Source organism: Equus asinus, chromosome 20 (genome assembly GCF_041296235.1).
Source record: "Equus asinus isolate D_3611 breed Donkey chromosome 20, EquAss-T2T_v2, whole genome shotgun sequence".
Classification (NCBI taxonomy): Eukaryota; Metazoa; Chordata; class Mammalia; order Perissodactyla; family Equidae; genus Equus; species Equus asinus.
This window is the reverse complement of record NC_091809.1, coordinates 72331120-72594205: the sequence shown is the minus strand read 5'-3', so window position 1 is coordinate 72594205 and position 263086 is coordinate 72331120. Positions and strand designations below refer to the sequence as shown.

General features: G+C 36.0%; 1 protein-coding gene, 2 long non-coding RNA genes and 1 pseudogene across 4 annotated transcripts; 2 read left to right on the top strand and 2 right to left on the bottom strand.

The window, feature by feature from the left end:
* The first annotated feature begins 11899 nt into the window (after positions 1–11899).
* LOC139041123 (uncharacterized) lies at positions 11900–20807 on the top strand. The gene is made up of 3 exons (XR_011495777.1): positions 11900–12006; positions 12078–12171; positions 17978–20807. It is a non-coding gene; the product is annotated as an uncharacterized lncRNA (long non-coding RNA).
* Positions 20808–22703: 1896 nt separating this feature from the next.
* LOC106848214 (cofilin-2 pseudogene) lies at positions 22704–23447 on the bottom strand (annotated as a pseudogene).
* An 869-nt stretch (positions 23448–24316) lies between these two features.
* TMEM135 (transmembrane protein 135) lies at positions 24317–256715 on the top strand. 2 transcript variants are annotated; one of them, XM_014868015.3, is made up of 15 exons: positions 24317–24680; positions 58793–58920; positions 61474–61566; positions 77978–78011; positions 120954–121019; positions 182433–182479; positions 232920–232961; positions 236983–237126; positions 239593–239662; positions 242919–243086; positions 246172–246235; positions 247210–247286; positions 251853–251951; positions 252751–252818; positions 254951–256715. In XM_014868015.3, the coding sequence occupies exons 1-15, from the start codon at positions 24540–24542 to the stop codon at positions 255081–255083; spliced, it is 1374 nt and encodes a 457-aa protein (XP_014723501.3). In that variant the 5' UTR covers positions 24317–24539; the 3' UTR covers positions 255084–256715. The 2 variants fall into 2 exon arrangements, with proteins under 2 accessions (XP_014723501.3, XP_070346578.1); XM_070490477.1 differs by lacking the exon at positions 58793–58920 and having other exon boundaries at positions 24370–24680.
* On the bottom strand, positions 38119–118747 carry LOC139041121 (uncharacterized). The gene is made up of 3 exons (XR_011495769.1): positions 118612–118747; positions 44862–44933; positions 38119–39005 (listed from the first exon to the last, which is right to left on the bottom strand). It is a non-coding gene; the product is annotated as an uncharacterized lncRNA (long non-coding RNA).
* Positions 256716–263086: the final 6371 nt, after the last annotated feature.

The following is a 263086-nucleotide window of genomic DNA, read 5'->3' as shown; positions in this document are numbered from 1 at the left end:
TTATGTGTCACATCTGTGAAGCCCTCAGTCACTTCTTCAAAGGATTAATTCCTCCATTCTGGTTGTCACTACCAGTTGTTGTTGGTACTTGAGGTCTACAGTAAATTCAAGAAGTTGGAAACCTGTGAAATAAACTTACCCATGTGACATTGAAACCCTAAAGACAATGAATAATATTTCAGAACAGATATGAAAAATCACCTAAAGACAGGAAAATTCACAAACCTCTAGGATTTAACTGTAACTGGATTGAAATGAAAAAATTACAACTCTAGGAGAGATTGTGTAGTTGCAAAGCACGGAAAAAGAGTTTGAGTGTTTTCTACCCCAGCATTGCCCCAGGGGTTGAAATTTCCTTGCTGGAGATAAAATTTGAATTTTTCCATGCTTAAGGACAAGGCAGTTCCTACTGTGGAGATGGATACAGGAGGCTATCAATTTCCAGTCCCATCAGCAAGACCATCTTTATTGTGAGAAAGATATAACAGGATATCTTAGACAGGCCCACAACACAATGTTATGATTATAAATAGGCTTCCTATGTAGCTTAATAACAAGGAGCAAAAGCATCCTTCACTATAATGTTGATATTCCAGTCTATCTCATTGAAAACTCTTAAATAAGCATTCTGATGTCTAATTTTATTCTCCTGTGCATTTTACTTATCATGAGTCACTGGCAGGCCTCTCTCATGCCCGAGCCCTGAACCCAGTAAGTCTATGGACTGGCAAAGCAAACGAAGAGATCTTGGAAGTTGATGATCATCAAGACACAGGCCAGTAGTTTTCATCTTCTGTTCCACAACACACATGGCGAATGGTATTCACGTGAACAAGTCCCATGGACAGTCCCAGACTGAAGTGAATTCCACTGTACTGGCTCTAACTCCATTTCTTTCTTTCCCACTTAAGAAAGTATATCATAATGCAAGTGAGTACAACGTTGCCACAGAGATGACCTTGAATCTGCTTTTTCTTTTTTACATTAAATAGTTTTTTTCTAACAGCCCCACTCTGGTCTGCCCAGTTTTGAGGCTAAGGTCTGTAAAGGATTTAGCAGGTGAGTGACATGATTATATTTATATTTTAGAAATAGAAAATGGCAGCTAAAATTTAGAATGCTATGTAGTATTTGGGCAAGAGCTGATGATGGCCTAAATCAAGGTCATGGCACTGAGGATGGAGAGGAAAGGATAGATTTGAGAGCTATTTAGGAGTAAAATGAATAGAACGATTGGATAATGGGGTAGGGAGGTGGTGGGTGGTGAGAGAGAGGGAAAAGTTATGGATAACCTCAGCTTGCTTGAATAACTGAGGAAACAGTAATACCATTAATAGAAAAAAGACTACAGGACAGGGAGCTAGTTTGGGGTGGGAGAGGACACATTTTACTTTACACAAACACTAGGTTTCAGGTTACCAAGGAAAGTCCAGATGTCAAGTAAGATGTCAAAATACAGATCTGGAGATTAAGATAGAAGTATAAGTATACATTTAAGGATAATTGGATTATAAATGATAACTGAAGTCAAGGGAGTACTGTGCAAGGTGAAAAGGAAAAACAGGTAAAGGACTAAGTTTGGGAATAGTAATACATAGGGGCTGACCAATGGAGGAAGAAGTCAGCTAATAAAGTTGAGAGGAGAGATGTTGAGATTCATCAAAAGAATCAGGAGAATGGATGGTCATGGAAACGAAGAGAGGAGAAGATTCCAAAAAGAAGTAAATGTTCGGTGATGTCAAATATCCCAGAGGAAGCAGGAGAAACAATGAAGAGTATTAATTCGCTTTGGCAATAAGAAGGTCATTAAAGATCTTTAAAAGAACATCCAGAGTGTGTGGAGCATGGGCACTGGATTGCAGTGGGTTTAAGTGTGAACATGAAGGAGTAAAAGGAAGCAGATGATGAAGGAAATAATAGTAAATAGTGATAGCTAACATTTATTGAGTGCTTTTTCTGTGTCAGGCACAGTGCCTTACATATAGGTTCTCATTTAATCTTGTGAACTATGTACAATTATAATCCCCTTTTATACACCAGAAACACATTTTGGAAGTTAAGGGAGCTGCTGAAGATCTCTCAACCAATAGGTTGCAAAAACATGATCCAAACCTAGTACTGACTGACCCAAAGCCCAAGATCTTGACCACCACACTGGGGCCAGAAGAGAAAGTGGGGCCAGAGAGTACTCTGTTTATCTGGTTATAACATTATAAATGGAATGCTTCTTCTGAAATGATAGTTTTAATTTTTTCATAATGAAAATCACGCACACAGACAAAATCAGAAGGAACTAGTTTCCTTGAATTGTTACTCTGATCTCATGTCTAGAATCAATTAATAATGAACTACTCCAGTTTTTTCACTATCAAAACTGCACTCAGCCAGCCAGATGGTCAGTCATTAATATGTGCTGAGTATGCATTGTACAGGATGGTGAAGGTGAAGTGGAAGTACGACACCGGGCTAAATTTCCTGGACCCTCAAGGAAAAGTAGCAGGTGAAATGCAGAGGAAAGGAGAGTTCCAGATCCACCTCAAAGTTTCTGACCTGTGCTAGAGGTCAGAAAGCAGCCTTCCTGAGATCCCTTGGTCTCATGGATCACCCGTCATGTACCAGCTATGTGCCAGCTGCTCTGAGTGTACAAAGCTAGTTGATGATGATAAAGAAGAGAAAAACCATTGTGATCTCATTTCCCATCCTGGAATCCAAATATATTCACATCTTTTTTTTCCTTCCATTAGCGGCTCTACCCCATAAGGCTTCATTAGCAGAAAGCCCACTTATCTCTCTCCTCTGAATTATTCAAGAATTCATAACATTTCCCTAGTCTAAAGGGTTATAACGCACTTCCAAAAGCCAGATTGAGAGAAAAACTGGTGAGTTGATCAATCCAAAAGTTTCTTTGTTCTGTTTCTGCCATCCTGGGTTCCTGCTGCTGCTTCACAATTGACTGGGCTTGTCTACTGCTGAGGTAATAATATTGCTGATCCAGAACTTACCCTGGCTGCATGCGTCAGCAAAGTTTGCCTTTAAGTTTCAGCTCCTCTGCTCACTTAGTACACACTGTGTGTTCTGTCATCGTTTCCAGGTAGCATCCTTAGTCAGAAAGCTCTGCTGCGCCCAGCCCTCCAAAGACAGCCCTTCTCTTACGGCAAGTGCCTCTCTAGGGCGCTTTATCTTCTTTCCTGCTAACAGATCTCAGTGAGCACCATGGGAATCCATTTGAGGTCCAATAACCTTAAACCTCAAAGAGAAAAGGTCAGAGCCCCTTTCCTTTCCTCTTCCTAGGGCTGCCTCCTTGCTCAACTTCAGGGGTACCATCCATATGGTATTCAGAAGGAATGGTATCCCTCTGGATTACATCTTCAAAGAGTATATGCATCCATCACAATAGAGTACAGTATGATCGGTGCCCCCTGGAGTTGTGCAACTCAGCACTAACTCCCCCACATAACCCCAACCCCAGCTTTCTCTCCAAGGGAAATTGGAAAGAATAGATATTTTAAGACTAAGGCATCCTATTTTTCCCTTCTTCCAAGGCAGTAGGTCTCTTGTAGTTGCATGATTAAGAAGGGTTACTCAAGTGACTCTTGCAAAACAAAGATCTGCTTCATGGTGATTTCCTGAAGTTTTTTTTTTTTTTTAATAGAATATATTTTCTGGGGCCCGGCCCTGTGGCCGAGTAGTTAAGTTTGTATCCTCCGCTTCAGCAGCCCAGGGTTTCGATGGTTTGGATCCTGGGCGTGGACATGGCACCACCCGTTAGGCCATGCTGGGGCAGCATCCCACATGCCACAACTAGAAGGACCCACAACTAAAATATACAGCTATGTACTGGGGAGGTGGCTTGGGGAGAAAAAAGCAGAAAAAATATATATATATATTTTCTGCTCCTCCAGGCACCCCATTAAGCAAATAATAATAGCTATTCTTTATTCTGCAGACATAGCACTAATACTTTACATTATCTCATCTCTCTTATAGAAGAATTCTGAGTCTAATAATGGAACTAAAATATACAGAAATTATAGTACAAGGCAGAATATTAAAAAAATTACGTAAGTGGGGTAAGAGCAAAGCACCAAGAGAGCTCAGTGGAGGGAAGGATTGTTTCCAGCCACAGAGGCTCATTCAGTCAACATTCAGCACATAATTATTGTGTGCCTTTTACATCCTCATCTTAAGAATCTCACAGACCATTGGGAAAAGGACAAGGAAACAGATCAGCTTGACAGTGTGATGTCATCTGATGACTGCAATCTGGCCATCAGGGCAGGCTCCTTGGAAGAGGAGACATATGAACTACAAGCCTTGAAGGTTTGGGGGGCTTCTCAACAGACAAGGATGGGGATCCCTGATATCCCAAGGTTGCACCTGGATCTCATTACACCAGCCCCATCCTCTAGAAGAGAGAGAAACAGGGGGTTGTTAACTTCCTCATTCAATTCTCCTCCAAGGCCCTAATTTTGAAACCTTTAATGGTAACCAGTCCTTCTCTTGTGCAACTGGCTTTCCTCCCACTGAAGATTGCACTGCGCTTTTCCCTACTTAGCTCCATTCATTTGTGACCTCCTCTCCAATTTACCAGTGCTGATTCACATCCTCCATCTTTTCTCCCACTGAGAAGAAACAGCTGACTTTTGGACTTCCAAACCTCCTGGAAAAAGGCCAAACTTCCATAAACTCCAGAATATTATGTGAATTAAAATGTTCACATGGTATCACCCATGCAGTTACTCCAACGTTTATTTTGGAAAATATTACGTTTGGAAAATGGGAAGCATTCCAGAGCATTCTCTTACCTTGAAATATCAGTAGACACAAGGGTATTTTGAGATCATTTCTTGCTCAAAAGTTAGCAAACAATTTGTACAATTGGATACATAAAATTGCCTTAAATAACATTAGTTAAAGGCTTTGGGGCTTAAAAAAATGCCTATAGAATATTTGTGGAGAAATTTGGGGCAAAAGGCTGCAATTCTAACTCACTGAAGCAAAATTTCAAAATGCCTTTGAGTTAAATCCCAGTTGGCTCTTGTTGCACATTTCTCTTCCAATCATTGATGCTCAGACCTTGCCCAGTTGCACTTTTTCCAAGATCTTACATGCTTCAGACTCCATCCCTCAGGCTAAAAGAGGCGGAGTCTAGAGCCCTAGAGAGAATTCTATCTAAACCTAAAGGCCCAGACCCTTAGGGCCCAAAAGGTCCATACATTTTTCCCTTATTCTCCTCTTCCTTCCATCTGTTTCTCCTCAGCTTGGTTTTGCAGTGCTAAAGCCACAAGAGAAGAATGTCAAGGGGTCAGCTGTCTCAGGGGGGATCTTACTGATGCGCCCCTTTCTTTAATGTAGCTCAGTTCCCAGTGCCTATGATATGTTTGCAGTGGCTGCAATACAAGTGAGATTGGACGGCCTTGAGGAAAAAGGCCTGCAATGATGGACAGCTTGCAGTCATTCTTGTGTGTTCTTTCAGGCTTTGAAATTTGATAGTACCTGAAACTCAACATTGTCCATCATCCCATTTATGAAACAGAAAACCAATACATGCATGTGTGTATGTGTGTGTGTGTGTGTGTGTGTTTGTGTAAATGAATAAAGCAAAAGTAGAAAACATACCAACAGACAACAATGGTTACCTCTGGGAAAGGAAGTATAATTAGATGGGGGGTAAAGGCAGACTGTGGATTTGCATATATCATTTTTTTACATTGATGATTTATTCATACAGTGTGTGAAAAAACAGAGAAAAATGATTAAAATAAATATGTATTTTAAAAGAATGAAATAGAATTCTATGTGTTAATACAGATAGCTATCCAAAAAATAGTTAAAAATAGCAAGTTTAAAGTGGTAAGTATTATAAGTTCAATTTGGGGGAAAAATATAAATATACCCACACACAGTTGGTAGTATACACATAGAAAAAATCACAAGGAAAATACAATAAATTATTGCTGTGGTTATTTCTGGCAGATGGAATTAAAGGGGACTTTAACTTTCTATATTGGATAGTCCCTAGAATATTTAAATGTTTAATATTAGCATGTATTTCTTTTTCTAACAAACAGATTGGCTGATGTCGTCTTATGCTCTTGTTTCCTTGATACTGCCCTCAAAAGACTTACTGGCTAGTTTTAATGGACTGACATGTTAACAGCACATTGACTGATCTGAACAGCTAACTCACACCCCAACTCAAATGATAATGTTCTTGGGAGGTTCCTGTGTTTAATAAAGATCCCAGCTTTCACATTTGTGCCTGCCATAAATGAGCAGTTTCTTCTGCTACAAATTCCCTTCTTCCTCATCTTCTTTTAGTAAACTCCTATTCATCCTTTAAAACCTGGCTCAACTATTAGCTTTCCTCAACTCCCCAGACAGAATTAGTAATTTCTCCTTGCTCCCAAAACATTTACACATACATTTATTTCCACAAGTTACATCATTTATTCTAGTTCCTTTTTTCAACCTCTGTCTCTTCTTCTGAATTTTCGGTTCCTCAGAGCAGAGACAGTATCTTATTTTTCTATGTATCTGTTTCAGGGCTTAATATAATGAACAGCACATAGTAAGTGTTCAGTTAAAATGGTTTCTTTCCTCAGCCTTCCCTAGTGTAAGAGTTTTAAATCTAGTGGACCCCAAACAGGGCTATTATCAGAATCACCTGGGGGAACATTTAAAAACATAGGTACTTTGTCCCATTATAGATATTCTCAATTCAAATCTCCCAGATGGCTCTTCCTCTTCCTCTGCCCTCTCCTCTTCCCTTTGTTTTCCTTTCTGAACAATTCAGTCCAAAGCCATTAACTGGATCCAAACAAGTTAGGCATCCACATGGTGGTGGCGGGATGGAGACCCAGTGTGGGGTGACAAATTCTAAGCTGGATGAGGAGGGTAGCTTGGTGGGAAGGAGATGCGGCATGGATGTCAGAGCCTTAGGGTGACAGGGCATTCACACAGCGGGTGATGCAGTGGTGGCCTGGGACAGGGTGTCAGAGCCTAACAGAGTGAGAGAGATTCCCCAGGGGGGTGAGGTATCCAAGCAAGATGAGGGGTGTCTCAGTGCAGCATCTTCCTGCTTGGATTGAGTGTTAGAACCCCAGAGGGATGAGAGCATCTGCATTGGTGTTGGGGGGCCAGGGTGAGAAGAGATTAGCGAATAAGTAAATTTGTTGATAATAAATTTATCAATTCTGAGGAGGTCTCTTACTGTCAGAGAGTTACAAATATGGAACAGGAGAAAACTAGAATGAATTATATGTTGTTAGATTAGAATTAGAGGCTCTCATGGTTTTCAGTAAGAAATAGGTACAGAAATAATAATATGTATGTGTGTGTGTGTTTATATATATGTTTGTTCCTTAACTCTGTTCACTTGAAGGGCTTGAGATCAGCAACACCCCAGTAGCAAGGAGCATACCTTGCATCTTGCTGTCTATATGCCATTCTTCACTAAAAAGAATCAGAGTTCTCTGGAAAGTTGGCTAATTGCAGTGCTCGTACAGTGAAAGTAAAGAATGAACTTGGACATTTTGTGCCCCCAAAAAACAAGGTTGCTCAAATAATAATGGGCATATGTCTAAATGCACAGAACCAGCTTGAAGGAGCTTCCACTGGCTGTATTTGGGACAATTTGAGCATCAAAATAAGTAATGATAGTGGTAGGTTATAACCCATTGAATAAAATAGGAATCCATGAGTACATACTGATATAATATAAATATATTTACGTGTATCTATACATATTATATATAAATATATATTATTTATATAATGATATAAATAAATTAATCAAAAGTTTGATAAGGAACGAGATATTTACATAGCCTTAAGCTTTTCTTCCATTAAAAAACTTATTAATTACAAAGAGAAAAAGAGTGATTTTATAGTGGAGAAGCCCACCAGATAACATCTTAATCAAGCGATCAAAGATCCATAACCGGTAATGAGACAAACCAGAATTGTGTGTCACCTGATAGGATGCAATGAGAAGAACATGGCGTCATTTCTATGATATTCCTTTCAGAGATGCATAACCAGAGTCTAATCATCAGAAAATTTCAGACAACCACATTGAGGGTCATTCTGCAAAATAAATGACCTGTAAGTTTAAAATGTCAAGGTTATGAAAAGCAAGGAAGACTGAGGAACTATTTTCAGAGTAAGGAAACTAAAGAGACATCATATAAATACAACACACGGTTCTAGACGCTCCTTTTACTTTAAAGAATGTTTTGGGAACAGTTCACGAAACTTGAATGGGGTCTGAGGAGAAGAAGGTATTGACTTATGAAGTTAATTTTCCTGATTTTGGTGGGTTTTCTTTGGTTATATAGGAGAATGTCCTTGTTCGTAGGAAGTACTAAAATATTTGTGAGTGCTAGGGCACTATGTCAACAACGAACACTTAAATAGTTCAGAAAAAAATTTTTTTGTACTCTTCTTGTAACTTTTCCGTAAGTTTGAGATTATTTTCAAATAAAAAGTCAAAAAAAAATATTCTCAGATAGGTCCAAGGCAGTTCTGTTGGATCAAAAGTTTCCCAGGTGATCCCAATGTCCAGTATTGGAAAGCACCAGGTTAAACAATGCAATAGATCCTTATTGATTAGCTTTGGTTTTCCCTCCTCACGTGAACTTCGTCACATGAGAGTGCTTGGAAAAATATAGATTCCTAGGTCCAACCTGAAGCCCACTGGATTAGAATCTCCAGAAGTAAAGCCTGGATATTTTAATTTACAATAAGTAGCTCTTAGGATCAGAGAAGCTTGGGAAACATTAAAATTCATCATGAAGTTTGCTGAACATTTTGTCCACGGCATGCACCGTATGGCAGTTTAGTACCTAAATAGTCAGTGATATTTGTGCGCCAAGGAAGACTAGGTGGCAAGAGCAAGCTTTCTAAATCCTCTTGCCAAAGAAAGACCTTTGGTATCTAGGGTCAACAGAAAACTGCTGCCAGGAGAGTGGTGGCCCTGGAGACCACCTACGTAGTCACTTTAGCTGAGGTCATGAAAGGGTCTTTGTCTAGGAGAGGAATGAAAATAGCACTTTTGTATTTTTATGGTTGAAAAGGAAAGCGAGCTGGCCTCTGGTGAGGCCCCTGGGACAGAAATGGCAGTGATTTTGCGTATGTGAAGGGCTGACACCTGAGCCAGTCTGAGTGAAGTGTTGTAAGATTGATGGTGGGGCTTGAAGGAGAACGGTTGAGTGTGATGGAAAGGTCTGAGCACTAAATGCCACAGACTGGGAGTTCCAGCAAGGGCCATTCTCTGCTGATCATGGCATCGAGAGAATGGAGTCTCTTATGAAGTCATCCTCCATCAAGGTACTATGCTGGCCTGTGGAGTGAACTGGGCCAGCAGCAGCACTTGACGGCACCTGGCCAACAGTGGAAGTATCAAGGACTAGCGTGGATGCTTGGAAACCCGAGCTTATCTTAGCTTGAAGTAAATGAACCTTCTAAGTGGATAGTGTATACCCTCCAGGGTTCTCAGAAGATCTAGAAAAAGGGAAAGGGGCCCTAAGAAAGTGACACCAGATTCTATACTAATCTGGCATGACGGGGTTCAAGTCACTTTTTCTTCAATTAGGAGAATTGAATATGCAGTCATAATTCTGCCTTGAGCATTGAGGAGCAATTTATACCAGCTACAATTGAGTGGAACTGCTTTGATTTCTACCACACTGCTTGGCACATGCTGGGATCCAGTACACGATTACTAACGAATGGATAAACAGAATGTGATCAATATGATTTCCACAAGTTCGGTTGGGAACCCATTTTAGGCCTGCTCTTGTATTGTGCAAACCTATGTCAAGCAGGTTACTAAGCTACTAAGACTACATTTTATAGTGCCTTCCAGATGCATATACCCAGTCTCCCAGACCTCACCAGACTATGATTAAAACTGAGGTCAGGTTTACCTTGTAATGTCTAAATTACTGTGGCTCAAACTTTCATCTTACCTGATGACAGCAAGTCTCATCTTTTATGAGGCTCCTCTCCACGTGTAGGACTTTGCATTTCCCAGTTGCTCACGTGTTCCACAAATCCACACTGCCCCAGCCACCTCTGTGGTTCCAGATTGCTCATCACAGCTCCCCCACTGCCGCCTCTCAACTCCTGCAACTCTGCAATTGCAGCCACCACAGCTATGCTGGCCTCAAGGGAAGGCTTTCCTTCCCTTTATTAAATGTTCCCAAAGGTGGACAACAGACCTTTCCTTTAATTTCCCACATCATGACAGGGACTAAGCTGTAACATTCAGCCAAATTTTGCAGAATGATTAAAGATAAGAGAAAGGAACTGACAAGGTTAAATATGGCTACAAATTCTGAATACTCTTGGAGTCCACAAGTCAAAGCACAGACTGTCTTACGGCTGTGGAGGTGCCTTCCTGCCTAGTTCCCAGGCTTGAGCTATCTGGCAGAGTCTGCTTATCTTCTCCCCTTGGGGGTGACCTCTAGTGAGTTCGCCCTACAGAAAATCCAGGCCCCAATCTCCAGAAGCCCCAGGAGAAGAACACATTTCTCCCTGTAGTCTCTCTAGTTGCAGGCCTGCCTCCCTGATCCTCATTTCCTGTCCACTTCCTCTGAGGAAACTCCAGCCCTCCCCGACTCGTGAGGTCAGGTCCGTTCCTAAGGCCTCTGTGAGATCATCACATGAAAGCAAAATATCCAGTGGAGTACATTCCCCAAGTCTGTGTTTGAGTATTACCACATGTGAGATAATAGCAGGCCAGTCTTTTTGTACTAAGCTTAGCCCAGTCCACTTTCTTTTTATGGCCTTTTATTCATATGACGTGAAAAACCAAAACTGTAGCTTCCCTCTAGTCCTCAAGTCTTCACTCCCAATCTCCTGTGAGAAGCTCTTTAAACAGGAAGCACAAGCGTCTCTACCATAACAAGCGATACCCATGCTGGCTGGGGGCGTCTACGCTCACACCTTGAAGGAAACATTTCTCCAAAGGCGTGGCAAACTACAGAGAGGTAGCTCTGCCTATAATAAAAGCAACTTTTAATATTATTATGCAGGAAAGTTTAGACGTCTGGAGTTGCAGGTGTCAAACTTCCATTCCAGAAAAGGGTGTGGTTCCATATAGTGTATCTAACCTCATCCATTTAGATCATTTCCCCCAAAGCAAGGATGAATCTGCCTCAAGATGAATGCAAGTTTCCACCTCTTGAAAAAATACTCAAAGGTCTGCAATGACAACATTCAAGCTACTCTCCCGACTCCAGCCTTCAAAAATCTCAGGTCCGTTTTTTTCAGGGCTCTAGTTACAAGTACTGTGTGCCGGTCTATCCCCAGAGGTCTCTATTTTTCCCAAGGGTCTGACTCTCAAAAGGGAGTCCAGTTCTAAGGTGAGGGTAGAAGGAACTGTTTCCTCCCTCCATGGGACACAGCCCTTTCCCTGCCACATAAATATGGAACTAATTTTGGTTTCTTTTTCTTGAACCTTAGATACCTGGCTTGTCAAGAGTCATTCAAAAAGAATTTTATAAAGGTTAAAGAATTAGAGTTAGCCAAATAGTGAAATTGAGATTCTTTAGGGATTCAATTTCTGTAGTCATAGGTCACGCAGAATTAAATGAATTTGGAGGTGTGGATTTTAGTGGGTTTAGTTTGTGTAGATCACTGACTCAGATAAATTGAAGCAAAAGGTAGATTTTCTCAATACGTTTCTGAATAGACTTTAAGAATTTATAATTAACAACAGCTGGCGAGTGCTCATATCTATTTCCATTTATATTGGCCACTAGCCCAAATAATAAAAATGGATTTTTGCCAATCAGAAACTTAAAAATCATCAATGGGGAATTCCATTCTTAATTTAGAAAACAAGTGCAAGTTCATAGAGAAGCTTCCACTCTTTTCTCTTGACTTCAGTTCCATTCATTCCTCCTACGTGCCAGGCACTGTGCTAAGTCCTGCAGTTGCTATCAAGATGAATGAGCAAACCTGCCCCCGAGTTCTGTCCCACGTGGTTGCAGGATAGAGGTAAGTGGGGTGGCAGGAAACACTGTTAACTAAAATATTAAAATAAAAAGCCTGTTCTCCATTGATAACAGATGCGTGAACCTTCTGTTGGGGAAGCACAGAGAGGAACAACTAACTCTACCCAGAAAGCTTCGCAGAGAAGAAACATTTGAGTCGGACTTAAAGGTGAGTAGAAGGCCCAAAAGAAGGGGAGAGGAATTCAAAGAAGATGCCTATTCCTCTTACTAGACTGACTGTAAGGACTGGGTTAGGACTGGATCTTGTTCCTTGTTGTCTGCCTGGCTCCCAGCTCAGCTCTTGGCATACATCAAATGTTCTAAAATATTTCTTGACCAACTGATTGAAAATATCTTAGGCAGAGAGAACCACATGTACAATAACAACGCAATGATTTTTCTTAACTATGGTTTGTAACATCAGCATGATTAGCTCCTGGAAAGGACAGAGATATATCCTCAGAGAGCTCCAAGGAACAAGCACTAGAAAAGAAGCCGGATGACCCGAGTTCCAGTCCAAGCCCTCTTATTAACTAGTTACGTGACTTTGAATCAATCATTACCCTGTACCACCCTCAGTTTTCTCACTTGTAAAATAACCTTGTAAAGGTATATTTTTACAATATTATATATTGAAAAAAATTGATAGAAGGGGAAAGGATGTACCACCACATCTTTCCTTCTTTTTCTAAATGCGAAATAAATACATGCATCCCAGCTTTAAGATGGCAGACAGAATGGACGGTGTGCATACCAATCCTTTCTCGCTCCCTCTTCAAAATTGCAGGATTGATAAAAAATATATATATACATAAGATTAATAAATATTCAAAAACAGGGAAGGGGCTTTCTTGGGCTCAGAAGCTGTGATCAAATGAAAAACCAGAGCAATGAGGTGATGCTCCCGCCACCTCAAAACTGCTGTTCTTGGTCATGTGCTGCTTTGACTGGGGGCCTTCTGGTTCTCTCTAATCTAACGGAAGAGATTAAGAGATAGAAAGATTGAAACCGAAAGTCACACTAAGAGGCACTGAGGTTACCGAGATTTTGTCATCAGTCTCATGCAGGCGTTTTTAAAATGTTTCGTACCATAGATCTCTTCGCAGCTTAGTAAAGCCTATGCATCTCTTGTCTTAAGTCTGATCTGGCTGCTAAAACAAAACACCACAGACTGAGTAGTTTATAACAGTTTATTTCTCATAGTTCTAGAGGCTCAGAAGTCCAAGATCAAGATGTCAGCATGGGCGTGTTCTGGTGTCAGCTCTCTAACTGGTTCATAACCTGTACGCTCTGACTGTGTCCTCACACGGCAGAAGGGGCAAGAGAGCTCTTTGGGGCCTCTGTTATAAGGGCACTAATCCCATTCATGAGGGCTCCACTCTCATGAGCAAAGCACCTCCCAAAGGCCCCCACCTCCTAATACCATCACAGTGGGTGTTAGAATTTCATCATAGGGATTTTGAGGGGACACAAACATTCAGACCATAGCACCTTCTCAGAATAATACTTCTTTTTTTTTTGAGGAAGATTAGCCCTGAGCTAACTGCTGCCAATCCTCCTCTTTTTGCTGAGGAAGACTGGCCCTGAGCTAACATCTGTGCCCATCTTCCTCTACTTTATACTTGGGATGTCTACACAGCATGGCTTGCATGCATATGGCCAAGCAGTGCCATATCTGCACCTGGGATCTGAACTGGTGAACTCCAGGCCACCGAAGTGGAATGTGTGCACTTAACCGCTGCACCACCAGGCCAGCCCCACAGAATAATACTTTTAAATGCATAAAATAAAATATTTAAGATTATAAAAGAAGTCAATTATATTAAAATGCAGTTATCAAAATGTTAAGATTTTATGATATATTAACAAATTAAATAACAAGATCTGACAGCTAGTTTACTATCATTTTCGAGATATCTGCCACAATTGTAATATAATACGAAAATATCTGATTTCTATTGGTGATAATGTCAGGATACTGCCAATACTGCTGTGATTTGTGGCTACATTCAAATACTGGAAAATATTAGCTTTCAGATAGATATTAGTGAAAATAAAAATGTAATTGTTTTTTCATCCAAGTTCATGGACTTCCCTAAATTTTATCCACAGGCTGCAGGCTAAAAAATTCTAGTCTAATAGAATTTCCAGGAGATTTCCCAAGAAAAGAGGAAACGTGATTCTTTAATTTTCTAGCACTGAAAAAAGACATTATACTTCAGATTAGAAGAGTTCATTAAATTCTAGCACAATAACACAAAAAAATGAAATAAAGAAACATAGCTAGAAACATGTAACAAAATAGCAGCAATAAAGAGAAAACCCTAAAAACTACCAGAGTAGAAAGACAAATAACCTACAAAGGAAGAAGAATCAAATAACACTGGATATCTAGTTAGCAAAAGTCTATGCAAGAAACAATGGAGCAATATTTTTAAATTACTGAGGGGAAATTTACTTTGAATCTATAATTTAATTAATAACCCAATTATCACTAGTTTGAGGTAGAGGGAGGGTAAAACAATGCTGTTTTGGGACATATAAAGATTTAGAACAATTAGTACTCATGACCTAAAATGAACTCTAGCAAGAAAAAAACTAATCCAGAAGGAAGTGTTGGAAAGCAAGTCCAATGTATACTAACTGGGAAAAAATTAAATAATATAGTAGTATATAAAATAAAAAGTGAAAGAGCTCTATCTTGATCCCTTTATTTGTTGTGTATTCTCCTACACCTTTTTCAATGTCTATGTAAACATGTACACAAATACATATACACAAAATACTTTTTACTTTTTAAGCAATGATCTCACTCTATGTAAAATAGTCTGTGATTTTTCTTCCCCATTCAATGGAATATCATGAACATCCTTCAATATTGGTACATGCAGATCTACCTTACTCTTTTTACTGTCTGTGTTCCACAATATGGGTATATCAAAATTTATTTCACATGTCCCTAAGATGGACATTTAGATTATTTTTAATATTCTTGCTCTTATAAATAATGCTTGGGAAATTTTTTGTGAATATTTCTGTAGACTAGAGACCTGAGATTAGAATCGTTTGGTGAATTCATTTTATTTATTTATTGTTTGGTGATGAAGATTGGCCGTGAGCTAACATCTGTTGCCACTCTTCCTCTTTTTTTTTCTCCCAAAAGCCTCCCATTATATAATTGTATATCCTAGCTGTAGGTTCTTCTAGTATCTCTATGTGGGAGGGCGCCTCACCATGGCTTGATGAGTGGTGCTAGATCCGCGCCCAGGATCCAAACTGACGAACCTAGGGCTGATAATGCGGAGCATGAGCACTTAACCACTCAGCCACAGGGCCGGCTGCTGGACAAGTACATTTAAAATGTTCATATATCCTGCCAAAATGACTTCTAAAAATATTGCTAATTTATAGTCAGACTACAAGTATATGAGATGCAGTATTTTAAAGGAGGAAATCTTCAAACAAGAGGATAGACACAAAATGAAGAGAATTTGGTTGTGAATTGTTTTTTAAAAAAGACAGAAAATAAAGCGCTACTTTGAGTGCTTATGACACATGGCTTTGTCCTTCAGACTGTGTGGAAAATACTTTTTCAAAATTGATCACAAACTAACCCAAAGAGATTTAGTAAGGAAGGAACTCTTCAGCTATTCAGTTAGGTCTTATTCTATTAAGAGCAGACCATCAAATAAATTCGTGCAGATAATTTTATCTTTCATAAGATAATCTTAATGAGGAAAATTTCTGCCTTTGGACTTGATTCTAACCATCATGGAGCACTGATTTGTACATTGAAAGTGATAAGATGCTTGATAAAAAGTACCTGCATGCTCTTAGAATTTGTAATATATAAGAATGTAGTTGCTGGGCAGGTTTAGATATGTACTGAAGCTTTTGGGAAAACAAATATTGAAAACCATAGAGAAAGAAGAAAACCATAAATGGCCCGTTACTTGAGTCTTCAAAAGAGAGTATAACTATCAAGTGCTAACTATAGAAGTTTAGCTATAAAGGTATATTTTAAATTGTATTTTACTGATTCAAAAAATACTTGAGGGTGCCTATGTACTAGACATGGGGTTAGGCACTAAAGACACTTCATCTATTTTGGAGGATATTGCAGTTTTGAAGAGCTTAATGCATTTGATATATAATAATTCTCTAAATTACTTTAAGCAAAAATGTATCTCCACTTTTCAAACGGGTAATATCAATTGCAGAGAGACAAACCATTGCATTTATTTTAGAAGATTATATTGACAACCAACTATGAGCACATCTGACAAGCAAAGAAATACAAGAGATGGTCCCTGCCTTCAAAGCGCTGCAGTTTTTAATGTACCAGAGTTTCAAAAAATATTGTTTAAAAACAGCAGTAGAACCTTCACAAAGAAAAATAAAATGCTGGTGCTACATGTCATGCATAGATTTTCAAAGGACTGTGAAAAGTTAGAAAAAGAGGCACCTCATCAAGGAAGCACAGGCGCAAATAGCAAGAAGAACTCTGAGGATATAGCTAAATTACAGAGTGAGCGATTGATTGAGTCTCCTTATGGGCAGCAAATGGAACGTTGTCACTATGTTTGCCCCCAGACGGGAGGAGTAGGCCCTATGCTTAGGGGCAAATAACGTAATCTAAATGGATGCCAAGCAGAACACAAAGTGATTAACTCCTCTTTTGCTTTTTTATTTTCTATCAAAAATAATTATCATTTATGAGAAAGAATAAAATTAAGGATAATTAGAGCCCAAGGTAGGTGAGAAGACAAAAAGAATTTAGCTATTTTCTATGAATTTAAGTGTCCAGGCTCAAGTAAATTACATACCATGGAATTGTAATAACTTGTAGATATTGCAGAATTATGGAGCTTATGGATAGTTTTGTGTGCTCATTGATCATTTGAGAGGACCACAAGCTTGAGGTCGGGCTAATATTGCCCCAACATTAAAAAAGTGTAAAAGGCCATTTCTAGAAACTATAGACAGAGGTGATAAACCAAAATTCTATATGAGAGTCAGTTGTTCCCTCAAAATATGGCAGTTTCACACTAGTATTCTAGGTGCTGAGGGAAAATATAAAGATGAAAAAGCGGGCATAGATTCTGCCTCCAAGGAACTGGGAGTGTAGTAGGGAGTTAAGGAAGTAAACCAAAAATGAACAAGCAAAAAAATAAGAAATAATGTTATTGATATTTTTGTCTTGCTTTCTTTTTCTTGTTTTTTTGTTTTTTGAGGAAGATTAGCCCTGAGCTAACTACTGCCAGTCCTCCTCTTTTTGCTGAGGAAGCCTGGCCCTGAGCTAACATCCATGCGCATCTTCCTCTACTTTATATGTGGGATGCCTACCTCAGGATGGTGTGCCGAGCGGTGCCATGTCTGCACCCGGCATCCAAACTGGCAAACCCCGGGCTGCTGAGAAGTGGAATGTGCAAACTTAACTGCTGCACCACCAGGCCGGCCCCTCTTGCTTTCTTTCTTTTAAAGATTTTATTGTTTTTCCTTTTTGTCCCCAAAGCCCCCCAGTACATAGTTGTATATTCTTCGTTGTGGGTCCTTCTAGTTGTGGCATGTGGGATGCTGCCTCAGCGTGGTTTGATGAGCAGTGCCATGTCCGCGCCCGGGATTCGAACCAACGAAACACTGGGCCGCCTGCAGCGGAGCGCGCAAACTTAACCACTCGGCCACGGGGCCAGCCCCTCTTGCTTTCTTTTTTAAGAAGACATAGTGCTTTAAAATTTCTCTCCCACCAAGACTTCCCTTTATTCATTCATTCAATGTTTGATCAAACGTGTTCTATGTGCAAGGCACTGTGCTATGTGGCACAGAAAATAACAAAGACGAATCAGAAGTAGATCCGGCTTTCAAGGAGCTTACAATGAGAGGGAGTTTTATTACAAATTTAAATGTAAATGTCTTATTCTGTTTGGGCTGCTATAGACTGGGTGGCTTAAATAACATACGTTTATTTCTCACAGTTCTGGAGGCTGGGAAGTCCAAGATGAAGGCACCTGCTGATTCCATGTGAGGTGAGGATCTGCTTCCTGGGTCACGGCCAGCGCCCCTGGCTGTGTTCTCACAAGGTGGAAGGGACAAGAGTGCTCTTTCGAGTTTTACCATGATCAAGCCCATTCTCTCACTGGGACAGACTTGCATGGGAGTCAAGCCATAATAAAAGTTTGTTTGGTACCCCTGTTCTCAGAAAAAGGGCATTAGTTAGATAAAGCAAATGTTTAATGACATCCTTCCAACAGAGCTCATGAATCCATTTCTTAGTAGAGACAGTTTTGTCAGAGGGTCCAGAACACGCGAGCTTGCTGCACTGCAGAGTCCACTCCCCTAGACATACGGCTGAATTGCCTCAGTGGTTCTCGCATGTTATTGCATTGTCTAACTTTTTAGACAGATGTGGTTCACCTCTGAGGCGTTTCTTTTATATATCTACTCCTATCTAATAATATGTGGATTTTCATATTTTCCCTCTCAGAGAACAATCATAAATCTTTCACTTTCAAATTCTGTGGTAGGAGTGGTAGGAGTTCGAAGTGGGGGAGGATGGTGTCCTCAGCCATAGTCTCCAAGTACTGATAACATCAAACTAACATAAACACTGGGAATTCTACAGATAGTGTGCCCGGATATTTCATAAGGTTATTTGAGAGCATTTTGTAGAATTCTTGAAGCCTTGAAGGACAGTGAGGAAATTTTTAACAGAGGCTGGAGCAACAGAGATCCCCGTTATGTAGCGGAGGGAAGTTTGGCAACGCTATTGCCTGATAAATTGTGGAAAACAGAAAATATCTCTAACAAACTGATACATTTGGTTAAGGAAATTTCCAGGCAGAATGTTGAAAGTACCAATTGATTTTTAAAAAATTATGTGTGATAATACATAGAGATGCAAAAAAAAAAAAAAAAGAATATTCAATTTTTAAGCAGAATTTAGAGGAAATATAAAGAACCTAGGATCTTTGGGTTAAAAAATAAAGCTGTTTTTCATTTCCAGCCTCTCCAGATGGTAAAAGATTCTGAACGTAAGGAATTGCTTTAAGGCAAAGGTTAAATTCAGGTGCAGCTGTAAGATTCTTTTTTAAGACTAGAAATATTTAAGACTATTCTCCCTGGACCTTCTCAGCTTGATAAAAGAGCTTCTAAATATTCTAAGGGCATTTTCCAACAGCTTCCTGACTCTCAGCTCACAATGGAAAGTGTCTGTCTCAAAGATATTCGTGGGTGTAGCTTCTTTTTTTTTTTTTTAATGGAGTGGTTATAATTTGATGTATAAGAATCCCTCAAATTTTAAAGAGAATTATATTGGCAGAAGTACTACCTCCTTGGACTGAAAGAGCTTAAATATTTCTCAGTATAACAGCTTTCAATGTTTCTATGGCAAAAATTTATATTTACATCTTAAAAACTGAATATAGTATTTTAAATAAAACGATGTGAAGAAAAATGTGAGGTTATGCTGCAACCAGAATTGGTAGAAAATCAAAAGCATATGTAGGTATTTTCAAAAGCTTGCCTGGTATCAACAAAGAGAACGTGTATCTGAATGTTGGTGGAATTAAGAGGGACCACAGTGTCTTACTTAGTTTGAGCCATGCTTTGTCATTTTGCTTCTGCCTGATACGCTTTTCTACAATGACTGCATGTAAAGCTGAACAATTTAGGGCGGTTAAATCCTCGCATGAGATCTTAAGAGCTCTTCCATTCTTTTTCATCGACATCTTCAAAGCCAGAATCTTGCAAGAGCAACAATTTTCAGCTTGGCATGTCGTCAAAGCCTTTGAATTCAAATTGCCGGATTAATTTCCTTCATTCACTATGTATCTTCTTTGAAGAAACTCTTTGCTTCACCTTGTTGATGAGCCCTAAAGTCTTTTTTTAAGGAAAAGAAGCAACAATAAAGACCCAAGAGAGTATCCAGTCAAGCTACTGGTCATAGACAGCCTAAAAGAATAAATGGCCCATGCAGATACAATGTGTAACATTACCCTGAAACTTCATGGCAGCTTGATGAGAAGACTTTCTTTTAAAAACAGCCTGCTATATTTTAGAATACCACATAAAGGAATTTATACATGTAAACTACTGTTTTTCTGCAAACTGCTTCATTTTGCTTTTTTTCATCCTAAAGCACAGATCATCCTCCCTGAGAATTTATCAATGCCTTCCTGTTCCGGAGTCTCTATAGCATCACCAGCAAAGATAGAGAATACCCTTTCCATTCATTTGAACCTGAGAGTTTGCCTGAAATTACTTCTTTGTCATCTGACTCACTAGCACTGTCCTCTTTGGCGCCTGTGATAACAATAGCTGTGTTCTTCCCTTCTCAAATATCTTTAAGTTTCATGTCTCCATTTAACAGTTAATTAAAAGAAATTGCCTACTTTTAATTATAATTTTAAAATTTCCTTAGTTATTGGTATGTATTTGCTGTGCCACATGGTAAACATGTTTATCATTATGCATGCAAACTACACGAACTATTACATTCAAAAGCAACTGATAGCAACTATGTTAATTGTTTAGTGATTTTAGTGCTGTTCTTTAAATATTGTGCATCCTAACAGGAGAGTTTGTTACTTATACTTGGCATTTTACTTTATTTTAAATACATTTTAGGAATTTTGGGGTCGATGTATAACATATTTTTTTTCCCATTTAAAAATAGGCTCCCAGTTAGCATTTTCTTGTGGACCATCAGGTTTTCAGGGATGGATTATTGAAATTAAGTAGGATAATCCTGCAATACTATTTCTGTAATTTCTATGGACAATTTTATGCTGTGTTTCTGATCCTCTCATATTTGAATTGGAGATTTAAAAAAAAAATTATCATTATCATCTTCCCATCCTACTATTGTATATTGGATGTGTTAAGGGGGGAAGATGACTTGAACACGAGAGCTGCACTTGGTCCTGAGGAAGATCCTGGGCTTTGAACAGGATGGCATAGCTGCATGGGACTTTAGATTGTACCCTTTGAGAAGGACAGAACTATGGCAGACACTGCTGCTTGCCCTCGGTATCTGTTCTTTTCATTTTGCTCAGTAATAAAACCTCAAATGTTAGCTGGACATTTGTCCAACCAGTAAAAAACAACTACATTTCCCAGCCTCTCTTGCAACTAAGTGTGGTCATGTGACCAAGCTTTGGCCAATGGGATATGAAGAGAAGTAGGTTGATAGATCTTCTGGGAAGTTTTCTTTTCTTGTTGTTGTTGAGGAAGTTTCACCCTGAGCTAACATCTGTGCCACACTTCTTCTAGTTTGTATGTGGGTTGCCATCACAGCATGGCTGCTGACAAGTGGTGTAGGTCCACACCTGGGAACCAAACCTAGGCCACTAAAGCAGAGCGTGCCAAACTTAACTACTAAGCCACAGGGCTGGCCCTGGGAAATTTTCTTAAAGAGAGGAAGTATGTTCTCTCTTTCTCTTTGCTGGTCTTCCTGGCTAGCATGTGGGTGAGAGGGCTCAAGGTGAAACAGCTGTCTTACAAGTCAGGGTGGAAATCACAGGTAACAGTTGGCAAAGCAACCTGTCAGGAGTCTGGGATCTCTGATGGTTATCAAGCCACTATCTTAGCCTAGGACTGTTTATGTTTACCTGAGATAGACATAAACCTTTATCTTTTTACCACTGTTATTTTAGGCTTTTCATTTAATGAGTACTCCTCTTTTATTTCCTCCAAATACCTATCTTATCTCAATTTATACTATCATATTTTATTATTACATATATCATATTATCTTGTTTAGTTTTCTTGCTTTTCTGTCTTCCTCCTCTAGAGTTCTAGGTTCATGAAAATAGAAACCTTGTTTCTCTCTCGTTTTTGTAATATGCTACAATTTTTATTGCAACATGGCCATTTTTGTGAGAGTGGGTAGTTTGAGCTTAAAAGTAATGTTCCATTTAAGGTTCTTTTATACAGAAATTGCCATCATGACTAATATTCAAAATATCTTTAGTGTTTCAAGACTACTCACATGGTAAACATAAAACTACTATACTTATTCATACACTTATTAGTGTACACACAGTGGAAAACAGAAAGGCATTAATCACAGCTACTTTTTTACAAAAGATATGCAGATAACAGGAATGAACAAGACACTAGAACAGGTACTAGAAAAAGTTGATGGCTCAGTTAACACAACTTAGTTGGCATTCCTTTTGGGGTAGGGATTAAACTCATTACAAAAAAGTGTTTTCAGTGCATATTGTTATATCCGTGCTGCCATGTCACAAAAACAGGCTTGCCAAGGTAGGTGAGGTGTATGAATGCTTGAGCCTCACAGAACTGCAGTTAAGTGCAACTATAAATAATACTGAATAAAGTTTACCACCTGACAATTGATAATACTTTCAAGGCATTCAGTTAGCCTACCCTTTGCAGTATTCTAAGTTACCACATTCACAATCACATTCATTGTAGTGCTTGCTGCAAGGGAGGATATAAACAGTTGTTTTGGTTAAAATATGATGAGAAGGCATTCCTTGGATTCTATAAAAATAACAGTATTAAACAGTCTAAAGGCAGTCACTGATAGGCTGCTTAAATGAGTATTTCCTTTGTTCATTGTTTTGGATGGGCCCATTGGGAAGGGGAACAAAACAAAACAAAACCTAATACTATTCCAATTGACTGAGTTGGAGAAGTAGAAGTTGCTTAACATCCAGACTGCATTTGACTGTCATTTTATAAGGGTTTTCCTTCAAACAAGACTACTGCATTGCCTCCCAATTTCTCTCCAAGTGAGGAACGGTCCTTAATATCATCCAAGCCACTTATTTGCTACTTATGTTTGTAATGGCAGCTTTAGAGCTAGCATAAATCACCTTGTTTTTTAAAGGTGCACTTTCAGGAGCCCAGAATATAAATACAGTCATGGGCCACCTAACGATGTTTTGGTCAACAATGTACAGCATATGATGGTGGTCCCCTAAGATTAGTACTATATAGCCTAGGTGTGTAGTAGGCTACACCATCTAGGTTTGTGTAAGTGCACTCTATGATGTTTGCAAAATGATGAAATTGCCTATGGATGCATTTCTCAAAACATATCCATGTTGTTAAGCGACGTGTGACTGTACTAGGGCTTCTTTCTTAGCAAACTGGCCATCATTCAGATGCGGCAACTTCACCAAACCTGTGTAGGGGTCCTCTACATGGTGTCACCAGTTCACCCACCAAGACCTGCTTTGCTTCCTCTACAATTATTTGTCTTTTGTCATCACTTAAACAGAAAAGAATTGGTTTCCTTCTTTTTTCGATCTCCTCTTGTGTAGATGTCCTTACTTTCTTACTAAAAACTTTGGTGACTTGACTCTCCTTCACTGTAACTGCAGAAGCTGCTGTGTAGGCAGCTGCAGCAGCAGCTGGGGCTCCAGCTCTGCTGCACTGGGAGGAGAAGGAGGGGTGGGCAGAAGCCTTGTCTCTCATGTCTACATCTGAATCTACAGAGCTTAGAACAGTGCTTGGAAAATAGTACATGCTCAGCAAATATTTGTAGAAGGAACGAATGGAGACTAGGTTAGAATGGGATTCCTCTGAAGGTGGTAGGCTCTTGCTTTAAGAAAATTTAGAATTCCAAGGAGAATGGAAGGTTATTATAGGTGAGAAAACTGACATTTAGAGAGGTTATGTGACTCACAGGTCACACAGGTCCCTTGTCATGCCAATCGTTGGTCAAGCTCCTTAGCCAGGTCTGAGTTCTAACACCACTGCCGCCTCTACCGTGTGTACTATTTGGCTGATGAGTGCTGGTCGTGGATTCAGCAGCTAGGACTGCTCAGTCGTCCTGGGTTTGGACAGGATGATCTACTGCCCTTTCTCCCCGCACAGGAAGTGTATGAACACGGCTAACAGATTTTTCAAGCCTTCTCAGACACCACAGAGCTTAGAAAGCCCAGCAGTTGGGAGCAGTGCGGTCGCAAGCAGCAGGCAGCCTTAGCTATTTATTACCTGGCACTCTAGGGAAGGGGAGCTGACAGTCTGAGGAGGACGGTTGTCTGGGCTCAGCTCCCAACAAAGACATTTAATCGCTTTCTTCCACTGCCCTCAGTTCTACTTGGCCGGGCTTTGAGAGGACGGAGGTGGAGTACAATGCGACACAACTGAGCCATGATTGCGCATCAGCCACGGCGCTCGCGCTCGGGCGCGGGGCCGCGCGTGGGGAGTGCGGAGGCAGGCGCGTCCCCGAGCTGCCCTCTCACCCTGTCGGCCCCCGCCGGGCTCGGAGGAGCGGGCGCGCGCCTGCGGCGGAGGCCCGCTTGAGTGAGTGCGCACGCTCCGCCTCTCCCCGCCTCCCCGGTGAGCGCCCCGCCCCCCCGAGCTGCGATACGCCGGGGACTCAACATCCGAGGACTTTGGCCTTGAGTAACCCCGGTCGCGTGACCTTTCCCCTCCTTTCCGCACCTCCCGCGGCCGGCCGGGCGAGCGGGCGGTGGCTGGGCTGGCGGTGCCGTCCGTCCTTCCCACGTCCCTCCCTAGCATCGGCTCACCCCCGCCGGGCCCTGCGCGCGGCTCCTCGTCATGGCGGCTCTCAGCAAGTCCATTCCTCATAACTGCTACGAGATCGGCCACACTTGGCACCCTTCCTGCGGGGTCTCCTTCGTACAGATCACCGGGGGCGCCCTGGAGGAGTCCCTGAAGATCTATGCCCCCCTGTACTTGGTGAGACCCGTTAGCCCGTCCCCCAGGGCGAGTTTCGTAAGGAGGATGGGCCAGGAGTGCAGTCGTACTCCCGAGGGGCTTGGGGGACTCGCCCTGTGTAGGTTTCTCATTTGGAGGAGTCAGAGTGTTTTTTGCGGGGGGGTGTGGAGGAGGGTGGGATGATGGGAGGTCGCAAGAGGTGGATATCCCACATCCTACGCGAGACGGTATTTATGGGTCAGCGAGGCAATGAGAAATGGCCGGCAGTCTTTCCTCATCTAGTTCCCTCTGTTTTGCCCCTACACCCTAATTTTTTTGTAAGGGTATATTTGACAGCAAATTCCCGTGACTTCAGGTCTTGTATCAGTTTGGGATGACAGGATTGTGGTTTGAGGGTTTTGCAGGTGTTTTTGCAAGTTCACAAAGTAGACTCCTGGTTGAGATTTCGCGTGGTGATTTAAAGGGTGGTTCTAGTCTTTGGGTCAGTAAAGGTGGTTAGGAGATCTGACTTTATGTCACCCAAGTCCTTTATTACATGTAGGGCAATCTAAGTTTGCAGGTTTTAATAGAGAATATGTGGAAATATGTGTATGTAAGCACTGAGAACTGTTAAAGAAGTTTGTCCTTAAATGTTCTCACCGGCATTTTTTTTTCAGTAACTTCGTCGTTGATACTAAAGATTTATTACTTTGACTGTTGAAGTTCATTGCCTCATTATCTTGTCCAATAGAATCTGTGTCTTAAGAAGGCAGAGATCATATTTTTTGTGTATTTCTTAAAAGTTCCGTATTCAATGGATGGTCACTTCTTACCTCAAATTGAGTAATAATTTGGATTTGTACCCTAATGTGCCTAAAAGTGTGACATGGACATATCTGTAGTATTTGTTGAGAAGTCTGATTATTTATTACAGAGATAGCACAGGAGAAGATGGCAACTTTGAGCTTGCAGAAGCCAGTTTCATTTTTATCATATAGACTGATGCTTTTCAAACTTCATTGTGTGTTAGTTAGGAATCCCTTGGAGATCTTGTTAAAATGAGCATTCTGATTCAGTCGGTCTGTGGGGCCTGAGAGTCTGCATTTCTAACAAACTCTCAGGTAATATGGAGCTGCTGGTAATATTGATGTGCAAAGAGCTACACTTTGAATAATGATATAGAGTCTAGTCTGATAAACTTATTATTGGAGCTGGAAGTTTCTCCTTTGATTTTCTTTGGCAAAGATTCATGTTTATCTGCTTTTCCACATGAATTGTGGCCAGTCTATAGCTCAGTTTTTTTTTTAATAGAACATCTAGAAACTTTACTGAGCTCTTGACATGTTCAATAATACAAAAAGATTGTTTCTGCCTTTAGAGGATTATGATGTAGGTGGCGAGAGAGTTTATCTATGTAATTTCTGCTTCTGAAAATCCATAGCACTTTTCTTGTACCTCATTTATTCATTCAACAACTATTTGTTGAGTGTTTGACATTTGTCATGTCTACAGCCTAGACAATTTATTGCTTATGTTCCATGATAGGGAAGTTCAGGGGAGCAACAGGAACATGGGTTTTTCTATTCCAGCAGGTAGAGTGGGGGAAGGGGGTGGTCAGGAAAAGTTTGTGCTTTACTGTTACATCTCCAACTAGATTAAATACTTCTTGAGGATAAATTCTCCATCTTATTTGGACTTATGTCTCTTACAGCTAGATATTTCAAACTTTTGGTTGCTACTCCTGAGTGAAGTAAAATTAGTGAGAACTGCCTATTATTTTAAGTGAAATAGAAGAGAATAGAAAAAATTAGCACCCATTGCAGGTACTAAGTATAAGCATTATTTCATAACAGTTTTGTTTCATGACTTACAAATATATGTGTGGCTAGGGTGACTTAGAGCATGTATTGCAACGCTTCGATCTTTATCAGTGTTGGATAGTTGTTGATTCAGTATGTAACCCCAGGTGCCAAGAGACAAGGGTATGGGAAGAAGTGGGCTTTTAAAAGCGATCAGGGACATCTGAATTTGAATCTCAGCTCCATCAGTTACTAGTGTTTGACTCGTGCATGTTACTTTGTCTCTGTCTGTGAAAATTGAGTGAAATAATGCATTGAAGATGTATCACATATTTTCTAGTTCGTAGTAGGTCTTGAATAATTAGGCATTTTTTTATTCCCTCTTCCCCCAGTGGTGCTTAAGTTAGATGTGAAGTTCATTGAGGGTGGCTAGGGAGCGCTCCTTGGAGGAAGTAGCATTTGACTTGGGCCTTGAATAAGGCTGGGCAGACATTGATTCATGTAGTAGATATATATAGAATACTTATTCTTAATGGAGAGGAGGGAGAATAATGTGAATCGAGGCAGAAATCTAAATGACGTTGTAAGAGAAGCAGTATGTATATTGATTGGCTAAAACAGAAGTTCTGTATAGAGGAGGTGTGAGTGATAACAACTGTTTATTAACCACTTATGTACTTAGAGCCTCACATATTTCATCTTAGTTAATCTCTACACAGCTCTGTCTTATTATCCTCATTTCATAGGTAAGAAAACTGAAGGTTAGAGAGATTAAGTGACTTCTAGGATTCAGAACTAGTAAGGGAAAGAGACAGGATTCACTTCTAGGTTTTTTTTGACTCAAAGTCAGACTCCAGGCCAGACTAAAGGAGCCAATGAGATTTTTTTTTGAGCAAGGGGATTACAAGTACAAAATGGTGCTTTCAGATGATGAACCCGGTAGCGCGGGGTAGACCGGATTGGAAAGGCTGTTTAGGAGTTGATGCAGTAGATTCACTAAGTGGTGAAAGAATCGGTTTCCGTTGAATGCCACTCTGCAACTTACTAGCAATGTGATCTCAGGAAAATTACCTTACCTCTCTGAGCCTGTCTGCTTGCTTTGCAGAAGATAATTATACCCATCTCTTAGGACTGTTGGGAGGACTTAAATGGGTTAATAGTGTTTAGGCATAGCAGCTGTCACATAGTAGGGCCCTGATAAAGTGTTGCTCTTATGAAAATGGTGCCTTCATTAAGATCTATGTCTCTATCTCCTGTTAGAATGGTGGTTTATGTTCAGAACTAGCACAGTACTTCAGTAAGCGCTTGGTAAGTGTCCGAATGAGCACAGATATGAATGAATGAACGCATGAATAGTTCAGGAGTGAGGAGAATTTGGCAGGTCTAAGGAAGTGCCGTAGAGAATGGAAGGGCAGTTTTAGAGTCATTTTACCAGAAAGGCGTTCCACAGGAGAGGTTATTTCACAGGAAGAATGAACAGGACTTAGAGATGGAGAATATGGTAGTGGACAGAATGAGGACTTGTTTATGCTTCTAGGATTTCAAGTCTGATTGATCCTGTTGCCGTCATTGATAGAAAAGGAGAAGTTTTGAAGGGAAGCTGGTTTTGGGGAAAATTTTCATCAGTGTGTTTTCTGGAGCCTATAAAATGGGTCTTGTCTATCTGCTTTTCATTTGAAATATTAGTGTGTGTGATGTACTCAACTGCTTCCTTTGGTTCCTTTCATATTTACGCTCTTGTTCTATGCATCTGCTCTCATGCTTCTGTTTCATGTTGGCATCCACAACTATTCTTAGTTAATATTCACCTTCTAATGCTCAAACCATGTTGAAATGTAGGTGGACTATTCCTTTTAATAGTTAATCTTTGACTTTTCACAATTTGTAAAAAACATCAAATCTCAGCATCAGTTTGTTAAAGAATCTACATATGTTGTAATATATGCTAACAATTTATACACGTACCAAAAATGTATTTCAGGAAGTTATATTTTCTTTCTTTCTTTTTTTTTGAGGAAAATTAGCCCTGAGCTAACATCTGCTGCCAATCCTCCTCTTTTTTTGCTGAGGAAGACTGGCCCTTAGCTAACATCTGTGCCCATCTTCCTCCACTTTATATGTGGGATGCCTACAACAGCTTGCCAAGTGGTACATGTCTGCATCTGGGATCTGAACTGGCGAACCCTGGGCTGCCGAAGCAGAACGTGCGAACTTAACCACCACACCACCTGGCTGGCCCCATATTTTACTTCTTGAGTGTTAGTTATTGTCACACGTACACAACAAGTGGTACCCCTTGCCATGCACATACACACCAAACAGTTGTTAAACTGTTTAAACCCCCGATTACCACTAAAATTAATGAAAGCATCGTGCCCTCGGTAGTTTGTGGCGGATTTAGAATACACAATTGCCCAATTAGGGGGATGGATTCTATGCTGTTCAAGTTCGTAAGTGCCTTCTCTAAGAAGGAAAACTTGTTCACTTATCTTGGGTGGTTCTAAGACCTTTCTTAGCTGTGCTGTTCCTAGGTGACCGTCTTCAGGACCTCCGGATTAGGGTACTGGCATTTACCCGTAGCCGACTCCATAGTAGAACCTTTTGCACTTTTGGAAAGGAATAATTTAAAAACCTACTTTTTCATTGAGCTTTAGATGTTTGCACCCTTCCTCAGAGTATGAAAATCTTTACTTAATATATGCTTCCTTTGAACCTTATAATCTAACAGATTGTAATGGGTCAGTTCGTCACCTCTAGACTCTGAATAAACACATAAACAGGAGTTGGAATTCTAGGAATAAAAAGACAATTTATGGACAGTCTCTAGTTAGTTGCTAAAGGCTTGAAAACCACTGACTGAAGAAATCAGTTCAGTGACATGGACTGATTTTTTTTTTTTTTAAATGTTCTTACACAGTTTTATTTTATGGAAAAAATGGTAATTCACTTTCACAGCTTAACTCCACTTACAAGAGGCAGTTCAGATTTCTGTATTTCAGTATGGCTTAGGAGGCGGGAACCTGGATGCTGGGATCAAATTGCCTATGTTATAATTCTAGCTCACTACTTGCGAGCTGGGGAACCTCCCATGAATTACCTAGCCACTCTAAGCCTCAATTTCTGTGTCTGTCGTATTGGAGACATGGCACGTTTTAACTCTGGAGGTCCTTGTGAGGATTCAGTGAGGCATAATATGTAAAGTGCTTCTGCCATATAGTGTGGACTGAGTTTTTAAAGGCAGTGGTTTAGCAGGTTTTCTAGAGAATACGAGACCAGCAATGAGACTTTCGAAATTTTGGTAATAGGCCATTCGTTTTTGTTTTTTACTTTGGGGAAAAAAAAAGAGAGAGAGGGAGACTGAAGTCATTAAGGAATACAGACTGCTGAAAATATCTGTGTGGGTTATTTGACCTGTGGAGATGGTGGAATTTGTAAATATGTGGACTAATCCCTCTTTGATTTTTGCCTGAGGCCTATTTTAGGGGTTGGAGATGAGGGACTTATTTTATTTCTCTATTCAGTAAGTAAATGATGATTTTTACCTGTTTTGTTATTATCTCTTTGGAGATGTAACAGTCATTTGATCTTTTTCTTTTAAATAAGCAATTAAATGATGAATTTTCCTATTAACATGACATTTTGAGTTTGTTGAACTGATTTTTACATTTGACTTGTTATTCTTTGGCTGGCCTCTGTTGAGTACAAAGCATACTGCTAACACATCACTTCTAATTGAAAGTTGAAGATTTACTGTTGCACTGAACACTTTCTCAACTCACTCTTTTTTGTAGCAACTGTCTCTGAGTAAAGCTGGCCAAATCTGGTTTACTATTGTTTGCCCCTTTAGTTATCATAGATCAGGGATGAAAAATAATAAATATTGGAATATAGGCTCTAAATAATTATGATCCATTACCGTTCATGTTTCTGGGTCAGTAGATTTTTATTAAAACAGGTATTTGGTTGATTTAAAGAAATTTAAAAAGCCTTCAAATCCTTAACAAGTATTTTTCAATGCCAGCGTTATTTCCTTTTGCATAGTCACTAGAAAATTCTCTTCAAATGGAAAGGAGTGGTCCTCTATCTGGGAAAGTTTATGCTCTTCAATAAAATAACACATTTTGGTGGAGAGAGAAGCAGCCCACCCTGGAGGAGTGAGGGAGCCAAATCCACACTGGTAATCTTGTGGTGACAGATTTTCCATCAGATTGCCTTCATACCCAGCTTTCTAGTTGATTCAGTGTGATATAATTTATTTTGAATAACCAGATCTCTTATTTATTATTTAGAAAATTGTATTTGTCCTGAACTTTTGACTCTAAAACATTTTTTTGATTATTTACTGATAAATATTAATGAAAAAAATAAGACTAAAGGAGGGGAGACTGAGATTTGATGATTAGCTTTAGTAATATCTGAACCTAGACTATTACCAGTAGGATATTTGTCCCGTATTCAGTTACCTGTTATTTATTGAGTCTGCTCTTTGCACGGTGCTATGAATAGCAGCTCTGTGCTATGTGGTATGGTAGAGAGTAAAAAAATGAATGGGACGTACTTATATTGAGAGTTTATAGTCCATGAGGCGAGATTAGGCATGAGTTATCCTATAATACAAATACATTGAGATAAATACCATAAGGTACAGACATAATGGTTTGAGAAATCAGAGGGAGAAGCTCACATGTGACTGGGAGACAAGAGGAAACTTAGTGAGGGAGGTGGCATTTTAGTGGCCTTGAAGGAAAAGTAGGATTTGGAAAGGTAGAAATAGATGGTGGATAAGGGAGAGGAATGGCTTGAACAAAGACATTCAGGTAGAATAGGATGTGGTATGTTTTGGGGAATGGCAGGTGGAATTTGGATTTTCTTTGTTGTGGTAGGCGGTCAGTGGAGGTTGCCAATGGGAGGAATATGCTTGAAGTAGTTTCATAAAGCTTAATCTGGCAGTGGTATATCAAACTGTTAGGTTTAGTGGCATGTAGAGTAGGGAGAAGAATCAAATGAAGCTGTAAGATTTTAAGCCTTGTTTATTGGGATGTGTGGAAGGTAGTGCTTTGGGAAAAACGTTTTCAGTGAACTATGCTGGATTGCTTTAGGGCATGTTGAGTTAGCTACTAGTGCAGTATCTGAGTAGAGAATGACCAGGACACATTGGGAAATGTAGAGCTGCTGTTCTAGGGAGAGGATGAAGCTAGAGATTTAGGTTTAGATGTCATAAGATGGAGATGAAGGTTGAAGCTATGGTAGGTCAATAAGGAAGAGAGGTTCTTAGGTTAACAAGGGAGAGAGTTTAGAAAGAGAAGAAAACCTGAGGAGTGCTTATTTTTGGAGTAGAGGAGAAAGAAAGAAGCAGAGAGGTATGAAGAGGTTGAGAAGAGTGTATGGCAGAGAAGTATGAGCAGAGAGTTCGGGGAGGTATTGTTAAGAGGTGGGAGGAGCCTGGGTTTGAATCTCAGTCCTGCCGCTTAATAGCTTTATAACCTTGAGAACCACAATGTTCTCATCTATAAAATGGGAATGAAATAACTATCTCGTATCCTTTATAAGTCAGCACTTGTTATTCTTCGGCTCAGAACTCTCCAGTGGCTTTCCGTGTCAATAAAATGTGAAATCTTTACCATGGCCTGTAGAGCCTTATGTTATCTGGCTGTTGCTGGTTTGATTGCATTTCATACCAGTTTCCTCTTATTCACCTCCATCCGTATATGATTACATGATTTGTTTTATATTTTTGAATCTAAGCTTTTTATTTAGAACGAGGAGTTCTTGATTTCTGGGGAATATCTTAAATTGGACAACAGATTGTGAAAAAGGAACATTTCTAAGGAGTGAATGAATATGAGGTGGTTTTCTCTTTTTATGAATTACAACTTTGAGAAAAAATCTTGCCTCATATTTGTGCATAAGCAGTATACATATAAGTAACTGATTTTATTATGACAAGACAACCTAGATTGAAAGGCTGAAGCACAAACTTAGGTTCCATCAGTCTATCTGTATAAACCTTGATGGTGATAAAAAATGTGGTAAGACTTTGGTAATAGGTTTATAATTCATTCATCAAGTATTTATTGACTATTTGCCAGGCACTGTGCTAGGTGATAATTAGGGAAGGGGAGTTAATTGGGGTGACTGCTTAACAAAGAGCTAAATAAAAAGTTTTTGTAAAGTCTTTTCAAAATATGTCGGTAAGGGCTGGCCTGGTGGCCCAGCGATTAAGTTCGCACCTTCTGCTTCTTGGTGGCCCAGGGTTTGCCGGTTCGGATCCCGGGTGCGGACCTGACACTGCTTGGCAAAAGCCATGCTGTGGTAGGTGTCCCACGTATAAAGTAGAGGAAGATGGGCGTGGATGTTAGCTCAGGGCCAGTCTTGCTCAGCAAAAAGAGGAGGATTGGCAGTAGTTAGCTCAGGGCTAATCTTCCTCAAAAAAAAAAAAAAAAAAGAGTTGGTAAATTTCTTGCATTATTTGTGTTACATATTACTATGTGCTTGCATTACACAGTGAATGTGGAGTATGTTTACATCCCCAAGGACTATACTAGGTACATAGTAATGCAAAATGTTAGTTGATGCTTTGATGATTAAGGGTCTTAAAATATTGTATTATAACATAGTATTGTATTAAAGATTTGTTTGACTTTCTATTGAACCGAGGTCAAACTTTTAAATTGTCTTTTGATTAATCACTAATCTTAGCTCTCTTTCTATTAATTGATCTCCTCTGAAAGAGTGTTGTGATTTGAGATTTTTTTGGTGTGTATTTTTTCCTTCATGTTTAGTATGAGATGAGTCTGTTTCATCTTGGGAAAGTAGGAGTATAGTTAGTATTTGTTAATGAACCTGATTTATTAGTGAATCAAATTAGTATTTTAAATTGATATTACAAATTATATATGAGACTCTCCTCATAATTATACTTGAGGGGAATCAATTGAAGTGAATGAATGCAGATTTTAAGTAATTTTGCTTTCAGCAATGTTGAAAAATAGTCAGTAAAATGAATTTTTATGTGGAAAAAGGACGAAAGCAGCAAAAGCAGAGAAGAATGTTAGATCAAGCGTCATCAGATTTGAGCAAGTGCCTTTTACAAGACTGCTGAATTTACAGTGTTTTCAACTTATTATTTTTTTGTAGAGTCTTGTGGTTCATTACATGTAGCAAATGGCTTTGCTTTCTTGATTCCAGCTAGACCTCAATGTTTGGATTGTGATTAGTCAGGTTTGGGAGTTGCCTTGAAGGATTGTGTGTCTATTGGCGGTGATGGAAGGATTTTTGCTCTGATCATTCATGATTTCTAAACCTGGAAAAAAGTAGATGTGGGACCATTTTTTTTCAGATCTGTATCTCAGAAACTCTCAAGCCCAGGAGACACTGAATTAATCAGGATCAGACAGCATTTCAGAGTGTGCTCATAGTTCCTTTTGGAGCCCATGAAGTGTTACTGTAATTGTATTTAAACTTGAAGTAATAAAACGTCTCAGATCATATAAATACCTTGACAGATTCTCTGAAACTGAATCTCCCTTCTAATAAAATCTGTATTTTAAATTAGGGTATTTAGAAATTTTCAGTTGCAAATGTTAGAAAAACTATTTTTACCTCTGTTTGTCTTCACCCATTTAAAGGTGTATAAATCGAGGTTGTTTTAGACAAAATTGTGAGGTCTGTGAAATTAAGCATCTTTTTAAAGCTTTCTTTTTCTGTGTTCTTTTCTCTGTCTCCCATCATTAAATTTGTGGTTAAATTTCTTTTCTGGTTCAGGTAGATGGTCAGGTTTATCCTCATCAAAAAATAGTAAGGGATTTCATATCTGTCAAATAGTTGATGGGCTAAGACTTCAGCATAGTGAGTTTTGGCAAATACGTGAGTACAGGTGCAGTTTTTTTTAAACCTTTTGAGAATGGCTCTGTCTTCTGTTAATGGAATTTTATATATCAACAAATGGTGAGGCAGTTTGGTGTTTTTCACTCAGCATAGTCCCCTGATACTTGTGATTTGTTCTCTTGCTCAAGTTGCCCCCACTCCTCTGACTGGAATCATTAGTTTGCTCGAGTTCTGTTTTAAGGATTCAATTCATACACCTGTTATTCTCATTGGAGAGGTTGGAATGTATGTGCATACCTTCTGTTTTTCATCTGAATAAAGTTCTTCAATGAGAAGTGTATTATTAGAATTTTTCTTTATTAATTAAGGTGTTTCTTATTAGAGCCCATGATATTTGTCCTTAAGTATGCAGAAGATGGCAAAGTATGAAAATGTTTTAGATAAAGATTATAGTATTGCATCAGTAACAGGTGTGTGTTTTCAAGACTATCCTTACATTACCAAAAGTGTTAATATTACTCAGTTTGGAACATGGCTATATTGTAGGCAGGGCTTAATTTGAGTCTTGTTCTTGATTATATTTTGTCTCAATATTATACCTAACGTATATTTTCATTTTTATCTTTAAAGCCTATATCTCTTTTCATGTAAATTTGAAAGTGACTCTTTTATTGAGAGTAAGGATATTATAAGGCTTAATGGTCATCACTAAAGCTGGATGGTGTGATTTTTGATATGGGGGCCTTTATAGTAAGTAGCTAAGGAAAGCTTTTGAAGATTTGCTTGTATTCTCTGGCATATATTGTTAACAAAGTTCCTGTAGGGTTTTTTTTTTTTTTTTTTTGGTGTTTTAATAAGCTTGTTGTTTGTATGTGATGAGGCAGCATGGTGTGGTGCATTGGGTATATGTTACAAGATCTGGGTTTTTCTTTTGTTCTGCGATTTATAGTATGGCCCTCAGTTTTCTCATCTATAAATGGATAATAATTCTGCCTTAACTACTTCATGACTCACTGCGGGAATCATATGAGATAGTGCATATGTAAAAGCTTTGAAAACTCGAAAAAGACATGTAAATATTGGTCTACAATACTTGGTTTCTTGTCTTAGATCTTTAAATTTGGCTTTTGTAGTTTATAGTAAAAAAATGTTGGAAGCACACACACATACACACTATATATATAGAGAGAGAGAGACAGACAGACAGACAGACAGACTTATTATGAGGCATTGGCTCATACAGTTATGGATACTGAGCAGTCCCAAGATGTACAGATGACGAGCTGGAGACCTGGGAGAGCTGATGTGTGGTTCCAGTCTGAATCCGAGGGCCTAAGAAACAGGAGAGCCGACAGTGTAAGTTCCATTCCCAAAGCCAGCAGGTTTGAGACCCAAGAGGAGCAGATGTTTCATTCCTGAGTCCAAAGGTGGGAAAAGACTAATGTCTCAGTTTGAGGGCGGGCAGCCAGGAGGAGTTCCCTCTTCCTCAGCTCTTTTGTTCTATTTAGGTCTTCTGTTCATTGGATGAGACCCACCTAATGAGGGAGGGCAATCTGCTCTACTTGATCTACTGAAAATGTTAATCTCATCCAGAAAAACCCTCACAGACACACCCAGAAGCATATTTGGCCAAATAAATGCCTGGGCATCTGGTGGCTCAGTCAAGTTGACACATAAAATTAACCAGCACATGCAGTATAAATTTATTTGTGACAACAAAGCACTTCTACCTCTTCTATTGTGCTAAATATTTAAAAAAATTGAGGTCTTATTTTTTAAAATGGTTTTGAAATTTGTTGAGAAAAAATAGAGGAAATCTTCTGACTTTGGATGAAAATCTTATTTTACTTCCGTTTATTGAAGTTCTGTTTTTATTTTAAATCTGTTGGTGCTCTAAAAATGTGCTTTAATTTTGATTCTTGTGAGGACCACTTCAGTTCTCTGAATAATGCAGTACAGCTCTTTCCTGACCATGTAACCATTCTGTTATAGTGAACACTCCTGGTATCTGCTAATCCTATTATAAGAGAAGGCAGGAAGAGGACATGAGCTATAACTGAGTTCTTTATAGTTATTTTAATTGCCATTTATTTTTTCAAATATCTTGATTTACCAGAGACAGAAATCTCTTCAAAACACTTCATAAAATAAACCTGCACAACACAAAAAGGAACTGGGGTTGGAACAGGGAGTGACTGTCCAGAGTGAAGGAAACTGACATTTTTTTAAGTGCCTATTATATTCTAGTTACTCTGCTGAGTACTTTATATTATCATCTCATTTATTTAAAAAGTACTAAGATCTTGGAAGAAGAAGGAAAAGAAAGTAAAGTTAGCTGCACAGCTGGTTGGTTCCACTTTCTTCTATTGGGATTAGTTCTTTTTAGTAGCTGTTTAGTGTTGTGAATGTTGTGTTTCTTTTTTTGCAGGGGAAGATTTGCCCTAAGTAACATCTGTTGCCCATCTTTCTTCTTCTTTTTTTTCCTTTATCTACCCCAAAGCCCTGGTACATAGTTGTGTATAGTTGTAACTTCTTCTGGTTCTTCTGTGTGAGCTGCTGCCACAGCATGGCTTCTGACAGACGGGGGTGGGTGGGTGGGTGGGTGTGTGGTTCCGTGCCCAGTAACTGAACCCAGGCCACCAAACTTTACCTGTTAGGCCAACGGGGCTGGCTTGTGAATGTTGTCTTTCTGTCTCCTTTCATCTTTAGTTTTTGTAGACTGGGAATGTAATTTCTAACCCCAGAGTCATCATGGTGCCTTATTTAGTCTTCCCCCAGGTTAGATCACTGATAGGTGCATATACCAAACTTACAGATATTCTCTTAGGTTTTTTATATATCTCAGTTGTGTTTTCCCTATGTTTTTGCTTTTTTTTGCTTTCAAGATGGGCAACCTGAACTCCTGTAGGAGCCAGGAAGTCACAAGTTCTTGTTTGTAACATGCATTATGGATAGGTGTTGTTTCTCGCATTTAGAATGTGTCAGGCTTCAGTATCAGGTGTGGTGGTTAAGAGCATGGACTCTGGAGCCACTTACCTGTGTTCAGGCCCTGCTCTGCTGCTTATTGGTTGTGTGGCTTTGGGCAACATAATCTCTTTGTGTCCACGTTTTCTTATCTCTAAAGTAGAGATAATGGTCCTGCCCATCTAATAGATTGTTATGAAGATTAAATGAGTTAACATTTGTATGGTATTTAGAACAGTGCCTGGCACATAGTAAGTGTTCTTAGTGTTTGTTAAGTAAAATAAATGTTCTGTTAATACAGTATTTAAAAATGTAAATTCATTATCCTGTTTTCTTTAAAGCACTTGTTCTCAAGAAGGGGTAATTTTGCTTTCTAGGAGACATTAGCAATACCTGGAGACATTTTTGGTAGTCACAGCTTGGGGTATGCTATCTGCATTTAGAGAGTAGAAGCCAGGGTCGCTGCTTAACATCCCATAATGCATAGGACAGCTCCTCCACAGCAGCAAATTATCTGGCCCAAATGTCAATAGTGTCAAGATTGAGAGACCCTGCTGTAAAGAAATCGTTATTTGTTAGTGATTACTTTTTTTTATTTTTTTTTATTTTTTTTTAAAGATTTTATTTTTTTCCTTTTTTCTCCCCAAAGCCCCCCGGTACATAGCTGTGTATTCTTCGTTGTGGGTTCCTCTAGTTGTGGCATGTGGGACGCTGCCTCAGCGTGGTCTGACGAGCAGTGCCATGTCCGCGCCCAGGATTCGAACCGACGAAACACTGGGCCGCCTGCAGCGGAGTGCGCGAACTTAACCACTCGGCCACGGGGCCAGCCCCTTGTTAGTGATTACTTTAAGAAAAATTAAATAAATAAAAGGTGAGATGAACTCTTTCTTAGTTTGCACTATTTTATTTTCCAAAGAAACTAGATTTGTCAGGCCTTGTAGAAATAGAATCTTCTAGAAGAGTTAATGATCAAGCTCTGGGGCTAAAGACTGCTAAATTAAAGTTTGGTACTAATAAGGCTAAGATCGTGGGATCAGCTTTGTTCTATTGCATGGCCATAGACTGCAATCCCAATACTAGTCGACTATCTCTGTGGCAAATGTACAGAATGAAATGATGTGTGCTTGGTGAGCCAAGGAGTTGAAAGAAAGATTTCTTGGACCCTCAAGATCTGGTAGTGGTGCTCCTTTATTCAGAGAATAGCATGGAGACAGGACCCACGGGCAGTAAGAGCTGCAACCTGGGGACAGGACCCATGGGCAGTGAACAGCTGCAATGGGTTGAGAGTAGGGCTAAATTTATAAGGCATAGGTATGTGAGCTATTTCTTTACAAGACAAAGGAAAGATCATGAAAACAATCGTTAAAATGGTATCAGTGCAGATAGGGTCTGGGTATTGGGTGATCCTATAACTTTGCATAGGAATCAGGTCGGATCAGGTCAGGACGTCCTATGCTTCCCAGAGGATGATATAGATCGGTATGTAGGTCAGGACACCTTGGGCTTCTCTCCCTGGGGCAGTCTTGATCCTTATCATAAAATTCCCCCGAACCTATTTGGCCCCCAAATCTTTGGGGGATATGGATGATGGTCAATCTTCTGTAACTACTTCTGGCTGTACAAGGTCGTAGAGCTGTCCCTAAATGGGGCCATAGGGGTATAGGCAGGAAGTTCAGTGGACCGGAAGGTTGTGCCCACGGAGTCCAAGGCTGACAAGGTATACAGATCCTCTGGAGACAAGAGAATCATTTGACGGGAGGTGATCCAGGAGGCGAAACTTTGTTGACATGTGGAAGACAAAAAATGAAGTAGACAACAAATTATAATAGAAATACAAGCAATATGATTAACCCAATGAATAAAGCTTTGATAGTAGTGAAAAGACCTGGACCTGACCAGGAATCCAGCCAATCATTTAGGGATAGGGTAGGGTCAGACATGGATTTAATTTGGTGGCTGATATCAGTTAGGAAGCCAGATATTTTGATGGTAGTCAGGAATATAGACACAACATTCGGTTTTTATAATGGCACAAGTGCCCCCCTGTGCTGCTGTCAAGGCATCCAGTGCCATTCGGTTTTGGAGGACTGCCTTACGCATTTGGGATACTTCTAAATAGAGCAGCGAAAGGCTATGTTATCTATCATTTATTGCCATCATGGTAAATTTGTTTAGGGCTTCCATGTACCAGATGACATTTTTGATTCCTAGTTGGGGAAGGAAAATTGAGGCAAGGTGATCATACCAGTGGAAGACAGAATGGGTCCAGCGTTGTTGTAGGTTGGGTAGGTTAGCAGGAGGAGATATAGTAAATGTAGTTCTACCTTGCATCCAGATAAAGCCTAGGGTGCATGGTTCAATCTATCCAGGCGGCAGCCAAGGCCATAAGTTGGAGCTACATAACCACTGAGTGCTGTTAGGGGCTAACCAGCATATGCTGGGCTGTCTATCCCAGTCAGTCCCAAACCAATCAGCATTTTTTAAGGCTATGATATGAGAACACATATAAAGGGGAATTTGTCCCATAGGTCGGGTGCTATTAGGCCACGTATCGCAAGTATGATTGGTTTGTTCCCAGCATAGAGTGGCCTTTTGACTGAGTTAACCACTAGTAGGAGTGAGCCAAATATATTCATTGCAAATTTGATATGATCCATCCTGTGTGTATTGATAGGTTGGGGACTGTACCTTTGGAACTCATTGTTTATGATCCACCTGTGACAAGGCATATTTTGTTAGTATTCAGGCAGTAGAGTTGAAGGAAAAGGTTTGATTGTGGCCAGGGAGCTCACAGGTATCAGAGACAGAAGGCCACAAGGAGACATTATGATTAGTAATAGATGAATCTTGTAGAAGAGAAGAGCTAGAATCTAATATCCATGAATGTGTACTGTAGCTTCTACTGAAACATCATTTTTCTGTCTAACATCACCCTCATTTTTGCAAAAGACAGTCAAATTAAGATTAACTGGTTTGCAAAATAAGTGTAGCTTCAATAAAACTTGGTCCATTTATTTACACAAGTGCAGCAAGAATAGCAATAGATCCTATAGACTCTTTTAAATCTGCTTTGCTGGAATTTTTTATGAGGAATCTCAGATTGAACTTTAAAGGCTTCTTGAGGCCAGAAAAGCCCAGCCAAGGACTTGTCAGATTTTGCCTGCAGTACCTACAGATTTGGGTGGACTTCTCTAGGTCCCCCAAAATATTTCAAGGTTCCTTGCACTTGCCAGATAAGTGAGCTTCCTTACTTACCAGGTAAGATTGCTGGACTCTCTGTAAACAAGGTATGAGGCCAATATTTCCAAGTGCCTTTATTCCAGAAAGTCCAGTCTTTGTTCCTGAAAAGCTGTTTTGTCATATCTGAGTTTGCATGTTTATCTCAAATATGACATTGCGGTCAAAGCCTTTGTAATATAACCAATGTTTCCAAATGTGTCCTGTTATAAGGAGAACAGATTCTTATTGAACTTATGCAAATAACTGTATTGCCACGAAATAACCATACTCATTCACAAAGAGTTTCCAAATTCTGGAGGGATCAGGTAGGGAGAAAAAGATAAATGTTTCAGTTCTGCTCACAAAGGTATAATTTCACCAAATTGCTGTAAGTCGTAGTTAGCATAAGAGAAAAGAGAAAAAGATTTCCTTAAATCTGAGAAAACAAAACAAAACATCGAAAACTCAACAATGTTTCAAACAAAAGTTATAAAAAATTATAATCATCCTCATCAGTTCATTCAGTCCTGTATAATCGATTCTTGGTTTTAATCTTCTGTTAGCAGTTTTATGAGGTCAGTTTCTCCATTAGAATTCTGTAATTTGTTGCCCAGTTCAGTTTTACCATCTGAAAGTTTATGAGAAACCTGTATTCTAGAATCCTGTGTCAGAATCTTTTCCAGGAATTTCTCTAAAGATGAAACATATTTGCAAAAGCAAAAAGCATCAGAGTAAAACTGCAACTATCTGCAAGTGACAGAAGACTCAAAAGGGCAATTGACAAAGAAACTTGGCTACTTCTATGACGTGCAACACTTTAAGATAATAACTAGAATTATGGCTGACAACCAGGACAGAGCACAATTTTAGGAATGCTATATAATTTTAAAACATTTATATCAGTAACATTCATCCACATAATAACACCCAAGAAAGTTTATCATCACTTATTTGACAATGCTTCCCATGTAGTTTAATAGACCACATAAGCCTAATTAGTTTAGTATTTTCCTCCTTGAGGAGGGGAGAGTCAATTTCTTTGAGAAGTCTTGGGGCCCTCTGAACATCCTCATAGAAATTTTCTTCCTTCTACCAGGTCAAAAGAAAGCCTTCATTCAGGATTTGAATTTTTTTTTTTGAGGGAGAAGCTTACCAAAAATATCAAAAGATTTTAAAACACTTCTTCAAATAGGAAACAATGCTCACTGCGAAATATTGCTCAGGTATCTATTCAAAGTGACGACAGAAACAGAAAATCTTGAGAGACCTCAGTCCTTGTGAACGTAGGAAATTATTTTAGCAAAACATAGATTTTCTGTCTTTTAGGTAGACTTAGAGCAGGCCAAAAGTTCAAGAAAATTATCCTTTGAGAGAAAACCAAATTGTAATGTTTGCGTCGCTTATTTTTAACATTAAAACTCATTTACTTAATTGGATTTACTTTAATCTTAGCCAACTTGACCAGGCGTAAAATTCCTTTCTGAATTTCTCTTTCACAAACCTTATACAACTTTCTTTTTATATTCAGAATTTGTCCCATGCTTGCTTTCTTCCCTTCTAGTACTTTAGGACAAATTTATGTTTCTTAACCCAACAAACAAAAATACGTCCATTCTTTTTACCCTCTTTACTGAAAACATACATTTTTACTTTCCTTGAATACAGAGCTGTTTTCCTTATTAATTTCCAGTAGCTTTAGTTACATATGTTAATTAGAATTTTTAACCCTTACAGACCCTAGTAAATACTAAAAAGCTAAGCAATTATGAACTGCCTCTTATATCAGCATTCTAAACACTTTTCATAATTTCTAGGAAACATCCTGCTTCGCAGTGGTAAAATACAAGTATGTTTGCTAATAGACCCAAACATCCTTTAGCTTCTGCAATAAGAAACCAGAAGTATATAAACTTAGACACTTTTAGCAATAATGTTTCAGCGTTCCATCCTATCCAAAGATGACCCAGATACTCAACAGATTTTTGTCATTTAACTTAACTTGGCAAAATTCAAGATTGTTACCAAAAAGAATTTGGAACCCGTTTTTCTCAAGTATAGAGACCATAAAACATAATTATTGTACCCACAAACTCTTACCCATTTTCATCTATCCACATTATTTGTTTCCAACAATTATGTTCAGATTACCCACAAAAACTTCATGAGACATCAGACAAAATTAGCTATCATTTAAAGCTGTCATTTTGCTGATGAATTTCTAACAGACAACACGAGCTTATTTGACTAGTAAACCCAGGCTGCATGCCTGCATCATATCCAAATACCGACCCTGATGACATGCCTATTTCAGTCAAACCAACAATCTTAAACAAGCTTTCATTTACCAAAGATTAATCTATATCATGTTAACTTGAAAGACATTAGGTTAATTTCTACTACAGTTAGAATTTGTGTAAGCACTTACTTAAAGCCAGTTAAACAGAGCTCTGGATTTTGGCCATACCATCTGGAGGTAAAATACCACACACATATAACATACATATAGACACACATACACAGAATCTATTGTGTTAAAATTACTGCCATGAATCAGGTACAGTAATATAAAGCTCCCTAGTGATGAACCCAAATTTTGTTGTAAGCCTTTTTACCAATATTTGTGGAGAAGACACTCCAGATGCTAGATTTTTTGGCAAGGGCATGCTTATGGCCATTTTTGCTTTTTCCCTTTTTCTTTTCTTCAGTCATAGGAATTAGTGATGACCTTGGGAGTCCTCAGAGGATTTGCAAGCTCTTTGAGATAAGGGAAATGTGTGGAACCTGGACCATCTCTAGAGCTGCTTTTCCAGCCTTACAAGGATTTTCCAAGGACAGTTGCTCTTGATTTCTCAGAAACTGGCTTGTAACTCAGATGACATTATAGGTTGATCTACCTGTCCAACTACTTCTCAAAGGCACAGAGAAACCCCTTAAATTTTCGCCAAGATGGAGTTTCTTGGGCATAACCCATCCAATTGAAAGTGTTTCTAATTAGAATGCACACAAGCAGCGAGTCTCCAGGGATGCTTGGGGTGTTGCCCATGCTGGTAAAGCCGGTGCCTGACTGACAGTGGCCGGAGAAGGGTGCAGAGCCTGATGGTGGGTGTCAACATAGTTATAAGATTTAGCCAAGTCCCACTCAGCCTGGGACACTTAGTCCCTGAGCCTGTACAAGGTGAGCCAGGGAAGCAGGAGGCAAAGGCCTGGAGCTGGCTGGGGGCTGGGGCTCCCAGTGCCAGGGTTGAGAGTTAAGTCACTGGCAAAAGGTTTTCAAGTTTTCAATTTTACATACAGGTCCAGGTTCGGCTCAGGTCCAGCCTGAACTTAACCTTTACTTGGTGACGGCAGAGGAGACGACAAACAAAACAGACAAAGGAAAAAAAGAGATCAGATCTCGCCCTCATGGCCTCTTCCTGAGGGTTATCAAGATAAGGGTCACACAACAGTTCCATGCGGGGGCACACAACCCCAGCAAGACAGTTCACAGCATAAATCACGGGTCTTCTATCCTCATAACCGACTTGGTAGGCACCTAAAATACTCTACGAGTCAACTGCCAAAAGAGGGCACCCCACTTGGGGTCACCAGGGTGATCAGGCCCAGAAACCAGAGTAGGGGGTCTCCCAGGGGTCGAGCTTTGGCTCTTTAAAGATTTCTTTGTTTCTTGGTTGCAGAGCTCAAAAGGATGACTGTAACTTCGAGAGAGATGAAAGAAAAGGGTCCATTACCTTGAAAATCCCCCCTGAACCTAGGGCAGCGTCCTAGCCATTGTTCCCCCTGTGGGGTTCCTATAGCAAAGGGTGATGGAGGTGCCCCCTGTATTGCATCCCTTGTATACCTTCCCTATTGTGCCTGGCAATAATAGGTTCCTGGTGAATAGTCTCAGAGATAAAAGAAAAATAGAGAAAAACAGGGAAGAATTTTCCACTGGTCTGGGGGACAGTCTATCCAATTGCGTTCTGGAGCCATTCTCCCAAGAAGCGGTTCCTATACTCAACCAAAGGTCAGAGTTTGGTACTTTCCTTGAACTGAAGTCCCGATTGGGACTTTCCTGCTGTTTGGAATGTGGTCAGGAGCCAGAGGGAGGGATCCCAATCCAGCCTTAGGAAAAGAAACCTTCCAGAGGAGTCTTGGAGGTTGGTGACCATCCTAATGACTTAAGTAGTTGACCCATGCCCATGTAAAATTTATATTACAGATAGGATTAGGAAGAAATGTATTAAGTCATTCTTCATCACCCTCAGGCTTAAGATACTGATTTCTCTTTGAGCTAAATGCCATGATTTGCCCCATAGAGTAGCCATGGGATGCAAACGTGGATTCAAACAGGTGTCCGAGAAAGTTCCTGACGGAGAAGTGAATTTAGATCCATCCTTGAAAAAGAGGAAGGTACAAGGAAGAAAAGGGGACTTACCAGAACTTAAGCTCACAAGCTGGTGAAGCAAGATTTTGTTCGGGCCACCAGAAGAAATGATGTGGGTTGGACCTGAAAGAAAGATTTCTTAGACTCTCAAGATCTGGTAGTAGTGCTCCTTTATTCAGAGAATAGTGTGGGGACAGGGCCCATGGGGCAGTGAACAGCTGCAATTGGTTGAGGGTAGGGCTAAATTTACAAGGCATAGGTATGTGAGCTATTTCTTTACAAGACAAAGGAAAGATCATGAAAAAAATTGTTAAAATGGTATCAATGTAGGTGGGGTCTGGGCATTGGGTGGTCCTATAACTTTGGATAGGAATCAGGTTGGATCAGGTCAGGACATCCTGTGCTTCCCGGAGAATGATATAGATTGGTATGTAGGTCAGGATGCCTTGGGCTTCTCTCTCTGGGGCAGCCTTGATCTTCATCATTAATCACATGGGGAAACAGAGAGGGCATATAGATGAATAAGATGAAATGCATATAGGCCTGGTAGATGTTTAATAGTCATATTTTTGTAAAGAGAGCTCCTAAATTGGGGGCCTGTCATCATCATTTTGCATCACTCTTCAGTCTATAGCCTTGGCATTAGTCAGGTTGGTCTCATTACTTGCCTTTTGTGACTTGTGCTTTATGCTGCCTCTTTCTTTTGACAGACGAATGTTCAGCAAGATATTCACCTATATTTTCTTCTAGATACTTTATTGGTTATACTTTTCAAATTTAAGTCTGTGATCCATCTCAAATTAATTTTTGTGTATAGTGTGAGACAAGGATCAAGGTTAATTTTTTATTCTACACACGTACTCAATTCCTCCAGTGCCATTTATAAAAAATGATGTAATTTTAGAAGTGGGGAAAAAAGAAATCTTTTTTTTCAGTGTTGACTTTTTATTTTTCAACATGATGATTTGATATACATACTGTTTTTCAACATGATATATACATAGTCAAATAATTAATATACATACTGTTTTTCAACATGATATATACATAGTCAAATAATTACTACAGTCAAGCTAATTAACATGTCATGTCCTCACATGGTTACATTTTTATTTTGTGATAAGAGCATCTGAAATCTTTCTTAGCATATTTCTAGTATTCAATACAGTGTTATTAACTATAGTCATTATGCTGTACATTAGATTTGTAGACTTATTTATCCTACATGACTGCAATTTTGTACCCTTTGATTGATGTCTCCCCATTTTCCTTGCCCCCTCAGCCATTGGTAACAGCTATTCTACTCTGCTTCTATGGGTTTGACATTTTTAGATTCCTCGTATAAGTGCAGTCATTGCAATATTTGTCTTTCTATGCCTGGCTTATTTTCACTTAGTATAATGTCCTCCAAGTTCATCCATGTTGTCGCAGATGTCGCAGAATTTCTTTCTTTTTTAAGGCTGAGTAATACTCCATTGTATACATATACCACATTTCTTTATCCATTCCTCTGTCATTGAACGCTTAGGTTAACTCTGTATCTTGGTGCTTGTGAATAATGCCATGGTGGACATGGGAGTGCAGAATCTCTTTGAGATACTGGTTTCATTTCCTTTCAGCTATGTACCCAGCAGTGGGATTGCTGGATCATGTGATAGTTCTATTTTTAATTTTTTGAGGAACCCCCGTACTATTTTCGGTAACGGCTGTACAAATTTACATTCCCACCAACAGTTCACAAGGATTGACTTTTCTCTACACACTCGTCAAAACTTATCATCTTTTGTCCTTTTTATAGTAGCCATTTTAATAGGTGTGTGACAATGCCTCATTATGGTTTTGATTTGCATTTCCCTGATGATTAGTGTTGTTGAACATCTTTGCGTGTACCTGTTGGCCATTCTTTTGAGGGATGTTTATTCAGGTCCTTTGCTCATTTTTTAATCAAGTTATTGTTTTCTTGTTATAGAGTTGAATTCCTTATATATTTTGGATATTAATCCATCATCAGGTGTATAGTTTGCCAATATTTTCTCCCATTCTTTATGTTATTCCTTCACTCTGTGGATTGTTTCCTTTGCTGTGTACAGAAGGTTTTTTGTTTGATGGAATCCCATTTGTCTGTTTCTGCTTTTGTTCTTGTGCTTTTGGGATTATATCGAAAAAATCATTGTCCAGACCAATGTCAAGAAGCTTTTTCCCTACGTTTTCTTCTAGTAGTCTTACAGTTTCATGTCTTACATTGAAGTCTTTAGTCCATTTTGAGTTAATTTTTGTACATGGTATAAGGTAAGTGTTCAGTTTCATTCTTTATCATGTGGATAACCAGTTTTCCCAGCACAATTTATTGAAGAGACTATCCTTTCCTATTGTGTGTTCTTGGCACCTTTGTTGAAGATCAGTTGAGCATAATTGCATGGATTTATTTCTGGGCTCTCTATTCTAGTCCATTGGTCTGTATGTCTGCTTTTATGCAGTACAATACTGTGCTGATTACTATAGCTTTGTAGTATATTTTGAAATCAGGTAGTGTGATACCTCCACCTTTGTTCTTCTTTCTCAAGATTGCTTAGGTGATTTGCATTTTTTTATGATTCCATATAAATTTTAGGATTGTTTTTTCCATTTCTCTGAAAAACGCCATGTGAATTTTGATAGGGATTGCATTGAATCTGTAGCTTTGAGTAGTATGGACATTTTAACAATATTAATTCTTCCAATCCAAGAACGTGGAATATCTGTCCATTTATTTATGTCTTGTTCAATTTCTTTGGTCAATATCTTAGAGTTGGCAGTGTACATATTTTTAACCTCCTTGGTTAAATTTATTCCTAAGTATTTTTGGTGCGATTGTAAATGAAATTATTTTCTTAATATCTCTTTTGGATTATTTGTTGTGAGTATATAGAAATGTAACTGTTTTTTGTATGTTGATTTTGTATCCTGCAACTTTACTGAATTCATTTATTAGTTCTAACGGGTTTTTTTTTGGTGGGAATTTCGGGTTTTTCTGTATATAAGATCATGTCATCTGCAAACAGAGACAATTTTACTTCTGCCTTTCTGTTAAGGGTACTTTTTATTTCTTTTTCTTGACTGATTGGTCTAGTTAGGACTTCCTTAATTATTAAGTTGAATAAAAGTGGTGAGAGTGGGCACCCTTGTCTTGTTTCTGGTCTTAGAGGAAAAGGTTTCATTTTTTCACTGTTGAATATGATGTTAGCTGTGGGCTTATCATTTATGGCCTTTCTTATGTTAAATTTTGAGAGTTTTTATCATGAAAGGTGTTGAATTTTGTCAAATGCTTTTCTCCATCTGTTGAGATGATCATGATTTTTATCCTTTATTTTGTTAATGCATTGTATCACCTTTATTGGTTTGCATATGTTGAACCATCCTTGCACCTCAGGTATAAATCCTACGTGATCACGGTGTATGATCCTTTGGATGTGCTGTTAAGCTGTTGAATTCAGTTTGCTAGTATTTTGTTAAGAATTTTCATATCTGTTTCCATCAGGGATATTGATCTGTAATTTTCTTTTCTTGTAGTGTCCCTATGAGGCTTTGGGATGTGGGTAATGCTGGCCTTGTAAAATGAGATTGGAAGTATTCCTTTCTTTTCAATTTTTTGGAAGTGTTTAAGTAGGATTGGCATTAACTTCTTAGATGTGTGGTAGAATTCACCAATAAAGCCGTTAGGTCCTGGGATTTTCTTTGTTGGGAAGTTTTTGATTATTGATTCAATCTCCTTACTTGTTATTGGTCTGTTCAGATTTTCTGTTTCTTCATGATTCATTCTTGGTAGCTTGTGTGTTTCCAGGAATTTGTCCATTTCTTCTAGGTTGTCCAGTTTATTGGTGTATAATTGTTTATGGTAGTCTCTTATGATCTTTTGTATTTTTGTGGTATCAGTTCTAGTGTTGTCTCTTTCATTTTTAATTTTGAGTCGTTTTTCATAGTCTAGCTAAAGGTTTGTCAATTTAATCTTTTCAAAAACCTCTTAGTTTCATTGATCTTTAATATTGTTTTTCTGGTTTCTATTTCATTTATTTCTGCTCTGATCTTTATTATTTTCCTTGTTCTGCTAACTTTTGGTTTAGTTTGTTCTTTTTCTATTTTCTTGAAATATAAGTTAGGTTGCTTATTAGGGTTCGTTATTTTTTCTAAATGTGGGCATTAATTGCTATAAACCTCCCTCTTAGAACAGCTTTTGCTGCATCCCAAAAGTTTTGATATGTTGTGTTTCGATTTTCATTTGTTTCAAAATATTTTTTTGATTTCTCTTTTGATTTTTATTTGACCCATTGGTTTTTCATGAGTGTGTTATTTAATTGCCATATATTTATGAATTTTTCAATTTCACTCCTGTTATTTTCTTCTAGTGTCATACCATTGTGGTTGGAAAAGAACTTTATATGATTTCTGTCTTCTTAAAATTTTTAAGACTTATTTTGTGGCCTAACATATGATCTATCCTTGAGAATGTCCCATGTGGCTTGAAAAGAATGTGTTTTTTGTTGTTGGATGGAATATTCTGTATTCGTCTGTTAGGGCCATTTGGTCTATAGTGTTGTTCAAGTCCAAATTTTCTTTATTTATTTACTGTCTGGGTGATCTACCCATTCTTGAAACTGGAATATTGAAGTCCCCTACTATTAGTATATTGCAGTCTATTTCTCCCTTCAGTTCTCTTAATATTTGCTTTATATATTTAGGTGCTCTGATGTTGGCTGTTTTTGTATGTTTACAATTGTTATATCCTCTTGATGAATTGACCTGTTATTATTATATAATGACTTTCTCTGTCTTTTGTTACAGTTTTTGACTTAAAGTCTATTTTGTCTTATATAGCTACAGTCATCCCTTCTCTCTTTCGGTTACCATTTGCATGGAATATCTTTTTTCCATCCCTTCACTTTCAGCCTATCCATGTCCCTAAAGCTAAAGTGAGTCTCTTGTAGGCACTATTTAGTTGGGTCTTGTTTTTTTAATCCATTCAGCCACTCTGTGTCTTTTGAGAGAATTCAGTCCATTTACATTTAAAGTAATTATTGATAGGTAAGGACTTACTGTTGCTATTTTCTTCGTTTTCCTACTGTTTTGTAGTTCCATTGTTCCTTTCTCTGTCTCTTGCTGTTTTCTTTTGTGATTTGATGACTTTTTGTAGTGGTGTGCTTTGATTCCTTTCTCTTTCTCTTTTCTGAATCAACTGTAGGTTTTTGCTTTGCAGTTACTATGAGGCTTATCTAAAACATATTTATAATAGTCTATTTTAAGCTGATAATGACGTTGATCACATTCAAAAACTCTACCTGTTTACTCTCCCACCCTCACATTATATCGTATATCCATTAACAAATTATTGAGCTCTAGTTATTTTAAATACTTTAGCTTTTAGCCTTTATTTTAGAGTTAATTGATTTACACAGCACCATGATTTACTCAGTATTAGAGTATTCTGAATTTGGTTATATATTTACCTTTACAAGTGAGTTTTATATTTTCATGATGTTGTATGACATTAATTAGTGTCCTTTCATTTCATCTTAAAGAACTCCCTGTAGCACTTCCTGTAAGGCAGGTCTAGTGGTGATGAACTCCCTCAGCTTTTGTTTTGTTGGGTAAGTCTTGGGTAAGTCTTTATCTTTCATTTTTTTTTCTTTTTCTCTCTAAATCCCCCCAGTACATAGTTGTATATTTAAGTTTTGGGTCCTTCTAGTTATGGCACATGGGACTCCGCCTCAACCTGACTTGATGAGTGGTGACATATCCACACCCAGGATCTGAACCAGTGAAACTGTGGGCGACTGAAGCGGAGCACGTGGACTTAACCACTCAGCCAGGGGGCCATCCCCTCTCCTTTCATTTTGAAGGATAGTTTTACCAGTAAAGTATTCTCAGTTGGTGGTTTTTTTGCCATCAGCATTTTTTTTCTTTATATTTTTGCCAGTTTACTTTTGGAATAGATTCTTAGAAGTGAGATGAGTGAACGACCTCCTTTTTTTTATTATTTATTTTTTTTAATTTTTGAAAATTTTTATTGTTTTGATAGTTTAAACCCTTGTGAAATTTCAGTTGTACATTATTGTTTGTCATCATGTTGTAGGTGCACCACTTCACCCTTTGTGCCCACCCTCCACCCCCTCTTTCCCCTGATAGCCACTAATGTCTTCTCTTTGTTTACGTATTTAACTTCCACATGTGAGTGGAGTTATATAGAGATTGTCTTTGTCTGGCTTATTTCACTTAACGTAATTCCGTCAAGGTCCATCCATGTTGTTGTTAATGGGACAATTTTATTCTTTTTTATGGCTGAGTAGTATTCCATTGTATATATATACCATGTCTTCTTTATCCAGTCATCAGTTGATGGGCACTTAGGTTGCTTCCATGTCTTGGCTATTGTAAATAATGCTGCAGTGAACATAGGTGTGCATAGGACTTTTAGAATTGCTGACTTGAAGTTTTTTGGATAGTTACCCAGTAGTGGGATGGCTGGGTCGTAAGGTATTTCTATTTTTAATTTTTTGAGAAGTCTCCATACTGTTTTCCTAGTGGCTGCACCAGTTTGCGTTCCCACCAGCAGTGTATGAGGGTTCCTTTTTCTCTACAACCTCTCCAACATTTGTTACTTTTTGTTTGGGTTATTTTTGCCATTCTAACAGGTGTAAGGTGATATCTTAGTGTAGTTTTGATTTGCATTTCCCTGATGATCAGCGATGATGAACATCTACTTTGTCTGATACAAGTACTGCGACAGCTGCTTTCTTTTGTTTGCCATTAGCTTGGAGGACCATCTTCCACCCCTTCACTCTGAACCTGTATTTGTCATTAGAACTGAGGTGCGTTTTCCTGGAGGCAACAAATTGTTGGATCTTGTTTAGTCCATCTTGCCACTGCCATCAGCATTTTCAATGTATTATCCCATTCTTTCCTGGTCTGCAAGATTTCTGCTGAGAAATCCACTAATATTCTTTTGGGATTTCTTTGTATTTGACAAGTTGCTTTCCTCTTACTGTTTTCAAAATTCTCTTCGTCTTTGAGAATTTGATTATAATTTATCTAGGTGAAGATCTCTTTATATTTAATCTATTTGGGGTTTTTCAGGCTTCATGGATCTGGATGTCCATTTCCTTTGGCAGATTAGGGGTGTTTTCAGTCATTATTTCTTTAAATAAGCTTTCTCTTTCTCTCTTTATTTGGAGATTCCCTCAATGCATTTATTATTTCACTTACTGATGTCCCATATGTCTTGTAGGCTTTCTTCATTCTTTGTCAGTTTTTTTTTCTTTTTGTTCCTCTGCTTGGGTAATTTCAAGTAACCTGTATTTGGGTTCAACACAACTCTGTCGATTTTTTTCTTCACCTTGATTGTGTCTGTTGTTGGACCCGTCTGTGAAGTTTTTTTAGTTTAATCATTGTGTTTTTGAGGTCTAGGATTTCTGTTTCTTTTTTCTTTTTTTCTTTGTAGTTTCCATCTCTTTGTTGAACTTCTCATTTTGGTCATATATTGTTTTCCTGATTTTGTTTAGTTGTCTGTTTTCTCTTATAGCTTGTTGTGGTTCTTTGAGATGACTCTTTTAAATTCTTTGTCTAGCTGTTCATAGAACTCTATTTCTTTAGGGTTGGTTACTGGTGCGTTACCTTGTTCCTTTATTAGTGTCATGTTTTCCTGATCATTTGTGTTTCTTGTGGCCTTGTTTTGGTGTGTGTGCATTTGAAGAAGTAGGCACCTCTTCCAGTCTTTATACTCTAGCTTCTTCAGTGAAAGCCCTGTACCATTTAAGCCTGTCCAGAGATTCTAGGTGGGCTGTTGGAGTCTGTGGGTGGACCTGCTGCTGGAGCCTTTAGGCAGGTTGGTCTTGTGCCTGGGGTCAGGCCTAGAACCTGGGTTCACTGGTGTGGGCCTTATGCTTGGGTCCATGGGGCAGGCCTGGTGCCTGGGATTTCAGTGTTAGACCTGAAGCCTGGGTTCGCGGGGCAAGCCTGGAGCCTGGTTTCTTGAGACTTGGCCTGGTGCTGGAATGGGTTTGGAGCCTGAGTCCACAGGGGCTCCTCTGAATCCTGGGTTCGTGTGGGCTGGCCTGATGCCTGGCGTTACTGAGGCCAGCCTGGTGCTGGGGTTTGCGGCAAAGTTGGGTGCTCACATCACTTTTCTTCCCCCATTGGGTGGGTGTCTCTTTACATGCTGGGTTGCCTGGGCTTGGAGGTCAGGTGATGTGGGTAATGTGAAATTGTTTTTCCTACCCTCCTCAATGGATCTGGTTTTATTTCTATGCTCCACCCAAGTGCTATAATTGCTTATCTAGAATCCTTAGTTCTTGTGAAAGTATTTTCATGTGTCGATTATTGTTTAAATTGATGTTTCTGTGAGGGAATGAGTGCAGGGAATGAGCCATCTTGTTGATGTCACTCTTGTGTCATTTAGTTCAACTTCTTTAATAAAGGAGGAAAATGAAGTCTAAAGAGCATCCAAACAAGTATCCTTTATAGAAGTTGTTAGTTGTAGAGCTAAGATTAAAAATAATTTCTCCTGATTATTTTGTGTTCTATCTTGCTGATTATTTCTGTTATTCAGAGTTTTTTCTATAGTAATTAATCCCAACTTTCTCATACTTGTTCCCCTCCCACCAATTTTACAAATGTTTATTGTAGAATATCTGGAAAATACCAAAAAGCAAATAGAAAATTAAAATAATCTGTTACCACCATTCAGAGATAACCAGTGCATAACATTCTAGTATTTGTTTTATATGTTCATTATAAAATATTGTTTTTGTAGTTTGTCCTTTCACTTTATGTGTTTTGATTTATTTGTTCCTGGTCATGAAAAACTCTTCTAAAACTAGGTTATGTAAATATAAATAAATAAATAAATAAAGGTATATATTTTAATCGTCATGCTATTCTGCACCTTGTGTTTAGCTGAGTGTGTGCATATTTGGAAAATTCATAAGGAATTAATTAACATGGAATTACTTGGTGAAAGCATATGAACATTACCCAACATTTTTCCTATAAAATATGAGGTGTTTGATGATGTCTGATAACAATTTTATACATACGTGCATGTGCTCTTACAATTACTAAATGGTTATTACAATTACTATTATGTTATTTGATTAGATCAGTGCTTTCTGACCTTTTTTCACACTGTAGCATTCTGTGCTGTTCATAGAAAATGATCATAATTGTGTGGCATGCTAAGGAAAACTGAGATGGTTGTCACCCTGCTTTGTTACCCTAGGGCTGGCCTGGCTAGCCAGGCTGCTGAGAGGATCAGTATTTTGGCCACTTGTGAACCCTGGTTGGAAACTCTGAATTAGAGCACAGTGATGTTTAGGTCCTAGGTTATTTCCCACGTTTTGTGTCAGATTTCCCCTGTTTCTCAGAATACACTGTATAATTTGGTCTACCAATATTGCAAATATGTACAAATTATCCTGTTTATTGTTAATGGACACTTAGGTGTTTTGCAGTATTTGTAATTATAGATAGTGCTATGAATGTAACTTTTGGTGGAAACAAGCACTTATTTCTCTTGGGTGTATACCTGGGAGTGGAATTGCTGGATAGCAGAATAAGTACACATTTAATTTCATTAGATAATGATTTCCCAAAATAACCGTGCAATTTTACATTCCCACCAGCAATGTGTGAAGTTTCAGTTACTTCATTCCCAACAGTACTTTGTATTATCAGTTCTTTTTATTTTAGTCATTCTTGTGCGTGTGTAGTGGTATTTCATTGTGCAATTCTCTGATGACTAATGATGCTGAGTGTATTTTGTATGCTCATTGGCCTTGTGGATGATTGTTTTTTTTTTGTAATTGAACTTTTTATTTTGAGATGATTGTAGATTCTTATGCAATGGTAGGAAATAATAGAGTGATTCCCTCTACTGTTTATCTGGTTTCCTCCAATGGTCTGATCTTGCAAAATGATAGTAAAATTTCACAACTGAAATATTGCCATTGATATAGTCAAGATACAGAACATTCCCATCACCACAAGGACCCCTCATGTTGGCCTTTTAGAGCCACACCCATGTCCTTCCCACTTACCCTCCTTCTCTTAACCCCTGGCAACCATTAATTTATGTTTCACTCTATAATTTTGTTATTTCAAGAATGTTATATAAATGGAATCATGCAGTGTGTAGTCTTCTGGGATAGGCCTTTTTCACTCAGCATATTTCTCTGGAGATTTATGAAGATTGTTTCATATATCACTAGTTTGTTCCTTTTTATTGCTGAGTAGTATTCCATGGTATTGATACACTGCAGTTCTTTAAACCATTCACCTCTTAAAAGTCTTGGGTTGTTTCCTGCTTTTGACTATTATAAACAAAGCTGCTGTAGAAATTTGGGCACAGATTTTGTGTGAACATACATTTTCATTTCTCTAGGATGAACACCCAAGACAGCAATTGCTTCGTCATATGATAGTTGCTTGTTTAGTTTTTTAAGAAACTATCAAACTGTTTTCTAGAATTGCCGTGCCATTTCACATTCCCCCCAACAATGCATGACTGATCTAATTTCTCTGCATCCTTGTCAGCATTTGGTGTTTTCAGTATTTATTTTAGCCATTCTGATGGTTGTATAGTGGTAGCTTATTATGGTTTTAATTTATATTTCCTTAATGGCTATGTGCTTATCTGTCATTTGCATTCCTCTTCAGTGAAATATCTGTTTATATCTTTTGCCATTGTCTAATTGGGTTTTTTTTTTTTATTGTTGAGTTTTGAGATTTCTTTACGTATTCTAGAGACTAGTCCTTTGCTGGATATTTTCTCCTATTATGTAGCTAGTGTTTTTGTTTTCTTAGTAAGTCTTTCATAGAGAAAAAGTTTTAATTTTGAAGTGTAATTTACAATTTTTCCTTTTATGAATTGTGCTTTTGGTGTCATGCCTGAGAACTCTGCCTAGCTTTAGATCCCTGAGATTTTCTCCAATTTTTTTCCCTAAAAGCCATGATCCATTTTGAATTAATTTTTATATAAAGTGTGGGACTTAGGTTGAGGTTAAGGTTTTTTTTTTTGTTAGCCTATGGATGTCCACTTGCTCCATCACCATTTGTTGAAAAGGCTGCCGTTCCTCCTTAGGATTGCCTTTGCACCAACATCAGTTGGATGTATTTGTGTCCGTGTGTTTCTAGGTTCTCTATTCTAGTTCATTAATCTCTTTGTCTATCCTTCTGCCAATATCACAAAGCCTGATGCTGTAGCTATATAATAAGTCTTGAAATCATGTAGACTTATTCCTCTCACTTTATTCTCTTTTTCAAAGTTGGTTTAGCTCTTATAGTTCCTTTGCTTTTCTACATAAATTTCAGGATAATCTTGTCTATATTTCCAAAAAGCTTTCTGGGATTGTGATACAAATTGTATTAAACCTATATATCATTTTGGGGAGAATTGACATCTTTACCATGTTGAGTCTTGCAATCCATGAAGATTTATTGACATCTTGCATTTCTTTCATTAGCATTGTGTAGTTTTCAGCATAGAAGTCCTGTATGAGTATTGTAGATTTTTCCCTCAGTGTTTCATTTTTTTGAGGAGTTATAAATGCTATTGTAATTTTAATTTGTGTCCATGTGCTTATTGCTCTTATATAGAAATATGAATGATTTTTGTATGTTTATCTTGTGTTCTATGGCCTTACTGAACTGCCTTATTAGTTCTAGGAGGGTTTTTTTGGTTGTGTATGGCTTGGGATTTTCTATGTAGACAATCAGGTCATCTGCTAGGTACAGTTTTGCTTCTTCGTTTCCAGGAACAGAGGGGATTTTTTCTTTCTGTAACTACTTGAATGTATAACAGAGTACCAGACTCTGCCCATTGTTACGTCTAAAATGAAAGAGACATTACATTCCAAAACATGAAGATACTAAGAGACCATTTGAACTGATAAGATGGTTGAGGAACAGGGAGTAATTGAAAATGACACCAGTGTTTTGTTCCTAAGTAATTAGGTGGATGTGCTGCTATTATTACTTGAGGTAGGAAACTCACAAGTAAAAGCATTTTAGGGAAATATAATGGGTTCTACTTTGGACATGCTGACTTGTTTGATGCCTGTGGTACATCTTTGTTGACGTGTCCAATAGACATTTGAAGTGAGGATTAAAAATTTAGGGGAGAGATTGGAGTTAAATAGGAATTACTACTTTGAGGTGATAGATGATGCTATGGAGAGAGTATATGTAGAATGAGTAGAGATCTGAGTGAGAAATGCGTCCTCTTCCTCTAGGGTAGCATTTACCACACCACCGTATTTTAGTTTATTGTTTATGTGTCAATTTCTCTATCAAGATTTTATGTTCCTTGAAGGCAAGGATCAGATCTTATTCATAATTGATTTTCCTGTCTACGGCATAATTCTTAATAACAGTTTAATTGAATGAAGTAGGAAACGGTCAGTTTCAGGGGCTTCAAGGGGGTGGAGTAAGAAAAGAACTGAGAAGAGGCCATTAGGTTTGTTCATTCCTGACCTTAGGGGAAGTGTTATCTTTAGAATGGTGAGGAGTGAATGGAGAGTTCTCTAGTCTTCTCCAAGTCAGTCTTGCCCTTTCTTATACCTCCTCCCTCATTCTCTAATTGTGTTGTTCTAACTTTTGTTCCTTTGATATATTGTTTCATTGTGATGGAAAAGTATTCCTTGCTGGTGATGTGTGAGAATTCTACTATTCTCGTAGCCCCTTCTCAATGAAACTGCTGCCTACTCCTATATTAAACCCACTCTTTGCTAAACTTCCAAGGCACTTTTATCTCATATTACTAACACCTAATCATTCTTGAATATCTCCATATCTTATCATATCATATTATGATTCATATTCTTTTTATTTCCTATAACATTAATAGTATACTTAATAAATACTTAGATTTCGTGTCTTGATTTTTTTTTGGTGAGGAAGATTGGCCCTGAGCTAACATCTGTTCCTAATCTTCCTGTTTTTTGCTTGAGGAAGATTGTCACTGAGCTAACCTCTGTGCCAATCCTCCTCTATTTTGCATGCAGGATGCTGCCACAGCATGGCTTGATGAGCAGTGTATAGGTCTGTGTCCAGGATCCCAACCTGCGAACCCCAGACTGCTAAAGAGGAGCATGTGAACCCAACCACTATGCTGCCTGGCTGGCCCCTCATGTCTTGATTTTTAAAAATTGTTACTAAGTTATCTCGGGGCTTTTTTGTTTATTTGTTTTGTTTTAATCTAGAAACCCTTCTTTTTAAAGTTCGTGCACAAAAAGCCCTAAAAACAAATATGTTTTCAATCTAAATTTTAAAAATGTCATGAAGACTCATAGGTTATATTCTTTATAAAATAGTTCTGTGATAAAATTCTGTGATCCTCTCTACAGGAACTTGTTCCTGTTTCTGTGTTCTGGTAACACACAGTACCTACCTATATTATACTAGATTCTCAGTGTTTGTTTTTCAGATTTTTTTTTATGGGCTCCAGTAGGCTAGAAATCATTAATTTTATTTTTTTACTTTTTGTATGCCTAACGTGGTTTTTGTCACAAAGTAGTCATGTTTGAATGACTGAGAATTTCTATGGTTTCTATCACTGAGGGTCTCTAACAGCCAGGCTGATAATACCTGTAATGTAGTTTTGTTTTAGCATTCAGTTTCTATTTGATTTGTACTTTATTTTTTCCATTTAAAGATATTTTTTATCTTTCGGTTTAAGAATTTTTTAAGGCGTTATAAATATTTACCTCAGCATTTGGCGTTTGCTCATCACGTGACCCGTGTTATCATTTCTTTGTGTGTATTTTACCCATTAGACCTTCAGTCAAAGTGTCTTCTTTTCTGTCTCAGAAATTGTGTTTTCCTAAAGTAGCCAGTAAAATACTAGAGTTTTCACTTTCATTTTAAAATATGTGCTATTTTTCAGGAGCTTCCACGGAAGAGCTAGTTTAAGTGGGAAAAATTGGTTGGATTAAACAAAAAAGCCTTTCTCTTTCCAGATTGCAGCAATTCTCCGGAAACGAAAATTAGACTATTATTTACACAAGCTGCTCCCTGAGATCCTACAATCTGCGTCGTTTCTGACCGCTAATGGGGCCTTATATATGGCTTTCTTTTGCATTTTAAGGTTGGTACTCAGAATCGCCACTGGAGGTTAATTCACATTCCTTTGTTGAAACTGAAACAGACAGATGTTGATAAAAATGTGCGGGTCACTGATTGTATGTTTTTTTCTTTGTGAAATGACACTTATTTATCTCAAAGAAAGCTTATAAAATCGAGTTGTGGGCTTCTTGGTCTAAAGATGTAATATAAACTTCAAATTATTGCTGTGATTATGTGGTAAAAGTGCTTTAATGTATCAGACATTTTTTGAGGCCTGCTCTATTTACCAAGTTGTTGATAAGGATTTCTTAGCTTTTCAATTTCATAAATCAGGAATTCAGACCAGCTGTCCATGATACAGGTTAGGTCCATATGCAGCAAACAGACTTTAAAGGGACTATAAAATGCTCTTGTTTATATGTAAAATAGTAAGTTAACTTCTGGCATATCCTACTGATGAAACTTTTGTTTCTGATTCAGTCTTACATACATTATCTGTCACATGCTTCATATAATATACATGCATTTAGAATTCATTTCTTAGTGCTGTGATATACCTAACATGTTTATTAGATACTTACTTTTTATCTTTTTCCCCATTGATTGTTGAAAACCCAAATGAGTTTTTTTTTTTAGTCTTGTCAAGTTAAAATAGTAACTTCACATTATCCTTGTATTGGTGTTACCCAGTTAGTGGTGCCCAAAGTAGTTCTGCAGGTATATTTTAACTGCAATTAAAATATAATTTCCAAATCTATTTTACAGATGTTTTCCCCTTAGAACATTATTATTTATAAGCTTAGATTATGCAGAATACAATTTATAAGGTTTATGATATGACAGCATGCCTTTAAATTGACTTAAAAATCTGTGTAAGAAACTCTTTGTCATGTGGTCCCTGGAAAGTTTCTAATACTTGTTAAAGCTCTAAAAATAAAGTTATAAGATAATTAGGTTCCAAAAATTGCAATAATAATAAATTGCTATTACAGCATCTTTCTTTATGTTCTATGAGCCTGTTTGGTTAAGTATGGAAACATAAAATACTTGTAATAAAGTAACATTTGTGTGCCTCTTGTAACTGACTCATTGAGTTATTTTCCTTTAATTTTTACCCTCAGTCACTTCAGTCCTTTGTGGATTTTATATTGGAGGAAGAACCACCTCCTGTCTTCTCACGCAGAAGGTTTCTGATGTCCTTCATTTTGGAAATACCCAGATTATGTATGCTCAGTAGATTTTCTAATTCTTTTTTTTTTAAGGTTTTATTTTCCCTTTTTCTCCCCAAAGCCCCCTGGTACATAGTTGTGTATTTTTACATGTGGGTCCTTCTAGTTGTGGCATGTGGGATGCCGCCTCAGCATGATCTGATGAGCGGTGCCATGTCTGCACCCAGGATCCAAACTGGGGAAACCCTGGGCTGCCTAAGCAGAGCGTGCGAACTTAACCACTCGGCCATGGGGCCAGCCCCAGATTTTCTAATTCTTTTAAAGCTAAGCTTCAATTAAAAAGCTCATTTCCTCTCTGATTCTTCATCCTTATCTGTGTGTATTTATATTTCTTCCTATAATAATGCATCATTTAGCAATTGACCAACTTTGTTCAGATAATTTCTTGTAATTTTTATGTACTGCTTTTCCCTTTTTTAGGAACATGTCTTTGAAAGGAAAAAAAATCAGCCTAACATCTCCAAATTTACTTTTTTACTTTTCCATTTAAAAACCCAAACAGCTAATGACCATTTATAATGTGTGAGACACTATGCAGATTCTTACTTTCAAGGGACTTATTCTAGTAAATGAAAAATGGTATAGATATAATTAAAAAATATGAAATACTTTATTTAGTAAGTGCTGTAAGAGAAAGTTATCAAGGGCTGTAGAAGCAAAGAAGGAGAGACATTTGTTGAATATCTATCATGTGTTAAAAAATAGTAATTATAGTAATAATTGTAATAACAGCGAACATTTTCTGAGTACTTTCTCTGTGCTGTGCATGGTGCTGGGAATATCTCATGTAGTCCTCATGGCAGCTCTCTGAGATAAGTAATATTATTATTCCCATTTGATAGATAAGGAAACTGAAAACATAGAGGGTTTACATAGTGAGCAATGTTGGATCCAGGCAATGTCTGAATGAATATGACTGACTAAATTATTGGAAGGAGAGACCCCTATTAGTTTGCTCTTGTTGTAGTCTGAACAAGAGATGGTGAGGGACCTACCTAAGGGAGGGGCAGCAGGTTGGAGAGGAATTTGAGAGAGAAATTGTATATGGAAAAATGTAAGGGAATGATTTAATGTATAGGGTACGGGAGAAGGAAAAGCCAAGGATGTCTCAAAGTGTCACACATAGGTGGTTGTTGATGCTTTAAGCTAGGAAAATAGAGGAGAGAGAACAAGTTCACGGGGAGAGGGGAGAGAGACAATGAGTTTGGTTTTGAACATGTTGAATTTGAGGTGCTGTGAGTCATTTAGACAGAGGGTGGATTGAGAAGGGGAACTTTTTCTCTATTCATAATAACTGAAATCACCAACTAGAAATTTCACACAAACATTCTAAATTTGAATTACAGGAAGATACTTGGAAAATTCTACTCATGGAGTCCTGGCTTTGGTGCCGCTCTGCCAGCATCTTATGTGGCCATTCTAATTGAAAGAAAAAGCAGGTAAAATTTTACATATCTACGTGTTTAATAGAACTGATTTGCTGTCCCCTACCCCAACTAGAATTTTTTTTTGTTTATCATTTATTACAGTCAAGGGATGAGAAATATTTCCATATATGTTTTACAGTTTTCAAATCTTTAGTGGAAAATTTAGTTTTATAGTAATATTATTATTTATGTTTATTAAGCCTTTGAAGATGGTTTAAACCAAGTTTGCTATGATTTATTTATTTTTAGCACTTGAGTAATATGAGCATTTTTCAAGTTATTTGCTTACTTTGTAACAGAAAATGTTGAAATGAACACCTCTGTAACCATCATCTGGAGTCAACAGCTGTTAACATGTTGTCATTTTTACTTTTTTTCTATGTGATTATATGTATATGTATGTATGGTTTTTTTTGTGTGTGTGTTTATGAACCATATGGAAGTACATTGTAGACATCATGACACTTTACTGCTACATACTTCAGCATGCATATTCTAAAATAAGGAGACTTTCCTACATAATTATAACACTGTGACTTCACGTAAGAAAATTAACATTCGTTCCCTGATACCATCTAGTCCATATTGTCCTAAAATGCTTTACAGCTGTTTTTTTGAACCAGAATCCAGTCATAGTTTTTGTATGGTGTTGTATTTCTTTTCTTTTAATCTAGGTTAATCTTCCTGCCTTTTCCCCCCATAGCATTGACTTATTGATGTGACCAGGCCAGTTGTTTTGTTGTATGTAAAACATTTTTGATTTTTTCTGTATTTTTTCCTCATGGAATTGTTTCATTGGCTCATTTATCTCATCTGTTTCTTGTAAACTTGAAGTTGGGTCTAAAGACTTCATTAGATTCAGATTAAACATTCTTTTTTTTCAGTTATTTTATTGAGATCATAATGGTTTATAATATTGTGTAATTTTGGGTGTACATGATCAATTTCTGTATAGACTTTATCGTGCTTACCACCAATAGTCTAATTTTTGTCCGTCACCATACATATGCGTCTTTACCCCTTTCTCCCACCCCCGCAGCCCCCTTCCCCTCTTGTAACCACTAATCTGTTCTTTGTATCCATGTATTTGTTTATCTTCCACATATGAGTGAAATCATGCAGTATTTGTCTTTCTCTGTCTGGCTTATTTTACTTAAAATCATACCCTGAAGGGATGTTGCAATGGGACAATTTTGTCTTTTTCTTATGGCTGAGTAGTATTCCATTGTATATATATATACAACATCTTTATCCATTCATCCATAGAAGGGCACTTGGGTTGCTTCCATGTCTTGGCTATTGTGAATAATACGCCAGTGAACATAGGGGTGCGTAAATCTCTTTGGATTGTTGATTTCAACTTCTTTGGATAAATACTCAGTAGTGGGATAGCTGGATTATATGGTACTTCTATTTTTAATATTTTGAGAAATCTCCATACTGTTTTCCGTGGTAGCTGCGCCAATTTGCGTGCCCATGAGCAGTGCGTGAGGATTTCCTTTGCTCCACATCCTCTCCAACATTTGTTATTTTTTGTTTTAGTAATAATAGCCATTCTGACCGGTGTAAGGTGATATCTCATTGTAGTTTTGATTTGCATTTCCCTAATAATTGGTGACATTGAATATCTTTTTATGTGTCTCTTGGCCATCTGTACATCTTCTTTGGAAAAATGTCTGTGTATATCCTCTGTCCGTTTTGTGATGGGGTTGTTTTTCTGTTGTTGAGTTGTGTGAGTTCTTTATGAATCTTGGAGATTAACGCCTTGTCAGATATGTGATTTGCAAATATTTTCTCCCTGTTGGTGGGTTGTCTTTTTTTTGTTCATGGTTTCCTTTGCCTTGCAGAAGCTTTTTAGTCTGATGTAGTTCCATTTGTTAATATATTTTTTCCCCCTTGCCTTAGTAGACATGGTATTCAAAGAGATGCTGCTAAGACCAATGTCAAATAGTGTACTGTGTACTGTCTGTATTTTCTCCTAGGAGTTTTATGGTTTCAGATCTTACCTTCAAGTCTTTAATGCCTTTTGAGTTAATTTTAGTGTATGGTATGAATGATGTCTACTTTCACTCTTTTGCATGTGGCAGGCCAGTTTTCCCAGCACCATTTATTCAAGAGACTTTCCTTTCTCCTTTGTATATTCTTGGTAAGAATATACTTGATAGACGATGCTGAAGTCAACAGGAGGGCCATAGTTCCAAATGGTTCCAACTTTGATTATGTGATTAAAGTGGTAATCACCAGATCTTTTCAGTACAAATGTTGTTTATGGTGAATTAGGTGAATGGATTTCCTGACATTCTGCAATCCTTGCTTTGCAGGAATGAACCTCAGTTCATCATGATATCACTATTTGTGTCATTGTGTGTGTGTATTCTTTATCAGGTTTGAGTGTCAGTGTCATATTTACTTCATAAAATATTTCATAAGTTTTCTTCCTCTTTTTCTTGCTCTGGAATAATTTAAATAGCAGTGAATATTCTGGCCTTTAAGTATTTGGCCGTTCCTCTGTGAAACCTCCTGCATATGGTGACTCTTTTGGATGTGGTTGTTCTTAGAAAAAGTTTTCAGTTTCCTGTGTGTACATTGGTCTGTTTAAACTTTCAACTCATTCACTAGAGAAAGAGTTTTAGTAACTTTCTCTGACTGCTAGAAAGTTATCCATCTCTTAAAAATTATTAATTTTCCAGAAATTATCCATTTTATAAAGATTTTTATATTTATTTGCGTGGTGTTGTACAAAGTAGTCTGTTATGATTTGATTGAATTTTATGTTTTCAATGGTTGTTTCTCAACTTATTTATTTTGTATAATTGTGCCATTTCCCTTTTTTATCATGTTAGCTAGTAATTTTATTGATTTTGTTTTTTAATGAATCTTGTTTATTAGTTCTGTGTTTTGGTTTTCTATTTCAATTCTTGTTTTTGTTGTTTTTTCCTTCCTTCTATTTTCTCTTGTCTAATTTCCTTTCTTTTTTAAAACCTTTTTAGTTTGATGCTTATTTATTTATTTATTTTTGCTGAGGAGGATTCACCCTGAGCTAACACCTGTGCCAGTCTTCCTCTATTTTCTATGTGGGTCGCTGCCACAGCATGGCTGCCAATGAGTGGGGTAGATCCATGCCTGGGAACCAAACCTGGGTCCCTGAAATGCAGCATGTCAAACTTAAGCACTAGGTCACGGGGCCAGCCCCTGATGCTTATTTCTTTTCATTCTTTAAGTTGTATTTATATAACTATTTAAGGCTGTGAATATTCTTCTGATCACTGCTTAATTATATCCAATAGATCCTGATATGTAATATTTTCATTATCAGCATTTTCTAGAGATTCTGCAATTTTAGTTTGTATTTCTCCTTTGATATAAGAATTATTTAGTAGAAAGCTTAATTTATAGTTTTATTGCGTTCTTATTTGAGAATGTTGTTTGTAGTGGTTCCTCTGTATGAAACTTAATAAAGTTTTCTTTGTGGCTTAATTTGTGCCCAATTTTTGTGATTTTTATGAAGACTTGAAAAAATGGTGCATCCTCTTTTATTGGAGTTCAAAGGTTGATAGATAGACATAAGATCTATGCTATAAATTATGTTTTGCAGATTGTATCTTAATTTTGAGGTGGAATTCCTAGCATTATAAAGTATATTCTTCAGTTCATTTAATGCCTTTTGGCTTGAGTGTTTTACGTATCTTCTTTTTTGAAGATTGGCACCTGAGCTAACATCTGTTACCAATTCTTCTTTCCTTATTCTTCTCCCCAAATTCCCCCAGTACATAGTTGTATATTCTAGTTGTATGTCCTTCTGGTTGTGGTATGTGGGATGCTGCCTCAGCATGGTCTGATGAGCAGTGCCATGTCTGTGCGCAGGATCTGAACCAGCAAACACTGGGCCACCACAGAGCGTGTGAACCTAACCACTTGGCCACAGGGCCAGCCCCTAGTTTTCTTTCTTTTTCCTTGCATTTGCCTAGTTTCTCAGTCTTGGCACTATTGACATGTTTTGGGCCAGATAATTCTTTATTTTGGGGAAGGCTGTCCTGTGCATTGTACTCATACATACCTTTGGCATTCCATTCCCATCCTCACCAAATTGAGACCACAAATAATGTTTCATGGGAAACATATCCCTGTGGGACAGTATAGTTCTTCTTTGTTGAGAACTACTTACTGACCTATGTCATTACTAATTTTTTGTCTGGTTTTATCATTTGCTGAGAGAAAGGTGTTAAAATCCCCAGCTGTGCTTCTGAGTTTGTCTGTTTCTCTCATTAATGCTTTCAGTTTCTGTGAAGAGTTTATTGGTATATACCCATTTATGATTGCCATTTCTTTGTGATTCACTGAAACTTTTATCAATATAAAATAATAAAAAGTGTTCCTCTGTAGCTAAGATAATTCTCTTTGTTCTGAATTCTGTTTTATTACTATTCCAGCTGCCTTTTACTTACTGTTGGCATAGTATATATTTTTCTTTCCAATTAATTTCAAGCACCTATGTCTTTATATTTATGGTGTATTTTTTGCAAATAGCATGTAGTTGGGTCTTGATTTTTTGAATCTGTTCTGGTAATTTTTGCCTTTTGATTGGATTTAGTCCATTAATATTTGGTGTATTTATTGATGTGGCTAGATTAGGTCTACCATTTTATTTGTTTTCCATTTTTCTTTCTCTGTTCTTTTTCCTGCTTTCTTTTCCATTATTTGAATTTTTATTTTCTATAGAAGGTGACACTATGTATTACTTTTTTTTTCAATTGTCCCCCACCCCCCCTTTTTTTAAGACTATCTTTTGGGAGTAGTTTTAATTTCAAAGCAAAATTGAGAGGAAGGTTCAACAAGTTCTTGCATATCCCCTGCCCCTTCATAGCCTTCCTGATGATCAGTATCCCCAACAGAGCGGTACATTTGTTACAGTTGATGAACCTACACTGATACATCATTTTCTTCCCAAATCCATAATTTACATTAGGGTTCACTCGATGTTGTATGTTTTATGAGTTTGGACAAATGTCTAATGACATGTATCAACCATTATATCATGCGGAGTAATTTCACTGTCCTAAAAATCCTCTGTGCTTGCCTATTCATTCCTCCTTCCCCCAAATCCCTGGTAACCACTGACTGATCTTTTTACTCTTTCCATAGTTTTACCTTTTCCACAGTGTTGTACAGTTAGAATCCTATAGTATGTAGGCTTTTCAGATTGGCTTCTTTTAATTAGTAATAGGGCTTTAAGTTTTTTTAAGTTTCCTTTCATGGCTTGATAGGTCTTTGCTTTTTTTAGCACTGAATAATATTCCATTGTTTGGATGTACCACAGTTCATTTATTTGTTGACTTATTGAAAGATGTCTTGGTTGCTTCCAAGTTTTGGCGATTATGAATAAAGCTGCTGTAAACATCCATGTGCAGGTTTTTGTGTGGACATAAGTTTTCAACCCCTTCGGGAAATTACCAAGGGGTGTGATTGTTGGACCATATAGTAAGAGTATGTTTAATTTTGTAAGAAACCTTGAAGCTGTCTTCCCAAGTGGCTGTACCATTTTGCATTCCTATCAGTGATGAATGAGAGTTTCTGTTGTTTCACATCCTTGGCAGCATTTAGCGTTATCTGTGTTCTGAATTTTGGCCGTTCTAATAGGTGTGTGGTGGTATCTTGTTGTTTTAATTTTCAGTTCCTTGTTGGATGTATGTTGTGGAGCATTTTTTCCTACGCTTATTCTTCTTTATAGTTTTAATCTCTTTTGTGAAGTAGCTCCTAAACTTGTTGAATTGTTTCTCTACATTCTCTTTTACCTCAATTTTTTGATGATGGCTGTTTCGACTTCATTGTCATTTAGATTACATATTTCTGTGTCCTCAGGACTGAATTCTGGGTACTTGTCATTTTCTCTCTGGTCTGGAGATTTGATATAGTGTTTGATGTTGTTAGAGGAGGTAGGTCGGGTCTTACGCATTCTGATATTGTTTGGTTGCAGTTATCGCCACTGGGTGGGGTCGAGAGCGCATAATCTGAGCCCTCCACCTTCAGCCGAGATGCCCTGTGTTGGAGCGGGTGTGGGGTGGGTGGGGGGAGGGGTGCTTTCCCCTGCTTGCTCTCTGGGCTTTCTCGCTCTCACTATCTAGTCTCCTGGGGTGGTGGCTTGATGAGGTCACCCCCGGCGAAAGCTTTTGCCCTGTTAGAGGGCTTCCCTCTAGGCTTCAAGGGTCCTAGGGAGTCCTTGTTCTCACAAATGAGCGTCCTCTCCCCCATTCCTTCCCTCATGGTGCCTCCCGCGGTTGTGGATCGAAGTCTTTAGGGGAGGGAGTGAAGATCTCTCTTACCCTATCCCAGCTCCTCTGAGGGGGGCTCCAACCTCTCTACCATCCATCGTGTGGCTGCGTGTGTCTCTGACGTTTTTTGTGTTGTGTTAGGTTGTCCTCTTTTGGAGTATGGCTGCCCCTTTTCCTTGTATGTTGGAGGAGAGAGAGTCCGGGGCAAGTTCTCTCTGCCATGATGGTGACATCACTCCTTGTATGCTTATTTATTTTAATCTATGTATGTCTTTATATTTAAATTGGGTTTCTTGTAGATGACATATAGTTGGGTTGTGTATTTTGATCAACTCTGACCACCTCTGTCATTTAATTGGTGTATTTAGACCATTGACATTTGAAGTGATTATTGATATAGTTGGATTATCATCTACCATGTTCATTAGTGTTTTTCTTGCTCTTGTTTTTTGTTCCAGTTTTTGTCTTCCACTCTTATTCTGCCTTTTGTGGTTTAAATTGAACATTTTATATGGTTCTTTCTCTCCTTTCTTAGCATATCAGTTTTACTTCTTCTTTTACTTTATTTTAGTGATTACCCTAGTTTTTTTGCAATACATATACAACTAATGCAAGTGTGCTTTCAAATAACACTATATGCCTTGATTGGTAGTAAGAGTACCTTATAATAACTAGATAGTTCTAATTCCTTCCTCCTGTCCCTTGTATCATTGCTGTCATTCACTTCATTTACATATAAGCATATACTAGCATATATATATATTCAAATACACACATTATATATATATATGTAACTGTACATAATCAAATATTTTATTATTTTGAACAAACTTATCTATTAAAGCAGTTAATAAGAAAGATAAAATTTTTTATTTTACTTTCACTTATTCTTTCTTTGGTGCTCTGCCTTTCTTTATGTAGACCAGTTTGTGATCTGTATGATTTTCCCTCTCTCTAGAGAACATTTAGCATTTAATATTTCTTGCAGAGCAGGTCTCTCAGCGAATTCTGTCAATTTTTGTCTGATAAACTCTTTATTTGTCTTTCACTTTTGAAGGATAATTTCGCAGGGTTGAATTCTAGGTTGGTGGTTTTTTTCTCTCAGTACTTGAAATGTTTTACTCCACTCTCTTTTTGCATGGTTTCTAAGGAGAAGTCAGATGTAATTCTTAACTTCGTTCCTCTACATACATGTAAGGTGTATTTTTCCTCTGGCTTCTTTCAGGATTTTTCCTTATCTTTGATTTTCTGTAGTTTGAATATGATATGACTAGGTGTAGTTTTTTCTTTTGACATTTATCCTGCTTGGTGTTCTCTGAGCTTCCTGGATCTGTGGTTTGGTGTCTGACATTAATTTGGGAAAATTCTGAGTCATTATTGTTTCAGATATTTCTTCCTTTCATTTTTTTTTCCCTTTCTGCTATTCCTATTATGCGTATGTTGAACCTTTGTAGTTGTCCACAGTCATTGGATATTCTGTTCTGTTTTTTTCAGTGTTTCTTCTCTTTGCTTTCCAGCTTTCAAGGATTCTGCTGATATATCCTCTAGCTCAGAGATTCTTTCCTCAGCTATATTCAGTCTACTAGTAATCCCATCAAAGGCGTTCTTCATTTCTGTTATAGTTTCTTTTCTTTATAGTTCTTTCTTGGGATTTCTCTCTCTCTGCTTACATTGCTCATCTGTTCTTACATGCTCTCTACTTTATCCCTCAGCATAGTAATCTTTGTTGTTTTAAATTCCTTGCCTGATAATTCCAACATCCCTGCTGTGTCTGGTTCTGATGCTTGCTCTGTCTCTTCAAATAGTGTTTTTTGCCTTTTTGTTTTCCTTGTAATTTTTTCTAGATGGCCAGATATGATGTACCAGGTAAAAGGAACTGTTGTAAATAGGCCTTTAGTAATATGGTGGTGAGGTGTGGGGGAAGGGGAAGTGTTCTTTAGTCCTTAGATTAGGTCTCAGTCTCTCAGTGAGCCTATGCCTCTAGGCTCTGAACTATGTTTCTCAGTGTTTCCCCTCGCCTTTGGTGGGGCAGGATGGCTAGAGTGTGCTGGAGTTGGGTATGTCACTTCTTCCATGTGGAATTCTAGAGCCGGCTGGAGTGGGGTATTTCCCTTCCCCGGGTCAGTTAGGCTCTCATAATACCTCAGCAGGTTGGGGTCTGGTTAACTGGTTTCTCCTGAGGGCAAGCCTTGTTAGGAACAGAGTGCTCTGGCTTATTGCAGAACGCTTCCTTTTCCCCACCCCCTGCTTGGAAGCACAAGGAAATTTTTCTCTGATATTTACTTGAGAACTTAGTCAAGCTCCTGGAGATAAAACCACAAAAGTGGGGGGCCCCCTTATGACTGAGTACTCCTGGAATTTTTAACTCTCTGACTTGTTCACACTAAGCCTCCTGCTATTCATCAATTACAGTTCAGGTTTTCCTCTCCTGGCTCTCTTTCTCTTGGAGGTTTCAGCTTGTGAGTTTCTGCTGTGGTAAGTTGTGATTGTCTGTATTTACCTGTATCTCCCCAGTTTGGGGGGCAGCAGTTTGCAGTGTGGCTTCCCTTCTTTTACAGATCTGAGAAGAGTTGTTGAGTTTTCAGTTCACTCAGCTTTTTACTTGGTATTAGGACTGAGTCATGACTTCCAGGCTCCTTACATGGGGACTGGAAACTCGAAGAAGAATTTTTTTTAGAATTCCATTTTTATGTATTTTTTTGTTTCTCTTTTTTTAGTGCTTGCTCTACAGACTACAATATATATATCTTTAACTTTATAGCTTCTTAGTGTTAGTATTTTATCACCTTGAAAAATAGAAATATGTTTAGGTCCATCTTAGAGGCTGCGCTTACCATAGGATGTCTTTTTTTTACCCCCCCTTGCCCCCTTTCCTGTGTTTTTTTTTTTTTGGCTGGTGAATAGTCAGTTACTCTGGCACCAGGAATTCAATAGTTCATTCTTTCTCCACTGATTTGTAATGCCGCTTGTTATATACCAATTTTTCATGTGTATGTGTGTGTTTCTTATTGAGCTCTCAATTCTTTTCTGCTGACGTATTAGTCTAGGCCTTATTTTCACAATTTTAGTTAAAAATAAAATAAAACTTTTCCTTCAAGACCAACATTTGTTTAAATACAGTAACACCCAAGTAAAATTATGTTATTGATATTAAAAGCTATAACTTAAGGCATAAAGAGATTTTCTGGAAGTGAGATGGTAACTTGGATTTTGGTTCACTAGTTAATTCTCCTTTTACTTTTGATAGTGAACTTTTCTAAAGCTTTCTTCTTTTTATTTGCCATACAATTATCACATGCCAGGCACTGTGATAGTGCTTAAGATATTTGCTCACTGTTGATCGTTACACCGTCCTTTTAGTAAGCTATTGCACTAGTGTTTTATTCATAGATACTGGGTATTCACAGAAAATTTGTGGGTGTTAATAGAGCATGCCTGTTTTAACTATTAATTGGAGTGGTTTTACTGTTTTAAAGACTTAAAAATTTGGGTGTAGCTTCTTTATAAGTGCTGTCATATAGTTGCTGAAGAAAAGTTGATCCCTGCCTTGATGTGCTTGTTGTGTAATTGAACTCTTTGTGAAATGTGTTGATTTAGTTCTGTTATTTATTAGCTGATGCAATTAATACCGGAAAATAGCTCTTTTGTTCTTCTTGTTGAGAGTTGTTTGTGTATATGGATATCAGCTACAAATTCTGGTTTGGGGTCTAATTAAAAACTTAAAATTGTAGTTTTTTATTATTGTTTGGAAGCTAATGACTTTATTTATTTATTTAAATTTTTTTTATTGTGGGTTAAATAGTTTATAACAGTGACTTATTTTTTTAAAAAGCAGGTTTTAAAAAATTTTTTGGAGTTAACCTTAAAATATAGAAAAGCAAATCTTTAGCTTTATCTCTTTTCAAGTTGCTTTATAGTGTGTCTTATTTTAAGCAAGTCTGGTCTCTGTCTGGAATTGTGCAGAAGTTAACTTAATGGTCTTATTTGCTTTGAAAATGCATTTTTTACTTGCCACAAATTTTTATTAAGATTTCAGAAAATATTAGGATCCCTTAATAGATTATAATTAATTTACACAGGTTGAAGTTATGTATATTTTAAAATTATTACATCTAGTGCCCAAAATGAAGCATATTAATATTATAGTTTTTACTTTAAGGAAAAGGAATTTATAATTATGCTTTTAATTCACAAAGAAAATCAATATAATCTTAGTGGAGATAGCCAATAGGCAGCTTGAAATATGAGTCTTGAGAACTCTGGAGAAGTGTGATAGTTATAAAAATAAATTGGAAGTTTCCTTCTTATAGGATGGTCATTGAAGCTATGGGGGAAGATTAGAGTGTGAAAGCCCAGATTAACAAGAGGTCTGAGGTTAGAAGTTGGGAAATAGCAACCTTTAAGGAGTCAGTTGTCAATGGAAATGTGTATACCGTTTATCATTTTTAAAATAAATATCAATAATATATTAGAAAGCCTGGAAGAAACAGAATGTAGGTGATTAGCAGTGTTTTTCGACTTAGCAAATAGTAGTAGTCCTAATTTTTAAATCTCTAAAGCTTTATTTAATAGTGAAATCTTTACTCTGAGATTATACATTTTGTACTCAATTGTATAATCAGGTTTTCAAAAAGCAGTTAATGAGATAAGAACATACAATATGGTTATACACACACACACACACACAATGGAGAGATATATATAGATATAGATACATAAGTGAAGATCTATCTGTATTCATAAATATGTCTTCATCTATACTAGTTTAACTTTCTTTTCTCCCTGCTTTTTTCTCCCTCTCTCCAACCTATCCATCCGTTCATCCATCCCTCCATCCTTCTGTGCTTCCATCCATCTTTCCCAGTCTCCCTCCCCTTTATAGAATTAAGCATGCTTAGCTAGTTAGTTCCTAACACCTTGTAAGAGGGCAGCTTACTTAAATCTTAATCACATCTCTGTGGGATTCTGAGAAAGCTTTGAAGTTGTTTCCAGGGTTGCTTAAAAAATTTGTGCCACGAAAGAACTGTGATCATAGTAACTCAGCAGGAAGCATTGGTAACATCTAGTTTATCCCTAGGTGGGCTGTTAAGAACTAGTCTTCTCTTTCTTTTTCTAGGAAGTGCTTTGTTTGTGGTTCAGAAAGAAGTTGTTCTGATGGATTTTGTTTTGTAGAATTGCTGTGGAATTTGCTTTGATATTTAGAGTTTAGATAAGTTAAAACTGCAGGGTGCTCAAACATGGACATGGATTAAAATATCAAAAATTGCATATTTATTCTAAGCATACTCATGAGTTGAGTTGTTAAATTACGCTGTTGTAGTTATGAAACTCCTAAGCAGATATGACCAAAATGTATGAACTATATAATTGTAAATAAAACAATACCATTAATTTGGTCTATAAATTCTTGTCATCTTCAAGTTTCAGTGTCATGTTATCTTCACAGGAAGAAAATTAAATTACCTTGTAGTCCTCTGAAAAGTTTACTCTGTATTATCCACTATATATGATAGAATATGATTATAGACTCTTGCTCTAGACTGGAATTCTATCTTATCCATTCCTGTGTCTTAAGGAAGTATTTTTATACTCTTCTAAAAATTCTGATAGATGAAAATCTATTATATCTTGAAAGACTTTCTGAGATGATTAAATAGCATCTCTTAGTAAACCATTACAGTGGTGAGGAACTTTCACTTGTAGAACACATAAATATTTTTCTATAGTATAGTATATAGAACATGTAAGTATTAAGAACTTAGAAGTTACACGATTCCTACTGTACTCCCTAGTGACCTTAGTTATGAAATGTGTTACATACGGTGTCCTTGAAAAATTTGAGAATGTTAGCTAAAGCATATATACATTAGAGTTTCCAGGAAAAAAGAATTATTGCTCATCTAATTAGACACAATAATGTTGTTAGAAGATAATAATACTTGGAATTTCAGGAGAATGTGAGGATACCCTTTAATCTACTAAGATGCTAAGAAAATTTAATTATTTTAATATTTTTCCCATAAGAATAATGAAGTAACTCTGATTACCCAGAGTTACTTCTTGTAGCAGCGGTTCTTAGTACTTTTTTAGGTAGTATCCCTTAATGCGCACACCCGCTGAAATTTTACATGTAAATTTAAGAGATTCGCCTGTTCCTCCATCAAAAAAAAGAAGAAGCTTATCTGGAGTTGAAAGAAATACTTGACTAACTTTAGATTGCTTATTCTTTGAGCTTCACCAACCTTCTAATCCAGTGCTTCTCAGCAGAATGGGAGCATTTGTGTATCGGAATGTCCTTGGATTAAAAAGGTTATGGTCCTTCTTGGCCCCAGCCCTTCCTCTATAGGCCTAGGCCACCTTTAATTCTATCTGGCACCTCTCCCTTCCCCAACACTGTTGTTGTAATGTTTTAATTTGTAACTTGGTTTCCAGAGAGAATTTCCTCACTAGGAAGGGAGTGGCCTGTTTGTCGTCAGACTTAGGCTAGATATAGTCGAGTGTTAAATAATAAAATGGCATTTAATTAACGTATCAGTTTCTTGTGATACTGAACATCTCTGGAGAAGTGATGAAGTAAATCACTGTTCTGATGTTCTACCCTACCACGTTGACATTGGAACAGAGGTTGAAGATGCTGTACCAGGTTAACCCACCAGAAAGTCTGGCTGTGCAGTCTACCACATCATGCCCTTCCCGGATGATTGTCCTCTCCTTCTTGAGGCTGTTAGCTCTGGGTTGGAATTCAGATAAGGCTGGTAAGAAGGTGATCTTCCTCATTATTTGAGAATGATAAATCGAAACTTGAGATCAGAATAGGACATAATTTAGTAATAATACATCCTCTGCCTTTCCCGGTGGTGAGTATGTCAAGGCTTTGTTCATCTTCAAAGCATAGAAGCCTGTTAGGACACCATATTAAACAAGTCAGTGAGTTGCAGAATTTAAAGAATTGAGTAACGTAAAGATTTTCTGCTGTAGAAGCAGTACGTTGGAAAGAACTTGAAACTGATGTCAGATGAACTGACTCCTAATTCCAGCTTGTCTTTTTGCTACTTTTATATTTTTAGGGAAACCACTTAACTTCTCTGATTCTTGATTTTTTTGAGTGAGGATAATAGTATTTGCATTATACTTCTTAGGGCTGTTGAGAGGATAAAATCTGATTTCAAAAGATTGATTATACCTTGTAAATTGTTAACATTTATGCAAATATAAGATACTCTGATCACATCTCTTTTTTCTTTTTTTTGAGGAAGATTAGCCCTGAGCTAACTACCGCCAGTGCTCTTTTTTGCTGAGGAAGCCTGGCCCCGAGCTAACATCCGTGCCCATCTTCCTTTACTTTATATGTGGGATGCCTACCACAGCATGGCTTGCCAACTGGTGCCATGTCCACACCAGCAAACCCCCGGCTGCCGAGAAGCAGAATGTGTGCACTTAACCACTGCACCACTGGGTCGGCCCCATCTGATCACATCTTTGCTTGCTAATAAATTGGTATCATTAATTGGCCCTCCCTTTGTCTAGTGGCTACCCTTTGTGATTATATTTCTATGTTATATGTCTGTAATGTGTTCCTTTTCTTTTTTTGGTGAGGAATATTGGCCCTGAGCTAGCGTCTGTTGCCAATCTTCCTCTATTTTATATGTGGGATGCTGCCACAGCATGGCTTGGTGAGTGGTGTGTAGGTCCATGCCCAGGATCCGAACCTATAAACACCGGGCCGCTGAAGCAGAGCATGCAAATTTAACTACTATGCCACTGGGCCGGGCCCTGTAATGTGTTCCTTTTTCTAAGGCTGAGTTCCTAGTAATACCTTGTCTAGTAATTCCACAGCCATTTATTTAGTGCCTGTTAGATGCCAGATACTATTGCAGGTTTGTGAAAACGTAAGAGTAAACAAGATAATCTTTGTCCGGTAATTGAAGATAAACAATTATATTATCAGATAGATGGAAGCTAGGGATGAAACTGGAGCTGGATTACAATTGTATATTAGAGACAGAATTAGATTAGTGCAACAAATATTTTTAAAGATAGCATCATATATTAGTTCACTTCATAATGAAATGTATTATCAGGGACTACCATTGAAATTACAGAAATATTTTTATTTTGGTTTTGTAATTAAGAATATTATTTTTTCTTCATATGTAACCAGCTTTTGGAGAGAGTAAGTATCTCTTGAGAAGGATTTAACTTTTCTGTGTACATGTAACTCTTGGATGTTGATGTTACCCTAATTTTTCTGCATATAATTTATTTAAAATAAGTACTATTAGAACATCTTTGATTTAAAATTTGGTAGGAACTGATAATATTGGTAAGGATTAGTAAGAACAATTTCAATTCATATGTGCAAATCATGGAAAAGAAGAACTAAAAGGGATTTTACAGATCATTTCATCAGTAATTTTTAAATTCTGTTTTAGAGGAACAGTAGAATTCTGTTGTGTTGCTGAGGTGCGTCGGGACCTGCGGAAGAGGGACATTGCCTGGGGGTGTGGCTCAGTGGGTATCCCCAGAGCTCCTGCCCCTTTCAGCCAGACTAGGTCCAAGATTGTGTTTTATGTATTGGTGATAAATGCAAAATTTTTTTAATTAAATAGTTCTTATGTTTAAAATACAAGTTACATTAACAATACAAAATAAAATACAAGTTAGTATTGTTCCCTCATTTTAAGGACAAAATTACAGAGTAGCAGAGAATTAAAGTTACCTGGAACCCTGATTTCCTAACTTGACTTCACTGTTGTTCAGTTAAATCGTGCTGCCTCCATGTGGCTTTCCTAATATTGAAAACTTTATTAAGCCATTGTATCTAATGAACAATCAAGACTAGGTGTGACTGCATCTGACATCAAGAAGGTTTCACTGACAGTGTTAATATCAAGACCTGGCATGCTATTTAAATGAAAGTGATTTGATATTGGTGCTTGTTTTATATACATAGTATTTTTTTCTTTGAGTACTAAAAATGTTCACAATTGAAGTTCAAATAAGTTTTTATAATTTTCAGCGTTTTCTATTTGAACTCTGCCCTTAAACTCTTAAAACTTTAAAGATTTCTTACCTAGAGAATAGGAAGTGCTTCATTCATGGTCTCATATGTAATATAAGTTAAATAAAGTGATTAAGGGCATAACATTATCCTTATCTTTGAGTTTCTACCTGAATTCTCATTAAATAAGTTTGGTAACTATGCAATTTTCTTGTAAAGTGTTTTCAGAACTTTTGTTTGTCCTTTGGTATTAGAAGGCTCACTTAGTACCTGACTTCTCACTTAGCAATGAAGTGGAAACCAAGGTGATTTAGTATGATTTGTAATGACATTTCATGAACAATTTCATTTGTGTGAAACAAATAGAAGATCTGATTTTTTAAAAATAAATTTTCAGGGGCCGGCCCGGTGGCTCAGCGGTTAAGTACGCACGTTCCACTTCGGCGGCCTGGGGTTCGCCGGTTCAGATCCCGGGTGTGGACATGGCACCGCTTGGCAGGCCATGCTGTGGTAGGCATCCCACATATAAAGTAGAGGAAGATGGGCACAGATGATAGCTCAGGGCCAGTCTTCCGCAGCAAAAAGAGGAGGATTGGCCGCAGTTAGCTCAGGGCTAATCTTCCTTTCAAAAAAAAAAAATAAATGAATAAATTTTCATTTTATAACAATTATCCTGGCCTTGACTTTTTGGCAAGATGAATTCATTAGGATTCTTTATTAAATTTGGAGTTCTCTAGCATAAACATAGACTAATAGCAAATTGTACTACTCTTCCTATTAATAAATAATGATAAGGCAATAGTAATTTTTTAATTGAGATATAATTGACATATAACATTATATTACTTTCAGATGTACAACATAATAATTTGATATTGGGATGTACTGTGAAATGATCACCACAATAAGTCTAGTTAACGATTACTAGGCAATGGTAATTTTAAAGAATTTTAATTAATGACCACTAAACAGAATGACTTGTAGGATCTATTTACATCGAACTATTAGGGTACTGAAAACTTAGTTCAGCATAATCCCCTTTTTCTTAACTCCTGATAACTCTTTAGATGTATTTCTGAAAAAAATGATAAAGTGATTATTAAGTCAAATTGATGCTTAATCTCACTGTATCTCTTTTTAAAATTATTTGCAGGAGAGGGCTGCTCACAATTTATATGGCCAACTTGGTAAGTAATTCTTTTGTTTGCTTTTAAGATTTTTCTGTGTGCTTTTTTCTCCCTTTTTCTTTTTAATCAAGTTCCCTTAAAAAATAAAGGAAAGCTACTTAAATTTGACAGTATTTTCTGTCTTTGTTTTAAAGGATAGACTTAAATATTTTAAAGACCCTTGATGCCATCTGGTTTATTCCTGTCACAGATGTCTGAATTTCACTTATTTCAGGAGGAAAGTGGTTCACTGCCCTGTGCCCTTTCATGACTCTTTTTTTCTTTAAGCTTAGATCTTCCTCTTTGATAGGATATATTTCTCTCTCTATATATATATACATCTTTCATTTCATTTCATACTCTACTTCTATTGCCATTTCTTGTGGGGAAAATGATTTAAGGATGAGCTTTATGATGTACATTCTTCTGGGACATCAGAACAGCGTTGGTTTTATCACCAAAGACTAAGACAATTAGCTAGGCTTCTAAATTTCTAAGTGTATAACAATGAAGTATGTTATCTAGTCTGATATCCTTCACAATAAATATATAATCAAGGTTATGTAATTTTCATTGCCAAGTTTGTATTTTAAGGACATTTATATTAAAATCTTTTAAAGTTGTTTAATAAAATTGATAGGCAACATTGAAAAATTCAACCAAAAAAAGATAAATAATTATTTATTTACTTAAGGATAGATTCTTGAATTCTGTAACAGGGGAATGTAGTTCAGTTTTACTTAGCAGCTCATTTCAGTTGTAAAATGTTTTATTTTTGCTCTGTATTTCCCACTTGTCAGTTACCATGCCATATGCTGGTGGGTAAGATGGAGACAGTCCTTGTATGTGTGGAGTTTGCTGTGTAGTGGAGAGGCACAGTAGAAATAATAATGTCTGATAATGACTGAAAGATAAATTATAGGGTGCTGTGGGAACCATAATAGCAGCACCAAACTATTCTGGGTGCTGCTCTCCTTTCTTATTTTTTTAAAAAAATTTAAAAATATTACACTAGTGTACTGGAAGGCAATTTGAGTTTCAATGCATATTTTTTTCTTTTAGCCATGTATATGCTTTTCTATACTACCACATGGTGTAGACTTTAATACTCAATTACTGTGTGTATGTATACACTTAACTTTAAATTCTAAGGAAGCTTTCATAAACTTTTTTTGTGTTGCCTGGTTTAGACTGTAAATTTCTGGAGGGGAGATCTTTGACTTTGGTTGATACAATAAATGTTGGAGAATACCCTTAAAATGCCGTATTTTCTTAAATTAAACCTTTTATTTTGAAATAATCGTAGATTCATATACAGTTGTAAGAAATAATGGGGACATCTCATGTACTCTCTACCCAGTTTCCCCCAATAGTAATATCTTACAAAACTATAGTAGTGTTCAAATTATGATATTTACGTTGATATTACTTGTAGTCAAGACGGAGAACATTTCTTTCACCACGAGGATCCCTCATGCTGCCCTTTTGTAGCTATAGCCACTTCCCTCTTACCCTTAATCCTTCCACTCCTTAACCTCTGGCAGCCACTAATCCATGTTTTATTTCTATAATTCTATAATTTCTATAGACTATAACTTCAAGAATGTTATATAAATAGAATCATATAGTATATATATAGTATGTGTGATTAGTTGTTTTCATTCAGCATCATTCTCTGGAGAGTCATTCCAGTTGTTGCACCTATCACTAGTTCATTTCTTTTTACAGCTGAGTAGTAGTCAGTGGTGTGGTTATACTGGTTTGTTTAACCATTCACCCATTGAAGGACATCTGGCTTGTTTTGGTTTTTGGCTATTACAAATAAAGCTGCTATAAATATTTATGTGAGGTTTTTGTGTGAACATGAGTTTTCATTCCTCTAGGATAAATGCCTAGGACTTCAATTGCCGAGTTGTATGGTAATTGCATGTTTAGTTTTTAAAGAAACTGTTCAATTGCTTTCCAGAGTGGCTGTACCATGTTGTTTACCATAGTGTTCCCAATCTAGAATAACCTTTGGATCTAGTTCTTTCTAAATGGAAAACTTTTTTTGGGGGGGTAGATAACATTTATCTGTTAAGTAGATTTGTACTTTTTGTGTCCAGATTAATAAATTTCAGTATTAGAAAAGTTTTTCAGAAAATGCAAAATATGAATTAGTCTTTTATCTTTTTCAACTAGTTATGAAGGGTCTATAATTCAAAAATTTAATGAGATCAAAGTCTTTACACTTAGGGGCTAGCCTGGTGGCACAGTGATTAAGTTCGCACATTCTGCTTTGGTGACCCGGGGTTCACCGGTTTGGATCCTGGGTGTGGACCTGTGCACCGCTTGGCAAGGCATACTGTGGCAGGCGTCCCACATATAAAGTAGAGGAAGATGGGTGTGGATGTTAGCTTAAGGCCAGTCTGCCTCAGCAAAAAGAGGAGGATTGGCAGCAGGTGTTAGCTCAGGGCTAATCTTACTCAAAAAAAAAAAAAAAAAAAAAAGACTTTACACATAGATTTTGACTATATTTAAAGGAAATGGAATTTGTATGTGATATATTCTGGATACTAATGATAATCTCATAAGTTTTGTCTTTATCAAAATAGAGCCTTTTATTTATACTATTAACTATATAACTATTACTATAGTAAGCAGATGGTTGGTGCAGAATAGGTAAGAATTTAAGTATTTTCAGAGAGACTAAATTTAGCCTTAAGAAATAACTTTGGTCTATAACTTGATTATATTGCTTATTAAACTAAGTTGAAATTGTTGGCTCATAATGTCAACAACAAAATTTCTAAATGATGGAAGGTTTTATTTTAAAAAATTATTTATTGTATTTAAGTACATGTTAAGATTTGGGTTGCACAGAAGCATAAAGAAGAAAGTAGGGGGGCCGGCCCTGGGGCCAAGTGGTTAAGTTTGCGTGCTCCATGTCGGTGGCCCAGGGTTTCGCCAGTTTGGATCCTGGGCACGGACGTGGCACTGCTCATCAAGCCATGGTGAGGGGGCGTCCTACATGCCACAACTAGAAGGGCCCACAACTAAATATACAACTAGGTACTGGGGGGAATTGGGGAAAAAAAGCAGAAAAAAACAAAAAGAAGATTAGTAACAGTTGTTAGCTCAGGTGCCAATCTGGAAAAAAAGAAGAAAGTAAAAATCATCTGTAATTTTACTATGTAGTAATTACTAACATTTTAGTGTTTGTTTTTTAATTCTCTTCCTTCTCCAGCGTACATACATAAATACATAAACATAGATGCACATTCACATTTCACATTACATACCCATTTTTTAAATGATTGGGGGCACATCATTTTGTGACATCTTTTGTGTCTATGCAATGCAGTTTTTATTACTCATGCTATTAAATAGTCATTTTTTGGAGGATGTACTCCGACCTTTTCACTTAGTATGGTTATATCTTTACTACAATGGGTTGGTTTTATACATACACATATATGCACAGCCCCACTCAAAATGTTGGGAGACAATGAAATAATAACAATTTGGTTAATAATAATAGCATTTTGTTAGTTTTGGCTGTTAAAGTTGTCTCAAAACAGAAAACAGTACAGCGTTTGTACTATGTAATTGTGAATATAAATTTTGCTGTGTGTGTTAGTGTTGTAGGGAGCAGGTAAAGAACTAAATAGTACTCTGAATAAGGGGCATCTCTATTAATGCTTTTGTTACTGTAAAAAGATCTTCCTTTGGGCTCCTTTATAGTTACTCTTATTACTCATGATATCTGTCAGTAAGCTCCAGTAAGTCTTGGTTATCAGAACAGTAGTTTATAGCCTTAATGATTAGCCGTTTTAAAAATTAGAAACTTGGTGCTGGCCTGGTGGCATAGTAGTTAACTTTGTGCTCTCTGCTTTGGCTGCCTGGGGTTCGCAGATTTGGATTATGGATGTGGACCCAGCACTGCTTGTCAAGCCACGCTGTGGCAGCATCCCACATAAAATAGAGGAAGATTGGCACAGATGTTAGCTCAGCAACAATCTTCCTCAAGCAAATAGAGGAAGAGTGGAAACAGATGTTCACTCAGGGCCAATCTTCCTCACCAGGAAAAAAAATTTACAAACTTAAGGCAATTGAATTAATGTCCATCTGAAAATGTTGTTGTTTTATTGTTTTATGTTAGCATATTTTGGAAGGAAGTGTGCAGTTTTTAAAATAGTATAGTTTTTTAGATTTTTATTTATTTATTTTTTATTTTTTTGGCTAAGGAAGATTTGCCCTGAGCTAACATCCGTGCTAGTCTTCCACTGTTTTTTAGTATGTGGGCCACCAGTATAGCATAGCCACTAACAGAGCAGTGTAGGTCCATGTCCGGGAATTGAACTTGGGCTGCTGAAGTGGAGCACACCAAACTTAACCACTAGGCCACCGGGGCTGGCCCTGGATTTTCAGAATTGAGAGAGAATTGGTTGTTAAGGGCAAAATGTATAAAAAGTATATAGAAAAGGTATGATGTAAAGAATTAAATATTTTCTCTGGCTTCTGCTGAAGATATGGCTATAAAATGGTAGAAACATTTTCCTGGGGATAATATGCCAGAACCAGTTACTCATAAGAACACCAGCTGCTAGGATTCAACTCTGCCACAGTATGACTTAAGAGAGAACTCACAAAAGTTTGTGTTCACACGATTTCCCTTTATTATGTTGGTTGTGACAATGACTGAGGATTCCAGTCTTTCAAAATTCAGCATATGCTGCCATCAGTTATTTAAAATGTAATGTCCAGTGTGGTTCATTTATGTTTAGTTTAATTATAATTTATGACATTTAAAAATCTTTCTATTTAAGTCTTTTTGAAAACTTCTCTTCAATTTCATTTATGCCACCAAGTGTTCGACAATGCATGCATTTTAAAATTGTAAACATATATCTAGTATGCTTGTCTGTATCATTTGTTTTTTAATTTTAAACGTGCAGTGTCTTAAAACATCTGTATTTGATTTTTCAAACATAAGTTTTGAAAATCTTGATTTGTATGTTTTCTTGTAAGGCCACTTCAATTTAAATAGATTCAGCAGGTATTTATTATATATCACAGCTGTGCTGGGCATACGAGGATACAAAAGAAATACAAAATGGATTGTAAACTAGTTGAAGAAATTTGGCACATGAACTTGAAAGAAATAAACTGAAAGTATTAAATTAAAAAACAATTATAAACACAATCTTTCAAATTTGCTCAAATTTACCCCTTCCCTTTGCAGCAAATAACATCAGCCATCCATCTACTTACTTAGGCCAGAAACTTGGGAGTTTTAGCTATTCTTCTTATACTCCTAGTATAGTCCGTCAGGAAATCTTAATCTACTTCTAAAATAGATTCCGCATCTTACAGTGACTCCCCACCTCCACGGTTATAACCAGAGTCTGAGTCCTAACATCTCTTGCCTGAGCTGTCTCCCCTAACTGGTTTACATTTTCCCACTCTTGTCTTCCCATAGTCTGTCTTCCACATGGCAGTCAGAGTGATTGGAAACACAAATCAGAGCATGTCAATCTTCTGCTTAAAACTCAGAAAAACCTTCCCTTCCCACTGCACCCCAAGTAAAATTGAGATGCTTCACTGTGGCTTCCAAGGCTCTGTCTGGCGGCTGCCACCTGTCTGGCTTCATTTACTCTTTCTTATTCTTTACACTGGCTTGCTCTCTGTCTGTTGAACATTTGAAAGCTAGTTATTTCTTTACAACCTTTGCACTTGCTTTTCTTTTTGCTTGGAAATCTTTTTTCCTTAGATTTTTCTTGGCTAGCATTTTCTCCTTAGATAGTTTTCAGCTCATCGTCACCTCCCAAGAGGGCCCTTCCTTACTGTTGGAGTTACAGCAGCTTCCCCTCCCTGCTCTACTCTCTACCTCGTAATCTTTTCTTTCTCATGGTCCTTAGAAGTACTGAAATTTTCTTATTTGCTTGTTAAATTGTTTTTCCTCCCTCACTGTGTATAAGCTGCTTAAAGGCAAGGACTCTTGCTTATTCACTGTCATATCCCTAGTACCTACAAACAGTGCCTAGCATATCATATATGCTCAATAAATAATTATTGAATGAATGTAGATTGGGAGCAAATACTTCTGAAATGGCAAAGATGAGAGAGAATGATCCTTCTCTTCTAAGTTGGTGAACATAATACCTTTTCTTCTTTTCCCCATCAGCCCGCTTTCCATTAGCCCCGAGACCTGAGTCCTTTAAGCCAGCTGAATGACATTGTTTTCCCACAGGAAGGTAAACAAAGGAGTAAGTGGATCTGCCTCAGCTGAGGTCCTGAACTAATAGATTCCTTTGTTGGAAGCTTTCTTAGAAGTACCAGGACTGGGGATGACATTCCTCTCTCTGTTCTTCCTCTGACTCTTTCAGTCACATTGAGGAATGTGTTTCTGGTACCCAGTATAACGTTAGGCAATGTTGAGCTCTTATCTTCACTTTGTAGGAAGTGAGATACTTTGCTATCCAGGAGGAATAGGTTCCGTAAAGTTTCCATGGCTCGCTTGATCACAAAGATAGACCTACGTAGAGGGAGATTTTCCCAGATACTGCAGCCAAGCTTGTGAGCGTGAAAAGGGGAAATATTAGAGATACTCCTTCTTATTTTCTTTTATTGGATAATTTAATACCATGTTTTCAAGATCTGTCCGTATTGTTTTTACTTTGAACTTGACACCTTGTTTTCAAGACCTATGTGTATTGCTTCTGCCTGCTGCATTGTGTGCTAAAATATCCATCCCCTACATATTGCTTTCTAATACTTTCATTGAGATATAAATCACCTGCCATAAAATTTACCTCTTTAAAAGTTTATAATCCAGTGGTTTTTAGTATATTCACAGAGTTGTGCAACTGTCACCACTACCTAATTTTAGAATATTTCATCCACATTTTACTTGTTCATTCTTCCGGCAATGGATATCCAGATTTCTCCCAGCTCCTCAACTCACAAACACTGTGGTGATGAACATCTTAGTACATGACTGTTTTATGAATTTCTCTGGGTGTGGATGGATAAAAGCTAAGAAGATGGATTTTTAGATCATGTACTTTCTGATAGAAGGACAGAATGAATGGCTTGGAATGTGAGAAAATATCCTTATTCTAGTAGTTCATTGCAGGTAGATTTATTGTTACTTTAGTAGAGAATTTTGTCTTGTGCTTCTTTGTCCTGTGTTTCTATCTGAAGGATTTGATTATTCATCCTAGAGATTTTAGGGTTAGAGGTTGAGCTTTGAAACTAGTAGGGACTTTGCTATAAATGGCTTGAAGGACGACTACAGGGTCAGTTAGATCAGAGGGTGTGATGGCTCTTTGGGCATGGATTATTATCATAACTAGTCTTTATACACCTTTGTTTTCTGTTTGCTTTGTAAAGATAATATAAAATATAGATTAAAAAATTGAAAGAGACAAATATAAAGGAAAATCATTAAAAACAAAGAGAGACAGATATGAAGAAGTGGAATTTTACAAAGAAATATAAATAAAAGAGATATAGGAAAGTACTATATAAGAAAGGAAACTACAAAATACAAAAACAACCCACATAATAAGCATTTGGCTTTTGTCGTCACTTGAAGGATGGTGTGGCTCCTCTTTACTGCTGGGTGGGCGTGGTCTCTACTGACATCCCTGGTAGGGGGAGGGGGAGCAGAGGCCTAGTTATCACCTGTTGGGGATGAAAGTCTCAGCTTTCTACTTGACTTTCTCCTCTGACTTCTCTCCATTGTAGGTGTTAGGGTGCCTTGTTACAGCCTCATGAGGCTCTCCACTTGGACATTGTTGGTGGGCGTTGGGCCACACTCTTTTTCTGTGGTGTTTGGCTGGGGTAGAGTGGTTATTGTCTGAAAATTGCTGTTTTGATAGGCTGCCCTTTTCCTGACCCTTTAGCAAGACAGAGCAGGTTTCTGTCTGTGCCTGTGAGCATTTCTGGTTTGTAGGCTTCTTCAACTTCAAGACTGGAATGTATAGGCAAAAAGAAAACCTAGGTACTCACCACCACATCATTTTCTGGATCTCAAGATCTCTGGATGGTCTCCCTTTTTGTTTCTGCCTTTCAGTCTTTTGATGTTTGTTTTATCTATAATATCTAGGGTTTTTAGTTGTAATTAGCGGGGAATAGGGAAAATATGTATATCTGATCTTCCTGGAAGCAGAAGTCTTTTTCACATATAATTTTTGTATAGTACTCAGAAATAGTGAAGCACATAAGGAAACAAGGCACCAGGATCAAAATCTGGCAGAAACAATAAACAACAGAAACAGACCTACAGAGACTATATGTATTTGAATTGTCTGAAAATGATATTAAACGAGTGTGTTTACTATGTTTGAAATAAAAGATGATTTCTAATTCAGGCCACATTGGAGTGGCAGTGAACAGATTTACCCTTCTGCCTGAAACAACAAGAAAACCAGACAAAATAAATGAAACAACAGTTTTCAAGACATTGTACATTAAGCAGTGAAGGACAGTGATCCCTGAAAGTTTGGAAACTAGTGAGATGAGCCCTGTGATTGCTTTGGCTTACTACCTGGAAAGCATTTGTAGGCCATGGAGCAGGGATGTAGAACTGAGGCAGAACCTGGTTGTATACCAGAGATGATGAGACAACTAGGAGTTCAAGGAGACAAGGTGGCTAGAGTTTGCAGGTAGGACAGGAGAGAGGTAGAGAGCTCCAGAGATATGCAGAGGGTCCCAGTGAGTAGTCACCTGAGTTCTGATCAGTGCATGCATGTGAGGAATCTGCCTGAGGCTGGAGAGAGAGCTAGCCAAACCCATTAGAGGGAAAGATCTTATGATCTCATGCAGGGCTAGGAGTAGCTGTTCCCACTATGAGAATAGAAAATTTCATAATTCATGGGGCATTGGGAAGAGTACTGGGAAGGATTTTTACCTCAGTGTAGGACAGAATTAGCCCTAGATTAAACACTACTCTGACCCCAACTGGAAAAAAAAAAAAAGCAAGACATGAAAGGATGTGAATGTTGCCCAATACAAAAATATACAGCACTCAACAAGGTAAAATTCATGTTTGGCATATAATAACAAATTACCAGGCATGAAAAGACTCAGGAAAATATGACCCATAGATGAGAAAAATCAGTCATTTGAAACCAACTCAGAAATGATACCCATGGTAGAATTAGTAGACAAGGACATCAGAACAGTAATTATTACTGTACTCCATATTCTCAAGAAGCTACGGTAAATATTGAACACATTAAGCAGAGATATGGAAGATATAAAAAAGACTCAAATTAAACTTCTGGAGACGAAAGCTATAATGTCTGAGATGAAAAATACACAGGATTATTGGCTGTCAGACCTTGCAGAAGAAAACATTCGTGAACCTGAAGGCACAGAAATAAAAACTATCCAAATTGAAACACCAAGAGAAAATGAAAAATACAAACAGAATGTTAGTGATCTAACGGGACAGCTTGACTTGACCCAATGTGCATACAATTGGAGTCTCTAAAAGAGGGAAGTTCAGAAAAAGCATTTGGAGGAATAATGGCTGAAAATGTCTCAAACTTGATGAAAACTCTAAACTTTTAATATCCAAGAAGTTTAATGAACCTCAAGCACAAGGAACATGAAGGAAACTAATCATATCATAGTCAATTAAGCCAGTGATAAAGAGAAAAAAGCAGCCAGAGAAAAGAGAAGCATTTTGTACTGAGGAAGAAAGATTATGATGACAGCAGATTTCTCTTTGGGAATAATACAAACCAGAAGACAGTTAAGCAACATCTTTAAAGTACTGAGGAAAAAGAACTGTCAACCTAGAATTGTATACCCAGCAAAATGTCTTTAAAAAACAGGTGAAATAAAGACTTTTCCAGACATACAAAAGCTGAAAGAATTCATCAACAGCAAACTTGTAGTAGAGGAAATGTTAAAGTTTGTCAAAAAGTTTTCAGGAAAATGATAGCAGTTGGAAATCCAGGTTTACACAAAGAAATGATGAACAGTGGAAATGGTAACTACATGGGTAAACATAAAAGATACTTTTCTTAATTGTATCCCTTTGAAAGTGTAATTAATTGCAAAAATAATAGCAGTGTAGTTTGTGAGGGTTGTAACATATGTAAAAGTCAAGTGTACAACAACAATAACAAAGTTTAAGAGGGAAGAGATGGAAGTGTAATGTAAGATTTTTATACACTATGGGATATTGCATATCACTTGAAGGTAGACCATGATAATTTTAAGATTTATGTTATAAATATCAAATCAACTCTAACCTAAAAGAAGCCACTTTAAAAGTAAAGTGACAAATAAATTAAGAGTAAACTAAAACAGATTAAAAGCAAAAGGTTAGAAAAAGATATATCATGCTCTCTTTAATCAGAAATAAGCTGGAGTGTCTATGTTAACATTAGACAGTAGATTTTAGAGCAAAGCATATTACTGAGAAAAAGAGCCTCCTTTCATAACAGTAAAGAGTTAAGGGAATTAAGAGGACATAAAAGTTCCTAAATGTTTGTTCACCTAATAACAGCTTCAAAATAAATAAAGCAAAAACCGACAGAACTGCAATGAGAAATATACAAATTCACAATTACACTTGGAGATTACAACATCCTTTTCTCAGTAACTGGTAGAGAAGATAAAAAGGAGATCATTAAGGATACACAATCCTTGAACGACACCATTAACTAACTTGGCATAATTGACATTCGTAGAATACTCTTCACAACAGCAGCAGAACGCACATTGTTTTCAACTGCCCTGAAGATTGATGTATTCTGAGCTCCAAAACAAGTCTCAAAGGATTCCAGTCATTCAATTTATTGTTTGGCCACAGTGGAATTACATTAGAAATGGGTAACCAGAAGATATCTGGAAAATCCCAAATATTTGAAAACTAACATACTTTAGAAGATGTCAAAATAGAAACTAGGAAGTACTTTGATGAATGAAAAAGCAAACACAACGTAACAAAACTTGTGGGATATATTTACTGCATACTTAGAGGGACATTTATAGCACTAAATACCTGTTTAGAAAAAGAAGAAAGGTGTCAAATCAATGACTTGAGTTTCCATCTTAAGAAACTAGAAAAAAACGGCACTTAAACCCAAAGCAAACCAAAGCAAGGAATTATAAATAGTAAAGTGAAAATAAGTGAAGAAAAATTAAACCCAAAGAAAAAAATCAATATACCTAAAGCTAGTTCCTTGAGAAAGTGAATAAAATTGATAAACCTCTAGCCAAACTGATCAAGGAAAAAAGAGAGAAGATACAAATTACCAATATCAGGAATGAGAGAGTGATATCAATACAGGCTATACAGATATAAAAAGTATAATAACTTGATATTTTGGACAAGTTTATGTTCATATATTTGACAACTTAGATGAAATTCTTGAAAGATAGAAACCACCAAAATTCCCTCAAGAAGAAACAGATAGCCTGATCAGCCCTGTATTTATTGAAGAAACTGGATTTGTAATTAAAAACTTTTGCCCAAAGAAAATTCCAGGTCTAGGTATCTTCACTGGTGTGCTCTAATAAATGTTTAAAGAAGAAATAACACCAGTTTTACTCAAACTATATTGCAAAGTTGAAGAGAAGCGATTCCTTCCAAATTTGTTCTATGAGGCCAGCATAATTTTGATATCAAAACAAGACAAAGACGTTACAAGAAAAGCAAACTGTAGACCCAGTGTGCCTCGTCACTATAGACAAAATATTCCTAATGAAATTTCAGCAAATCAAATCCAGTGTTATATTAAAAGAATAATATATAACGACCAAGTAAGGTTTAGTCCATGAATTCAAGTTTGGTTTAACATTCAGAAATCAATTAATGTAATTCATCATATTAGCAAACTTAAAAAAAATAATCATCTCAAAATCAGTATAAACTTTCGACAAAATTCAACATCCATTTCTCATTAAAACTCTCATGAAGCTAGATCAGTGGTTTTCAATCAGGAGGAGGGATTTTGTGCTCCCAGGGATGTTGGCAGTGTCTGGAGATCCTGCTGATTCTCATGACTGAGTGAGTGCTACTGGCACTTAGCAGTTTGAATCCTGGCTCACCATTTACCAGCTTTTGTCTCAGTTTCCTCATATGTCAAATGGAATAATTAATATATCATTTTTTTGTGATTATTATGAAGATTAATTAATATGGTCCAAGAGGAATAAGAAGCCATTAAACCTAGCATTTTTTTATTGTGATAATGAATCATTCTAATAAGGAGGGAAAGTTGAGTAACTTAAAGAAATATTTGATTGTACATAGAGCTCTATTTTTGACTGCTTTTTAAGCTATATGTATATATATATATATATTATGGTAAATGGGTAATTAAGGATGAATAAAAAAGTGGCATACATTTTAAAATTACAGACATTGTTCCAAAGAGGGAATAATGTTTAGGTTATTAGCACCGCATAGTCATTTTGATAATGTATGATTAGTTTCCCAAATTGTCTGCCTAAAAACTGATGTGAAAGTAGGTTCTGGGAGTTGGACCTGCCGTAGATGCCTTATTTACTTAAATCTAGGTGTTTACTTTTCTAGTTCTGCATTCTTTCACTCCATCTAGACTAAATATAGCCTTGTTAATTAAGTCTGGAAATACTGTTTTCCTTCCCATGGCTATAGAGTGTATGTAGGTGAGCACTAGGAAGCAGCACTCCCAGCAAACCTTAAATAAGACAAGAAATATTTATGAGGGCATATTTTTTTTTGTCGTGAATTTAAAGGGAAATAATAAATTCAGTGTATTTTTTTTTTTTTTTTACCTTTCAGATATTTAATATATGGTTTTCCAGTATTTTTGTTTGCTTTTCTTTTTTCTTTTCTGAAATAAGCTCTTCAGAGTCTGGGATTTTATCGTTGTCTTCTTCTGTCTTTATAATTTCCTGTAGTAATAACCAGAATGTTTTGTATTCAGTGAATAATACCTGCATAGTTAATAATAGCTCATGTTTATCTATTGCTTTAATAAAGGCTTTTCCCATACATTTTTGCATTTAACATACCCAAACCATCCTGTTAAATAGGCATGATAGCTTTTATGATCTCATTTATAGAGTTTGAAGATGGGGTATGTGAGGATATATGACGTCTCTGAATTCATATTGATGGTATAAGATAAGGTAATATTGAAAACTCAGGCTTTAATACTGGGTTTACTGCTTTTTCTAGGCTACTGTATCCTACCTAAATATTATTGAGTAATGACCTTCTAGAACATGAGACTTTTTAAATGGCTATTAAGAAACAATCCTTAAAAGTGGCAATAGTTCCAGTACAGAACATGATTGTTTTCATTTGTGGTCTTTTAATTAAGGTTAAATCCGGAGGTCTGGAATGTAATGGCAGTATTTAAAAAAATTTAGCACTACTGTGACAGCTTCAGGCAGCAGTTTGGGACGTTCACTCAGTACACTTCCATGTTAAATCATTTTATGTCACTTAGGTCTAGACGGTAAACATTAATTCTGTTTCTAGGAATTAAATGATTCAAGTGTGCTGAATGTTTAAATCCAAAGGAAAAATAACTTATTTAATTTATATTCATTTAGCCAACAATTTAAGTCCTAAGAAAACTTCTTTTATTACTTTACTATATTTTGTTGCTCCTTGGTCGTCTAACCGTGTTCAACCAGGTTTTTATGATTTTATGTTACTTTTATTTTGATATCCAGAAATATGATTTACCATAATATTTGGGAGTTTTTAAAAACAGAAGCAAAGAAGTATGACTTTCTTAATGTAATATATATTGTGCTCATTCCTATTGTGAAATACAAATTTAATTACAAGGCTAAATATCATCTTTGAATCATCTGTGTAAATTGGTTAAAATACTAGTGTCACCCTTAAAGAGAATTTGAAGGTAAGTGGCAAAAACACATTTACTAATTTAAGGGCTTAAATATCTTAATTTTAAAGTAATGCATCATATTTTAAATTTTTTGAAGCAAAAGAAGTAGGTTTCCCATCATTTGTTGGATTATATGGCTGAATGGCAGGTCATAAGAGGGTCTATGATTGTTTTTCTACCAGTAAAATCTTGTACTATTTAGTGCTACCTCTCAGCAGACTTTCATAAACATAACATGAGCTTAGGCTAACAATTAATTGTATTGCTTATCACAAATGATTTATTATTGGATAAATTATGTCTAGCTGTATCCTAAAAGGTATAGATTCTGGAACTTTTTGCACTTTGGCATAAGATACACCATAATTGTTCAATAAAGTAAGCAGTCCAATGAAGAAATTCTTAAAGAGATATAAATGGGTATACTGTGTAGCAGAAAAATAGCTCATTTGGAATATGTCTCTAAGGCATGCCCTTTACACCTCTAATAATTAGCAAAGGAGAGGATGGAAAGTCCTGGCCCAGCTTATAAATGCCATTTGGTGAAAGACCTCTAGTGGATTTTCTTATTTCCATTTTGTTGAAAAAGTTACAGGAAGCAGGTAAGGACTAATTTTCCTGAAACTCGATCTTGTATTTGTGTTTGTGAGGAACTATTCATTTATAGAAAAAGAGAAAAAAAGGGAAGTGAAAAGGCAAGAAAAAGGTGTTTACTCTAAAATGTACTTTGGTCACATGGACCTGAATCTTTCATCTCTGGTATTTATTATATTACCTCTCCAATTATATTTTTCTTAGATGGTTAATTGGAATAATAGTTTGATAAATATTTTTTTAACGATTTATCTCTATTCCATAAAACCAAACACTTGTGACAGGAATCTGGCTTATCGTACTAAATGTTAAGTTGACTTTTTGTCCCTGAAAGTGTGGCAGTAATCTGGTACAGGTCAAGAGACAGAAAATGAGAAAGAGTGGAAAGCAAACTGGTATGGAATCTGGAGACTGAAATTCTGGTATCGGTTTTCATACTAGTTAGTGGCCATGTTGTTTGACTCCTTGGCCCCTGGTTTATTAGGCTGGGAACCCTGAGATCTTTTTAGTACTTTTCAGTACTACTTCCATACTTTGTTTTTGTCGCTAAGAAAGGCTTTCCAGCCACTGCTGCTTACTTACTGGTTGTATGGTGATCTTGGTCAAATCATTTTACTTCTGTGCCTCTATTTTCCCAGCTGTGAAGTGGGGATTATAATAGTATCCATCTCATAGAGTAGTGTGAAAATTAAATAAGATAATACACATAAAAGACTTACTATGGAGTAGGGAGAGCTCAGTAATGTTTGCTTTTATTATTGTTTTTGTCATGTTGTTGTGACTATGATTATGATCATGTCTGTGAAGTCTTAACAGCATGGAAAATTGTTATCTGTGTTTCCGTGAAGGGTATATCTTTGGAAAACTTGGTTGCTATGAAGGCAGCAAGTTTCCTTAGATTTAGAACTAAATCTTTAGACTTTAATTTGGTTTTATTTAGATATCTAGAAAGAATTCATTTTAATTCTCTCACTCCTTTTTTTCCCCCTAAGGTATATAAAGTAGTGATTAGATAAAGAACAGTTGATGTTCTGTTTTCATGTGGTTTTAGTAGTTTTTAATTAGAAATGGAAATATAATCATTGATTATGTTGTATGGAAAATTAAAAACAAGTTTATTGTTTTCTTGCATATAAACATGAACTACTGTGACACATCAAAGTCTGATTATAGACTGATCAAAGACATTGATTATTGGGTAAGTCTGCATCTGAAGTACAGATCTCAATACAGAGAAGGTGTCATCTGCCAATAAGTTGTCTGATAAAAAGAGAAAAAAAACATTCAAGAGTGTTGTAGATGGTAGACTGGGCATGGTCATTTACTACTTATGTCTTTTCCTCCTTTCTTCCAAATTTTAATGAAACGGTAGCAAATGTTTGGAAAAAGGAAGAAGTCTATAAAAATGTTGAAAGGGACTAGAGATTTTAATGAGTTTCTACAAACTGGAATCCTAATCTTAATAACTAAAATCTAGGGAGGAGTAAATTATCGTCTAGCACTCATGGGTGAATGCTGCAGGAGAGGTTGGAATCATCCTTCATGGTAGAACTCTGGAAAGACTTCAAGCCGGGAGCCTCAAAAAGAGCAAGAGTCAAGAGGGATGTATCTAGAAGAGTGGAGGCATTTGCCCTAGACAACAGGATGAGAGGAGTTGGATGATTCAGGATAACTTTATCCAAGATGTGGAGGAAAGGGAATCCTTGTGCGCTGTTGGTGAGAATGAAAATTGGTACGGGCTCTATGGAAAACAGTGTGGATGTTCCTCAAAAAATAAAAAATAGAGCTACCATATGATCCAGCAATCGTACTTCTGGGTTTATATCCGAAGGGAATGAAATCACTGTCCTGAAGAGAGATCTGCATGTTCATTGTGGCGTTATTGACAATAGCCAAGACATTTAAAGAACCTGTGTGTCTCTGGATGAATGAATGGATAAAGAAAATGTGGTGGAATAATGGAATAACAGTGGAATATTATTCAGCTATAAAATAGAAGGAAATTCTGCCATTTGGGACAATTAGGTTGGATATTGAGGGCATTATGCTAAGTGAAATAACTGAGATAGAGAAAGACGAATACTGTATGATCTAACTTATATGTGGAGTCTAAAAAAAGCAGATGTGGGGCCAGCCCTGTGGCCCAGTGGTTAAGTTCACGTGCTTCGCTTCAGTGGCCAGGGTTTTGCCAGTTCGGATCCTGGGTGTGGACATGGTACCGCTCGTTGGGTCATGCTAAGCCGCGTCCCACATGCTACAACTAGAAGGACCCACGACTAAAAATATACAGCTATGTACCGGGTGGCTTTAGGGAGAAAAAGGAAGAATAAAATCTTTAAAAAAGCAGATGTTATAGAAACAGAGTAGAATGATGGTTTCCAGGGGCTGGGGGTGGGGGAAATGGGGAGATGCTGGTCAGTGGGTACAAACTTCCAGTTATAAGATGAGTAAGTTTTGAGGTTTTAATATATGGCATTGTGACTGTAGTTAATAATATTGTAATAATATGGTATTATATACTTTAAAGTTGCTAAGACAGTAGATGTTAAATGTTTTCACCATTAAAAAAGTAATTATGTTAGGTGATGGGGAGGGGTTAACTAACCTGATTGTGGTAATCATTTTGGCAGTGTATGCGTGTATGATATCACATTGTACACTTTAAACTTACACCATATTATATTTCAATAAAGAGGGACAACAAATAGATGTATAAGCATATTATGTAGATTTATGGTGATAATCTAGCTGAATAACTAAAGTCATAAATAGTTAATGTGAATTTTGGCTTGCCAGTTGAACTGGGACTAAAAGTATTCACTTTCATTTTATGTCACCTCTCTGACTTTGTTCTCTCTCTCTCTATTTTATTTTATTAATATTATTATTTATTTTTACCCAGGTGTGGTTATGGGTTGGGAGTTCTCATTATCAAGATCGCTGCCGTTAGGATGTACAGAATAGCTAAAATTAGTATAACACAAAACATTCACTAATTCTTACTCAAACAGTCCTCTTAGGTTAGCATTGTCATTGTCCTTCTCAATCTCTAGATGATGTCCTCTGTTGCAGATATTTGATAATTCAATGGAAGTTCAATACAAATAATTGGAAAATGAAATTTCAGGTTTTTGTAAAAGATATGGCATTTTATGAAGCCCCTAAAAGTTAATATTTATGACAAAATTGAGACTTGTGGGCTTGGCAGTTAACAGCTGAAGATACTTTTTGAAATTTTTCTTTATTTTTCAAGTTACGGTTAGACCATTTCCTCACTATTTACTCTGCAATTTCAGGCCTTGTTTTAAGTTCAACAAAATTCTCCTTGTGAGTTTTTGGTTTAAATATTCTTAGATAACGTGGACCTTCTAAAGTCCTTTTTAAAAATGTTTAATTGGGTTAAGGAAAAAAGTACTTAGAATACAGCTTAAGAGCCCAAGGATAGAAAACAGTCATCCTTTCTGCCCAGTCACTGTGTTAGACTTGGTCCCCAGGGCTGAGGTTGATTTTTGAAGTTTCCTCCAAGTGTCAGGGACTTGTAGTTTATACTGACAAGGTGAAACGAAGGTCATTGTATTGGTGGTAATGTAGGGCTTTCTATAAGCTGCTCATTGAGTTGTACGTTTTGGAATCATGGACTACACTATAACACTTAAGCTGTTTTTATATGTGTTACAAACCACTGTAAATAAGAAGGGCAAAAGAAACACAGTGCTCATACTGATTGTGACCTCAGGGAGATACCTGCATAGGGCTTGGGAGTAACTGTATAGACTAGTGAGCCAAGGAGGCAGTACTTGTAATGGCGTGTGACTTGTACGACAGAGGTTTTGACAAACTAGCTAGTCCTGCAGATAGCTTGAAAAATGGTAGTCTAGAATAGACCACTGACCGTATTCTGGTATATTCAAGCATCGTCATCTTTATTTGTTATCTTTGAACTTAAACAAAAGCAGCATATATGAAGAATTTTGGAGAAGTGTTGAATATTGAGCTCTGTAAGAGAAGCCCTGGTAATTAATTTGTCAAAAATGGGGACTGATTAAAGACTTAATGATATAATTTATATTGTAGTTTTAAAAATGTATTAAAGAATTGTGTTTAATTTTAAGAAATTTTTATAAGCCAGATCTTAAAAAGAACATTTCTGTACTGTCTATTATTCTGTTTAAAGAAATTCATAATAATGCTCAAGGCCTGTGACGTTTTATTAATACCTTCTTAATAATTAAACCTAAATTCTAGATCATTTTAGTTTATAGATTTTTTCCTCTACGTTGGGAATGACTTTAGTGACTATATTCTCTAAAGATTTCTGATTCTAGTAAAACATTTTTAAAGGTAAAATAAAGTGATTTTATTGGTCTTGAGAGCTATGGTTTATCCCTACCCTACCTCGTGGCTGTTTCTGTTTATTTCAGTAAACACTTTTATAGTCACCTTCACTTTTATACTTACGCAACTGAACTATATTTACATTGAGTTTACTACCTTTGAGGTCTATAAATTGTGTAATTTAATGACTTACCTGGCACTGACTTTTCTATTAATTTTTTACATCTAGCTGATATTAAGTAGATAGTTAAATTTAGAAATAGTCACTCTTGAGTATTTGTTATTCAGCTTTTTTGGGAGTACTGTTTATAAGAGAAGTTTTCCTATAGCTTCAAAGTTTTCCTTTTACAACAAACAAAAGTTTTATACACATAGCAATTTGAATTTAATGTCACAAACGAAACAGAAAAAGAGTAGAGCCTGTAATATTTAAGTTCATTATTGGGCTGGTCGTTTTTGAATCTCAATCTCAGAAGATTTTTGGGAAACTTGTAGCATAGTCTTAGAAATTCATTAAACATTAAATTGGTTTCTGTAGAATTTGGTTTATTTAACACAGCAAAATGAAAAAATATCAATCTGTTTACTTTTCATTTACCTAAGAATGTAGATTAAAGATAATTTTAGTTACTTTTAGGAAATCTAAAGATTAAAATAGGTTTATAGAATCACTTTTAAATTTTTACTCTTGAAGAAAATCAACTAAGATTCATTCTGCTATTGTTTTGTAGTTTCACCCCCCTCTGGCCAGTGATGTGTATGTGACAGTAGCTATTAATTGACGTGCTGCAAGTGCATGTATTGACATAGTTTACAATGTAAAATTCCACGTTTGCTAGATCTAGAATTGGCAGAATTCATCTGGATAATTGCTAGCTTTTATAAACATACTTTTGTTGTGCTTAAAGTCAGAAAACAGTGACATCGAAAGTCTATGCTTTTCTCACATATGGCTTTAATTTGCATTTTAATCAGAATATGGAAGTCATTACTTTGACATCTGAAACTGAGGTAGCAATAAAAAATTATCACTAACAGGACAGCAGACACAATTTATTTTGTGTTTATTACTGGGTGGCCTTCTTGAAACTTTCCTGAACTTAATTGGTTCCAGATATTAGAAAATTACGATTAAATTATGACATTTATCTTGGATGCATTTAAGGTGAACTGTCTTAATAGGATTGGTATAAATTAATGATTAATATCTATTAAAGTTTATAGCATATGTGCACAATCATACATATATATCGTATGTGTATATATGTAGATATATAGACAGGACCAAAAAGATTCATTTGAAAATGCTAAATGGCTTAATTATAGTTAATATCTCTGAAATGGGAACATTGGTGAGAAAAGAATTTCAGCTTTTTTTCTAAATATTATTTTGAGTCTTATAGTGGGGATATATTATTTCTATAATAAAATAATTTACAACATGAGATGAAATTTCATTAATTTTTAAATTTTATTTGAACTAAAATCTGCAGTTAGAATTGTTTAAAGTACTGTTTAATAAATTATTAAAACAAATTAATTTATAATGAAGAAAATACTTAAATGTATATTGTTCTACGATCTAGAACTTGATTGTTTTCTTGAATTTCTAAGATAATTTATGCACTCAGCAAATATATCTTGACTCCTCACATGTTCCATACATTGGGCTAAGTGTTGGGGAAAATAATGATGAATAAAACATGGTTCTTGTCCTTGAAAAACTCAGGGTTTAATGAAGTATAAGTCCCGGCAAATAGATACATTTCAAAGTGATATGGTAAATATTGTTTTAGTGATGTGGAGGAGGGACAGAACAGTTTGCTGGGAAATGTAGGGAACAGTTTTCCTGTTATAAAATTGAGTTTAGTGTGGAAGAATAAACAAGTAATTAGTCATACTGGGTTTTACAAAGCAGGCAGCATAGCGTGTTAGAAGTGTATATAACAATGTTAAATATAGGCGAAGCTTCTGGAATATTGAGTGGTATGAAATGGGACTGGATGGGGATTGGGGTCTGATTGTAAAGGGCATTGTATACTGAGCATAGGTATTTACATAATATTTTATTAAGAAATTAACTATAGAAGTTCCATAGCATGATCAAACTTGCTATTTTAGGATAATCATCCTGAAAATTCTCTTAAGGATGATACATAATAAAGCAAATTAAGAGTCTTATTCCACATCCCTCCACTGTACCCAGCTTCTCCATGATGACTAACATCATCTAACTTATTTCACAAAATGAGATACGTCAGACTATTCTTTTTTTTTTTTTTTTTTTGAGGAAGATTAGCCCTGAGCTAACATCTACTGCCAATCCTCCTCTTTTTGCTGAGGAAGATTGGCCTTGAGCAAACATCTGTGCTCATCTTTCTCTACTTTTATATGTGGGATGCCTGCCACAGCATAGCTTGATAAGCGGTGCATGGGTCCATGCCCAGGACCCGAACTGGTGAACCCTGGGCCAATGAAGGAGAGCCCACGACCTTAACCACTCCACCACCAGGCTGGCCCCACATCAGACTATTCTTGACTAGCATCTTTGTGTTTTGCTGATCTTTTGTGAAATCTTGACTTATTTTAAAACTTTAAATCATTTTCCTATAATAAAAATCCCTAGGTTTTTTGATTTAGGTTTTTAATCTATTCAGCCACTGCTTGGTCATCTCTCACTGATCCATTTTAGAATTCTACTATTCATGTCCCAGGTATTATGCTTAAGGCCAGGGATTGACAAACTTCTTCTGTATAGAGTCAGATAGTAAATATTTCTGGCTTTGTGGGCCATATGGTCTCTGTGGGAACTATTCAACTTTGCCAATGTAGGACAAATGCAGCCATAGACAATATGTAAACAACTGAGTGTGACTGTGCTCCAAAAAAATTTATTTTGGACATTGAAATTTAAATTTTATACAATTTTCACATGTCAGGAAAGACTATTCTTTTTTTTTTTTTATGAGGAGGATTGGCCCTGAGCTAATGTCTGTTGCTAATCTTCTTCTTCTTGCTTGAGGAAGATTGTGCCTGAGCTAACATCTGTGCCTGTGTTCCACTACTTTATACGTGGGATGCTGCCACAGCATGGCTTGATGAGTGGTGTGCAGCTCCACACCAGGGATCCAAACCTGCGAACCCGAGGTGGCTGAAGTGGAGTGTGTGAACTTAACCACTACACCTCTGGGCCAGCCCCTATACTTTTTTTTTTAAAAATTATTTTATTGAGTTCATATTGGTTGATAACATTTGATTTCAGATGTACATTATTATATATCAGTTTCTCTATAGACTGTATTGTGCTCACCACTGATAGTCTAGTTTTTATCCCTCACCAAACATGTCCCTCTTTACCCTTTTCGGCCACCCTCCCTTTCCCTTCCCCTCTGGTAACCACTAATCTGTTCTCTTTGTCCATGTGTTTATCTTACACATATGAGTGAAATCGTGTGGTGTTTGTCTTTCTCTGTCTGGTGTTTTATTTCACTTAACATAATACCCTCAAGGTCCATCCACGTTGTTGCAAATGGGACAATTTTGTCTTTTTTAATAGCTGAGTAGTATTCCATTGTGTATATATATATATATATATATACATCACATCTTCTTTATCCATTCGTCAGTTGATTGGCACTTGGTTTGCTTCCACATCCTGGCTATTGTGAATAATGCTGCAGTGAACATAGGGGTGCATAAATCTCTTTGTATTGAAGACTATTCTTTTGATTAAAAAAACAACAACTATTTGTATTAGTTTACTAGGGCTGCTGTAACAAATTACCACAAACTAGGGTGGCTTAAGACAACAGAAATACATTTTCTCACAATTCTGGGGGCTAGCACCTGAAATTAGGGTGTTGGCAGGGCCATGTTCCCTCTGCCATCTCTGGGGAAGAATCCTTTGTTACCTCTTGCAGCTTCAGGTTGCCCCTGGCAATCCTTGGCATTCTTGGCTTTTAGCTGCATCATTCTAATTTCTGCCTCCATCTTCACATGGCCGCCTTCCTTGTGTGTATGTTTCTATATCCAAATCTCCCTCTCCTTTCTTGTATAGACACCATTCGTTGGACTTAGGGCTTACCCTAATTCAATATGACTTTACCGTGATTACATCTGCAAAAGCCCTGTCTCAAAATAAGGTCACATTCACAGGTACAGGGGTTACGATTTCAACCTAATTTTTAGGGGGACAGTACTCAACCTGTAATTCTATTTAAAAATATAAAAACCATTCTTTGCTCCTGGGCCATACAAAACAGGTGGTGGGTGGATTTGGCCCATGGCTGTATTTGCTAACCTCTGCTCTAGCCAGCGTTTTTTCATTTATTCTCTGATTGAACATCTTACTGTTACTGGGAAACAAGGTGAGAGTTAACATGTATTGAGCCTCTGCTATCTTCCAGACATTTTGCTGAGTGTTTTGACATCTTTTGTCTTGTTTAATCTTCAAGCAACCCTATAAGGCAGTTCTTATCATTACCATCAGCAGCTTAGGAAACAGACTGAGAACGTTGCTAAATTAGTTTTTCAAGCTCACATCACATAGGCAGCAAATAGTGAATCTAGGATTTGAATCTGCATCTGAAAGTGAGTGACGTTAATGTTTTTCTTTTTCTACTATATCTCTATAGTTTTTGAGTATGTAGTGACTTCATACTACTCCTTGGAGTAGATCCATAATCCCTGATCTTTGTTTTAGCTCTTCGCTAGGTTGATGCACGTTCACAGTGTTTCATATGTTTATTACAGTTACTTTGGTTTTGTGTAACAGAAACCGATTTGGTTAGCTTAAGACAAAAATAGAGATTAAGGGAAGGACATTGAGATGGTTCACAGAATTGAAGGAAGTGCTAAACAATCAATCTCAGGAAAGACTGGAACCAGGGCAGCCACCGGGAACTCAGCAGTAGGACCTTTTTTTAATTGACACTCTTGTTAAAGTGACTTGCCTCCAACATCCCTACCCCACTCCCTTCCCCCTTGCCTTTACCCTAAAATTTTAAATCCTTTGCGGTGAGAATCTGATTGGCCTAATTTGGATATAGTGTATCTGATCCTGGATCAAACAACTATGGCAGGGTCAGGGACAGCAAGGGAAGCAGGCATAGCCCAAATGTGACCTCTGGATTATTCTTCATAAATTAAACAGCATCCTGAGTTTTGCCAATAACATCTTTTGCATCATACACGTTCATGAGGCTCCTGTGTGCACAGAGGGTCAAATGGAATAATCCCCATTTTAATACATGGTATGTGTCATTGTTGTTTCCTGGTCGTGTACCTAAGTCAGTGGCAAGTCTGAATTTAGAAATCTGGGGTAAGTTATATTCTCCTCTGCTCCCCCATGGCACTTAGTTTATGATTCTGGAGAGGCAGTGTCCCTCGCTTGCTCATCCCTCCTTTCTTGTCTCCCTTTTTCCCTTGCTCTTCCCCTTCTGCTTCTCTTCTCTGTCATTACACTGGTAAGCTCTTCTAGAGCTGAGATTTTATTTTAGTCATATTTGTGTTCTAATGAGCCAGATCCTGAGAAGAGCTTGTGAAAGTGTGTTCAGGGAGAGTGAACAGTAGGTAAATAGGCCTCTAGATGGGAGCAAGCTGGGTACTTTTGATTTGTAGCCAGGAAGTTATGGCTGGACAGACTGGCACAAAATGAGGTGGGAAAAATAGGCAAAGGATATTCATATTTAGGATATTGTGGGCCATACTGAGGAATTTAGACTTTATTTTATGTTTAATAGAGAACTTTTGGAGACTTTTAAACAGAAGAGTAAATGATATGATTTGCCTTTTAAAATAGTTGGTCTAGCTGGTTTGGGAAGAAATAATTGTAGGGGAGAGGGCAGCAGTATTGCAGGCCTTGGGGCCAGTTCTCAGGCTGTTGTAGCAGATTTTAAGATCTCCCGAAAATTTAAATTTCAAGTAAGGTTGATTAAATTAAACTTTACAGATAGTTTATTTAAGTGAAGATACATTTTGGTTAGCCTCTAAAATTTATGCTAATTTGTTTTACTCTTTTACCAAAGCAAAATTTGTAGTCAGTACATGGAACATATACCTTCTCTTTCAGTGCCATCCCCCACCCTCACCCTACCCCCGCCCAGCCCCATGCCTTGTCTCCTCTATCACTTGTTTTCAACAGTGGTATGAAGAAACAATATTATATTGAGATCTACTATGAGGTATGCTTAGTAAATTTTTACTTGTACTAGTGAACATATTATGATTCTTTAATCATAACTGTCCCTGAATTGCATCCTGATATTCTTTCTTGAGTGGGATACAGAGGAGTGATCTACAGCTAGCATGACATTAATTACCCATAATCTTGTGAACGCCCATGGTTCCCACCTTAGGGGTCATCGTTCAAAAAAGATTGAAACCCCTGTTTCAGATGAGAGGTAACCATTTTATTTGTTTATTAATCATTTTAGTTTTATTTCAGTTAGAAATTATCTTTTAAAATTAGAACATTTATATGAAAGTTATTTGTTAATTTTAAAGTGCTATACAAATATAGAGTATTTTAATTCACAGGATCAATATAAATTTTTATTGATCACTTTGAAAAATAATTATAATTCACATCTTTATCAATGGCCTCTTGAAACTTAATTTTTGTGTCTCTTTAGAAGTCTGGACTATTGTGCCTATACATAAATGTATATTTTTACATGTATGGTAGCATCAGAAACTTTTTATCTTTTATTTCACTTTTATCAAATATTTTAAAATATTTTACTTAACAGTTGTTGATAATTATTAATCTTATCATTAAAAAATGACAGTTTAAACCACCATAATTAAAACAATGACATTATTTAACTTTCTAGCAAAAAATTTAGTATATTATATTCTGCTTTTCTTTTGAGAAGGAAATTTAGTCTTTGCTAATAGCGTATAGATTTAGAAGTGCTATGGGTTTTTTTTTTCTGTTTTTCATGTAGCACACTAGATATCTACACACTTGGGGGAGAAAGGGACTTATTGATTGATTATGAATCTGATATTTTTAAAAAGACACGTTTTCCATTTTTGGTGTTAAAAATTGCTAAAAGAATAAAGTCCCTATGAAGTGCAGCCTATGCGTGTTTGGAAGTAGTAGAAAGGAAGCATTACATTTAAAGAAGGCTGGTTTTAATTTGTGTAGGCATATATACTGTATGTGTTTATAAAATTTATGTTTGGATTCTGAATTCTTATTAGAGTAATTTATGGTGGAAATAAAAGTCAACAGCAGAGGCAAACTAGTACAGGAAATGGTGAGAAATTGTGGAATTAGGGGGAATGATTAAGAATTGGGATCTATTACATTCTTTTTAAGAACACATATACAAGTGTTGATAAAAAAGGCTAAGTTCATTTACCATATATTTATTAACAGCCTGGCCTGGTAGAAAGCAACATTGATTGAGCAATTTTGGATTTTTTCCAACTCCTGTTTACTTTGTTAAAACCATAACAAGGCAATCTGGTTCCTTTTGACTTAAGACAAAGAATTCAATATTGCGGCACTGTTTATAGGTTGTTAAATATTTTAGTTTGGTGTCTGAGGATAATGTTTAGCATTGTGTTCAATTAGTGTGAACTAACCAGTTGAAGTGCCAGGTTCTTAAATGTCTTACTTCAATTAATACAAAATACTAAGGGCCCCATTCATTCCAAGTTGCTTGCTCCATGGGTGCCAGCCACACAGTCTCCATAAGCAGGCTTTTCTGGGGACTAATCAAGACTCACGGCCTCCAGGTTTTGTGGCACTGGCGTTTCAGTATCTGAAACATCACTTTTTCTTTTTATGAGCTTCTCTTTTGATCCCAAGTTCTTTCTCCCATTTTAAGTTGTGCATGGAATTGAACTTGTATGATACTGTAATGTAGTTAGAAATAGTTGTAGTATGGTCGAGAATACTGGAAAGTTATAACAATAAATAAACAAACCCAAGTGAAACTTTATGCCTATTTAGGATATTGCTCTTCAGTAGACAAAACTTTCACTCAATTAAGGACAACGATAATGTTGTTTCTTGCTATTGGTGTTAGGGCCAGATGTTGGTAAAATGGTGAAGTAGGCAAATTTTTTGTTTGGTACTCTCCCACCTTTTTTTCAGCATCTCTGTTCCTATTTCTGTTTTTCAGCATCTTTGTTCCTATTTCTGTTTTTTCTTCAGGTGCATATCCTTGTCAGCTAACTTTTCATAAGTTTCCTGTATCCAGAGATGTTTACAACTTAATGCAAATGTTTGTTAATGAGTGAAAAATCCTGAATGTGCAACAGAATACAATAATGCAAATGTGGTTTCAGGCACTGTGAGAGGAAATGAAGATCTGTTTTGGAGGTGAGAGGGACTTTCCACATCTCTTAAATCCAAATAGGCGTAAGTGCTCTGACTATCTGATCATGCTGGACCTGCAGTCTTACTTTGGCTTTATTGTGTACAGTCCCAGTTATTCTCTGAATTGGTTATGTAGATGACGGAGAAATTGTATACTCTGTATAGAGAGTTGTATAGTCTGGTAAAACTCTTGGCTTCTAACCTTTCATAATCTCCTGTTAAGAATATTAGAGCCAGAAAACAAAACTGTAGCCCCACTACACTTTGATGACACCTTTTTTCCTGGTCTTAATGGTGTGTGTGTGCATGTTAGCATGTATAATTGCATGTGTGTGCATTATGTGTGTACACATTCTTCCTTCAAACCTTCTACTCCTCTGACTTGAGATCTTTGCTCCAGCTATTTAAACTCTCTGGATACTCTTTTTTTCTTATAGGTTTCTGTTGCTTGTAATAAGAGGATCTTTAGCGAGCAAGTGTCTGTGATTTTCTTGCTACCAAGAGAAGGCTAAGGAAATGCTTTTGATGACTGAGTTACCACCACATGTATGGCACCATTAAGTAGGTAGTCAATAAATATTTATTGGAGAAAGGAATAATTTCACTTCAAAGTTTCTTTAGATACTTTGAGGATACTTGGTGAATTTTCTTTTGTTGTCCCTGAGAAAAATATTGCTAGGGAATGAGAACTGTTATTTGTTTCTAGAATGGAAAAGTTGTTTTTTATTGGTTTTTAGCCGTTATTAGAATGTCATCTGAATAAAAGAGAAAATTTTACTTCTTTCTTTCTAATCTGGATGCCTTTTATTTCTTTTCCTTGCATTATTGCACTGGCTAGGACTTCCACTGTGATATTGAATAGACATCGAGCTGATGTCTTGACTTGTTCCTGATCTTAGAGGGAATGTGTTCAGTCTTTTCACCCTTAAATATGTTAGCTACGGATTTTTTGTAGATGCCCCTTTTCCATTTGAGAAAGTTCCCTTCTATTCCTAATTTTTATAGCAGTTTTTATTATCAAGAATAGATGTTGGATTATGTCAGATGTTTTTTCCATATCTGTAGAGAAAATCATGTGGTTTTCTTTTCAGTCTGGTATGGTGAATTACATTGCTTGATGTTTGAATGTTAAGTTAATCTTGCATCCTGAAATAAACACCACTTGATATAATAGCCTTTTTATATATTGTTGGATTTAGTTTGCTCATATTTTGTTATGCATATTTATGTCTGTGTTCTTGGGGGATATTGGTCTGTAGTTTTCTTGTAATGTCTTTGTCTGGTTTTGCTGTCAGGGTAACAGTGCCCTCTCAGAAAGAGTGAAGTAGTATTCCTTTCTTTTCAAATTTCTGGAAGAGTTTGTGTAGAATTAGAATAGTTTCTTCCTTAAATGTTTGTAAGAATTTACTAGTGAAGCCATCTGGACCAGGAATTCCTTTGTGGGCAGATACTTTACCATTTCAGTTTTCTTTATAGACGTAGGGCTATTTGCGCTGTGTCTTCTTGTGTGAGCTTTGGTAGTTTTTGTCTTCCAAGTGATTTGTCCATTTTATTTAAGTTGTCAAATTAATTGTCATAAAATTGTTCCTATATTCCATGATCACCTTAGTTTCTGAAGAATTTGTGGTGATATCACCTCATTCCTGATAATGGATGGAATTTGTGCCTTCTCTTTTTTTTCAGATTATAGTCTATCTTGGGAAATGTTTTGTATGGATCTGAAAAGAATGTTTATTCTGCTTTTGTTTAGTGTAGTGCTCTATAAACATCAATTAGGTTAAGTTGATTGATAGTGTTCTTCCAGGCTTTTATCTTTGCTGATTTTCTCTCTACTTTTCTGTCAGTTATTGTAGAGGGGTATTAAAATCTCTGACTATAGTTGTGGCTTTGTCTTATTTGTCCGTGTAGTTGTATTCATTTTTGACTCGTGTTTTCAATTTCTGTCTTTAGATTCATAAACATTTGTTATGTCCTCTTGATGAATTGACCCCTTTATTATTACGAAATGGCCTTTATATCTGATATCATATACTGATATTTAAAATAATCACTGGCAAGAGGAATGGGATTAGATTATTGATGTAGTTAAGCTAATAGCCTTGTAAAAGAAGGTGAATTACCTAAACAAAATAAGCATTTTGTTAGAATAGAGGAAGGAAGTGAAGGAAGGTGGAGGGATGTTGTATAGTCATCTAACGATTATTTATTGTGTGCTAATCTTACCTACTTTAAAAAAATTTTATGTGCTATTTAAATGAAAGGCCAAATTTCGATATAATTCTTTATTTGCCACTCTTGAATTTGAAATTAAACAGACTCAATTATTATAATATTTGGATCAATCCCGTTTAATGGTTGGAGAAAACTCAGCTGAAGAGTGACTCAACTCTATTATATTGTTTTGAAATAAAATTGAAGTCTAACTCTAAATATCAGCATTTGTGTTTTTTTGTTTGTTGTTTTCCTTTCTTAGTTTGTTTTGACTCTAAGTCTAAAAGGATAACAATGTTGGGAACCCCCCCTCCCCAAGCTTTTCTTTAAGTTTCGTTATGTTCAGAGAGGAAAAGCAGAACATAACATGGTATGTTATTTCATCATGTCACATTGGATAGAATATGACAGAACATATATTTACAAAAGTACACTCTTCTTTATAGCCAGATGACTGCTATCAATTTGGAAACAAACCATCTGCTTATTGTTTAAATTCCTGGATAACTTACCAACCCACATCTATAAACAGAAGTAACATTCTTTATAACCTTAAAACCACTGCTAAGGTCCATTGTCTCCATATGTAATGCATATTTCCTGTGTACTGAATGAAAACAGATTATGACATTTGTGATGTCTAAAAAGATCAAGTTCATTTCATTAACATGAAAAGCTAATGGATTATACTTTCACCATTTGAAGTTGTTATAATCCAGTTTGGGACATATTTGTTCACACCTTGGTAAAGCACATAGCCCCAAAATATTAATAAGTGCTTACTTGACATACTCCAAACCACTATTTACCCATTAGCTCTTGATTCTTGCATTCATTCAACACGTGCTGACTGTTTCTCAGGTGTTAGGTGCTAGGGGTATAAGGATGAGTGAAATACAACCTACAGTCTAGTGAGAATTGTAGATGAATAAGTAATTACTATAATAAGTATTGTAAGTATAATACTATAATAAGTTTTGCTTATTTGAAGTAGTATACATTTTTGAGAGAAAAGAAAGATTCAAGGATGACTCAAGTTTCTGCTTGGGCAAATGGTGGATGGTACGAGAACACTCACCTGCAGATGAGGTGAGATTGGTGATGCTTGTTTGCCGATTGCTCGGTTTTTATATCTAGTCCTTATTTTCCTTAATTATCAAGTTAAGTGTATGTTAGAGCAATGGTTCTTAAATGGTGATATGTGTAGAATTTTTTATGGAATGCATAGTTTTCATAGCAATTTACTCTTCTTGGATCCCTAAGTCTTCCTATGAGTGTAACATGCAGGCTCTATTTGTCTTATCTGTCCTAGATTATTCATCTCTTGCATTTATTGTTGGCTTTAGTGTTACTGCTCATTTTCTTCTGCTTTGGTCAACCTCTACCTCTGCCTCTAGTTTATGTAAATTTAAGATGACATCTGTATCTAAAGCATGTAAATATCCTTCCTAAAAATTTTTTCATTAGGATAGTACCCAGCTTTTTCCTAATGGTTTGTGGGAACTAAATTACCGATTAATTGAGAACTGCTTTGGGGAGGGAGACAGGTGTGCATTCTTTTTTAAAAACAGCTTTATGTTTAATGGATGTCACCTGTTTTAAGTACACAGTTGGATGAGTTTTGACAGATGTTTATAGTCGTGTGACTACAACCATAATCAAGATATAGAATATTTCTCTCTTCCCTAAGAAGTCCCTCTTCCTCCTTTGCAGTCAGTTCACTTCCCCATGTCCCAGCCCCCAAGCAATGAATAACCTACTGTGACTGTAATTTTGGCTTTTCTGCAATTCATATAAATGGGCGTATGTTTTCATTTCTCTTGGGTAGATACTTAAGGATAGAATTGCTGGGACTTATGGGAAGTGTATGTTTAGCTTTATAGGAAACTACCCAACTGTTTTCCAAAGTGACTGTATATTTTTGTATTCCCACCAGCAACGTATGAGAGTTCCAGTAGCTCCATATTCCTGCTATCACTTGGTATTGTCAATTTTTTTACTTTTAGCCATTCTGGTACGTGTGTAGTGGTATCTCATTGTGCTTTTTTTTTTTTTGAGGAAGATTAGCCCTGAGCTAACATCTGTCGCCAATCTTCCTCTTTTTGCTGAGGAAGACTGGCCCTGAGCTAACATCCATGCCCATCTTCTTCTACTTTATATGTGGGACACCTACCACAACATGGCCTGCCAAGTGGTGCCACGTCCACACCTGGGATCCGAACTGGCGAACCCTGGGCTGCTGAAGCGGAACGTGTGCACTTAACAGCTGTGCCACTGGGCCAGCCCCTCATTGTGCTTTTAATTTGCATTTCCCTAAAGATTAATGATATTGAACACCTTTTTGCCTGTTCATATATATATATATGTGTGTGTGTATGTATGTATATGTGTGTGTATATATATACATGAATGTATATACATATGCAGTATATACATATATATGAATATTTATGCATATGTGTATGTATCTTTTTTCCTTTTTGAGGAAGCATCTTTTGGAATTTTTTGCTCATTTTAATTTTTTTGGTTGTGTGTCTTATTTTTGAGCTGTAAGAGCTATTTATTCTGCATGCAAGTGCTTTGTCAGATGTATATTGGTAGCTATTTTCCGTTGAGTCTGTAGCTTACTTTTTAATTTTCTCAGTTGAATCTTTCAAAGAGCAAAAGGCTTTTAATTTTGATGAAACACATTTTATTAGTTTATTGTTATCTGATTCTGTGTAACAAACCACTCAAAATTTAGTGGCTAAAAATAGCAATCGTATTTACTTTGCATGCATCTGCAGTCTGGAAAGGGCTGGCCCAGAATAGCCCATTACTGTTCTACTTGACATCGGCTGGTGCAGCTTGAAAGCTAAGGGCTGGGATCATATGAACACTCATTCACATGAATGGCGCCTGGGCTGGGAGAACTTGGCTAGCTGTGTGTTCAGATAGCGGCTCTCTCTCTCTGTTTCTATGTAGGTTTTGTAGGATGGTGCTTTCAAGGTAGTTGGAGTTCTTACATGGTGTCTTGGGGCTCCAAAGGCACGTGTTCAAAGAAAGTGTGACTGCCAGGCAGAAGTTACTTTGCCTTTTATGATTGGGCCTTAAAATCAGCATCACTTCTGCCTCATTATGTTTCAGTTACGGTTACAAAGGTCGTTTCGAAGGTCCCAGGTTCAAGAAGAGGAAACATATGACATATGGAGGAGAGTCAGTTTCACATTTTCAGAAGCACATGTGGGATAGGATGTATATTGGTGTGGCCATCTTTGGATAGTACAATCTGCCATAATGAACTTTTTCTTTAATTTTTTCTTTTTCTTCTCTTTTTTTTCCCCTGTGTAACATAGCTTTGCCTAAATGAAGATTATCAAGTGTTTCTTTCCAGTATTTCCTCTAAAAGTTTTATAGGTTGAGCTTGAACATTTAAGTCTGTGTTCTATTTTGCGTTAGTTTTTGTGTGTGGAGTGAAGTGTGGGTCAAGGTTCATATATTTCTGTTAGGAAATTCAATTGTTTCAGCTCCACTGGTTGAGAAGAGTACTCTTTTCCCATGTACCTTGATATCTTTGTAGAAAATCAACTGAACACACAGTGTAGGTCTATTTCTGGATTCTAGCCTTACGCTGATACCACACTGTATTGATTACTGAAGCCTTACGATTAATCTTCAAATCATGTAGGATAAGTCTGTCAGCTTTGTTATTTTTTAACATTGTTTTGGCTATTTTGTGCTTTTAACATTTCAATATAAATTTTATAGTCAGATTGTCAATTTCTACAGAAATGCCAGGATTTGGCCTATAAGCCATAGTTTGATGATCTCTGGTCTAAAGAAATCCATTCCTTTTATGATGAATGTTTGGCAATGTAAAGTGCTTTCTTTCCTTTTTTTTTTTTAAAGACTGGCACCTGAGCTAACTTCTGTTGCCAATCCTTTTTTTTTCCTTCTCCCCAAAGCTCCCCAGTACCTAGTCGTATATTCTATTTGTAGGCCCCTCTGGCTTCTCTGTGTGGGATGCCACCTCAGCATGGCTTGATGAACGGTGCTAGGTCCGCGCCCAGGATCAAAGCTGGCGAAACACCTGGGCCAACACCTGCTGGGAAACACCTGCTGAAGTGAAGCATGTGAACGCAACCACTCAGCCACGGGGCTGGTCCCTAAACTGCTATTTCTTAGCATGTGGGATTACTCCGTGTCAGTTTTTTGTTTGTGATGAGGAAAATGTTACCTTCGACCTTCTAGGCTGAAATAAACATTAGAATTCAATCTATGTAACCATAATGTTTTACCTCTCCAGAAAACTGTCTAGAGTTTCTACCAGGTGTCTTTCAGTTGTCTCTGTAATAGTCAGATGATATTATTGTAGTATGAAGATTAATCTCTAAGCATATCACATGGAGATGCATTAAGTTTATCATGTATTTCTGAGTTTCCTACTAGATTATAAATTTATGTTGGGGATGGTGAAACTTCATCTTGGCTTCAAAGTAGAGCCAAAATGCGCTCATTCACTACATATGTACTACGTATGTACTTTGTTATGAGGAAAAGGTGTTATTAGAAAGCAAAAATTTTATGTGCATTAATAAATATTATTCCAAGGGTAGCTTTTGGAGAGTTGATGTGAGGTTATTTTTTAAATTTAATTTTCACCTTGCATAATTGGCACACAGAAGAAAGGGTATGTCCATGTCATCTAATATTCAGAGCATTTATTGAGATCACTGGGATATGAATACAAATAAAAGCTATTCTCTGTTTCCGAAGTAAATGTGGTTCAGAAAGCAAAATACATTTGTAATGTATGCTATTGTAGAAATATTTATATTTAGGAGGAACATTTATTCTTTACCATGAGGGGGCAGGGAAAGCATAGTAGAAGAATTCTGAATTGAATCTTGAAATTATGTTTTTTAATGTAACCTCGCAATCTCTGTCTTTTAATTGATGTGTTTAGATTAGGAGTCAGCAAACTACAGCCCACTGTCTGCTTTTTAAATGAAGTTTTATTGGAGCCATGTCTGTTCATTGATTTATTGTCTCTGGTTGCTTTCATGCTGCAATGACAGACCTTGTAGAGCCTGAAAAGCCTAAAATATTTATTATTTGTCCTTTTGCAGTAAAGTTTGCTGACTTGTGATTTAGATCATTTATGTTTAATGTAATTGCTTATATTGTTTGAAATAGGTGCACTATCTTTTTACTTTTTTGTTGCCTCTGTTTTGCTTCTTTCTTCCTCTTTTCTTTCATTCCTTGGTTTGTGAATATTTTTTACTGTTCCATTTAAATTTCTCTGTTAGACTTTTGGCTATATCTCTATGCATTATTTTTTTAGTGGTTCGTTTAGTGATCATAATATACATGCTTTATCTTTTACAGTCTACTTAGAATTAATATTTTACCACTTCAACTAAAATGTAGAAGGCTTACAACCACACAGCCCTCTTTATCCTCCCCACTTATGTTACAGTTCTTGTATATATTAGGTCTGTATACCTTGAAAATTTCATCAATGTTATTTTTCAGCAGTCATTTATATGTTAAAGATCTTAAAAGAATGAATACAAGCCTTTACATTTACTCAAATTTTTACCATTTTCTTGCTTTTATTTCATTCGTGAAGTTTCAGGTTTCCCTCTAGGATTGTTTCTCTTCTACCTATAGAAATTTCTTTAGCAGTTCTGCTGGTGGCAGATTCTCTTAGTCTCTTTCACATGAGAATGTCTTTATTTTGCTTTCATTCCTGAAGGATGTTTTTGCTGGATACAGAATTCTGGGTTTCTAGTTTTTTTGTTTTGGAGCTTTAAAGATGTTCTTTCTTCTTGCTTCCGTGGTTTCTGCTGCCAAACCTATAATTATTCTAATAGTTGTTCCACTATATGTAATATGTATGGTTTTTTTTTTCTATTTTCAAGATTTTTTTCTTTTTATTTGGAATTCAGCATTTTGTTTATAATGTGTCTAGGTGTGGTTTTCTTTGAGCATATCTTACTTGGGGTTCCTCAGCTTGAATCTGTAAAAGTATGTCTTTCACCAAGTTTGGGAAATGTTCAGCTATTATTTCTTCAGACGTTCTCTCTGTATCAGTGTGTTTTTTTCTCTTTCTGGATCTCTGTTAATACAATTGCTAGATGTTTTGCTATTCTCCAACAAGTGTATGGGGCTCTTTTCTTTTCTTTTTTTAATCTTTTTTTCTCTCTGTTCTCTAGAATGGATAATTTCTATTGATTTATCTTCAAGTTCGCTGATTCTTTCCTCTTTCATCTTCTTTCTGTTCTGAGCCCCATCCACTGAATTTTTTATTTCAGATATTATATATTTCAGTTCCAAAGCTTCCAGGTTTTTTTAGTTTCCATTTCTCTGCCGAGAACTTTTCTTTCCATTCGTAGTATGTTTAACCTTACCTCATGGAACACAGTTAGAATAGTTGCTTTATAGACCTTGTCTTGTAATTTCAACATCTGATTGTTTTTCATTTGAGAAGTGGTTACAGATTTTTTGTTCTTTGCAGATTGGGTAATTTTGGATTGATCTTAGATGTTTTGAATATCATGTTGTGGAACTCTGGATCCTGTTAAAATCCTCTAGAGAGTGTTTTGTTGTTGTGTTTTTAGTGGTAGTAAGTAGTCTCAACTGTTAGATTCAGACTGCAAGTTAGGTTTCATCTTCAGTGGGCAGTGGTTACAGTGTCAGTTCTGTGTTCGAGGCCTTTTCTATGCTACTTTGGGTCTTTCCCATCTATGTGCCACTCATGGGTCATTCTAGGACTTGAGTGGTGGTTTTACTTGTAGCTTTGCTCTCAAAGCCTTTGCTTTGCTGCTTGGGTCTGTTCTGTGCATGTGCTGATTATGCGTGAGCCCTGTGCTTGTGCCAGTTCAAAACACAGATTTAGTTAGGGGAATCTCCTTTTCTAGCTCTTCCTTTCTGGAATTGTTCTCCCCCGCCCCCCACCCCCCATATTCTCTGTCTCATTGGGCCTTGTTTTTCTAGTCCTGTGCCCAGAAAGACTGTTTCTATCAGGGTTTTAACTGCCTGCACTACTGTTAAATGGCTACGTCCGGTCAACAGGGCCTGCCATTGGGACAAAGTGGCTGAAAAAAACAGTGAAGATTCTTCTTTTCTTCTTTGGGCTACAGAAGTCTCCTTTCCGTATGACTTTGGCGAAAAAACCAGAATTCCTTTTCCACTTTTAACTACCTGCACTGTTGCTGCTTCATCTTATAACTGGGGCCTATCTAGGGGCAGAGTCAATAGAAAAAAGAGACAGAAAATCCTCCAACAACCAGGAATTAATTCCCTACATTTTCTGGCTCACTTGGACCTCTCTTCCCTGTTTTCTGGCCAGAAAGATAGAGTTTCTCTCAGAGGTTTTGCTCCCTGTGCTGCAGCTGCTGCAGTGCATGGGCCCTGAAGTTATGAATTATAATTAGTGAGCTGGAAAAGGGTTGGGCTGTAGGCAGCTGCCTGGAGAGAAGAGTGAGATGGTTTGGGGATATCACAAAGGTCTTGGTTGCTATGCTAATGCATTTGTGTATTTTGAATACATACATATTATTAGATTTGTATCATGCACTGCTTCTTTTGTGAGAAGCGTATAGCTAATGCTCAGTCTTCCTATTTTTTATTTTGTATTTTTATCATCATAAGGAAGGAAAGCAGCTGGTGCTTGAAAGCCTCAGTATTTAAATCTTTTTTCTTCTATGGCCAGGATAAACAGCTGGGGAATGAATTTTGCATATGATTTCGGAAGACTTTTGCTAAATTAATCTTCTTGAAGTAATGTAAGTTTTCTGTTTTTTTTGGTTGTCTTGTCAAGAATTTTAGCATGAATAAATGGTCGTATGGCATAATGTGCTAATTATGGTTGACTGTTTTATATAGTACATTTTTAATTGCCATCTGATGCAATTTTTAGTGGCAATCTGATGACTATTTTATAAGATAGAATTGGAATTCAGTATTTTCTTTGAGATAATAATAATACAATTATCATTTATTGAGCACTTACAGCTTTTCTTGAGTTATGTACCATTGTTATTGTTATTTTGCTAATGATGAGGTTGAGCTCAAAGAAGTGAAGTTGCTTGTGTGAGATCACACCTCTTACACATGGCGAAGCTAGAATTTGAACTCAGCAGTCTGCTTCTAAAACCTACTTTCTTCATCTTTCTGCTATCTTGTTATATATTGCGTGAGGTGCTAGGAATACATAAATACATTATAATTCATGTCCTCAGGACCTCACTGTTTAGTTGGTGAAGCAGAACAATACAGAGAGAGTCATAAAACAGGACTGCTGTGACTCTTTGACATAGACTTTTGTTTTTCATATTCACAACTGTGATTAAGGCTCATTCATTCATGGTCTTTTATTAGTGCATTCCTTATTTTTACATTTGAAAAATCAAAATTAGTATTTCTCAAACATCTTTTCTTCTCAAGAAGTGCTGTCTTAAATTAGACCTTGGATTTATTATTTTACATTTATCTAGCTCTTTACAGAGCTTTTCACATATGTTAACACCTGTACTGACCACCACACGAAGACAGATGGATATTAGCTATCACCTTTTTACGGAAGGCCAGAGCTTAGAGAGTTTAAGTGACCTGCCTAAGGTTGTCCAGATAGTAAATACTAGTGGAAATAAGATAACCAGAATTCTAGTTGCTTGACTAATAGGAAATAAATATCTGCTAAATACAACTTTTGTATTAATATTTATAAACTGCCTGTTAAATTACCCCATTGTAGTCTCTGTAATATGATGCTTTAAAGTTGTTATAATCATACTGCTTTTCAGGGTAAAGAATATGAAATATATATTTCTTCTTGTTAATTTTACTTATTTTGTGTTGGTTTAATAAATTAAAAAGTATTGCACTGTAAGAGCATGAGTCTGTACTGAATTTTTATTTTTTTCGCTTTGGGAGCTACTCAGTGTAGTACTGCATGTATTATAACATTTTATGTTATTTCACAATTCTGTTTTAAATCTGTTTTATCTTTTAGTGTAACAAAATTATTACTTTTTCTAACTTTGTATTTTTATTATTACCAAACAGTATATGTGCATAGTAGAAAGTTAAAAATAAAGAAAAACACCCAGAGGTTACTACTGTTATCACCTCACTGTACATGCTGGATCTTTTTTGATTTGCACACATACACACACAAACACAGGAATCCAATCCATAACTTTGCATTTATTACATCTAGATTTCGTGTCTCCTGTGTCTTTTTTCTAACACTCTTCTTGAAAGCAGTATCTCTTGATAACCTATTTTTGAACAAGGACCTATAGATGATTATTTTCCCTGCCACTGACAGAAAATGTTTGAAAATCTTTTTAGTATTAGTCATTTTAGTTGTTATCAAAACTCAAGGAGAGGGAAATTTCAATGAAGAATTTTCTGGTGGTAAATTTACCAATGCTGAGAATTAGCCCTGTATCTCATTGCTTTTGACACTTGTTAGTTGTTGTTTGGGTACAAGTAAATTAAAAGCAGTCTCTTCAGTAGAAGTCAAAAGAATGTTGTGCACTCCAGTGCTTCCCTATGGAATCAAAGGAAGCTGAGCTGAATTGACACAACGCTGTTAGAATGAGACATCCTTAAAAATGTTGGCGGGAAGAGCTGATGAAATAAATCAATTTAGTTGGAAACAAAAGATTGAATTTGGTATTCTTCTCCTGGAGAAAGTGCAGAAAAAGAATTAGATCTTCAAACTGCGTTGGGTTTTTGAGACACGAAAAAGTAAGTAGTTTGATCTGGTTTAGACAGGTTGTTGCATACTTCATCCCAAATGCTTGCTGCCTCTGCCTATCCCCTTTTGCTCTTCAAATATATCTAGTAACTAACCTGACCTAGATGAGTACTGTTGATCACATCACTAGATTATAATCTGGTTTTTTTTGGGTATGTGGATAACCCCATCACTCCCCCTAAATGGCCTATTTTAACTCTCTCAGTGAATTATGAATTGGAATTTTATTCGTATTGTGCTTCAATCACAAAATTTAGCGGTGTTTGCCCTGAAAGTTTTTTATTTTCTTACTTAGCATGTAGACATTAACGCCCCACCCCCTTTTTTGGGTGGGGGTGTGTGTAGGAATGTTCAAAAGATGGCTATTCCTCATTTAAAAAATGTTAGAAAAATTTTGCTTTTATTTGTAAATTACATGCTGTATTTTACCAAAACAGTTGAATTAATCCATTTAGTCCTTATCCTTTCTAGCCTTGCTCACTTTTCTTTGACAGTTCCGAAACCATGAATCCCTCTAGCTTTCTGATCCCGTAACTATGTGGATTTGTAACAACAAAGATTTATGATTTTCAACCTTAGCTGGGCTTTTATGATTGCTTGGCAGTTCTGTGTTCCATTCCCTTATGTTTTCCTTTTACGTGTGTTACATAGTCTCCTCCTGTCCCTAAGTCAGTGTCTTTGTCGTTCTTGGAAGATTATCCTGAATCCTAACTGAGAGAGGGAGAGGGGTTGGATAAGAGGAGAGAGAGAGGAGGAGGGAGAGAGAGGGAAAACACTTACTGTATTTGCACCTTCTCCCTTTTACCATGGCTAACAGATGGCTGTGTGCTTTTGGTCCTGTCTCTTCTACAGGAATCTCTTTCAAGCACTATCCATTTTCCTTCCCGTGTCTGTAACTTGTTCCACCTTACTGACCACTACTACTTAGCCAATAAAAACCTGTTTAAATCTCTTCTATCCTAAAAATATCCTGTTATCAACTTTCTCTCATCTCTGCTCTTTCTAGCAACAACTCCATCTCATTCCTTACCTTTATTGTCAAACTTTTTGAAAGAGTTTACTCATACTTTGACTTTGTACCCTCGTATTCAGTCCTCAACTCTTTTCTTATATGCACTACTCTGTTAGAATTGTAAAGTATTTGATCTCTTTGCAAAATTGCACACTATTGATACCTACTCCATTAAAAGTTAAAAAAGAAGTTTGATCAAGGATTTACATGTAGTTTAAACAATGAAATAGTATGCTGCGAAGCTAGCAGAAAAAGAGTAGTACTCTTTTTCCACCTCTTCCAATGCCTGATTTCCACAACCCAAAGGCAACCACTTGCAACCCTTTCCTTATTTCTTCTGATATTTAATTCCTTATATCTGAATTACATGTTTACACTGCTGTTTATATTACACTGATGTTGTCCGCAGCCACAAAGTGCAAGGAATGACAGGTACTGCCAAGGCTACTTGATTGTTTAAGCAGTCAGAGTTTATTGATAAAGCGGAACAGAACGAGGAGCGAGGAAGCAAAGAACAACAAATCAGTACTTACAACATCCACACCACAATCAGCCCGGGAGGTCCCAATAGTCTGTATGGCGGGCGGGAGTGCCGATTGTCCGGGTCTGAGGCAGAGTGTCCTCTCCTCCGGGAGACTCCCAGTTGTTCTCTGCTTGTGAGTCCCTTTTATTCTCATGTTATCTGGGTTCTGACTCAGGGTTTCAGACATTTGGATCCTTTGAATTATTTCTTCTTATTCCCATGGATGGGATGTTTCTATCTTTTTGTTCCCACGGATGGGATGTTTCTCTAGTCCAGTCAGGTGCCTGTCGGGGTGGCCAGCCCAGACAAGGAACATGACGCCAGACATTTTCTTATTAACTTGTGCCTTGGGGCCAGGGCTGGAGTGGCCGTCTCCAGCTCTGAGCCCAGACACAGTCTTTCATGTAGGCCCTAGATCCCAGTGTCCCTGGAAGGCGGGGAAGTCAGTGAACTCTGTACAACTGATGACACTGATTTTGTACACATACGTCAGTTTCCTTCAGTTTTCCATCCCTCTCACCCTTTGGATTTCTTTAGATGTGCATTCAGTTTTTAAACTTAAAATTCTTTTCTTTGTTGTTCATATACTGTTTCTTAAACCTGATGTTTAGTAGAGTACCCTTTGACTTATATTTTTGATTATTGAAGGTTGGTAAGGCATTCCTCTTATGCCAGGTTAAAAACTAAAACCACGTACTGAACAGAAGTTCATACTGTTCAGTATGGACAGTTGATACTGAACTGAACTTGTATCCTCTCTTTTCTCATCTATACTCTCATGCAATCTTTTTCTCTCAGCCTCACTGGCCATCTTACTCGTCTTTGAACAAGCCAAGCCTGATCTTATCTACTGGCCTTTGTACTTCCTGCTCCTTCTGACTGGAATACCCCTATTGTGCACTGAATGTTTGTGTTCCCCCAAAGTTCGTGTCAAAACCCTGCCTCCCAGTGTGATGCTATTAGGGAGGTGGGGCCTTTGGGAAGTAATTAGGGTTAGATGAGGAGTCCTCATGAGTGGGGTTACTGCCCTTATAAGAGTACAGAGAGAGCTTGCATTTCTTTGCTGTCCACCATATTAGGATACAACAAGACAGCCATCTAGGAACCAGGAAGCAGGTCCTCACCAGACAGGGAATCCCAAAGCTTTTCCCTAGTTTTCTTCTAAGTGTTGTTTTATAGTTTTACCTCTTACATTTAGGTCTTTGAATCCCTTTTGAGTTACTTTTTGTATGTGATGTAGGGTAAGGGTCTAGCTTCATTCTTTTGCATGTGGAAACCTAGTTTTCCCAGTATCATTTGTAAAAAAAGATTGTCCTTTCCTCATTGAATGGTCTTGATACCCTTATTGAGTATCATTAGACTGTGTATACAAGGGTTTATTTTTGGGCACTCTTTTCTATTTCATTGGCCTATATGTCTATTTTTATGACAGTACCACACTGTTTATTTGCTGTAGCTTTGAAGTAAGTTTTGAAATCAGGAAGTGTGAGTCCTCCAACTTTGTTCCTCTTTTTCAAGATTGTTTTGGCTATTTGGAGTCCTTTGGGTTCCATACGAATTTTAGGATGAATTTTTGTATTTCTGTAAAAAAGTCATTGGGATTTCGATAGGAAACGTTTTGAATTTATAGATCCTTTTGGGTAGTATCAACATCTTAACAATATTAAGCCTTCCACTTCATGAACACAGAGTGTCTTTCCGTTTATTTATGTATTCTTTAATCTCTTTCAGCAGTGTCTTGTAGTTTTCAGTGAACAAGTCTTGCTTCTTTGGTTAAGTTTATTCCTAAGTATTTATCTTATTTATTTACTTTTTTGATGCTATCATAAATAGAATTCTTAATTTCCTTTTAGGATTGTTCATTGTTAGTATATAGAAAGCAGTAAGTCTTTTTGGGTGTTGTTTAATATGTGACTTCACTGAATTACTTCATTTTCTGTCAGTATTTCAGAAGCAGTCAAGTGATTTGAACTGAACTCAAATGGAAATTCAAAATCAGAGTAAATGATAGTTTCTGAATTGAATTCGAGGACTAAATTTTTATTTAATCTTTGTTAATTAAACTAAGATTTAAACTTAAGTATACTAATTTGAAACTAAAGACCTGGAAGAATACCAGCAGATCAAAATAATCTTTGAAACAATTCAGTTAGGGCTCTTGATAACATTAAAAGGTTCTGAAAATGATATTTCTGGAGTATAAAGTACAGTTTGTAGCTTTTATTATGCCTTATTGATGCTTCTGTAGAAGTTGCTGGAAATGTAGTATTGAATGTTTTTTACATTTTGAGGGTGGGATATATAGTTGAGTACAGATTATAGATGATATATTTTTGCTTTTTTCATTCACAGGCCACGGAAACACTATTTAGAATGGGTGTAGCAAGAGGAACCATCACAACGTTAAGAAATGGAGAGGTAAGATGAGAATTTTGACATAATTATTAGTTCTTAATTCATAGAAAACAAAATGTGGTGAATTCTATGACGCTTTATATAACAAATTGAGAAATACCTGATGTACGTAATATTGAGTGAATCTGCCCTACAAATCTGTTTTAGTTCAGTCATATTGGAACTAGATCTTGGGTTGAAAATAAATTGCTGAGCCCTTTAATCTTAGGCTACCAATTGCTTTTACTCTTAAAAGAAAATGACATTTAATAATTTCTGCACACATATATATCTCTCTCTATATTTAATGACAATAATCCCATGCTTTTTTATTTATTCCTATTTTATGTTCTACAGATCTGATACTTCTTTCTTAGGATAAAATAATTTGAAATGTTGACATTTATCACAGAGAGAGAGAAGGGGGTATGGAGAGAGAGAGAGAGATGGAATTTATTCTGCGCTTTCTTATAGTTGAGGCTCAAGGTACAGATTCTAAGTTTTGATTCTAAATGGTCCTACTAATTCCTAAAAAAAAACCATCCTACCACCTGAAATAAATTTTAGTTCTAAAATTATTACCAGGTTAATTACCACTCTGTCTGCTTTTTCGTTATTCACTGTCTCACTAAGACATACTTAGGTGGAGGTTGAATATAATGTCACATCTCCATATTCCTTTTTCTATTCTACTAGCAAATACTTAAGGATAAAATGTAGCACTCCTTATTCTGGAATTAAGTTCTGTGTTGTTTAATGTAATATTTATATTTCAATAACCTAAATATTTAATAGTGGAAGCGAGTGAATATCTAAAGAGTTAACTGAAATTGTATCATTGTATGTCTATAAAATTTGTCGATTGATATATCTGCTTGTTAAGTGAAAATGTTCAATCATTTGGAAATCATATCTTAAATGTTTAATTGTATATTGGCAAATCACTTTGGTATTAATTTGTAATATATATTCTGTCCAAGAAAAAGTTAATTGATCCCTTTGCATTCTCAACAAACTGCAGTATGTGGTGCCATTTGAGAAAAGAAAACATTCTCATTAATAAAGTCAGACATATTTCTCTGCTTGGAATGTATCAAAATGAATTTCAGATTTTTGTAATTACTGTATATTTTCTCATGGAGGGGTAATGACCTTTTGAATTTTATCTTCTGTTATGAGAAAGTTGGGGAAATGTATGCAAGACAGTTTTATAAGTGATCTTCTGAGCATATCAACACATACTAGATATGTGCATATTTTACATAATGGACAGGAAGTAGTTAAAGCAGCTGGCTTTGGATCCATTTCTCCCCCACTTACTGGGGATTGTTACAGGTGACTAATTTGGTTATCAGGTATTTATGTTGGACAGGGTTTTTAAGCACTCTCTGACCTTCCATTTCTAAAATGAGGTTAAAACTGTAAGATGCACATTTTTTCCCCTGAAAATGAATGTGTCTTCTAATTAATGACACCTCATAGTCACCATTTACTATTTTTCACATTTTAACAATTCTCAAATTATGAGGTATCTTATAAGTCTATAATATTTTAGAGTTGAGAAATTATGGTAATATTTTGTAGTTTAAAAAAATACAGAGTGACATATATTAAGTATTCAGTAAATGGTAGCTATGACAGGCCACAAATTAGTTTTAATTTAATTATTTGACTTTGGGAAGTAGAGAATTAAGACAAAACAAAACAGAGATATAATTGAATATGTGTATATACAAGTTGCATAGGTTTTTGGAGATGGTGGACTAAGCGATATGGGCATAGATGATATAATGGTTCCTCCCTTTAGAGGATCTTACTCTCTGGTCGAGGAAGTGATTGCATCAATATGAAAAAAAATTGGGAAAGAGTAGAAATGCTTAATTTAGGTTGAGCCTAGAAATATCTAGAGTCCAGATTCCACTTGGATTGTGCTAAATTTTACTATCAAGTCAATAATAGAGAATTCATTTGGAAGTAGGAGATAAACTAAAAGACTAACAATTTAATGGATTATTTAAAACACAAGCTGAAATCACCATATTTATCGTATTGGAAAATTTATGATATGCTAAGGGAGGAGAGTGGCAAGGAGTTTACTTGTCCTAGGGCATTTAAAAAATTGTTCCAGGCCATTACTATGAAAATATGTGTTAATCAGGAATTAATAAGTAACCCCATGATAATGATAGCAGGTAGGAGGAATAAAGACTGGTATATCCAAATTGCAAAAATATCAGTCTTTGAGCAAATTTATCTGGCTGCACGATGACACAACTTTGCTTGTCTGCTCTTCCCTGTGTTCCAACAATAAGCCTACATTTTGTCTACCTATTGGATATTTCTGCTTGGATGTTTTAAGAAATGTTGAGACCAGAAAACATGGTTCCTTTCTCTGAAAGTAACATAGCTTTTGAAGGAGTTTGAAACTTACTTTATAAATTATAATGAATCACTGGAAGATTTAAGTAAAGGAGTGAGTGATGCATTATCTTTTTTCATCTTCATCACAATTCTGCAAGGGAGAAATTTTATGCTCATCTTGTAGATGAACTCAGGCTCAGAGAAGTTAAACATTTTGCCTGTGATCAAACAGCTAGGAAATGAGAGAGCTAGAATTTGAACCTCGGTCTGACTCCAAAACCCATTCATTCTGCTATTTAGTATAATCTCCCTCAATGTAATTGACTGGTTAGATTACAGTTTACTAATCATTCAATTTTCCTATAGTTTGCCAGTTGGAAAATAGCATCGTAGCTAAGAACTATGAGATTATGTAATCAGCTATGATTTTTGTTATGCTTTCTAATTATCACTGTTATCTTTTCATGTGTGTAGAGAAATGTATGGCTTAAGATAACTGGAAAAAAATACTGAACCTTCCCAATTCTGTTTTGTCACTGAATGCCTAACCATATTAATGTGTTTTTTGTACAGTCCTGTATATAGACTAGGTGGACTTTTGTATCTTGATTAAATTACATGAGCTAGAAAGCAGGTAATTTTTCTGGGTAGAATTTTTTTAAACGTCTTTCTTTATTTAGGGGGCTAATTTGTAAAATTATCACTATCAATGAATAGTTATTGAATGTGCTTGGCTCAAGAATTATACCTTAGGAAGGATGTGATCCTGTTTGCAGGCTTCTGGGTTATTTATGTGTAGGGTGAAATAAGTACTTTGTTAAAAGATAAAATTACTCTCTTAAATTTATATATTTTAAAAATTATCTACTGTTCTTTTACATAACTTGAGACACAAGTAAGCTAGGAATTGGTGTTTTTTCCTTAGATTATTCTTAATTCAAAGTTTTAAAAGAGAATAAAATTTAGCAACTTTTTACTATAGGAGGGTAGGATTTCAAACTCTTAAGTTGTGATTAAGTCCTTTACCTTCTGTTTATCAGCTGACACTGTATGTCCAGTTCTTACAGTAATGATAAGGAATCACTGAGAGTGTGTAATGAAGAAGCTGAGTGACTTCCTGTAGCCAGTGAGTCGATTCATCTGTTGTAGTCTATTGAGTCTTTTAAATGTTGTGATTTTCTAAAATATCGGGCATGTCTATTTTCCTTTTTTCAAAAAGTTTAATTTTTCATATCTGTGTCTTTAGCATTACATTTGGAATTTTGGAGAGATTCATGAGTGGAAGGAGAAATAATCCTTGCCTGTTCATTCAGCAAGTATTTATTGAGCACCTTCTGTGTTCCTGGCATAGATGCCTGTGATCCATCAGTGGGCAAAACAGACCAGTGTCCTTGACCCTGGGGAGCTTATATTCTAGCCCATTAGTAACTTATGCTCCAGTTATGGAATTTGGAAAAGAAGAATGTACAAAGCAACTAGGAAGTAATTACAATTACAAAGCTTTAAAAGAAGGGATAAGCAAGTATATGGTTTAAAACTACAAGTATTTTAAATAATGAAAGAAGAAACAAGTAATGAGAGTAGGGTTAGGTTAGTTCAGAAGATTTCTTAGGAAGCACATTTGAAACTGGGCCTTGAAGAAATTTATGAGCATTATTGAAGGAGAAGAGGTCAAAAGGCCTTGCCAGTTAGGAGAAACACTATAAAAAGGGGCATAGTTGAGAGTTAAGGAGAGGTATCTTGATATAGAAGCACAAAGGAAAGGGGAGGTGGGTGTGGTGTTGAAGGGAAGGAACATTTATTGAGCGCCTTTTCCAGGCACTTTATAGCGATTCAGCTCATTTATATATCAAAACAACTTTCCATTTTAGATCCTATCAGCATTCTTTCCAAAAGAGATATTTGAGATTCAAGAAAGAGTAGTGTTTTTTTTTTTAAATCACATTTTCCTGAGAATTTGCTATATGAATGCTTATTGTATTAATTAAGCTTGTGGTAGAATCAAGAATTAGTACTGTATCTCGCTCCCAAGTGGAGTAGCCAGCCTTGTGTGGTGGAAAGGGCACTCACTAGTCTGCCTGCCGGTAGACCTGGATTCTCTTCCGGGCTTTCCTGGCTATGTGATCTTGGACAATTTCCTTAACTTCCTACAACTTCAGATTCATACTTTAGAAGAAGAGTTGATTAAATGATTGTTAAGGTCCTGTAGAGCTTTTAACATTTTCTGCTTCTAGGCAACTTTGTCTGCCCTTTCTTTTCTGTGGTTCTCAACCTTGACTGTACATGAGAATTGCTCACGGAGCTCTGTAAAACTATAAGTGCTTGGCCTCTACATCCCAAGACTTTTGTCCATCAGGTCCAGCTTAGGGCTCCAGCATCTGTATTTATTAAAATGTCCACTGATTTTAATGCTTACCTACTGTTGTAAACTACTCTTTTAGAGAAGTAGTTTTCTATGTATATCTTTTTTGAACTCAAGGAACGTGCAATTTGGGTAAGATAAAACAGATAAAGAAATAGCAAAAAAATTTGAAGTGCATTTAAAGATTTTTGTGTATAAAGTAGAACACAGTAGCATGGTTTGTTGCTGTTTTGGAAAGACGGATATGGGATTTGACTCAGTATCTACTTTTGTTTTATGTAACTGCATGGTATTAGGTATTCTGCATGTGTTTTTGGAATGGAAACCTTTTTTGCCTTCCTGGAGCATGCTTTAAATAAGTAACATAGAATATTTAGTTTTACTGTGGTTGCTGCGGTGCGGCTAGGAGCTCTTTGTTATGAATTTCTGTTTCTTCAGGTTTAGTACTTGCCTAACACATAATATAAGGATCTCAGTATATGTCTGATGAACAAGTAATAGATTTATTTAAAAAGAACTTATGTGGCAAATATTACTTTGATTTAATTGACTCTCAGTTTAAGATAAATACAGCCATAAATATCTTTATAGGTTTATATGTATGCATATAATTACTAAGGCTATATTATGTCAAAATTATGAAGTTTATAATACAATGATATGTTTTTGACATTAAATTTTTAATAAGTTAAGGAATATTTGAAGTACTGAAATTTACATTCTTGATAATTACTCTTATTCACAAAGTTAATTGATGCTCAGATATTAAGATACATTTCTATTATTGAAATTATGTTAAAAATTATATTCAATTTAATATAATACTTTAAGTATTTTCTTTTCTTTTTGAATGTGAATTCTTTATATAAGGAAACCTAGAAGTAAATTTTCATACCTTTATATTTTTATAATTGCACCTGTTTTTCTTCATTTTTTTCTTTTTTACTATTTCTCTTTTAATACCACCTCAGGAAATAATGTCTTTAATAAACAAAGTGTTGGTATTTCACATAGTGAAGTCTCTGAGGCCTGGTGCCTACCAGAATGCCAATAACCAGTGGCTTGTAAAGTCTAAGCAAATATTTATTGAGAGCATCTTAAATGCAGATGTGACACGTGACGCTGGAAACAGATCTGGTGTTCCTTCTTTTTCCTAAATATTAATTGAGTGCCAGGCACTATACTCTGTGCTGGGTTTTAACTGTAAATCAAACTAATACAGTTTCTGCTCTCAGGAAGCTTTATAGTCTAGTGGCTAAGTCCATAATTGCCACTTAGGACCTTGACACTCAGTGTCTTCTTCTATAAATGGGGATAAAAGCATCCACTTCCTGCATTACCTTATGAGAAATGAATTAGATAATATGTATAAAGTAGCTAGCACAATGTCTGGCACAAAGTAAGCCTATTAAAATTTAGTCTATGCTAAATTTTTTCTTTAATTAAACATGTTGAGGTATTTTCTATATTAGAGTATATGGAGACCTCTGGATTGTGGTTATTTATAACAGTGTGTGAACTGAGAGTTAGTAATGAAAGACAGACTTTATATATTTTGGGTCCATAGCTATGTTAGTAGTAGTGTTACTGGTACTTTTTTGTTTTTTGAGCAAGATTAGCCCCGAGCTAACATCTGCTGCCAATCTTCCTCTTTTTGCTGAGGAAGACTGGCCCTGAGCGAACGTCCGTGCCCATCTTCCTCTACTTTATACGTGGGATGCCTACCACAGCATGTCTTGCCAAGCGGTGCCATGTCTGCACTGGGGATTTGAACTGGCGAATCCCGGGCTGCCAAAGTGGAATGCACAAACTTAACCTCTGCACCACTGGGCCGTCCCTGTGTTACTGGTACTTTTGAATGATCATTTCCTTCCTATGGGACTCAAGATATTTAGGTCAGCATATATTACCAGTGCCCTCTGCTGTCTTAGTGCCAATAGCTTAGTAACATACAGAATATATGTGTAGCTACAGACTTGAAGTGTACTACTCTATCAAATTCTACTTATCATGATTTTGTTTCTATACATAAAATAAACATAGCAGGGGGAAGTGCAATGGTAGAAAAACTGACATGTACAAATGAACATAAAGAATCTATTAGAAAAACAGGGTAAAGTCATTACGTAGTGAAAACTTAATTCTTCTGATAATTGCAAGTCTTAGTTGGGCAAAAGTCCCACTGAGAACTGAGACACTGGACCTCCCCTGCCAGAAATGCAGACTAAGGCTCAGATGATCCCATGAAGGAAAACTGAATTGTCTCTTCTGCATTGAGACCTCTGACTCTTGTGTGCTATATTTTAACAGGAAGAAAATATTAAGATATTTTACATATGTCCATTGCCACTGAAATATTCTCTTTGTTAACTGGATTTGCTTCCTCACGTATCTCCATATCATCTAAGGAAAAAAGAAAAAGACTACTCTAGAATGTTTCTGAATAACTTTTTTCAAGTCTATTGTTTCTTTCCTCTGTGAGTGATTTCCAAATAGTGTGCTTATTGATAAGCTATACAAATAATCTATTAGAATTTAGCCAAGAAAAGTTATTATAATGTTTTTTTCTTTTAAGCAGCAGGTAGAATATAGCTTGAAAACAAGAAAGCATATGGGAAAAATGGATAGCATCCAGAGAAGGAGAGAAGAAGTAAGTATGGAAAAGGATCTAGACAGACAGGATAAGGCCTAGGGAGTTTTTATAAAAGGGAAGGTATGTACACAGAAGTCCCAAACCTTTCTCTAATGAAGTGGGAAGAAATGAGTTTTGATTACAGAATAGAAAGTTTGGGATAACTGGAGTAGATGGTCATTACTTGAGGGTGATGAAACATTAAAACAGGCTTCAAAGAGGATATGGGATTGCTATCTTGCTCATTTAAAAAAAGTTGTATTTCTTAATAGCCATCAATCTGGATGGTATAGTTATTAAACTGCCAGAGGCAAAAGACTGGTCTAAGTAACATGTTCATATTTTTTTTTCAGTTTTCCAATTCCATGAATCAAAACAGTATGTTATATTTTGGCAGGTGCTTAGAAAATTTAGAATCCGTGCCAGAATCACATCATAAAACATTGAGCTTCAGAACTTGTGTTTTAGTCTCACTGGAATATTTTATCTTTGTCTCTAAATCTGCTTTAAATGGCTTATCATGTTATATGCTGTGGCATTATTTCATACTCCTGGTGAACAAGCAGAGTTTATTTGGAAAATTGTGGTGCAGACAAAGAAGGTCAAAGGCCAAATTGAGGTTTTAAAAATATCAGATCGCAATGTTTAAGCTTGGTGGCCTTGTCTGTACCAACTCTGAATGTGCCTTTCTATACCAAGATAATTATCTTTTGAAATGCCCTTGTTTTCTTCATAATAGTAACGCTGCTTTTGATTTAAATACAAAAATAATTGTGCCATAATTTTGTCCTTAAACAAAACAAACACTATCTGGACAATATCTGGCTAACTATGGAACACTTAGGTTTTATTTTTCAAAAATTGGAAGGGTTCTTAAGATAACATCAGTTTGTTTTGATCCTAATAGGAAGAGCTTTAGGCCAGGAAAACAATTATTTCCACATGGGTAAGGCCAGTCCCAACTACCTCCCCTCCACCAACCACTCACTGAACTTAAACTTGCCTACCTTGGCTATATAGCTAAATGTGGTTGAATGCATTAGAAAATGCTGGCTCTATTTTTAAAATCAAGTCTTGAGATAGATAGAAAATGTTTCTTTGTACAAAGCATACCAAAAGAATTTTGTGTATAATGTTGGGCTGACTTCAGCAGCAAGTAGCTTAAACTTTTAGAATTACCAAAGAAATTTAATTTTAGACACATAGATATGTCCATATATGTAGTTCTTACCATTTTGTTTGTACATCTTTTTTCTTTCTTTTTGACTCTTGGCTGTGTTCTCAGTAGGTGAGTTTGCTATGTAGAGACAAGTGTTGCCTGTGGTAGTTCAGTAGGGATGTGGTAGATCAGAAAAAAGAAGGATTTGTATTAAATGATGTGGTTGGTCTTTCTGGTGATCAGCCTTGATCCTAAAGCTATCACCACGAATCACCTTCGTAGCATAATAGGTACTCCTGTCACTCAGGAAATTCCAAGGATTTTTGAAGATGTGTGCTAGGAACTGGGAACAAAGACCAGATATATTCTTTATTTTAGCGCAATCTATAGATTTGCTTTTTCTAAAAGTTTCACATACACAGAATTATACAATATGCACTTTTTCGTGTCTGACTTCTTTCACTTGGCATGTTTTTGAGGTTCATCCATGTCAGTTTTTCTTTTTTTTTTCATTTTCATGACTGAAGAGTATTCTGTTGCATGGATAATATTTTGTTTATCTATTAACCAGTTAATGAACATTTGGATTGTTTCAAGTTTTTGGCTATTATGAATAATACTTCCATGATCATTTGCATAGAAATCTTTCTCTTGACATATGTTTTAATGTCTCTTTGGTTGATACCTAAGACTGGAATTGCTAAGTCATATAAGTAATTTTTTAAGAAAAAGTGCCTGTACCGTTTTACATTCTCATTGGCAATGGACAAGGGGTCCAGTTTGTCAACGTCTTTGTCAACGTGTGGTATTATCAGTCTTTTTGATTATAGCCATTCTAGAAATATGGTGTGCTATCTCATTGTGGTTGTAATTTGCATTTCCCTAATCAATAATGATGTTGGGCTTCTTTTCATGTACTTATTAGTCATTTGTATATCTTTGATAAAATGTCTATTATAATCTTTTGCCCGTTTTTTGGGTTTGTTTCTCATTATTGAATTGTAGGAGGTGATTTTAAAAAATTCTGGATACATATCTCTTATTAAATATCTGATTTGAAAATATGTTTTCCCTAGTCTGTGGCCTTTCTTTCTATTTTCTAAATAATGCCTTTTGAAAAGAAACAGTTCTAAATTTTGATGAAGTTCAGTTCATTAGTTTCTTTCTTTTTTGGTGTCACATCCAAGAAATCTGTCCCTAACCCAGGATCACAAAGATACTCTCCTATGTTTTCTTCCAGAAGTTTTATAATTTTTGGTTTTACATTTAGATCTGTGATCAGCTTTGAGCTGACTTTTGCATATGCTGTCAGGCAAAGGTTCATCTATTTATTTTGTATATGGTTATCCAATTCTCCCAGCAGCATTTGTTGAAAAAAACTCTCCTTTGCCTTTTGAATTCTCTTGACACCTTTGACAAAAATCAATTGACCATAAATGTTAGGGTTTATCTCTGCAAATTTTGTGGTTCTAGTTCTGCTAAGATGAAGGAAGCACAGTCTGTCTTTCTCTCCCACTGATTACAACTCAAAACTCTGAACAGAATACATAAAGCAACCATCTGCAATCTCTAAAGAGTAAATAATGGCAGGAGGTTTGGGGAAGGAGGACAAAACTGGAAGTTGACTGATACCAGTGAGTTTCCTCTTCCCTGCCACCCACCATCCATCTTTGATCTCCTGGCTTGGGCTCCAGGGACTGCCCAGTTATTCTTAACCTACACAGTGGATCCAGGCAGAACAGCTCTATGAGAAACCCCCTCTTCCAGTGTTTATGGTCAAAGAACTGGAAAAGTGGGCCCCCAAATGAAGGAGACTGTGCAGAAAATCACCATTTTCTTTTAATATTTTGTATTTTGTTTTTATTCTTCTAGTGGGACTGCAGGCAGGCTCCAGTCATGAGACTGTCCTCTAGCATCAGTGGCAGTAGTAGCAGTGGGAGTTGTGCAGCCATTTAAAACTCTGAAAGATATCTTTCTCTTTGACCAGAGAAACTGGAAAAAGAGACTCCTATAGTCCAAAGAGAGTGGAGAGAATATTTGTTAGTTTCTGCTCTCTTTTCTTGCTGCTTCAGCTCTGAGGTAGATGAAGTTACAGGAAATGTGCGATGGTATGAGGAGGCAAAGAAAAACACCAAAAACTAGTATAGGCAGAGGATCAAGAAAAGGGGCCTGGGAGTCAAGAGTATGGGGGAAAATCAAGAGAGGCAGGAGGTCAAGAAAAAGATGACCTAAATCTGTGTATGAAGTCTGAAACTCACCCCTGAGGTGAGCATGGAGCATATGTGTGGAACCTACTATTTGGGGAAGCATAATACAAGCTGTGAGAATTGATCTATAGCGTAGACCACTGTGCTTAGGTTGCACACATGGGGATAGACTGAAGAGCACTGAAAAGACTTGGGAAACTGAAAATGATATTGAAACCACAGCCCACAGAAGGTGGGTTGGGACTCGTGGTTGGAACCTATCAGGGTTGATTGCCTACAACAACAAGAAAACCGCAATGAAAACAACAACAAATCAGTTCTCCAGAGGAGGGAGAGCCATTAACGTGACCAAGAGTGCCATAATACAAGTCTCTAGGATACAATCCAAAATTATTTGACATACCAAGAACTAGGGAAATCATAGCCAATTGTAGGGAAAACAACAAACAACAGATGCCAACCGTGAGATGACCTTGATGTTGGAATTATAATAAGAAGTTCTCAGGGCAGCTATTATAACTCTGCAAACACTTCTGAGATGAATGGAAAGGTTGAAGTTCTCAGCAAAGAAAAAGAAACCATAAAAAGAACCAAATTGAAATTTTAGAACAGAAAATTAAAATAACTCAAATATTAACATTAAATATTAAAATAACTAAAAATTCACTAAATGAGTTCAATAGCAGAGTAGAGAAGACAGAGGAAACAAAAGTGAAGTTGAAGAAAGTTCATTAGTAGTTGTACAGTCTGAACAACAAAAAGACTGAAAAAGTGAACAGAGCTTAAGGACCTGAAGGACAATAGCAAAGGTCTAACATTTGTATCATAAGTGTCCAGAAGACAAGACAAAGAGATTTATGCAGAAAAAATATTTGAAGAAGTAATGGCTGAAAACATTCAAGTTTGGTGAAAGACATACATTTATGCATTCATAAAGCTCAGTGAACCCCTACAAGGCTAAATACTGTATGATTCCATATATATGACTTTATGCAAAAGCTGAAACTATAGGGATGGGAGAAGAGATCAGTGGTTGCCAGAGACTGGTGGTGGAGGAGAGGTTGATTACAAAAGGACAAAACGAGGGAATACTTTTGGTGATGGAACTATTCTGTATCACGATACTCCTGGTAGTGGTTACACAACTCTGTGCATTTTTCAAAACCCATAGAACTGTACACCATAAGAGTAAATTTTATTGTGTGTAAGTTAAAAGATAAAAAATGTAATGATTACAACAACAAAAAAAAAGTGTATTGGAAAACAGTACCATTCAAAACACACTGGTTCTTATCATTTCTCCTAGGTTGTTGAAGACGAAGGAGCATAATTAAGGAGGCTGGATCTACAGATTATTTTTTTCCTTTGGCTTCTTTCAGGATTTTCCCTTTGTGTTTGATTTTCTCTAGTTTGAAAATGATATGCCTAGGTGTAGTTTTTTGGGCATTTATCCTGCCTAGTGTTCTTTGAGCTTTTTGAATCTGTTGTTTGGTGTCTGATGTTACTTTGGGAAATTCTTAGTCATTGTTTCAAACATTTCTTCTGTTCCTTTCCTCTTTTGGTATTCCCACTACATGTAATGTTACACCTTTTGTAGTTGTCCACAGTCGTTGGATATTCTGTTCTGTTTTTTTCAGTCTCTGTTCTCTTTGCTTTTCAGTGTTGAATATTTCTATTGATATATCCTCAAGCTCAGAGATTCTTTCCTTAGCCACGTCCAGTCTGTTAATAAGCCTGTCAAAGGCGTTCTTCATTTCTGTTAAAGTGTTTTTTACCTCTAGCATTTCTAGCATTTCTTTTTGGTTCTTTCATAGGATATCCATCTCTCTGCTTACATTGCCCAGCTGTTTTTGCATGCCGTCTACTTTGTCCATTAGAGCCCTTAGCATATTAATCATACTTGTTTTAAATTCCTAGTTTGATAATTCCAACATTCCCGCCGTGTCTGGTTCTGATGCTTGCTAGGACTCTTCAAACTGTGTTTTTTGCCTTTTAGTGTGTTTTGTAATTTTTTTCTCAATAGCTGGACATGATGTACTGGGTAAGAGAAACTGCTGTAAATAGGCTGTTAGTAATGTGATGGTGAGGTGTAGGGAAGGGGAAGCAGCCTACAGCCAAATGATTTGGTCTCAGTCTTTTAGTGGCCTGTGCCTCTGAGCTGTGAACTTCGCCAGTGTTTCTCAGTCTTTTTCAAGCCCTTTAGGTGGGACAGGATGGCTAAAGTGGGCTGGAGTTGGGTATTTCCCTCCCCCCAGGTCAGTTAGTCTCTGATAATGCCCCAGCAGATTAGGCTCTGGTTTTAGTTTCCCCTGAGGGCAGGTCTGATTAAGAACAGTGTGGTCTGGCTTATTTCAAAATGGTTCCTTTTCCCCTCCCTTTTCTCGGAAGCACAAGGGGATTTTTCTCTGATATTTGCTGTGAGAACCTAGCCAAACTCCTGGAGGTAAAACTCAGGCAAGTGTAAGGGCCCCCCTATGACTGGGCTCCCCTGGAGTTTTTAACTCTCAGCCTTGTCCACTGTGAACTTCCAGTAGTTCAGTCCCTTACAGTTCAGGTTTTCCTGCCCTGGCCCTGGTTCCGGTGGTTTCCACTTTTGGGTCACAGCTGAGGTAAGCCATGACTCCCTCTATTTGCCAGTCTGTTTCTCCAGGCTGGGGGGCAGCGGTGTGCCCTCTGTGCTCAGTTGTTGTTTTTCAGTTTGTTCAGCTTATTTTTTAGATTGGAGAGGTGACTTCCAAGTTTCTTACATGTGGAGCTAGAAACTGGAAATCTCCCAGATTCTTACAGGAGAACTGAATCCTTGTACTCAGTATTTCTGTATGTGTTGAAGTATTCAGTTCCTTTTTGCCAATTTTTTTTTTTAAAGAGAGGATTGGTAACATGGACTATATTTGAAATGGGAGTAATAAGCCTTAATATCCTTAAAGAGCCAAAGAAAGAAGTTGAAAAGCATTTCCCAAAAGTAAAAGTTCGGAACAGAATTTTGAATATGTAATGGTATTTAACAGTATTAAAATGAAGTCTTTGTTTATTGTCTTCCCCATGCAAACTTGGTAAATTTATATGGCAAAATGAAATTTTATGTTTTGTATCTCCTATTAATAGTAGGTTTATTCAGTGTACCTTTTGTGACCTACATGCTATTTCTTTTTTTAGAATTCTGTATTCAAATTAGGAGGCGGAAAAGAGACCAAAGTGCTTCCTTGTATGTCTGTGTGTTTACTGTTCCTTGCTTGGGCTTGTGCTACTGGGTAAAGAGTTGTGCTTGAAATTGGAAACAAAGTGGATTAGGTGGACGACTGCAGACTCGAGTAAGAATTCCCAGTTAGTGACCTTTCAGCTCCAGATCTTAAGCTCTGACAGCTATCTTGAAGTATTGTTTATCTTGTGTTTTAAAAATACTGCTTTGTGCTTTCTTAAGAGCTGTCTCTAGCTTTAGTTCACATAGGTTTTGTTAAGGCTCTTTCAGCAGTTATAGTTAGTTTTCTTGAAACCCATTGTATTATATTTTCATCTAAATGTGAAGTAGAAGAAGAAAACCCTTGAAAAGAAAGTCAAGTTATATACTAGGTATATAATCTTTTCTATAGTTTTCTTAAACATGGTTTTATTACTAAAGCACAAATGTAGATTAACATTTTAAATAAATCAAGTTTGCCAAACATAGTAAGACCAGTTGCTTCCAAAGAATCACCGTATAAAAACCATATGAAAGTATTTTCCTTTTCTTGTGCTACCTGGGCTAATGCAACAGTATGAGGAGGCAAAAGCCTCTACTTCACAGCCTGTGACCACCTCGTCTATCACCACCACTGCGAACAAAAAGGAATCAGAATGTTTGCTTACCTCATAGAAAGCTAAAAAGCAGATGGTAATAGCTCGCTGTACCGTGCCAAAAGATAATGGAAGATTCAGAAGCAAGTAAATATTTATTGAAAACAAACTGTGTGCCCCTTCCCATTTCTTCCACTTTTCATATTCAAATCCTGCTCATTCCTCAAGTGAGACCCATCCCAGTTGTTACCTCCTCTGTGAAGCATGCTTTGATTTCCCCAGCTGGAAGTCATTTTTCTTTCTCTGAAATATCACAGCAGGTTATTTGTACTCTCTAAGAGTCTTCAGTATTTCCTGCATTTGCATTTGTTATTTAGCTATTTGCCTTCTGTTTCCTGCTAGATTTTAAGCTCTTCATGGATGGTTTTTGTGTTTGATTCTCCCTTGCATTTTGGGTAGCACTCAGTATATAATCCTAGTTTATATTCAGTGAGGTAATGGAAGACAAATTGACAGTAAATTAAGAGGGGAAAACTAAAAATGAAAGTTCCCTCATGTTTAAGTTAGAACTTCTCATTTACTGCTTAGACTTGTGAAATTGGGTGGAAGGTTGTTTAATACAGACTATAATAATTGCATATACCTGTCACGATAAAATTATTAAAACACTTGGCACTGTAATCGGGGTGCTGTGAATTTTGGTGGTGAAAAATACATGTCTGCAGGCAGGAATCTGAATATCCTTAAATCTCCAACACCTCGGGCTATGGCAGGTATAATTTCTATTTGCTTTTCTGTTTTTGCAGTTTGATTATTAGAACAATTGATTTTAGTGTTAACGTGGTGGGAATGTCTGAAAGTGCTTTGCATCACTTACTACTTATTGATTGTTTTACTTAATGAAGATCAGATTTGCTTTAGAAAATATTTTTTCTTTAGAAAATTAGTTTTTAAACTATATTCTAGACGTGGGGGAATGTAATGATAAGTAAGACATGGCCCCTGCTTTCACAGATCTCACTTTTAAAAAGTATTGTTTTTTTTTCCCTTGAATATTTAGTGTTAAGTGTTTTAAATGTGACTTTTTTTTGTTAAATAGTTTACTTCCATATAGAATATAGGTAAAATTAATATTTGGTCTTACTGTGGTATGTGATGAAAATTTTCTCTATAACATGCACATGACCTACTAGGGTTTAATTACTTTAATCTTATAGAACATATTTCTATAGAGTTGAGGTTAAGGAAGGGCAAGGAAGGAAAGCTATTGCTTGAAGCTAAAAGCTCTGTTGTATCTAAATTGTAGCTGTCTAAATGACTGATGTTTCTTTTCAATTGGCATGGTTCAGTAATCATTAAAATTTTTTGTTTGTTTCCTCTATAGTCTATAGTGAAGTTAAAGGCAAGTAAAATTTAGCTCTTAGTGTTTTTAATTCCAGAGCACTGTTTAAAAAAGGACGTCGCAATTAAATCATCTGATAAAAGTAAACTTTTTTACAGATGGATTTCCTAGGATAATTGAAATGTGTGGGTTGACACTGAAACTTGCAAATCACGTATTTTCTGTCTGCTATTTCTGGATTAACACTGTTGTTTAAAAATCCAAACAGAGTTTGATTAATTTCAACCTTTCTTGTTCTAAGAGTATGTTTCATGAACATTCTCTAAATAGAAAAACTTTGCTATATATGTTTCAAATATTTTAGAATCTTTTAAATTCCAAAAGCACTTTGTGTCAGTTATTTCATTTGTTCTTTAGGAAAATTATTTAAGAGAAATTGAGATTTTTTTCTCTATATATTTATTTGTGAATTATCTATGACCCAAGAAACTCAGAAAAATTAAAGAACAGTTACATGAATATCATATATACATTGTGTGAGGTCACTTTGATTTCAGATAACCTTTCTGTTTGCTATTACTTCCATAATTAGGTTAATTATTTTTTAATCCAGTGAAGTTTTTAATCTTCTGTAGTAACAGAGTATGCCTTTAAATGATGCTCTTTGAAAAATGCATTGTGAGGAATTAATCTGAAGTTTTGCCTGACGATGGCTTTTAGGTAAGAATTTCATAGAAAGAAATATCTGGTTACTTTAGGTCTTTAAAAACAGCAACCATACAGAATAACTTTTAGAAAATTATTGTTTAGTCCATATAGTAGATGAAGGAGTTTCTAATGCCAAGCATATTTCAGAAACTATAGACGTGACAAATTGTGTTCTGTTTATTTATGGTGTTAGTTAGATGCTCCCTTCTTTTTTTCCTTAAATATTCTTCTATAATAGGCTTTGCATAGAATGAAGTTAACATCTTTGTTCTGTATACAGTTCTTTCTATGTTGAATATCTGCAGCGTCTAGCCCAAGGGCTGGAATGTGATATATGCTCAATAAAAGCTTGATGTTGTTAAACCCTCTTGTGAGTAAAAAATTGATTTATAAGATTTTAAAACACCCAAGACAGAAGTATTAATACGTACACATTGGTTTAGCTGTCTTTATGAAAACCTCATAGGCAAACATCCTCTTTGCTAAATAAAAAATTCAGGGTGCTGTTTATTACATTATGAAAGGGTTTTTCTGGTAAAAATTTCATTATGGAAAATTTTAAACTTATACAAAAAAGAGAATCCGTCTTCTAGCTTTAATAATTATACATTGGTTGTCAATATCTTTTATCTATATCCCATATTACTGATTCATTGGGTTCTTGTTGTCCCCCAGGATGCAAATCAAGAGAGACAACAAAGGGGATTAGAAAAGTAAAAGTTTATTAGCTTCTGCACAAGGGAGGCACACGGGAGCTGGTGCAGAAGGGAAAGGGGCAGGTGACCGGTTCAAGGAGCGATTGGGATTGTGGGGCTTTTTATTAGGCAAAGACCGAGGAGGAGTGCCTTGTCATGTCATGTAGAGATGGTGTTTTTCTTGCCCTTGAACTCTTGTTTGACCTGCCACCATATACGTTGCATGTATCATTAGCATGCTAGCTCTCCAGCCCGGGTGTGATTTTCACTATGGTAATGGGGCTGAGGTCACCTGGGTGCTGGGGCGCATGGGTAAACCCAGGAAAGTCCTGAACCTGCAGAATGTGGATCTTGGTGGTCTCTGATTCTCCTAGCTTGCTGATTGTATGGAGGCCTTATCTTGTTAGGCCAGGGGCCTGGTGGACAACCCTGCCTTATTAGGCTGGTTCCTGTCCCACCCACCCACTTTCATATTACCTCCCCTCAATAATTTTGAAGTGAATTTCAGAGATCATATCGTTCAGTCTGTAAATATTTTAGTATATTTTAGTGATATATACTCCGTCTCTCTTTCTCTCTCTCTAGTTTCCTAGGAACCAGTTTCAAAAAAGAGTAATGAAGCTTTTAAAATTATTATTATAAAGTCATAAACATATTTCATGTGTTTCAATCCATTATAGTTATCCTTCTTGATGGTCAAAATGTCTCTTCTTTGGCCAATAGAAGTTGGCTCCTGAATCCTCTTGATATAACCCTAGTAGTGTTCTGGTAAGATACAATGTTCATCGTGTACATTTGCTGGCCCCAGCTAGAATCGGCCATTTCTCTAAGGAGCCATGGTTAATTTACAGAAGGATTTTAACTTACAAAATGTTTCTTTGTTTAAAAGTAACCTCTCCCCTCATGAGTTAAAATTTTGATTTGAGTTTTGATTATTTAGGATATATGAGTGGATCATTTTATAAGATTTGTCCACCGTTGAAGTCAGCAGTCTGTGGTTTTAGTTTTTCTCCCTAGGAATTTCTGTCACTTAGAATAAAGTTCATCTGTAAAGATGATTAAATTTTTGTGATGTAAGATTTGAATTATTAGCGTATAATACTCATTTAGCTTTGTACATATATTTATAAATAATTGTCTCCATTTTATAAGTAGGAAAACAGATTTACAAAATTATGATTTTTGTTTTCTTTTTTGAAACTCAGTAATTTGAGTCACTCGATTTTTGGTCCAGTGTTTTTCATTCACTTTTAGCTTTAAAAGATATGCCACTCTTAGATTTAAAATTGGTGTAGGAGTCAACAGAAAGTTGTTTTATAAAAGAGTGGAGGAAAATTAAGGATAAAAAAACTCCAATGTTTAAAGATGATGTACTAGAAAATGTGTTTATTATTGTGTGGTTACTATTATGGAAACTTAGTTTTCATGATTTATAATTAAATGAATCTTAGCCAAAATAATAGTCTGACCAAATGCTTATATGATTAGTTAAGAATATTTTATCTTAGTGGTTTCTCAAACTTTTTCTGACTTTGAGATTTTAAATGTTTGGAAATATTGATGCTTGGTTTGTGTCTCAAAGGGAGATATGTCCAAGTAAGAGGTCATTAATAAAACTCTTACACTATATTTCCCACAGAGATTTAGCTTGAGTTTGTATGTCAGAGGTTACATAGAAGTCCTTCACAGAAAGTCTCCGAGGTAAAGACAATAAGTTAAAGGGGCCAGGCAGGGAAAGCACGTGTACCAAGTTGACTAAGTAGAGTATCTGAGGCCAGATTCTGATTAATGTGTTCACGTGAAATGAAAACAGGGAATAGAGAAATAGTTCCTGTCTGTTATAAAATATTGTGGTTGGGTTGGAACTGCCAAATCTGAGATCCTGTTGAACTCAATATAACCCTCCTATGGGCTTTGGGGATCTTTCAGATCTTGACCTTAACTGCCATGGATCCTCAAACCACCCTCTCTTTGAGCCGAGTCAGAATGTGTTCTGTTGTAATGATTGTAGTAAGATGACCTGAAACATGTTGTGTGTGTGTGTGTTTCTGCATGCACTCGAACGTGCACGTAGTACCATTTGATTTGCTTTATGGTTATAGTGCTTTGACTGTTGCGAATCTTTTGATGGTATTTTAGCACTTTAGATTTCAAAGACTGGAGTATTTTTCACTCAAACCATAAAACTGTACAGAAAATGTCTAGTCACCATGCTGTTTCAAGAACTTCTTATTGTTTGTGGTAAAATAAACAAAGTCGTATTCCTTTACCATTCATTAATCTAGCACAAAATGTTGCTTATGCCTTGCTAGAGGCTGTTTATTTGCCAGTCTTTCAAAGTTAATCCTACTTAGACTATATTATACTTTGAGACTCAGTTAATGTCTGTATCTGAGTTTGTTTAGAAAGAGTGCTTTATGTTTGTGCTACAGGATGTTTTGCTAAATAAGCTTATTTATTCAGAATTCCTAGCTTCAAGTTCAGATTTGAACAATGACAGGGAACATCACAATCTCCCCTTTGTTGTGATGATGAAGTTTAGCAGATAACTCTGTGGTGTTCAGATGCCTCTTTCTTCAAAGCGCTGTAGAACGGGAGCCAGTGCAGTTTGCACAGTCATCTTTTTGTTCATGTCTCACCCCCAGTCTCATCCAGAGGCTTTTATTGAAAAAAAAAGTCATGGAATTTCTCTATGAATCATTGAATTGAACTGATTTGAAGTCAAGTCTGAAAAAATGTTATATTCTCCATTTTGTGTGTTTCTTTTTATGAGGAAGATTGGCCCTGACCTAACATCTGTGCCAATCTTCCTCTATTTTGTATGTGGGATGCCGCCTCAGCGTGGCTTGATGAGTGGTCCAGGACCTGAACTCTTGAACTCTGGACTGCCGAAGTGGAGTGTGTGAACTTAATTACTATGCCTCCTGTGTTTTGTTTTTTAATCACTCTCTGCTTCTCTTTATCCTGTCTTTTAATGTTTCCATTGCATGTTAAAAGTTATAAAAGTAATCTATGCTATTTGACAATTTCAAAGTGTGTAGAAATGTATAAAGTAAAAAACGAATGTCCCCTCTTTTCACTCTTTCATTCTCACCCTCTGGGGATTAACCACTGTTAGCTAAGGTTTGATGTTGTATCCTTCTTGACTGTCTTGTGTTCATCCACATATATAAACATACATCTGTATGAAAATAGAAAAAGACTCTACGCATTATGTATCTATTTTAATAATAAAAATGGGATCATACACATTCTGCATATTATCTTTTTCACATAAAGTCAGATTATGAACATTCTTCCAATTGGTACACATGCCAGTCCAACTTACTCTTTGTAACTGTTGTATAATTATTGTGCAGTACAAATACACCAGCATTTATTTACTCATTTCTCTTATCAGTGAACATTTGAGTTTTCAATATTTTGTTTCTCTAACAGTAAAATAAGCATCCTTGTTTATTCCTATGTTGGATAGATTTCTGGAGGAAGAATTGAAAAGGTGTGTGCATTTAAAATACTGATCGACATGGTCAAATTGCCTTCCCAAAAGCTAGGACAAGTTTATACCCCAGCACACATTATGAGAATGTTTTTTTCCTCACATCTTTGCCAACCCTGGCACTTTAATCTTTGGCCTTTTTAATAGTTTAAACAAAATGTCACTATTTTCACCTTTCTTTTAAAATTCAAACTGCTTCTTAGATTTCCTGAATTATTACTCTGATTTGTGACTTTTATTGGCAGCTTACAAAGAATACAGGCTATGGTCAGAGATTTCACTGAAGAAATAAGAAAGGGTAACAATGGTAAAGCTTCTTTGTGTTTTGGAGACCATCTCTTTTTTACTTTGATATTTACTTTTTCCGTTTAAATGTGAATCTAGCTGATTATGTTCATGCTGGAGCATCCAAATAACATCACTTTTGTTAACATTCAAATTTTATAAGTTATACCAAGTTTGAGGTTTTGGAAGATGAATGATGAAAAAGGAGATAGTATGATAGCACATTTTCAAATCTCGTAAGTTGCTAAAACTTAATAGATTCTTTTTTTCTTTTCTTTTTAAAATTTGTAGTCTCATTTGATTTTTTTTTTCCCTTAAACGAGGGGATAATAAAATCTCCAGGGCAGGATCTGTGTCTTCTACTTCTGTTTTTGCCTCCACAGAATCTTCTATACTCTTTAGGAAGGATTTATTGGTTTAGGTCGACTTACAGTCCAGAATTGGACATTAGACATTGATTTCTCTTGTAAATTCATGAAGGGAATGTGTTTATTGAAAAAGTTTCAAAATTTCAAATTTAAAGAGGTCAAGTCTTACTTAGTGATATTTTTTTCCAAACATGGTCAGCTCTCACCTTCCTGGGGAGATAAATTATGAATTTTGTGAAATATCTTTATGGCCACTTTTGAGTCTTGGTTAGCTACAATCCTTTGCTATTCCCCTACTTTAAATATTTTTCTTTGATATTATTTTCTGATGCCTCCTGTAGTGTGCTCAGGGAATTTAACCTAATCTTATTAGCATCTTATGAAGACTCTATTATGAATATAAATTTGCTGCAGAAGAAACCACGATGTAAAATAAGTTCTAATGCAAATGCAAACTGTATATTTAAAATTACACACACATATGTTTTATACACCTTCTAGCTTAAGTTTTAACTTTTTTATATACATTTTTTCCTAGGTATCCTATTCCACTTTTCTTTGATTTTGAATTGTTCTTTTATTGTTTTCTGTGTATTATCTCATTATCTTCATAAGTTCCCAGAGGGCAGAGACTATCTTTGTCGTTCTTTGAATTATATAGAAATTTACATTTTCCCAATGCAATATATTCTTTCCATGATTGCATAAAGTAGAAAACTAGTTTTTTTTTTTAAAGTCTTATTATTGGATGGTGCCATGCTTTTTAAAGGTTTACCCAGTCCCATGCTTGGGATTATTACTTATAATGTACCAGGTGTTCTCATGACCTTCCTCATACTTCTCTTCTAGGAATGCTAGGCATTCTCAGCCACATAGAATCATTATAAACGTGTTAAGAGTTTGTATCGTGATAAGGATGGCAGATAGAACATCTCAATGGGCAGCATTCCTCTGCTAACGTTTACTTAAGAGAAATATTTATGGGACTAGGAAGTATGCATTCTGAAAGTGCTATTAAAACCAGGATTAAAATAATCATTTTAAAAGGCCAAAGACAGAGCAGTAGATCCAGATTTTGTTTTGAATTCAATCATGTAGAACAAGGAACTGCTATTTTAATACATTTAAATCTTCTGACTCCTAAGAGAGCTGTCTTACAAAAATTTCATTCACTTTATTTCATAACCTCGTCAGATAGGGCCAAAGTTGATCTACCCTTCAGATTCTTTCTTGCTTGTTTACAGATATTCTCCAGACTTCAAAGCTCTTACTATTCCCTAATAAGCATAATCACCATCTTTGTGAAGCACTTTCTCTGCTTAATTCCTGTTTATCTTTGACTGCTGTCTCTGAGGATTATTATAGATAATGCCATGGAAAATAAAAAACCGTCTGGTTGAAAGAGAAGTAGTAGGGGTAGTCATGGTATTGAGTGAGAGAGAGGGTGGGGTTGGGGGAATGTGTATTTTTAAGGAGAATCAAGCAAGCTTTTTCTTGGTTTTTCTCTTTTTTAATGGTGTTTTAGTAATTGGAAAACTTGAAACTGACTCTTAGACAATCACATCCAAATACTTTAAATCTTTTGGAATTTCAAAGATTTACAGAACAAGGTACCCTAACACTCCCCAAAGGGAGTTCTCTGAGAGAAAGCAAGGAGGAAGCCACGATGTCTTTTATGTCCTAATTTCATAAGTCACGTACTATCACTTCTGCCACATTCTACTGGTTAGAAGTGTCGTAATTAAGTACAGCCAGCATTTAAGAAGAGGGGAATTAGGTTCTACCTTCTGAAAGGAGTATAAAGAATTTGTGCAGTGTATTTTAAAACCACTACAGTCCTGATATATGATTGTTAGAAAAGTTGCTGTTGGCATCTATTATTTGGAATTTTTGCAGCAGTGTTTAATAAGTGAGATATGCTGTAGTTTGTTTTTGATGAAGTTGTTTTTATATTTTGCAATCAGTGTTATAATCACTTTACAGAAATAACTTGGAAGCTTTTTAAAATGTTTTTGGAATAGTTTCAAGTATCATTGGGTGTTTATAGTTTTCAAAAGTATGCTAGAATTCTCCTGAGAAACCATCTGGACCTGGGGCTTTTTTTGTTGGAAGCTTTATAACTAGTTTTTCTATTTCTTTCATAACATTTGATTTATGTAGAATTTCTGTGTCTATTAAAGCCATTTCTGGTACCAATTTCAGTATTTTTTAAGGTAAATTTTGAAAGTAAATTTGTGCTCAGAAGACTGTATCTTTTGTAAAGGAAGCCAATGAGAACAAAAATGAAGTTACGTGTTTTATGTATAGGCACACATTAGAAATATATCATTTCATTAAAGAAAAGTATACTTTTCTCATACATATTTGTTTTTCAGCCTATAGGTGAAGGCATTGCTAATTAGATAAATATGAGTGAATTTGAGAGTTTTCAAAAAGCCATGTATTTACTTTTTTCATGATTTGTGTGCTATTTGAAGACATCAGTCATCATATTACTTAAAAATGAGAGAGAGAAGCTGTATTCCATGTAATTTGATAAAATGATTTGAATTTGTTGTTTTTAGATCTATGCTCATTTAAACAGTCTTGCTTGAGTTTATTCTTTATAAAATGAATTTCGTATTGGTAAGAATGTGATTACATGTGTGAATGAGCCATTTGCTTTTTTTTTTTTTTGCTGAAGAAGGTTCGCCCTGAGCTAACATCTGCCACCAGTCTTCCTCCTTTTTTGCTTGAGGAAGATTAGTCCTGAGCTAACATCTATGCCAGTCTTCCTCTATTTTATATGTGTGTCACCACCACAGCATGGCTGAGGAGTAGTGTAGGTCCACGCCCGGCATCTGAACCTGCTATCCGGGCCACCGAAGCGGAATCTGCTGAACTTAACCACTATGCCAGGGGCCAGCCTTGTTTTTTTTTGTTTTTTGTTTTTCTTATGAGAGAGATTAGCCCTGAGCTCACATCCGTTGTCAGTCTTCCTCTTTTTCTTTGAGGAAGCTTGTCCCAGAACTAACATCTGTGTCACTCTTGCTCTGTTTCATATATGGGATGCTACCACAAGATGGCTTGATGAGTGGTGTATAGTCTGCACCTGGGATCCAAACTTGTAAACTCTGGGCTGCCAAAGTGGAGCACGCGAACTTAACCACTATGCCACTGGGCCTGCCCAGGTTTTTTTTTTTAATAAGTATTTTGGTTGTTGGGGTTCCATTCCTTATTTATTCATTCCCTTTTCATCAAATATTAAAGTCCATCATTAGGTTATTATTGGATGGTAGACAACCGTAGAGATAACTTATACCTGCTCTTGAGGAACTCGTGTCTAGTAGAGTCTAAACTAGGACAGTGGAAGTAAGATCTGATTTGAGACATATTTAGATGTCTGAAAGTTGTAAGAGAAATTTATAAAATCACTTTGCAGTTTTTCTGGAGATGAAGATGTGGATCATTAAATAATTTGGTCTCTGTTAATTTTTATCCATTTTCCTTGTCATTTATACAGTTTTTTCAGATTTTTCCCTGTTTTCCCAAAGAGCTAAATATTTATGAAATTCCAGATACCAGAATTATTTTAGTTTTGTACAAAGAATTGGAAATGAATCCGTTTTTTGGGGAAATAACTATTAATCACTTGTTACTAAGGATCCAGGGAATAACTGTTAAGCTTTTAATTTTGTGGTTATGACATTGAGTATCTGAATTCTCTTTTCACTGTATAATCAGAAAAGCAGAGTTAAGAACTCAACTAGTTTTGTTTTTAAATTTTTCCTTAGTTTGCTACCGTTCATGTCTTAAGTGTCTAATAATGAGAATTATATATTATGCTTGAATTTTTTCTGGTCCTAGGATCATTCTAGGATATAGTAGATACTCAATACATTTCTATTCAGTTTGCGTGTATTGAAGCGTTGCTGTGGAAAATGAAATATTTTTGAGGTAATTTTGTTATTTTTGCTTTTTTCACTTATTGGTAGGGAAAGTTAATGTAGTAATGTTCAAATTATGATATTCATGCTTATTTTTCTAAAATCTTTAAAAAATGTCTGCTTTGAATCAGTTAGACATATTTAAAAGAGTATGCTCTTGTGTGAATTTTAAGCCTTTTAATGGTTTTTGCTTCCATTGCATTTAATGAAAAAAGAATCTTTTTTGGCTTTACATGAAAGGCAACATTTTTCCTGCTCAAGTTAAAAAAAAAAAAGGATTGGCAAATGTAGATCTTCATTGACTGAAGTACTGGGAAAGCTACTATTTCTTGCACATTTCTTAAAATTGACAAAATACTGCCATAAAACGACTAGCAGCTGTGGTTGGACTTACAAAGCACTATCCACCAGGCTAAAGTCTGCAATATCTTAGTCTAGCTAACTATATCTCATTCTGCAAGTTTTAAAAGAATCTCTCAAATCATTTCATGGCCAAAGACCTTAAAAATTCTCCTATTATAGTATATCAAGTCTTCTTGTTTAATTTCTCCTTTACTTCCCTCTGCATTTTATAGTTCTACTTTCTTAAAGAATAATAATACCAATACCAATAATAATAAATAAGTAGTAGTAGCAGTACTACTAATAATACAATATATTTATGTATAGTGGCAAACTTGATTATCATGAAATATACAAATTAAAGCAACCATAAAACTGATTAAAATGATTGCCTTTTATTCTTAATCTACCACATTGAGCAAGATTCCTGTTGCCCATCACATCCTCTGTCTGCTCTCTACAATTCTCTTTTAGGTCACCGGTTGCTGCAAGTATGGAACTAAAAAGAGAAAGTAAAACCCAACCCAGTGTACTTAGAGCTCTCATTGAAGTCGATGACAGTTCGCTGTGAACAAATGTGTCCCTCTTTTTAGCATTGAAGTACATACAATATATAACAAGTCACATGTAATGGTATTGTCTTTTAGAAAATTATTAGGTATCTTACTAATTTCCTGATGCTGTGTCATAATTTTAGCTTTTACATAACATCTTAAATAGATGAGTTACGTCTTACTAAATTGATGCATGCGTATGCCATTTAATGAATGTTGGATTCTATTTTTCTAAACTTCAAAACCATATAAGTATTATACATTTTGTTTTTTAAAAACAAACTGTGCCTTTTTATTAGAGTGTGAAACATACATTAGAAAATAAGTCTTAGTTGTGTGTTACTTGAAGGAAGTTGTTTAAAATCTGAATTTTGTTGTACCTAGAAACATGAGTGTTGAGTGTTCTTTGCAAGATACCACATGCAAATTCAACTAGCCAAACTTAGGTAGTTTATTTACTGTGAAATGTCTGTCTTTCTTTCCTCTTGCTCCCCTTCTGCCTTCTCTTTTCTGGCATATGATGCAGCTGAGAATGATAGATTTCAATCAGTATGATTGTAAAAGTCATTTCCCCACTGCACACAAGTGAAAATTATTTTTGCATGTCAGTTATTTTCAGCCTGAAGGTTTTTGGAATCCGCCTCCTACTGTGGATGTTCCATATTAATAAGAATGAGTAAAATTTGAGACATTTCAAAAATAGGGCTTTTGCTTGATATTACTATGATAGCATTTTAAAACAATTTTCAGTATCTGGGCAAGACTGTTTTACGGCAGTTATAAACTTGTGTAGAATGATGCCATTCTTTTGTCTAGGATTATTTAAGAAAATAAACCAGCTTAAAAGATCTTTCACAATTTTAGTTGGGAGAATAAAATCATGTGAAAACAATATTTGTGACAGTTTTATTGGGAAATATTTCAGGATGTTGCACTAAAAAGTGATCTATAACTTTCATCAACCTTTGCAATGGTGAAATATGCAAAAATTAAATTAAATATTTGATTGAATACTGCAGGTACATTCATATTACAACTTCTGATATACTCAAATCAAAATGAAGGGTTTTAAAATTACATTAAGTATCATTTAACAGACTTTTTTCTTTTCATTATAGTTACCTTAGTTAAGTTGGCACAAATGCTGAGGAAATAAAAAAGAATGATAAAGTCACAAAAATCTACTAAAGGTTTAATTATTTTGGGATATGCCAGTTTTTCTAGCCTAAAAATTATTGTTATTTCACTATATCAGATTTAGATGCCTGTCTATTAGAATGTTTTCTTTTGTGCACAGTTGGGACCATTATTGTTATGGAATTTGGTGCGGGGAAGCTGAAATTAAGGCTTAGTTTTACAGGAAGATCTTTTCAGAGTTGTCAGGAAGTAGATTCCAAATATAATTGTGCACAATCTGGCCACTTATTCAGTATTTCCTGACTTTCTGATAAGACAAAGCTCAGACTGAGTGAAATTTTCAGTGAAACCTGAACTTTTAGACTTTAATTCATAATACTGCAAGGGGGATAATATAGTATATGCTTTTAGTGGGCTTTAAAAAATACTAAGAATTCTTTTTGAAAATTACCCAAAAAGGAATTAAAACTGCTTTATGAATAGATACATACTTTTGGAACGCGTATTACCTAATATTAAATATTGGTGTTTATAAATTAAAGATTTTGAACATTGAGGGGATATTGAGAAAACATAGTTGTACATTTCTCCAAGTTAAAAAACATGAGCTAAACCTATTTATGATACCAAAAAAAAAGGAAATGAAGCCTTTTTCAGGTTTAGGCTTTTTTTTTTTTTTAAAGATTTTATTTTTTTAAATTTTTTTCCTTTTTCTCCCCAAAGCCCCCTGGTACATAGTTGTATATTCTTCCTTGTGGGTCCTTCTAGTTGTGGCATGTGGGATGCTCCCTCAGCATGGTTTGATGAGCAGTGCCGTGTCCACGCCCAGGATTCGAACCAATGAAACACTGGGCCGCCTGCCCGGGGTGCGCGAACTTAACCACTCGGCCACGGGGCCAGCCCCCAGGTTTAGGCTATATTTATCTTCAGATAAATTAAATATTTTTACTCTTTCTAGAAATTTCCTGATATAAACAGAAATAGCTGCATGATTATGTATTCTTTTAATTTAATGCAAAGAATTCCAATTCAGCATAAATTGTGACATATACTGACTCTCATACAGAGTATTGTTAAGTAGTATAAAAGGAAAAGTACACTAAGTTCCTTTGTGTTGTCACATAAAAGAGAAAAGACTTTATTCCTATATCAGAATCAAGAAAGGAGATGGTAAGCTATAATTTGACATTAGGTATGGATCTCTTTCTGAGTTAGCAAGTGAAATTTGCTAAAGTTGTGCTATTGGTGAGATAGATTTCTTTATGATGGTACTTAACAGTTCTATTAAAATTAGTAGTTTTTCATTATTTTCATAGTTTATTTGTTGCCAGTGGGTTTTTGTGTAGCTTGGCAAAGAAGTGTCATTTAGGTCAGTGTGAATTCATGATTTAAATTTATTTTCATATTTAATTATTTGAAATATTTCTTGCAAGTCATCTATCAGAGGTGTCATATGAATACAATGCTAATTAGAATGAAAAAGTTACAAGATTTTTTTTATTTGTATGTTATCAGAGATGAAAGTTGACATTTTATTTATTTGGAAAACGGTTAAAATGCAAATTAATTCCATTTCAGAATCCATTTTTATTTTGTTTCCTGATACATTTTTATTAGATACTTCCTTTCAATCTAAATTTATTTAAGAATTAGCATACTAGAGCAGGAACCTTAGAAACTCTTGAACACCATTAGAATGTTCTAGAGAAAAACAACAAAACAAATTAATATGGTTACTTTCCAAGTTCAGAACATCTAATGCCTGAGTTAGGTTACTTGGTCCTTTCTGCCTTTCATTTCTTTATTCTTTCTTTTTCTCCGTTATTCCCTCCTTTCCTTCTTCCTTGTCTTTTTCTACCCTCTCTCTTCCTTTCTTTTCTTTCAGTGAATGAACAAATGATGGTTGCACACCTGCTTTGTTCAGCTACTAAGCTGAGTGGTGGGGACAAGTAAAAGTAATGGAAACAAGTTTAAAAAGATGCTTAGAAATGAAGAACATTTGACTGAATGCCTAGTTTTATAAATTCCTTCAACAAATTTTGAGGGTCTCTTTTTACTTTGGTAGGTACTAGGGATTTTTTTGCTCATAAGAGGCTCATAATTTAAGTATATTTGGTATTATAGTGGAAATATGTACAAAATGCCATGGGAGTATAGAGAAAGGAGCATCTTACTGAGCCTTCAAAAAAGATTCTTTATGCTCTGACTTGGAAGCCTAGTTCAGACGGCATGTGTTAGTAACGTTTATCTAGTTGATATCAGAATTTATGAATTTCGAGCCTACATTTTTGCAGACACAGCCTTAATGCTACTCCAGATGGATAGCTGGCAGTGGGAAAACATTCTCTATTATTGAGTTTTCTTCTCCCTTTCTCTGGGGAGTAAGTAATCACCACAGTTGTGGGCTAGGAATAAGGGGAAAGATATGTTTCATTCAAAAAATAAAATGTTGTTCATTTTTAGTATATGTCAGTGGATGGCTATAGCTGTGCTCAGAGCATAAGCTTTCTTGGAGCTGCTCTCATGTTCATTTCTTGCCAGGTCATTCTGCTAAAAATACGTGTGGTCCCCAATTCTTCACCTTCTTGCCACAATACTTTTACCCTATAAAAAATATTATAAAGGTTTTTAGATTCTAAGGCTTGTTCTCAATTGTTTATATTGAGTCTAACATAAAGTGTTAGTGACATTTCCCCAAAATCAACTTAAAAACAAACTTTTAAATGACAACCCATGTATAAATAGAGGGCTTCTTGGACTAGATTGCAGTGTATGTTCTGGAGTTTTGATCAACATCTAATTATTTCTTACCAAACTAATGTGTAAAAAGTCCTTTATAGTATCAGGAGAGTATAAATAGTTAAAAATAAACTTTAAAGATGATTAGCCACTTTAAAATTTTTCTAATTTTTCAGCATGTTTATAATTTTCAGAGCACAATCAAAGGCAGTATTCCAAGAGTGGGTTTAGAAGTTGAAATTACTTAAATATTTAAAAGCCAAAACACATTTAGACTTTTATCTGGTCCTTCTAGTTCTTACATTTGCTAATGCACCTAAATGTATATTATTTTGTACTAAATTTATATATAACTAAATTAAAAGAGGTAGTTTCTGCCTTCAAGATATTCACTGAATTGACCTCTAGGGCACCTAGAATTAGTATAGGTATTCTCAAATAACTTACATTACTATTATTCAATGTAGCCTTCTCTTTCTTACAAACTAAGCAACACCCTGCCTCCCTCGCTCCCTTCTTCCGTCTCTCCTATCTTCCATCTGTTTGAGACTGAATAGTGGGTTTGAAAACAGTTTCAGCTGGCAGACAATTTTCTCTGTTGATGTAACAGACATAATTATCTTAGAAACCTCAATATAATGGGAAAATTATTTGTTGAAATGTTCTGTAATGTGATATGTCGATATAAAATACTAAATTACTATTGTTGTATAGATCAATGTTTAAAATTCATGGGGCTTACAAAGATTAGTAGGTCATTATCCTATTATCCTAGGACCTCAGTTCTGGTTTGAAGACCAACAAGTATTTAAGAAATTCTAATAAAAGGCCAACCTTAATTAGTGCAATAACAGAATAGTGTCTAGGTTTTGAGATAGAGTGATAAATTTAACTCTGTTTAATTTTAAACCTTATGCTTTTTGCGGTATTTTGGAGGAATTTGGAATAGAACGAAAACAAAAAAAAGATTGGAAACTTTAGTAAATCTGTTTTACTGAAGGTTGTGTGGGAGTTTAATAGAAGGTAAGCTTTAAGGGTTGATAACAGAATTTGGAAAGGTCTTAAATTGCCTTAGAATATATAAGCTTTAAATCCTTTATTAGTAATTTCGTATAAATTTACAAACACACTTTTGGAGATTCTACTTTTTTTTTTCCTTTCTTTTTTTTGGTGAGGAACAGTGTCACTGAGCTAACATCTGTGCAAATCTTTCTCTGTTTTGTATGTGGGATGCTACCATAGCATGGCTTGATGAGTGGTGTGAACTCTGCTCATCCGAACCCGTGATCCCCGGGCTGCTGAGTGGAGCGGGCGAATCCAGCCACTATGCCACCAGGCCTGCCCCGAGATTCTACTTTTTATTGCTGTGTCAGAGCTTTTTTATTCCAAAGACATTGGGTTAGTGCAGTGTTTAATTGAAAGGAAATTAACATCAGCATTTAAGTTTTTGCTATTCATTTTTAAGCATAATACTCTCTAGCATCAATCATAAGAATATTTAAAAACATGATATGAATGACCACTATTGAGAAAATAGGAAAGCTCTTCAATTAAAGACAAGTTATTGGGAAGGGAAATAGAAATAAATCCGAGATAAGCACTAAGATTTGCATTCGATCTAAGTCACGCTGATTATTTCACAACAGAATCACATCTTTGAGAATATTTTAATTTCTTGACTTTTGTCTTTCTTTAACTGACATGCCCATTTTCCTTGACAAAAGATTCACAGTTTGGCCAGAAAATTCGAATGAAGATTTTGACTTCCTTTTTTGGGGAGAAAGTGAAGACACAGTCTTTTTTAGAAATTTCACCTTCTATTGAGTATACCTAATTTGTCTTTAGCTATTTTTGTAAATTGAATTTCTAGTACTTGAGGATAGGAAATATAAAAGATTTAAGTGGTGACATGTTAATTAATCATATGTCGGAAGAAATATTTTGATAAGCTAAGTTTTTTGGTTATTTTGTAATAAATTAGGAGTGGCTTCATATACAGGGTAGAAGAAAAATAATAAACTTTTAGGATGGCCCCGTGAATTATAATTCCTAGTTTTACCTGACGTGAATGTTTTGCATGATGCTGTTGTAACTGTAGAATTAAAGTCGTCATAAAAGGCACTAGAGTTCAGCCAGAGTTAAACTTGATGTATTCTATATGCCTTTAGAGCAGTATATCTCTTGTTAGTTTAAGTTATATTCTGCTCATTGATGGCAAACTAAAATCGTCTAGGAAGTTTTCAAGAAATAAGTAAATGTTTCTCTTGAGATTTCTGATAATTGTTTTGATATTTTCCAAAGCATTTTATTTTATTGGCTAGTTGTTGAACAGTAGTTATAAGTATCTTCTAAACAAATTCTTTTATGGTAGTATTTTTTTAATTCATAACCCCACATCCCCAAAGTCAATTTCTGAAGTTAATAGCAATGTTAGAAGTTCTTATGACTGTGTTGCCTTATTAGTTCAAGAGTGTTACTTAACAGTTGCTGTAATCTATCAAGTCTGTGATGGTGTTCCTCCTCTAGCTGATTAATCCACTAAAAGCCTACACCAATGGAAGGCATATGGCAGTTTTTACAGAGACTGAGCTAAGGGCACTCAGCAAAGACATTGCAAATTGATAAGGATCACATAAAGTCATGCCATATTGGACAACAAAGATGGTGACCTGGGCATGAGATTATTATTATTTACTTTGTAAAAATAGACTTGTAATTTTTTTAATGGCTTGTTTTTAACTGTAGAAGTGTTTTCAAGCTATTGCTCAGTAATCGTAGAACCAAGCTTTCCTCTGCAATTGGGCGTATCTCACCTACCCGTGTGCAGTTATGCCACTTTACAAACAGGCTAATTTTATGAGAGGAATATACTTACAGGATGTGTGTTTTCTCTCTGTGTAATTGCCTTTGTGTGTGTGTGTGTGTGTGTGTACGTATTTTTATATAATTTTTAAATTTTTTTTCCCATTTTAACTGTTACTCTATAGTGTGATACTTTTCTGTCAACATTTTTGTTTGGATAAAAACATCAGCTTACACAAGCCATGCTGTTAAAAAATATATATATATATATATGTATATATATATGCTTGAACTGTATATATATTTTTTCTATATTTGGAAAAAATTGTGATACAATAGGAACTGCCTTTTGGGAAAATTAGTTCATAATTCAGTACTTGAATGACTTTATATTCATTTACCATTTTTCTTATATTCATCCATGTCTTTGGTGTATTAACATTATTGGTATGAATGACCTTTTATCATGATTTCTGTTTTAATGAAGACAAATTCCTAATTTATGTTTTCAGGGAGAAGAATTTCACCTCAAATCCTAGGTTTGCAATCATTCTCCTTATTCTTTCAGCTTTATTTTTGCTGAAATGGTGTGACATCATCACTGGAAATTTGGGCTGTTGCTTGATAATGAACTTTTGTTTTTCAAAAAGCTATTCATCAAGCAGGGGACACGTTCAGACTACCTTTTGCAGTCTAAAGAATGTGGCACTGATGGTAGAGAACTTACTTAGAGTCCAGACACTGGGAACTCCTTGTGCGAGGCTATTACAAGTGGTTTAATGTTTCTGAATAGTGTAGGTTAGAGGGAGTGTCGAAAGGATGGAAACCTCCTTGTATTGACCTCTCTGAGACAGTGCATTCATGTCAAAAACTAATCAAGTGCAGCTGCAGGATTAATTGTGTGGGGAAGCAATAAACAGAAAGCTGTGACCTCTACTCACGCTCTCTTTTATGTACAAGTATTCTCTTCTGTGAACTTGAATGAACAATAATTTACTCAATTGAGCGTACAGTAGTAGTATTTAACAATTACTGAGCTTGTAGGGCATGAGATAGACACGTACAGATTTCTAGTTGAGGCATTTGAGGAAAATAGAGTTGGCCTGAGTAAATGAGAAAAGGGAAAAAAGAAGTTGGGTGTATAGAACCATGAAAGAAATTTGCCGTTATTAACCTTTGAATCTTTTTCTTGAGCCTGTTTACTTATAATAGAATTTCACTTGCATCCTAAATATAACTTGCTTCCTTAAGTCTTATTAATAATTGTTAAGAATCAACTTATAAATATGTAATTATTAGTAGTTCTTGACTTGATAATTATCTTACAGAAGTGAAATAATGTTTTTAAATTATGAGATAATTGTTAATTTTTGTTTTAAATAGGAAATAGCTTATCCACCTAATTATTTCAGCTTTGCCCACATACATCCAGAAATCTTATTTGGAAAGTAACCTAACTGGATTTTTGAATTATCTCATTAGGTTTTTCGTGATCTTAGAATTCAAGATTGTCAAAAGTTGTGTAATGATTTATCTTTATAATTTATAAATTATTTTATGATTTACTTTAGTTTTTTGTTTGTTTTTACATTAATAGACTTTATTTTTTGGAGCACTTTTAAGGTTCACAACAAAATTGAGTGGAAAGTATGGAGAGTTCCCGTATTACCCCCTCCCTCTCCCACCCTCCCTCATTATCAGCGTTCCCCACCAGAGTGGTAAATTTATTACAATTGAAGAACCTACACTGGCACCATTATCAACCAAAGTCCATAGTGTAGGGTTCACTCTTGGTGGTGTTCCTTCTATGGGTTATGACAAATCTATAGTGACATGTATCCATTGTTATGGTGTCATACAGAGTGGTTTCACTGCCCTGAAAGTCCTCTGTGTTCTACCCATCCATCCTTTCCTCCCCACAAACAGCTGGCAACCACTGATCTTTTTACAGTCTCTCTGCCTTTTCCAGAATGTCATATAGATGGAATCATACAGTATGTAGCCTTTTCATATTGGTTTCTTTCACTTAGTAATATGCTTTTAAGTTTCTTCTGTGTCTTATTGTGGCTTGATAGCTCATTTCTTTTTAGTCCTGAATAATATTCCATTGTATTCTTTTAGCTTTAAGGAAGGAATGAAAGCTTACGTGTGTTAGTGCTGTTATTTTTTAAAAGCTCCATTTTAAGTTTCACTCTTGCTAAGTTAGGTATAATTATTCCTATTTGTACATGAAGAAACTGAGGAAACAGAGAAGTTATATAACTTTCCCCAAATCACCTTGCTAAGAACCTTAAATCCAGGAGTTGAATCCCAGGAGACCTTGTTATTGCTACATTATCCTATCTTAGAGAATATGTAACATATACAAAATCTTAAATGTTGTAATTTTAAGTGTAATAATTTTTATTAAAAATACTGTGTTTTTACATCTCTCATGTTCCATTAACATTTTTTATATGGAAAATAAATAAAATGCTTTTGGAAAAGAAGGTGACAAATCTGTATAGTATAAATTGCTATTTTACTGAGGTTTTCACTAGAGTCTTATTTGATGCAGTTTAAATTTCACTAACTTTAAGATTTCATTCAGTACGAAGTGTTTCTTGGCTTTCATCCTTGTGTTATCTGGTGAATTATGTATCTTTCCTGATGCAGTCAATGAATATAACGTGGTAATTGTTAAGGTCGTTGTTAAGACGCCTGCTACCTGGAGGAGTTAATTTTATCATATGATGACAGCCAGTGTCAGCAGTACATTATGAAAGCTCCTACTTTGGGAAATGTGAGGAGTGATTTAGGTTCTTGTTTAATGTGCCTTTTTCCCCTCATATTTTCAGAAAACTGATGCTTGAAACAATTATACATATAATCAGTACACTGAAAAAGTTCACTGAGTTTACTAAAATGTTAATCCTGAATTTATATTAAACTATCCAAGAACTTTATTTTAATGACCATTAAAGAGGTCTTGCACTTGCATAGTACTGTACTGGAATCTGTCATATGATTACATTTTCTTAAACATAGTAGGAGATTTAAAAACACACCCACACATACATGTACACACACACTTGTGGTGTTTATTTTAAAGAAAATTCTGTAGAAGTATGTCTACCATTACCACTTTAGTAGATTGCCGTTTTATTAATCTGGATAACTTGCAAATTGTATATGTATATATGTAAAATATACTTTTAAATTATGCAGATGTGTGTGTATAAGATACTGCATGTAAATAATAATGATTGACATTTGTTGTCAAGCACTATGCTAATTTATTGATTTTCTTGTTTAGTTTAATATCGATGACCTATGAAGTAGATGCTATTGTTATTTTCATTTTGTAGAAAACTGTGGCTTGAACTTAATTAAATGCCGCATGATCACACTCTTGATAAATGGGATGTTGTCACTAGTTGTAAAGGATCTGAAATTTTACCCTACTTGCAAGGTAACAAGTTAGCCTGCCATAGTTTCATGGATGCTGGCAGAAGACATGAGATTTCTGGTCAGAGACAGAAGACTTTATTACTCACAGCAATATCAGTAGATAGCATATCATTGTTTTCTTGTGATGGTCTCTTGAACCCCAATTTTCCTAGGGTGAGGTGAAGAGAGTCAGGTGACACCTGCAGACATGGTAGATCACATGATAGAAGAACTCTGAGCCTGGGGAACCCAAATCTTTTATAATGGACAGTAAGCATGCCTTCTTGCTCCAGAGCAAAAAAACTGTATCTTCCAAAGTTATTCATTTTATATAGACATCCTCGAAAGATAGTCTGGAACAAAAGATGAGTGCCTGTCTTGAAGAAACATGAAAAAAAAACCTATGCAGAATTTACCCCCCAGTCATATGTTAGTAGAATGACTCCAGGGTAAATCTTTTAACTAATTCTTGTTATGCTGTCTCCTTGAGGTCTCCTCGAGTAAAATATTTCTGCGTTGAATCTTTCTTTTCCTTTTCTCCTCTGTGTAGTTTTTTTAGGTTCTTCTTAATCATTCACATAATTTTTAGAATTATTCTTTTCTCTGCAGCTTCACCGCCATTGCCCATTTCTGAACCCTTGTCCTCTTTTGACTCAGTTGCTGCAGATAATCTGGGATGTCTTTTCCCTTGCCCTTTTTTCCCCTCTCTCTCATTCATTTTGTTTTTGGCTAAAATGCCTCTTTCTGAAAGTCCTTTATGAAACTTTAATAGGTTTACTTAGCCAATCTCTGTTCAGTGAATGAATGGATTGAATGTTCATACAAATATTCCATCAAATCCAGGCCCTCTGGCTTAGTATTTAAGGCCATCTATAATTTGGTCCTTTCTTGTCTATTTAACTTTTCTTCCTACTTCTTCCCTACAGAGTACAATATAATACTTGTTTCTATAACTATTCTTTCTTCTATCCCAAATGGCCTTTGTAGTTCTTTTCTGAATTTTACCTGTTCTGGTCTACCTTCTCAATGAAACACTCCCAGGGCAATACTGAATTTGCATTCTGTGAGCTCTTACTGCATTTTCAATCAGTATTTATTGTTTAATGCTAATTCTTGAATTAAAATCATTTTTGCTAGTTTTGTCTCTGGCAAAAGTTATAGATTTGTCGTTTGTGTTCTTTGAATATCTGTTGTTGAAAGAAGTGGTGGCTGTGAGCTTCAGAAGAAAAAATGAGAAGTTACATAGGTGGAAAAAAATAAAGGTGTGGAGATAGTTGTAAAGAAGACATGGGAACATGGTTGAAACATAGGGTTATTTTACGGAGTAATGTGAGGGGAGATTGACTAGATATAAGATTGTTTGATGGAGTGGTAGCTGTGGATTTTCAGTAGGGAATAAGGACCTACTGTAGATATTTGAGTAAGAATAGTATGGTGAAAATGATGCCTTAGGAAGACATGTCTGTCAGTTTACTGTGGATTGGGAGAATTGAATACTGAGAAACTGGATAGAAGATGTTTGTAGTTATCTAGATATTGATGGATAGCATAGATACTCTAGTATCAGAACTAATGCTCGGGATATCAGAGGCTGGAGTAGGGTGGAGGCATTGCCATTTTTGTAGGGAGATATAATTAAAAACCACGGTTTATGTGAAACTGATATTCTTTTGAAAGTTTGATATGGCAAGCTATGTTGTAGCCAGACTTTTAAAAAATATGAGTTAATTACTTAACCTTTGTGATGCTAATGCTGTAGGTCCTAGAGATAAAACAGATGTGAATAAGACACAATCTCCTATTTTTCAAACCTAAGATAAAAGTTGGCTGAACATAGTAATTTAAGTTAGATTTTGTTCTTGCTCTGTCTCTTCCTTGTCATGAGTCTCTATCACGTGCTCTACCCCTCACTGTTTCTCAACATGCTGCTGGTCGAAAAATAGGGAATTGGGCAGTTAGGAGAGAGAGTGAGCGCCTTGGTGACTCTTCCTCCTTCTCGTCGCAGAGGTAACCTCTTTGGCAGACAGGATGCCATGGGGACTCACCTTGTTACTAATTGTAATAAATCTTCCTTTGCCTTTTATCACCAGGTCTAGCTGGTCGCTGATGTTTGCACAGGTGGTTGTAAACTCCTGTTCTAGTCATTTAAAATATGATTCATTTTGTAATACTTTTATCGAAGCACGTCATTTCATAGAGTGGGGAGATGATGTGCATCTGGTTTGAAAAGACCGTGCTCTATTCCACATTGTTGGCAAAACTTCAGAAACTGCATCTGAGAGTAATATGTGGTAATTTGTGAGATGCTATGTGTTAGTGTTCCGTAATGCTAGTAATACATGAGTCTACATAGTGGGTAAAAATTGAGAATTGCGAAAATTTGTTATAATTAATCTCCAATTACTCTAGGACTATAGAAAGGCAGATGATGGTACATTTAACTTATTCAGGAATTTTTGAACGTTATGCTCTTTTTTTCTTATCTCATGGTACAGATTACTTTAATAATTGTCAGCGATGAAGATTTATTAAATGAAACAGTGTAAAAACAAATCTCACAGTGAAGGTGAATTTCTCTCAAGTATCCATAATGTAACCTGTGGTAGTATCGCTAAGAGGCAAATCAGAAACATCTGTTAGGAATAGTCACATTTAATGTTAGTTTAAGAGGATTTATTACAAAAAAAGAATATTTATTACATACATAAAGTATAATTAACCAGAATAAAAAGTTTAGTCTACACAAGTTTAATATTTAAAGATATTTTGGCAGGATACTAATAGTTTAAAAACTATTATACCAGGAACCATTGCTTTAGGGATTTTGTTTTCGTTTTCACTGAAGTCTGGTGTGTATGTTGTAATTGCGATAGATGACTATTTGAACTTGAAATTATGTCCATGGCTAGGTTCTTTATTTTAATATGTATGGTAGAACCTGTATTGGTTCTACCCACTTAAAGGTTAGATTCATAAAAATTCTCTCTCCCTAGCCTGCTGTGGTGCCGAAAATCATGAAGACATGCATTTTATCTAGGCGAGGCATGATGAGACAGACCTACCAAAGTAGTTAGCTAGCTGCCACTCTCAGCAGGAATTTTTTTTTTTTGGAGAAAGATTAGCCCTGAGCTAACATCTGCCACCAATCCTCCTCTTTTTGCTGAGGAAGATTGGCCCTGAGCTAACATCTGTGCCTATCTTCCTATATTTTATATGTGGGACGCCTGCCATAGCATGGCTTGATGAGTGTGCATAGGTCCGTACCCAGGATCCAAACTGGTGAACCCCGGGCCGCTGAAGTGGAACATGCAAACTTAACTGCTGCACCACTGGGCCGGCCACAGCAGGGATTTTTCTGATTAAATTTACTGATGATTACTATGGAACAGAACTGGGGGAATGGAACAAAGGATGAGGGAAGGGAGATAAGAAGCTTTTTAGAACTTGTAACTCAGGTGGGTTTCACTTTGGAGCCTCGGGCTGTTTGCTTTGGGACATAGGGGTTTTGAGATGGACTCTGAAAGCAGCACCAAGGATAAACTTTACTTATAAAGTTTTACCTAGCGTTAGTAAAATTAATAATTCTGCTTTTGTATTGCCCTAGGAAGTTCTGCTGTGATCCTCTTACCTTATGGCTCTTGTTCTGATTCCCTGTAATCTTTCTGTACCTGAAATAGTTTCAGTAGACTTTCCAGGTGTCTCTTAGATTTCTCTTTGGGATTCAAAGACCACGTTTCTTTTTAATGACTTGCCATTAGGTAACATTGTTTACTTAATTGAAAGCATGTATTTTCCAAGCTGTAGTAACAAAAATCACCACCATTTTTGAACCTTATCATTGTGCCAGGGAATGCGCTAAATGCTTTACATACATTTGTTATTTTAAGTCCTCAAAACAACTCTAAAGATATGCATTCTTAGCTCTATTTTATAAAGATGAAACTAAGGCTCAGAACGGCTATCTCTTTTGCCCAAGGTCATGCACAGTAAGGACTTCAAAGCCTTAGTACTTTCCAGAGTAACATACTTCCTCTTGGAATATGAAATTTTTAATGAAGTTGGATTTTTGTATTTCATATAAATATAGTTTACTACCATCACATAAGTATATACTTTTCATATATGCCTAGATCATTGAATATATTAAACACAAAGCTGTCATTGCTGTTGCTAAATTCTATAACCTTGGTCCTATATTCCTAGGCATCCTATTGTCATGGACTTAAATTCCTAGATTGAAAAGTATATTGAAGAGAATTAGGAACAGAACATAGAAAGTGAGGAGATCCTATGTTATTGAGGAGGCCGCACGAATCATTACAGCATTTGGTAACTTTGACCCATTCACTGTCTGGAGTTGGTGTGCATTGTCTTTTCTTTGTCTATTCCTTTTAAAGATTATTTAGCTGATTGGGAGAAGGAGGTTGGGAAGAGAGGGAACAAGAGATCTGTTTGTAAACCACTCTTTCCTGTTGAGCCCTTGTTTGTGAAGATTGCCAGGTATAAAGGAGTGAAATTCCCTTGAGATAGTATAGCAGAATAGTCAGTTGGTAAAGAGAGGACTCTTTGACTTCATAACTGTGAGATCTTGGGCGTTTTTATTAACTTTTTTGAGTCTATTTTCTCATGTAAATTGGGCATAGTGATATCTACTCATATGATTATTAAGAGGATGAAATCAGATATTATACATCTGTCTATCCACGTGCAGTATAAAGAATAAGGCCTGATACATAGCATACATCCAATAGCTGGCAGTGAATATTAATGAGTAGTGCAATTAATCTGCATAAAAGCCATTGATTTTTGAATAAAATTTGTAGACCTCATTCAGTTTTGAACTGTTAAAAGATAAACTAAGGTGCATGAAAATTTATAAGAGCTTATTTCAGCAAATACCAGTTCTACTTGGGCAACACCAAACTGGAAGTGCTCTGCAGAGAGGAGCCAGGAAAAAGGCTTTCATAGAGCAGACATGGAAGCAATGCAGGGAAATTATTTGATTGGCTCCAGCTTAAGCGATTCCAGTATTTGGGAAAGCCTACTTAGCCTGTTGTGATTGGTTGTTCTTAGTTTTGATTTTTTTTTTTTCTGCTTTATCTCCCCAACCCTCCCAGTACATAGTTGTATATCTTAGTTGCAGGTCCTTCTAGTGGTGGGATGTGGGACGCTGCCTCAGCATGACCTGACGAACTGTGCCCTGTCCACGCCCAGGATCCGAACCCTGGGCCGCTGCAGCGGAGCGCGTGAACTTAACCACTCGGCCATGGAGCTGGCCCCAGGTTTTGATTTCTTAACCTTGAGGCATTTATAGGAATTTATTCTGGTTTAGGTTTTGGTTTGCTTATGTAGTCTGCCAATGCATTAGAGTCATCTCAGTCTAAAGGCTGCCTTCTTTAAGTACTTTAACCCTACTCAAATTAGCTTTTCTGCATTTTGTTTTTTCTTGCCAGTAAATGGCAGTCACTGTGGATACCTCTTGCCCCAGTTGTGAGTCACAAAATGGATTAAAGCAGAGATGTGTAATTATTGTAAAGGGTCGGAATGGTTCCTGGGTCAGAATAAAATATGACTGAAATATAATTGAATATATTAATAATTCTAAAGGAGAACTTTGTAAATTGCAAAGCATGTTGGTCATTCAAGAGAGAGAGAACCAAGAGTTACAGATCAAAGGTTAGCAATGCCAGTAAGGTAGAGAGAATACCACGGCCCAAGAATATAAAAGTCCTGTCTGTGATAGGTGTATTTCTACTGATTTAATAGAAATGGTGTTTTTCTGTTTTTGTCTTTTTTTAACTTGACAGCAGTATATAGTCAAATCTTAATTAACTGATCTTGCTCTGATTCTATATGCATCAATAAATCTTCTGATTATAATCTGGCTTCTTTTCTTATGGAGCTTATGTTCAGGGAGAGTATTCATTGATAAGAACCTCAGAATGTGTAGTCCCTTTGGCAGTTAAATTTTGTATTATAAATTTATAAACTACATTTTTCTTAGAGCTGCCTCTGATAGTTTGATTAATGTCAGTTAGCATTTGTAAGGTGGTCTCTTTGCGTGATAAAAAATCAGATTTCTTTGTCTGTCTGGTGCTTCTCTAATAGTGTCCCATGGAAGGTGTGCTACCAAATTTCAATAAATACAAACCATTATTGTTGCTACAACTATACAATTCTATTATAGCACCATATGGCAGAATGTTGAGCTGAATGAATCATGCAAAGTGATATAACCTGGCATATCTAGAGTGTGACAAGAAGCCACCACCAAAGAAAGATTTCTGGACCATTTGAGAACTTTGCCTCAGAGTAAATGATGGTACACAGTTAGTGGAGTATCCAGTTAAACTCAGAGACTCTACAGAAGAGCAATTTTCAAGTTTCCAAACTAGTGGGTACTGTATCTGTTGTTCTCTGCTGCATCCCCAGCATCGTAGGATGTGCTCAATAAACATTTGTAGAATGACTGAGTAGAATGACTGACTATTCAGTCAATGTTGAATAGGAGATCAACTGTGGACATATAAAACACGAACACACTTTTTTTAAAAAAACTACTTTATTGAGATATCAAATACAAAAAACTGTACATAATTAACGTTTACAATTTGATGAGTTTGGAGATAAGTACATATACACACCTGTGAAACTGTCATCACAATCAATGCCACAAATATATCTGTCACCTCCAAAAGCTTCCTCCCTCCTCCTTTATCCTTTCTTTCTTTCTTTTTTTTGTAGAACACTGTCTTTAATGACCTAATAAAGATGCATATTTTGGCTGATACATCTGTTATCCTATTCTAAGTAGAGACTGAAAAGATCTTATAGCTGTTCAGTTTAGCAGCAGGAAGTCTGTATGAGTCAATGGCAACTTCAGTCTTTCCTACCCATAACATTCCATAGTGATGTGATATAGGAAAACAGAGTTTCAAGTACTTAAAATGAGACTCAGAATGACTCCTTTTATGGGAACTGTGAGAGAGTGCTCTGTTGTAGTAGTAGGTCCCCCCATTGCTGACTTTAGTGTTGTTCTGAGTCTTATTTTCTTAATTCCAAAGTGCTCAGAGAACACAAACAGGTTGAGAACCTCTGTTCTAGACTGTGGTGACTCCTCAGTGTGATGCAGTCCTGCTAGGCACCTGTGAGACCAGCAGGTGACCTTCTCCAAGGACCTTGCCCGTGAAAACCAGTCTGTTTTCAAACTTCCATGTCCTTAGCAGGATTGGTGGTAGGTATGCTAAAGTCTTATTCACGAAGACGTGTACTGGAAAGTTACTTCTTTGTAGGCTGTGCTATAGCTCATCAAGTGAAGGCGAGTCTTCTTTACGGAAAACACGGTACCCATGTAGATCAGATGCCGTAATACTTTCTTTGTATTTTCTTTTGGCTACATTACCAGGTTATGAGGCAAAAAATATATATGCTAGTAATTATGCTGTTTGCTTAATTAAATGGTCTTATTTTAAGTATTTAACACATTTCTCCCTATATTACATCCCTATGGAATGTTATGGGGAGGAAAGACTGAAGCTATGGTTCACTTATGCAGAGTTTCTGCTTTTATTAACAACTGATTGGCTATAAGATATTTTTCAGCTAATATTTTGAATAAGGTGTTGGATGAAGGTGTGTTAGCAGCCAAAATACGCATCTTTATTAGGTCACTAAAAAATATATTTTAGGTTTTATATATCCATAATTAACTTTCTATTCAACACTGATGGAAAATATAAAGAAATACAGGTGCTAAAGAATTTTATTCTCTTAACTATTATAATTTATACTATACATCTAAGACTAATAGACTGTATTATTATTCAGGAATGAAAAATCGAAGTTTTCTGTAAGTTTTGGATTCATTAAAATATTTTAAATCATCTTAGATTAAATTGTTTCTAAAAGGTGTTACATATGTTTATTTTTTAATTAGAAAGTATTAAATTGTTCATTATTAATATTATTAATATGAAGTGTTTTGTACTACCATAATATTTATACCTTTAGGACCTATCAAAATGATATGACTCTTTATTCTACACTAAGTGATCTCCAGATGACTATTAATTTTGAGTTTAGCTTGCTTCTTACTATCTATTGCTATCTAATGAACCACCCCGAAAGTTAATGGCTTTAAAACAGCAGCAGTTGTTTTTGCTTTTGATTCTGTGCATCAGCAGTTTAGTCTGGGCTTAACTGGGCAGTTCTTCTGCTGGTCCCTCTTGGTGTCAGTCACACGACTACAGTCTTCTGGTGCCTTGATTGGGGCTTCACGGTCTCAGATGATGCTGCGCTCGTTCTTCGCTTCTCTCTGCCTCCCTGGTCTCTCATCCTCGAGCTTGGGCTTCTTTACATAGTAGTCTCAAGGTTCCAGGAGCTGAGAGTGGAGCCTAGGCTTGGGAGTCACGGTGTCACTTTTGCCACATGATATTGGTCAAAGCAAATCATAGGTCAACCCAGAAAGGGAGGGAACTAGTCTCTATCTCTATTTCTAACTCTAATGAGTGGAGCAGCAAAGTCATATTACAAGGGGGTATGCAAACAGGGATGGGAGAAATTGTTGTGGCCAACTTTGCAAACCATGTATCATTCTTACCAATTGTTTTCTTTTTGTTTTTCTTTCAACTGTTACTTTGTTATTATTTTTATGCCTCCCTCTAGCATCCTCTCTCTTCTTTTTCCCTCCTATGGTGAATTTGCTACTATGTTTTTGAAAACCATTGCTAGAATGATCTTGTAAACTAAGAAACAGACTTTGAGAGAGGACGTGAGATATCCTACTACAAATCAAGCGCATGGTAGTTGTGGCATCTCTCTTTCCAGTCTCTGAACCTCTTTTTTTTAAGAGAGAAGGTTTTGAAGGGAGGGTATAGTGACTTACCCTTTCCCCTTCACCTTTTTTTTTTCTTTACTGTGTGCCAAGATAGTGTTTTCTAAGATACTCTTCACGTATTTCTAGAGTTCCGCAGAGCCTCCTGAGAACTACTATCTAGTGTGGTATGGGAGACAAAGCAGTACCTCAGGCAGAGCGTTTCTACATTCATTTATTTTACTGCTAGTTTTTGTAAGTTTGATTTTGTTTGAACAAAGAGTTTCTTTGCTTGAAAAACAAAACCACCATTTTAGGTAATTAGACTTGTTGACCAGCTGAGTTTTGGATATGTGAAGTTAATTATACAGTTGAAACACAAATGCTTTAAGGTCTTATGAAAATATTTTTGCCTTAAGCCATTTCTAAAATATGTTTTATAAAGGGGGAATTTGTATGCTTCGATTGTATCAGATACTTTAAAAACATTCTAGGACTTAGCAACACCAAATTCAGAGCATCAGTTACACAAAAAAATAAAATTATATAAAATTAAGGGCTAACTTACATCTACGAAAGCAGGAGTATAGTAAAACAGCAACATGAGAAGTCTTTCAGTGTATTGAAGGAGGCCACCATTTAGTCCACCAATGAAGTAGATCCGTTTTAAAAAAAATTAAAAACTATATCTTTGTCAGAAATTGGCTGCCTATTTAAATGAAAAGGAAATAATTAGAAAGAAAAAAAGCCATTCTATAAATTATAGGTATATTTTTGAGAATATGAAAGTTCAAATGAAAAAACAAAAGGGTTTATAAATGTTGCTATAAATGCACATGTGATCCAGTGCTAGACCTGTCTGGAGGTGGGAGAAAGTCCAGTGTCTCCCCACCTCTGTGGGATGGCAAGGGCGACTCCTTCATCATTGGGTACCCAAAATATTGATTGAGATTATTTACGTGTCTCCTGTACTTCTGACCTACAAAGCAATCAAGATGTAGAGATTATCATCTTATATTTGAAGGACTGGATTTGTGGAAGAAAGATTTATTTTCTATGAAACTAGGGATAACAGGTATAATTTAGAGAAAGGCAGATTTCAGTGCCATAATGAGAAAGAATTTTCAAATAGAGGCATCTAAAAAATGGATTTGGTTGCCTGATAAAGCTGAGAGTTTCCATTCTAGGAGATTTTTAAGCAGAAGCTGTAGAGTGATCTTTTATGGTCTTTACAGAAAGCATTCATGTAGCAAAGAACGGGTTAGATTAGATGGTTCTCAGGGTTTTATCAGTGCTTAAGATTGTATGAGTGGTCCAAGTAAAGAGTCTCTAGGCTTCCTCTAGGTCAGTCATTCCAGCTGGGGGCAATTTTGTACACCCTCCAAGAGATATTTGGCAATATTTGGAGACATTTTCAGTTGTCCTCACTGGTGGCGGGGGGTGTTATTGTCATCTGGTGGGTAAAGGCCAGAGATGCTGCTAAACATTCTCAGTGCACAGAAGGCTTCCCACTTCCCCACCCCCGACAACAAAGAATTATTTCCTCCCAAATGTCACCAGTGCCAAGGGTGAGAAACTCGGATTTGGCTCCAGCGATTTGGTTTAGTGAGTGACTTAGATGGTGATCCATTTCATCTTTGAGACTAGTCTGGGCCTGAAGTGATTAGCCAGCCAGTGCTGGCCTTAGACAAAGGTGTGAAGTGGGAAACAGTTATTTCAACAACTTCTTGCCATTCCCATCACATCGTCACTTCCATTGCTCTCATGTTCTATAAGGTCTACCTCTGTACCACCCTTCTGGGCCTGTCTCTAATGACTCTTGATTGCATTGGACTTAGTTCCTTTGGGCCTTGTTTCTTCAACATGTCCTCTCCGTTACCTAGATAATCTGAAAAATGAATGTACTTATTGGTATTGATTTAGTACTCTGTCCTTAATTGGTGGTAGCGCCTGAATCTCTTTTCTCCCCTGGTGATTCGTGGTGCTTCTGCTGGAGCCTTGCAAGATGGCCATTTGTCTACACATAGGGCTGTAAAATTTGCAAGTTGTCATTCACACAGATTTTCCCAATGTGATTCTTGTCTAATATCTATTCAAAATTATTTAAATAAAAATTCATACAAGACATCAGAAATATTTGCATGCATTTATATGAAGCTAATTAGAGCAAGCAACTCAGAGGTAGTTTAAAATATCAATGGAAGCAATTTGAATACTGGAAATTATGAATACTAAGAATGGTCTACAATCACTTGGGTAGAGATCACTTAACTTTTGAAGGTTAAGTGACCATCAGTAGTATTTACATATCTATGCAGAAATTAAATAATCAGGCAATAGTTTTGTGTTGAAATTTAGTTGATAAAAATAAACTGCTCTGATTTGTAGTTTGGTGGCATAAGTATCGAAAATGAAATTCAGATGTCACCATATTGTTATAGATGATGGGAAAAGTTTTCTTCTAGTCATTCATGCTATACTCATTACTAGGTGCTGAGTATATTTAATTGGAGAATTCATTTTTTGCTCAAGGTTTCTAAAAAATATGTAAAAATCTAGTTCTAATGAAATTTTTGAAGCAGAGTAATTACCCATGTTTAATGTTTAGTTTTCATTAAAAACTAGTCATTTTACCCTCTTTCCTTTTTATAAAAATGAAATCACGCTTCCACAAATGCCAGTTTACACTTTGGCTTCTAGCTTGATTAAGCTGAGGGAATGTATACTTAAGGTAGCTCAGACACTGAGACTGTGTGTACTAGGAACCACCTGCTTTCCTTAGGGGGCTTTTCTATTAAAATATTAATCAGACTATTTGTTGTTATAGACAGAATTTCCATGTGAAAATTTTGGCTAACATACACACATACCTCATTTTTGCCATGCCCTCTATTTTAATACACTGAGAAAATTACATTTAGAAATGCTCTTCGGAACTTTGCAGCTTCCACCGCCAATTAGTCTGGTTTATTGTTACTAATTAAATTTTGAAGACTGAGAAGGCCAAGGCATATCAGTTTCAAAGTGCTTTGGATATTGTGAGAACTTATTTTTGGGAATATTGATTTGTTTCACTCCCAGTCGTCTTCCCAGCATGACAGTACTGAGTTGTTTTGCTCTGCTGGTAGCCTGTTTGTTCATCTCGTTCTAACTCTGTGGGTGGAGACAACAATGGTCTTTAGACGTGGTGTTTTAGGTATATCCCAGGGAGGTCTTTGTATATGCTATGATTTGTAGAATTTTATATTGAGAAGGCTCTAACTTTCTTAACTGTAAGATATCTTTAAAAATACCCACTTGAAAAAATCTGAGAGTCAGATGAGAGAAAGAACCAAGTTTATTATTTAAATTAATAAATAAAATGAATATTCTTTTTTTTTAACCATGAAATCTGTGCCCCATATGTTTATATGTCCAGTATCCTGCATTTTCCAGGTACTGCTTTGGAATATAACCTAGAGTAAGTATACATTCATGTTATTGGTACTTTTAAATAAAAGTTAATGTGGATGTGTTCATAGAGTAATACTGGAGAAGCAAGCTAAAACTCTGCAGCTATGTTAATAGCTACTAAAAAAGACTGTGGAAACACTAAGAATGCTATTGTGAGAAAGTTTAGGAAAATTTTGTTCAGTTCTTCCCCTGCCTTTTAAATGACATCTTCTAGAGAAAAAAAATTGAGAAGAAACAAAACTTATTTTTCTTTTTGTGACAATTTCTGTAGGAACAGATGATTATCAGGTTGAGAACATAAATTGAGGGACCATATGAGGATCACATTCTTCATCCTAAAACCTCCTAGTCCTTTTAGATGCAGGCATTAGGGAAAAGCACATAATATGGAGAGAAAAAAACAAGGTGGAGGTTTCTCCAAGTACATATTGTATTCAGATTTGCAGGTACATTATTCTAAGTTTATTTAGAAAGTTCAGGGAATACTGTCCTTTGGTAAGAGAATTTTGAAGAGAAGTTGTGCATATAAATCTAATCTATCTATCTATCCATCCATCTATCCTCCGTCCATCCACACGTACATACATACATACATATGTAAAAAATATTGACGTCAGCGAGTAAGAGTAATGTGCCTTTATGGGGTGAAGAGTTTGTAAAAATGTTCCCAGATCCTAGTGCCTAAAATTATGATTTTGACTTTCAGACAGACTACCTGCCTGCGTTTTAAGTCATATGGTCCAGTTTCATCCTTGAAACTGACTATACACAAATTTCATACACGGTCTTAACCACCTGCAACTAGAATATAAAGCAGAAGAGAGATTTCTGTGATAGAGATAACTCTGGTCTATAAATTTCTTCTCATTAATCATTTTGGAATCCATAACTAATAGTTAGTACTGTATAAAAATTTGATTTTACAGTTGCACTAGCTTTTTATCTTTCTGTTTATTTTTAATTCATTTTCACTGTTGGGAGAAGCCTAGATAAGCATTTAAGTTTCTTCTCATTGTCCTAGAGCCATTAGGTATTGAACAAAGTTGGCTTTGGATTTAAAAAATATCAGTAGTGATTTTTTTATTCTTTAATCACTCTCTTATCTATGACATTAAAATATTTCTGTAGATATTTTGAAAAACTATATATTTCTATGTTGTTATGTCTCTTGGTGATAAACTAGGTAACTGAATCTGTCTTGCTGATTGGGGAGGGGAAAAAAAAAGCACAGAAAATGAAGGTTTCTTAAGGTTACCCAACACAGCCAAGAGGCCTTGATCTGTTGTGTTTCCTTGATGTAATAAGCATGGGAAGCTCAAAAGGAGAAACCTCTGTGTGGATTAAGTTTGGAAGAGATGATTGAAAAGTCTTCCACAGTTCATCTGATTCAGAATTCAAGCACATGCTACACTGTTTTCTTTTTTTGTAGAGGTAATGCCTACTTTCATTGTGCTTTTTTTGTCTGAAGAAACAGTAGTCAGTGGGAACTGAGTATGCAGAAAGGAATCTGCAGCTGGCTAGAAATAGTGAGAACCAAGACAGATAGGAGCAATGCCATGCCTAATCCAGGAAGGATTTTCTCAGATGAATTCTGGAATGAGCGTATGCCCAAAGAACTGGCAGATGGCTTGAGTGTGGGCACAGGGCACACCGTTTGGGAGAACTAAGTGACATTCCAATTATACCAATACATGAGTAAAGTACCCATGTGCTGTGTTTAAAACAACACGGAAGAGATTATATATCCTTCTATTTATTGTTGATGGAGGTTTTTTTTGTGGATTATGTATTGAGATTGAGTTGGTTCTGAGTAGACGCTTAAAAAATGTGGAGCTCAGCTGGAGGGCAGCTGTTGACCTTCTGTCCACAGCACAGGGTGGCTGGTGAAGTAGTGAGTGAGTGCTGTCTTCCTGGCCGTCTTAGTTAGGATTACAGTAGCCCTCACTCTAATGGTCTTTCTTGCCTTTATCAAATGATAAACATCTGAATTGCCATATGCCATATTCTGTTTGTATACAGCCCTGCTGTGACCTCTATAAAGTAATCTGGAAGCTCTTATTTATTTATTTTTGTAATGACTCTGAGGGAAAAGCAGTAACACCCTAAGCCTGGTTCTTATTTGAGGTTAATGGGAATACCACCTTTTGGATGAAAATAACTAACTTACTACAAATCGTCTACTTATAATAATGAGGTTTTGCTTAGGTGACCCATCTACTTTGCCCTGCTAAAAACACAATATTTTTTCAGCTTTAACTTTGCTCTGAGTGCATATAAAACCTTCCTCCTCCTCCTCCTCCTCCTCCTCCTCCGTGTGCTGAATGACATGTGAAGTGTTTTGTTTTTCCTGAATTGAAAAAGTAACATATTTGCCTACGTTAGAGTAAAGAATGGTCCCTCACATAGTTATGTAAACATATTGGAAAACTGATTCATGTGACTTTTTTCTCATTTCACTTAATATGTAAACATGTGAAGTTTTTAGTTTTTGATTGTAATATTTAGATTACTTGTTTTGGAAATTTAAGAAGTGTATATCTTAGATGTGTTTTTATTTACTAGAATAAATATTTTATAGAAGTTTTGAGGATTATGGAATTTTCTTGTCCCCTTCACTTTTCTTAAATCTGGTTCATTATGTAAATGGTGAGCTCTTAGACACAGAGACTGTGTTTTAACTTACTGTTCTATCTGCTGTGCGTGAAAGTAAGAGATGTTTCATAATTCAGTTGAATGTAATTTGTGAAAGCTCTGAGTCTTTAAAGGAAGCTTGGCAAGAAATCCATGTCTGCTCATGGGCCTTGGAGTCACACCTGGTTTCCAAACCTGGCTCAGTCCCATAGCTCTCTCTGTCTCTCTACACCTCTTCTCTGAAGTGGGGTTAATAATCCCTACATTGCAGAACTATTTTGAGGATTGTGTAAGGTGATGTATGTCAAGCACTTAACATGTGGCATATAGTGAACATTCGGTAACATTAGCAGTTGAGGTTGTTTTTACATTATTATTTTAATTATTATTATACTGAACTCTGAAAGATTTCCCTGCCCTCTCTTTTTGTAAATAACAGACACTGGTTAAAAATATATATATATGGGAAGCATTAAGGGGATTATTCCTACCTTGGAAGCACGGTACCCACTAAATCAACAAGTGTTTTCTAGAGACAGAGGGGTATAATTGAAAGCCTCAAATTTGAAATCGCGTAGTCCTAACTTTGAGTCTTAGTTGACCCACTTATATATTCTGTGATTAACTTGTCTTCTGAGTCCAGTTTCCTGCCTCATCTTTAAAATGGGAATGATAGGGCCCGGACCCGGTGGTGCAGTGGTTAAGTTTGCACATTCTGCTTCTTGGCAGCCCGGGGTTCGCCGGTTCGGATCCTGGGTGCAGACATGGCACCGCTTGGCAAAAAGCCATGCTGTGGTAGGCGTCCCACATATAAAGTAGAGGATGATGGGCATGGATGTTAGCTCAGGGCCAGTCTTCCTCAGCAAAAAGAGGAGGATTGGCAGTAGTTAGCTCAGGGCTAATCTTCCTCAAAAATAAAATAAAATAAAATAAAATGGGAATGATAAAACCTACCTTGAGGAGCTATTGTTAGGATTAGAGATAATATTGAAAACTATCTTATATGGCGGCAGTATTATTCAATAGTAGTTCATTATCTATTTTTTTCCTCTCCTTTCCTCTTTCTCCATGTTCTCTGGTCCTTTTTATTTTCTTGATTTACCTTTACTAACTTTCCATCTTTAAACTCTCCCATGTCTTCTTTTGGCTCCTTATTCTTCCTTTCATATTTATTTCTTCTCCTTTTTGTTTTGAATTGCATTTTTAATGGCTTTTAATGACCAATTAATTGACCATAAAATAGAGGAATGAGTATGGGAAAGAAATGGAGCAGTTGAATATCTTGATAATTTTTAAATACAAGTCATTGGCCAACCTTTACTTCCAATAAACTGCATTTTCTTTACAAGGTAATGGTAGAGATGTGAATGAAGTACAGTGGGTGTTTGAGGATAATGTCTAATTGGTTTATAGTCCCAGTTATGAGTTTCAGTACTTTCAAGAGTATTTTGTTCAGTGAATGAATTCGCATCTTGGTTTTTCAAATAAAAACCAAATTTTCTTTTAAATTTTTCATAAACATTGCATTTTTCCATATATAAACCCTTATCAGTCATCTTTTAAATAGTAAGTTGTTTAAAACTGTTTATTTTTAAAAAATCTGCTAGCAGAATTAGAATTTTGTTGTAATATGTAATGTAACTTCCAGGTTGTATTAGTTACTGCATATTGAAATTTTCTATAGTTTTATACCTTAAATTCTTTCATTTTTATGGAAGACAAAACACAGTTTACTTACTTACCATAAAAGGACAGGATACCATATAGGCTGTATTTCCCAGCCTCTATCTAACATAGCTGTTTCTACAACTGGAAAATTTCAAGCTTAATATGTTGCCAGATGCTGTTTGCTGACCTTGAGGGTATAAATCAAGATTGGTGAGCAGTGTAAGGAAGAGTCTAGACCTGAGTTTTTGGTATATTTAATGTAATTCCCCATACTCATTTCAGTCAGAGCGAATTCATTTTATTTGCTTAGTATATATGTATATTCTGAGGTTTGTCTCATGTATTAGTAATATTTGCTTTGAAATAATTTTGCTGTACGCTGAAAAAAATTGACTCATGGAATCATAGAATTTTGGAGTTCTGAAGCATCCTAGAGATTAATTTAACTTCTTTTAAAGTTGAAAAAGTTAAGGCCTAAAGATTTCATCAAGTTTATAGGCTTAATCTGGAGACCCAAGACTTCTTTCTTATTTCTAGTCTGGCATTTGTGGCTCTAAGTTCCCCATAAGGTGTTTTGTACTTCTGTATTTATTTTGTCAAGGCAAATTAAAAAAAAAAAAAGTAGGAAATCAATAAATAAAACTGTTAATCCAAAACAAAGGGACAGATTCAAAAGATGGACTGTATATTATATGAGATTTGAATTATATAAGGATTTTAAAAAATTAGAAAGCAATACAGTTATTTAACTTGAGAATAGCACTGCTTAAAATTAACGCATTATCTAAAGAAAGTCAAAATATATACCTTGCAAATTGTAATAACATTCATTCAGCAAGAGTGGTTTCCCCAAGAGGCCATGCAATGGTCTGTTTTTTCAGAAAAGTTGAAAATACATAGTAAAGTCTAAAGTTCAGCCTTTTCGGAAGTGTATGAATGGAAGCACTATTTAGTTTTTTGAAAGATGGTTGCTGTAAATAGAAACTAACATATATTATCCAAAAGGCTTATATAATATATCAAGAATCTATCCATGTCTGGAATTAGGTGAAGTAAACATCGTCCTTTGGGACTTTGTGTTCTAAGTAAGTTCTGGCAGAGACATAAAGTTATATAGACAACCAAAAAAGCATTACCTAAATATATTGAATAATTAAAATAATAGCATAATCAGATGTTTTGGTGAGTAAATCTTGTAGGGTGAAGTATATGTTCTGTCCTAGCATGCTGTATTGGAATGATTTGTTAATATGCCTGCGTTTTCACTAGACTGACCTCATGAGGGCAACAGGAATCAAGTATTATGTAGTTTTGTTTCCCTATATGCTGGCAATATAGCAAGTGCTGAATGAATATATTAATGATGGTGAGAACTTGTGGTCCCTTGTTTATTCTGTTTCAGTTGGAGATCATGCAGGCTCCTGAGAGTCTGAAGCTTACCTCTGTATCTCTCTCCTTTTGACTTGCTGAGTCACAAAGTGTTAGAAACATGTAGACACCACATCAATTTTTGTGAATGGGTAGGTGGATACGTGGCTAAAGTGTGAATGAAGTACACACGGGGCAAATGGAAATTTATTGCTGCTTTTCCAGAAAATAGAGATGAGATTTCAGTATTTATTTGAGTAATGGGAGGAAGAGGGCTCAGTGACTATGGGGAGAAATGGGCTTGATGAGTAATGAAGGCCAGGCAGCAAAGGGCATCATTGTCTTTGGACACATTCAAGGAATGGTCAAAGGCACAGTGATCAGGGACAAAGAACATTTAATTGAGTATGTTAAAGAAAAGCAGAAGAGTTCTGTGGTAGGAAGTAGTTAAATGCACCATCTGTTTAGGTCTCTAGTAGACTTTAAAATGACTTCAGGATATGTGTTTTAACCATTTTGAGGCTTAAATGGTAAAAACAGCTTTCTTTACCAGGCCATATTCACATTGGGGCATATTCACATTTTTTATATTTCTGGTTATTTTTAGGATTTTAAAGTATTGATATATTGTGATATTGTTTCTTTGCTGGAGCCTTGAGAGGGATAGTTTTCATATAATTCTACATGACATAGTGATGACAGCAATAGTACAGTTTTTTTCTGAAAGTTTTGTAAGCTCTATAGCAGGAAGCCATGTATTATAAATCTATCACTTCCTGAAAAGTCATTCCAGAGAAAACAGTGTTTTCCAGCTGAGTGAACTTTACTTTCACATTATTTGTTATACTTTCTGTAAACTCTTGGCTTAAAATGTTCTTTTGGCTTAGGACATTATGATATTTTCTTTACATGATTACTTTTATTTAACCACCCATATTCTTGGTGCAAAGAGATAACGAAATTAATTCTATGTTTTCCTATAGGTATATTCAGTTTCAAAAAATGAAAATGGTTTCAAAAAGATCAACAATCCAAAAATAGGCAAAGGATATGAAAAAGCAGTTAAACCAACTGACTACAAAACAAACAAAAAGGTTTATAAACCTGGGAGGCTCAGTTTCACTCATAAGAAGAATGCAGCTATAATATGAAATATCATTTATTTCACCTATCAGATTGGCAAAGATAAAACAGTTTGATAAAACACAGTTTTCGTGGGTAAGGGAAAATAGTGTAAGGAAAGTATAAGGAAATAGCTACTTCCATATACCGTTGATGGGAGGGCCTCAAAATTAAAAACGTACCTGTCTCTTAATGCAGTGAATCTGTTTCTAAAAGTTTACCTCTAGAGATAATAAGCATGCATGTTTACAAAGTATACTTCAGTATTAGATATTTATTGTATCCACTCTGTCTTTTCATAAGCTGTTTAAATAAACTTCAGCATTTCCATATGTGCGTGTGTGTGTGTAAAATTAAAAAGAAAAGTATAAAACAGTGTCTTTATTAGGGACGTATCTATGTACAAATGTATACATACACACAGAATTCTACACAGGACACCAGAGGTTTGGAATAGAAGGGAACTTTCTTTTCGTTGTCTTTTTGTTATTCAGTTTGAATTGTTTTTATCATGTACGTGCATTGCTTTGATCAGTGTTAATAGCATTTTTGAGATGTGATTTACATACTATAAATTTACCAGTTTAGAGTATCAATTCCATGGGTTTTCAGTATGTTTACAGACGTGTGTATCTACCCATACGATCTAGTTTTAGAACCTTGTCATCACCCAGAAGAAACTGTGCGCCGTTAGCAGACACTCCCATCACCCTCACTCCCTGCGCTCTAGACGTCCGTGATTCTGCTTTCTGTAAATATTCTGAAATTTCATCTAGATGGTATCATACAACGTGTGATCTTTTATAATGGGCTTTTTTCCCTTAAATCATGTTTTTGAGGTTCGTCCATGTTGTTGCATGCCCTACATTACTTTTTGAATTTAAAAAAATTAAAGTGAAAATAGCAATTTCAAAATTATCCCACGTAAGTATATTGCAAAATGGTTGTAAAATGGAAGGGAATTACATAAACAGTATTTCTTGTCAATAGTTACCATTTATTAAACATCCATAATATGCTAGTCACTCTATTAGACTTTAGGTATGTTATCTCGTTTAAGACAAGAAAAATATTTGATGTAATAATGGTTGAAAAACTTTCAAATTTGATGAAAACTGTGAACACATGGATCTAGGAAACTTAATGAAGCTCTAGTACAAGAAACATGAAGAGTACTCCGTCACGTCACGTCGGAAGATATTAGAGTGACATTCACTGAGCCTGCTACTGGAATAAAAGGGCCCATCAGCCTAGAAACATATACCCAGAAAAAATATCTTTCAAAACAAAGGTGAATTTTTTTTAGACATACATTTTTAAGGAAAAATGATTGAAATATAGTGGTTTTATAGAAGTCCAGGGGATGACAACAATAGCACAAAGGTCACGAGGGGAGAAATGGAAGTATATTATTGTAAGGTTCTATATTATATGTTAAGTGGTATAATATTACTTGAATGGAGACTATATCAGTTTAAAGATGTATACTGTGAACCCTAAAACAAACACTAAAATAAGCCAACAAAGGAGAGAAAATGGAATCATAAGAAATATTTAGTTAATCCAAAAAAGGCAGAAAGGAGGAAAAAGGAAACAGACAATAGAAAAATAAGTAGCAAGATGATAGATTTAATTCTGAACTTACCAATAATCACATTAAATGTAAACAATGTAAGTATGCCAATGAAGAGAGGGAGATTTTCAGATAGGGTTTAAAAAGCAAGAAACAACGATATAATACCTACAGGCAAGGGACTTCAAATATAAATACTGAATCAGTTAAAAGTAAAAGAATTGAAAACTAACAGTAATCAAAAAAGTTGAAGTTACTGTCAGGTAAAATAGATTTCAGAGCTAAGAATATCAGAGGTAAAAAAAGGCAATTTCGTCATGATAAAGTGGACATAATGCTAAATGTTTATGTCCCTAATAACACAGCATCAAAATACACGAAGGAAGAGCTGATAGAACTGCAAGGAGAGATTGTGGAGTCAACTCTACAGTCCCAGCAGGGTATTTTGGTACTTTTCTTAATTATTGATTGAACAAGTAGAAAAAAAATTAGTAAGAATATAGATTTGAACAACACTGTCAACCAACTAGACCTAACTGGCATTTGTTTATAAATCCCTCTGCCCAGCAACAGTAGAATGCATATTCTTTTAAAATGCACATGAAATATTTACCAAATATATGGAACATATTCTGGGGCGTAAAGTAAGTTTTGATAAATTTAGAAATAAGCAAGTTGTATAAAGTATTTGCTGACCATAATAGAATCAAATAAGATGTCAGTAACAATAGAAAGATTGCTGAGAATCACCAAAGATTTGGAAACTAAAATAACATGCTTCTAACTAAGTCATGGATCACAGAAGTAAGCAAAAGTGAAATTAGAAAATATTTGGAATGGAACAAAGATGAATGCCCAACTTATCAAAATTAGTGGGATACACAAATAGCAGATCTTAGAGGGGAATTTATAGCATTATACACCTATATTAAAACAGGAAAAAATCTTAAATCTATGGCTTGAATTTCTACCTGTAAGAAACTAGGAAAACAAAAGCAAACTAAATCCAAAGCAAACAGCAAAAAGGACTTACTAAAGGTCAAATTGAAATCAATGATGTAGAAAACAGAAAAAACAATAGAGAAAATCAATTGAACCACAAGCTCATTCTTTGATAAAATCAGTAGTTAATAAATCAAACTAATCAAGAAAATAAGATACAAATTCCCAGTATTAGGAATGAGAGAAGTGACATCACTTTAGATTCTAGAGCTGTTAAAATGGTAATAAGGGAATGCTATTAAGAACTTTTTGAGTGCGAAGGCTGTGTTCATTATCTTGATTATGCTGATTTTATGTGTGTATACCAATGTCAGACTTGCAAAATTGTACACTTTAAATGTCAATTGTACCTCAATAAAGCTATTTAAAGTTTTAAGTAGCCAGGTGTGAACAGTAGCTATAGAATTGGACTGTGGAGCAATATGCTGTAAGCTCCCTGAGGGTCATAGTGTATTTAAATATCGTCGGTATAGAGCAGATACAGACCAACCACATGCCCAATATTTAATGAAGAAAATGCAAGCTACATTTAGCAGGGTAAGCATGGGCGTATCACTTACCTTCTCAGGATCTAAGTTTGCTGATATGAAAAAATATAGAGGTTTGTCTGAAGTTCCTTTTAGCTCTAAAATTCTATAATTTGAAACAGAAAAAATATTCTTCATTATTTAACTGCAGGCTTACGTTTACTTGGAAAAGCACTTTGTTGAAGTCACAATGTTTAATAAATTAACACAGTTTTTAAAAACTGTGAAAACTTTATATCACTAAAAATAAAATCCTTTCTTTAGCATCTTTAATATAATACCAAATATCGTTCTTAATAAAATTTGGTCTTTCCAATGGTTTTGTTGATGTGGTCTCCTCGCTTATCCCTCATATCCTCAGGGTCTGTTAGTAGCAAGTCTCTGCTTCCTTGACCACTTTGTATGAAACAACAAGCCCTACTCTCCTGCATTTTATTTCCTTATCTTGCTTTGTTTTTCTCCAAAACTCGTATCACTGTGTAACATATTATTTTCTTTTAATATCTTCTCTCACCTGACTACAAGATAAGTTCCGTGAGGTCAAAACTTTGTCCATTTTGTGTATGTTGTAAGTTCTAGAGCAGTGCCTGGCACGTAGTAAGTATTCAGCAAATTTGTGTTGAATGAGTTGATCAGTTGTGCTTTCATATCCCTTAGATTTTTCCCTGCTTGTACAGATTTTTGACTCTTGAATCTCTGCTGTATAAAAATCTGAGCCTCAAATGTTGGTGATTGGGAAGATTTCAAAAGGTCTGCTTGTTTAAAAACAAACTTCTTTCTAGACTTATATGTCTGGATGAGGTTTTTATATCTAGATCATTTCTATGAATAACAAAACAAAGTAAAAATAATCTGTTCATTGCCTGACACGTTTACAAGCGTCATCTCATTTAATCTACCCAACAGTTCAAAGTGAGAAGATATTCTCACTTTACAGATAAAGGATCTAAGCCTCCGGGAAGTTATATAAGGGAACGAAAGTCATGCAAAACTAGTTTGAAAACATAGATCTGCCTTACTCCAAAGCTTGAGTTCTTAAATATTGTACTCTTTCCCAGTTTCAAATGTATTATTTGTTAAGATAATTGTTAGTTTAATATGAGCACAGGTATGTTTACTGTATTAGGATGGAGCATGGCAACATTTTGAGAGAAAGAGACTTTGGAAATTTTCTTTAGAGAAAGTAGAGTGTGTGGGAAAGATTTCTAGGACACTCCTAGAGAGGTTTGTGAGTGGGATTTGCCAGGGGGACAATGACTAGTCAGTGAAAGAGTGAAACATTGAACATCTGGGAGGGATGGCATTGCCCGAAGCGGGTAGAATGATAGGGAAATAAAAATTGAGTTTCTTGATCTGGATCCTTGAGTGACAAATTACAGCCAGTAAACAAACTCACTTGGACTTTAATTTATAATTGATTAATCAGTAACTGAAAATTATTCCATATGCTTTATGTTTTCAAAAACTGTGACATGAACCTTTTGTGTCATGGATAGGGTATTTTTAAAGGCAATGGAAAAGAGAGAGAGGAGTGGAGAAGAGTGTGTGTGTGTTTATTAGAAAGAGAGATTTTATATACTTTATATATATAAAGAGATGTTATATATTTTATATACATTATATATAATAAATAAACTGTAAAAATAATGTTTGTTTTATGGTCATTGGTACCCATCCTCTTTTGGTTGGTAGGTTTATATAGTTTGTCATTCAGGTTATATTTATAATTCTTCCCTTAAGCCAAAGTGGCAAACCTGTCAAGCTTGATTTGTAATGGCAAAACTATTATATTTTCCTTAAGTTGACTAGAAATTATTTTTGTTGGAAATAGCAAAACACTATTTTGTACCATTTTTGTTTTCATTGTTCCTTGTGGTCAGCCTTTTACAGTGCAAGATTGTTCACTTGTCATTTGTCTATGATGTGAGGCCGTTGACAATCCTTATGTTTAATTTACACCACTGTTAACATAAGAATACGTTTTACAACTTCTGTTTTAGTGATTTAAAACAAGTGTATGGAGATCCACTTTGTTGGCATAACTAAGCTTTTGGTCAGGACATGGGTTCTGGATTCTTTCCGTGTCTGTCTTAGTATGTGTGTTTAGTATCATGTGTTTGAAGGAGCTGCTTTAATCCAGAGTTACTGTGTGTTCTATGCCTGCTTTTAGAGGAATTTTTAAATTACTAGTATATTTCCTACAAAGGGCGATTATATCTTTAGGAACTTTTCTTATTGACTAGACTTGGTTGACAACTGAACTGTATTTTACATTTAAAAAAAAAGTCTGGTCGTCTTGATATATAGTTAGTAAGCTTTGTGATGTATTGGCTGACTTTATTATATAAAAGCCGTTGTCGGGGCTGGCCCCGTGGCCGAGTGGTTAAGTTCGTGCACTCTGCTGCAGGCGGCCCAGTGTTTTCGTTAGTTCGAATCCTGGGCGCGGACATGGCACTACTCATCAGACCACGCTGAAGCAGCGTCCCACATGCCACAACTAGAAGAACCCACAACGAAGAATACACAACTGTGTACCGGGGGGCTTTGGGGAGAAAAAGGAAAAAATAAAATCTTTAAAAAAAAAAAAAAGCTGTTGTCTTTGTTCTTATGTTGCTTCCTTCTTCAGGCATTTTTAGAGAGAATTAAAAAAATCGGCTGTTCCTTTCTGAATCCTTTTACCCTTCTACCCAGTCCATGTACATATTGTTATATTACATATATGTCATATAATGTATATAATTTTATTTATATATGTGTGCATATGTACACACACAGACTCATTATTGCTTTAATACGGTTTATTTGAAAGGTAGAGAATGTGATACATGTATGACTAGTTTTGTATATCTTAAAATTGTTTTAAGCACAAGATTTAATAAGTGGTTATTTTTCTTTTATAAGACACACAAATGATGACGTCAGTGTTCTTTTGCAAGTAATGTGTTTTCTCCTTGTTATAGGTCCTTTTGTTCTGCATCACAGCTGCCATGTACATGTTCTTTTTCAGGTATGTTCCGTTCCACCTACTTATTTTAATAGAAAAAATAGTGTTCCTTTGTAATTTTTATCAACCATGTAACTAAAGTGTTTCCCAAGTAATTATCTCCCACAAGTGGCAGGAATTTGTTTTTTTCTAGAGTGATCAGAAGTAAATCACTGCTCCTTGGCGAATAGAGACAGAGGGAAGGAAGATTTGTTTTTTCCGCATTCTATTACGGATTCATCTTGGAAAGCTGAATATGTAAATTAATAGTCCTCAATTCCTGATAAGTGAATTTTTGTTTTTTTGTGGACCCAACTTTAGATATTCTTCACTCTCCTTATAAAACAACCTACATTTTAAATTTAAATGAGAAAGGTGCGATAGTAGGGCGTAATCTAAGTCTTCTGCAAAGATAACTTAGCACGCTAATCATAGCCTTTAAAAAATATTAAATTAGTCCTTAATGTCAGAGTTGTATTTTTCATTGACACTGAGACTCTGAGGAATGTGGGGGAGTGTTAGGATGGCTCAAGATTTCAATGCCAGTAAAAAGGGATGTCTGTCAGTGTCATAAGATCATAGCAGTATGGGAATAGGACTTTTGGTTAGGAAGAATCTCTTCCATAATCTTCATTTTCTGTGATAACAGCGATTCCCATTTATTTCACTCTTCTTACACTCATTTGAATAGACTCTTTCTTGATTTTTCAGGATATAGGTAGAATTCAATCACAGCAGGAAGGAGCAGGCTTTTAAGATTAAAATTTGCACTTGATCCACAAAGGCAATTATGGATTTTAATAAGATATATTTGATAGATATCTTTATCTTTTTTTTTACCTAAATAAGACAATTGAACCATACCAGAATTTTTAAACAACTAATTTCCTGCCAGAACATCCTAATAAATATTTGAAAGCACAATAATATAATTTTAACTTATTTTGACTTTATCAAAAATGTTACATGCAAATATAAAATGATGGTGTTGCTGTTATTATTCTTGTAGAGGGTCAGCCAGGCTGTTAGAAGGAAATAAAAATGGATAAAGTTTCAAGGTTGGGAGGACATAAGCTGCAAAGGGGTGTGCGATATCTTATGTCAGTTATTAGTGACTGAAAAAATCGTTGTGGCTATCTGGGAATCTTTGTGAAATTGTTTGACCTACCATTTTTAATATATCCTCATATATATCATATGATTTCTGTAGTCTCTTTCTTATATTTTAATAATTTAAGGGTGGGATAGGGGAGTTAAGAACAATGACTATTTCATCAGTTTCCAAAAACTTCATAATTGTATTCAGACACATTATTAGGACGATACTGCAAAAAAGTTCACATGGCTTATGGTTATGTCCTGTCTAGTCTGAAAATAAAGCATACCTAGTGAGGAAAATGTAAAAAAGATAAAAATGTAGAAACATATCTTTTGTTGACATGCACGGGGGAAGTACAATATCAAATAAATATTCTTTTTGTGAAAATTCCTAACAGAACAAGGAGTTAAGTGAAGCAATCCTTCCCAATATGGCACTTAAAGGCAGCATATTTGATCAACATTTAGCATTTCTTAGTCATCAGAAGTTTTTGAGGTTTAAAATTGAACAAATTATGTGTTGAATATGGTGATAATGCCCAATTTTTAGCATGGTCCTAGGAAATTGTTCTTTGAAAACTGCTGCCATCAACCTGGTATTTTTGGTGTAGAAAGAAAATCAACCCTATAAATATGCATTTTGTTGCGGAGCTACGGAATCTTTTCCTGTTTCAGTCACAAAGTCTAGGTTAAAAACAACAATTTAAAATACTTTCCAGAAGGCTCAATACAAGGTTTTAGTGCCAAGATAAACATTTTCAATTTTCTGAGGAAAGGGGTTGTTTTTCTCCTAAAAGAAGCACTATCACCAAATTCCTAGTGTTCTTGGCAGAAGTTAGTTGAGTAACTCAAGAAAAGAGGTTTGGTAAATGGTAAAATAAAACCATTTATAAAGTACTACAAGCAAACGAAACAATGTTATGTGTTCGAACTCTCCACCATGTGTTTGGAATAAACAGACAATATTGTACGTAGCAGTTAGCAAGTCCAATTGTATTAGAATATTTCATTCTTAAAATTCAATTTTATTATAATCGTAGAGATTTTAGGACACGTTTATTAAAAATTATTTTAATTCTAATCACATAAAATTAGGTAAGTAAATATCAAATGATATTGTTCCTAGGACTCCATTCATGGTGACCTTTTTTGAGAGGAGGATAAGGGAAACATTTTATGTTAGAAGTGAGTCAACTTGTGTTTTTATCCTAACCCATAAATGCGAAAAAGGGAAATGAGACCCCCCTTTCAATAAGAGAAAATATGCCAGTTTTTTTTTTTTAAAGAAAGAACTCGAGGAAGTAGTTCCATAAGTATTTTCTAAAAGTAACACAGGATGTGATGGTTATAGTATGAATTTACTTAAAAAGCAACACAATGTTCTTAGTGTTGAAACTATGAGTGTTAAATTGTGTAATGAAAATAGCTTACTTTTGTATGGCTCTTAATGGTTTTTTTTAATAGGTATAGTTTTTTTCATATACTTTGTCTCAATCATGGTGATCTTGATTTTCTATCTATAACAGCAGAAATAAGGCTTACATTCAAATGGAATCTTGGGAACCCTTCAGAGGCTTGGGTTGAGGAAAGGTAATATGTGAAGGGAGTTCTAGTTTTCTAGTTTTTGGCCAGCTGGCCATCTATCCATCCAGCTGTCCATTGATAAGAACACATGCTATGGATTCTGTTAGGAATTAAGCTACAATATTTTGAAGATGTTTTAAAAGAAGAAGGCTCTCTGTACAACCCCACTGAGCATTCTTCCTAATATAGTTCTGCCTCCTTTATTCAATCCTTTTATTATTTTGTATATTATTGTCATAGCTTCACCTTAGAGCATTGTCCGTCACTGTCACTGAAGGCCAAGCAGAAATCATGGTTGAAAACTTGATAGAGTATTGTGTTTCATGCATCCCTTTAATGAATTTCTTTACTTCCAGATGTGTATTTATGGGTAAAGCAACCTAAGTTTTTTCAAGCCAAAGGATTCATCATGGTTGTTGATTGAGACTTGATTAGGATCTTCCCATCAGTCATGTGGAGGAAAGGAAATGAATTTTGTTTGAACCATTAGCTCTTTTTTGTTTTATTTGAGAAGCAAAGGAAAGAATCAATAACACAAACACTATGCCAAAACTATTACACTTAGTGCTGCTCACAAAAAACAATGAAACATATAACACTTTCAAACATTATTTTATTGGTTTTATTTTCAACAGTATGTACCTGTGTATGAAGAACACTAATATTTTAGAAAAATGAAATAATTCAACTTCATTTTCCTTTAAATAGTTTAAAATGGACAGTATCATATAGCATGTTATGACAACTTTGATCCTAGTCAGTACTTGGCTAGAAATTCTTTCCACCTGTGTTCGCAAAGGCAGCAACAAATCCAACAGTTTAAACATGCAGATTGACAGGCTCAGACTTGCTGTCATAGCAGATAATCTATAGACTATATGTTACTGATTCACAGGAGACATATCTTAATCTAATATAAATGTGGAAGATTATTGCGTTTTTGGTTAGAAACCGGTGCAAAGTAAAGTTTGTTGTTGCTGTGTTTTAAGCATATTTAGAAACAATATTGATGCCTGCCCTTTGATGAATTCTAGTCAACTCTCTGTGAAGGCACAAATAATTGACCATTTCATTAGTCTCAAGATATAGATGTAGTTTTTGTGTTTAAGAAAATGATATTATTTATTGGCTGGACAACCTGCAATTCTTGAGTGAAAGACGTTTGGGATTGTCTTTGAATCTCTCTACATACTTAACTTAGTATCTGTAAATAACTTTTATAGCAAGAAAAGAACTTTTGATTTGGGTCTCTCAGCCATTTACTGATTTTAATGAAAGTCCTTTAAATATCAATTAGGTTCTATTTTTAAAGGTATTACTAAAAGTACACAGAACTTCAGTCTAGAAAATTACATATGACATTTGGAATTTAAAAGTTTTACTTCAGGTTTAGGAGAGTTTGCCCTAAATAATTAGATTTTTATTTTGAAGAGATTGCTCCCAGCAATGCAGAGAGTGAATTGGGGGTTTGGAGGGGCATAGTCACAGGTAATGGTAGGATACTGTTGCAGTTATCCAGGAGAGAAACAGTGAGGACGTGGCCAGGGGTTATGGGAATGATGTGGTGAGCAGCGGATTTATCTGAGATAGGATTGCTACTTGGATGAGGAAGAGCAAAATACAGAAAAGTGAGCAAATTAGAAAATGTGTGGAAATTGAGCAGAGGTATTGCAAATATTAAGGTTGAGGTGCTTTTAGGACACTCACATAGAAAAATATAGATATCAATTGAGTCTTTGGAGCTTGGGAGATAAAATAGGGGCTTTTCTTGACTGTCACGCTAGCTGCTTGACTTTGGACAAATTACACAATTTCTCTATACTTTAGTTTCTTCATTATTAAAAAGTGTAAATTATTATATAGACTTTGTAGATAGGATTGTGGGGATTAAATAAGACACACTGTCTTTCAAACTGTTTTGGATGGGACCCAAAATAAGAACTACTTTTTATATTATGAATATACACACACACATTTCCCAGAATAATACTTAACCTTACTACATGTGATACATTTGGGTATTTTTTATTCTAACTTTATTTAAAACGCGACTTTGACTCACTAATCAGTAACAACCAGCAGTGTGATAAAACACTAAGCTAATACATGTAAGCACTTAGCACAGTGACTATTATCTTAAGAAAAAGTAGAATTGAGTAGTATTTGTTTTTTTTAAACTAGGAAAGAAAGTTAATTAAAGTAGAGGATTTCAGGAATGAGGGTGTTATCTTTAGTGTTAATGCTATAGATATATCCAGTTACGTAAGAGTTAAAAGTGCTCGTTTGCGGGGCAGGCCCCCAGCCCAGTGGTTAAGTTAGAGCGTTCCCCTGCAGTGGCCCAGGATTTCGCTGGTTCGGATCCTGGGCTCGGACACGGGGCCCTCATCAGGCCACAATGAGGTGGCATCCCACATGCCAGAACTAGAAGGACCCACAGCTAAAAAGAATATACAACTATGTACCAGGGGTCTTTGGGGAGAAAAAGGAAAAAATAAAATCTTAAAAAAAAAAAATAGTGCTCATTTGCAAGGCCAGGACTGGTGGTGTGGCAGTTTGGTTCATGCACTTGCTTCAACAGGCTGGGATTCGGATCCTGGGCATGGACCTATGTACTGATTATTGAGCCATGCTGTGGCAGGCATCACACATATAAAATAAAGGAAGATGGAAACTGATGTTGACTCAGGGCCAGTCTTCTTCAGAAGAGCAAAAGGAGGATTGGCGGTGGATGTTAGCTCAGGGCAAATCTTCCTCCAAAAAAAAAAAAACGTGCTCATTTGCTCTGGCAGTCTGGTGGTCCATGGTAATCTGCTAGAGAAATTTCTGTAGTTGAGTTGGGATAGTAGATTAAGAAATAAATGTGACATGTTGTACACTGTAAATACATACAGTTGTTTATATGTCAATTATGTCTCAGTAACGTTGGGAAAAATAAAAATAAATAAAATATAAAATAAATAAGAGTGAGATGAGGAAGAATGAGTATGGTAAACTCAAGAAGTTTGAGAGTGAAAAGGGCAAGTTGTTACAGGATTAAGGGTTTTTCTTTTGTATTCTTTTCTTATTGATTGATTGATTGACAAGAGAGACTAGACTATGGGACAGTTTAAGTGGATAAAAAAAGGTTACACATGCAGAAGAGGGTGACAAGTTGGAAAATGGGAGAGAGAAGAGAGATGGCCTAAAATGTGATTCAAAATGTCAACACGTATGGGTAGATTGTTAAACGTACTTGTCTGGGAGAGATCATGGTAGATGATTAGGAGGAAATGGAAGCTCTCTTTGAAAGCCTTGAACACATGGTTTAAATGAAAGAGGATTGATGTATAGAAGAGGTAGGAAATAGAAAAATCTAATGTCTCTGGCTTCCTAATTTCATTGTCATTCTTAAAAGGTAAATTAACTTGTTATAAAAATAGGCATGGGCTTGTGAAACTGTATATCCTCAGAAGATAGCTGCAGGTGAAACAAGGCAGTTCCATAATTGGCAACTAAACCAATGAGCTAAGCAAAGAATGCAAAATTTGTCCTATGAAAAGAAAAAGTATATAGATTGTTAAGACTGCTGCTTTAAATGGAAAAGATGAGAAAACATAGGTTCATAAATGTTGTGAATCACTTCCTCTGAGAATGTAAAGCTTATTATCAAGTCACGTGGCTGTAATCTGACTTCCTTTTTTGGAGAAGAAAATTAGTCTGCCCGTTTGGTGAATGTACTCCATCTATGGACGAAAGTTATGGCAAATCTGTTTTCACTTTTTGCATGTCAGCTTTTGAAATACTTGTACCTAGATAAAGAAATTGCTCAAACATTTTATAACTAATATAAAAGTTTATTGTTTTTAGTAGAAAGCAAACAGAAATGTTGTATGGAGAAATAATATGACTTCAAAATGCAATTCCTAAAGTAAGGACTTAATGGGACATAATCATGTCAGAACTGGCCAGTTGGCTTTCAAAAATTTGCTGCAGTTTTATTTGGATGAATAAAAATGGCATTTTTAGGTGTTTTTTAAAAATGTAAGCATTTGTTTATTTTCACTGATGTCAGAGTTCAAGAATTGGATGATATCCACGTGTTTATTAACTCAATGAAAAGTTTACACCATTAACATACTATTATCATTCATTGCCGATAAGCTTATTCTAGTCCCACAGAAGTTGTAAGGTTCCACTGAATATAAGAGCTTCCTTGTGAATCAAGGATGGCACTGCAGGGGCTTGGGTGTGGGTAGGTGGGCGGGGAGGAGAGTGGAGTGGGGAGGGAAGAAATGTGTTGGCCCCAAATTCCCAAAGCAGCAAGATTTGGCCATCTATCTCTGTTGTCATCCTTACTCTCAACTGTTGGCTAGTCCATTCCTTGAAAACTAGATTTAAAAATCTAAAATGGTTAAAATGGATAAAGAATAGAACCAAACAGGATATCCTTATCCCTCCATGTTCCAAATCTCTCTAGGTATCATATTCTAGCATAACTCAACTAACTAAAGCCACAGGTGATTCTTAAAAGTATCTGCAAGCACTTTTTTCATAGCCAAACAGCTGCCCTGCACTTGACCTTGTTTCACCTCTTGCCTGCAGGGGAGGGATCAATGGTGAAGAGGATGAGAAAGAGGAAACAATTACTAGAAACAGTGGGATAAGAGGAAGCCTTAGGTTTCTAGTGGCCATTTGTATTTAAAGGATCTACATTCATTTTTGTGTATCTTCAGTATAGTTATAAGGGAATATTTTCCTGGAATTTGCTGGTATATCATCAGCTTGGTAAATTATAAAACTTGTGCTATGGTCTGAATGTTCTTGTCTCCCCAAAATTCATATGTTGAAATCCTAACCTCAAGGTGATGGTAGATGGTGGGGCCTTTGGGAGGTGATTAGATCATGATGGCAGAGCCCTCATAAATGGGATTAGTGCCCTTATAAAAGAGGACTGGAAGAGCTCCCTTGCCTCTTCCACCACATGAGGTTACAGTGAGAATACAGCCATCAATGAAGTGGGCCCTCCCCAGATGTGGAATCTGTTGGCTCCTTGATCTTGGACTTCCCAGCCTCCAGGACTGTGAGAAACAATTTTCCGTTGTTAATAAGCCTACCCAGTCTCTGGTATTTTACTCTGACAGACTGAACTGACTACGCCAACTGGAAAGGGCCTTTCAACTTCCTAATGAAATTCATTAATATTTCAGGTGTCCATTACAAAAACTGACCTGAAGACCTGCTTGCTACCCCAAGGTGTAGGCCAACTACTGTCTCCATGTAAGCTTCCTTTCTCTTGAAGGAAAGTCTTTTAATAGGGGTCTTTTAAAAGGAAGTCTGAAATTATTAACTTATTTGAATTAAATTTATTATTCATTCTTAACCCAAATACCACTTTATGGCTAAATATTATTAGAAGATTAGCTAATCGTATTAGCCAAAACCAGGGATTCCAACTATAAAGACTTCCACGACTATGTGCCTCAGTCATAATTGTAACTTCTTCCATTTCATTCCGGCTTGAGATGTAAATCTGCTTTTGAAAATACGAGATTAAGATTATTTGAAATTGAGTATAACTTATACATGATATAGAAGTTAGAAGCTGTTTGGCTATGCAGAGATGAAGAAGTGTTTGCATATACTTTTAAGAATCACCTTTTGGCTATATTTGGTTATGATATACTGCCTAGAGAGATTTTTAAATTTGGAAATTTATGATGAATATAAAAAGAATGATAAAATTTACTCTATAATGAGACATGATGCCTTGTGAATTAGTAAAACAGCTAGAGTTTTATAGAGCATGTTAGAGGACAAATGGCCTCAAGTTAAGATTCTATTAAAGTGATTTTTTTTTGTAGAAAAAGATTTTTTGCTCATTGTAGAAAAATACCATTAAACAAAATGATCATCACCACTACCACCCATAATCCCTTCTTTTAGAGATGAACAGCTACCACCTTTGTTTATATCCTTATACGCCATCTGCTATATCTTTGTCTGTCTGTCTGTCTCTCCTGCCCACCCTTCCTCCCTCTTCCTCTTTCCCTTCCTTGCTCCTTTTCTTCCTCTGTCCTTTGCTTCTTGCCTCTCTCCTTCCACATGTCTCAAAGGACATTGTATCACGTAGGCTGTATGATGAAATGCCTTTTCTTGGTGCATCTGCATTAGGAAAGACTAAGAATTTTCTGGTTAGTAATAAGCACCATGAAGCAGGAAACAGGCAACCCAACACAGATAGCCTGAAACACAGGGCCTCCTGTTTCATTTATTCACACTCACACCCGCTCGGACGCATAACAAATTATTATAAGCCATAGAAAGGGTTTTGATATCAGTCTTCAGTTCTTCACTAAGAAACCAGTGATAACTCTTAACAATGTGAATGAGACTAAAATAATGTTTCCAAGCATCTATTCTTTCAAGTTCTGGGAATCCTCTTCTGTGTGCTAAAATGTCTGCTTCTTGTTTAAGGAGAATTATTACCAATCACAGAAAGTTCTTGGACTAGACTTTTCTGATACAGATGCTGAAATTTGAAGCAGTTAAGTTTAACTGCTTGCTCTCCCAGTTATGAGGAACGCCGTAATTCACTATGTTTTTTTCCCAAGTCTGTCTGTTCGTTTGTTTTATTTTCTACTGCTTGAGTTCTCCTAGAGGTAATCAAGGGACTGTTGTGTAGCAGAGTTGGTTAAGAGCATGACTCTTGAGCCAGACTGTGTAGGTTCAATTCCTTGCTGCATCTGACTTGTGTAGTGGTCTTGGGTAAGTCACTTAGCCCCACTGTACCTGAGGGGTCTCATCTTAAAGTCGGGATAATAATAGTACTTACCTCATGGGGTTTTGGTGAGTATTGAATGTCTGCCATATTGTAAACATGCAAATGTCAGCTGTTTTTATTATTTAAATATGAGCTGTAAAGATCACATATGGTAGGATTTCATTTATATGAGCTGTCCAGAATAGGCAAATCTATAGTGATAGAAAGTAGATTTGTGTTGAGTACAGCTAGAAGACTTGAGGGGAATGAGGACTGACTGCTAATGGGTGTGAGTTTTTTTAGGTGTTGATGATGTTCTAAAAGTAATTATCATGATGGCTGCACAAGTCTGTGAATATACGAAAAAACATTGAATGATATTCTTTAAATATTGAGTTGTATAGGATGTAAATTATATCTCAGTTAAGCTGTTATAAAAAAAAAATCTGACCTGGAAACAGATCTTTGTTGCACAGTGGCATGGTTTTTCTTGTGTTAACACCATTAAACACCCCTCTGGTTGCCACATCTCAGGAATGTTACTGTTTTTGTGGGTACATAGATGTACATTGAAAGAGAACATCAGGAAACTTCTCTTTTTCTCAGGTGTGTTTGAAGGAAGAGTGTTCCCTTGGAGAATGACAGAATGGAGAATATGCAGGGGTACTGCAAAGCTTGTCAGCTCTCTTTCCAGAATTTTCAAACTGCAGTTTAGAATATGCGTACTCTTAGTTCTGAGACAGTACACTTAACAATTAGAATGGAAGTAATAGAGGAAGCTACGATAGAAGTCACAAGTATATATGAGATTGTATTATCACAACATTGTCCTAATAAGACTGAAATTTGTTTTTGATACTTAATGAGTTAGGATTCTTTTACTTGGTAGTAACATTTGAAAAGTACTGTCTAAAAAAAATTTTCTAGGATTGCCAATGAAGACTAATTTCAGAAATGTAGATATGGTACGATATCAAAGGTATGTATTGATTGGAGGAAAACAAGTTGAAGAATGAAAATAAATTTATTTATATAAAATGTTTAGGCTTATAGTGAATACGTTCTCAAATATAAGTCTGATGCATTCTGTGGATCAGAATGAATAGTCATAGGTTGCCATTTAAAGATTGTGATCACGAGAATGCACTTTAAATATCTATAAAGTCCACACATTCCAATTTAGTTTGAGTGGAAATTAAATGTACAGTCTTTGGAAATATAAATGATCAGTTCATAACTTGATTATATTTTGAGTATATATTTCATAGATTATATATTGATATTGATTATATTTTGAAGAAGAATTTTACTATATTTTCTATTTGTTTTGGGGAAGGTGTTTCAAAATCATTGCCTTTGCCATAGAAAATTATTGAAATAAATAGAAGGGCATAGGAGGAAATTATATTAATATTTATATCATATATATCATGTTTTTTCCTCTTCCATGATATATTCTAGGTATTTTTCAAAAATCACAGGTAGAAAAAATATGCAATATTTGGATTTATTCCAATCTGTATCCTTAGAACTTCAAATAAAATATCCATGTATGGAGGCTTATTTTTTATGCTGTATAGGTTCAGTGAGTGGACTTATTGGGAGAGGAAGTACATCACTTAAGAGCTCTGCTGAGCTGAAATTCACAGTAAAACAATAATTTCCACCATTATCAATTTTCAGCATAGAGTCTGTTTCTAACGTGTACTGAGTCACTGAACCAGGAAGGTGTTTACCTGCAAGGTGAGCTGATGAAATGGGAGAAGCTTTTAAGTTCTGAAATTTCAGTCAGAGTCTTCCCTAGAGGAAGGAAGACATGGGTCTCCTCCCTTTTTTATATTCTCTTGTCAGTCACAAAGCCTCTTTGTACTGATGGGGCCTTGATGGTGACTGAGTGCTGACTGTTGATCATAGTCTTGTCATTCTAACATGCAAAATAAGAGGAGGAGGAGAGCATAGCTTTGGGTTCTCAGGACTTAGAGAGTAAGTTGATGTGTCAGCCCAGGACCTCTGAATCCAAGCTGCCCTGGAATGCTTTCTAAAGTGATTTGATCACTGAGTGGAGTATGTAATTCTTATGATTTTTAGCTCCTTAGTCTTGTTCAGAACAAGAATGATATTTAAAATCAGAGGATGGAAGCAATTGAGCTGATCAGATTTGATTTCTTCTATCACAAAACATTAAGCTCTCTAATATTTGTAAGCACAAATGTTATATTAACTTCTGTTTCTTGCTCGAATGCTAAAAAATGGTTTTTGAATTGGATAATTCCCAATTCTAATATTTTGGATAAACCTTCCATGCAGAGTATCATCTTAAGATATTTTCAAAGGTTCCTATGGAAGGTAAGACTGTCCTCATCTTACCTTTTAAAACCACCAGCAACTTTTAACATGTATGAAACACATAGGAAGATTTATTATAGCAAGCCAATCTTGCTGAAATTACTTGAGTCCTGAGAATTTTATAACTTATTGAAGTTTTTGATCACTCTACTGAAGTTGTTGTCTATTTCTTTTGGATCTGAGCTTTACGTCCCTTATAATTTTCTATTACATTTTAATGATTAAGAACAACTGTGTGAATAAATATAAGTTGGAATGATATAGCTTTCACCTTCTTAAAAGAATATAGGCCTAATGAAATAGTGTTAATTTTTAAATTTTTCTTTGCAAAAGCGGAAATAAAATAGTTCTGATAAGGATAAAAAAAGAAAGGTTTTGTTTGTTATCAAGTGAGATTTTATTAATTCCTAAGTATATACTTGTTAATATTCAAGAGGTATAAAATGAACTGTTACAAATTTAAGTGTCTGATGTAAGGACCAAAAGTGAGTCCTCAAATTTTAACTTGCACACAAATAAGTTAGGGATCTAACTGAAATGCAGATTATGACTCAGTAGCTCTGGGATGGGATGTGAGCTTCTGTATTTCTAACAAGCTCCCAGGTGGTACCAGGGCTGCTGGTCCTGGGATCACACTCTGAGTAGCAAGCTGTATGTCACCTCAAGAAGTAAATAAAATTTTCCTTAAAATCTGTTAAAATAAATCCAGAGAATTTAATCCCATGGTCTCTCTTGGCAATCTATTCTAGTAGTTCACAGCGTAGAGAGTCAAATTTTCCCCAGACATCTTAAATCTCTGTAACAAGAGGGAATGGGCTTACCCTAAAGTCCTTTTATCACCTGACGTGGAAGACAGCTATTCATATAATTATTTTAGATGCTCAAAGATTATGATGTCCCCTCACCTCCCTCTTACTTTCTTTCAGCATCAGCCTCCTTTAGCATTTCAGTACATATTTTACTTTATCATCCCAACTTAAACTGCAAATCTATGAAGGGAGAAATGATGAGTTGGTTATTCAGTAGGTGAATTGATGAGAGATTTTTCTGATCTAAAATTTATCATTTATCAATCTATGAAACAAAAAGACTAGGAGAAACAAATCTTCTCTTTTTAAAAAAAATGTGTTACTTATACAAGTAATACACTACTCAGTTCTTTTGAAAAAAATTCAAATAATCAAAACTATGTAGCATAAAACGTGAAAGTTTTTACCCCTTTATCTGGCTGCTTCTTCCTGCTTCTCTTTTCAGTTGAAACTATCTTAACAGTTTGGCATACATCCTTCCAGAATTCTGTCTGTACATACTTATATACCATGTCTATATTTATTTTGAAAAACAGGATTACAAACAATATATTTTTCTGCAGTGTTTTACTGTTTAATACTATGACTTAGGGTTCTGTCCGTATGTCAGTACACATAGATCTACCTCATTGTTTTTAGCAGCTGCAAAAACACCCCCCGAAAACTATAAATAATTCTTTAAGCCCTAATAACAGACATTATACTGTTCTAGTTTTTCACATTACAAATTGTACAACTGTGAACATTCTTTTTAAAATATCTTTGTGCACATGTTCCAGTGTGTCTGTAGGTTAGATAGTTACCTGCAAATGGGTTCTCAGGGTCAAATATACAGGCATATTTAATTTTCATAGATACTGCCAGATTATCCCCTACAAAAGGCAGTACCAATCTACTTTCCCTCCAAGAGTGTTTGTTAATCCTCAATCCTAGTTCACGTCGGTAATTTTTACCTTTGTCAGTCAAATGAGCCAAAAGGTTATGCCTCATTTTTGTGTTTCTTTGTATTTCTCTGGTAACTAGTGAGGTGGAACATCTTGTCATCAGTGCATTAGCCATTTGGTTTCCTTCCCTTTACCTATTCTTTATTTTTTAATTTATTGTGCTGATTTGTAGGAGCTCTTTATATGATATCTGTATTCATTTTTGCTTGTTATATTGTTGTATCAGTCAGCTGTTGTGTAAACAACCACCACAAAATCTTAGTGGCATATAACAAGCAAGTTGTCCGGGCCAGCTCCGTGTCACACTGCAGGTGTGTGGGTCAGTCAGGGCAGCTCCCCGTCACACTGCAGGTGTGTGGGTCAGTCAGGGCAGCTCCGTGTCACACTGCAGGTCTGTGGGTCAGTCAGGGCAGCTCCCTGTCTCACTGCAGGTGTGTGGGTCAGTCAGGGCAGCTCCGTGTCACACTACAGGTCTCTGGGTCAGTCGGGGCAGCTCCCTGTCACACTGCAGGTGTGTGGGTCAGTCAGGGCAGCTCCCTGTCACACTGCAGGTGTGTGGGTCAGTCAGGGCAGCTCTGTGTAACACTGCAGGTGTGTGGGTCAGTCAGGGCAGCTCCCTGTCACACTGCAGGTGTGTGGGTCAGTCAGGGCAGCTCTGTGTAACACTGCAGGTGTGTGGGTCAGTCAGGGCAGCTCCCTGTCACACTGCAGGTCTGTGGGTCAGTCAAAGCAGCTCCGTGTCACACTGCAGGTGTGTGGGTCAGTCAAAGCAGCTCCGTGTCACACTGCAGGTGTGTGGGTCGGTCAGGGCAGCTCCCTGTCACACTGTAGGTCTGTGGATCGGTCAGGGCAGTTGTGTTCCCCATGTGTTTGTTCTGATGCCTGAGGTGAGGGGAGGAAAACTATGCAGGGCAAGCTATCCTCATGTTAGTGGCGTGAGATTCATTTTCACTAATGTCATCTTAAAATATCGATGTATGTATACCTTAAGTACTCTATTTGAGCCTCGCACACACAAATATCTGCTCATTTACCAAAGCATTTTCTTTGAGTATGTGTTCCCTCACTGCACTTCTGAGTTGTTTTTGTTGTATAAACGATACTTATAAGGTATTGTCTTTTCAAAGCATTCAACTCAGTTTCCATGGAAACAACTTTCTTCCTTTTTGGTTTATGTAGTCGTATGTAGATCAGTTACATGATTACATTAACAAATACAAATAATGTAAACACATTTAGGGGCAAATACGTTGACTCTTGGCAAGCATGTAACTCAACTCGTGTGAACAAATGTGTTGTGGCTGTGTTTGGGAGTGGTGTTTTTATCTTTGAGCAATTGATATGAACATTAGAATGTTTTACAGGAGAAAATAGAGAAGCTAAGTTTGTCTTTTTATCTGTAGTCCCTTACATAGAGATTGGATAAGAGAATATTTACTGTAAAGATCACAATTTAAAAATATTTACTAACTTCTGATGCCACGTCTTTTGTCTCTGTGGTATCATCATCATTACCTTTTTAAAAATCTTTAAGGATTTCTTCCATGTCTTAAAGCTCTCAAAATCTGGCTTCTACTTTTTCCCCCCCTTGTTATTTGTCTTAGTGGAGCCAGACTTCAGTCATCCTTTTTTACTGTAGGAACTACTTTATATATTTAACGTATATCTTGACACTTATTTATGCTAGCCTAAAAAGAACTGAGGTTCAAGAATTCATGGACTACATGCAGATTTAGTTTCGTTTTAAAGTCATTTGATATGTTGCAAAATTCCGTAAACAAAAGTGTTTTCCTTTAAAGTGAGTAGTACCAGTACTTAATGTTTCAGAGGATCATGGAGTTTTAGAATAGGAAGCAAATTAGAGATCATGTAATACAGCTTCGTCACTTTTCTGGTGAGGAAACAGAATCTCTGAGGATTTTTGTGACTTGTCTTAGCTCACAGCAGTTAGGGACAAATGTAGAAGTAGAATTTTGAATAATTTACTTTAAAATACCATTAATTATTTCAAAACAATTGAATATTTTGAAACTTATGTGAGGAACATGGCAAAAGATTCAGTATTATTTTTGTGCTCTTAAATATTACAACATGATGGAAAGCCTTTTTGAGAGGAAAGATGAGATTAAACAGATCTAGAAGTTAAGGAAGTTAGAAGTTTGGTCAAAAAATTTTTAATGCATATTTTGGGTTTTGTGTATAAAATAGTTTTAACTATATGAGAAATACCATCTCATGGGATTATTAATCTTTCTATTTGAAATAATAAATATTTCTGATCATTGCCATTAGAAATCTTTGAAATTCCTTTCTTGTGACTAGATTTGAAATCAGAAGGGAGGATAAAGGCTATATTGTAGTCAGATGGCTATACTTTCTGTTTCTGTGTTTCAGTCTCTTTCTTTCCTTCTCTTTCTCTCCTCCCTCCCCCTTCTCCATCCTGTTTCTTCTCTAATCTTTTTGTATTTTTGTTTTCTGGTTTTTTGACCTAATATATAATGTCAAGGAAATAACTAGTAGTGCACTATGGCACTTAACATTAAATATCCATCATGGCATTTTAAGTGTGAGAAATGTGTGTATAACTGACGTTTCAGAATGGAATTAAATTTATGTTGCTACTTCCTTAGGCATTATTAAGAATTTCTTAAGAGGAAGAAACAATACATTAACATATATTTATAATCATTTCTGATCTTTTATCATGAATTGATCACTGTTTTATGAAATGTAAAAGATAGATACTGAAGATTTATTTGAACAGCAGTTTGTACATTTTAAGCCTTTCAGTTGTTTGCATTTTTGCAATGTAGTTCCAGCCTTAAGCTCACTGGATATAGTCAATTGTCTTTTAAATGCAATTTTCCAAATTTAAGATACATGCCTTTTATCTAGGAAATCACGAATATCTTAAATTTTATTCTGTGTTTATTATCTTTGAGGATGTTATTTTATTTCTAGTATCAAAGTTTTTGTTGAAAAATAATTAACTAGATTTCCAAAGAGATTTATAAAAAAGAGATTGTTGTTTTTTAAAGCTGTGAGCTGTTTGAAGTTTTGTCAGACAAGTCTGAAGCTACGTTGTAGAGTACAGATTTTACATTCTCCTTTTTCACATCACGCTGGCCACAGTATTAATAAGCTACAATTGAAATATGAAACTTTGACAGAAAGCAGAAATTGGAATGTTACTAACAGCTGTTGTCATAAAAGAGATTGACTAGAATTTTATTGTGTCTAAAACATTATCTTCTCACAAGTCTCCTTTTTTAGATTACTGAATTGAAATTCTTACTCTACTCTGCATAATTTCACTTTAACAGTCAAATATTGTTTCTTCTTGCTCCATACATGGATGGATTAAATAGATTTTAGGCTGATCACAGCTACCTTTTATAAGGTTCTGTTTGTCTAGAAGCATTCTTTCCAAATCATAATTCCTTTGGATTTAACCGTTTTTGCTTTAACTGTTGTGTTAATAACATCCAGATCTGCTCTAGATCTTGACCTCTTGCCCTGTTTCTAGCCCTGCAAATCTAACTAGGTTCCCTATCTTGGCGTTGGACTTTTTGTTTAACTTCAGCATCTCTCTTTTTGCAGCATCCTCTTCCCATTGCTTTCTTCACCTGTCACTTATGTCTTCCTGTAAGTGGTCACCTACAAGGTGGGAACAATTACACAGGCTACATTTTGGGCACAGCGTGCTTTCTTTCAGTGCCCAAATTTATTTGTAGTATAAAGTAATTTTTACAATGCTGTGTACCCTAGGTAGAACCTGTCTATATTGTCACATATTTCCAACACTTTTGTATGGGAAATAGTGCCGAAAGTCCCATTTCTGGGTATGCAACTTAAGTGAGAGAAGTTTCAAATTCTTATGGGAAGAGCTAACAACACACTCGTGAGAGAGAGATATAATGAATCTGAGGAACAGGTATTTGTCTAAATTTTATCACATTTGAAAGAGTCATATATTAACAGGAATTTTAAACGTAAGTAGCATACAAGCACATATGACTTAAAAAATCCACCATACTATGGGCATACCTCGGAGGTATTGCGGGTTTGGTTACAGACCACTGCAATAAAGCAAATATTGCAATAAAGCGGTCACACAAAGTTTTTGGTTTCCCGGTGCATATAAAAGTTATGTTTATACTATACTATAGCCTATTAATTGTGTATTATGTCTAAAAACAATATACATACCTTAATTAAAAAATACTTTATGGCTAAAAAACGCTAACCATCATCTGAGCCTTCAGCGAGTCTGCAGGTGGAGGGTCTTGCTTCAGTGTTGGTGACTGCTGACTGATCAGGGTGGTGGTGGCTGAAGACTGGGGTGGCTGTGGCAATTTCTTAAAATAAGACAACAGTGTAGTTTGGCACATTGATTAACTTCCTTTCATGAACGGTTTCTCTGTAGCATGTGATGCTGTTTGATAGCATTTTATCTACAGGAGAACTTCTTTCAAAATTAGAGCCAGTCCTCTCAAATCTTGCTGCTGCTTTATCATCTACATTTATGTAATATTCTAAATCTTTTGTTGTCATTTCAGCAATCTACACAGCATCTTCACCAGGAGTAGATTCCATTTCAAAAAACCACTTTCTTTGCTCGTCCATAGGAAGCAACTCCTCATCCATTAACGTTTTATCACGAAATTGTGGCAGTTCAGTCACATCTTCAGGCCCTACCTCTAATTCTAGTTATCTTGCTGTTTCCACCACATCTGCAGTAACTTCCTCCACTGAAGTCTTGAACCCCTCAAAGTCATCTATGAGGGTTAGAATCAGCTTCTTCCAAACTCCTGTTAGTGTTGCTATTTTGACCTTTTCCCATGGATAGTGAATCCTCTGTTTGATCTGGGTAAAGTAAATTGAAAAACTTCCGGATAACAGACACCATTTTAGGTGCCATTAAGAACATTCATGATTCTTATTATTTCTAAAAAAAAAAAAAGTCTAAAAATCAATGTACATACCTTAATTAAAAAATACTTTATTGCTCAAAAATGCTAACCATCATATGAGTATTAGGTGAGTTGTAATACTTTTGCAAATTGAAGGTTTGTTGCAACCCTGCTTAGTCAATAAATGTTAACTCTTGTTATTGTAATTGTTTTTTACCCAAATACATTATTTAAAAAAATCCAATTTTATGGCATTATGTAATGTGATCATTCACTGGTTAGAGCATAAAAATTTCTGTGACTTTAGCATACATGGGGAGCATGTGGTAATCAGTGTTTCTTGTAGACACATATTAGCAAAAAGTAAATGGTTTGTATCCTGGGTACCAAGTGAGGGAGTACACAGTTGAACACCGTAAGAGTTCAACAGAAGAGGAAGATACTTTGTGAAAATTTGATCTGTCCTTTAAAAGGATAATCAAGCAGTGGCAGCTGCAGCAGCTAACATTTATCGAGTCCTTACTCTGTGCCCCGTGCTGTGTTAGACACTTTGTGTGCATTATTTTCCTCAAAAGTGCTAAGAGATATTATTTGTAGCCTTAAGGATGATGAAACTGAGGTTTAAATGTTTAGGCAGCTCTATCAAGTGTAGAGCTAGAATTCAAATCCAGATAAATGACAAAGAAATGCTGCAATTATCTATGCTTTAAAATGTTTTTCCTTATCTATCATACGTCTTTGGAGATAATGTACACACACACACACACACACACACACACACACACACACACACAATCTCTCTCTCTCTCTAATGGTATTTAAAAACAATTTAGTGTTATATTAAATGTATATAAAATACTGTGTATTTATGCAGTATTCTCAAGCATAAAATATATTCTGCTAGTAAGTTATATAGTCTCAGTGTATAGAAAGAAAAATATACTAAGCATCAGTCTTGGAACATGAAAGATTTTGGGAGAATGTGATAATCAGTGTTCAATTGCACCCCCTCCCAAAAAAGAATATTTTACGGATTGTATTACTTCAGGCTTTTTAAGTGAGACATTCTGAATTACGTTCAGAGGAGCTTGTGCTAAATATGTCCATCTTTTTGGTGGCCTTTTGTAGTTTTGCAAATGTGGGAAAAGAACTAATATCCTATTAACAATTTAGAAGTTGTGTTCAGGCTTGATTTAACCTGACTCTGCAGGCGTAGTACATTTCATTGAAAGTAGAGCATTTGGAGTAGAACTTTTGTTTGGAGATTTGGGGTGTTTATAATGGATTTTCATTTTATTTGTGACAGACTTAAGGGGTGTTAGATCCAGTGCTGTAGTTTCCACACAGACAGGCTGGATTCTCTGGTGAGGATGGATGGGCTTTGGTTGCCACCTATGTAGTAATACCTTTTCTCTTTCATTTCCATGGAAAAGGTTGTTTAACAATTATTGTCATTCATCCCAAATTTAATTTGGTATCATGCATACCTATTGCACAGTTTACTTTCTGTTTTTTCTTTTAAAAACTCTTTGTTAATCTTGATGCTTTTTTTTTTGATAGCTTGCCCTAGCAGGCCAAAACTATGAAGTGTTTTCAATTTTCAGAATGTGTAGTCTTTTGTTCATTTTATTTCTTTGATAAAGAGATTATAAACTATGTTCTTAACTGTCAAGATGTACATAACATAATTCCCAAGTTAATTGAACCCTTATAAAGGGAATATGACTTACTGCTTCTCACTAATACCAGATAAAAGAAGGCTTTTCTTCTTTGATGATTTTTTTTACAGACATGTTAATTTATATTAGTGCATTTGTATTCCGGGTGACTTCTGACTCCTCCCGCCCCCCGTTTGATAACATTTTGAAAGTGAAATGTTGGGGATCGGTATCTCTTTTCCACTGTTTGTATCTGTGTCAGTAATTTCAGACCATCCATCCTGACATTTTATTTTGAATTAGGAGTGGGGAAGACTATAACTTTAAACTTTTTTTTTTTCCTGCATCTTGAACATAGAGTTAGCAATTTTATAGTGGGATGAGCACAAAATGTAGAATTAGGCTAATCTGGATTCAAATTCCACTTTCACCACTTACTAGTTGTGCAACCTTGAGCAATTTATTTAACCTTTTGGAGCCTATTTCTGCATCCAAAAATACTGATAATTTCTCCTTTGCTGATTGTGTTGAGGATTAAGGACAATGCTGGTAAGGCCCCTTTCAGTGCCTGAGACACATAAATACTCAGTAAATTGTGGGGATTGTGCCACTTCTATTAAGGAAGATATTTTATCTCAGTTCTGAGGAAATATCTGTTAGACCTTGTGATACTCTTTAGTGCTAATCACCAAATATTTCCAGATTGCTCCCCCCCACCCCCGCCCTGCCTTGGTCACATGGTAGGATTTCACTTCCCTGATCCTTGAAGCTAAGTGTGACCATGTGACTATCTTTGGCCGAAGGAATATGAATGAATGTGATACACAGCACTTCTGGGAAGGAGCTTTAAGAGCCCATGTGTTAGTTGCCATCTCTCCTTTTCCTGCGTTGCTGATTTTGAGGAAATAGTGTCAAGTTGGAGCATCCGTCAGCCTGGGTTCCTGAGTGGCTTCCGTGCCCAGAGCCCTCCTGCTGAACTGGCAGCGTGAGCCAGAAATGAACTTTTAGTGTATTCTGCCCCTGGGATTTGGAGGTTTTCTTACTGCTGTAAAACCATATCCTGAATGATACAGAACTTTTCGAAAACTGCAGTTGTTATCTGAATAAAGCAAAGTCTTTACCTGTTGTAAATGAAGGTTTGACCTTTAGAAAAAAATTGCTTATGATAGTTCTATTACTCAAAGTTAATTTTTGAGCACCTGGGCCTTTGAAAACAGAATATATTTTATAAGAATGTGGTGGTTAAAAGGCATGTTGGGGGGCTGGCCCCGTGGCCGAGAGGTTAAGTTGGGGCGCTCCGCTGCAGGCGGCCCAGTGCTTCGTTGGTTCGAATCCTGGGCGCGGACATGGCACTGCTCGTCAGACCACGCTGAGGCAGCGTCCCACATGCCACAACTAGAAGAACCCACAACGAAGAATACACAACTATGTACCGGGGGGCTTTGGGGAGAAAAAGGAAAAAATAAAATCTTTAAAAAAAAAAAAAAAGGCATGTTGGAATCTAGAAGTGAAATTCTTAATGAGTATGCTTATGGAGTAACCTAGTGGTGCTGATGGGGTGCACTGCTAGGCAGTAAAGCCTTTGAGTTTCATTTAATATAGAGCACCCAGGCCTGATAATGGTGAGAGTAGCTATGTAACACCACTGAACACGACAGGTCCTGAGAGAAAGGTAAAAGAAGGTTAGGAACTCTAGATGAAGGTTATTTTATAATATGCAGCTAGTTGTTGCCACTTAGGTTGCAACTATGATTGCCTATCTGAGCATCTGCTTTGCATGCTTTGGGGTTGGGCGAGAAAGCTGCTCAGTTGATTGAACAGTTTGCCTACAGGTGTGAAAATGTGCATCACTTGCTAGCTGCTCAATCTCCAGTAAGTTCTTTAATCCTTTTGGTTTTATTTTCTTACCCATAATATGGTCAGGCTAATGCCTACTGATGATGTAAAGATGAGGTAATGGATATGGGATAACATTAAATGCTTGTTAGCTCTATGACAACAACTTAGAAGGTACTAAGAATTCTGGAGTTTCTATGCCTTTTTGTTAACTGCATTTGTTGAGAAAAGGTGGTGCTGATGCATTATCAAGACCTTCCTTTTTCTACATGATTTTGGAAAGGAATAGCTCTGTTCCTTTTCTTGTGAATAGTAGCCGTTATAAAATCTATTTACTTTCCTTAATATCATGTAAAACTCACTAGACTATGAGTTTCTTCAAGGGGCATGAGCTCTTTTTTATTCCAAAGGCGTATCAAATTACCCTATCAAAATAGATCCTCCTTTCCTTCTATAGTATAGGCTTTCAGAAAATAGTACATTGGATTGAATTTTTTCTTTATCCAGCAGTGTAATTGTCATGTTGATATTTACACATGTAAACTCTGCATGTTTAAATTATAGCGATATTATTTCTTACACATAGTGATATCTATATAAATAGATATTAGACTAGAAATCCTCTAGTAAATGAAATCATCAAAATTGCTGTTTGCCTCAAGCTTATCTGATAATAAAATGTTGTTGATGAGACACATTTCTTATATCAAATCCTATTTTGACCATTTGAAAAATCCTTACTTCCTTGTTTTAGGGTTCCCTAAATATTGTTGCCATTTAAGGAAGTGACAGTATCCAGCTGAAATTGCAGCAGAGGTTAAAAAATTCCACAATTGCAAATTTATCCTAATATATGTAAGGAAACTTTATATACATAATTGATTCTGTAGAATTGACAAAATTTATAGATTTAGTAATACGTAGTTGAAACATCTTTGGTGACAAATGTCAATGTAAAAAAGATTTAAAAACGAACTTTAGTTTAACCTTAGAAATAGTCTTGCTTTATGTTGGAGTAGCCTTATAGTATTTTTCATAAATTTCATTCCATATAACGATTGGATTTCATACTGTGAGTGAGTGAGGTTGTCTTATAATCAGAACATTGAGTTCTTGAGTAATTTACACTACCCTTGATTAGCAGATAAAATGACAGTACATCATCCAGACTTTTGATCCATTTGAAATAACGTTATAATAAAATTCTAATTATCAGGTCATTATTTTAATGGTTTAATAAACCACCAGGATTTTATATAGTAATAAACGGAATAAGGGGTATGAATAACATGAGTATTAGAGTACTATCCTTTAAGAAATTTATAATAGAAAACATATGCTATTCCAAAATGGAAAAATCCAAGAGTTGATGAGCTATTTGTTTTATAAAGAAATCACTAATGTTTAATTTATAACTTAAAAGTTGTAGAGTTTACTACGTGTACATGAAAGATTTCTTGTATTGCATGCTCATGGCTTCTAGCAGTGTCTTATAATAGGGAAGAAAAGAAAATGCTCTGTTTTTCATGTTTTAACTAGAATAATTTAAAGATAGCATGTGTTTTTTGTTTTCCGTTATTCTCTTTTTAATAGTGGCATAATGTTTGTATTCAAACTCATGCTAAATCTTATCTTCCTCAACATTAATAATGTGTAGCTTTTTTCTACCCATTTTATCCCAATAAAATAAAGATTTTTATAGTTACAAGATCACAGTTATGAGAAAAATTACAGTATTATTTAGGAATCTGTGATAAAATTTTCTATCATTTAGATAATAAAAAGTATCATGTTAATTATATAAAGAAAAAGATTATTGTTGGTATTCAACAACTGCAGTTCTGAGAATCAAATTATACAGGAGTTGAGTGAACATCTGAGTCCATATGTGCTATCTGGAAAACAGCCAGTTGTAGCTAAAACATTTCCTCATAATGTTCATTAACTTTCCGTAGAAAAAGTGTTTTACACTTAGATCAGCTCTCTTAGAAGGAGGAATTTTAGAGCTAGAACAAATAATATTTAATGCTCATTTTATAGACCAATAGTAAGAAATTCCACCAGAAGCCAAGATTTTTAGTCCTACACATCTGGTCATCATGATTTTGGAATCTTTACACTCTGATGATATGTCTTTGTTATGACTTTAGAATCTTTTCTGGCCAACTCATTAAGCAGATATGGAAACGAATCCTGAGTCAGACCAAGTTCCTATCATGCATGAAGAATACTGGACTCTTTTCATCCTTAAAGAGAAAATTCTTTGGATGGTTTCGTGGAGCCATTTTGCCATATCGCACATAAATGGAGTGTATCACTCCTCAATGTTTTCTTGTCTGTTCCTCTTCTTCCAAAAAAAAGAAAATCTGTTTTCTTTCATTTGAATGCTACTTTTCATTATACTTAGATCAAATTTTGATAAGGATCTGAAGATTTCTTAAAATAATTGGTATGCGTCGTTTGTAAAATATTCAGATATTCTCTTGAAGACATTTAATCAGCTGTCATTTTGATATAATTTATTTAAAGAAAATAAAAGATGCATTCAACTTTAAAAGAGTTTTTAGGTGGCTTGTATGGGATGTCAAATAATCAGGAATAAATTATCTGAGTTAAAGACAGAAGCACAGGCTATTTTGTAGTTCACCTCATCCCCTGGGTCATAGCTCATTATTAAACACTATGCAAAAATATCAGTGGTCATCGTATGCATAGAGAAGATTTATTTCTCATTAAGCATCTTCCCAGTTTTCTCAGAGTATTCCTTGAGATACTGAGAAAATAATTTAAAATCTTTCTATATGCATTTAATGAGGGGTAGTATTCTGAACTATCCATTGAATATATACACTTAAAAGGTTTTATTGAAAACCTCTTTCTGTTTTTGAACAAAGATTGAACTTTTTCCATGACTCAGAGTAATGAAAAGGAAATATTTATTTTGAGGATAAGCCAATTTATATATTATTGGACATAACACAGACCACCCAGGCCTGAAGCCTACTGTTTATAGTTTGGGATCTTAAATCTACATATGCTCTTGATGAGCAAGAGCTATCTTTTTTCCAACTAAAAGTTTTATGTCTACAAAGGGTAATAATTTCATGTTTCTCCCCCCACCCTTAGTTAGTAAAATTCTGTCAAGTAGATTATTTTATTTCCACAGGGGAAAAGATTTCTTTGGACCTCAGTAATAATAACATTACTAAATTTCATCTATCAAAGGACTAATGTTTAATATTGTTGGGAAACATAGAGTTATATTTACCTTCAAAATCAGTTTCTTGTATAAATATATATATGTGTGTGTGTGTACACACACACGCAATGTAACTGGCTTGTTTTTAGTGCGAAATTTATACTTTGATTTGAAGCTCCATTCTCTGCTACTCAGCCATCACATTTTAGAATTCTTCAAAGATTGGTTCTAGGCTCTCTTTTTGTCTCTCTCTGTATTCTCATTGTAAACAACTTACCCCATCTTCATAGCTTTAACTACCATCTAATATAATAGGGAGTAAGAAAGAGAAAGTGGTGCAGAACAGAAGCTGTCAAGCATGAATCTCCTCAACCGCACATTGGAAAGTCATGTTTGTTAGCTTCTATGTTTCTCAGTAAAGTAGAAGATAGGGTTTTGATGAAGGATAGAGAGTCAAAGGCCTGAACAAGATTGAGGATTTGAAATATTTGTTTTGTATACATCAGAGTAAAACGATAGGATTGCTGGACTGCGTTCAGAATCCCTTTGAGGATGGGGATCATATTTTGTCGTGTGGTTTTCCCTAGCAGCACACCCTTGCTTCATTATGGTTTCGGAAAAGGTAGTTTCATCCAGGGTTGCAGTTTTGCCAAAGGAGATGATACAAGGACTGAATGGAAAAGAATTTTGGGGTAATATAGTGTTTTCTAGAGTCATGGAATTTAAGCTGGATAAGGAGGAGAGTGAAGAGAGAAAGCATTGATAGATGGGAAGAAATACGAAGCTGATGAATTAGAAGTCTCTTAACAGACCAAAGAACCTTCATGGTGGGAGTAGATCATCAAGAAAATTAGAAGTAAATGAGAATGTGATTATAAGGTGAACTGCTTGAATAAAGGATTCAAGAGCAATTAGGATGGCAAGATTATGGTACTAACTGTGGAAGTAGATGGCTGACATAAAGTGAAGTAACTCACTGGGAATGAGAAGGCCAGAGTACTGCATGGATCACACATGTGGGTATTGACGTCACCCAGAATAGTGGAAGGATTTGGAATTGAGAGAAAGACAGTAAGTTAAGTTCCAAAACCTTTGATGAATAAGGGGGAACGAGGGAGATGTTAGTAGATACAACAGCAATTAGGAGACAGAGAGGAGTGAATGGCATGAGCCTCAAATGATCAGAATCTTTACTAAAGAATTGGCGATGATGATATAAAGCTCGAAATAGGGAGCAGGGAAGAATGTGGTAAGTAAACAGCCTTCATTTGAGATGGCTGCAGGGCATATGTATCTTTAAGGGGCACTTGGTTTTCACTGGAGGCAAAGAGGCAAAAGGAACCTTTTCCAGATGGAGTTGAGAATATAGGACAGGGGAAAACAGGTAGTCTGTACTCAGTAAATGCTATTTATTTATTGAACAATAATAAAAAGTCGATGGAAACACTAATATTATGTCCACGTCCCTTTTGGTTTTTATGTGTATTGGTGTTTGGAATGGAGTATACATACTACAGATGGATTTTAATAATCTCAGCATTAATGAGATGAGGCCAGGAGTACTAGGATGGGTAAGGGAAACGATCAGAACCATGGTGAAATCATGGCAAAATTTCTAAGTCAAATGAAACATTTACTGTCTTAAGACTATAGAATTCTATTTGTAAATGTGATAGATTGATTATGTACATGTTGGAATTGTTTCCCTACGTGTCTGTTGCTGCTTAAAGAAAATGCTTCAAAGTTTTATATTGTTTGAGTTAATGATCATATGATCACATTTATAAATTACCAAGATAGTGTAAACATTGCTTTCTCTTTAAAATAATGATTCATTTAATCTAAGTGGGAAAACTAAATAAAAATTGTTTTTTTTATTGAATGATGTCATTATCCTTTCTTGGAAATGTTTTCTAAAGTTTCCTTTTATTAAACAGATATATATGGCTGCACTCGTATGTGGAGTAAATTCTCTCTTATTAAACATATTTATATGGCTGTACCATATTCCAAAGTTGAACCCTGTATATGTTTGAGAAAATCTCCTGTGTTGAGCAGTTTCCTCAAGTTCATTTAGTATTGAAATATAAATATGTAATGAAGGCTATTTATTATTACCAGAAGTATCAGTAGTAATCATGATAGCTAACATATAAAATACTTATATTGTGGCAAGCACTGTTTAAGTACTTTACATAGGTTAATTAATGAAGCCTCAAAACAACCCTATGAAGGTAGGTACCATTATTATCATCCCATTTTTACAGATGGGTAAACTGAAGTCCAGAGAGGGTTAACTAACTTGCTGGTAAGTGGCAGAGTCCTGGACCTGGACCCAGCTGCTCTTAACTGTTAGGCTAAAGTACTTTATGTGATGTCAGGAAAAATATGACCCATAAAAAATAAGACTTTTCCTTTCCTACATTCTGTTTCTTATTTTCTCAGTCCCTATGGATGACTTAGAATTGAGTTCAGTGCTTAAGATTGAAAAACCCAAAAATATAGTGGCATAAACATGAGAGAAACTTAGTTCTTATGTAAAAGAGGACCTAAGGTGGGTAGTCCAGGGCTGATAGGGTTACTCCACAGCCATTGCATCCTAACCCACTATCTGTTTCACCACCTTGTGGATAAATTTCATTCTTAAGATCTCTTTCTGTACTAAGGTGGCTGCTAGAACTCCAGCCATCATTATCTGTCTTTTGGCCAGAAGGAAGGTGAATGGTAAAAAAAGAAAAAGGACCCCCTCCTATTGAAACCAGCTTTCTTTAGACAAAGCCCCACACAACACTTCTGCTCTCATCTCATTATTCAGAACTTAGTCACATGGCCATTCAAGCTAGGAATTGTCATCTTTTATTCTGGATGGCAGCATGCCTAACTAGATAATGGGTTTCTAGTAGTAAGGTGGAAAGGGAGAATGGGTATTGGCTAAGTATCTAGCAGTCTGTGAGACACCATCTCTGGTATCCACATCTTTTCAGACTGGTCGTTTGCACTGATTTGTGTCAACACTTTTTTAACTGAGAATTTAAATAACTGACAGAGGTGAAGACAGGGTTGAGAAACAGAATGTGATTTTGGGGCACTCATGGCATACATATGCCATATGGTGAGGTTAATGCAAAAAGCAAATTTAGGGGCTGAGTAGTTAAGTTCATACACTCTGCTTTGACAGCCCAGGGTTTCACTGGTTGGGATCCTGGGTGCAAACGTGGCACTGCTCATCAGGCCATGCTGAGGAGGCGTCCCACATAGCACAACCAGAAGGGCCTACAACTAGAATATACAACTATGTACTGGGGGGCTTTGGGGAGAAGAAATAAAGAAAAAAGAAGATTGGCAACAGATGTTAGCTCAGGTGCCAATCTTTAAAAAAAAACATAAATTGGACAGGGCATAGGTCATAATTGCTGTAGTTTTTAATTAGAGTAAAACTCTGCCATAAAGTGATAAGTGAAGTTTAATTATACATTCATATAAAATATGTGTTATGTTATTAAAGGTTAATAAAAAGCAGTGATCTTTAATTGGACTTCTAGTTCCTGCGTGGGGAGGGGGGTGGATGAAAAGATTCTCACCTATTTGTTTCATTTCTTTAAAAATGTAGGAAAAGATTGATTATCGAACTGAGAAAGTTCTAAATGATCAGGAGGAAGCCCCTGCCTAAGTCTCCCTCTCTCACAGGAGATAAGCACTCCTGTCCACCCCGTTTTCATGAGTGGAGGAAATGCTGGATGTGATTTCAAATGGTTGTGGGAGTTTTATTCTATAGAAAAAGAAAAACAAAAATATTTTGAAGGAAAAAAGTTTCATTAGCAAGGTATTTTTTTTCCACTTAAGATAATATGTAGGGGCCAGCCCCATGGCTGACTGGTTAAGTTCATGCGCTCTGTTTCGGTGGCCCAGGGTTTCGCTGGTTCAGATCCTGGGCACGGACATGGCACTGCTCATCTAGCCATGCTGAGGTGGTGTCCCACATGCCACAACTAGAAGGACCCACAAGTAAAAATACCAGGGGCCTTTGGGGAGAAAAATAAAATCTTTAAAAAAATAAAAATAAAAAAAATAATATGTAGTAAGCTTCAAATAGTTACTTAAGCTTATTTCTTGTTTTAGTTACAACTTGGATTTCATGGCTGTTTTTGGTGATACATAAAAACTTTTCATGAAGTAAAGAGTTTTATGCATGATGTATGTTTCAAAAAAAAAATATATATGTGAAACTAAATGTCACGGTCAATATTCTTTTCCCTATAAGTGTGCCCTGGAATACTGGAGAGCTAAGTAAAGTCTTGTTTACTTTCAGGGAGGTTAAATACTTACTCTTTTTTAAGGATGGTCTGACTATGAATATTTACATCACTTTTTCTTTTTTTTTTTTTGAGGAAGATTAGCCCTAAGCTAACTACTGCCAATCCTCCTCTTTTTGCTGAGGAAGACTGGCCCTGAGCTAACATGCATGCCCATCTTCCTCTACTTTATACGTGGGATGCCGCCCACAGCATGGCTTTTGCCGAGCAGTGCCGTGTCCACACCTGGCATCCAAACTGGCGAACTCTGGGCCGCTGAGACGCGGAACGTGCAAACTTAGCCACTGTGCCACCGGGCCAGCCCCGCATTTGTTCATTATACATACTATCATCTATCACATTTTAGATGACTTAAATTTCCAATAAATGATTCAAGGATTTGAACTAGAATGAGAAAATCTTCTATATCTTTATTTCAAGAGTGTATTAGGAACAAAATTCTGACCTAAGGGTCAAAGATATTGAATGGACCAACATGAATTTAACAAAGAATTCTATGCTGTCTCCTCTTTGCTATTGTATTTTTTCTCTTGTTGTACAATTAGTTAAACCCGGTTTACCAGCGTTGTTAATGTTCTTTATTTGTTTTGTTGCTTATGGAAACCTAATTGAAGGTTTTGAGAGTGGATTTCAGTCAGAAGTGATTTATTTTGTGTATCTAAGCTGGATTCCAGCTGTTGGAGGTTTTTCTCTTAGAAGTCTAAGTTTCAGATAACATCTAGATTGAAAAGACAATTCTGGTTAAGATGCCTATCCTAGTCTTTATGAGCAATTTAAATTCTTTGTTTTTCCAAGTCTCTAAGAATTTTACTTAGATTTTCATGTTAGAAATCACTGTTTATGCTTAAATGTGTTATACTGATAAGATTATAGATTCCAAAGATTGCTTTTAAAAATGACTGGTTTTAAGGAAGTATTATATGTGTTTTAAAAAAAATTACTGGTACTTTTCCAATTTCAGTTAGCCAAATCAATAGAATTTAGTAGGCTGTCTCTAAGAAAAGTCCTGCAGCATCTAACAAAAGAACATTTCCTTAGTGCTTCTACTTCAGAAGTTGCCACCTCTATTAATGTGAAGAGATAGCTCCCATTCATACTGCCATATGGTTTACCATATCCTAAATCTTTCCATGAATCCTTGCTTTTTTATTTTATTCACCAAAATGTAAGTAGTTTCACATCTAGTTTTTGACTTACATGACTTGTCAAATTCTCCTGTTTATTATTAAAATTAAGCTTTATAGCCTTCCTAATAATGTCATAAATTTAAAAAGTTTTATGAAATAACATTTTCTATAAAGGTTTCAGCCATCATTATTCTTAGACTAGGTTTCTTTTGACTCTCCCAAGTTCTTTTTTTTTAGAGAAACTTTGTTTTTCTCAGTTTTGAAACATAAATGCCTGAGGGAACATCTATAAAAGTCTCAATTCTTTTCTCTTATGTGAACTCAGTTATAAAATACTTTCCATGAAACTTGCTGTATCAGGTTGCCTATCAGTTTACTTTTAGAAAGGTCATTTGTGATTGCTTCCTTCTCGGCTATAATCCTTAGAAGAAAAGCCTGCTTGAAAATTATACATCAGCCCTAAAGAAAAGTCTGTAATCATAGTCTTATTGGGTTCAGTTGATCAATAACCAGCTCCCTAGAGCTACAGGATGGTCACATTAACTTACTATGGATTTCCATGAGGTTTTCATGGTCCTAATATCAATGAAGAGAAGAAAATTCTATCATACATCCCATTACCACCCTATTAATTTTAGTCTTTAGAAACTCACTTTCCATATGCAGGCTGTGGTTAGTTTTGTGATTATCTAGAATACACTGTCCAGTATGGTAGCTGCTGTCCACATCCAGCTGTTGAGCACTTGAAATGTGGCTAGTCCAAATTAAGTGTGCTATAAGTATAAAGCATACACCAGATTTTGAAGACTTAGTATGGCAAAAGATGTAAACATCTCATTAATAATTCCTTTGTGTTATTTGTTGACATGATAATATCTTGGATATATTGGGTTATGTGAAATATATTACTAAAACTAATTTCACATCTTTCTTTTTACTTTTTAAAATATGGCTACTAGCACATTTATAATTATGTATATGGCTTGCGTTATATTTCTATTGGACAGCACTACTCTAGCGGATACAAGACCTGAGATGATCTCTATGGATCCTTTGGTCCCAGCATTGTGATGATTCTGATTGATGCTCTGAGTGATGCTGGAAACATCATTTTATTTTCAATTGTTATGATTTTGAGGTCTCTATTGAGGATTTTTACAGTGTACTATTTTGGAATGTAGAGCTCTTGGAAAATCCTTTCTATTTCTCAGGGCATGAGCCAGATTACGTTTGCTTTGAAAGAATTTAGCCTTTAAACTTTTCATTATGCCTCGATCTTCTCATTTCTGAAGTTGGAACTTTCTACCTCGTACAGCTGTTATCCTACCTTTCTTCTTCCTTTTTTATTATCAAAACCCTCAAATGTGTTAATTTTGTCTCAGCGATTCCATTTATTTCATCCAAAGCTCATGATCTCTTATAGTCTGAGTTCTATCTTCACCAGGTCTAGAATGATGTAGTGGAAAGAATATGTTAGAGGAGGAAGGAGGGAGAATACTACAAATTTTGGAAACCAAGACCAGAGGGAAAAGGAGAAAGGAACTGAACATATATTGATACTTGTCATGTTCCCGGTGCTGCTCTTGACAGATGTTTGTGTGTTACCTCATTTTATTTTGTGTTTACCACCATCTTTTAAGGAGGGGTTTTGTTTTTTCCCCCTATCTTATGAAGGAGGAAACTGAGGACCAGGCATATTAAGTAACCTGCTTTTAGGTTATTCAAGTCTCTCCTTATTGTTTATCTGCATCCCGCCCTTCGCCCCCCCCCCCCCCCCCGTGCCCTCCCCCCCGCTCCCCCCACCGCGACCATTGTTTGGTGAACGCTGTTTACTTTGGGCATTTGAGTTCTGTGCTAATGATATAGATAGAGTTGGTCTCAAGTATACTAGCAAAAGTAAATGAAACTTGAGTGTTTTTAAACAAGGATACCAGAAATGAGATTTATGAAATGCCTTTTTTACTGTTTGGGAAATAGTTCTGTAGAGCAATCTTTAGAGTGGATTGAAGGAATGGTATCAGTAATTCAGAAAGCCTTCCCTTCCCAAGCTAGAAATGTCAACAGAACTTTTAGGACTGAAAGCTGCTGAGCACTAAAAATGAAACCCTTCTCCATGTCTGATTTTCTTTCCCACGTTCCCTTAGGGCCCGGCTCTCGCTATTCTTCCAGCTACTCCCTTTCCTGGTAGGCAAAGCTAAAATTGTAATTGTAAGTTTGTGAATTATGCTGTGACTTTCAGGGCTAAAACCATATTTGAAATGTCTTTACAAATGTGGTTTATGACAATCTCTGCCCAATTCCTTCAGATCTTCCCTCCCTGTCTACACTTTTCTACTTGTTAGTTCTCTAATGCTCTACCCCATACATTTCTTTCTCAGTTTCCACCAGTACCTTCCTACCTTCTGACTTTCTGACTTACTTTTTTAGAAAGGCCAAAAAATGCTAAATATCTTGTTGTGCTTTAGAGGTCCTGTGGCGAATATTGTACACTGACTCCAGTGTAGATTTAGTAGCAGGAGTAAATGAACTCTTGAGAAATAAATACCATATTTTCAATTCCATGTCTTCCTATTAAAGAAGGCTAGAGAAGACATTTATAAGATATGATTTGTAAATACACTGGTTTCTAAAGAAATCTTTTTTCCTCTAAGGAGTTCTAAGAGGCATCTGTTGTATTTCTAGAGCAAATAACCTTTAACCTCTCCTTCATTTTTCATTTTATTTAAATGAATGAATATTTGAGAAGCCCTTGTCTCCATGTTCAGGCCCCTACAATTTTTCTATCAAAAAAAGTATGAAGTGTTACTATGACGCTGGGTAATTTTATTTCAAACTAAATACAAGAATGTTATTTTCTACCCTCCTGTGTGATTGTCTTTTGTGTTTTCACTTGACTTTCCTTCTTCTTTAGCCTCTTGGGATTTTGCCTCTGAAGCTTGAATTCCCTTCCTTTTTTCTACAAAAATGAGATGCAGAACAAGGCATGGCTTGAAGTCAAAAGTAAATTCCTATATTTAAGTACTAGCAACCATCACAGGCTCCTTGAGGCCAAAGCCTGCCGATCAGCCACTTGGCTGTTGAGTGGCCATATGTTCTAGGAAGGGCACTAGACTAGCTCTTAACAATGTTGAGTTTTGATATGCTGTTGCCAAATATTTAAAAAACCCAAAAAACATCGCTCTGTGTATTAAGTATTTGTCTGGCAGGATACTGAAAACCTAAAATATAGCCCACACATGCAAACTTGTTGGAAGACAAAATACATTTTTCACCAAGTTAGCGTCTCAGAGTGAAAGAAGCCAAGCCAGTTTGGATTTTATTTTCCTCTCACTTTCCCCTACTGCCAAGCTCCAAAGGGACCCTAATCATGTAGTACTGAAAGGAAGATAATTTTCTGCATTTCTAAATAATACTGTTTTTGATTCAGTAGCATTTCAATTTATGTATGCAAAGGAAAACATAAAATTACAAATGGACACTAGCTAGGATAGTAATTAAGGAGGGAATTAAGATGTAATTAGAACTACTCAGATGTTCCCATACCTCAGTTCTGTCCACCTTTAGAAAAGAACATATATAATCATAAAAGTGTGTGTGTGTGTGTGTGTATAATCTTGTTAACTTCTTTAATATATTTTTAAACATTTCTTTTTAGGTTCATTAAATGTTCTAAGGTATTTTCTTGTTAAATATTAGATCATATATACAATGAATATTCTAAGACATTTTCCTGTAAAAAACATATACGTTTCACATTTCAAAGCGGCTAAAGCAAGAGCTGTTGCTGACAGTTAGCTTATAACAAATATATATGGTACTATAAACAGTATGCTCTGGTTATTTGCTATACTTCACTCAACAGACCTCAGATTATTTGCACATTTAGAAGTATTATAGGCTAATATAGAAGTCTATAAGCTACCTTGAAGGTAAAATATAATTTTGAACATTTGAATATTTAGTTTGTTCACTTGTATTAGAAGTTCTTTTACTTTGGGTAGAATGTTAATTATGCAATATTTTTTCTACTTAGAACATTTAAGAAGATATTTTCAGTGCTCTGTAGAGTTGAATGTTTCAATCCATCTCATACAAATTTAGTATTGATTCAATTATAGTATTTTAATTTGAAACTTAGAATCAGCTTGGGATTGTATCAAGTTTGAGAAAATCATAAAAATTGGTAGATAATATTTTGTATCAAAATTTTTAAGTTGTGAAGAATCTTAAGAACCACTCAATTCAATCCTTTCATTTTATATTTGAAGAAACTCAGGCTCAGAAGCATAAGTTTCTTTTTATGGTCTTCATAGTATTTTAGTGAAAGAGCCAGAATTAAAAATGAGATTCTCAGACTCTGTCTTACCTTAATCAATTATGGAGTCTAAAATGGGAGAAGACTGCTCACTAGAAGGAAAAGAATTAACCTCTTTATATCAGGCCCTGTGTATCTATTGACCTATTTGTAGTTGAACCAATCATTTCTGTCGAAATTTGTGATAACCTTAAGACCGTTCTAAGTCATTAACGTTGTTGGCTCTGGTAAAGTAAAAGAAACGTTGCTCAAGTAGGAATAGCTGTCTTTTCTTTTTCTTGGATTTCGAAATTATCAGTGCCAACATGATTGATATCTAAGAAATACCTTCCAGATGGCTTTACTTTCGTTTACTGAACTCTCTATTTGCGACACTAACGGACATCTTTGAAAGAATATGGGCCTTGTAGTTTTTGATGACCTTTAATTCCTCCCTGTTTCTCATTTAGGCTGGTCACAGAGGGTTTTGTTTTTGTTTTTGTTTTTAATATAAGCATGACTGTTTGCTAATAAATCCGTTTTCACATTTTATGTGTCTATTCAAAAAACTTAGTTTTTCCAAATAGTTTGATGAATTAAAACCTTTTTATTCTAGTTTTCTACCTGTTGTAGAATTTCATCGTTAATAAAGCTTGAGGGAAAACAAAACATCTTTTTCTAAAGTTTCTCAAAAAATATCAGGGTATTCCTGTAACTAGTCCCCTATTCTTTCCTCCCCTGCCCAACCCTCCCCAAAAATGATCCACCAAAGTGGAGTTGTACAGCTGAGAAGGGTCATTAAACTTGAGATTTTCCATGAGATTCTTGCAGAAGGGGCTAGAACGTCAGGAACCCATCCTCCTCCACACCCTCCCCTTGTGGAATCTTTTCTGGTATTCTTTTCTATCTAGCTTGATCGCTTATTCCCTCCCTGGGGCTGATTTGCCAATTGGTCATCTTAAAATTATTATGCCAAAGGGTTATAAATTCTATGTTCAGTGAGTAGTTTTTGAGATTTTGATAACTCTTTCATCACAAACATTTAATCCTCTGACTAGATAGCTCTGTGTTGGAATGGTCAAACTCTCCCTGCAATTTTCCCCACTCCTCCCCCAAGAATATCAACAAAACCCTAAGACAGTAACAATGTTTTGAGCACCCTCTCTGTTTCAGACTGTATATATTATGTCCTTTAATTTTCACAATAGTGTTTTGTGGTCAGTAATATTATCTCATTTTCACATTTTGGGAAACTAAAGCTCTATGAGGTCAAGTAACTTACCCATCACTCCTAAAAGTTCTCTTGTGCCTTTTTGCAATCAGTTCCTGCCCTATCCTCATCCCTGGTACCAGGGAAACACTGATCTGCTTTCTGTCACTATAGATCAGATTCATTTTTTTAGAATTTCATATAAATATGTACTTTTGTGTCTGGCTTCTCAGCATTTTTTTTTAATCCATCCATTTTGTTGAGTATATCAGCAGGTTGTTCTTGTTCATTGCTGAGTAGTATTTCATTGTATGCCACAATTTGTTTTTCGACGGACCCGTTTCCAGTTCAGGTCAATTTTTCATTTTATAATTTATGTTACATGTACCGTTGTCCTCAATTTGTAAATAATTAGGTGTTAATATGATTATATCTGTTTGTGTCTTTGGAAGGGGGGGTCATATGTAGTGTTGGACCTTTTAGATAATGGTGTTAATTTCATGGCAGATGCTGTCTATACTTCCTCTTGTTTGTGGCTCACCATTTCACCTCAGGGTTTAAGCCTATGAGCTTGATATGAGTAGGGGCTGTTACATTTTCTGTATAGTCCTGATGCTGAAGACAGTAATTGCCACAATTTCATCTTTGTAGTTGTGTTTGTTGTGGTCATAGCAGCAGCAGTAGGAATAGGTGACATTTATTGAGCACTTAGTATAATCATAAGAGGTTGGTGCTATTATTTGGATTTTAAAGATGGAGAAACAGGCATAGAATTTAAACAGCTTGCTTGTCTGATTCCATAGCCCTCCCTTTGAACTCTTCTGCCCTGAAGCTTAATAACTGTGGAATAAATGAGGGAATGTGTTAATGAATGAACATTGTTCATAGTTCTCTGGATATAGTGTTAATTACACAAAAGTTCATACTACTCCACCTGATACGACTGGCTGGTAGTCTTGGTTTTCATCGTCCTTCTCGGTTTCCACAATAAATAAATGATGTGACTTTATTCATCTTATACCCACAGAGCAATATCTAGAACTACATTATGGTTGTCTGAAATGAGGTTTATCCTTTCTGTGGCAGATACAGCCTAGAAGAGTGCTTGATTGGACAGTGACAAGCAAGAAATAGACCTTTATCATGTTAAAGCACTGAGAGCTTTTGATTTGTTTCCTACAACAGCTAGTATTATCTATCTGAATTTTATAGCATCAAGTTTGATGCTTTATATCTTTATTTAATTGTGGTTTTGAAAGGAATCATTATTTTTTAACTAATTTTTTCATCTATCAAAAGCTATTAAAATCTGTTTTAAAGTTAATTTGTGGCTTACTCTGTTATCTTAAAACAAAATAAAGAACAGTATAAGTTTTTAGATGGTTTAATATTTGTTACTTTCAACAGAATTCACTTTGTAGGTTGACATTTGAAAAGTTTAAACAAATGTTACTAAGTGAGATTGTGGTTTAAAAAATAAACAATGAAATGGGATTCAGTAGCAGGTCATGAAAGCTACACTTTGGCTGTCTTTGTTTAACACAGATCTGCTCATGTCTTTCTTCTTGGGTGTGAGATTTTATGCCTTATAGGTAAAGTTCCAACTCATTTTTGGCATGGTCTGGCCTGGCATGTGCCAGTCTTTTTTTTTTTTTTTTTTGAATTGGAATATAGACTCTTTTTTATTTTTTGGTATGGGGAGGAAGATTAACCCTGAGCTAACATCTGCTGTCAATCCTTCTTTTTTTGCTGAGGACGATTGGCCCTGAGCTAACATCTGTACACATCTTCCTCTATTTTATATGTGGGATGCTGCCACATCATGGCTTGATAAGTAGTGCTAGGTCTGTGCCCAAGATTCGAACCGGCAAACCCTGGGCCTCGGAAACGGATCGTGGGAACTTAACCACTGTGCCGTTGGGCTAGACCCTGTGCCTGTCTTTCCCCACTCGGCTTCCTTATCTCTATGCTGCAGTCACATTAAACCTCTTCAGTTCCCACAATATCCAATGTTCTCTTTTCTTTAAGTCTGATATATATTGTCTCTCCCTGCTTTCTTCCTCCACCTTTTTTATGTAGCACCTTCAATATCTCTTTTTCTGGATAGCCTTCCATGACACCAAAGCTGGAGTTAGGTGCACCCCTCCTTTGTGCTCCTATGGCACTGTGTACTTGATAGAAGAGTACTCTCTATCATTCAGTAGACCTTTTCACTTGTGTATATACCCCGCTGGATTGTGAACTCCTGCAGAACATGGACAATGGCTATCACCAGCTCTTGGCAACCTGCCTGGTACATAGTTGACTCGTAGTAAATATTTGTGAAATATTTCACAGCGTGAATGAGTGAATGAATGATGATGAGTGTGAATAATGCCCCAACCTCCAAACCTTATGGTTTCATCCCTTTTACTCAGTTACAATTCCTAGTAAAATGACAAACATGCAGCATCCCCATTCCTGCCTTTTGGATTTGATAGTTTTATATTACAGGCACTTGTATTTCGTTTGTTCCTCATTAAGAAAAGATTAGAGACCCCTATTTAGACTCCTATTTATGCATATTTATGTCTAAGTGTAAATTCATATTAGCTTATCAGTGTGAAAAAAACTAATAAAAATTGGGATTAAGGCAATCACTGGAAGTTGTTAGTAAATATTGGGGTAGCTGATCTGAAAATAAATGTTTTTAGAAAATGAATATTTAAAAAACTGTAGAATTGCTGTTAAAAGAATGAATCCAAGAAACTTGGCACCCAATTAGAAATAACATTACTATAAAATGCAATGTTTTCAGCTACTACACAGATAAAAATTTCTTTCATCATATATTTATTGAGAGACTTTGTGCTAAGCACCGATCTAGAGACTTAGGATGCATAATTGAATAACGTGGAATTCCTGAATACTTTAGTAATTAGAAAAAATGAAGCTCAGAATACACACACACACACACACACACACAGACATGGTGGTGCATGTATGTAAAATACTAATTAATATGTTGTAGACAAGCTGATTTCTGAAACTAGTGCCAGAAAGATTTTAAGATTATCATACTTAAAGTGAAATATTGAAGTTATTGTGAGAAAGACTAAAAGGTGGTAGGATTTGGGAGGAAAAATGGAATTGTGCTTTGAATTTCCTTAAATATAATAAACAAATACAATTGATCTTCAACAATAATATGCTTGGCCTGTGTGGTAGACTATGTTATTATTCAAAAACCTTTGCTGTTCCTCCCTAGGGAAGCATTATACTTCCTTACCCTATTGACATCATGCCTGGCCTTAGATTTGCTTTGGCTAATGAAATATGAGTGGAAATGATTTATGTTTACTTTTGAGCAGAAGCTCTGAGTCAGAACATAGTGTCCTATGTTCTCTTTTTTTCTCTGTACTGACAATCAGCAAATCTGAATAGATGTTTCTCCATCACCCTAAGGTCTGAAATAAAGGTGACCTGTAGTTGAGCCGTAGCCAACCCTTGCTTGACATGTAGCATGAGCAAGAAGTAAACTTTTGTTGTTGAAAGCCATTGAAATTTTATTATTTCAACATAACCTAGCCCAGTGGTTCTCAAACTTTAGCATACATTGGAATCATGTGGAGATTGTTAAAATGCAGATTGTACAGATTGTTGCGTCCCCCTCTTAGAGTTTCTAAATTCATAAATCTGGAGTGGTGATCAAGAATTTGCATAACAAGTTACCATCTTACACTGATGCTGTTCCAAGGACCACAATTTGAAAACTGCTGACCTAGCCTTTCCTGACTGATACAGACTGTTCATTTATATTCCTGGATATGTTAATTACTCAGTAAATACTATAACAACAAAATGTAGAATATTTCCCAACCTCATTATTAAGGAAGTAAACTCTATAAACTGCTCCGTTGATTTTGGGTTATGGACATACAAAATGCCATAAGAAAGCCTGAATTTGGTAGACTGGTTTAGGTAACTGGAAATTACTATCATATTAGGCAGAGTCAAATAAAAGCCGCCCAAAATATATAAAGAACAAAGAGAGTTTGAGAAAGAAATGGTCACGTCTCATTGTGGGAGAAATTGCCATTCCTCATGGACTTGGTAGGAATTCTCTCAAGAAAGGAGGGTGGTTGAAGAGGGCATTGCTTATGGAAGGACCAGAGTGACTGAAATGAGAGAAGTGAGAGAGTGTGAAATGTGTCTGAAAGTAACTACTGATCCAGTTTGCTGCTGAAAGATGGATAAGAGAGAAGTGATCTCATGAATTTGTTTCAGAAATCTAGTTTCTGACTGGATACATAATATGAAACACAACAAAGCTTCAATTCAGTACTGTTTTTTGTATTCGTGTCAGAGATTGAGGTGCTTTGGAATTTAAGTTGCTAAAGATGGTGAATTAATATGAAGGGGAGGCCTTATGATTGTCCAGGAAATTCTGGAGAGACTGATGTGAAAAAGAGCTATTGTGAAGAGGAGGTGGATAGGAGAAGCCAGCATGGAGTCCTACCAATGGACACTCTCAGGCAACTTGTGGTTAGGTAGGAGGACATGTGGAAGTGAGGGACTGGAAATTGGTTTTCTTTGAACTGCCTATGCCCTCATGTCCCTTGTAAAGTCTTTGCATAAAGTTAGTTGGAAGAGTATTGCTCTCTCCCTTCATTCAGGTGATTTGTGGTTTCTCTTCTGCTGCCCAAGATCCCCCTCCCTCTCTGGGGTTTCTTCTCCACACTGAGACCTCAGCAGGCACAAAGAGTTAGTTGATTGGGATGTAAGATGATTTTACTGGTGTGTGAGGATGTCTGGGACCAAACTCTGTTTTTTTTTTTTTTTAATCATAAGGTAGTTCTATTTTTAATTTTTTGAGGGACTTCCATACTGTTTTCCATAGTGGCTGCATCAACTTACATTCTCACCAACAGTGCATGAGGGTTCCCTTTTCTCCACATCTGTGCCAACATTTCTTAGTGTTGTCTTTTTTTTTTCTTTTTATTAAGATTATGATAGTTTAGAACCTTTTGAAATTTCAGTTGTACATTATTGTTAGTCATGTTGTAGGCACACCACTTCACCCTTTGTGCCCTTACCCCACCCCCTTTCCCCTGGTGACCAGCAATCAGTTCTCTTTGTCTATATGTTAATTTCCACCTATGAGTGGGGTCATACAGAGTTTGTCTTTCTCTATCTGGCTTATTTCACTTAACATAATACCCTCAAGGTCCATCCATGTTGTTGTGAATGGGACGATTTTATCCTTTTTTATGGCTGAGTAGTAGTCCATTGTGTGTGTGTGTGTGTGTGTGTGTGTGTGTGTGTGTGTGTGTATACACACCATATCTTCTTTATCCAATCATCAGTTGACGGGCACTTCGGTTGCTTCCACGTCTTGGCTATTGTAAATAATGTTGCGATGAACATAGGGGTGCATGGGACTTTTGGAATTGCTGATTTCAAGTTCTTTGTATAGATACCCAGTAGTGGGATGGCTGGGTCATAAGGTATTTCTATTTTTAATTTTTTGAGAAATTTCCATACTGTTTTCCATAGTGGCTGCACGAGTTTGCATTCCCACCAACAGTGTATGAGGGTTCCTTTTTCTCCACAACCTCTCCAACATTTGTCACTCTTGGTTTTGGATATTTTTGCCATTCTAACAAGTGTAAGGTGATACCTTAGTGTAGTTTTGATTTGCATTTCCCTGATGATTAGTGATGATGAGCATCTTTTCATGTGTCTGTTGGCCATCTGTGTATCTTCTTTGGAGAAATGTCTGTTCATGTCCCCTGCCCATTTTTTGATTGGGTTGTTTGATTTTTTGTTGTTGAACTGTGTGAGTTCTTTATATATTATAGAGATTAACCCTTTGTCGGATAAATAAATTGTAAATATTTTTTCCCAATTAGTGGGTTGTTTTTTTGTTTCAATCCTGTTTTCCCTTGCCTTGAAGAAGCTCTTTAGTCTGGTGAAGTCCCATTTGTTTATTCTTTCTGTTGTTTCCCTCATCTGAGGAGTTATGGTGTCCAAAAAGGTTCTTTTGAAACATGTCAAAGAGTGTACTGCCTATATTCTCTTCTAGAAGACTTATTGTTTCAGGCCTCATCTTTAGGTCTTTGATCCATTTTGAGTTTATTTTTGTGAATGGTGAAAAAGAATGGTCAGTTTTCATTCTTTCACATGTGGCTCTCCACCAAACTCTCTTTTTGAGCAGATCACTTAACCTCCCTGGGCCTTCGTTTCTTAATCTGTAAAATACAATTCTCTCAGATTACTCTAGTTCCAATACTCCATTTTTCTAATAGCATCTATAGACGAGCAAGATTTCGATATGTGTTAACTTGCCCAATTTCTGTTATACATACCACAAATTAAGTTCATAATCTTTGAGTTGAAGTAAGCTGGACTATTTGAAATGAATGTTTTTCTTTTAGAGTTAGGATGCTCTATAGTCCTCAGTTAATCAGAAAATGGTAGTTTTCCAAAAGCTTCCAAAATGTTGTTTTTTTGCTCCATTACTCAGAGATGCATATTTTATTTATTTTGGATTTGGACTTCGATATTAAATAAGCGTAACTTTATGAAAAAGTATAGCCTAATGTTATAGTTTCAAATAACTGCTCATTTTGTTCAGTATGAAAGCCAATTGCCATATTATTTTAATGACATTGGTACCAACATGCATTTGAAAATAAATTAATGTTGATTCAAAGATTCTATATAATTGAAAACACTTGTTTTGTTTTTTTCACAACCAGTATTGGAGGGGAAAAATGAAAATACTTGCCAGTCTTGAGGTCTTTAAAAAATAGATTGATTCAGTATTGTGGTAGTAATTTTGCTTAATATAAGTAATTTTTGTCCATAGCAATGCCGTGATTTTAAGAAACTTGCTAAGTTTTTGCTTGGATTTACATAAAACACCATTTTGATCTTAAATTTGTTTTTGCCTATAGTTAATTTGTCACGTCTAAACATATGCCATTTCCTCAGGAACTGCAAACAGGCCTTTCAGTTTAGGTCCAGTGGAACTAAAATCTCCTTTTATAAGTATTTTGAAGTTTGGCTAGTATTACTATTACCAGTTCATTTTGAGAGGGAAATTCATCCTAATTAATGTTTCTTTTAGAAACAGTCTGAAGGTGATTCTTGGTTCCTTAGCAATTGAAGACAGCTTGGATCATGACCTTCCTTAGTTTGGATTTTAAAGCAAAAACAGTTCCAGTCCCTGCAAGTTTAAGGAGAAATCTGATTCTATTGGAGTTGTTACTGTAAGTTTGAATCCAAATGTTTCCAATTTATATTTAGGACACACCAGAAAAAAGTGCACAGTAATCATCCCGGGACTTAGAATCACACTTGATTACCCATAAGTGCCGCCTGCTTCAGCAGCTTTCCCTAGCTTTCAGAGAACAAAGCTCAGCACCAGTGTTCCGTTCTGTGTGAAATAAATGTACTGTAAAGTACTTACCAGAATCAAAAATAATATTTTTAATGCACTGGGAGAATTCGCTGTTTAAAGGAATCAAACTGAAAATTACTTTGAAGATATACAGTGTGTTCATGAAGCAAACAAAATAACTTCCCCAAATTTCTTAAGTTGTTGCTATTCCAACTTCAGCTTTTTGTATGTGAGGTTTCTTAAAATAGAAGCATAACATTAGTTATCTTGTTTTCTCATTAAGGGCTATGTGCAGGCTGAAGTGGAACTCACTCTGCCTATTTTATTACTTGAACAATAGAAACTTAGGAAAACCTGTTGTGTGTATATAAGCAATATAATGTATTTTAATCACATACCACAGGTTCTAAATAGTGAATTGAAATGATTGACTTAACTTATTGAAGCATACATACGCAATTAGGACACTGAAGATTTTTTTTAAAAGAAGACAAAAATAGAAGTCTGAAATTAATCCTATGCCAATCTTTCTTTTGATGTTCTTATGATAAACAGGTGTCAATCACAATCTATTGTTGTTGATCAAGTCTCAGATACTAAATTATAACTGACTACTAAGGTGAGCTTCTGCGCTCACCTTTCATTTCATTTCACAATGTAAAATGCTGGACTAAAGAAATTTGAAGCAGAACTCATAAAGTACAAATAGAGTAATTAAGCTCTTAGAGAGCACTCCTGATACAGGAAATTGTGTGTCAGAACTTTTAGTCAGGTTGTTTTTATTTATTTGACAAGCAGACACATAGCTTTGCAGACACCTTTTTTTATGGTCAGAGATGGTGTATGGATGGTCTATCTTTGTATTCCTCAAGGGATCAGCAGCACAGTGTCTTCTGTATATCAGGTGCCCAATAAATGATTGTTGAGTGAATAAAGGTAGATGATGTGACATTTAACCAATATTTTAGTATTCTTCTAACCAATTCAATGAATAAAAAAGGACAAAAGAACTGTGAAATTGATACTTAATGTTTCTCTTTTTATCATCGTAGTCACCTGATTATCCATGTTCATTGGGATCATAGTTTCAGAAAATTGTAGTCTAAACCATTTATTTTAGTAATTTAATGCCTTCTAGCAAAACTTTTACAGTAGTATTAATTAGTAAAGTTGACTAGTTTTACATTCTCTCCCATTGTGTTGGTGAAATAGAGATGAATCACTTTTACACTGCTTAATCTGTTCCTAAATGTTGAAGTATTGATTTTTAAATTAAACAGAGTAATAAAATAATATATAAATGTATATGTATAAAAATTTTAAAATGATATATAAATATAGAGAGTAAAAAGTTATATTCTTCCTTCACACTCGTAACCTCTGCTGTTCAGTAGGTAGCCTAACAATTGCTTGGGGTATATCCTTTTGACCACTTTTTATAACATTCCATATGTATAGAACAAACAATATTTTATATTTTATCATTAATATTAAAATTTTATCGTTAGTGCTTCACATAGCAATAATGTAATATTTTATCATTGTTGAGATTATATCTATAGAATTGTTTCTTTTACTTAAGAGTGTTTCTTACAGCTCTTTCTATAGCAGTATGTATCCTAATAGCTGGTCTTATATTCTTAAAATTAAAAAAGAAAAGATTCTAATTGAACCTTTGCAGGAATAAGTTCCATGTCAATAAGTGTTATAAAACAATAAAAAAATAATCATATTCGTAGCAGTCAGTAATCTCAAGACAAATTCAGGGTTTTCTTTGTATTTTTTTTTTTATTCTTGACATTGGTGAGATCATTTCTTTGTTTACGTTATAAATGATTTAGAATAATTCATTTTTTATTTTTCCATTATGATTTCTAATAATAACACTAGCATTAAATAAAATGATAAAATAAATGATACAATTTCAGAATTAGAAGTCATTTAATCACCAATTATGGAGGTCGTTTACTTCCAGTCTCTTTTCTAGTAGATAATGAAATTGAGCCCTAAAGTTAAATGATTTTGCTCCAGGTTGGTAGAGAAGTTATGATTAGTATCTGTATCATCCATATCAAGGCTCTTTCCGCTGCACCATGCACTGCCTTGAAGAGATGTTTTAAAGGAGGTTTATAAAAGTACATCTTTCATATCCATTGTATTCACCAGATGAATGAAAACTGAGTAGATGAGTAAACTTTAGGAATCAAAATAGTTCTCAGCTTATTAGAGAACAGGTAATGAGGTAACATATTTACATCTCCAAATTTTATGTTGGTGCCAGCTGGTGGGGTGTTCTTAAAGATTTTATAATTGTATAATATCACCTGTCATTAAAAGTCGAATATTACGATATTTACTTGGGGAAACAGTAAAATTTAACTAAATAGTGCAACATTTTCAATGTGTTTTTAAGGGGGAGCATGCAACAAAATGATAAAGAAATCATGTCAAAGAGCTACAAATTCTTATAAAAATGGTTTACTACTGACATCTGCTGGTACAATGTTGTAATAAAGATAAAAGTATCTCATGCAAGTAATTTCATGCAAAGTAAGCATGAGAGAAAGATTCTTTGTGGGCAGAATTGTTGCTTTTACTGTCTTTCACACTTCTAATTGGAGAAAAATTTTTGTCTTTGTGGATTCCCCCATACTAACATTTGACCAAGAGTATTATTCTAGTAACAATAACATTAAACTACTTTATACTTTCTTGTACATAGTATGTAATTTCAACCTGAACCTCTGTAATTGGTTGTGTATCTGCTAAGTTGTTTGATATAATGCTGCAAATTCTTTTCCTCCTTGTCTCTCCTGGCTTTGTGTTTTATCATGCAAATATAGACCTTGTAAATATGGAGTCAATAACTATGGATTGAATTATACTACTTATGTCATCTGCATAGACTAACTTTAATAGAAAAGTCGATGTATACATGAGTTAAATGCATTATCTTTATGCATATTCAAAAATAAAAATGAGACTTTATATTAGATAATGATTTTATTATGAGGGGAAATGAATTTTTATTTTTCTTCTACAGAAGAGATTTTCTGCATTATAAATTTTGGAGGAATAAAATATACTCAGCCCTTGGATATTTTCTCTATCAACTGCTATTTCCTAGATGATTGTATCTGGATTTAAGTACTACTTATAAACAAAGCAGACCTCTTCCTTGAACTCAAACCTGTACAGCCAGCTGCTTGCTTCTTTAACATTTCCATTTATAGCTAACATGCCTCTCAAACATAACGTGTCCAAAACAAAACTGTGATTTTTCTTCTCAAACCTATTCCTCCTGTAGTCTTCCTCACTTCAGTAAGTGGGCATTTTATGCTTCCATTTGCTCAAACCAAAAATATTTCAGTAATTTGTCAATTTTCTTTTTCTCTTGTACCCTACATTCAAACCACCAAGATATCCCACCAATTCTGCTTTTGAAATGCATGTAAAACCTTACCGCTTCTCTCCACCTCTACTTATTACCAAACCGGCTTCGTTTTTGCCTGTCGTCCAGAAAGTGAAACACTGAGACGATGAGATTGCAGCAGAGAGAAGGTTTAATCACAAAGCAGCCAAGTGAGGAAACGAGAGAATGAGTCTCAAATCCACCTCCCTGAGATGGGACCTCAGGGATGTTTATGGGGTAGGAGGCAAGGTGGTCTGAAATGTGGAGATGGATGATTAGAGGTGACGAGACGTGAAGTAATTGATGATCTCCGCAAGCGTAGTCAGACTTTATGCCTCTTTGTAGGCCGCATGTTCACAAAATGGTGGTGTTAGCATAATCTGAGGGTGGAGTTTTTAGCTTCTTGACGTTGAGAGGTCACTTCTCACACATCTGCACGGTCCCACTTGATGGGTAGGTGGTCTCAGCCCACCTCAAGTGAACGAGGGGGTCCTAATTCCTGAAAAAGAGCTCAAACACCCATTAGCATGGTGATCCAGGCTCTAGGGAGATGTTATCTGTAGGAACCTAGTGGGAGTCAGACAGCATATTGCCTGAACACCACAGTTAACAATGGGTGGGTGAAAACTAAAAGCTATAATCAGTAATTGCAAAAAGGAGGAAAAAACTTTAGTTCCTAGCTACTTACTCATCAATGGCTAACTCTTTACTGGTTTCACTACTGCTAAGATCCAGTCAAAACACATCATCTTTCCGCTCCTAATCAGCCTCCTTGCTTCTAACCTTGCCCTCCTGTGGTCTATTTTCCAAACAGCAGCCAAAGTGGTTATCTTAAAATTTAAGACAGATCTTGTCAGCCCTCTGCTGAGAAACTTCCAAAGTTTTTACCATGCCTAAAGGGCCCTGCCAGAACTATAGACCATTCCCTCCCGCCACTGCTGTTCGGGCCTCATTTCCAACCACAGCTTCCCTCCCCTAATCTGTTCTGCTCCAGCTACAGTAGTCTACTTGCTGTTCTCCTCACATGCCAGGCAGACTCCTCGTCACGGGCTTGGTACTGGCTCTTCCTTCGAACTGATATGCTCTTCCCTCAATTCGGTAAGGTTTCTGATCAAATTACCAAATTTCACCTTCTCAAAGAAGGCCCTTCCTGACCACACTATGAAAAATAATAAGGCCCGACTCCATCGGTGTTTCTCTCCTTATCCTGCTTTGTTTTTTGCCATAGTAGTTATCACCAGATGGCATATTTACTTTTTTTATCATAACTCTCCCCCACCTAGAATGTCACCTGTCTCAAAGCAGGGCTTCTGTATTGTCCACCGTTACATCCTTAGAACCTAAACCAGTGCTTACACATAGTAGGCACTCAGTCAATATTTGCTGAATAAATCAGTGAGCTTTAATGCATGAATAAAGAATGTGATTTGATTTACATTCTAATAACCGAATCCATGGAAGGGTGAGGCACTTTCTGATGGGGTCTGCTTTGTATCAAACTTTGTGTTTATATCATACTTTACATTTAACACAGATTACAAATAGTGTTTCATAGTTAGGTTAAGGCTCAGACAATACTCTTGGTGTCAAAATGCAGGGCAATATACTATTTTAAAGATTCTTTCTATGGGAATAATTACTTTTTTGTTCTTTTGACATAGACATCTGACCCTCAATTACATTAACAGACCTTATACACATGAATGGAAGGAAGAATAGCCCTCTTTGAATCCATGCTAAGACTTTATCAATATGAAGTGCTTCCCACAGGGTTCTCCTGAAAGACCAAACTTCCATCATAATGAAATTGCAAATTCATTTGTATTTGCCCTTTTATATTTGAAAGCTACTTTTTGATGTTTGATCTGCAATTAGGTTCATTGTTTAAGGTCACAAATCTGCAATCCTGACTAGACCAAGTTGTCAGAATCCTTTATCTATTCAGCATTGCACAAAGATAAATGGCTATCTATCTTTCCACAATAACACACCAAAGCCAAAATTTGCTCCCAGTTGTATGTAATCTTTTAATCAATCTGCTGCTGTTTTCCTCCTCACTACTGCACCTAGCTGGAAATTACCCAGTTACAGGTTTTAATTACTGAGAACACTTTCTTCAGATGGAAAAAGATAAATTTAGGGATTTTAATGCTGTAATTTCCCCATGCACATTTTTAGTTTAACATATGAATTCTTTTGCCTTTACCCTCATTCTGTGTAAGGTAAATAATTACGTAGTATGTTAGCTAAGTTCTGTGGTTACATTTCTCACTGTTAACATGACCACAAAGTAGATCATGTTGTTTAAATGAAACGCATTCTTAAGTGTTATAAAACATCTCTGTGTATGTGGATTAAATTATTTTCTGAGGTTCTTTATGTCCGCCAATAAAAATGTCTATATTTAAAATTGAGAGATTTCTTATATTTTTGTGCATTTTCCTTTGTGACCTTTTGTATAAAAAGCATACAGAAAGAACTGCCCAATTAGATGTGAGGCTGTACTTTTTGTCCAAGAATATCCAGTATCTAACATTAACATACATTAGAGCATCATTGTATCACCAATCTTTATAATTTCTCCAAGGGATTTCGATACTAGATACCCAAAGATTCTTTAGTAATTTGATCCTACCTATAAAGCAGCCCATTAAGACCAGTATAGTAATGTCCCCATTTTAAAATCTTGTTTAAATATTTTTTGCAGATCTGAGAATCTTTTTTTTTTCTTAATTGCCATGTAGTTTCAGTGTTGCCCAATTAAAAGAAATACAGTTTCAGGAGGAGGTATAAGAGGAAACCATGACTTTTAAGTCAGATGAATTTTTTTTTCCCTGAATTTTGACTACTGTTTGTTTTGTGACCCCTGGGAAATTGCTGCATTTTGGCGACCTCTGCACATCTGTGGGATAGAGAAACACGTATTCATAGAGTTGTGATATAATTAAATGAGACAACACATAAAAAGGGCCCAAAGCAATGGCCAGCAATAGTAAGCACTCAGTATATTATCCGGAATCCCCCCCCTTCGCCCCCCAACCCCATTCCTCCTGCTATGTTACCCAGTTCTGATTGGGCTTACTCAGAAGTTAAAACTGTTGAACTAAACTTGAAGCCCTTTTGTGCCTGCCAACTCTGCATTGCTCTGAATTCACTGAATGAATAAGTAGGGAGAAGTCAGGACCTTGAATTGACCTATACATAATACCCAGCAGGTGTATGTGGCCTTTTTCTTCACAACAAATTGCTCCCCCAGGGATTGGGTAAAATGAAGAATACTTCACTCACAGCCTCCATTTTAAGTGCACATGGAGCCCTTAGAAGATTTACTTAAATCTCTCTTCAACCTGCGAATCTTGAGTTAAATTATGTTAATATAACATAGGAAAGCATTATCATTTTAATCATTTTGTGTAAGATGGCTTGCTTCATTGTTTGTTTGCTTGTTTGACCATTTGTCCTGCTCAGGTCATTGTTCTAAAAGAGTTTCACCTTTTAAAAAATAGTCATTTTCAGAAAAAAATTTAATAGCTTTTTAGTATACTACTTTATATCTCAAAACATTTTATTTTATCATTGTAAATTTTTATTGTTTTAGGTGCAAAGATGGTTTGAAAGGATTTACATTCTCTGCACTTAGGTAAGTAGCATATTTTATTTACCTTTATTTTAAGAGAAAATTTGCGTGTTAAAACTTTTTTTAAAAAGTGGTATCATTATGCATAATTATAATAAATATTTATTGACTCAGTTTGTAAGCTGCAAGTAATTTTAGAAGTTAAAAAAGTTTAACTTTGTGGATGTTTCATCAAAAAAAATAGTTTATTAGGTTTTTTCCCCCTCAAAATCAGTCAGTCAGCAACTACTTTTGGGGCCATTGTGTGCCTTATCCCCTGGGGTGTTAGAAAAGAATTAAAAGAACTGTTTCTTCAAAGATCTTGGGAGACAAAGTTACACATGAACAATTAGTGAAAAATTGAGTACTTAATTGTGTGGTACCACATTATGGGCTTCTTTAGGGCAGGCCTAATGCATTGTCAAACATATTTTGGATTATAAACTTCACTAGAGTCACTAGAGTCTTCTTTTCACCTCATAGCCTGTCTCTTACCACAGTAATTGGTACTGGTGGATACTGTAGAAATGTTGGTTAGCATTAGCTAACCATGCTATTTTATATTTCACTATGCTTTTTTTTTTTTTTTTTTTTTTTTGCTGAGGAAGATTTGCCCGAACATCTGTATCGACTCTCTTCTATTTTTTATGTTGGTTGCCGCTACAGCATGACCACCAACAAGTGGTGTAAGTCCATGTTCTAGAACCAGGTCCAGGCCACTGAAACAGAGTACGTCAAACTTAACCACTAGGCCACAGGGCCAGCCCCACCAAGCATTTTCATATAGATTAGAAATTAAATTTTCACAGTAGTTCTGTGAGATGTGGGTATTTTTCTGCCCATGAAGGAACTGAGGCTTAGGATGTTTGACTAATTTAATTTAACATCACACAATGACTATAAGTACTTACTCCAAACCCAATGCTCTTCTACTTCATGTCATGAGTGTTGCCTATTTTATTCTCCAAAGTACATATAGTAGATGCTAAGTGAAGCTTAATACTGTGGTATTTACTGCAAATATTAGGAGGGAAAAATTAGGGTGGGCTTCAATACTAGAAGAATCTTTTATGTGATTGTCTCAGGATTATTTTGAGAATCAAATGAGTTAAAGCATGAAAAGTGTTTAGAACTGTCCGTGGCACACAGTCCTCAAGAAATATTGGCTATTATTGTTATTTTTCTTGTGGGTGATAAGCCTTAAACTGTACCTGAAGGCAGCGTTAGGTAACTGTAAGGGAAGAGGCAGTGCATATGGGTGGACGTGGGTAGTGTAGCAGAGCTTGAAAATTGTAAACATGAAATATGAGGTCAGAGTGGGAAAATCAACTTAATTGGTATGAAAAGTTTATATTAGGGAATATAAGGATATTTTTTATGATAGGTAGAATATGGCCAGATTATAGAAAGCCTAGGAAAAAAAATGAGACAAAGTTGGATTTGATAAGATGGGCAGTAGGGAGCCACTAAAGGTTTTTGTGCAAGGTAGTTGACAGTATTTCAGAAAGATCACCTGGCCACAGTATTTGGGACATGGAAAAAGAGAGAATCAGAAGGAAGAAAGAAACAAAGTTGAGACTTGTAATGGGGGAAAACAAAGACCTCGGGACTGAAAATGAAGATATTTTCCTTCTTTTTCATCCTCTCCACTCCTCAATACTGGCCAAGTATTGAACACCTAAGTGCCTGGAAAAAGGCGCTATTAACAGAAAATCAAATGAGGGTGCAAGGACTCTGTTTTGGGAGGGAACAAATTCAGTCTCTTGTGTGATTAAGAATATCTTTGGGAACTCTATAGTAACAATAACTAAACCATAATACACAGCAGTAATTTCTCCATATTACATTTTTATTAAAAGATCATGAAACTTATTAGAAAATAAATTTTAGGTGTTGTTGCATGGGCTCTAAAGGATGCTGTGTTAAACTGAAAGTTGGTAACAAAACCAAAAGTTGATTTTCCCAAAGAGAAAACTTTGCTTTTGTTCCCGCATCTCTCCTTAGACTCCCAGAATCCTTGCAGAAACTCAAAATGTGTCAGATGTTTTTGTGTCTCTTCTTCAAATCCACTTATAATAAAGGGCTGATTTTGACTGTTTGCACTTCAAATATTCTCTATGTTATAGGAAAACATTCTGGAAAAAAGGTTATTAATTCTTGCTAGTTCTATACAGGTAATATTAGAAGTTTTGGGAATATCTAGAAAGAGTCAAGGATAGAACCGTGGGAGAAGAGCCAGTGCAGGCGTTTGAAGGAATACTCAGCCTGCTCTGTCCTGGTTTAAAACACACTTAGAAGTGGCACAGCTTGATAAGTAAGAACCCAGGATTTAGGGTCAGACACTTCTGGGTTCACATAATTACTGATGTTCTCACCTATGGACAAGATGCTTCTTTATGCTAACTCTTGTGGAAATTACGGTACTTACTTCATAGTGTTGCTATGAGGATTAAATGATTTCATATTTATAAAAGGCCCAGTACTATGCCTGTCATGTAGTCAAGGCTCAGAAAATGCTAGTTATTACTATATTCATTCACTCAGTATGTGTTAACTAAGTATTTACTATGTGCCAGACACTGTGCTAAGCACTGGGATATAATAGCAAAGAAGAGATACATAGTCTCACAGACCTCACAGTTCAGTGGGGGATGGAAGCGACTAAAAAGGTGCTTCCAGTACTGGACATTCATTGGGCTACGAGAGCACAAAGGAAGGATTGCTAACCCACTGCAATTTGGGGCAGGGCGGCTTCTCCAGGGAAGTGGTCTCTAGTCTGAGATGGTCAGTCCTGGCCAAAATAGCAACACTGTTCTGAAAGGTGTGAGAGATACTGTTATATCTGTTCTAGTGTAGTTTTGTCTTGTTTATAAAGAGCAATAGTACAGATCTTAAACTCTCAGTGCACACCCATGATTAAAAACTGAATTCTTCTGGACTAACAGTTATCAAGAATGCACAGCTGCCAGCTGGTGACAAACAATCTCATTGCACACTCTTGACGATTTGATAAGCTGGATATCTTACCAAGTTTGTCCAAGCAGGGTGGGTTGCACTTGTTGGTAGCAACAGTTTTTTTTTCTATTTTATGAGTGTTTAAATTTTCTTACTGTTTGTCTTAGGTTCCGTGTTCCAGAATTTTAGTGTAGTATTATTGATCCCCTGTTTTATCTATATTTTATGATATTTTCTGAAAGTTCAGTGGGTAGCATTCCCTTAAGAAAACTTGGTTATTCTTTATAAGAGAAATGACTCTTACAATGAAGGTGCAAACAGCAAAAATGAAAATGCTGGTAAAAATACTGATGAGTAGTATCTAACAGTGATAACATTTTCTTTGCATTGTCTTTGGAAGAATATGGTCCATTTTGATGAGATAGGAATAGCATCTTCTCCTGGATATTAGGTTTTTCCAAAGAGGGATAAATATGTTGGAATAACATTGAATTTAAGGTTTTCTAATGAAATAAGGTGAGGATGCATGGAATCTTCATCATTTTCCAATTCTCACTCTTTACTTTCCTCTGTTTCCCTATGTGTATGGATGACTACTGTACTGCAGCTGTTCTGTGACTCAAAGTGACGTTAGATAGAGGGTAAAAAAGGAGAAACATGTTTATTTGTGACCATTAGCAGATTGTAGAGAAGAAACAGAATTTTTATCACTAATTAGCAGATCCAAGTTAGATAGTTCACTGCTTTCTTTGTTTGAAAAGACTTTAAGGTGTGTAATACCTTAAAAAAGTGGTGACCTGAGTTAAAAGGGTGCTTCATAGAAGTGCTGTGCTGTATTTTACTTGGTTAATTTGATTTAAAATACCTTCATTGTCAAACAAATGACTGTTAACATTTTCTGAGTATACAGATTTTAAAAGCCTATTTTTTAAAAGGATGATTACATTTTCTATAGATTGTGAAAAATATTATTTCAAATGATAAGGTACTCTCCAAAATGTATTTGTATATAAACAAAATTGGTTTATTTTCTTATTGATTTTTTTTTTTTTAAGGTGAAAAATGCCTCACATTGTGCTCTTTTCTTTAGGTTCATTGTAGGGAAGGAAGAAATTCCCACACATTCTTATTCACCAGAGGCAGCATATGCAAGAGTGGAACAAAAGACGGAGAAACATGAGGAAACACCAAGAATGAGTATAATTGCTCTAGTCAGGAAACTTGTGGATTCAATGTGAGTTCTTTATCTTGATATTTTAACACACTCTGTCGTTGTTTTATATGATAGTTGTGCCATGGCAAAGTATTTTTGTTTGCTTTTCAGGTAATGATAATTTTTTTTTTTTACCAGAGACTGTGCATAGAGTTTTATCACATGATGGCAAGTGAATGTAATTTATTATTTCTGGCAGCACTGTAGACCATCATATGCCTTTAAAATAGAGTTACGTGAAATTGAAATACTTTTCTATTTGAAACCGCAGAGTTGCAGGAGGCTAGACTGGGGAACTTCAGGAAACAGATTAATATGTGCTAATTGAATGTGCCAAGTGTGGAAAGGAGAAAGAAGGGATCTGAGAGAGTCAAGAAGATACAGGAATAGTAAGGAGCAAAGCTTAAGTAGAAGGATATTTTGCAAGAGTGGAAATTTTGGGGGCTTTGGAAATAAAATAAATTTTTATTTGTATATTATCCAAGGAACTCTGTATTTTATAAAAATAAATCTTCTTTTGTGTTTCAAGCATAGATACTTAAGAAAAGAAATTTAGTGGTTTAAAGTTAGAACATCAGCCAATACAAATGATGTTGGTAGTCATATTTTTGAGAGTGTGGAATGAGTCAGCAATATAGAAAGTTAAGGGATCAGTTATGGAAAGCTGAAGCCCTTTAAGAAATCACAAGACCTGGGTTCCACTCTTCATTTTCCTCTGGTGGCTTTGTGACTGTGGGTAAGTGATTTAACCACTCTTACGTCCCGAACTCCTTCATTAGTAAACTGGGGTTAATAATCTCTATTAAGGAGTGTTGTGTGCATTAACTGAAATAACATATGAGTTGCCTCGCATACATGAGTACAGAGTAGGTGCTCAAAATTTTCACTGAGTTTAAAGACTTTGTCTTCATTTTAGCCTACGCTGCATACAGAAGGTAAAAGGAAAGAAAGGAGTAGTAGATGGCAGGAATAATTGTGATAGGGAATTTATTAAGCAAGTTCAAAGTAGTTATGAGTTACCTTAGTGGAGAAAAGGGAGAGGGAATCCCTGTTAATGGAATCATGTCAACAAGAATCACAGCGGGAATGCAGAGAATGTATTGTGTGGGTGAAGGATACCTTCGTACCAGAACTAGTCAGGTCATGGCAGAACCCGTCAGAGCAGCCTCAGTGAGTCCCCTGGTGTGAAAGCAGATGCAGGATAATACAACAGCAAAGCAGATGAAACACAAGATGCAGTCCAGTATTTGGGAAGCCTTTTTAATGAAAGACTAAGGGAAGGTTTGATGGCAGTATAGTTGATATCAGAAGGTAACTTCATTAGTAAAGAGAGTTTAACAATTTCTGTGTGGTTCTGGTAGCAGTGATTGAGAAATGTCTTTGAAGAGGACACTTAGAAGTACGAAGAGTGATGGTTTACGTAAGGCAGTCCTCTGACTCACTTCTCTTCAGGCCCCCAGTTTTACTCGCTCAGCAGTTTCACATCACCAGATATGTCATATCATTCCAATGACATGAGGGCTGTGGTCGGTGTGCAGTGTTGCCGTCCCCCTTGACTGGAAAAGTCTGCCTCTGTCCTCCAGCTGCAGGGCAGAATTGGATTTCGGAAAAGGTCTTGCTAATCAATTTGCAGATGGAATTAGATGTGGAGCCAGAATATCGCTCTACAAGTTATTGTTATAAAAAGGAAAGAGTTAATGTGTTCCAAGCATGAAGATAATTAATTAACTGCAGTCTGAAAGAGTTATATGAAGACTACTTATTTTGGAACGTGAACTCTTCAAAGAGAAAGAGGAGAACTAAACCCACGTTAGGTTTCACTTGCTTTTGTATATCTAGAGTGAATAATTAGTCCTGGAGTCAACATACCAAATAATTAAAATGTGTGTGTTGAACAGTACTCCTGTCAGCAGAAATGTTTAGTAAACACTAGAGGAATAAGTACTTTACAGCTAAATCACAAAGAACCTGCCTTTGAATTCCCACACCATCTATTTCTATATTTATTTTAAAAACTGAATTTTGAACTCTAATACTATATCATGTTTCTTTTCCAGATGTTCTCTTTCAAATATAATTAAGTCTAAATTCCTGTAACCTGAGCACATTCTCATTATGATTTTTGCTCAAGCACTGACTTCATGGATGATTTATGACCGTTATACTTTACAATAAGTGATTTAAAGCCTCCAAAAGATTTGGCAGAGTATAGAAATAACATATACATATTTTTCATATTTAGTCACAAATATTTACCAGTATGGTTTTTCTGTTCCACAGTCACATATTTTATATGTGTCAAATGGTGAGCAGCAAAGAAAAAAAGTATCTCTTCTTTGCTTCTGTATGTCCAAAAGATGCACATGTTTAGAAACAAGTAGGTAATGTTTTCTCCTTTTTGTTAGAGAATTTTAAGCAGATCTGCACACACACATGTACACATAGGCACACACAGTTTAATCACAGTTTTTTTTGTTTTAATTTCAGATGTAAGCATGGACCAAGGCATAGATGTTGCAAACACTATGAAGATAACTGCATCTCTTATTGCATTAAAGTAAGTATATAAAAGTATCAACTTTATTAATCACAGGGAATATGGATAGAAATAACTTGTTTATTACTACATAATTTCAAAGGAAATGGAAAAGTTGACAATAATTGCTGTTATTCTTTGCATTTGACTGGAAGAATAAGAAATTTGTGGGAAATAGGTAACGATTTAGCTTTTAGCATTCACTTACCAGATCCTTAGTCAAATAATTTTAAAATTAGCTTATTTAAAAATTAGTGTAAAACGTAATGAAATAGAAGAGAAAGTGAAACAACAGCAAAAAAGGCAGATAAATAAAGTCATTAAAATGTATACTTTGTAATGTATGCTCTTTCGAATACCTCCTAGAACAAGGCCCCTGCACTGTGCTGTGTGCTGGTAGATCAGCAGTCACACACATAGACTGGGACAGTGGCATTTGCTTTGGAACTTGTAAAGCTGTTAGTTTTTTAAGGCATGGAGGTAACTGGAGCATGTCCGCAGTTGCTCTACATTAAGAAAGTTAGCTATGCCCGCTGGCGTAAATTCCCCACTCCCTAATATATTAGCGTACCACTGCAGCTCTCCTACCCCGTCCCCCATCCCACGCCTGCATGGCCCATCCCCCATCGCAACCAACTCTGGGAAGGAAGTTGTTTTCATTGCAGTTAGTCTGGCACAGGTGGCACCACCTGCTACAAATTCCTTAGTTTTGGATAGTGCTCTAAGAATTCTGGTGCTTTAGGAAGTTTATGTTCTTTCTTACAACATCTGATCCCCAGTCACTTGATGATGAGAGGAGCAGAGTTGTACAGCACCCCAAAAGACAGCCTCCTGACAGTTCCTCTAGAAGGGAGGGACTGTATCACATCAGTGCTCATGATTGTGAACGCCTGTGGCCTAGTGTTGATGGTGGCATTTGCCCAAGCCAACACTTACCCATAGAGTCCCCAAAGATATGACCAGAGGTGAAAGCAGTAGAGTGTTTTTTCAGTTGTGCAGTGGTTTCTGATACATTCCTTCCAAATCTGATTTCCTGCCCCACTTTTAAAGTGGCAAAAAAAAAAGGCAATGTTGCTGGCAGCCTCAGGGTCCGCCAACTCCCAGAGAGTTGTTATTCCCTCCAACTGGACATCATTCTAATTCAATGGGAAACTTCAGGAGGGGAACTAAAAGGAGTATTCTGATTAAATCAGAGGTATTTGAGAAATTTGGGGGAGGGGAGGTGATATTAAAAAGAAAATTTATGAGGGGCTGACCCCGTGGCTGAGTGGTTAAGTTCGCGCACTCCGCTGCAGGCGGCCCAGTGTTTCATTGGTTCGAATCCTGGGCGTGGACATGGCACTGCTCATCAAACCACGCTGAGGCAGTGTCCCACATGCCACAACTAGAAGGACCCACAATGAAGAATATACAACTATGTACCTGGGGGCTTTGGGGAGAAAAAGGAAAAAAATAAAATCTTTAAAAAAAAAAGAAAATTTATGAGAAAGAATTACTGAGCAATGAAAAAATCTAGTCATTCTTTCAAAACTTGGTAATTTATGTATAAATTGTAACATTATGTCCATGAATGTAAAATCGTTTGGAGACCTGTGGGTGAAGAATACTTACATCACAAATATGGTAAAATATTTTGACAGTGCACCTCGTTATTCCATGGACTCATTTACTCCACCTGGTAAATCACATCCCTGAGTAAATACCATAGGAATTGCATTCCCCTCACCTTACCCGACTCCATTCACACTAACTTTTTTGTGGTTTCTCGTACCTGCCAATCTATTTTGTGGCTTTATGCTTCTGTCCAAACTATCCAAAATGTTTTCTCATGCTAGCTCCTTCTTTTTTGTGTCTATTTAAAGGTCATATCCTCAATAGCTGTCCTATAGCACTCAATCTAATATGGGTTGCCCTGTTCATTTGTCTCCTAGTGCCCTGGTTATTTCCTTCACAACACTTACTGTAATCTGTTATTATTTTATGTTTATTTGTTTACATATTTATTTTGTCTTCTCTGATGAGCGTGGAAACTCCATGTAGGCAAGAACTTTGTGTCCTCTCCACCACTCTATTCCTAGCACCTACTGTAATGGTTGACACCTAAGAGGCATTCAGTGCATGGTTCCTGAATATGTGAAAGGGAGAATGGATGGAAGGATGAATGGATCTCTTGAAAATAGCATGAAGAGATTGAACATGAGTGTGATCCTTGAGTCCTTAGATTAACGTTATAAGGTTTCATTGGCAAGATAAAACATGAACATTTCATGCATTAAACAAATACTACGCAGTTTCAGTTCAGTAAATGCATGGTAATTCATACTAATTGTTTGGGCAGTTTAAATTTAACCAAGTATTAGGTAGTTTCAGGTAAATTGAAGAGTATTTCTTCATAGAAATTCTTTTCTAAAAAAGAAGGCTGCTATCTGGAGTATACAAACTTGACCTTTGGAACTTAGCAGGCAAACACTGCTAAGAATGTAGACATTTTCCCATTCCAGTGGGGATGAGAGAGGAGGAGGATGGGGAGCCAGTGTTACAATGTATTGGTTGAATCATGTATAAAATACTATTCTTTTTGATAACGTTTTGTTTTGTGCTAATTGGCGTTTTTCAGTCTCTCAGTATTAAAGGATATCTAAACTTCATTTTCCCAAATACTGAGATGTTGATTAGTACACCTTAAAGCTACCAATCCCCAGAGACATTTTAGCCTGACGCAGTTGAGCACAGAAATAAAAACCTAGATATAATTATTTCTTTTCATGGGAAATTCTTGTAACCTGAGCGTTTAAAAAGTTGATACCAAAGGCCTAAACAAATAATAAAATTATTTTTCTGTCAAAAGAATTCCTACTTATACTAGTGATTAAGAGGAGTTTTCTGTTAAAATTTCCAAAAGCATTTAACTATTTTTTAGAATTTCATTGTTTTTGTTTCTAAAATTCACTTGTGGTTTAGGTATTATAAGTTTTGATTATTGTCGACACAATGTCAAGAAATGGAAGTTTGGTACATAGACAAGCTTGGCCAGTGCTCATGAAACTTTTTGTCTTTATAAAATCAAAGAAAGTATATTCACTGCAAGATCTCCCCCTATTTTTAAGGTAATTGTTTTAAAATTATTTAAAGTTTTAAGACAATTTTGAAAATGGCTGTAATGTAAACTTGGATTAATTTTTTTTGAGTCCTGTTTTGATTCTGAAACAGTAAAATTTATATCTATCAGACTTCAAAATTTGGTTATAAATCAGAATTTCCTCCCACTTTTCTCTAGGGTTTCATCAGAATGTTCAGCGTGGGATACTTGATCCAGTGCTGCCTCCGAATTCCCTCTGCATTTAGGCATCTGTTTACACAGCCGTCCCGGCTACTTTCTCTCTTCTACAATAAAGAAAACTTTCAGCTTGGAGCTTTTCTGGGCTCTTTTGTTAGTATATACAAGGTAAGGCTTTCAGAAGAGGAAAGAAAAATGGGAAATAAAAAACATGGCTATTGTTAGAATGAAAGATGGCCGTAACTATCATATTTTTTAATGCTTCTTTCTTTTGTATTCATAAATATCTTAACGTCACCAAGTATACACACTATATTGGGAATTGAAGTTGGAGAAATTTCTTCTTTTATGATGTTATTTAATATGCTTGAAAGTATTTGCATTTATACATAATATTAAAGATTTTCGAAGACTCATTTTCTTTTTTCAATAATGTAGGCACTGAGAAAATATGAACTTTCTGATACTTCTAACATCAAAATTGTTATCAGTATGCCTGGTCTATTTGTTTTTCTTAATCATATTTTACGGGTTATTAATTTAAACATACTTCAGGCCTTTCTAGCTGATATCAACACTTAAAGGAATCAGTAAGGATTTTCTGGTTGTAACTTATATAAGCTATGACTTATTTTCCCTCTTCCACTCACTCACTATTCCTACTATACTCTCTCAAATAACCAGAGTTAATATTCCTCCACCCCTTTCCGCACGTGTCTATAAAGTACCTACACACCTAAGCACATATGTAGGGACCATTCATGACACAGTACTCTGCAAATTTGAGTGGTGGCCTTTTGTTTAATGGGAATCGCTAATACAGTAAATCATATTACTGATGTATTTTATTAAACATTTAAAATTTAGATTCTAAATCTAAATTCTAGATGGTAAAATGTGTTAACTAAACTTGACCTGTGTGTGTGTACACACACATACACGTTGCTGTTAAACTTAGAGAAAATTAACTCTGGGGAAATTGAATTCTGGAATTATTTTGGGTAAGATCGTGATGTATCATTTTATGCAAAAGTTTACTTATAAAAGGTCTGGAGAAAATACTTTGAAATGGAAAGGAGGAGAGGAATGACTAGATAAACTACAGTTAATCACTTGTTATGAAATATTGCTAATATTGAAAACATTTTCAATAGAGTTTGACTAACAAGCATTACTAATATCTTTGAATATACAAGAGTTAGGATAGAATGTTGGTAATTATATATTTATATTCATACTCTTTTTCATTTCCCATGTCATAGTGTTTGTATTTATTCTTAATATAAACTCTTAAATGTTTACATGTGAATTATCTCCAACATTTTAGTGCGGGTTGGTTCTTGTCCACCTTCCAGCATATCACAAAGCATGTTTTTGTTTGTTTTCATTTCTATTATTATTTATTTGCTTAGGTAATACAAACTAATAGTATTCAACTAAGAAAAATACAACCAGGTCAGAGGATCTCTTATAGAAAATATTCATACAGTGTGTTCCAAAGCCATACATGATTTAAAAAAAATTATCAGTGCAGTTAGTATCTTCATAAGAAGGTAATTAAGAGAAGGACAGGCAAACAAACCTTATTTTTTCTATGTCTTGTTGGTGAACTGACGTTTTTTCATTTTGTTATTTTCCTCTTTGTTCCTAGTAATATTCCCTGTTCTGAAGTCTACTATGTCTGATGTTAACTTAGCTACTCCAACTTTCTTTTGATTATATTTGGTGGTAGATTCTTTCCAGCCTTTTACTTTAATATTTCTGAGTCTTCAGTTTAAAGGTTGGTTTCTTTTAGACCACATATAGTTGGTTCTAGCTTTTTTTATCCAATTTGGTAATCTGTCTTTTAATTGGTACGTTGAGACTATTTATGTTTAATGTGGTCATTGGTATGATTGAGTTTAAAGCTCCCTTCTTGCTACTTGTTTTCTGTTTGTTCCATGTTTCTCTTTGTTGCTCTTTCTTTTTTTCTTTTTCTGCCTCCTTCTGGATTTTTTTTTTTTTTTTGGTATTTTTTTATATAGTCCTGATTTATTTTTTATTTTTATTAATTTTTTATATGTTTTTGTAGTCTGTCTTCACTGTGGCTTATTATTTATACCCCTTTTTTAAATTTAGAGATTGCTTTAACATTTATAATAAACATTTTTAATCTACTAGTGTTTTCAAACTGTATTATACCACTTCATTTATAATGTAAGAGTCTTATAGCACTATACTTCTAATTCCTCCTTCCTGTCCTTTGTGCTATGCATTTATCTTTTTATATCTTACAAATTCCACAATATATTGTTATTATTTCTGTTTTGGACCAGGAGTCAGAAAACTTTTTCTATAAAGGGCCAGATAGTAAATATTTGAAGCTTTGTGGACCATACGGTCTCTGTCACAACTACTCAGTTGTGCTGTTGTAGTGTGAAATCAGCCATAGACAATACAATAAATGAACGAGCATGGCTGTGGTCCAATAAAACTTTGCCACGTTGTAGTTAGAATTTCATATAATTTTCATGTCATAAAATATTATTCTTTTATTTATTTTAATGCATTTAGAAGTATAAAAAACATTCGTAGCTTGTGAGCCGTATAAAAACAGGTGGCAGGTCAGATTTGGCTAGTGGGTCATAGTTTTCTGACCACTGCTTTAGAAAGTTAATTCATTTTTACAGCAATTAAAGATAAAAAAAAAAGTGTCTTCTAAATTTATCTTTATGTTCCTATTTCCAGAGCTGTTCGTTTCTTTTTATAGATCCAGATTTTTATCTGGTGTCATATTCCTTCTGCTGCAGAGCTGTCTTTAACATTTCTGGTAATGCAAGTCTTCAGGTGATGAATTTTCTCAGCTTTTATCTGAGAAAGTCTTTGTTTCACCTTCATATTCAAAAATATTTTCGGGGGATATAGAATGCTGGCTTGACAGATTTGTAGGTTTTCTAGCTTTCTCTCTTTGTTAGAGTGGGAGTGATACTTTTCCCAGCATTCCACATCTAGGCAAAAGTAGAATTTATGTATTCATTTTTAAAAATCATTACAATAAAAATATTATGCATAATTTCTTAATAGAGTCTATCCAAACAATAACTTTATGACAGGTTATTGCTCATAAGTTCCCTAATCTTGTGTCCAGTTTGACTTAGATAAGATCACTGATTTGCTTCCAAGGTCAGCTAGTGACTCAGTCACTACAGATGTTACTTGCATTTTTTTCTAGAAATGAAACAACTGAAGTCCTTGTATTTTCTTCTTGATACAGGGAACTAGTTGCTTCCTGCGCTGGGTCAGAAACCTGGATGATGAACTGCATGCTATTATAGCTGGTAAAGCAATGATAAAAAAAAAAGAATTATTATTATTGCATCAATCAGTGGTAGGAATGAATCAGAAATAGTTTCCAAATTCGTCTGATTTCTGTGTATCTTCCTGTCTCTGTAACAGAATCCTATCAAAGCACTAGTCCAAACATTTTGTATTTTTGAACTTTCATATATCAAGGCACTCTTGCCATCTGGTGTTTTGAGTTGGTGATATAATAACTTGGGTATCTGCCCTGCCATAGGCCAGAAATCCTAGGGAATGTGTCACAAACGAACATAGAGACTTAAAAGATTGTATAAGTGACTATGGAAGTGCAATTAGATTTCTTAAAATATTCTGTTTTTAACACTGGTAAGTGACATATATTTTAATATAGTTTTTAGTTTTTAGAAACTTAAATAATTTTGTAAAAATAAAAACTAAAGAACATTTTCTATAAGTGCAATATATGTATTACTTAAGTTAAATAGACAATTCTCAGATATTTATTAGTAGTGTTCCTACTATTAGTATTCCAGGCTTGGTTTTCCATTTATAGAATGAAGGCAGTACCACAGAGAGAATTGTGATGCTAGTGCTAACAGCAATTTGAGCTGTTAGGAGAATAGATGAATAAATATTTCAACTTAAAATCAGAAATGATACCAATAGCCTTTAAAAAATTATTTTTGCAAATCATTACATTTGGCAAGACCACTAATATTTTTTAAAGTTAAATTTAGAATGTAAAATTTCTTATAATGTGTATATCAGAACTATGTGTTCCTAACTCTGAAGGTCAATTTTTTAAGTTGAAAATATGTGGTAATAAGAGCTCACCCCATCTAACGTCAAGTATGTTACTGTCCTTGATTTTGTTGTAACAAAAGGCAGTGCTACAAAGCAATTCTTTTTAAGAGAATTAGCATTTTCGAATGACTTCATAACAAAATAATACTTCTAGATCTGATCAGTTTTGCCTTATTTGTTGTTTCAGGATTTTTGGCAGGAGTATCAATGATGTTTTATAAAAGCACAACAATTTCCATGTATTTAGCTTCCAAATTGGTGGAGGTAAGCAAATATCTTTCTGTATGTACAGTTCTAAATGATATAGAGCTTTCCAGCTGCTTTAGCAGCAAATATATATCCTAATTACAAAAGCAAATTCTAATCCTATAAAAGTATTTACAAAGTCAGTTCCCCTATTTCCTCTTCTTTCTTTATGTGTGTTATTTTCAAATAGACACAAGTATAGAAAGAGTAATGTAATTAACTCTCATGCACCCATGATACAGCTTCAACAGTCAACAGCATTTGGCTAATCACGTTTCATCTATACTCTCCCAACCCCAAAGTACTGAATAATTTTAAAGCAGATCCCAGACATCATATCACTTCATCCATAAATGACTCAGGATAAAGACTCCTTAAAGACTAAGGCTAAAGGATAAAGACTCCTTAAAAATAAACAAACAAGGGGCTGGCCCCATGGCCGAGTGGTTAAGTTCACGCACTCCGCTGCAGGCGACCCAGGATTTCGTTGGTTCCAATCCTGGGCATGGACATGGCACTGCTCATCAAACCATGCTGAGGCAGTGTTCCACATGCCACAACTAGAAGGACCCACAACGAAGAATATACAACTATGTACCCGGGGGCTTTGGGGAGAAAAAGGAAAAAAATAAAATCTTAAAAAAAAATAAATCAACAATACCACCAAAGTATAATCAAAATACCATTATCATACATTAAAAAAACCCTAGTAATTATTTAATATTATCATGTTTTCACTAATGGTCTCACAAATGTCTTTTTGCAGTCTGTGTGTTTTAATTGGGATCCAAAGTCTTTTTTATTTTATAACAGTTGCCACCCACCCCACCCCCACTTCTTTCTTTCCTTACCATTCGTTTGTTGAAGGTCTAGGTCATTAGTTCTGTGGAACCTCCCACGTGCTGGATTTTGCCGATTGCATCCTCACTGGTGGTGTTAACATGTTTCTTTAACTTATGTATTTCCTGTAAACTGTTAATTAGATCTGGAGACTTAAGCAAATTCAGGTTCAAATTTTTCTTTAAGGAGGTGGTGGAAATACTTTACATTTACTTCCTGTGTGAATTCCTATCGCATCACATTCAGGAAGGACAAAAATATCTGGTTGTCTCTCTTTTTGTGAAGCTAAAATTGATCAGTGGGCTCAGTGTTGACAGAGCCAACATAAGGTTCCCTGTTAGTCTTTTACCTAATTGTTTTATTAGCCATTAATGATCATTACCAGCATTAATTATATGATTAAAGTTTATGAAATGGTCATAATCTAATATTGTTGTTTCTTCTGCATTTGTTAGTGAGAATTCTTCTAAAAAAAGCTTTTCCTTTTCAGCTGTTTGGTTACTCTGAAATAGTTTGTTCACAATGTCATAATAAAATGCTTTATTACGTCCCTTTATTTACCAGTGTTCAGCATGCGTTAGTCCCTAGCATCCTGCGAAGTTGACCTAGAAGTCTTTCTTTTCAAGTGTCCTTCTGAAGACATAGATTTTAACGTACTTGATTTGTTTCAATCCATTGCAGTCATTATGCTCAAATTGCCCCCTCTCTGGCCATGAGAGTCTCTTCAAGTTGACATCTGTTTCTTTCTGACATAATGTCAGTATTTTTGGTGGCTTTCTTGCTCTGTGATAGAGCAAGATATTCCAGGCTCATCTGGGACATTTCCTACCCTAGACATAGAATTAGTCTTTTCTCCAATGGCCCCCTACTTTCTTTTGGTGGGAAATGGTAGTTAGAGACTTCAGTTTGGGGTCTAAAAGTTTTTTTGTTCCCAAGTTAGCCATTATTTCCTGGCCTTTCCAGTGAACAGATGTAAAGAATCCTTTTTTACCCCTTTCTTTTTAGAGAAAGAGAAAATTGTTAGGAACATATTGATATTTCTAACTCAAAGTTAAGATTATAGATTTTATTTAACTTGTTTGATCTTTAAAAAGTTTTATCTCACTGAAAATCTGTGTCCCTAATGACATTAAGACAATTACAGATTTGCCTTCTCCAAATGTGTGTGTGTGTGTGAGCATGTGACAGAGAAAGAGAGTTTGATTTTTTTCTCAGCGCCAATTGGAAGCTGTTGGAGAGTTTTAAGCATGGAAATGACGTGATTTAATTCACATTTTAAGAAGAACATTCTGGCTATTATATAGAGAATAGATTAGAGGCAAGGCTGGAAGCTGTGAGAACAGTTAGTCTTAGGCAGGAGATGGTGGCTTGTGCCAGGATAGTCACAATAGACGTGGAGAGAAGTATACAGATTTGGTCTATGCGTGGGAGGTAGTGTTGACAAGACTTGCTAATGGAGAGGAAAATGGGAGTGAGAGAAAGAAAATAACCCCCAGCTAGCAAAAATATATTCTTTGACACGGGGGGAATCCAATATTGAAGTCTAGTTTGTAAAATGTCTGTTTTACAGTGCTTTCCTAAATGGCTGGAGTTTTTTAAGCCAAGCGATGGTGTCACTCTGTTTCTTGTCTCAGTGGGCCATGTCTGATCTTGGCAAAAGAAACTGGTATATAAAGTATGCTGATGAGAATGTGTTTAGATATAGGAAATTAGAAATTTAAGCTTACCATGTCCTTTGTGGAATTAGTGATTATGGTGTAACAGGCAATCATTTTCCTATGATTTAAGTTCATTTTATATTAAAATGGTGTATATATGCTGAATATTAAATAAAAATCAGCTGTATAGACAACTTTTTTGTTGGAAAAAATTATTTCCAAGATATATTTATTATCTATTATAATTATTCCCATTACTGTGCTAGATGCTAGTAAGCATGTAGAAGTATAGGATATGATTCCCACCCTTCATTCACTTAGAATCTGGTTCTATAGATATATTTTATTATAAGAAATAATTAGGAACACAATCCATATATCAAGAGATAGCTGTTTCACATAACATTTCTATGATGCCATTCTACTGCATCTGAATTTCGTTTTTGTTAACATGAATACACTAGAATATATACCTTGTAATATACTGTCATATTATTTTCAAAATAATCGCCCATGTTTATCTTGTTTCCCAAGTAGATTGTAACTCCTTGTACATATCTGACAGATTGATGTTAATTTTATATTAAAATGCTATATTAATAGGTAATAAATGTTAAATAAAAATAAGCTGTATAGACAAATTTTTTCTTGGAGAAAGTTATGTTCTTTATTTCATGGACCACCCATATTCTTCTTGAACCTCCATCCACCTTATTGTAACACCATTTTCTCTTTGTCTTCTTTCCACTTTTCTTACTAGTTTTACTTTAGGTTTCCCATGTTCCAGAAAACCCATTTCTCTGAATTATCTCTTGTTCTATCCGCATAAATTTACTGGCAGTTCCCCATATGTATCATGTACTTTCACCCTGCTTGTTACCCCTGCATTTTTTCTCCTATCTATTTGTTGATCCTAGGCCTCTTATAAGGCAGCATTATTAAAACCGTGGTCAGCAGACTTGTGCTAGTCCATGTATTTGTTACCAGTTCACAAGAAGATAAATATAGAAACTGAGAGGAAGCACTTCAAAACTTTTATAGCAACTTCACAGAGTAATTTATCTTTTGAATATAATAGTGAAAATTTCATTCAATTTTGTGTTTTTAAAATTTATTTTTCTAGTAATTTATTTTTATTATAAAAGTATCAAACCATGAAAATTGGAAAAGAAAAAGAAAAAAAGTGGTTCTTCACCGCAGATAGTTTGAGAGGTGCTACTCAAATGTAGTCATTTCTTTTTTCTTTTCTTTTTCCTGAGAAAGATTGACCCTGACCCAACATCCATACCAATCTTGCTCTATTTTATATATGAGATGCATGCCACAACATGGCTTGATAAGTGGTGTGTAGGTCCATGCCCGGGATCTGAACCTGTGAACCCTGGGCCTCCAAAGCAGGGTGTGCAAACTTAACCACTACACCACCAGGCCGGCCCCCAAATGTAGTCATTTCTGAAATTCTCCTTGGTCCTTTGTCCTGGACAGAGTCATTGCTCCCTTTTCTGGGGAGCCAAAATATATATATATATTATAAATGTATAAATAAACATATATGCACATATGATAAACGTGTGTGTGTATATATATATATACATCTAGTGAGGCTATATCTATATCTAGATATCTTACAGCTTCATTAGAATGCATCAGTTATTTCTGTTATGCATTGTTGTTTTATTCCCTTTTAAGTCCCTGGCTCCTAGTATGGTCCCTAGCATATAGTTAGCACTGTTGAGTGTTTAATGAAAGAGTGAACAGATCTAACAGGAAAGGGAGACCCGGGTTTTGTACGAAAAGTATTGAAGACTAGATGACATAAATGAGGTAGAAATAAAATGTTACTGAATCTCGCAGAAGAGTATTATTACTGGCATCTGGGGTTTGGGTGAGGGAATGAGGGAAAGGAAATGAGTGACACTTAACGCTGTTGTGGAAGATGTAACCTGTGATTTGAGCTCTGAAAGGACTGTTAGGATTTTGAAAGGTAGAAAAAATAGTTGTAGATAGGGAGCATACAACTCTACTATATTGTCAATGCTATTTAAAGTTGTTACTTTATAAGTCTTGCGTTATGCTTGTTTTGCAGACAATGTATTTCAAAGGCATTGAAGCAGGAAAGGTTCCCTATTTTCCCCATGCGGATACTATCATCTATTCCATCTCTACAGCAATTTGCTTCCAGGCAGTAAGTATAGCTTTTTGAAATGTGAAGTAGAATTATTTCAGTTTCTAATGTACATTAAACCAGTGAGGGAAATATAAAGGCCTGGGACATTTCTATTTATTACATTGTATGCTTTTTTTTTTTTTTTTTTTAAACTTGGATAGCTTGCAAGTTTCAAATCACTAAACATGTCAGGTCATATTTTATGAACATACCAATTTTTTGGTTTCAACAGAGTGCAATTTTTATAGGTAAATTATTACTCTAGTACCCCAGCTAGAATGCTCCAATTTCATTATCCTTCTGGAGAAGAGATACCAACGGCATAAATAAGAATAATTGCATTTCCTCAGTATTATTCAGGCAGTGAGGGTGGGGGGGAATCCAGTTTAATAGAAGCACAGCTCAATCTCTTTAAATTCTGTATTTGTCAATATTGATGTTAATGGTTTTAGAATTGTTGCAAGTTTTTGGGACAGCTTTTATTTGCTCTTTCTTATAGTAATGCTGGTTGATAAACTTATTATAATTAGTGTAGTACCAGCTATCTGATGGATAGTCAGTAAATGCTTCCTAATAATAATGACTGTTAACTCAATTATGATTTCATAAGCAGTATTCCTATTGAAGGCATATTTACAGATATTCTTGACAGTTATCAACTTAAACATAAATACATGTTTTCTTATTATTGTCATCGCTGTCCTTATTAAAATATAATGAGCAATAAAAAAGAGATAAAACTACTCTACTGCCTTAGACTGCTGGTAATATCTGCCATTTAGTGAAAGAAATCTCAAATTGAATACTCTCATCTTAGGCTGTCATGGAAGTTCAGACCTTGCGACCATCTTACTGGAAGTTCCTTTTAAGGCTCACCAAGGGCAAGTAAGTGGCTGAGATGCATTAGCTGATCATAGAAAACAAGCGATTTCTATAAAGACGATTTTCAATCTTTTTATCTCTTTGAGGGAATATTCTTTCAGTGGTAAAGTAGGTATCTAGGTAGAAATCATTTTTGACCAACTTGAGAGTAACGTGGGGCCTTCTTTTAGTGAACATTATATTGACAGTCTTTTCCCTATAATATTTTAGATATTTTAAGTGTTCTAGATTAATATTGTGTTGATTTACTAACTGCTGATTAGTGGCTACATAACATATTTAAGTCTGCTTTTTAAATCTTTGATCTCTTCTTTTTAATTAAAAATGTAAAACAGATTCATTAGAGACGATGCCTAAATAATTGCCTGATTTCCATTTTGGAAAAATAATCATATTCTGTCACCTGATATTGTAAGCATACACTCCTCTGCCTTGACTTTCATGTTCTTTATTGTTGTCACCATTTCCTGATCTTAATTTAATTCTTTGGGAGCAGCTTGACCCAATAGAAAGACCATGGGCTCTGGAGTAGGCAGGCCTAGCTTTGACTCCAGCTGTCGTCCCTTTAGCTGTGTTATTGTGGGAAAGTTGTTCATGCTCATGAGCCTTAGTTTCTTTTCTCTCTACAATGAAACAATAATGTGTAGTTTGTATGGTTGTGAGAAAGTTGAGATATTTGTGGTAACACAGCATTTATTTATTTATTTATTTTTTAAACACTTTTGGATTTTTTTTTTTTGAGGAAGATTAGCCCTGAGCTAACTACTGCCAATCCTCCTCTTTTTGCTGAGGAAGACCAGCCCTGAGCTAACATCCATGCCCATCTTCCTCCACTCTATACGTGGGACACCTGCCACAGCATGGCTTTTTGCCAAGCAGTGCCATGTCCACACCTGGGATCAGAACCGGTGAACCCTGGGTCGCCGATAAGCAGAACATGCAAACTTAACCGCTGCGGCACCAGCTGGCCCCCAACACAGCATTTAGTAGGCACTCAGTTGTTGCAACTGCTATTAACATACTGTCATTAATAGTAATAATAGCAAACAGTTGTATAGTGCTTACAATGTCCCAGTTGTGGTTTTAAGATACACACATACACGCAAACACACGTATACATACATATGTGTTTAATCCTTCAAATAGCTCTATAAAATAGGTACTGTTAATACCTCGGTTTTACCTATGGGAAAACTGAGATGCACAGAAAGATTAGATAGCTTGCCAGAGTCACATAGCTAGTAAATGATGGAGATGCAATATGAGCCAGGCAGTCTGGCTTCAGAATTCTTTCTTTTAGCCATGACAGTGTATATCCTTTATATTATAATAATTCAAACATTTATTTCTTTGTCATTTAGTTTCTGCACATTAATGATATAACCAGTTGATTATTTTGGAAAGGAACTTATTTTGGAAAGGAACTTAAAATCACATTTATTGGCTCCTGGAATAATGATATTGGCCAATGACTCAGAATAATTTCACTCTGCTGTCTTCTCCAGAGAGGAAATGCTTTTGATCAGGCACAGAGTCACAGAAAGTCCATCCTGCACATTAGCTAAATATGTGTCTTTTGAAAATTTGGTCTCTCAGGTTAGGTGATAGATAAAATGAGGATGTGTTTTTACTCTGTTGTGTCTATTAGAAATCTGAAAACATATATTCTGTTTGCTTTTTAATCATTAAATATTTGCATGTTTGGGTGTGTTTTCTGTTGATTGTGAGACATTAAGACGTCAATTATGAGAGAAGTTACATTTAGTACCTTTGCCTCATTGGTAAATGTTAGCTCATTCATTGTTTAGTTTTTTGTGATTTCATTCATCAGAAAAATTGTAATGGATCTATTTTTCTATTTGACACAATGGAGTGGAAAGAATTCTAGAAGGCTTTGAAGTAATGGTGGTAATCTCTGGGGTTTCGGTTCTGGAGATTATTATCTGTTTAAAGAAAATATGAGACAGTGACTCTTGAGGAAGAGTATCAAAGTGACTTTTGAATCTGCCATTGAGTCTTTTGCCATGTCAGCCTTTTCTGTTTTCCCATCTCATGAAAGATAAGTCAGATAGAGTGAATCATCATATTGTATAAACTACATTAAATACTTGTTCACTGTGTCCTCTGTTTTACAGATTTGCTGTCATGAACCGAAAAGTCCTTGATGTTTTTGGTACTGGTGCATCTAAACACTTTCAGGATTTCATCCCTAGGTTGGATCCAAGATATACGACTGTAGCACCAGAGTTTCCTATAGAGTTTTCTTGAAGATGACTGTTATTTATTAATGTGACTTAATGTTTCATTATTTTATGCTGAAGAGTTAATTATGTTGAACACAAAGAAGGGGGCCCGAGCTTGAACCTCAGTGTTATTTCAATGAAAGATTTGCTTTTTTTTCCCTTTGTTTTTCTTACAGTCAGAAATACAGAAGCTTTTTAGGAAGGTGTTGCTTAATAATTAAGCTCCCTCCATAGCCAGAATCTGATTCTGGATCACTGTAGTGGTTGGGATTATGATTATTGATTAATTGTGTCCACAAGCAATATTAAATAATCTATGTAGAAAGGTGTATACTTAAAATTACTTTCATAGACATTTTTAGTTCATTCCAATATAATTCTTGGTTAAAACTAAGAATATTTCTATGTTTTAGGATACAAAGGATCACGGGTACATGAATTTGGTCTGCATATTTTTAACTTTTGAATGGGTAACTATAGTAGTGAAATGTTATGGATATGAAGTAACTCTTCACAGACGATGCTGCTTTAGTAGAGCAAATTAATTGGAGAAAGGTGGCCGTTCTTACTTCAGGGATGCAAAGACGGGTCTCATGCTGTTTGGATAAATGCCGTGGCGTCCATGCTCTTCTTCCACAACTACCTTCATCTCTCTCCATGATCCACTGGGCTGTTTGACAGCCCGGTGAACCTATGTACTAATGGCAGATTAGGAGCGAATGGAAATTGGCATATCTGATGACGTTGAAATGTATGTTTTAATCTTTTACAGAAGCATTACACTTGAATATTTAAAAACAAATGAAGTTACTTTTAAACCTCTGGTAGGTTTATGATGTTTCTTTTCATTTACAAGGACTGAATTCTTCCTAGCTAAGTTTGTATGCCAGCATTGATTTAGAAGGGATCAAATCCTATGGAACAAAAGTAGTTTTGGCAAGTTTGCAAGTTCATTCCCTGTCACCTGTTTCACCTGTACGATGGATGTTTTACAATTAAAACAATATAAAAATCCAGTGGGTGTTAAAAAGTCCGTTTCATCATTAGTTGGATTCAGGTTCTCTAGCCACTTTCCAAAAAATCATTGTCACCATTTCTACTTCTGTTAGATTAAAGAGGTGACAAAATGTAGTCACTGCTGACTATGAAAGTTAGTTCAGGAGAGCTGTGATAGAAATATGATCACTCGTTAGAGTTTTTCAGGGAAAAGTTATACTTTTCTAAGTTAATAAAAGGCTTAAGTGATTATGATGTGTACAGTTAATGTAACATGTTGGGATGATGGTATATTTTTTTAATATAATTTTGTTGCTGAAAAGTTTTAGGCTATTGTAAATTAATTATGCAGTAGAATTTGTGTTGCAACAAGAATTATAACCTAGACTTTCAAAATGCTTAATCCTCCATGTTCAATTTCATTAAGCCTTGTATACGTCTGTTTCCATGTAATCCTATCCTTGGTTGTTATGGCAAATTGAAACCCAACAAGAAGATAGACTCTGGTACCATGGTAACAGAGAAAACCACTTTAATTTGGTCATAATTTTTCATTGTGATTAACTTTTTAGAATTGACTTGTCTATTAGGCAGTACTGTTAAAGAATCTTTTGGGTTTCAGACTTCAAAATTGATTAATAAATTAAGTTTTAAGTTTGTATTCACTGGAATCAAAATGATGATTGGCACAGTGTTTGCTTTTAAAAATGTAGTGTTACAGCAGTAAAGAAAGCACCGTTACCTACACCTCATTTTCTCTATTCAGAAACTATATTTGTAATAATTTTCCTGCAGATTAAGAGAAAAATATTTTAATTCATAAGTTATTGTTTTCATTGGTGTTAAAAGACTATTATATTGAAAGACAGATTCTACTGAATGTGATGAGATTGTTCAGTAAAATTTTACTGGTCAAAGGTGCATTTCTATAATTTACTCTTTTTAAATCAACTACAGGCATCTTTTATTTTATATAAAATGTAAAATGAAATTACCATCGTGAAGCAGAATACAATAATGAATGTATAGCATCAGTGAGTGGTTACCTAATTTACAGTGCTGACTAGAGAAGTCCAATTTGATTTCACTGGGACAGACCGCAAAGTGTAGTTGTTCAAGCAAACATGGGGAAACTGTGTTCCTGAAGACAATCAAAGTGATTACTTTTCTACCTCTAACTAATCAGGGATTGGTCAACAGCTGGGCGTCATAAATAAAGACAAATAGATGTCTCCATTCCAAACATGTTTTTTAGTCCATTTGTATGCTGAAGAAATCCTGTGTATGGTAAGTTTCCACCAGAACTGATTACATTAAACATTAATATGCCCCTTAGCATTTTCTATATCTTTATGTTGACTGAAAAACAGTGCATTAGGGTAGTTAGTAATATTATGGTTGTTTCATTACTATTTCCTGTATTAATAAAATCCTAGAGCCGGTATCAAACAAGTAACAGCTGAGGTTGCAAGATGACAAATTGTCTCAAATCCATGAGATTCTTACCAGTTTTTCATCATATAATTTTAGTCCATTTTATTACTCATTTCTGAAATAAAACCTTTGGTTCAGTTATTTTTTTTCATAAATTCTTTGATTCTGTAACTTTTTTCTTGATCTATAAAAATTGTTGTCACTTTTTGATACCAAGTTTATTTTTTGCCTTCTTTTTGTTGCTTAGTTATTTAATTTAGAATCTTACCTTTTTATTCTTTGCTCTCAGATTTTACAATTTAATTTTTTCTAGAACGGACATATCTTTTGTGGTGAAACCCAGATTGGTTAGTTGTCACACAGTATTTTCTTGTTGAGCTGGAATATTCATCTCCTTGTGGGTTGTGTCTAGGCTAACATTTGATTTAGTTATTAATGCTGAAAAAAGTGTTTCTGCTAGTATTTTATCACCTCCCTGAGCTTCCAAGTCCTCTGCCAATGCATGGTTAATGAAAATCAATTTTTACCCTCAAGGAGCTTTGTGCACTTGTTTATGTCACATCCTCCTCCAGGTGGTGGTCAGGAAGCCTCTCAGCAGGGCCAGAGGGGAGCAGTGACCTGGTGTTCTTGCTGCCTTTGAAGCAAAGAAGTAAGCCACCAAGGCCATAGAGTTCTTGAGTTCTCCCTGTGATTTATTTTTATTTGTATAAGTAGAAGGTAGTTTGATAGAACAATAAAATCATTCTTACATGGGTGATTTTTTGCTCCACAAAGGCAAAAGTATTCGTTTCTGAATTGTGACCTTGCTAAGATATCTGAAAAACCTTATCTCCCCTAACACCTTGACCTGTTCCTGCTTCTCTCCTCAGGGTTCATTTTCAGGTAGAGGATTTAGGTAACTGAAAATGAGTGACCAAGAAAAAAAATATAAGAAAAAGAATAAGAAATGAGTTTTTTCTGTAGGGCCGGCCTGAGACTGATGAGTGCTAAGGTTAGCCTGGTTGTGGACGCCCAGGATACTGTTCTTACAGCTGCCTCAGCCCTGTGCCTTCCTTTATATAGCCTTTTCCTGTTGGTGCGTTGGCTGTTTCTGCAATTCCTTCTTGTGGAGTTAGCTAGGAAAGGAGTGTCAGGGACTGAGGTGACCCTCTGAGATCAGGGGTGTGGCCTTGGATCCTGAGGCTCTGTGGTACTTCCCTCAAGTTGGGATATGGGGACCTCAGGGTTGAGGCTGTGTTTCTGTTTCAAGCTGTAGCCTCAGGTGACTTTGTAATAGCTTGGTAGTTATGGAAAGGGTGACTATGAAGAAATGAGACTGACTTTGGCATGCAACTTCTGGAAGCAGAGGTGGGCAGGGACTAGGCCACGATGTAGCATGTGTCCTAGGACGGCAGCAGGGCAGTGCGAAGCCCTAAGCTTACAACTGTGGTGAATCAGAATGTTTGCTGTTCTGCACTAGGAGAAACGTGAGTGACTTTTAATTGGAGGAAACACTTACTATCTGGTGAGCACTTTCTTCCTCTTTGATGTGATGTGGCGTCTCTCTCTCTCTCTCTCCTTCTTCCACTTCCTGTCCCAGCTCTCCCCTTTCTTCCCCTTCCCGGCCTTGGAATCTTTATGCCTGACCTCGTGTTGCCCCCCCCACCCCTCCTCGTCCCTGAGCCTCTTGCCGTTCTTCTGCTGGCTGGTGTTACATTTTGCTAACTGTGCTCCTTGAATGTGAGCGCTCCACCACTCTGTTTGGTGACAGCTGGTCAGGTGGAGGGCTCTGGAGGGGTCATGAAAATGGAGTAAACATTTCCAGGGACAGTGACTTCTCTTATAGCTTTACTTTTCTTAGGCAGGAAAGTATGGAGGATAATTGCGCATATGTGGAAAGAGCTGTTCCCCTGTATGTGGGGCCTCTAAATCTAGGACAGTCAGCCTCTTCTCAGCAACCCCATAACATCACCTGCCTTACTGTGGCTACAGGGACGGGGCAAGAACTTATTTTCGTTTCCTGTTGCTTTCTCCATTTTCTTTCCACTTCTCCCCCCTCCAAACGTGTCCTAAGTGAAATAATGTATGGGGTTTTATCCTTTGTCCTTGCAGACCTGAAAATCACAGTAATAACAGATACCCACACACACACCTCACCTTCTGTCTGGTCCACAGCAGAGGCATCAGGCCAGGTGTACTTTGTACTTTTTCTCCAGCCCACAAGCCGCTGCAGCTAGCCTGTTCAGTGTTTTGTTTAGTTTGGTGCTACCACCCCCCAAAGCATAACATTCTAATGTCAGAAAATCCCAGGCTGCAGATAATAGGATGCTCCTGGTCTTGGCGCACAACATACCAGCCTTAGCATCCCTCCACGGCTGGGGAGGTCCAGGCTTCCACAAACTGAGCTCACCCAGGAATATTACTTTCCTCTGTCACTTAATTTGGACCAGGCAATTTTTGAGGCCTATTTCCTCAATGTCTGTTAAACTGTCCTCAGTCATCAATCAAGCCATTAAATGAATTTTTTCCAGATTATTTTGGTCACACAAGAGACCCCTGTGGCTACAGAGAGGGATTGGTGCCAAGGGTCTGAAAAGGGTTGAAGCGTGAAGTAATCCTGTTGTTGGTCATTATGGAATGGGGTGCCAAAAGGGACGGGGGAGAAGGGACAGTAAATCTAAATTTCAGGTCTTACCCTTTCCCTCCTGTTTCTTTACCTTCCCAAGCCTGTGCTTTCCTGCCACATCTTTGCCATTTATTTCTTCAGTTTGACTTCTCCAGGGAAAAAAAAAGAAGTGCTGATTTTCCTGTTTGTTTCAGGGAAACTTGAAGGTGAGGCATAAGCCTCAGTCTGACTCTTGGACAGGTGAGAGCCTGAAGGAATGTTGTTGAGTCTCTAAGAAAAAGAAGCAGCTTCCCTTTCTCCCTGTCCCCTCAGAAGTGAGCCAGAGGGAGTCACTCAAAGGGGGAATATTTAGTGTCATGTCCCAGTGACATATGTGTCAGGTGTACACTACCAAACTTGGCATAGTGAAGAGACACAGTCTATGAAGGGAGAGGAAAGGGAATTTTCCTCAGAATTATTAAAGTAGGGGCTATGTCTGCAAGGATTATTATAAATATAAACCTACCTGGAGGCCGGTGGTCAAACTAGGTATTGACTAACGAGGTACTTTCCTTTGTCAAAGCATTCAGTGTTTGTGGCATGAATGATTGAATGGCGCTGTGATACTTAAGAAAAGACAGTAATTATTTTTTCATAAAGTTGGAAATGTGTTTATTGAGAATTTTTAAATGAATAAAGTTTTTAACTTCCACTTTTTGAAATTTAATTTGTAATATAGGTAAAATCTGCAAAAGTACAGGAAGAAATTCAGTTGTATCTAAATCTGAGTCTGCAGTTTTTGTTTTCTTTTTTAAAGATTGGCACCTGCACTAACATCTGTTGCCAATCTTTTTTTTTCTTCTCCTCCCCAAAGCCCACCGCTACATAGTTGTATATTCTAATTGTGAGTGCCTCTGGTTGTGCCATATGGGATGCCGCCTAAACATGGGCTGATGAGCGGTGCCACGTCCAAACCAGTGAAACCCTGGGCCGCTGAAGCGGAACGCATGAACTTAACCACTCGGCCACGGGGCCGGCCCTTGAGTCTGCAGTTTTTGAAAGCCTGTCATTCCCAGGAATAGCAGTAAGGTTCTCTTAAGATCTAAGAGGGCAGGATAAATAAATCTGTAAAACTAGAGATATAATTGAATCATCTGGGCATTGTTTTTTTCATTAGAACTCTCCATATAGCGGATTAAAGTTCAAAACTGAGATTGCAGTCATTATTAATCACTCACCTAGTCGCTGTTTAATCCTTCTTCCTTGCTGATAGAGCACTGATTTTATTAACACGGCAATATGCCCAGTCCGAGGGGATGGATCTAATTTTTCTAGGCCTGTCATGTCACTCCTCTGTTTCTATCCAGATACTTTTCCAAACTTTCCTCTGAAGATGGTCACATGACCCAGTTTGAGCCAATAATATGTAATGGAAAATCCGGGAAACTCTTGAGAAATTTTTTCCTTCCTGATTAAAGGAAAGCTCTTTTCAGCCCCTTCCTTTTTTTCTTGTTCAGAACACTAGTTAATGGGATCTGGATCTGTGGCAACAATCTTGCAAATATGAGGTGAAAAGTACAAAGATGAAAAACCACCATGTTAAAGATGTCAGAGCAGAAACATGAAAAGAACCTGCCTCCCAGATGTCATTTTGGAGCCCCTGAATCAATGCCAGGAACCACATACCTTTGAGCCGTTTTGAGAAAACAAACCTCGATCACTTCAGGCTCTAGTTAGGCAAGGATTCTGTTACTTTCAGCTAGAAACATTTCCAATTGACACATTCCAATCCCATGTAGATCAGGCCTCAGATTCATTTCCTATTGTATGCCTCCCCGCTTGATTAGGAGTGCTCTCTTCTCCCCTACTCTGCTTCTGCATGCATCCTGAAATACGAGGGCATCTCCTCTTTGAAGGTTCTGCTGCCCTTTTATCTCTGTCTTCCTGAAGCAGTTTGTTCATACCTCCCGTAAAGCACATTCAGTTTGATTCTGATCGGCTGTGTACTCACCTGTTGCTCCTTAGATTGTGGTATATATTTGAAGGTCAAAAAACCATAAGTTATCCCCAATCTCAGTACCTAAATCAGGCCCATCCCCAGGTATCCGCAGAGTATTGGTTCCAGGACCTCTGCAGATACCAAAATCCACTGATGCTCAAGTCCCTTGTATAAAATGGCATAGTATTTGCATATAACCTACATACATCCTCCTGTATACTTTAAATCACCTCCAGATTATTTATAACACCCAATACAATGTAAATGATATGTAAGTAGTTGTATTGGTTAGAGAGTAATGACAAAAACCGTCTGTACATGTTCCGTACAGATGCAACCATCACAGGCTTTTCAGTCTGCTGTTAGTTGAATTTGCAGGTGCGGAACCGGCTGATACTGAGGTCTGAGTGTGTGGGGGGTTTGAGTTAGGGTGGGAGGTGGTGGTCTCAGCAACTGCCTGTTGAATACATCCTAACTATGGGGAGTCCGCAGACCAAAAATCTACCCTTAGTGCTCCTTATAAAAGTCTGGAAAATATTATCCTTACAAATGATTTTGCAAATGCTCCAGGAAATTGGCTTCTGCTACCCTTCCAGCAGCTAGTGGAGCCAGTTTGGCTTCAGGTCTTAGAGAAATAATTTCTCATCTGTTTCATTTGTTTGCTTTTTCCTGACAGAGCTGGAATTCTGGATTGTTCCCCACTTAAAAAACTGCCAAATCCAAACCAGAAGTAGACAGGGCAGGACACAGCACTTTTCCTTCTCACTCATTTTCACAGGGTAAAATTCACAGGCAGTTTTCTTAGAATTACACTTTGTGTCTGGCTTTTTAGCAGCATATTATTATTTTTTTTTCCTATCACAGAGAACATCTTAGATATTTGAGAGCAAAAGGCTTAGGATCACTCTTATCAATGCAGGTAGGTCCCTAACAAATAGCTTCTTTTGATACTCATTTTTAGGGGGGAAAGAATGAAACTAAATTGTATGAAGTACCTCTGGTGTATGGTAGGTTG

Coding starts and splice junctions, on each gene's coding strand:
- TMEM135 (XM_014868015.3), top strand. CDS start 24,540: ATGGCGGCTCTCAGCAAGTCCATTCCTCATAACTGCTACGAGATCGGC. Junction 182,480..232,919: donor ATGTACATGTTCTTTTTCAG/GTATGTTCCGTT, acceptor TTATTGTTTTAG/GTGCAAAGATGGTTTGAAAG. Junction 232,962..236,982: donor TTTACATTCTCTGCACTTAG/GTAAGTAGCATA, acceptor TCTTTTCTTTAG/GTTCATTGTAGGGAAGGAAG.